The sequence below is a fragment of the Camelus bactrianus genome, chromosome 16 (assembly GCF_048773025.1).
Source record: "Camelus bactrianus isolate YW-2024 breed Bactrian camel chromosome 16, ASM4877302v1, whole genome shotgun sequence".
NCBI classification, from domain to species: Eukaryota; Metazoa; Chordata; class Mammalia; order Artiodactyla; family Camelidae; genus Camelus; species Camelus bactrianus.
The window spans coordinates 29512924-29769055 of NC_133554.1; the positions used below are offsets into that span (position 1 = coordinate 29512924).

Consider the following 256132-nt stretch of genomic DNA (forward strand, 5'->3'; position numbering starts at 1 on the left):
AGCATCCAGTGAGACTCACAAGCAAGAAACCTGAATTTTGTCCCCAGACCTCACTCCCTCACTTGAGTCTACTAAGTAAACAGATAAGAAAGGTATAGATTAGAATTTTAGGAAACATCAGGAAAACCCAGAGCCCATTTCCAAAAGAGTCTTTAAACAGATCTCACTGGGGAGGACACTAAATTCATTCTGGTTTAGAAATTAATTTTGAAACAATTTTTAATAGTCATGCTGGGAGAGGAGTGGAGATGAGAAGACAGTGTCTGTTTTTTTCAAAATATCAATTACTTTGTGTATATGATTTTGGGAAGGCCTCAATTAAATCCACCATCTTTAAGAACTCAGTGCAATTCTGCCAGCACTTGTTGCCTGTTAAGTGCTGGTCCTGTGCTAGGCCCATGTTAAAGGTGCTAGGCCAAGGTCAAGATTTGATGGGCACAATATTTGCCTCCAAGGCAAGCAGTCTAGTGAGGGAGGCAAGCCTGGGATGCATGAATCCTGTGCAAGTACAACAATCTAAACATGTATGAGGTGCAATGATAAAGAGGAAAGAATGGTTAACCTTATTTGGAGGTTATTTAGGTGAAGGCCTCCTGGATGGTTTTGCCAAGGGGAAGGTAATCTTGGTTTGGGGGTTAACTCACAGATTCAACTAAGCAGAGAAAAATGATTTATTTGTTTTGTCTAAACCTAATCTGGCCTACTTTCTGAAACCTCATTCACAGAACAGACCTAATTAAAAAGAAAGCTTGGTCTAAGGGATTAATGAAACCATCCCTTTAGGTTATATGCAGTCTCTCTTGGATAAGGATGAGTCTTGGTTGGGCGGGGAGAATATAGCTCCATGGTAGAGTGCTTGCTTAGCATGCATGAGGTCCTGGGTTCTATTCCCAGTACCTCCATTAAAATAAATAAGTAAACCTAACTACCTCCCCACTAAAACAACTTTTTAAAAAAAAAAAGAATGATGAGTCTTTTCAGCTAAACTGTTCCCTTCCTGGTCCTCCCTTTTAGAGTACTTAGATTATGAGGGAGAAGCATTTATTCAGCCACTTGATCAAGGTGGATAAAGATGAATGGGGTCTTTGGATCCGTGAAGTGACCTTTGCTTTTTGTCTTCTGGTCTGTAAGCAATGTTCCTTGCTTTGCCTGGTCTCTGGCTGTCCAGCTGGCCTTCAAAGTTTTGAGCTAACTGAACTCAGGGTCCATTCTTTTGGCATCACTCCACATCTAACTTGGCCTCCTTTGACTCTGATGTTACACGAGATATCTCCGGAGTCTGGCTGTGATGGTAGCCTTCCCTGCAGCCCTCACCTCAGAGCTACCTACTGCCTACCACCCACCCCTACCCCCAACTTCCCAGGCTAGATTTGGAAATCTAAACCTCTGAGCTTCCCACCACCTAAGCCCACAACACAGCCAACTTGATGTATTTGTTCCCTAGGTTGATATGTTGTGGTCTTCAGGGCAGCATCTTCCTGAGTCCCAGATAAGAGGAGGGTAGGGCCCTCAGTGTTATTTTCATTTCTTCAAGATTTCTCCTACTCTCTGGGACAAAGCCTGGACTTCCAAAAATGTGGATGCACATCTGGTAGTTTTATTCTTGTTGTTTTTGTTCTCCTTGCCACCAGGCTACCAGTCTTTCAGTCTGAGAAGTGAAACTGTCTTCCTACATGTTTTTTCCATCTCAACTTCAACTCCCAATTAAATCTGAGTAGTGAGTAGACATTTTCTCTCCATTTTGGGAGCCCTTCAGGGCTAGGCTACTGATACACTGAAAGTGGTGGTGAAGGTAGAGTGTTATGGGTAGAGATCATGGGCTCTGTCTGGTTTGCCAGGCTAATGTTTTAGTATATTTTACTTAGATCTTTCTTTTTGCATTTCACCTGTATCCATCTAATCTCTCTCTCTGCCTCCCCATCCTTTATGTTAAGGTAATGGCAATGGTGTGGGTGTGAGAAATATTTGAAAGATCCAATGGACAGAACTTGGTAGATTTAAAGGATGACAGAAAGGGACTCACAGTTTTCTGGTTTGGGTAAATGGTGGTACCACCAATCAAGAGAGTCAATTCAGGGAGGAAAATAGCTTTTTAAAATAAAATAATAAGTTCATTTTGGACATTTTTGGACTGGATCGCAAAGAAAAATGGTAGTTGGACAAACCATTCCAACTCATTAATTTATGAATGTAGTTAAGTCTTGTTTGTGGATAATACTCCTAGGAAGCATTATTTTCTGAAATACATGATCCAATATTCACTCTTTATATTTTGTTTAGTCTATTGTTTTCTACCCAATAGCTAGTTGAAATCAGCAACCCTGAGGGAATGGGGAGTTCTAGTGGATAAGAGAAAGAAGCCTGAGCTAATTTTGGAATTTGTTACTGCTTCCTAGACAGGCATATTTTGAAAAAGTTAGATTAAGAAACAACTTAGTGTTTTCCTCCCCCAACTTTCCTCTTATTTTTTAGCTAAGGTGATTAAGGCTTAAAGAGTGAGAAGCTTTGAGTAGGAAGCAGAATGAGGTCACTGGCCACATGGATGGGGGGTAGGGAATGGAGATCCAGAAGGTGAGGAATTATCCCCCAAAATTCAATAGGAAGCCCACCTTAATCAAAGGCAAAATTACTTTACAATTTTGCCCAGGATGAGTCTTGTCCCATAAGACTTTACTATCTTGAGAAGATGCTGGAAACCTATTCTCAGACTGCCACATCACGGGAGTGGTACAGGGTAAAGTGGCTGACTATTCAAAAGAGACTGTGTATATGTAATCATTTTGTAAACTGTAAAGTGCAGTCACATGTGTTAACATCAACCTCTATTCCTCAGCCAGGTAGGAAAACCCAGCTCTAAAGAAAAGGCCCATCCACAAGCAGAAAACAGGATATGAACAAAATAAAACACAGTAACACACTATTGAATATCTTTTCTATTTAAGGTCTAGAGCTTATCTGAAATAAAACAGAAAAAGAGGGGCTGGTTGGGAGCAAGCTGTGGTGTCTAGTTTAAAGGGAAATAATCTACAGATCCTTTATAACCTTTGTCACTTTTTTCCTCCACATATTCACATATGAAATGACTCAGCCCTAACACCAGTGGCTTATTTTTAGTAGGGGCAACAGAGCCAGTTGAAAACCTAAGCATAGTAACTATTGCCAATCAACAGCTTTCCACATCAGAAGCAAGGAACAGATACTTATTTATTCATTTCAATTTGATATGTGTCACTCAAGGGACAGCAGAGACTCTGCCTTTTTCAAGATACATATTTGTTCTTTCCTTCTGCCACAGTGCTGGAAACTCCTGGTGGGGAAGTCATTCTTTTGGACATGAGATTTCAACATTAGAAGTTTCCTTAGGCAGAGCGGACTGGAGTCTAATACCTTCATTTTACAAGTGAGGAATCATCCACAGTTACATGTGAAGTTATGGCTGTGTTGGAATTAGTATCTAGAGCTCTGAACTCTCAGCTCAGTGACCCATTTGATCATCCTTTTTGTTTTTTGTTTTTTGTTTTTTTTCACATTCCTAAATCAAAAACCAAATAATATCGTATGTTTGATTTAAGACCAAAGGTCTGGAAGAAGAGTTCATATCCTGGGCTGATGTTCTGTTCTGATGTAATGTATATGTTGTATATAACTTAGGAACAACATTCTGTTGTTCACTATCAAATTAGCAGAAATCAAGACTCAGAGGGATGTTTTCTTTACTGTTTTGTATAAATGTTTAAAATTCAAAATCTCAGCCAAGTGCGAAGCAATAGACAAGAATGATCAAGAGAATACGAGGGGTCTGGAGTTAGCTGCTGGGGTCTGAATTGTGGTTCTATCACTTGCTAACTGTGACATTTTGGGCAAGTGACTCTTTGTACCTCAGTTTCCTCAACTGTAAAATGAGGTTAAGAATAAGGAGCCATCTCATAGGATTGTTGTGAAGGTTCAATGAGATAATGCATATAAAGCACTTAGAATAGTGCCTGGCACATAAATGTTCAATAAATGTAAGCTAAGATTATTAATTGATGTAGAATTACTAGCAAGGAGCCAAGCCCACCTCCCTTTTCCTATGGGGATGTCTTCTTACTACAAGTTACTGTTTCAAAATCACACTTAGCATGTCTGAAGCAGTGTCTCCATTCTCTCAGAACAATTCTACACTTTCTTCTTAAGGCTTATGCAGGGTGATGTTATCCCTTGAAAACTACAAAGGCCAGATATATTCTGGGGAAACTGACCCAGTTGGAGATGGGACCTGAAGTATTGACATGAGAAAAATGCTTGATGTAACTGGACATGATTACCCTTTTTAAGAGAGCCTCCAAGGAGATTATTGAACTCTCTTTTTTCTTGGTTCAGGAGGGAGGGTAATTAGGTTCATTTATTTTATTTTTTATTTTTTTAAATAGAGGAACTGGGGATTGAACCCAGGGCTTCGTGAATGCTAAGCATGTGCTCTCCTACTGAACTATATCCTCCGCACTGGAACTCTCTTGAAATAGCATGTCATGTAGGGGGAGGACTAGGGAGCAGATTATAATCAAAGCTATGAGGTGGTGTGTTTTTTTTTCCTCAAAATAAGACATTAAAAAAAACTTACTAAGGCTGAAATTTTTTTAAAAATTGAAAAATAAGTAAGAGTTGTCCAAAGTGGTTAAGGAGGGCTTGGGAAATAGGGGAGTACCCAGCACTGGAGTTGTTCAAGCCCAGCTTTGGCAGCACATGGCAGGATGTGGTCAAGGGAAACACAAAATGGACATTGGGATAGGTGAGTTTCAAGATCCTGATCACTAGATTTGTGATCTTAAAATCATTAGGCTGGCAAATTGCTTTTGGAGCCAACCACTCCCCTTTTCTGCTGCTTTTTCTAATTCTAATATTCTGCCTCCATTGGCCCTCCATTCCCCAAGACCCAGTGATTGCTTGCTATTATGGGCTACCCAAAGTCTTTTACTGATGTATTTCACACAGGCCCACCAGCTCCCCTACTGCTCCTTCTAGACACAAGCTTTAATGTCCTAATCTCAACCAGCTGCTAAAGGGAAAAAAAAGGGCTCCCGAAGCTAATTCTTACTAAAACATAAATGACTAAGTCATTCACTTTATGTGTTCTCTTCTTCTCAGGGACTCAGGGATACATTTCTTTAAGAGGAAATACTTGTTTGCTAGTTCTATGTTTGGTATAGTCATAAACATATAAAAATAAACAGGTACTATGAAGGATACCAGAATACGCCACCCCAAAATGTGCTTCTTTGGCATATGGATTATTTTGAGCTAAAGGCCATCAAAAATCAGCAGACTCAGGAAAGAAAAGCTTTAAAAACAAAGCACAAGTTTTCTTTTTCTAAAAAAAGCCTCCATTTGTAAAAGGTGTCTCCCTCTCCCCAGCCAGAAGCCATCCACTTAAATCTGCATAACAAACCTTGCTACACAAACCTTGTTTACTATACTTTTCCTGGTCACTTTTCCATAACTCGCCTCTCCTGCCCAGAAGCCCCAAACTTCTCCTTTGTTTAGCCTTGGGTTGCTCATCACTGGGTACCCACATATACGCATGTGCAATGCACATGTTACTAAACATCTGCTTGTCTTTTGTTAATCTGTCTTTGGTCAGTCTAATTTATTGGGTACCAACCAGCTGGAGAGTCCCAAGAAGGGTAGACGAAAAGATTTTTTTTTCTTCCCCTATGATTGGAAAGTAATATGCAAACAACAGTAATTTTCAGGTTGGTAGGATTGATTTTTCTTTCTTAAAAGTTTCCTTGTGCATTTAATTAAAACCAAAAGTGTGACACTAACGCTCATTCTGATCAGAACATGAGTGAACTGTGGAAGTGGAAAACCCATTTCTACCAGAAAGCATTAGGGCCCTTTCCCAGAGGTCTTTTTGTCTGACCTGTATTAAACTGTCCTAGGGAAATAGTGGACCAGGGTGGCTCCTGGACTTGGCTCCCAGAAGTCTTACTCAGCCTACTTTTATCCCTGCAGTGTTTCCTCTCTTCCCTTTCTTTACCTCACTCTAGAGAAAGAGTGTTTCTTGCTCTTAATAACTTCAATTTTAATTGCAGAAAGTTTAAAGGGTCTTTCTAGACCACTCTCAGCTGGGTAGATCCTGGAAAATGACTAGATGTAAAAGTAGGAATGGGGATGAAGGAGAAAACACTACATCTGTGAGACATGCCAGGGAAAGAGCAGAGGCAGGATCATCTGGCCGGAACAAAGACTCTAAACTCTAATTTGTGGATTTAGAGGCAGAAGGTTAAAGTCCAAGGTACAAGTGGGTGGGCTGTGACTAGACTGGGAAAGGAAGAGACAAGATTGCAGTGTAGGATACATTCATGAGAAGAAGGCTCACAGAATGCCCTTTGTTCCTCCTTATTTCCCAGTTGCCTTACAGTTACGCAGGGCCATTTGACTAGTTCTAGTCAATGGAAGGAGCAGTGATGCGTGTCACCTCCAAGGCAAACCAACCATCCAAGGGCCACTGCATGACCCTCTAGTGCTCTCTGCCCCATTTGGTGCTCATAGGCTTTGTATGGGGATGGCAGAAACATGTTAGTAAGAACCAGGTTCCCAGAGTTATTGCAAGGAGAGAACTAACCACAGAGGATGCTGGCCATGCAGCAGATTTTAAGTGAGTGACAAAGTTTGGTTTTGTTCAGTGCAATAGAATAAATGTTTATGTTCTCTTCCCCTCAAATTCATATGTTGAAACCCTAATCCCTCTCCCATAACAGTATTAGGAGGTGGGGGCCTATGGAAGGTGATGACATGAGGGTGGAGCCCTCATGAATGGGATTAGTGTCCTTATAAAAAAGACCTCGGAGAGATTCCTTGCTGCTTCCATTGTGTGAGGTTACAGTGAGAAGACAGCTATCAGTGATGAAAGGGATTCTCATTAGTCACCACATCTGTTGGCAACATGATCCTGGACTTCCCTGTCCCCAGAACTATGAAGAATAAATGTTTATTGTTTACAAGCCACCTAATCTATGGTATTTTTGTTATAGTGGCCTGAATGGACTAAGAAATGAAGCCACAGAGAGTTGGGGGTTGATTTTTTTTTTTTTTTTTTTTTACTTCAGTGCCACCCAGCTTATCCTGACTAATACAGAAGGCACTACAATCAACGTATTATAGAAATCACAGATTACATAACATTCAGTCCCAATCTGAAGAGGCTGAAGGGAGGAAGGAGATAGATTGTGGAACCAGTCTAGTATCATAATAATCATCAGTAAAGACAAAAGATACCATTCCCATGTAACGGCTCCCAGTAGGGGTTCTGGAGAGTCAAAGGCCATGAAAGCAAGAAAGAGATTAATGCTAAAGCACTGCTCTGAATATACAGCCTCTCCAGCCACATTAGTCCTTCCCCCAGAGAGTTTTAGTCTGAAAGACCAGACCAGGGTCAAGGCAAGTGGGGAGATTGATATAGAAAAAGAATCCATGTTTTTGCTAAAGGCTTTATTATACCTAGGCTTGGAAAGTGGAGACAAGAGGGGGGAAAAAAGGAAGGAAAAAGTGGAGACAAGAGGAGAGTTTTAAGAGAATGTTAAAATAAATGGGATTGAGGAGTTTATGGAGAAATGATCGACTGTATTATTGTCATTGTTCATAGGCCAGAGCAGAAAATGCAGGGATAAGTAAACATAATTGCCTCCCCCCACCAAAAACAAACAAACAAACAAACAAAAAACCCAGAGAAAATGCAGAGGTGTCGAAGGAAGGCAATATAACTGAAATAGAAAAAGATGATTGATGCAGTTTGGGTTGGAATGTGACTCTTAAGATCTCACTAGGCCAAGGAAGTCTGTGATTTCTGAGGACATCATATTCTATGGGGTACAGTATAGTAGTTAAGCTTATGAGCTCTGGAGCAAGAGCAAGATGGATTCACAGCCTGGCTCTAACACTTGTTAGTTTTGTGGCCTTGGGTAAATTGTTTAAATTTCCTGTGCCTCTGTTTTCCCATCTGTAAGACAGGAATTAGAATAGTGCCCAGATCATACAGCTGTTGCATCAGACTGTGGGAGGAGACCCTCACAACTTCCTTCCCCAGTCAGCAAATAATACAGGATTCCCCAAAACCTCTCCCCCTCCGTCCCTTAGGGAAAAAGCCTCACTTAGAAGACTGAGATAGTTTACTTTGCATACTCCAGAGCTAGAAGCAGACAGATGATCTGTGCATACTTTTTTTGTGAAACAGAGGCAATTACCTTCACCAAATGATCCTGCTGCTTGATTTGTAGTTTGTCTCTGGAGTCAAAGGTAGGAGGGTTCCTACTTCATTCTTGATTATGGGCAGTGAAGATTCCCTGGGGGCTCATTCCCAATTATTGTTATAAATGTTCTCTCTCTGCCCTGAATCCCCAGATGCTTTTTTGTTTCTCACATGCAGTCATAATGCATCCCTTGCTCTGATTGTATAAATCATTAATAACAGGACAGCCACGACCTGAATCAGTTCTATTCTCTGCGCAGTACTGGAGTATTGGTCTTGAATTATGTTTTCTTTGCACCCCATTGTGAGTCCCCCCGTGAAGGTAAGACCTGGGAATAAAGCTGTGAGTAGACTGAAGCAGCACACACATGGTTTAGAGCCCAGGCTCTGGTGCTGCACAGACTGGTTCTGCCTCTTCTAGCTCTCTGAGCTTGGGCAAGTTACTCAGCCTCCATGAGCCTCAGTTTCCTCACTTAAAGAATGAAAATAATAGTAGTAGTTATCTCATTAAGTGGTTATATGGATTAAACAAGTCACTGTAAGTAAAGCACATTGTGCCTGACACAGAGCAATCTTTCAATGAACATCAGTTATTACTCATTTCTGTATAACAAATGAGTGGTAATTATTGCTCCTTTGTAAATAGTTTATGGACCTACAGATCACTTTTACGCAGTTAATTCTGACAGGTCTCTCCCTAGGCCTAGTGCATCTTCTGAACCCCAGGTAAACTGATTACTACATATTTTCTCCCTTGTATCACTCTCCGTCAGATTCAACATTTCACCAAACTCATTTCCTCTAGCTGGCTCCCTCTGGTCTTCTTCATTTCTGTTAATATCATTATTGTCACAGTTTCTTAGGTGTAAAAATTTTGTCACCCATAGCTATAAAAAAACCCAAACAGCTAACATTTATTATTTATGTGTCAGACGCTGTGTTAAATTTTTATTGGATTACTTTATATAACCCTCACAACAGTCTTATGATGATTTAGCAAATACAGAAACTGAGGCTTAGTGATGTTGAATAATTTGTCCAAGTTCACATAACTAATAAGTCAAGAATCACCCCCCAACCTTTTGAAAACAGAGCCATGTTCTTAAGTACTATCATTGCTGATAACATAGTTTCTCTCTATCCCTTTTAATTCTATCTAATCAATTCCGTCAGTTTATCCTAGGAATTCTGAACATTCCTTTAACCACTTTAATCCTTATACCTTGATTATCCTCCTAATGAGTCTCTTTGCTTCTTCTTGCTCTCCAATCTACCCTCTAAATCATAGTCAGATTCTTTGCTGTCTAAAACATAGCACTCCCTTGCGGGGAAGAAACAGCTTAAACAGTAGAGCATACACTTAGCCTACACAAGGTTCTGGATTCAACCCCCAGTACCTCCCCTATAAATAAATAAGGAAATCTAATTACCCTCCCCCCACAAAATCAAATCAAATAAATAAATAAAATGTAGCACTCCCTAAGTACCAGGGTAATCTTGCATATATGGCATCATCTCTGTTGATTATTCATATCTCTGTAAAGTAAATGAATAGCCTTAACAGTTTTTTTGAGTTACAGAATTTTAAGATATTTCTCATGTCACTGTCCTATCCCCAAAGCTGCAGTGACTTTCCATTAACTACAGCCTAAAGTCTCAACTTCTTAGACTAGCATTCATGGATTGTCACTAATCTTGGTGGTTCTATCCCTACTAGCACTTTATCAGTGTCTAATCAGTTTCTCAGACATTTTCTACTTTTCCCTGCTTACATCCTTTCCTCTTGGCTACTTTCCTGATCTCCCAGTACCTACATCTGTATTATCTATTTACCATCTTCTTTTTGTATATCCACATCCTACCTCCTCTATAAAATCTTGCCCCTACTCCACAAAGGCAGGCTGGTGACCACTCTTTCTTCACAATAGTTGATATCATTAGTATAGTTCACTAAACATTACTCTTATTATTATTTTGGGAGGTGATTACATTTGGTTAGCAATTTTTTTTTAGCAAGGGGCAGGTTGAAAGCCAATGATCTAATGTCTGAGGTAGGGTAGTCCCATTCTTGGAAGTTATAAGCAGAGACTAAAACATCTTGCTAGGGTTTCTGGTGAGAGGATTGATCCAATGTCCCATTAAGATTACTTTTCAGCTTTAAATTTGTATTGTTTTCTGATTTGGTTTGCAGAAAATATTTACCTGTGGGAGCATGGGGAGTTGTGTGTGGGACTGAGAAAAGAAGATTAGGGTGAGTCATGTAATTAGGACGGGTTTCAGGAAGAAATGAGATCTTCCTGTTTTCTGCTGCCCATCCCCCTTCTCCAGCATCTGCCCGGGCAAGACCCTCCCCACCCAATAAAGCTTAAATTTTTAATTTAAAAGAACCTGGCTCTAGGACACAGTCTCATAGAGTCTACCAATCAACAGCATTGGAATCATCAAACTCTCTGGCTCCACCTCAGAACCTACTGAATGAGAATTTGCATTTTAACAAATTCTCAGTGATTCATTTGTACATAGAGATTTTAGAAGCAGTAGTACAGTGGACCCCAAATACTAAAAAGGAGCTTTGAAAATAACTCTATTGAAGTGGTATTTAATGTATCATCTACAAAAAAAAAAAAAACAAAAAAACTAGAAGTCAACATCTTTTTTCTCTTTCTCTCATGCCTATCCAACAGCAAGACCTATGGGCTCAAATTTAAATATATATCCTATAACCAACTACTTGTCTTCTCTTTTGTCACCATCTATTGCAAAGCACCATTATCTCCCACTTGGACTACTCTATAGTCTCAGCCAATTTTTCCAATTCTGTTTAAATTTTTAAAAATTTTGAAATAGTTATAGATTCAAGGGAAGTTGAAAAAAAATAGGTACAAGGAAGTTTTTTTTAACTGAAGTATAGTCAGTTTACAATGTTGTGTCAATTTCTGGTGTACGGCATATTTCTTCAGTCATATATATGTATGTATTCACATACATTTATTTTCAAACTCTTTTTCCATTAATTGAAAGTAATAATCATGCTTGGTCTCTGAGTCCTTCTCCAAGGAGAAGGTCACAGAACTGTAACCTTATAAAATAGACTGAATTACCAAGAAGACCATATCTTGAGTGCTTATGAGATAGAGGTCTAGCCTCTATAGAACTGGTTGTCTGGAGGCATCATGTCACCATTCTAAGTCTTCTGATGAGAAAAGGATGATTCTGTTGATTGTTATCAGGGCTTTATTGTTTGAGCTATGGATATATAACCTCCCCACCCCACCCCCAAGGTGGGTTCACAGTTTTGAAGGCACTAGCCTACTGTAAGTCCCTTTGCCCGGCACCATGACAATCTCAAGGTTAACTATAAAAGGTCAAAGAGTGGGTGGTGGCCCAATGCCTCGGAATCCCAGCCCCTTCCTCAGGATAGTTGGAATAGTCCTCCCACTTGTAGGCCTGTGAAGTTACTGAGCCCATAAAAACTGGCAACACTACCCTTGCACTCTCTCTATGGAGTGTGTACCTACTTCTACTTTATCCTGAGCATCCAACCCCCACACCTTGTGGCCTTTCTCTTGCCTTCTAAAACAGCCTACACTCTATGCAGTATGTATATCTCTAAATATATCTATCTTTACTCAATTGTGGCTCACTTTTGAATTTCCTGCATGAAGCCAAGTACCCACACTTGGCAGGGCACATTCCCAGGGCTCAACCGAGACCTGGGACATGTCCCTCCTCACATCCTACATTCGTTTTTCCTGCATCAGTACTATTTTAAATTCCTACCAGTAGTGATCCAGTTTCTCCACTTCCTTGACAGCATCTGGTATTGTTACTAGTTTTTTGGGTTTTTTTTTTGTTTGTTTTTTCATTTTAACTATTATATGTGTGTAGTGATATCTCATTGTGGTTTAAATTTGCATTTCCCTAATGGCTAAAGAAGCTGTATATCTTTTCATGTGCTTATTGGCCATCTATATGTCCTCTTTAGTGAAATGTCTATTTTTATCTTTTGCTCATTTTCTAATTAGGTTTTCTTTCAATTGAGTTGTGAGAATTCTTTATATAGTCTAGATACAAGGGTATGTTGGTTATGTGCCTTGCAAATATTTTCTCCCACCCTATACTTTGTTTTTCATCCTCTTCTCAGGGTCTTTTGAGGAGCCAAAGGTTTTGATTTCAAAAAGATCCAATTTATCAGTGTTTTCCTTTTATGGATTGTGCTTTTGGTGGCAAGTCTAAAAACTCTGCCTAGCCCTTGGTCCTGAAGAATTTTTTTTTACCATTTTTTTTCCTAAATTTTTTATAGTGTTGACTGAAAAAAAAAAAAAGCATAACCTAAAAGTTGTGATTTATATTTTATTTGGCGACCTTACTGAAGACTATAGCGTGGGAGACAGCCTCTCAGCTCTAAAAAACTGTTCCAAAAGAGGTGAGGAGCAAGGACTTATAGGAGTTTCTGCTGAAAAAAAAATGTAGTGGAACATCAAAATTTACTGCTAATCACACACAGAAAAGATGCATTGGGGGAAAAAATCAGATGCATATTGAAACAATTCCTTTAATATGCATCTTAACTCCCCTCAGGGTGCACCACTGGGGAAGGCTGCAGCAGCTGATGGCTTGATGACAGGTAACTTTGTTTACTGAAATGACAGCATTTTTCGTCTGCTGTATTTGTGAAAAGGAACAGGACTCTGTGGGGTCCTCCCTGATACAAATCCTTTCCATGTCCCCCATTTCTTCTCAGTAGGACCTAGGCTTCATTCAGCCTCCTTGGCCTTCTCTGAGTTCCAAAGGGCAGATTCAAACAGTTGCTAACCAGACAAGGGAGGGAATACAAGGACAAGGGAGGGACAGTCAAGAAATTGTGCAGCCTTGGGGCAGAGTCCTGGTTCCTCCTTAAGGAATATATATAACAATATCTTTGAGAATATCTTTGAGTTCTTCTGGAACTAAGGCCCCCACACAGATGGAGGATAGCAATTTAAAGCTAAGCACAAGACTCCTGGGGCACTGCCCTATTACCTCACCAGCAACCAATCAGAAGAAAATCACACACCCTGTAGCCCTCACCTCAAATTTTGCCTATAAGTACTTTTCCCCAAAAACCGTCCAGGAGTTCCAGTTTTTTGAGAAGAGCCTCTAATCCTTGCTTGGACCTGCAATAACAGGTCCAAACTCCTACAAAAGTGGTTTGTTTGGCTTCACTGAGCATGGGGCACAGGAACTTTTGTTTGGTGACAGTTTTACATTTACATTTAAATCTAAGATCCATTTTGAGTGAATTTTTATTTAAGGTAGGAGGTTTAGGTAGAGGTTCCTTTTTCTTTCTTTCCTTCCTTCCTTCTTATTGCCTTTAGCTGTCCAATTGCTCCAGCTTCCTCAGAAGGTTACTATTCTACTTTATACCTTACTCCATCCATTCCTCCTACAGCCATCAGTATGATTTTTTAAAAATATAATGTATCGCACTATTCAAAACCCTTCCCTTGGCTTCCCACCACGACATAATCTTGCCGCTCTCCAATGGTATCTTTTGGCACTCAATGCCCACTGTAATGCTGGGCCCTCCAATAATCACGAGAATTGCTCCTTCCCTTCATGCAGCTCTATTCTATTGCTTCTTCTTGTGAGAAATTTCTCCAATCAACCTTTAGTTTACTCCTTCGATCCTCCTTGCCCTGCTTTTTCTTGACAATATTCACATACTGTGATATGTTTATTACATATTAATTTGTTCATTTGTTTATTGTTTGTCCCCATTCACAACCCCTCAAGAAGCTCCAAGAAAGTTTCTGCTATACCCCAGATGCTGAGCAGTGCCTGGCACACAGTAAGTACTCAATAAATAATCTGCTTGACAGGATGGAAAGAATGAGTAAATGTAAAATGAGGGCGACTGTCTACTTCTGGGTCAGGAGCTCCTTCAGATTTCCTGCAAAGTGTGAGCGCCACCTCTCGGAAGCCAGTTCGCTCTTCAAATACGGAAGCGAGTCACAGAATCTTAAGGCGGGGGTGGGGGTGGGGCGCTGGAGTTGGGAGAGATGGCGGGAGCTCGTCGGAAGAGCCGGAAAAAGCACTACCGGAAGTTAAAACTTGGGAAATTTGCTCCCTGGAATGACACCCGACTGCCAAGAGGAAGCGCAGGCGAGTGGTGCTTTCTGAAATGGGCCCTCCCGCCGCGGATCTGGGCAGAAACGTTCCGGGCCCGCGGGTGTCTGGAACCACGAGGAGCGAGGGCGCGTTTTCGGTGTCGGCAGCAGCAAACGGAGTTGAAGCCCAAGTAGCCCTAGGGGTGAGAAGAGTTCGGGGTCCTGAAAGGAAAGGGAGAGGAAGGGGGCCGCTGAGGGGAAGGTGAAGAGGTCGGGTGTGTTCCGCTCTGAGATGTGGCAAGGGGGATCGGGTGGGAGGAAAGGGCAGGGGAGCGCCTGTCAGGTGCAAACCTGCAGGTGCAGGCCCCACGGCACGTGGACTCGCCTTTGTCCCTGCCTACCTTTACCATCAGGCCGCGATCATAGGGGCTTATTTGTTTCTGAGTGCAGTCCTGGGCTTGGAATTGGCACTCAGTAAGTGCTTGCTGAATGAATGAATGTGTGTTTCGGGTGGGTGCGGAGGACACTTACAGGGACTGCAGCTCTTTGGCCGCATTTTCTCCTGGGGAATCCACGCTTATCTCGAGCGTCCATTCGGAGTTCTCCGCCAGTTCTTGGACTTTGTCCCTTTTTTTTTTGGAGGTGCAAGGTGATTATCATTTAAGACATTTTCTTTGCTCTTACGCTGTGGCTAGGTACCAAGGACAGAAACAGAAGTAAACCATCCTCTGTACATGGGGATGCCGCTTGCCAGTGGAGAGGCAGATCAACAGAGAATTCAAATATATTGTTAAGGTGCTGTAATAAAAGGTTAACTAAAAGTACAGGAAGATAGAGACAGGAGGTGGTGCTGCTATCCACATTAGGGATTGTCTTTCAAGGTGAGCGCACTCCTTTCTCATCTTGTGGAAGCAGAGCAGGTCCTGAGCCTGGTCTTCTCTGTAAAAGGAAACCTCTGGAACAGATGCTCTGTAGGCATCCCTCCAGCATGATGTTGCATATCAGATATTCCTAATGGTAATGGTTCTCCCACAGTACACCATTTACTGGTTAGTCAGAATATTCATTATATATTAGGATGTAGCATAAGTTGCATAGGGTTGGGAAATCCAGATTTGGGCCCTCATTCTGATGTTTAGATCTAGTTCCTCATTAGTAAAAGAAGGGGATTGTAATAAAATAATGTCTAAAACTCCTTCCATTTCTGATACCATGATTGTGGCAGTAGGTCAAACTGTATTTTATACTTTCTTGTACCAGTTGTCACTTTCACATTATCACCGTAGTTTCCTTCATCTGGAGAACTGAGACAGATATTGTCTTATTTTTACATCCCCTGCCTTAGCTCTGCCACAGTGTTGGGCCCAGGGCAGAAGCTTATGTTAGTTCTCAAACTGGCTCCTGTACATAGAAGGCAAGGGGAGACTGAAGAAAGACAGACTACTCCGGGTTGGTAGGTGGCAGGTGTAATAAGCAGGGGAAGTTGAAGTTTATCTCGGGTGGCTGCAAGACAAATGGATCTCCACTGGAATTTTAAAAGTTTATATATATAGAGTCCCATAATTCGAATCGTCGATAGTTACTAAAGTAAGTAAGGCAGTAATAATGTCCAAGGCTGTTCTGTTTTGGAGGACAGCTTATTTCATTAAAGATATTTCAGTGGTTGGTAAAGACAGACTTTGCTGGTTGTTATTTAAGGATTGCTGGGTGAATTTATTAAGAGCTTCTATGTATGCTATAATATCCTTCAGACCAATGGAGGGACAAAGATGGGGGGGGCTAAATGATTGTACCAGTGGAAAACAGAATGTGCTCATCTGGCCTTGAGGAGAGGGAGGTTGGTGACTTTAGGAACTTGACTTGGTTTTATGTACCATACATGTTGACCGGAGGAGGCAGCACTGTCAGGGGTGAGGAGATGGACTGGGGACGGGAGAACAAAGCCAGACCAAGACTCCCACCTTCCTTCTTTCAAAGGTGCTTGTTCCATTCCAGGTATAGCACATTTCAACAGGTCTGCTTCCAGCAGGACAACTGGATCCCAGTGAAGATTAAGTAATTCCACCTTACTCGGGGTGTGAACTAATTCCCGGTGGGTCATCCCATTGCAGATTTCAGTAGATGACTCCTTTCCCAGGCATGGTGGGGCTTGGTGTTCTCAGCAACACAGCATGTTGATCCACAAAGTCCAGGAAATGGCTGTTTCCCAAGACTTCCTTATATTTATGGCATTGGATGTCTGGGCAGGGGTCTCCAGTCGGACATACAGGGCAACAGGCCCTACTGGTTGATAATGCAAATGTATCAGAGTCTCAGACAGTACTTTAGTCCACCTGGCCAAGGTGGTTTTTACCTGTTAGTAATTTAATTTGCTGGTTTAATATTCTATTTTTCCTTTCTGCCAGTCCTCCTGCTTGTGGGTTATAGGGGAGATGGAACTTTCATTCAGTGTCATATTCTTTTGCCCAGTTTTGCACATCATGACCTTTGAAATGTAACACCCATCACTGTCTATTCACCAAAAGTATCCGTATGTGGTCTCGGCTTCTCTGCTTCCCTGATGATGGCAGCCTGGTTTGAGAGGCGACAGGGGAAAGCTTGGATTAGGCCTGGGTGCTCCTCTGCTGCAAATAGATGTGCCCCATGGGTGCTCCTCTGCTGCAAATAGATGTGCCACTTAGTCAGTGTTGGGGCTTGAACCACAGCAGAGGTGGGTCAGTGGAATATATTCCCACCCCTCCAAAGGAAGGGACATTCTTACCATGATGTGCTGTTCCTTTGTGAGAGGATCTTCCCGGAGGAGTGCTGTGTACTCTGCTAGGAGCTGTTGCTCTGTAGGGGTGTACTGGTTTTCTGCCCTCTTCCAGAGCTGGGAGCAGAATCCTGTGGATACTCTCTCCTGTTGTCTCTGCCACTGTGCCCAACCCATACCTTCTAGAGTCACACATGCATATAACCCAAATGGTAGCCCTGCTTGGGAGATGCCCATAGCTTTGATCTGCTTCACTAATATTTTTGTCTTCTCAAAGGTGGTTTGCTGCTCTGTCCGCTAGTCCCGCACATGCCGTCTCTTTACCAGGCCATATAAGGGATGGAGGCACTGTGCCAGGTGGAATAACAGTCCTCCAAAAACGACAAAAGCTTGCACCTCTTTCACATTCTTAGGGTTGATAGGTTCATACCTCATCAATCACAGCTTCTGGGACCATGTGCATCTTACCCCATCAAATGACTCCCCAAAACTTTACTGTGGTGCCTGGGCCTTGACTTAATTACCTGTGGATTCACCGCCTATTCTCTCCCTCACAGATGTTCCAGCAAAGCCTGCAGAGTGTCCTGCAGCAGGGGCAAGTCTTCACGTGTCAACACTGTATCATCCACGTAATGGGCCTGTTTTACTGATGTGGAGAAGGTTAATAGGGACAGGTCTCAGGCTCCCAACTCATGACCTGTGGTGGGCTGTTCAGGCAGCCTTGGGGAAGCTTGAAAGGTCCATTACTGCCCCTGCCACATGAAGGCAAACTGATCTTAATCATCATAAACCTATGCTTGTCGGAGTTTTTCCATGAATCTCCTTGAAGATGAGGTACTTTTACAGGAACAGTTTTGCAAAAACATCAGAGTAAAACAATGACTGTAGATGACAAAAGACTTTACAATGGCCATGGTTAAAGAGCTGATGAGAGCTCACTATAATACAATTGACAAGGAAATTTGATTATTCTGTTATATGCATTTTAAAATTATAACTGAGGTGGGAGAGCACATGCTTAGCATGCGAGGTCCTGGTTTCAATCCCCAGTACCTCCTCTAAAAAATTAATAAATAAGTAAGTCTAATTACCCCCCCGGAAAATAAATAAAAATTTTAAAAACAAAAAAATAAAATTATAACTGATAACACTGCATCAGGTTTTTAGGGATTTCATACAAATATACCCTAAAGAAAATTTAACATCACTTCTTTTTTCTTTTTTTAATTGAAGTATATTTGGTTTATAATGTTGTGTTAATTTCTAGTGTATACAATAGTGACTCAGTTGTGCATATATATATATATATTTTCATATTCTTTTTCATTATAGGCTATTATAAGATACTGAATATAGTTCCCTTTGAACATCACTTTTTTTTTTAATTGAAGTATAGTTAGTTTACAGTGTTGGGCCAATTTCTGGTGTATGAACATCACTCCTTATTTGACAGTGTTTCCCATATAATTTAACATATCAAGTAGGCCTAAATAGTTTAACATCTTTTTTTTATAAAGATAGAGAATACGTCTTTTGAGATGTTACAGGGGCCCTCTGGAAAATCCCAAAGTTAGTTCAAATTCAACAAAACTTCATTTAGAATTTAATTTTAGGAAGCTTACTGAAAATAACAAAAATTTTTAAAACACTTGATTAAATAGGATCTTAGATCACTGTGAAATAGTACTTAGGAATCTATTTAATCTAAGGAATAAAGACTTCAAAGGCAAATACAGAGAATTACATAGTTGTAAAAACAAAACAAAACAAAACAAAACTTAGCTCTTTTAATAGAGAAGACTCAGTTTTCCTAAGTAGTCCAAGATGTGATAAAGACAATGAAACACAAGAAATTATTTTGATAAAACACAGAATCTTTCTTTCCTAGGCAGGTTACTCAGAGGGTAGGGTATAGTATGTAGAGTGGTAGAGTGTGTTCTCAGCATGCACAAGGTCCTGGATTCAATCCCCAGTACCTTCATGAAATAAATAAATAAACCTAATTACCCCCTAGAAAAACCCCAAAATGAATAAAGAAATAGTAGGCAGGCTATTCAAAAGATAAAGAAAAACCTTTCATAGCCCCATAAGAAACAGACTAATAGTCCAAGAAAACTTTGTGCTTTGAGCAGATGAAAGAAACTTGTTTCAGTTTTACATAAGTACACTATTGATATCAAAGCTTATTTTTCTTTAGGCCAACTAGGTAGAGCTCTTTAACAAATTAATTTTGGCAGTACCCTCTGGAGATAGAAAAACATCACCTGTACATAACATATATCTGTAGACATACAAGAACATACAGATAGACACAAACAGAGAATCCATAGCTTTCATTCCAAAACTTTAGCAATGAATCAGGTATCCACTAACATGGCTAAAGCCTTTTACTTATATTTGTGGAGAAGACTTAAATTTGTATTTGCCCCTGATGAATAATAGGGAAGCCGTGAGATTTTGTGCAAGGCAGCTCCTATAGCAGTCTGTGTTTTCATCCTCCACCCCTTTTTCTTCACTGGGCAGTGCTTTAGTTATTTCCTGGGGTGTTTACAGTTCAAAGACATAAGATTTACAACTTCCAGAGGCAGAGAATGCAAGTTTTCTTCTAGGATTTTTGGGCTATATTTCTCTAATATCAAGTCTAGGGTAATTACTTGTTTAAAGTTTTGTGTTAGGAGTTGGACAGCCTGGGGCACCCCATCCATTTCTTTGTCAATCACCACAACATCATCCCATTTGCGCTCCTCACTTTCCCAAGGATTCTTTCTCTTAGCGACTTAATCAGGCTTTGTCACAGTGCTTGGATGTTAATCTGCAACCGCTTATGCTCTCCTAGCTTTGCAAAACAGCATGCTAAGTAAGGTCTTCAACTTGTCACCTGGCTCTCTTGTCTGCCAGCCCCGAGCAGTGAACAGCTGCACGTTCTTCTCTAACTTCAGCTCTTCTTCCAGCTGTCTCACTTGAGCATCAGCCTCTAGTTGTGCATCCGCTGCCCACAGTGAAGGCCAGCCCACTGCAGCAGCCAGTCGTTTCCCTTCTTTGCTGCTCTGCGTAGTTTCTCAAACAAATGCCTTAAAGCAGCCACGGTTCTCAGGGTATTTCTGTTCTCACATGGTGGCCCTCCCCACTTGGAGGTTGATGGCCAACTTGGGATTTCTTCCATGGATGCCTCTTTCCCAAGGTCCATCTCTTCAGTCTCCTGACTGCGTAGACAATTGTTAGTCCATAAACTGGCCCCTGTACACGGAGGGCAAAGTGAGACCAAAGAAAGAGGCGGACTGTTCCAGATTGGAAGGTGGCAGTTTTAATAAGCAAGGGCACATATATATGAGGCTTGTCTCGGTGGCTGCAGGACAGGTAGATCTGGGAGGAGGATAACAGCTCAGTGGTTGAGCACTGCTTGGCACGCACGAGGTACAAGGTTCAATCCCTGTACCTCCATTAAAAAAGCAAAAGAGAAAAAAAAAGAAGAAAGAGAAGAAAAAGAAAGATAAGTAGATCTCTGTACCCACCCATCAGAATCTTAATGTTTACATAGAGGCCTTAACTGGGTTCAGTTACGTATTCAGTCCAGGTGGTCTCAACAGCATCTGACTCTCTTAAGGCTGCATCCTTGGAACAGCTCCCACTGTGGGGACAGTGTACAGAGTGTACATTCCACCAACAGGAGCCTTAGATTGCCTGTATCCAGCTCGAGGGTGAACTGGCAGTCGTGTCCTCTTGGTTGCCTCCTTCAACAGCTTAATAGAAACTTATTGAATCAAATGGGATAGAAATGATAGCGCCTGCTTTTGGGCCCTTCCCCTCTCTGGGATATTAGTTCATAGATGAGGGGACTGAGGAGGAATTAGATTTTTACTAGAGTCTTGGAGTTGACATGACAGATTTAAACCAGCTTTATGGGGTAATCTGCTTGAGAAGGATAATGATGTGGGCAGGATATTCAGTGTTGTTTCATCCCTCCACCTGTCTATCCACAGGACCATGGCCAACAGTGAGCGCACCTTCATTGCCATCAAGCCAGATGGAGTCCAGCGCGGGCTGGTGGGAGAGATCATCAAACGTTTTGAGCAGAAGGGATTCCGCCTCATTGCTATGAAACTCATGCAGGTAAGTGGACTTAATTCTTGCTATTTTTGTTATTTCATAGTACAGGGGAACATTGCATGTCAGCTTCTCCATTTCTCCCTCTCTTCCTTTTTAGACCTCCATTTAGGGTGAGCACAAATATCTTGAAATCTGGAAACTCCTTGGTGGCCTAGCATCTCCACTGAGTCTTGGAACAAACCAAGTTATCTGGGACTTTCGGAAATCTTCTCCCTTTTCTATTAGCAATGTAAAGGTCCACGTGTTGCTGCAGCACGGTGACTTCTGACTCAAAGTCCTGAGCACATTTGAGCTCCTGGTCTTGAGTTTCCTGAGTGGATCATTTTAGAGAACTACCCCCTCCCCACTCAACCCCCATTTGAGGCAGGTTGTTTTTCAGCAGGGAAATCTTTCCATCATTATTTACCACGCACTTAGTGTCTAGCATATATTACGCACCACAGGGAAAGTAGGGGAAAATTGTGGTTTTGCCCTTGGGGAGGCCCACCTGAGACAGCAGAGAGCAGACATGCTTGCAGACACATACAAAGCACTATTTCAAAAAATGCAAAGGGTTGACTGGCCAAGAACCCTTCTTCAAACAGACCTGGGGAAGAAGAATTCAAATTCTCAAAGCAAATAAACTAGGGGATCATCTTTTTTCCTATTAAGAGCCAGCTTTGGACTTCCCTACTACAATTTAAATTTAGTTCGGGAGGGGAGGGTAGAGCTTAGTGGTAGAGTGTCTGCTTAGCATGTGCAAGTTCCTGGGTTCAATACCCAGTACCCCTGTTAAAATAAATAAATAAATACTTAGTAACCTGCCCCCCACACAAAAGAATTACATTAAATTTAGTTCGATTTGCAATTTAGGTCCTATGTAATGTTTTAGAAAAACTTTTAATATAAAAGGGTGTAGACTGTTTGTGCTGAGGGGAGAGCATGACGGAATGATCCTAGCTGGACAAGCAGTGCTTTCCAGAGAGTTTGCATATTAAATTAGGTTTTGAAGGTAAAGTGAATCAAAGTATTGCTGATCAGTTATTTATCATGTTCTGGGCATATGTGTTTTCTAATCCAGCCCTCATGACAACCCAGAGAGGTACTTATTCCTATTCCCTTGGTTGGCGATGAGGAAGCTAGGACTTGGAGAGGTTAAGTAAGTGATTACCAAGTCACTGAGGCAACTGGGGTTTTAACCGGGTCTCTCTGACCCCTCAGTGTGTACATTTTGTCCTTTACACTGAGTTTCCCATCAAGGACTTGGACGTGGTGAAGCATGGGGCAGGGGATTGTTGCCGTGAACCTGCAGGGTTATTTAGGTCTGATGTGGAGGGAGGCAAGGGAAAACTTGAGCACTCCTGCTGCCAAAAAAAAAGAAAAAGCCTGTGATCTCTTTTGCAGAGGAAAGATAACCAGAACCAATGAATAGAATTAAAAGTGTTCTGGTAAGGGCAGGTCGTCAGTGTGTATTAGGAGACTGCCACTACAAGTCCTGTGGATTGAGAGGACGGGGCAGGGTGAACTCTAACACGGAGTGATCACACGGCTGTGTAAGTTTGCTTTGGCTAGTGACGATCAACCAGGGGCCGAATGATGGGATGTGGTACCAGAGGACTGGGAAAACTAAGGGACCTCGTTGGACCCTTGGCAAGCGTGTATTTGGTGGCAAAGAGAGAACACAGCTGAGTCAGGCTGGCAGTGCTAAGCAGGGGGTTTTCTCTCTAGCTAACTTGATTTGTTCCCACATACCAGGCTTGCAATGTGAAAGATTCTAATACATTCTTAGTAACATTACTTATTGCTAGATGTCATACACTTTTGGGTGGTTTGTAAATACCTGTGGGAATTGCATGGCTCCCCACAATGGGCCTTTATCCTCTGAATAAATGTGAAGTATTCCTGAGAAATGGCCTGGTTCAATTTGCTTCTCATTCAATGCTTAGACCACCTCCCTCTAATATTTTAGTTGAGGCTTCTTGGGAATGAAAATTCATTGTATTGTTAGTTTTCTTGTCTAAAATGCGGTGGCTGGATTCAATTCTAATGTTCTGTAATTTTATTCTGATCAGTCAAGGCCAGTAGGGGGAAAATTGGTACAAAGCTGAAGCACTTTTAGTCCCTGTCACTTCTTCCCTCTGGTAAAGTCAAGAGTGAACTGGGGGTTGGGGAGAGAGGGTATAGCTCAGTAGTAGAGCACATGCTTAGCATGCACAAGGTCCTGCGTTCAATCCCCAGGTACCTCCATTAAAAATAAATAAATAAGTCTAATTACCCCCCAATAAAGAAACAAACAAACAAATAAATAAATAAATAGAAACTGCCACTTGAAAATTTTTTTTTAAAAAGGCAAAACAAAATATACAAAAAATTTTTTTAATAAAAAAAAATAAAGAGTGAATTGGGTTATAACAGAACTAGTGAGCTGAGAGCTCATGTTTTATACAGCAGGATGGGTGAGTGGGAAATAACTAGATTCCTGGGTTTGAGGAAGTGTTTGGATCAGTTCTCATCCTCTGTCCTGTGGAATAGGCTTCTGAAGACCTTCTCAAGGAGCACTATATCGACCTGAAGGACCGCCCGTTCTTTGCTGGCCTGGTGAAATACATGCACTCAGGGCCAGTGGTTGCCATGGTGAGTGTACATGTGTGGGATGTTGATGTGAATGACTCAGTTGGGAGGGAAGAGGGGATGTTGTGATTCCTGCTTCTGATGCCAGGTCCTCATTGATGCAGAGGATACAGAGGCTGGGGCACTGGATGGTTAGGATATGAGTCAGATTTCTAGCTCAACAAAGATAAAATACATTTGCTTGCTGAACTGAAGACTCATCTGGGAGAGATCAGGAGAGATCTACCTGACTGTAAGCTCTTGGAGGGCAGGGAGATGGTTTCATGTTTATTGCAGTAATTCTTCTCTGAGTACGTATTGGTTGTCATCTTTGTGTCGGGCTCTTTTCCAGACACTGGGGATATAGTCATGAGTGAGACAACATAGGTAACTGTTTTCATAGCTTTTCTTGTCTACACATCCTGAAAGAGAGGATGGACAGATGATAAAGAAACCGAAAAATACATGATTAATGATGTGCACAGAAATGAAATAGGATGATGTGATAACAAGTAACTACTTTTGATTGGGTGGTCAAGGAACATGATTTTCACCCTAAGATCTGAATGAGAAGGAGCCAGCCATGCACAGATTCACAGTGAAGAGCATTCTCAACCAAGAAAGTAGCATGTGCAAAAGGGCCTGGAGTGGGGGACTTTTTGAAGTACAGAAAGAAATTTGGAATAGCTGAAGCCTGGTGGGTGGAAGAGAAAGTTGGATGAGATGAGTTCAGAGGCACAGGCAGAGGCCAGAACATGTAGCGCTGTGCTGGCCCTGTACTTCATGAGGGCTGGGAGGCTATGGGAGGTTTTTACACTTGGTGTTTTAAAAAGGCTACTCTGGCTACTGTGTCAAGAATGGATTATAAGGAGGGGAGGGTATAGCTCAGTGATAGAGTGCATGCCTAGCATGCATGAGGTCCTGGGTACAATCCCCAGTAGCTCCATTAAATAAGAAAAAAATAAATAAATAAGCCAACAAACCTAATTACCCGCCCCCAGCAAAATTAGAAAATAATAATAACAATACAAATAAATTTTAAAAAAAGAATGGATTATAGAAAGGCAGGAATGGGGGCAGGGAGACCAGGATTCCAGTGCTAGAACATGTAGATGCTCCATAAATATTTGTTCAATGAACGAATGTCATTTTAAGGAAGATTTTTCTTTTTCTCTTTCTTTGAATGAATAGTTTTCAGGTTTCTGTTGAGACTGGTTTTTTTCCTTGACCATATCTTCTTTTGTCCTTGGAGGTCTGGGAGGGGCTAAATGTTGTGAAGACAGGCCGAGTGATGCTCGGGGAGACCAACCCTGCAGACTCCAAGCCTGGGACCATCCGTGGGGACTTTTGCATCCAAGTTGGCAGGTAGGAGTTGGTGCATTTTACCCTTTTCTAAAAATCCAAGTTAGGTGCCACAAGAATACGGGTTTCTGAAGCTAGGGATAGACATGTTGCCATATACAGATCAATCTGTAATCAGAGTTCCTGTTTTCCTCCTTAAATTGGTGTTTGGCTTTGCAGGCTCTCTCTGCCTCTGGCTGTTAACATCACTATGGCTGCACATCTGCTGAGAGGGTAGAACTGGGTACAACTCCCTTTGCTGACCAGAGTCCTTCCTGAAGGCTCTCACTGCTTGTGTCAGTATTGCTAGGAGGGCTGGATGTGGGGGGCACTCTTCATCCTTACATTAATGGCAGTCATGGGTGACATGGAATAGTGTACATGGAGCTCTGGCTTTTTCTGCTCCAGCAGCTGTAGGCTTTCTGGCAATGGGAATGAGGGGAGCCTCTGGGCAGTTTGGTCCTTCTGCTCTTGGTAATGTGGCCATCTCTTTCCCCATTCAGGAACATTATCCATGGCAGCGATTCCGTGGAGAGTGCTGAGAAGGAGATTGGCTTGTGGTTTCACCCTGAGGAACTGGCAGATTACAAGAGCTGTGCTCAGAACTGGATCTACGAGTGACATGAAGGCAGACCAACCACAGTGCTTCTCCCACATTGTTTCCCCTCCCTCCCATGGGCAGGGGACCAGGCTATAGCAAATCTAGTTATTTCTGAGAACTTCCCTTTTCATCTGGAGGGATACTCGGAGCTGTGAGGCTCCCTGTACAGTGTTACGTGCTACCATCGGATTAAAATGTTTCATCTCAAGGAAGGAGTCATTGAGTAGGTTACCTTGTATTGTAGTATTGCTTTGTATTCTTTTTTTCTTTTTCAAGTACTCTGGCTTACCTGAGCTAACAGAGAGTGTAAGTACTATGTAAAGTACTTATATTGCCCCAAGAGATCACACACACACATTCTTTGCCTGTCCCTCTCTTACCCTCTGCATTCCATCCACTCTTGGCCCTGAGCCAGTCAACAGCCATCTGTCCAGGATCTGCTAGGTTGCCAGACTTTACTATGCACTGAGGATTCACTGAAAATAAAAGATACCCTCCCTGCCCTTGAGATGCTCTCAGGGATTCAGGATAAGGGAATGTGAGAAGTTGTAACTACTCTGAAACAGAAAAGCTGTGGGGTTAGTGGGCTTGGATTTCTGGGTTGACCTCAAAAGAAGCAAGAAATATCTTATAAGTAGATTTGATTTGTTAGACTATTGATTTGGTTGCTTTAACAGAGACAAGATGGAAATTTACTTATCATTTATTTAAAAGTTCAAACTGGAGATCTAGTGTGGAACACTGACTATAGGTAACAATACTGTACTGTTTACTTGAAATTTGCTAAGATTTTAAAAGTGTTCTCACCACAAACAAAAAAAGGGAAAAGAAAGAAAATGGTAACTATGGGAAATGATTGTTATGTTAATGAGCTTTTAGCTTGATTATATTAGCTCGTACCTAGATACAGCCACAAGACTAAGTTTTGGGCAAAGAGATGTAAAAAAGTGAAGGTGGTGGAGGAGGGGTAAATTAGGAGTTTGGGATTAATATATACACACTACTATATATAAAACAGATAAACAGCAAAGACTTACTATATAGCACAGGAAACTATATTCAATCTTATAATAACCTATAATGGAAAAGAATCTGAAAAAGAAGGTACGTAGATGACTTTGCTGTACACCTGAAACTAATACAACATTGTAAATTAACTACTTCAATAAAAGAAAAAAAAGGTAAAAAAAAAAGTCAAGGTGGTAAATTCAGGGTTTTACCCTTAAATGGAAGCGATATTCCTACTTCCCAACTTGTCAGAAGGCAGATATAGCACTGGTAACTTGGTTTGGTTGGAGGGAACTGAGTCCCTGGACCACCTCAAAGATCTGAGCCTCACCACCACCACCAGCCCCAACATACCTGCTTGGATTTTTTTTTTTTTTTAGATATAATTGACAAAATTGTTAAGATATTTAAAGTGTACATAATGATGATATAAGTGTACATTGTGAAAGGATTTCACCCATCGGGGCCAGTTTTTTGGGGGGCAGCTGAGGACTGGATGCATTTCTGTTTCAGGCAAAGCATGGCCTCTTTTGCAGGGTGAGAGAGTACCAGGACTTTGGGGGAATTAGTATGTGTAAAGTGAGGCAGGAGGGTTAAACCTTCCCCAAGGAAGGACAGTCTTCAGAGGAAGGAAAGGAGAGGTGCAGGGCTGAGGGCTGCTACTGGCTGTACCACAAAGAGCTATTAGTGACCAGACCAAGGGGCAAACAGCTCTATGGAGAAATATCCAGTGAAATTCCCTCTCTTTCCCACAGTTGACATTTGATAACACTGAAAAGGAAGCCCAAATAAAAGCACTGTAGATTGAGGCCCAAGGGAACACTGGGTGTCCCTGGCTCCAGAATGAAGACTGCCAATGTACTGTGGTTTAATGCTTTGAACTAGAAGTTTGGAAAGCCAACAAAGTGTAATCGAGGCCAGGACTTTCATGTCATCTAACAGTTACAGGTTATTGGTGCAGTGCCAGATCCCCTAGGGTGATGACACAGGATTCCCCTGGTCAGCTCACTGCCCTGAGGAGAGAAAGACGGGCTCAGTCCATCTCAGGTTACAAGCACCGGACTCAGTACGCTTACTGACAGGAGGGTTTGCTGACTACCCCAGGGATGCTGGGCACCACCGAAGGGTGGTTAGTGGTTTGCCAGGCAGAGAGAAGATAGGGATTGTCTGCAATCCTGTTTGAGGGGCCTGATTTCTGAGACAATCTAGAATCTTGTCAAGGGTGTGTCTCAGGCTGAACCCGATAACCTGACCGCACACAGTGCTGGGGGCAGAGGTCTCATTTCAGGGTGGGAACAGGGCAGCTAAATTGGGCTGGCAAGGTGGGTGGGGAGACAGGCAGGAGGGCGCAGGGCATGCTGTGGAAAGCATGGTGTATTTTGCTAAACTAGCGTTGAATGCCATCCTCCGGACAAGGGGGAGTCATCAAAGCAAGAATGCGAGTCTGTGTGGAGGTTGTTGAGAGAGGCTCTCTGCCGGGAGAGGTGAGGTTGAGGCGCGTTGGGAGGCTGGCAGTTCGGTTGAGGGAGGTGGAGGCCTTGAAGCGGGGCTCAAGCAGTGGGGAGGGAGAGGAGAAACCCGAATTTCACAGGTAGGATAAGGACTTGTGGTGCTTGAGGGGGAGGAGAGATAAGCCTAGCTCTGGGTGTTCGGTGGAGGGGCGAAGCAGACGGTATTGACCAGGGTCCCGACTCGAGACCAGGCGAGGCCCCAGTGTGCGAGCGCGCGCGTGTGATAGGAGGCACTGAAGAGGGGAGTCGGACTGGACCCGCGCAGTTTTACTCAAGGAACATCCCCGTGGAGAAAAAACCACTTCCTGCCCCTAGCCTTCACTGGCTTCTCCCGCAAAGCCGGGGCGTGGACACAGTCTTCCGGCTGCGTCCGGCCTCGCGGGTTGGGCGGCTGGCCCTCCGGGGTGTGGCCGCCGCGGGCCCCTCCTCCGCGGTCTCCTGGTCGTGGGGGTCGCTCCGGTCTCTGCTCAGGTCTCGGCTCCCGGTCGCACTGCCGCCCGCTGCTCTCCTGCTTTCTGGTAAGGCGGCCGCCCTGTCCCCTTCCTGCCCTCGGGGCCTCTCCCTGCTCGCGCCGTGTCGGGCGGGTCCCGGCCACAGGCAGGGTGCCACAACCCCCAGGCCCTGAGCTCCCCCGGTGCCCCTGCCACGCACATCACCCCCCCGACCCCCCACCGCGGGCGCCCGGGGACAGCGGAGGGACGGCGGCGTCCGGGAGGCCACGTGTCCTTGGGGCCGCGGTGGCGGCGGCGGCGCTGGAACGCGCGGGGGGGTGGGGAGGCGGACGCCACGTGGCCTCTGGGCGAGGGTCGGGGCCCCGGCGTGGTCTGTGAGCCCGCGCCCGCGGGGCCCTGACCCGCGTGTCGCGCGGCCGCAGGACCATGGCCCACACCGAGCGCACCTTCATCGCTGTCAAGCCGGACGGCGTGCAGCGCAGCCTGGTGGGCGAGATCATCAAGCGCTTCGAGCAGAAGGGATTCCGCCTCGTCGCCCTGAAGCTGCTTCAGGTGACACGCCCCGCTCCCCTCCCCCCGAAGAGCCCGGTCGCGGGTGGTTTCCTTCCCGGCAGCGGCGGTCCCGCGTCTCTCTTCCAAGTCGGAGTCCCCCTTAGCTTTTTTCCCCCCGCGAGAACCCCTTAGCCCTGAGCCCCCTCCCCAGGGCGCCTCGGGCCGCTGACAGACGTCCTTGGAAGGTTAAGCGGCGGTAACGTGACCCGGGCTGCGGGGCCGCTTCCTTGCCTACGCTGCGTGGGGGCCGCGGGCCGCAGGGGGGCAGCAGGGAGTGAGGAAGGCCGCGCCCCGGGCCCACGCGGGGCCACGCAGCCACGGGATGCAGGCTGGAGTCCTTTTGTGTTTTAACTTAATGGTTGAGGAATTTGGTGGAGCGTCCCTTCCTCTGGCCTTTCTCTGCAGACGCCGCTTGGCGTAGGGCAGTAACTTTATTTTCCTCATTAAATTTGGGGCACCGATCTGGACCTTTAAGGGTATCTAAGAACTGAAATTTAAGTCAAGCTCATCAGTGAAGAGGAGGTTGTTCTCATTTAACGTATGAAATATTTACAGCGGCATTGTGAATGGGCCAGAGCATTTGATGTGACTTCTGTCTGGCATGTTTCCTTTGATTGCTGCCAACGCTTAACTTCCTAAAATTCTAAATCCTCAAGCCACCTGCTCTTAGGGATGTAACACCCATAACGTCATTGACGTGAGGGTGCCTTCATGATCAGAACGCTCCTTCTGCTAAAATAGCATCAGTTTCATGGTTTGGATGGGATTTTTTAAAAATTCACACCTTATGAATGTGGGCTAAATACATAACTGGACTTTTAGAGAACCTTCCATGTTAACGGGGGTTCTGAGGTTGGGTAGAACCCATTGTTTTTGTTTGAAACTTTCGTTTACTTCCTGATTGGTACCTTTTCAATGCCAGGCCTCTGAGGAACTCCTGAAGGAGCACTACATAGACCTGAAAGACCGCCCATTCTACCCCGGGCTGGTGAAGTACATGGGCTCGGGGCCAGTCGTGGCCATGGTAAGTGCTTGTGGTGGACGAGGGGGAACCAAGGAAAATAAGGGCTAGTAGGTAACTTGGTTTGCTCAGTGCCTGCATGGCCCTTTTTTATCTTTTTATTTATTTAGTGAAAACAACACAACAGAAAAATTCTGGAGGTCAGAAGTCAAAAATCTTCCAGGGCTAAAATGAAGGTTTTAGCAGGGCTGCATTCCTTACAAATGTTCTTGGAGAAAATCTGTTTCTTGCCTTTTCCAGTTTCTGGAGGCCTCCTGCATTCTTTGATTCATAGCCTTATTCTTCCATCTTCAAAACCAGCAGTATCAAATGAAATACTTTTCATGCTGATGTCTTTCTGCCCTGTCTTCCCTCTTCCACTTTTAAGGCTCTTGTGATTTTGTTGGGTGCATCTGGAGTCAGAAGACCTGGCTCTGACACGACTATTTCCATCTCAAACAAGTGACTTGACTCTGTTTTCCCATCTCCTCCCACGCCCCAGGCTTCTGAGTCCCCTCCCCACCTTGCTCTCCTGCCTGTCCCTTTTTAGGTGTCTTCCCCAGATACTCCAAATTCCTTGCTTTACAAGTGGAGCCTGCTGGAGTTAGTTTACAGAGCAACTAGGAGCTTGGGAAGAAAAAGGAAGCAAGAAGCAGAACTTACAAAAAGTTCTCTGTAATCCTGTGCTAGAAATGAGGGTCTTCTTCCTGTGGCATTAATGTCCAATTGCAAATGAAAAGAGATAGAGGGTACAATAGGGAGGCAGTGAAATTGTTGAGAAAGATGACCTACTTCCTGTTCCCTGAGGATGACCTTGTCTTTCTGCTCTTCCTTGGAATACACTTTCCTCTTTCATGTCAGTCTTTGCCATGTTTTGCTCTAGCAGTCTTCTGGGATGCCCTTTTCCCTGATCCTGTTTCACTCTGGTCACTTTTCTTTACCCTTTCATCACTGTTTCTTAGAGTTTGTAGCTGCATAAGGATTCTTTAGTCTTGTTAATCTTCATCTCAGCTAGACTGGGAAGTCCCCAAGTTGTGCAGACTTTTTCTCTATCCTAACAATACCCTCAGGATGGAGTATTTTATATCAGCCCTTACTACTACTGGAGTTAGCTGATAATCATGTCACTGATTGATCTGATTGATGTGTGCTGTTAGGTAAGGGTGAGTGAGTGTTTCTAATGGTCCTGAATGGCAGAAATGATGCAATTCCTTCTTCCTGTTGTCAAGGTCTGGGAGGGGCTCAATGTAGTGAAGACCGGGCGAGTAATGCTTGGGGAAACCAATCCAGCAGATTCTAAGCCAGGTACCATTCGTGGGGACTTCTGCATTCAAGTTGGCAGGTAAGTCTCAAGGGACACTGACTTTCCCTTAGAGTCACTAAAATTGGGTTTAAAACAAACATTTTTGGCATATCCGAATTTTAGCAAAATTTAGACTTTTAAGTTAGGTGGTAGTTACCACTGGATGAAAGCTTTCTTAAATCATTAATTCCCTAGGCTACTTAAAATTTTAACCAAGACATTACAGAAGGTAGCTGCATGTGGTAGGTCCTGTGTGATAGAGCAGAAAATATGGGGGGCGGGCAAGGAAGGGGTTGAGCCTTAGCTCTGCCCTTTGTGGCATTATGTCCATGGGTATGTCACTTTTAGCCTTTTTGGTTCCCTCAGTCATACAAAATCTGTGTAAAGCTTTAGAGTTGTGAGATTAGAGTGGAATGTTGTAAGCATGAATGTCTTGTTTGGGCTTTGCAAATTGGTGTTATAAGAAAATGCAGCCGTGGGGAGGGTATAACAAGCTTAGCATGCACAAGGTCCTGGGTTCAATCCCAAGTACCTCCATTAAAAGATAAGTGAATAAATAAATCTGATTCCCCACCCCCACAAAACCCCCAAAAACATAAAAAAAAAGAAAGAAAGAAAGAAAGAAAAAGCAGCAGAAATGGCCCTTGTTAATGAATATGTCACATCTAGTCTGGGATTTGGCCTGGCTATTGCTATATTTTTCAAAATTTGAGAAGGAATGTTTTTGTGGCACAGCAATCTTGGGTACAAGCATTGTTTTGAAAACTTGGAAGCAAGTTGAACCAAGGGATGCTTTTGGATCAAGTACTTTTATAGTTGCTTTTAAGAAGAAATAGTTTGGGGTGGTCTGCTTCAAGGGGCAATCAGTCAGCGGAAAAGATCTTCAGTGGCTGCCCTGTTTTATCTATTAAACAGATGTTTGCATTCTTCTTCATAGGAACATCATTCACGGCAGTGACTCAGTAAAAAGTGCTGAGAAAGAAATCAGCCTGTGGTTTAAGCCTGAAGAGTTAGTTGAGTACAAGTCTTCTGCTTTTGACTGGATCTATGAATAAGAGGTGGACAGAGCATCAGTCCCCTTTGGCATCGCTTGATGTGTCCCTGGACACAGCTCTTCATTCCACTGACTTGGAAGCAACAGGATGGAGCTTTCTTTCCTAAAGCATATTTACCAATAAAGCCTTTGGAAACTGGGTGCAGCCTCCCATGATTACTTGTTACTAAGCTGGAAGAAGTGACTTGGTTTCTTGGCTGCTGTAGCATTATCCAGAACTAATTAATCCTGCTTGTTAGGGAAAGATGATCTGATCTTCTCAGCACCTGGTATACTTCCAGACTCTAGGAGAGAAAGAGGTGGGCTGAAGAGGACAAGTATGGGACTGGTTGTGTATCTAAGGTAACTAATAAGGAAATAATGAACATAGTTAAGTATCCCAACCATTTAGTTGATGTAGAAATGCACGTTTGTGTACAAAGAATTTGCTGAAGCTTGCTAAAGTGAAACAAACTAGTCAAGTTGTCTAGATTTACATTTTCATTGACTGCAAACTGGGCAAGTTATGCATGAGAAAGTGGAAGCCCAAAGACATCTGTAAGGTGAAGCTAGTACCATGGGATTAAATGAAAGAACGTGTATAACGTAGTTAACCTAGTGCCTGGCCCATACCTGGTACACAGATCCTCCCTGCAACCCTACCTCCTTCCTTAACTTCCCTGGGAGGAGATACTTACCATGCCTGTTTCCTAGGCTAGAAGCAGTGAGTGGTTATGAAATCCACATTGTCTGCTTTTAAGGTTAATTTTGCTGGATTGGCACAGTTGTAAAATGATGTCAATAACACCTATCAATATAAATGATCATCACCTGGAGTCTGGCTTAAAAACTGGAGATAGTAGGAGTATGTGGGTTTGTGAATACCTGTTTCCTGTTCAGAAACTGGTGAAAGCTTTTTATGCCACTTCCATAAAAGACTCAACGTTACATTTTGGATGGGTATTGCTGTACTATAAGACAATGAAATATATCAACAGCTTGGTACCAAAAAAGGTCAGTATTCTAGTTTCATGTCAGCAATTGGCCAGACATAACATTTTCTAAATTATTTTTGTTTCAAATTAATTTCATGTTTATATATGCTATGTACTTTCATTACATTAAGTAGAAGTTTGGTTATTAAAATGAGATTCTGGGGCAGGCCTAGGGATCTGCATTTTAATGCCAGGGTGGGCATGATTGCCCTGCACACTGGCTGAGGTACCTGTGTACCTGTGACCAGCAGCAGCAGTAGTTATGTACAGGCTTACTCTGCCAGGGCAGTCTTCACAACTCTTGAAGAGGTTGGTACTAGTGTCCCATTTCACAACTGAGCAAACAGCCAAGTTACAGAGCTAACAAGATTCCAATGTAAGCAGCTGGCTTTAGACTATCTCTTGGCCACGATGCTTTACTGCCTTCATACTTTTCTGAATGATGTGATAAAGCTGTGAGTTTGGAGGGTGAATGAAGTCAAATTTGGAGTGGTGAGAGCTGAGGGGAAGGATGTGGAAGTTAGCACCTAATTTGGGAGAACTGAGAGGAAGGGTGGACCATGGTGAGAGAGTACTCTGGAGTAAGGCTGGGTTTTGGGACCTAATCTTATATGCATCAGCTGGGTGTGTGAAAGTGGACAACTCATTCAGAACCTTTTGTGCTTTCAACAGAACTGTATCTTCAACACATAGTAAGTGCATTATTTAAAATGCATTACTTTTACATAATTGGTGTCAACAGGCAAGCCCTACTTTGGCCTGCTTGTAAGGCTTGGAATTCTTAACAGGCGAAAAAGACCCAGTCTCAGTAACAGTCTAGAAAGGAAGCAGTTTAACTGTTCTCCCTGTCTCCCAAGGCTGGATAAACACAGGGCTAGGAAGTCATTTGTTTGGGGGAGACATTTCTTCCTCTTAAAACATTCTGGGCGTAAAGCAAGCTAGGAAACTAGTTTCCCAAGAGGTACATAATGGTTTAAAGAAGAATGTACATGTCAAAGCTCATGGGCTAGTAATTGAGGCCAACTTGGGAACTGCAATTTACTAGGGCAACCGTTCAAGCCATTTAGGAAGCATGGCAGAAATTAGGTTCTCTTTTTCTTGGAATGTGTTATATTTTTCTCAAGTGTAATGAAATTAACCCCTGAAGAGACCCAATCCATCTCATTACTACTTAACAGCCATAAAATTCTCTACAAAGTCCTTTTGCAGTAAAAGTTGAATCATCTTCCACAGAATCAGCTGTTGGTGAAGGAGGGTGTCTTTGCATTCCCTCTTAATGTAAACAGCAAGAGCCAGCTGGGATAATTCATTTACAACCTGTGAACTCTGCTGCTGAGGTTATGAGAGCTGAAAAAAACAAAGAGCAAGCATGCCAACCCTGAAACACCACGTTCTGACTTAAGTGATTTCATTTCCCCACAAGTGGTCCGCACTCACTTCTGCTCCTGCCGTGGTTCCTGCCTCTTCCCTCTATGTGAGATCCTGGCTCAAATGCAACAATGGCCATAGATCCCCCCCATATTCTCTTCTTCCCTTGTCCCATAGTAAATTTCTCCTCAATCGTGCTGGCTTTACCTTATGAGAGTACAAGTTTTGTGTGGAAGGAACTGGTCTGACTTTCCCAGGAAAGTCAGTTCCTTTGGTTGCTTATAGAAGGCACTCAATATTTTTAATAAAAAAGGAAACCCTTCAAATACCAAAGCATATTAAAGAACTGCTTACATACAGCTTAACTTTAACGTTTTATTTTGTGTAAAAAAGGGCAAATTTAGTGAGTTATTTTCATCTTGTACACAAAGTTATAATTTTAATGCTTTTCACATCCATGCTGAAAATTTGCAATTTGGTAAAAATGAAAGGAACATAAATTTTTCCAAAGGAATTTTTCACGCCATTATATACACTTTCATGAGAAAGTTTCAAACACTTTCTCAATGATCACAAGTTACCAAGAAAATAAAAGATTAAATTTGTACAGATATTGATCTATATATCAAATACATACAGAAATGATGTAAAAACCTTATGCAGTTTACTTTGACCTCTGTCCTCAAAAGATTTGCCCAGGGACAGATGCTTTTCTTTTGTATAAATGACTGTGGCTTCATTTAAAATATGAAAATCAAAGGAAGAAACCCAGTTTAATCACAGTATTTTTAAAATCCCTTCCCAATAGTAAAGGATCATTACCAAATATATAGCACCATAATACAAATATTGACGGGAGAGGGTATTCACATCACGCAAAATTAATAATAATAAAAACAAACAAACACTGAAAACCCGTGTTAGTATCCGTAGAATAAGAAGTTGATAACAGCTTTAGCTTTCCTCATACACAGCAAGGAAAAGGTTAAAGAGTTTAAACTACCAAAAATCCCCAAATAATCCTAATAGGAAAAAACAAACAAACCGAAGGTCAGCAGTACATGTGAACCGTAAAAGAGAATGGGGCTATTGAGTTGTACACTTGGAGTTGTGGCTAAGACATACTATGTCTCCTCTGCATCAACTCATTTTCTGTTCATCGGCAGTAGGAGTTAAGAGTCTGAAATAATGAAGAGGGCTTCAGATTGTGTTTAGACTGTAGGAAGTCCTTACCAACCTTTAACTGTTGGTCACGGGATTAAGACAGAAACACTTCATAAATAGGTGGGAAATTAAAAAACACTCAGAACCTGGTTTTGCTGTAGAACTGGAAGCTTAACAACCTGGCTCCAAATGAGCATTTCACAGAACTAATTACCAGGCTCCAAATCAAATCCCTCTTGGTTTATTCAGTTCCCCATTGAGCCCCTAAGCCAAGGCTATTGTTAGAGCACTCGATACAACCGGCTTCTCGTGCCCGTATCATGGAATCAGAGTCCTGGGTTTAATTCACTGCGCCTGAGAATAAAGACTGTTGTAACCCTTGCTTTGGAAGTCTTCCAGGCTTTAAGTTTATGGGAAGATTCTTAAAAGTTAAAGATCTGGGAAGTGTGAGGATGTCACATTTACAGTAGGTCCCTCTCAGTAATGTTAAGATAAATATCCAGTAATTTAACAGCTGAATTCACATATATTTGACACATGAGAATCAACTCAGTGTTGATATGATCTGCATTTCTGCCCCTAAAGAGTCAGTATTAAGAAACGTTGACATGCGATTCCATACATTCTTATACTATAAAGTAACAAATTTTACTTCCAGTAGCAACTACAAAACCTTATGATATTAACCCCTCTTGCATAGAATGAGGTAAACTTGTGCATATTACCAATGCTATTATTCCCAAAAGTAGAGCAATATTTTAGAAAATAAATTGCTGGTTTTTAATGTTCTATGCATTTTAAAATTCAAACAAAAATCTTACCTAAAATGGTCTCCTGGGGCTTTCCATAAACATCTTTTAAAGCATTCCATAGGCTGAAGGACTGTAGAGGTTAATCATTTTGATTAATTTCTAATTAGCCCTACCTATATTCCAGAGGAGATGGAATTACCACTCTGAAGAGGCCAGGCTAAGACCCAGAAGCATTTCTAGAACGGATGCAATTAATTCCTGAGAGTTTAGTTTATGAACCTCACTGGTAAATGCTACAGCTCTCTCATTCAGTCACAACTCAGAAAGTTAGAAAAATGCAGAGAGCAAACCTTTCACCAATTTACCCTTATATCCTTTTTTTTTTTTTTAAAGGAAGCCAGGTGAATTTTAAAATAGGGAATGTTCAAAATGGTCCAAATTGTCATTACCGTTGAAATTAATTCTGAATACAATAAGACAATTTATGCTACATGTATATGTGTAAATATATATGTGGAATTTTAAGAAAATTAGATTCTCTTTCAAATTAGTTTTCTAACAAATCCAGGATAGTTAAAAGCACAGCTGGAATGATTTTGAAATCTAAACTTATTTTGACTTTAAACAAGTGTTAATTTGATTCTCCCGGTAATACAGAACACGTGTTTTTGGGTGTGGTCATACCAAGTATTATCTCACAGATGAAGGGAAATGGCAGAGAACTGATCAGAATCCCTTTTGTGGGGCGTTTTGTAGTAAGGAAAATAAGACAAACTTAGGACAATATTGCATTTTCCCCAGCCCCTCAACATGTAGACTGAGATCCTGTATATCTTGTCAACCATTCCAGTTTAACACTTTAGTGTTAGGATAATTTGAATCATTTTTTAATTAAAAGAGAACGTATAAAAGTATCCAGAGTTCATCCAGTTTCATAAAGAACTCTAAACAAATTTTCACAGAATGAAAAACATTTCTGTACAAATATTTAAAATGGGCTGCAATAAAATGCCAACAAGCAGAATTACCCTTCCGTGATCTATGTGGTGACGAGCCCTCCACGAGGGGGTTCAGTTGCATATTCTGCAGCAGAGGAAGCTGAAGATGTGACTGGCCTAACTTCTAAAATCCCAAAATCTCCCAACAGGTACCAAAAAGGTTCATTTGTAATGACAGTTCATTTGCATTTACAACTATATCCTTCTTAAATCGTTTCCTTCAATCCTGCTACCTAAACTTTAATCTTACCAAAAAAGTTAGAATTTCAGTTCTTGTTAACAATGCACATAAATCCAAACTTGGAAAATATTACAAAATTCTTTCAAAAGCTTCAAATACAACACAAAAATTGTCCATCTTTATAAATTGAAAAATTTCCCCCCACGGCTAAAATAGTTTCCCCACCCACTTGAAAAATCTGGAACTGAAATTTTCTATGTTTAGCAAAATGTCCCAGTAGAATAGCCCCGCTGTACAGCTTGATTGATTATAAATCAGTCCTGTGTAAAATTCTTTCCCTCCCACCCTCAGTTTCTGAGCCACCTCAGGGCTCTTGTTTGATGTAGAAGTTGGCAGAGCCATTGCTTTCCTGATCAGATGCTCCTTGGAGGAAATTATAATCCTCTCCATCTATCAACTCCTCCTTTAGCTGCAATGTAGTCACTGCAAGAAAGAGATAAATGTACAAGATGCTATTAAGCCTTTCCGGAATGAATATTGATTGCTTTTAATCTTCACGTTCCATCAGCTTTACAGTTAATAAGGTTTCTTCATGTCTTCAATAACTCTTTAAAATTACCCCCTCCCCAAAGTATGAGCATTTAATTAACTTTAATTTTCAAAGTACATTAGCAGTTAAGCAAAATTCTGAAAAGGAACAATACTGCATATTGAACACTGCACAATGGGCCTTGTCAATGAAGGTCCTCGTCAATGAAATGTTTGAGGTAATAGTGATCACTAATTTTACTAGAATAATTAGAATTTTTCTTCTGATTACATATTCACTTTTATGTCAAGGTCTACAATGACATTATTTCTTAGATGGCTCTGAACTAGAATAAGTAACATAATAAATATGTGTTAAATGTATTATCTCCAAGGAGTACCTTTGTTAAAACTCTTCAGAAAAAAAAGATATAAATCTGATAATATTAAAATAGTATTATAAATAACATAAATATATTATTTATAATATAAATATAATGCAAATATATAAACAATTTATATATTCATAAAAATAATAAATCTGATATTAGATAAGCACCTATATTAAAATTAAAATCAAGAAAAACTTAAGTAATCATTTGGGGTAAAATAAAAATTGACTGACATCATCAATGTGAAAATCATTGGTATAAAACGGCTAACTTTACCAATAAGATCACATAACAGTAGTACTGCCTGTCTGAGTTCTTATCTGATGACTTCTTTTTAAATGAAAACAAATGACAATATAGGCAGTCCTCAATTTATTCAGGGCACATTCCAGTAAGTCTTCATTTTTACAGACAACTGTTTTTCAGTTTCTAGTATTTTCAGCGGGGTTTAGGTTTCTTGGTATCCACTGAAGTCATGCTAGTTGGAATTTGTAGTGACAGGAGGGCTTTTTTCTAATGCATGGGCAAGCAAGAAAAGAAAGGAATTCTTTCTTTGCTAGTTCCAGCCCTGGTCTTAACAAAAAATTAGGCTGTTTAATTCTGAGATTTTCCTCTCTCTTTTTATAAATCTCAGTTACTGTCCCTTAACACAATTAGCCAGTAACTTCAGATTGCCTGTAAGTTCTTTCCCTGAAGCCCACTCCCTACTTCCTATAAAACTCCTCCCTTCAAAAGAACTACTTCCCTACTTTCTAAATGAAAATGATCTCAGCTAGGTATGAAACATTAGTCTTAGTAACTGCCAACTCTCAGAGAATGTGTTTAGGTTTCTTAAGAAATTATTGTTTAACCACAATCGAGTTGGTAAAGTTTCAAATAATTTAAAGATCAAGTGATCTCTTTTGTATTGTTTGATGAGGGGGAGGTAATTAGGTTTATTCACTAATTTCTGCTTGGAGGACACTGGGGATTGAACACTGCTTGGAGGACCTCTTGCGTGCTAAGTACGTGCTCTACCACTTGAGCTATACCCCTCCCCTCAAGAGCAAGTGGTCTTTTATGCTCGTGTACTCACTGGGATCCTGTGGTGAGTAATGCTAACTTTCTTCTTCAATTTCTTAAGCACACAGATCTACTATATCAGAGGTCACAGACTCTGCGTTTCCCTCCCACACCTCAGCCCTGTGGTTCTTTTAAATTTGACTGAGTATTTTGCAACAAGAGATTTCATAAAAAGCCCTGAAAAGTAGGGAGACTTGTTAACAAGAGACTAGCATTCTTGAAGGACTATTATAGTGGGAACCAACTGGCTGCCACACCCTGGCTGGGTAGCTAAGACCTCCCTCTGCACAATGTGTGACTCTCACTAACACTGGTTGTGTTACTCATTGAGCAACCAACTTGTCTGCTTCCTGCAGGCACTGATTCCAAAGGAAAGGTGAAAACAATTATTTTTCTTTACTATGGATCTTTTCATTACAATTGGACCAAGAGGAAGAAGATATATATGGAATGTAAATTGGGAACTGCTCATATGAGAAAAAATGTCAGTTTATGAGAAGAATTAAGACTCAAAAGAGTATTTAGATGAGCAGTAAGCCAATTAAGTTTTCATGATCAATAACTCGACAGTGTCACCATGTGGAACAGTATTAAAATGGCTACACTTTAACAGTCAAATAGTGATAGAAAAATACTTCATCTCGATTTTAGTTACAAAAGATTAGTTTCAAAAATAGTGGTCTTGGGAGTGGGTATAGCTCAGTGGTAGAGCTCATGCTTAGCATGCACAAGGTCGTGGGCTCAATCTCCAGTATCTCAATTAAAAATTTCTTTTAAAAAAAGGCCTTTGACATCTTATTTAATAATTTAAAGAATAAGCTTTTGAGATATGCTAATTCATTTTATTTTGGTACTTGTTTTGGTAATGGTGTTAAAAAAATTAATAGCCCAAAGACAGAAAAGTGAATACATTAAGCCTATAATAATAGCAAAACAAACACCAAACTGTTGAAAGATAAAGCAAACATAACTGTGCTTGCTTTCTTTAAAAAATTACTTAATAAAAAAGCTTTTATGGAGGATATCAAGCATATAATGGTTATCCTTCAAATCAAACCAACATGCATTAATTGTTAAAGACATTTGAATAATACCGTGAAAATAAACACATGGAAACAGAAAAAACTCCAAGTTTCATTAAAGGTGCAGTACCCACAATAAAAGGTTGATTAAAACAGTATCTGTTGTATGATGATCAGATGGCCAAATGAATGAGGAAAGAATTACTGTGCTTCCAGACCAAACATGTTCCACTCAAACAGATGTTTGTTTTTAAATGTAAGAAAAGTAAGTTGAGATTCTAAATTAGCACAGCCTGAAACTATTTGTATTTATTATGAACAACAAATTTCTGACTTATGCTTCTACTCATGTTGAAATATGGAAACAATGTGCTTAAAAAAAAGTAACTCAAGAGAAAGGTGAAACACTCACTCAGATGTGGAATGTTTTAATGCAAAGTTTCATTGTTTTCATGGAACCTAAGATAAAGCCTGTCTGGTATCTTGACATTAATCATTTCTCCTTTACAGGCCTTATTCTCAATGAAGGATGGATAAAATTAAATAGGTCCTGTGGCTGCATGTTACTTTCTATATAAATGCATTTTCTTGGCTCTGTTTTTAAAAGGAAGTCACTTTGCTGATTCTAATCACTAACATTTCAGGAGATAAGTTGACAGAAATCACATTTTCCTAGTTAGAAGTCCATAAATAGTAAACTCTCTCAAAAGCTAATCAAACTGTAGCTTTTACATAGTTAAGACAGCAACGCAGTCCCTGCATAGATTTGCCAGAGTAAAATCACACCGAATCCCACAAGTTGTGCCCCCTGCTCAGAAGACACACACAACAGACACGAGTGGAAAAGGAAGTCACTTAGAAGGCCTTGTAGTTTCCACCCTGTTCGTCTACTCTTAAGTTCCTGGGTTTTGCCAATCCTAAAAGTCAAATTCTCTCTCAAAACATGACACACGCCTTCAAAATCAGTCTAATGCTTAAAGAAAATACAACTACAATTAAAAAAAATTCAAGTATATTCAGAGCTCACAATATTTATACTTACTTACTTAGGTTACAGAGAACTTTCATAATATCAACTACAAAAAGAAAAAAGTTAAAAAGGCAAACAAGAGAAGAAGCTGAAATGCTATTTAGATACACTTTGAAGGTATCTCCATCACAGGGCAGATAAACTTGGATTTGCAGTCCTAATCTATTTCTTATACAAAAGAGGTAGTTATTTTCTTTAGATATAAAGATACGAGAGTGATCTTCAGAGAAATAGACTGGGAAGGATCAAGATCACTTAATACACTGTTAAGAAGGCAAAAGCTAAAGGACACATCTTAAAATGGGGGAAAAAAGGTTGATGACAACTTCAGGTGCAAAAATATTAGCAAATAGAGGAATGAGAGGAAAACAGCTAGGAACTAAGTTCCATTGGGATTTTCAACATACAAAAGAAATTCAAAAGAATGCTAATTAGATTTTTTAAATCTTAGTTTAAAAGCAATAGTTAGAATATGGCAGAATATATATGGCTTTGAAGCTGTTTGATCTGTACTTACACTTAAAATTCATCATACGCAAGGAAATCTTTTCTGATATTCAATGACAACATGTTTGTTCTTAGCAATTACAAAGGGCAATCTTCCTTTCCCTCTATCAGCTTGGCCTAACCAATTCAAATTAAATATAATTTATTTACTTAATAACTGAACATACGTAAACATGAAATTATAGAAACAAATTTCACTCAAATTCAACACCAAAATTATACAGATACTTGTATTTCCAAGTCCATGTTATTCAACTAAGACTATGGTAAATGCTACTACCAGAACCAAAATTACACAGGAACACAAAACATATCCTTTCTAATGAATGAGACACTATGGAATGCTACGAACAAAGCCTCATTTTTGGATCTGATTAATCAGATTGATCACTCCTGGCCTGTTTCTCCCCCAGCTCAAGTCACAAAGAATTCTGCAATGCAGAATGTTCAACCATTTTAATGAAACCACGAAATAGTACAAATTATCTCATAATTCCATAAACCGAAATTATAGCTTTACTCGAATTTGAAGCTCAGAAGCGGTTTATAACAAAATAAAAACCCACCCCTGATGATTCATCTTAGTGAAGCGACTACCACCAAGGACTAGTGAAAATGGATTTTTTAGTTGAAAGAAAAAGAAAACTTGAATGAGTCAGCATCTGTCATGCCAGACCATGCTTTGTCTCCCACCACCCTAACCCAGACTTTGAGCCCCTGCAGTACCTGAGGTGCTGACGTGACTGATTACCTGTTTTGAGGCTGGGACTGAACTCTTGGCTAGTGCGGGGAGGTGGGAAGGCCTCCGGGGCTGTCTGTGCTGGAAGGGTTCGATATGGAGGAGGAGTCAACTCTTCGTCACCAGAGAAGCTCCTCCGCACCTCACCTGTCATGGGCAGGCTCGACAAACTGACAGGCTTCTTCTCAACTGGCATCTTCCTCTCTAAACATCAAGTCAAACTAAAGTAAGCTTTCACTGACATGCGTGGTAAGAAAAGTGCATCATAACTAGGAAATGTGTTGCACAGGATACTCTGAAAAGAGAACCCAGTATGCAAGGTTCGTATTTCTGAAAACAAGGGGTGTGTGTGTCTGTGTGTGTGTTGGGGAGTGGATGATGGGGGAGGTTATTTCTAGCCTCTGAGAGTCTGGTAATCCTGGTTCCTGACTCTCAAGTCAATTTAAAATAAAACAAAGCAAAATGAACAACAGAAAGCATTGAGTGTGGAGAAGAGCTGGCTAATTACCTTTGAGAAAAATTTTCAGGGGGATTGAAAATCCAATGGAAGAGAGAGGTTTCAAAACCCTACTTATAGGATAGCATTTCACTGCCCACATAAGCCCAAACACTGTCCAGGGAGAAATCAAACCGTTTAATAAATGTATTATACGAGTGGCAGGATTTTACTGATATGAAATGTGCTCCCCTAACTTTTGGTTTACAATCCACTCTTTTAGAAAACATTTATAATTCTTATACTGAAAAGCTCTTCTAAAATTTAAAGGTTTGTTGCCTACAAGTTCTTAAGCAGTCTACTTTCTTTTGAAATACCTTTCGGTTATAGTTTCATAAGCAAATATAAGCCCCCAAAGACTTATACAATGCTTTCACCACCAACAAAAAAAATACTCTAAACTTTACAGATATTGAACAACCAATCATACCACCTTAATCAGGTTGAAAGCTGAAGGATACTTACATATCTTTGTGACTATAAATTATATCTGTTTTCTTCCAGAGTTTACAAATGACACAGGCAAGAGCAATCAGAAATTACGCTTTGCAAAATCAGGACTAAAAGACAAATTGAAGTCAGTATTCCTATGTAAAATCATCTGGAAACTAAGCTCCTATGTGTACACATTCAACTCTAAATGCCAAACCAAAATCATCAGCAGCAATCCTTTAGATGAAACAGTCTAATGTACTACACACTTGGAGCTAAAAATGCAAGGAGAATCTCCAACTCTCTATTGCTTACAATAGACGGTACAGAAATCAGTGCAGGTTTTCCTGCTCTAGAATTACTAAACCTTGAGAAAAAAAGGCTTTTCAGATTGATAGATTACATACACACAACAGTCTACGTGATCCTCTTGACAGAACATTACTCTTATTTTTCACAAGCACTAGTTATCCCGTTATAGCGTGAACACAGCTCATTACAAACCGAGCTAGAACAATGAAGTCAAACAACTACTTCTGTAAAAAATAAGCACTACAAAGAACACACTGATGGACGATTTCAAGTACAAAAAGACGAAAGAGCCATTAGATGAAACAACAGAGTCAAAATATAATAATCTGAAGACAAACTTAAAAACAAGTAAAAGGTTTTGTGGCCTAAATGATTGATATAAATCTGCATGCAATAGGTTCCCGGACCCCAAATTCCTTCTTATTTTGGTAAGTAAAGTGTTGTGGGAAAATTTTCTAATAAACTATTTTCTGAGTAATCCGAAAAAATAAAAGGAACAGATAGTACCCTTACAATGAAGACTGCTTCTTCATTCATACAGCACAATTCCTTATCCTCACTCCAAAATTCAAAGTTTTTTGGGCAAAATTTTGGCAACAGAAACTAGACCTCACTTGATGGTACTATTTATAATCTTTACTTGGTCCATTTATTACTACTTATATGTATTTTATTTCAGAAAATGCTCCGGAGTCTGCAAGAGGCGTTACATAATGTATGCTACAAACACTACTTCTTTTCTAAAATTTGAAAAATTCTGAATTCCAAGATACATTTGGCCTCAAAGATTTCTGACAAAGGACTGTGTGTCCACAGTTCTTTTTTTCCCTATGCCCAGAGGACAACTGAAAGGCCTTAAAGATGATGTTATAATATTAAGAGCTATTAAAATGTTAAAGAAAATGTTATATTTATAGCTAAATTCATTTTTCAGTGAATCCAGAAATCTGTGTAATGTTAAATGTCACTAAAAACTGGGATAGATATTAACTTCATCAATTTCATATTTCTTCCCACATCCCTAGCCTATTAATTTAAGATCATTAAACCCTGTCAAGTCACACTGAGGGAGGTATGTGAACTGTATACAATGCTCAGAAATTATTTCTTCAAAATATATGTAATACAGTCCCTGAGTAATAAAAAGCATTCTAAAATTCAACACATTGGAAAGAAAATTCTGAAATCATTGACTTGTCCAATAGAAAGTGAAAAGACAGTCCGAAGCAGCCTATGTTAGTCAGCCTCACAGAAAGCTCAGTGATCACGTCTGCTATGATTAGTCCGCTGACTTGAAGTTACCACGTGAACTCTTGCTAATCATTTCCGGGTAAGCTGGAAATCACTTTGGTCTGCCTGGTCTGAAAATGTTCTCTGAAGTTCTTTTAGGTGAATATCAAATATGGCAAGCAGCTAGGCAGCAAAATAATTCTGTCTATGGGAGGTTCATGTCTATGACATCAAAGAGAGGGTAAGAGCCAGGCTGGACGGTTATCACTGCTGTGAGGCTGACGTGGGTTTCCTGTGGGGAGGAGACTAGAGCACCATAGCAGTGGCTGCTGGAAGTGAAGTTCCCCACTTAAAAAAGTATAAACAAACAGCTGTGCTCAAAAAGGGAAGAGAGTATTTGATTCTTCATGCTGTTTCAGTCTCTTGGCTGTTAATGAGACAGTTCAGCACTTATTTGAACATACGGCAAGTCAGCTGGAAAAATGTGTTTTAGTTTTAACCCTTCAATGTACTTTTTACTTTTAAAAATATCTTTAAGTAAAAATAAACCTATTTCAGAATGAAATATTCCACAAGTTTCATGAAGAGAAAAATCTGGCTTTCTATGGTGGGGGAAAAAAGATTTCAAAAGAACCAAACGGAGCTAGCAACATATTTTACATGATTTTTGGCTATTACTGCCCATTATTTTTCATTGTAAGGTAAAGTATAATATAGAAAACATACTAAGAAAAATTTTCTTAAGCCTGATTTTGTTAGCCATCAACTTGAACTTAAGTATCATTCTAGAAAGAGTTTTGGTTTATATAAGAATAATGGGTTTACTAGGCTCCAAGTCAAGCATCTGCTTTTAAAATTTTTTAATAAAGGTATTTTAAGAAAAGGACTAATTTTCAGTAGATTTACGTATTACTTTAAGAATCATTCACACACTCTATTCTTTACCATATATTAAATATTATGGTAATTTGTCCTGTCAATCAAAATTTAAGTGTTTCTCATTATTGAAGAGGCTTGCCTTTTATGGCATACTGCACCTTTAAGCGTAACAGAATGCAAAGTTATCAGCTCTCACAAGGGATGTCATTTCTGTGCAAGAATCCCCAGACCCCAGCTGGTTAACAAGTTAGGAAACAGATATAAACACCATGTGGTGACCCACTTTTCTTATGTCCTTTGTATTGCTGGGACTTAGCCTTTTTCTTCTGTTTTGATGAACCTGATTGGCTTTCTCTTGATGCTGAAAAATAAAAGGGAAAATTGGTACTAGGATAATTGCTTACAACTCTAGATACAACTTAGATGAACTATCTTTACCAAGACCATTATGCTTGTAAAAGTACATGATGCTTTGAAAATAGGAGTATTTGTTTCTGCAAAACCATGAACCTTAATACCAGACAGATTCCACTATTTATTCAAAAAGTACTTATTACACACCAGTAAATTTTAGCCTATAATTTTAAACTCATTAAAGTAAGTCTAGTTTAATTTGGTGAGTGTCTTAATGTTGTGTTTCCACAGTCACTATGTAATTGACTATTGAGTTCACACTGCCATGGTACACATGGTCTCATTCTGCGATATTGTTGTTGAGTCTTAAGATCTTACCTGGCAACCAATCAGACATAGGTATATTCTTGTCCTGTGAGCTCACAAGATGATTATGTGAGATAGTCCTCGGAGAACTGCTGATTTTTACAAAAGGACACCTTTTCTGTATACCAACTTACACTGTGATGCTGGAGGCTGTAGCTGATATCCAGTTAACTGACACCACCCTACAGGATAGAGGTCAGGGGACTCACAGTCTACCCACTGATCATACTCTTCTTCCCATCCATCAAAATGTATCCTCAAGAGACGATGAATAATTCGAGTTACTGTGGCTACACATATTAATCGTGGCTCCATGAGATCTACTGCTTCTAACTTCATTCCTACACGAAATCCGTGATTTGGAACATCCTAACATGGAGAAGCAAAACATTAACACTAGTGAAAAAAACGTATAACTCCACTATCACTAAGAAAGAAAAGAAAAGAAGCAACATAAGCAATTAACAGTTTAGACCAAAAAAATCCCAAATAATTCTTTAATTATTGAAACATATGAAGGTAAAGCAAGTAAGTACTAGTTAGGAACTGTATTCATTCCTATTTTACTCAGATTAAAAATGAAACAAAGTTTGGAAAAAAGCTTCAATTTCTAGGTAAAGATAATACATTGTTTTACTAATATATATTTATTTCTATTAATTTCTACCAAGAAATTCTAACATAAGGCAAAGATCTGCTCAATGATGATTTGCATTTGTGAGGCATCAAAAAAATTCCATGTAATCGTTTAAATTTACCTTATTAAATAGTTTTACTGGTGCTGCAATGGAGCCAGTTTCCCTGAGGTAGTCAAACCATTTAAAAGGAAGTTTTGTGTAACCTGAAAAACACAACTGGTTTAACTAGCAGTTCATTTAAAATTAGCATAATATTAAAATGTAGATATAAAGTAATTCAGTACTCACTACAATCTCAGATTTCATGTTATATGATAAACTTTTAACTCAAGCTCTAATATTGTTGCCTACAATAGTTCCTCCGTTTTATAGATTTTCCTCCTTTTCTAGACAGACACCGGTGTGCCCACTTACTCTAATGCCAAAGTGACTCTTCTGTCTACAACAACTACAGACTTCTGCTTTTCACAAAATTTTTACTTTATTATTATTTTTAATTGAAGTAGAGTTGATTTACAATGTTGTGTTAGTTTCTAGTGTACAGCACAGTGATTCAGTCATACATATTCTTTTTCATTATAGGTTATTATAAGATATTCAATATAGTTCCCTGTGCTATACAACAGGACCTATATCTTGTATGTAGTAGTTCGTATCTGCTAATCCCAAACTCCTGATTTATCCCTCCCCACCCCTTTCCCCTTTGGTAACCATAAATTTGTTTTCTACATCTGCTCAGGCTTTTGCTTTTTCAATCCTAGGTTTAGAACAGTCTAACATTTAATATTTCTCAGTAACATTTTTCTTTCTTTGTAAGAAAGAAAACTGGCTGGGCAAACACTATTTTTATAGTTCTCTGTTCTGATTTTTCTTCTTCTCCAGAGAAAAACTCAAGGCTTAGATACTGAAATTAGAAAAGTTACTGATTAGGCCATAAAAGCTATTTAAGGGTATACATTCTTTTTTTAAAAAGTCACATGGTAATCTAAAGATGGAAACTTGCTTTCCTTCAAAGGCTAAAGTATTTATTTTTAAAAAAGTCTATGTATGCAATAGCCTTTTGAAATTACATCACCATCTCAACAGAGCTTGAGAATACCAATTCAAATGGTAAAGGCACAGATGCTTAGGAAAAATTTTATACCAATGTAATTTATTAACACTAGCTAGGATACAGTGCTTTATGTTTTTAAAGTACCCCGCAGCTCTTGTGTGTATGTTTGTATGTGTACACACCACATATTAGATATTCATACAAGAAATTTTGGGCTGTGGTAAATGTTGTAAACATGTACTGGGTAAAAAGAAAGCAAGGGTGAAAACCCAGTGTGTGTATATACACATAAGGAAGAAGTACCTCTGGGTGGAGTAAGTTCAATCATGTTAATTTCACAGAAACCAACAGGGAAAATAGAAGGGGAGGTTGCGTGATAACAGAACCAGTCAGATCCATCTGCTGCTTCTGAGCCATCGATCCCAATCATCAGGAATCCATCAGCCAGCACCTTTTAAATTAAGTATTTAAAATTAGGTACCACTATTATACAAACAATCCTTTAAATTAAGTGACAGTCTAAAAGCAAGGGAAATCGTTATCATATAAAGTGAAAAATGCTTCTTTATTGAATTATGTTAAATAACCAAAATTATAATAATTAAAAAAAAACTATGTAACTCCTAGTGTGTACTAGAAACAAAAGCATGGTTACACACAAGTGATTTCAGAGGTCCAGGGAAAAGAGCTCCTCTGCCAGTGGCTATGGCTGTCTGCTGTGGTGGCGCCATGAAAACGGGCTGAGTGCTCCTTTACTATTCAACTCCCTAGTCATGGCTAATACCTCTACCTATTTCCTTCTGATTTATCACAGAGAGTTCTCCTTCCTCAGGCTCCAGCTGTACCTCTCTTACACTATGGACACCCGTGCTCCTCTAGGACAGAAGCTACATGAGGGGCCTCACAGTCCGTCCTTCACACCTCAGACTGTCATCATCCTTTCCTCCCCCTTCAAGACACACTTCTCCATCTTGTCCTACTGTCACTGGCACCTTGCTCCTAAAACACCATCTCTTATACTCTAATGTCTCCCAATTTCCATTACATTAAAAATGTTTTATTTTGAAACAGTTTACAATTACAGAAAAGGTACAAAGAACAGTATAATGAACTCATACTTTTCACCCAGAGTCCCAATTTAAGGTATGTACCATGTAACTCCTCGCAGTCTGACTGTCCTTCCCCTACTAAACTGCGAAATTCACCAACCACCTCCTAGTTTCTCAAGCCCAGTGTTTCTTCCCCAACAAACTCTCCTCAAACTTCAGCCTCCCTACAGTATCTGATATCTGTTGAGTACTCTTAATTTTCTGAAACATTTTCTCCCAGACTCTCATTACATTACAGCCTACTGATTCACCTTCTCAAATTCCTTCCACATTTTTTTTGGTGGCTACCCTTTCCCCTCCAACCCTTGTTTCTGATTTTAGCCCTTTTCTTTTGTTTGGGTGATGTCATCCAAACCCAATGCTTCAATGACTGACTTTTATGCCAACAACTTAAGTTTCATCATGGGTTTGTCTCCCCTCCAGAGTCTCAGGCCTGCATTTTACCTGCATGCTGAACACATCCTCTAGGAGTTAGTATTGGGCATCAAACCAACAACTGCTTCTCCCACTCCTTACAAAAAGCAATCAATCACCAGGTCCTCTCATAACTCCCTTCTAACATTCAGCCTCTCTATCCTTGCCATTCACTCTCTCCACTATGTTGTTTGATTTCACTGCTTTTGGCTTTCCTCCATGGACACTCCCCTCTTACACAGTTAAACTTTCCGACTGTATGACCTCTGCTCATGCCAGAAACCTGTACCAACCTATCCTGTTCATGAAAGAAAGCTCAGACAGCCTGACCAAGCATTCAAGACTGAACAACCTGGTTCCACATCATCTTTCTGTCTCTGCCCCCAAGTTCCTCTCTCCTAGTGATTTCAACTTAATTGGAAACCTACACTAACTTTCTTTTTAATCTTAATAGCTCTAAGACCTCTGGAAAGGACTACCCCAACTCACACAGGATTCTTTTCTCCCTTTCTAAATACAACTGACTGGACCAGGGGCTAGTATCTAGACTTCAGGCACGGAGCTAAAGGCTGGACTCTGTTGTTTGGATTCTGTCTCAGTAATTACAATTAACAGAGACTGTGGTCAAGCCATGGGTTGGAGCTGGCAATGAAAGGCTGTGATACAGAATAGGGCTAGGAGCTAGATACTATGTACAGACTGAGTGAGGAGGACACCAGTCAAGAGAGAGTGAAAGGGAAGTGGCACAGACGCAGAGCAGAGATGGAACAAAGAGGTCCCTGAGAGGTGGAGAATAACACTAAGTTGAAGCCTTTCCAATGCTCATCCCTGTGTCCTTGCATGTCTGTGAGAGTACCCACTGTGTCCTTAGTGCAACTTTCCTAGAGTTCACTTGAATGGCTTTCTGTTCCTTATAAACGAACCACCTGGCCCAGAATATTCAAAGCAGCCTGTCTGATGTGTACTGTGTGTGAACCACTCGCCACTTCCTCACTGTGGCCCATACTTTTCCCACCTTGATGCTTTTGTACATGTTCTCTTTCCTCCTGTATCTCTGCTTGGTCCTGTTTTTACCATACTTTAAGATGAAGTTTTTGAATGTGCTCTCTTCCAGAGCTTTCCCTGATTCCTTCGGGAAGATGTGATCTCTTCTTATTTGAACTGCCAACAGTACTTTCCACTTTTCTTAAATCATAGTTGATTTTGTATTAAAGTTATTTTTACTCATGTTACCTTGTCCTACAAGACTAAACTTTTTAGAGTCCAAACCGAACCCATAACGGCAAGAGTTCATTAAGTATTTTTTCAATGAAGGTTCATTTTCATTTCACATAGGGCATGGCACAATGGCACTGATTTCCAAGCCTGGTTAACTGTCAGAATTACCTAGAGAACTTTTTCTTTTCTTCTTTTTTAAACAAATACAAATGTTTGGGCAACATTTCTTGTGATTCTGATTGACTAGGTCTGGAGTAGATTATGGAAATCTATGCTTTAAATAGTACTAGGTGGTTCTGACCACTAATCAGGTGAAGAGCAAGAACAAGGAGGTAGTCTTGTCTAGCTGTGTGGCCTTGAACACAAGGGGTTGCTTGGGACATGGCAGCCATCCCATTTTTTAAAAATGTTTTTGGCTTAAGGTTTTAAACTGCACTGAAATGCAAATCACAATTTAGGTACACCTTTATGTAAGTAGATTCTGGATCTATGGTTCTTAACCCTGGTTGTACTTAAGAATCACCTGGGGACTTTAAAATGAGAACCATTCTTCTATATCTTTTCATAAAAGCAGTTTCAGAAGAGAGAAAAGAAGAAATAAAGTACAACCAAAAGGGGGAAAAAAAGGCACAAAACGCAAACAGAAAACTGAAGATACACTCAGCCTTATTACCATTCTGTGTTGGACAAGCTTCGAACAGGAAGTAACTTAAATATTCTTTCTCTAATTTAAGGATATGCTTCCATGAAATAAAGGTAGCAGACTCAAGATGACAATCTTGACAACAAGATATATAAAAAGAGAACTTCTGATAAGAGAATTCAAATTTATTTTGAAATGACTAGTAACATTCTCCCCAGTGAAGACCCAAATGCACATATTTGATGCCAAAATGAGTATGTTAGGGGCTTCCTTCTTCTATTACCTTAAACTCAGTTCCTAAAACTGCATTTTTATATTTTAAAACCTATTCTCTTACCTTTCTAATGGTTGCAACACATATTGTGGAAAGATTTAATGGGTCTATAGCTTCCAGTTTCATTCCTTCTTTGAACCATTCCCCACTCTGGTCTACTTCTTTCACCTAAAGAATCACATGAAAGCACATCTACTGTTACAAGTGTTATCATCTTAATAATGAAAATAATACCAATTTGTAAAGGGTTACCGGATGAAAATACCAAATGCCTTCTCCTATCTACCTAATATTATAACTCAAACTTCCATTAGGAAATAGAGAGAATTCAGGCAAACAGACAGAATTTAAGAACAATAATCAATAGTTGTGACACATATGAATTACAAGGTCTTAATCCTTTTAGGTGAACATATGTAATTGTGATTTCTAAAATTTTAGGAAAAAACCCACAACCCTCTTTCAAACCTAATTTACAAATGAGGGTTCTTATAAAAACTTCTTACCTTAGCAAATAAATGTGGTGGTGTATCAAAATGTCCATCCTGTTTCTTTGTAATATCTACAAGGAAAAGTTACATACTAATCTGTCAGCATTTGTGAGAAGACCAAAAACCACGTTTCTTTGAAGGTTTCAAACTCACAAAGTATGTATATTCTTAAACATGGCAAAATACATGCCTTCTACATTTATGGTGAATAATATTCTTTAGAAGTCTTTCTCTCTTCGGAGTACATGTGCTATTAAATACATTCAGCCAATTAGAATGCTGGGAATTCCCTAGTTAGGGAATTACAACTTTCGTAGTATGTTTTAATGTGTTTAGTACTATGTCTAACCACATTTAATCCTGTTATTAAATTAATTGACTAAATGAATGCAAATGGAAACGTTATCTTTCAATCTTTCAAATGGGCTGTATAAAAATGTGTAAGAAAACAAATGTAGTTGTGACCAAAAGTGCATTATTTTTTAATTGAGCACAATTGGAAGGGATATAAAGGAATTAGTTAGGACATTAATATTCTGGTGTGAAGCTTCCTTAATTAAGGCAGAATAAGCAACCCAGGCAACTAGAATGCTATTTTTGATCTACGTTGTTCTGTAGAGAATAACCAAGTCGTACAATTTGGCCTCAATGACAATTTCAACAGGAGCTCTTGTGACAGGTACTTACCAGATCTTTTGAATCGATGGCCTATGCTTCGAGACCAGCCGATATGATGGATTAACGGGCTGTGCATATGGCACCAAAAGTCATCTGTTCTATCTTCACTCTCTTCATACACTAGTCTTAGTCTTCCTCCAATTACACTTTCCACCACCGCCACTCGTGTTCGACACAAATGCCTCTTGTCAACCACTTCTACTCTCATGCAAGGTTTGAAAGGATACTGCATGCTCTCTGAAACCTTGAAACAAAAGCAGAAAAACTTGGGAATTCATGACAAAGGTCTACAGATAATTTTAATATTGTACTATAAAAATACTGAGTGCACTTGGTATTTAACATAGGTCATCTGACTTGCTAAATTAAAATAATTCCTTAATAAACTTCAAAGTTACTCCATTTTTTTAGAGCTCTCAATTGCTACTTCAGTCCTGTCTAAGATCCTGTCTTTACCTTTTGTGAGAAATCAGGAGGAAGTGTTTTGGCACCAGTAAGTCGTTTCACTAGAAAAGCTTTCCAGTTTGTATACTTATGCTGAATAGCTAAAACAAAAGAAATAACCAGTTACACTTTGGCAAAGAGTAGAACTGCTTCATAAGCTATTTATTAAAAAAAAATAGTAACAAAATTCCCTGCAATTTAAGTTCTGAAGAAGAGTAACAAAAATAGGGAAAACAAATGTGTCTTGCTAGCAACCAAAAAAACCAAAAAATATTATTTTAACTTCTACATCACTTTAATGTTACTAAGTGTGAAACTGCATTAAAGTGAACAAACTTAAATTACAGTAAGAGTAAAGAAGCTACTCACTTCTAGGAGGGACAAGAGGTTTTCCACTGGCTGCACACCAACCAACTGGATGGATATCAGAACTACATATATTGCACCAGAAGTCCAGACCAGAGTCATTTTCAAATCCTTCATATCTTAAAAGGGCATTGTAACCTGAAACCAACAAATCAATCACCACATAATAAGAAAACCAAATGAAATAAAACAGGATACAGCCGCTAGTAGTGCCTGTCATACATTAGTGAGCATCTGCAACAGATCCATTAACAGATGAACGACTGGGCCCCACACCCCAGAGGTTCGGATTCAGTAGATCTTTGGTGAGTCAGAGAATCTGCATTTTTAACAAGTTCCCAGAGCTGCTCTACTACTGGTGTATGGATCAAATTTTGAAAACTATTTGAACAATACAAGTAGTTTAACTGCTTTCAGAGCATGGTCTCCTTGTCTGAATATATTTCAACTTTACCCACAGTTTCTTAAATTCTGAAAAATTCTCAGTGAAAACAAGGGTGGGAAAGTTCTACTAGAAAGTGTAGTTTTGAAAACAAAGAAGATTGTAGTAAGTTAGTATAATCTCGACAAATCACAGAAATCCAGTTAAAGTACATTTCAAATAAACCATTTCATCCACCTGATCAGGTGACCAAATTATTCTTGGGATAGTTTGGATGTGGCTACTTCAAGAGTCTAATTTTTTTCTGTCCTGCTTATTTGGAAATAAGATTTGAAAATACTAGGTAAAAAAGTTCAATAAATACAAATAAAAGTATGTGAAATAAAAAAAAAAGGTATGCGAGATCACTTGAAATCTGTATGTACTAAATAGGAAGACTGATTTCCTGGAAATAGTACATGATATATCCTGTTTATAAGTTAATAAATCTTATATTGATGATAGGTTTAATACAAGGACTTTAGTGCAACAGACAAGGCCCAATAAACCTGTATTTCAGGCTGGGAGCTAAGTTCAGTTAGCATTTTCATGTGTTAATATCTATTATAAGCAATAATTCATAGAACATGAGAGTCAGCTAACTGATGCTGAGCTCTAAGGTTCACGATTAACATCAGGTTCATTTCTAAAATGTCATTAAAGTGGCTTTAATGAGACATATGTTGCAATTAGATAAAAAACAGAAATGTAAAATCAGAGATGGAAGGCAGAAATAATTCTTGGATTAAATGCATTGATCTTTAGAGTTATTTAAATGCAACTGACTGAAACATCGAGGACAGGAACATGCTGCTGTTGTAATTAAGGTGTAGACAACAAGCATTTAGAGAGTGTTTATATAGCTGGGGAAACGTTTCAAGGAAAAGATGGGAACTGAACTTGGTTAAGTATGCTAAGTACAGACCATGGGACACTCTTGCGAGAGTGAATAAAGGCATGGAGTGACCCAGGACACACTGGACGAGGGAGGAGGGAAACTAATCTCAGCAGAATAGATCATTTATGTTGGGGAACAACAAAAAATTTGGTCAGTGGTGTATGGTGCAACTCATCAGTAACTGTAAATGCTGATCAGCCTGATCCTTTAAGGACAAAGAAGCCACTAAAGATGTTCGAGCAGAAAAATGGAATTAAGATAATTTTTAGGTAAATTAGGTCTATCAGCAGTACACGGGTGGCAACAGGCAGGGTGTTTTGAGGAGAATGGCTGGAGATAAGACTAGAAAGAGTAGGATGAGTAAGATACCTCTTCCAGTAATCTCAGGACAACTTTTATTATCTGCGTGGCTGCTCCTCCTCTGAAGCATTAGTGTCCTACCACACTACTCACTGAGCACCCTGTCATAAAATGTATTCAACATTTAGCAGATGTGAACTTGCTGGAAAAAAACCAAATCTCACACGTCTGCCCATCCCCTGCCCACAGTGCCACAGTAGATACCTCGCTCATTTACTTCATGAACAATAAGGTAACAAGGGCTGGGGTACATGGAAGCAGCGAGAATGAAGAAAAAGACAGAACCCAAAACAGGTGAAATTTTCAACAACAGTTTACTTTTGATATTATGGACCCTATCACTTTTTTTTAGTATTTCAATTTTCTGTTATTTTCAAAAGTATTTCCTTATACCAGGAGTTGCTAAACTATACATGGCTCACACACCTGGCCTACTGCATGATGTTTTTTCAGTCTGTCATCTAAGAATAGTTTTTACATTTTTAAGTGGTTGAAAAAAAAATCAAGGAAAAAATAGTATTTTATGATATGTAACAATACTATGAAATTCAAATGTGCATTTCAGTGCCCATAAATAAAGTTTTCCTAGAACACAGTCATGCCTGTTCATTTGTGTATCGCTGTGGGTGCTTTTGTGCTATGACAGTAGAGTTAAGTGGCTGTGACAGAGATTGCATTGTCCACAAAGCTGAAAATATTTACTGTCTGGTCTTTTACAGAAAAAATCTGCTAACCTCTGCCCTGTATCATACTTATTTTGCATAACTGGAAATTTGCAAATATGCTTTCTTACAAGTTACAAATACAATAGGCATTTTCAGTAAATTATTATGCATGCTTTTCACCTGCTAGTTTTACAATCCCAGCAATCCAGAAGACTTTGGTAGGTAGGCTGCAGTCTGTATTGGGAACTTCTACTCTCACATTTTCTGAGATATCACCCCAGCAGGTCCCCATAGGTGCCTGTCATATAAAAATTTTTAAATTATCATCTTATTAAACAAAGCCTAAATAAAACACATCATTCAAAATTGAGTACAACCATTAATCATGGAATTATTAAACAAAAAATACCATTTAATTCATTCATTTTTCCTCTAAAAATAATTTATTCCTCATTTCACAGAGTATTTGGAAAAAGCCAGCGTTAGGCACAAACTCAAGATGAAGAGAATTCACATATATTAAAACAGATCCATGTTGACTTCAAAATTCAATACTGCCCTAATGTAGGACTAGAGTAGCAATTTTTGTACAAACTTGACAGAATTAAGAAATTCACTACTTTGAATATGAACTGAATAAGTATACTTTACCTTGACCTCTAATTTTAAACGATCTGGTCAAAGAGCAGAAAGAAAGATAATTCCAACCAGCAATGTGGTTTCCAAAAACAGAGAAACAAAACTTAGTTATTTATATTTCCAACATAACTTAAATTTGTAGAATAGAAATAGTCTGTTAAAACAGACGCATGGCAAAAGCATCAGATAAAATCATTAAAAAGGTGGAGCTGGAGAGTTTTGGAGAACTGCAATGTGGTAAATTGTTAAATCATTTAGTAATAACTAGCCTCCACACAAATGGTTATGATGGGGACTCAAAACCGATTAAACGAATATCATAAAGGGATTTTTTCAAAATCTAATATATGTTCCCAAATTATAGTTTCCATTACATTTTAATCCTTAAATTTGAGGCAATTTACAACTATTTGGAATTTATGCAATGGTTAATTAAACCACATAAGTGAATTTAGGAATTTAAGCTGATAATACCAGTTTCTGCAGCCCTTGATAATGGCTCCTCATTAACTACAATTTAGAACCTGATCACAGAGAAAGGATTAGTTAAGGTTATAAAAGACCTGATAATATGAAGTCAGGAAAAGACAAAATACCTTCAAAACTCAAAGATGAGTAAACAAAGATATCTATGAATTACACAAATCAGCTCCTAAATATTGGGCAAATATGTCTTCCATGCAACGCTGCCCATACTTTGGTGGATGCTAACCCAACAGGAGCATTAGCCTAAAACAGTACTGAACCCCTATGCTCTCAACAGTTTACAGAATTTCTGAAGAAGAGGAAGAAAATGTCAAACCAAACACAGGATCAACTTATGGCTGTTGCTTTAAGTAGCGAGCAATGAATATACTTCAATCACTTGAAGACAGTAGCTGATCTCAATCATTTGTGATTCTGGAAGGATACAAATAACTATCTTTCTGAGCTGTGCAAAAAATACTACATCCATTATGACTACCTCTTTCTGTTTTTAAATGGAAAGAATGGACTCTTCCGGTTCTGCTATCTTCCCCTATATCATTCTAGACTGTAGGGCCATCCCTATTGCCAGCAGATATGATCAGAAAAGGAGAGGCTGGAAGGAAGATAGGTAACATAGATTAAGTCACCATATATTAACACAAAGACCATGTATTAATTTCTGCGAGGATGAACCAAAGAGCAGACAGATGCAGTGAAGTATATGCATTAAATTAAGGTAGGATATCTATCCCTCTTCGTTTGGCTGCCAAATCTTGTGGAATGGGTTTATTTTTTGTTGAGAAGGAAGAGGCATGATTATGCTGACAAGGTAGGGGTTAGGTTGGCACACTACTAAATGAATTTGGACACAAGACTGACTGCCTTTTAAGCTAGATATGACAATGTCATACTGACTTTTTTTTTTTTTAAGTCTTAACAACTGTTTGGAGAAAATAATTTTTTGTCATATTTTTAAAAGAAGACACATTATCAATATGATCACTTAAAAAATAAAGTTAATGTTCACTTTAGTGGGGGATGTTATGTTTTGGTCCTACAGTCTGGATTGGTATAGGAGAAAGTAGCAGAAAGTGACATTTGTTCTTGCCTGTAAGGTTGTGGTTCTGCTAGGCCCTCTTAAACCAATCCATATGGTTCACTCTAAGAAAACAGAATGAAGAACAAAAACAGTAACAAAAAAGAGCACCATAGTCATTGCATAGTATGTGCTCAATGTGTTTAAAAGGTAATTTCATAGATATATCTGCCCTTTTGTTTAATGAATATTCTTAAGTGTGGAAGACTAAATGACCCAGGGCTTGAGAGCCATCTTCATCCAAGTCATCTGTCTTCTCTTGCTGGCAGGAGGGATTCCTCTGAAAGTCTGGATTGGCATAGCATGAACTAGCAGAACCATAATTTACAGGTAACAACAAATTTACCTTCCAGACTCAGGACGAGAGGTCCACCTCAGGTTCCTCCCAAACCAGGAAGATCTGCTTCACCACTTCCTGCTCCAGGGCCACTCGTGAGGGCTATCTGGGAGTGAATCTCCTTTCCTGCAAGGTAAGCTGTCATCAGGTCCTGCAGGACATGACCAAATCCAAATGCTGAGGGCTCCCCAACACAAATGTATGATAACCTCCACCTGACTGACTGTCTGTAAGAAAATAACACTGGGTGGGAAATGTCTTATTTTTTCTGCACTTGAAGAACATTCTCAGATAGTCCAATAGCCCAGATGTCTAGTATTTAGACTCTCAGAGGGCTGACACACTGTACACAGGATGCGTTAGAGCAGAAATACAGATTTCCCTCCATAGAGCTGACAACCTATACCTTTTGATATTCCCACACAATCTTTAATAGTAACAAAGAGTTTAAGCAGGTAGAGGTTAGCCCTGAAGTTGCACAGAGACAACCAAAAGTTGATTCCAAGAATAATACAGCAAATACACAAAAAGCCACCATCAAAATACTTTGACTAATAGGCAAACAGTCACTAAAGTGCATCTACTAGAGAAAGATAAACGGTTATTTGGCCAAAAAGGGGAGAAAACATTATAGGAAATTAACTAGAAAGAAATCCAGAATTCTTAAACATTGTCTGCTGGAATTGGCAGGAAGTAGAAACAACAAAAACTGTTCCCTCTTTCTCCAGAAAGTCCACTCACTTTTTGATCTGATAACAGATTCTACTTTTTGGGGTGGTGACAGCAGGGAGTACAGGGAGTACAGGGGAGTACAAGGGGAGTACAAAAGGAAGGCGGGACGCTTGAGGTAAAAGTAAGACTAAGAATGAGAGACTGCTAGTGTATGTAGAAGAGATAGGAAGCAGTGGTTACTAATTTGAAAGGCATGAAACAGTCCATCACTTAAAAAAATTAAATGAAAATTATCTAGATTATTTAGGCTTCTTTTAAAACAGGTGATTTTTTAAAAAAAAATTTTCCTGCAGAGCATCTATTTTGTGGCTACGCTCACAACAGGTAGATCAGATGGAGCACTACCAAGTGCCAGAAACTAATTTTATTTTCATTGGAAAGAAATTCTGCAATCTACAATGACATACTGAAGATTCTAACTCTAATTAAAATGGATGTGAAGTTGTATTTATTCTCTATTTTCAATGGAGCTGTGGTTAAGTGTGTGTGTATGGTTAAGGCTAGGGAAAAACAAAGAATGATTCTATTTAAAACAGACTATTTTACTAATAAACACAGACCCAAGAAAGAGATCATGAATTTCACTATCAACTATTGTTACTGCACAAATACAAACAAAAGGGCCTTTGTTTTTGTCTTTAAAGATCCAGAAATATACTTGTAATAATACATGTTGCAAAGAAATATGGATAACCTTATACCCTCAAAACAGCTGGCATACAGGTCAGGTACCAAAGAGAGGATAAGAAAGTATCATATGAGTAACACTGTGGAGGCAGGATGAAACAGTACGGTACACTCAGCTTTAAAGTTGCAGCATGCACGTGTACAAAGGATCTTTTTAAAAAATACATAACTATAATTTTTTTCAAGGGAGAAAAAAGTAGGATGATTACATTTCTGATTTTTGCAATGACAGTATCAATAAGATACCAGAATATATAATCTAGGCACCAAACAAAAGAAATCTTAAGTCTATAAATACATAACTAAAAGAGTATGATTTTAGCTTTTGTATGATTCACGTACACTTGATACTAGTACATTTTGGCTTGTGCTGTAATGCTTAGGAAAGAAATATTTTACTTGATTTTACAATGCAAATAATGAGAAGCAGAAGTGCTTCAATTTAAAAGACTACAGTCTTAAAAAAAATTAAGACTGCTTTAAAGCTAAATGTTCTGCATACACACAGATCAATGAGAGGCTCTCTTGGGTTCAAACATAATTTATTAATAGGAGAAAAAAATCTGTGAATTTCGTTAATGTATAATTATATGCATTAATACCAGTGTACCTAAATGGCACGTGGTATTTTGGAGATTTTCCAGTTAGTATAGATAAGGTTACTGCTTTCTGAAGCTGTGAAATAATAGAAAAAATATGTATTGGTCTCTGCCCCTGTTACTGGCACAGAGCTCTTAAAACCTTCGTATTCTCCTAAGTGATAAGAGAACTAGATGTATCTTCTCTTCTAAGATTTGATCTTTGACCCTGATTCCAGACATAGAGCTCCTAAATTCTTTGGAATTCTTTCAGTGACGAGAATATCTTTTCTCTTAGAGAAAACAAGCTTATGGTTACCAGTGGGGAAAGAGGGTGAGAAGGGTAAATTGGGAGTTAGAAATTTGCAGATACTAAGCACTATATATAAAACAGATAAACAAGCTTATACTGTATAGCACAGGGAACAATATTCAGTATCTTGTAGTAACCTACGATGAAAAAGAATATATCTATGTATATGTATGACTGAAACATGCTCTACATCAGAAATTGATGCAACATTGTAAACTGACTATACTTCAATAAAAAAAATTTTTTTTGAAAAAATAAAAAAGAGTATCTTTTGTTCTAATCAGGCAACTCTTTGTGAGTCCCTAGAGAGATTCTGGATGGGAATAGACCAAACTATGATTAGATGCTTGGAACTTTCAGCCCTATCCCTTATCCTCCAGGAAAGGAAAGGGAGAGGGGCTAGACATTGAGTTAATGACCCTTCAAGCCTATGTGATGAAGCCTCCATAAAAATCCCAGTACAGAAGGTTTGGAGGGCTTCTGGGCTGGTGAACGAGTACAGGTGCGAGGAGAGCAGCACGCCTGGAGAGGGCATGGAAACTCTGTGTCCCTTCTCACATACCTTGTCCTCCACATCTCTTCATCTGGGGCTCATCTGTATCTTTTATTATATCCTCAATAATAAACCAGTAAACCTAGTTTTTCCCTGAATTCTGTGAGCCATTTTAGCAAATTATCAAGCCCACAGAAGGGGTCACAGGAACCCTGATTTATAGCTGATTCATTAGAAGTATTGGTGACAATGTGGGACTTGCAACGGGTGTTTGAAGTGGGGGCAATCTTGCGGGACTAAGCCCTTCACTGTGGTATCTGATGCTAACTCCAGATAGATAGTGTTAGAACTGAACTGAATTGTAGGACACCGAGCTGATGTCAAAGAATTGCTTGATAGCTGTAAAACTCACACACCTTGTTATCAGAAGTATTGTGTGGTAGAGTGTGTAAATAAAGGGGAAACACAGAAATGTTTTTCCTATAGGGATTTAATACAAACTATGTTAAAAAAGACTATATCAGCAGGTTAAAGCCCAAAGTTGAGAATTTCTATCCACCTACTAAAAAAGGGAGCAAGAGTTTCTTCATTTATAATAAGAGATGGAGATGAGCTAGGTAATTTTTAAGATTCCTTACAGCTTTGTGACCATATGATTTGGAATTAATTAAAAGTGATATTACCTAATTCAATGGTTTCCAACCTCAAGGACTGCCAAAGAAGAGGGAATCAAAGATCAGGGGCCAAGGCTCTGGCCATACACCCTACTTCTGCCAGATCAATCAGTGCAGCCTCCCCTCATCCTAGCTATGTTTATTAGGGAAAAGGGAAATTGTAATGCTTAAAAAAAAAGTCTGAAAACTACCATCAAGATAAAATAAAAGCTATATTAGATATATGGCAATCATAATATACAGATTCTTAAGTAGATATATTTAGTGACAACTGGGCCCCATTTCCATTGCTAATTATAAAAAAGGTCAAACACTGTGACTGATTATAAACCACTATGCATAATAACAGCAATAATCAAAGAGAATATGGTTCCATGATACACTTTGCAGAAACTCCCCAGAAATTTAAAGGTAGACCATGGAAAAGAGGAATTCTTTTATTGAAATTCTGTGATTTTAGAACTAATCATAATCATATTTAAGTGCTGGAAAAATATAAAATGTTTACCTGGGGTCCTTACTCCAAAGAGAGTTTGAGTTATGTTAAAGAAGCAAGGCAGTCAAGGCTGTGACACTGTCCCCACCCCCAAATCCTGGTTCAATCAGAGCAGCTCTGTTTCCATGTTACACATTGAATGTTTCAAAAAATTCTGTTTGAACAAAGAATCCCCCAGCAGCAGCGAAAGGCTCCCGAACTGTGCTCAAGTTGGAGACAAGGCAGGTGCAGTCTGGAGGAAGGGGCCCTACTGAGGAACCAGTGTTAGAACAGACATCAAGTGTCAGAAGACTAGAAGACTGATGATTCAAGGAAGGATCCTGTGCTTGCAGCTGTTCCTGGCAATAGGTTTTCTAAAGCTAAAGCCAGGAACTCTCCTTGGAGACCATGAAAGCTATCTGAGGGGAAGAACCATGAAGAGCCGATTCCAAAGGACAAAATTAAGTATAGTATGAAGTCTGACTTCTTAAACCAAATGACTTCAAATGAAGATGCTGGTTAAGGCAACAAAGCAAACTTATTTTGTGCTAAAACATACTAAGACACTATCAGTATAAAATGTTTCCTATTTGATAAGAAGCATGCAGTAAAGGAAGATGATAAGTGAAACAGGAAGGCATTGGGTGACAGATGCTTTGCTTCTGAGTGAGAAAGAGGAGGTTCCACGGTATCATTATTAATAATACAGCCATGGCTAGCTGCTCTGTTCTATGTGACAGAACACTTTAACTTTAAAAAAGCAAAGCTGAAAACAAAAATCAATTTCATTATTATAACAGAAATTTTCTAACAAAGAACTTTAATATAGTATTACTATTCAAAGATGTGGACATGATACAAATAAAAAGTATAATAAAATATTGTACTTTGGGACTCTGAAATGCTATTTAAAAAATATCCTACTTACATAAAATAGCTTGACACAGCTTATGATATTAAAACATAAAAAACAAAATAATAAAACAAAGATAGGAAAAGAGATAAAGTCTGTTTAGCAGACTACAGACAAATGTTCCAGGAATCTGGGATGAAAGAGCTATTATAACTGAGAACTTAATCTAATTCTGAGCTTCTTAGGACCAAAAAGAACTATCCCAAGAGAGGAAAGTCAAAAATTTCCTTTGTAGTTCTCTGAGAGCTTCTGTTGCTATGTCTTTAACATATCTCACAAATGTGACACTACTATCAACATTACAGTATCACATTACCGCTATTTTACACTGAAATAAAGTATCTGAGATTCCACTTGGGCTGGTTCAGATAGTCAGCATGCTGCTAACTAAGGGCTTAGCATCTACACTTTGAAGAAAGAAAACGAACAAATGAATCAACCTGGCTTTAATTTACATTTCTACCACTGAATTAAAATGCTTGGCCTTCATCAAGATCCTTTATTGGCCAAGAATGAATGAAAATTCATTTGGATTTCCACAGCAAGAACTCAAGCTCTGTTTTGTTCACATGCTATTACTTATCAGTAAAGACCCAAGTTAACAAAATGTTAAGTATAAACAAAATTTCATTTATTAACTTTCTAAATTCTATTTTCTTCTTATACATGGTCAGTAGATAAAACCTTTAAATACAAACCTGTACTCAGGTTAAAAAAAAGTATTAGAGAGAATAAACCAGAAATAATCAAAATGAATGAAACCAGAAGAAAAGAATTTATCATTAGAGACATTTTTTTTTAACACAATTCTGAATTACTGCAGATGCTCTGTAATAACCTACCTGTTAAAAAGAACATATTGTAAAAGGTTATTTCAGACCACTATATTATATTATTAGTAGTTCCTTCTTTGTTTTTGTGATTTTACATTTGGAGACAAAACAGCACCAGAGAAAGATTTCCTTTTCTGAATTATTAAGTCAAATCACAAAAATTTAGGTAACATATAGATGGATGGTTTCTTTTAGGTTGAACCATATGGTGTTGCTGATACACAACTATTTTTGATATACAAAACCAGCAATTTTATATGATTCAACTAAATGCGAAAATTGGATGAGATGTGCTTTTCTGTGTTTAAAATAATTTCAACTTGCACCCTTTTCAGAAACCTTTTACTTATAAAATTTAGAGAAGTTACTTAGCTATTAATAAGTATAGTAATTAATGAAAAAGTAACATTTCCATTACAATGTATAAAGACCTTCTAAGGATAAGACACTTAAATGTTACTGTGCCTTCAGAGTTAAACGATGACTAAGCATTTCAATGTGAGGTGAGAAATTCCATACTCACATGTTTAAAGCAGGTAACTGGAGCTGCTATAAAGCTATTGCTATTGATGTAGTTACCCCAGCTGAAACCTTCCATGGAGACTGCTGCTGAAACAGAATAAACTTAGATGTATCACAGTTCTCAAATCTCTTATTTGTAAGAAGGCTATTATTTTAAAATGTGAATTGAAATTAACTTATTTATTAATTTATAGGGAGTTTTCTTTCTGTAAAGATAGAGCTTCTCTTAAGTAAACACAAACTTTAGTATGTATCATGTTTGCCAACAGCAGCAGTTTAACTCTTCTATATATAACATATGCTCTTTGGGAAGTGAAGTAAGAGCTCTCTAGTTCTAAGAAACAAAGAATAGCTGAGAGCAGAGACGTTCAGGATAACACGCACTGCTATGGCGGCTTTTGTGTTTTATTCCCATGCAGCTCTTACTGTGAACCTCACGAGATTTCTATCCAGTATCACATCTTCGCTAGGGTTGTCCATTGTCTCACTCCCTGCTTTCATTGCCTCACTCCCTACTTACCTCCTGGTCTTTGCACTCCTGTTAAGAATCTTCTGTTAAAAATGGTCCTTTCCTCAATTTCCTTCTCTCATTACTTTCTTCTCCCCAATCCCTTTGAAGCTTACTAAATGTCGTATTTCTTTGCTCACTATCTCCACAATATTCCCCACCTTCCACAGCATAGAGAATCAGTACACAAAAATAATAAGCCAAATAAAACACATATATATTAAGGAGATTGCCACAAGCGCCATAACTTGTGAACACAACTATTTTCTTCTAATTTATTGAAAACTGCTATCAGGATGCCTAGTGTCATAATGGGCACAGAATAAGATTAGTTTAACAGAACTCAAGATTAAAATGTCATTAATTAAAACTAAATGAAACCTTACCAAGTATTTCACTTCCACTGCATTCACCCACATTACCTGCTTTAGTCTTTGCTTGGTTTTGCAAGGTAGCTTGATACTGAGCATATGCAGCTAGTTTAGCAACTAAAGGTTGTTTCTGAAGAACTTTTGCTTTCTTTGTTGGAGGCTTACCCTAAAACAAGAAGAGTTAAGTAAATAGGATTCTTTTTCAACCCCTACCCCCAAAACCAAAAACTAACTTGATTACATACTACTCATTCTGCTTAAGTAAACATTGAGGGTTTAGAAAATTATTAAAGCAAAGGAAACATATGAGGAATTTTAACATGAGAAGTGTTTTCTGGAGTTCTGCTACAATGTAAATTTCTAATATGGGTAGCAGAGCTGGCACAGACTAAAATAGCAATATGCAAATTAATATGTTAATAAAAATTATATCCCATAAGATGTTAAAACATAGGCTGTGGTGGATACTTGATTCCTTCTTACACTAGATAAAACCAGTGGTTATTCACTCATGCAGGCTGCCAAGCATTGCTATTTATATAAGAGAAGATAATTTAACGTTTAAAGAGCAAGTGACTGAGGTTTATACCTTTAGTGCTAACGCAAAAGATCAATGACAAAATGATCATGGGCCAAATTCACAGTGTGACAAACTGCCATCCATTTGGGTACAGACCATTGCTCAGGATCTTTAGGTACTGTCTATCTGAAATACAGAAATACATCTAAGTGATGTATTTCCTTAATTTGGGGAATTTAAATAACCCTTTCAGTGCTATGTAATGATCACATAAGATAAAGAATAAGAAAAATGTGATCATTCAAATAAAATATATTGCAAAAATCAGATATGTAATGCCTTTAAAAAGTCGTTTATACAATACAATAGAAATAACTTAGTCAAATGGTCAAATTTCTAGGCATTTTGTAGGCACTAATGTACATTTAAAGAAAGATGATTTTCTTTCTGTATCATGAACGTTTTCAAAAAGATTAGTTGGATTAACCAGATACACTTGGTCAAGGTATCAAATAGGTTGCAATCAAAAGTACAAACCAAAGATGATGGAAAAATAAAACCAAAGGGTAAATCAAACCCCCAATACTGAAACTTTCTACCTTGATGTTAACTCAAAAGAAAACAACGGGGAAAAAATGGCTTCAATTATGTCTATAAAAAGATGTTAATTATATTTATAGTTATTTAGAAAATAACTCACACAAACAATTCATAGTTTATTTTGGATAGTATGCCTTCTCTATTTATAACAGCTAATCAATTTTACAGAATGAATGAACAAACTTTAGGGCTCACATATTTCCTAAGCATGTGGGGTATAAAATGATAACTGGCCAATCAGGCCGAGGTGGAGTGCAGTGAATCACAATCAAATGACAGATAAACGGTGAAAGCCATAGAAATAATAGATATAAAGAATAAGAAGGTTTCTGTACCGTTACCTGAAGTCTGGCCAAAATGCTTGCCTTCTTGGAGTTTGACGAATAACTTCTTGAACATGAAACACTGCAGAAACGCTTTGTTTTAGAGTAAAAAGCATCTCGTACACCAACCATCCCACACATTTCACAGGTAGCTAATTAACAAAATAAAAACACTGCTGTTATAATCATATAATAAAACCAACTTTTATCTAACAGTTTAATAATTTCTCCAATTATCTAAAGATTTTAAGACATTTCCTTCAAAACAGATAGAAATTTTTTTTATGTTATATAAATGACAGAAAAGCCTACATAAAAGTTAGAGAAAAGACTGGTATGCTGCTGTGGCTACAGGCTCCAGAAGGTCTGATAATAGCTTAAGGTCTGAAAAGGGTCAAAAGACACACATACATATGTAAGTTAGATTCAACTAACATTTCCTTTGTGCTCACCTCATGCCAGACATTGTAAGCGCCAATGTTTGAAAGGATTGTAAACAAAATATGAAAAGAAGTGCAACACAACTAAAGATTAATACAAAGTGCAGCAAAGGCCTTTCAAACACTGCAAAGATTGAAACATAAAAATAGCCAACTATTGGAAAAATGCTAAAGGCAACATGAAGATTCTTTCAGGTTATGTTCAGGAGAGAAAAAAATAGGTTCAAAGCTTGAGGTGGGTGCTGTATTATTAAGAAGGCAACAAAACTCACTACTATTGTGTCTCTCTTTTGTAAATTAGCATTAAGGACAATAATCTGAAAGGCAGAATTAGAAGAACAAGGGTAACAAGAAGTGAAGCTCAAAAAAAGATAAATAGGTTGTGGGGTGGCTGATTTATATGGTAGTCACATGTTAAGTTTTTGAGGACTCACCATACTGTTTTTCAGTAATGGCTGTACCAATTTACATTATCACCGAGAGTGAGTTCCCTTTTCTCCACATCCTCAACATTTGAGGTTACTTCCTGTCTTTTTGACACTAGCCATCCTAACAGGTGTGAGGTGATAGTTCACTGTGGTTTTGATCTTCATTTCCCTGATGATTAGTGAGTTGAGCATCTTTTCATATACCTACTGGCCATTTCTGTCTTCTTTGGAAAAATGTCTATTCAGGTCCTTTGCCCATTTTTTTAATTGGATTATTTGCCTTTTTTTTTTTTTTTTGCTATTGAGTCAGATAAGTTCTTTATATATTTTGGATATTAACCCCTGATTAGATATATAGTTTGCAAGTATTTTCTTTCACTGTGTAGGTTGCCTTTTCAATTTATTGTTTCCTTTGCTATTCAGTCCTCTTTAGTTTGAGGTAGTCTCACTGTTTATTTTAGCTTTTGTTACCTGTGCTTTTGGTGTCTTATCCAAGACACCACTGCCAAGACCAATGTCAAGAAGCTTTTTTCCTATGTTTTCTTCTAAGAGCTTTACAGTTTCAGGTCTTCCATTTAAGACTTGAATCCATTTCAAGTTAATTTTTGTGAGTCGTGTAAGATAGGGGTCCAGTTTCATTCTCTGCATGTGAATATCCAATTTTCCAGCACCATTTACTGAAAAGACTATCCCTTCCCCATTCTGTGTTCTTGGCGCACTTATCAAAAATTAGGTGACTCTAAATCAGTATCTCAAAGAGACAGCTGCCTTCCCATGTTCACTGTTGTATTATTCACAACAGCCAAGTTATGGAAACACGTTACATGTGTTTTGATGGATGAGTAGATTTTAAAAATGTGGTGTACACACACACACACACACACACATATAATGGAATATTATTCAGCCATAAAAAGAAGAAAATCTTCTCATTTCTGGCAACATGGATGAAACTGGGGGGATTGTGCTAAGTGAAGTAAGTCAGAAAGAGAGAGACAAAGTGTATGGTATCACTTATACATGGAATCCTTAAAAGGGAAAAAAAAGGCCCATTTCATAGAACGGTGGTTGCCAGTGGTTGGGGAGAGGGAAAAATGGGGAGGTGAAGGTCAAAGGGTACAAATTTTCAATTTTAAAAAGAATAAGTTGTGAGGATTTTAGGTACAGCATGGTGATTATAGTTAGTAATACAGTACTGTATACATGAAAGTTGCTAAGAGTAAACCTTGTGCTCACATCTCTCACACACACACAGTTAATTTTGTGAGATGATTGATGTGTTCATTACCTTGATCCTGGTAATCATTCCACTGTATACATGTATATCAAATCACCACACTGCACACTTTAAGCATCTACAATTATGCTGGTCAATTATTACCCAATAAAGTTGGAGGGAAAAAGACAATATTGCAAATAACTGTGTAAGTGGGTTCAAATCTCCACCCAAACAGTTAAAACTAGAGGAACTGATAGTTTAACCAGTACTTATAATAAATAATAACAAATCATAGAAAAATGTAAGGTGCCAGGGGATTAGAGATAAACAAAGGTGTCCAAGGGGAAAAAAAAAACCTGAATGATTTTCTGTTGTAAAAATTCTAGAACAGATTATTAAGAAGGTTTGTTAACTAGGTTAAAAAAAATGTGATCCCAAGGGGAGAGTATATCTTTGTCAAAAATTGAACATGTCAAACTAGAATTCCCATGACTAGGATGTGAGCTCCATCAGGAACTTTATTCTATACTATTCATATCTGTATTTCTAATATCTAAAACAGAGTCTGGCACATATAAAGCTCCTTTTTGTGAAAAGATTACCAGATTAATATGTTATAACTAAACCATGGCAAAATGTGTATTACTGAGAGTTAACACATTTGATATAATTTCTCATGCAGTTCTGTCAGTAAGGATGGAGAAATTTAAGCTGAAGTAGAAGACACCTAAGGTAGGTTTTAACTGGTTGGATGACCACACCTAGTGGGTCCTGATAAATAAAGTTAAGTTCTTTGATATGGTCTACAGGACTCTCTACCAGGCTTGTGCTGCTCAATTTTTTAATCAAAAGACTAGAATATAACAGGGCATTATTATCAAATCTGCAATATTTGATAATATATTAATCAGTATCAGATGACATTGCATTCAACATTACATGACAGAATTAAGAATAAAAAATTTCTAAGACCAAAGTTTAGTAAGAAAAATGTTACATGGAGAGTTTTAAAGTCTTAAGCTTTGGGTTTAAAAAATCAACTGCAAAAGCACAAGGTTGGTTTAAATTGTTTTAGGCCATGTGATTCTAGTTATCTGCAAATTTAGTATTAGTTTCAAAAAAGTTAAAGCAATTTTGGTGGCCTCAATGGAAATACAGTGTCCTGAAAAAGGAAGATAAAAGATGAACTATCTTCTGCCCCAGTCACATATGGTGACCAACCATTTGCCTGAGATCTTTTCCAGGATGTGGAACTTTTATTCCTAAAACCAAGACATTCTTGGGCAAATCAGGACAAGCTGTCACCCTACTAACACATAATCTGAAGTGTCCCCAGAAGAACAGGATATTGATGAATTAAATCACTGTGATACTATGAGAAACGGTAGAAGCAACGAGGGTTAATGTGCTCTAGAGACACACTAGAAATAAGTGTTCTAGTGTGAAGAGAAGAGTTGTCATCGTAACAAGGATTGGAATTATTCTGTGTACTTCAAAAAGCAAAATTAAGACCAAAAGACAAAAATGAGAGCACGGATAATTTTGGTTCAATATAAAGAATATTCTGGTAATCAAAAATACTCTATCACTGGAAGTGTTAGAACAGAAAACTTCTTATAAGGAACTGTTACAGAGGGAGACTTACCTTGAAAGTCTCAACTCTGTAAGTCTATTATCTTACACACTTCTAGTTATACAGGGATTTATTATTTAATTACAGAATTTAAGTCCACATTAAGTTTCTCAACAGCCTTTTTTGTTTTCATTTTGTTCTACTTGCTTTCCACTAGGAGGTGGTAGGTAGGCAAAATAAAGAGACCTAACACAAACCCAGTGATCTTATCTAGAACTCTAAGTTTCAGACAGTGTTTCTTTAAACTGTTCTTTAAAAATTTTAAGAGAAATGACAGAAGAAATGCAATCAAAACATACCCTCAAATATGAAGGTGTATAACAGGTGAAGGCTGTTCACCCGAATGCTGAAGCACTCCTACTCACCCATGCCAGATTTACCATCTGGGTACGTGTAGACTTGGCCATTGTTTTTGATAATTGGGAGATTGGAAGGTAAAGGAGCAACTTCTTCTTCACTCTCCTCAGAGCTGGAGCTGCTACTTGTGTCCTCACTGCAGCTATCATAACCGTCAAACATCCCGAATGAGTCTCTTCTTTTCCTTTTGGATCGTGAAGAATGTTCACTCTTAAAAGTAGAAGACATCAGTAACACATGACGTAGCACTCATATATACCACCTAAAACATCTTAGTTCAAATTCTAGTTAAGTGAGGGTTTGAAAAATGAAAGTCTAGCCCTGAGAAATGGTAGTTTTATTTTATAATGAAAAGCTGAATGTTTGTGTCAAAATGGAGCCCTCCGCTTCAATGAAGCACAAATCTACTAGCTACCATGTTAGCTAAGAAGAGTAACAATAATGATGGAAAAAACACCCAATGGGAATCACAAGACCATGTAATAATTCCAGTTTTGCCATAAACTAGATACATCACTTCTCTATGAAAATGAGATAAGATCAGATGATTTCTTTTTTTAAAACTGTGGTAAAATACACATAACAAATTAAGATGATTTCTTAATTTGCCTCATCTCTAGAATTGTAAATTTCTATTATAATTTAGAGCATGCAGGAAATATATAGATGCTTTTAAAAATCACTGTTAAGAGTTCAGGAAGGATGGAAAATTTAAAACTTTAGAGACAATTTTAAGGTATTAGTTATTTCGAAAATTATAGAAGATAGCATTTCTGTGTGACCAATATTTCATTTTTTTCTTTAACATAAATGGTTAGAAAAAAGTCATCTCAAGCTAAACATTTCTCTTTCAAAAGAAAAGCACAAAGATTCTATGTATCATGTTCATTGAATGCTACTCATATGTTCCTGTAAAAAATGTTCACATGTTCCCTCATTCAAGCTACACAAAGACCCCTAAACTGATACCACCACTCCAATTTTTCCTGAAATAAATCTCTAAATTTCAAGTTTAGTGAGAAGAAAATCAAAATAATATAGGAAATAACAAAGGGAAAAAAGAAAGGAATATCTGAAATAAAAACCCCAAACCATCACTAAACATACAGTAAGTTACAAGCAGGGTGAAAACCGTCAACCAAAAAACCTTTAGAGTTTGGCACCTATCTGTATTCTTTTGCTTCAGTTAAGAGTTTTTTTGGCATCATCTTACACTTTATGCACAATTTCTTTTCTGGTTAGTTTAACATCTTAACATGACCAATAACAAAGCTGAACTCTGCTGTCCCAAGCTTGACAAGACAAAACCATCCAAACGCATCTCTTAGTTTTATTGAATAAAGTGTCATTTTCAGATACGCTAGTATTAAACATTTGCATTGAGATAGGAAACTGAGATTTTCACTTGCATCAGGTGTAACTACAAAAGCAACAGAACTGGTCTCTTAGTCCACACAGTGGAACTATTATATACTCACATGAATACAGTCTTTTAAGATGCCCCCTTGAGAGGCTCTACACATATTCTACTAATATTGTCATAACCTCTAACTTTATCTTTTAGTATTTTTCCTTTAGAGCTCTCTTTTAGACCCAATTTAAAAAAGAAAAGCTTACTGTCCGTGGTCATTTTAGAATGATTCCCCCACCCCCTACTATAGTTTTCCCTACTCTGATTATTTAGCAGATTTGGTTCTGAGTAACTTTTAGTTATTTCTATTAATCAGGTATAACTTCAAAGAATCAAAATCTGCTACCACTCAAGAGATTTCAAAAGAATAAACAAGACTCTGAAGGCAATTCAAAAGGAAAAGTCTAATAATATTTTGAACTGATAGGGTGGGAGGTAGAGAATGGGGTAGTCCTTGTTTAAAGTGTGGTGCTAACAGCACAGAATTCTGACACACTGAGGTTTGAGACTCAGCTTTGTCACTTATTTACGTGAATTTGGACAAGTAATGAGTTTCTTTCTCTTATTTATTCAACATTCAAAAATTATTGATCGAGCATTTGTGTGTTTCACAGTAACAGGGGCTAAAGAAAGGAGGTGTTCAGAGCAGACCAGATCCACGTTCTCATAAAAGTTATATAGCCTACTAGTGGGAGAAATCCAAGCAAGGCCATGTGATAACAAAGTAACAAGGCAGGGGTAGTCAACTGAGATTCAGTGGTGAGGAAAGACCCTGAGGACCAAAAAAGCAGCCACGTGAATATTTGGTGCTGAAATATTCTAGGCAAAGGGAAGAGCAAGGCAAAGGCTTTCAGGGTGGAATACACCTGGTGTACTAAAAGGCCAGTGTGGCTGGTGCCCAGTGTGAGAGGTGTGGGAGGTGAAGGTTGGAGGAGGATGCATTTGCCAGATCACCAGGGTCCTTGAAGGTCAGGGTAAATTTTGATGTATTTTTCTCTCAAGGGCAATGTAAAGACACTATGAAATATCTATTACAATGCCTGAAATACACATTTATTAAACACTGGCTAGAATTCTAAGCTCTAATAAATTCATCCATCCTAACTCCATGCAGAGATGCTCTTTTATACACATAAGCTCATCAGCCAGCTTGGTTAGCAGCTAACACATGTTCACTGACCCTTAAATGTCAACACAGACTATCTTATTCTGATTCTACTTCTTAGAGAATATAACCCTAAAATTTCACGGGGCCAATGATTACGAACATTTTGGTTTCAATAATTATAGGCTGTTAACATTAAAAAAAAGTATTATGGTCAAATACATATGGGAAATTTTCCTTACTTCAAAGCCCTCTTTGAACCTTTAATATGCTTATGAACATTATAATAATTTAAGAGGGACATACAGTATGTAGCCTTTTCCAAGGCATTTTTAAGGACTAATTTTCTAGAGAAATGCTCTCTGATATCTTCCACAGTCCCTGCACACAAAGAAAATGATCCTCTATACAACATAAGGGAAATAAGCCCCTGGATGCACACAGCTTGAGGCCTCTGACTGCCGCAAGTGTTGCAGGAATGAGTATCTTGACATACACGTAACCCAAGACGTGCTAGTTAGGAAGCTGTATTCTACTTGGGGAAGTAGTTTTTCTTATATTAGGATAGAATGCTAGTGAACTATATATATGAACTGTAATCAATTTATCCTATGTAAAAACCTACCATTTATTTACTGTGAGGAGCTTAACTGGAAACTCCTGCATCAGACCAAAACCCCAAGGGGGCTGCAACTTCCACGAGAGCTGAAAAATGGGTGGGAAAAAAAATTTGACTATATGCAAAGGGGATATATAAGAGAGCCCCTCTGCCTATGCTGTGGGTGGAGGCTTCTCTGTGATTTGGCAACCAAAGCCCTACCCTCCTGGATTCCTCTGAGATTATAACTTATTCTACCCGAGATGGTCAGAAAATCCCCACATTGAAAGATTACAGTGGTTCCAGGCTACCAGTGTCCCTAGATACCCAGCAATAGCAATACTAAACAATTTCAGAAAATAATCACCTACAATTCAGACCTTTCAGCATTCCCACAGATTTTATCAAGTATCAGGACACAATTAAATATCAAACACACAATAAGCAATTCACCTCAAGTGTCAGCAGAAATAGATTAGGAATCCCAAATAGTTAGGCACGGGAACTACCAGAGACAGAATATAAAATAACCATATAAAAACTGTCTAAGAAGAAATAAAAATATTATTGAAAAATGAACAAAGAATACAAAGCAATCAGGCAGATTTGAAAAGAACCAAACGAAAAACCTAACTGCTATAAAAATAAACACCCAAAAACCTCAATGGATGGGATAAATAGTAGTTTATAAACATGTCTGAAAAATAATTGGGGAAATGGAAGATAAACTTTAAGAAAGAACCCAAAATAGCAAAAAGACAACAAAAACAGAAAATAAGAGGTTAAAAGAACACCAAATGTAAAGATCCAGTAACACATGTCACGATGAATTCTCTCAAAGAGAAAGAACATGGAGAACAGAGAAAGGTAAAGCTGAATGAGATACTGGCTGAGAATTCTGAAAAAATAAGGAAAACATGAATTCATAGATGGAACTACAATATATATTAAGCACAACAAAAAGATATCCACATGTAAACAGATTACAGTGAAAGTGCAGACCAGAGAGAAGATTTAAAAAGTAACCAATCACAATGGTGAATCTCACTAGTCGACAAGCCCAGTTTAGGCACATTCAGTCCCATTAGCTGTTTAGTAACTAACCATGAAAATAGGGACAAACAGGCAAGGATTACCAATCCTGAAGAATGTGAAAGAACAAAACAACTCTTATAAAAAAAAAATCTATAGGAGACAGAAATAATGCAGAGAGCAAAAGAAAACTTCAAAAAAAAAATTATGACAAGTAGATAATAAAAGAGAAAAGATAAAAGTTATATCCAAAAGATACAAAATCCATTTTGATCAAAAGACAGTTTCTATAATGAGAGACCATGCAAGACCAGCTTAATGACTTAAAAAAAAAAAAACCAAGGTACATCATTATAAAAATTACAAAACTCTGACATACTAAAAGCTTCAAGAAAAACACTATGTCTCATAAAAAGAAAAGAGAATTAGGAAACCAGTTGGCTTCTTAATAACACGATTAATAAAAGCAATGCCTTCAAACTTCTAAAGGAAAAAAATTCTTACCAGAAAATTTATACTCAAAACTCCAAGTGAAAATCAATTAAAAAAAAAAAAAAGGAAAGAAAAAAAAAAAAAGGAAAAAGTTGGTTCTTTGATAAGATCAGTAAGACTGAGTAACCTCAAATCAGAGACAAGGAAAAAAAGAGAAAAGATACAAACTTTCCAATATCATGAATGAGAGATGACATCATTACAGATTCTATAGATAGTAAGAAGACAGTAAGTATACTACCAACAACCTTAGGCTAATAAATTTGACAACTTAGAAGAAGTGGACAAATTCTTTGAAAGACATGAAACCAAATCTTACACATAAAGAAACACATTACTTGAATAGGTAAATAACTATAATAATCTGAATAGGTAAAAAAACCAAATCTGTAGTTAAAAACTTTCACATCAACAAGGCCCTAATGGCTTCACTGGGGAATTCTACTTAAGAAATACTACAGATTCTACATCAACTCTTCCAGGAACCGAAGAGGATGAAATAGTTTCCTATTCATTCTAAAAGGCCAGCATTACTCTGAGCCCCAAACCAGACAAAGCCATTACAAGAAAACTACAGAATGCTACTTACTCATCAGTATAGAATGCAAACATTTTTAACTAACTTTTAGCAGACTGAATTCAACAGTACATAAAAATAACACAGGATGGCCAAATGGGTTTGGAATACAAAGCTAATTCAACATTGAAAATCAACATTTACCATATTAATAGACTAAAAAAGAAGTCATATGATTATCAAGAAACGCAGAAAAAGCATTTGACAAAATCCAAGATGTACTCCTGATTAAAAAACCTCAGCAAACTAGGAATAGAAGAGAATTTCCTCACCTGATACAGAGCTTTTAGGAAAATCCTAAAGATAGCATCAAATTTAATAGCGAAAATCTGGATTTTTTTCCCTCTAAGACTGGGAACAAAATGAGTATATATGCTTTTGTCACTAAATTTTATTCAATATTGTACTAGAAAATTTAGCCAATGCAAAAAGAAAAAAAAAAAAAAAAGAAACAGAAAAGAATCCAGATTGGAAAGAAAGAAATTTAAATAAATCTTTATTCCCAGATATAATGCATCACTGCAGAAAATCTGATGAAACATCCAAAAAGCTACCTGGGCTAATAAGTGAGTTTGGCAAGAACACCTGACACAATAGCAATACAGAAAAATAAGGTGTATTTCTATTTCCTAGCAATAAAAAAACAGAAATTGAAATAAAAATACCATTTATAATAGCATCAAAAACATGAAATAACTGGGGATAAATCTGGCAAAGATGTGCAAGACTGACACCTTGAAAACTATTAGACGTTGTTCTAAGAGTATAAGATCTAAAAAAAAATGGAAAGATGTACTGTGTTCATGAATCAGAAGAATCAGTATTGTTAAAATGCCAATTCTTCCCAAATTGACTTACAGATTCAACACAATTAGTCAAAATACAGCAGATTTTGGGATAAAAATTGACAAGCTGATTCTAAAATTCATATGGAACCATAAGGACTTAGAATAGCCAAAACAAATTTTGAGAACAAGAAAGTTCAAAGACATAAGCTTCATGACTTCAAGATGTATGATGAAGTTACATTAATCTAGGCAGTGGGATTTTGACATAAAGACAAACAAATAGATCAAAAGAAACAGAGCCCAGAAATAGACCCATACATATATGGTCACTTGATTTTTTGGATAAGGGTGAAAATGCAATTCAGTGGAGAAAATATAGCATTCAACAAAATGTGCTGGAACAAGTAGATAACCATATGCAAAAAACAAAAAACAAAACCACTTTGATCTATACCTTATATCATAAACAAAAATTAACTCAAAATGGATCATAGATCTAAAAGTAAGAGCGAAAACTATAAAACATCCAGAAAAAATATTGGAGAAAACTTTCACAATCTTAGTTTAGGTACACAAGTATCAAAAATATGATTCATTAAAGGAAAAAACTGATAAACTGGACTTTATCAAAATTGAAAACTTCTGGTCTTTGAAAGGCACCACTGAGAGAATAAGACAAGCCACAGACTGGAAAACAGTATTTGCAAATCATGTATCTGATAAAAGATTTGTATCTAGAATATATAAAGAACTACTAAAACTCAGTAATGGAAACAACCCAGGTAAAAGGAAAACAGGCAAAGATCTAAAAAGACAATTCACAAATAAGGTATATGGATGGCAAATAAGGGCATGAAAAGATGCTCAACATCACTGGTCATTAGCAAAATACAAACTAAAATCACAAAATGCTCTTATGCATCTCTTAGAATGACCAAAAAAACCCCCTAAAACCAAAAAACCCTCTCTGGTCTGTGCAGCAAATGGAACTCTCATTCATTGCAGATGGGAATGTAAAATGGTAGAAGCACTTTGGAAAACAGGTAGTTTATTAAAATGCTATACATACACCACTTACCATCCATTCCAATCCTAGATATTTATATAAGAAAAATGAAAGCATAAGTCCATACAAAGACATATAATTGATCATAATAGCTCAAAACTGGTAACACCTAAATGCCCATCAACAAATAAATGAATAAACAAACTATGGTTTGCCCATACAATGATTCCATTTTGCTACTCGGCAATAAAAAAGAATGAATTAACGATACAATAGGAATAAATCTCAATAATAATGAGAGAAAACCTTACAAAAAAAGAGTACATGCTGTATGATTTCATTTATATAAAATTTTAGGAAATGCAAACTCATGTATAGTGACAGAAAACAGACAGGTAGTTTCCCAGGAAGGGATGGGGGCTGGGGGTGAGAAAAAGGTTATAGAGCAGAGGAGACTTCTGGGTTCTGTATCTTGATTATAGTGATGGCTCCATGAGTGTTATATACATTTGTTAAAACTTTATTAAATTGTTTACTTTAAAGGTGTCTAGTTTTAGACTCACAGACATAGAAAACAAGCTTATAGTTACCGGGGGGGAGGGGGTGGGAAGGAATAAAGTGGGAGATTTGCAGATACTACCTACAAATATATATGTATTTATATATTTACAAATAAACATTATATATATACATAGTAGATAAACAAGTTTCTCCTGTATAGCACAAGGAACTGTATTCAATATCTTGTAGTAACCTATAATGAAAAAGAGAACACAAAAAGGAATATATGCATGTATATGTATGACTGAAACATTTTGTATACCAGGAACTGGCACAACATTGTAAATTGACTATACTTCAATAAAAAAGAAAAAAAGATGTCTAGTTTTAATCTCATGTCAGTTTTACTTCAAGAAAGTTGTTTAAAAAAAATCTACAGCCTGTCAATCTATCAACCAAATATAATGGTAGGATAAAGGTATTTTCAGATAATGCCAACTCTCAAAAAACTTAGCTCCCATGTTCACTTTACTCAAGAAATTACTAGAAGACGTGCTTCATTATAACATCAAAGTAATGAAGAAAGAAGATCTAACACAGGACAGAGGTAAAGGTAATTTCCAAGACAATGACAAAGGGATGCCCCTTGGATGACAGGTGTGCTGGAGGCTGGAAAGCAAGCAGACTATATGAGAGAAGGAGGATGAAGGATGGAGGTTGATGGGGCTCTAGGATAAAAATGAATTTTTGTGTTTGACAGAGTTTGTTGGAGGATTTGAAAAGATATTTTAAATAATGATTAAATGCAAAAAAATGATTAACTCCAAGAAAAAAGTTATACTAAAAAAAGGAACACAGTACAATGACTAGGCTGAGCAGCAGTAAACACTATTCATATAATTATACAAACATTAATGTTTTAATGAAGTGGATAGCTATAAAGATATGGTGATTCCTCATTTCTCAATGACATTAAAAATAACAGAAGCAAGTTTTTTGATCAATTTGAATAAAAAGCTTGGAGGATGAAGATAAAAGAGTAAATGTCAATTTACATTTATTGTCCGAGTTACACGTCTTTTCATAAAGCTTAATTTATTAAATGTAAGTGACTATTCTTTATATATGATTATGTCCTCCCTATTCTCTTTAAGGAAGGTAATAGTAAATAGCTATTTTTTACTGTAAAATATTTAATTTTTATTTACAAGTTATTTATAGCATTTATATTAAGTTCCAACAGATTTACAGAAAATTTGAAGATACAGTACTTTTCCTATACCCAAAATGTTTCCCCTATCTTACACTGGTATTGTACACTTGTTGTAATTAATGAACCAATATTGATACACTGTCATTAACTAAGTCTGTACTTTATTTAGATTTCCTTCATTTTTACCCAATTTTTTTTTCCTGTTCCAAGATCCCACATTACATTTAGTGTAATGTAAACTCCTATTGGCTGTGACAATTTCTCAGGTTTTCTTGGTTTTTGATGACCTTGACAGTTTTGAGGAGTACTGGTCAGGTATTTTTGCTGAATGTCCCTACTGTTGGGATGTGTCTCGTAACTTCCTCAAGATCAGACTGGGGTTATGTTTTTGGGATGAAGATCAGAGGTAAAATGCCCTCTGTAGTATAGCATACACCAAGGATACATCTTGTCAACATAACTTATCCCTATTGATGGTGACCTTGACCACTTGCCTGAGGAAGTAGTCATCAGGATTCTCTACTTAAAAATTACTCTTCACCCCTCTCCATACTGTACTCTTTGGAAGAAAGCGACTATTTGAAATCCACACTTAAGGAATGGGGAATTATGTACCCCTCCTTGAGGGTGAAATATCTACACAAATTATTTGGAATTCTTTCATGCAGACTTCTTTTCCTTCTCTAAGATAAAAATTTCCTCTTTTTGTGTTTGAAGTTTTCTCAACATTAGATTCACTGTACACTGCAATATTACATCACTGACACTACCTTTCTCATGGTAGCACATCCAGATTACATGATGCTCATCTGCCCCTTACTGGTGATGATAAGTTTGAAGACTTGGTCTAGCTTTGGTCTGGTTCTCCATTGGTGTCTATTTTCCCTCTTTCAATAAGCAATCTACAGGGAGACACTTCAAGAGCATGCAAATATTCTCCTCCTCAAAACTTCACTCCAGATTCAGCATCCAATGATGATTCTTACCCAATCTTTTACTATCATTTTCCAACCCCAGAATTCCTTCCATATTCATCAGCTGGCATTCTTCTGTAAGGAAGATCCTTCTTTTTTCTCTTATGGGTATTAACTTACGGATTCCTACTTTTCAATTGCTTATAATTCATTATTGTCCTAATTATTTGGGGGCTCAAATTATGCCAGATTTGGCCAGTGGGAGCCCATTCAAGCCAACTCCTATGTCATTCTGACATGCCCCTAGTATTTTTTGAGTTATCCTTTACTTTCTGGCCTATCAAGACACTCTAGGCTTACACTTTTTCCTATCTCAGTCCTGGAATCAACCATTTAATCAAAGAGCCTCGGTTTCTTTTCTGGGGGATGTCAAATAATGATTGAGGTACTCCATGTGCTGTTTCTTGGGTATCTCATTGCTTCTGGAGCTCTTCAGTGCATGGAGTTGGAATATATATGTACACATGTATGTGACATGTGTCATATGTATATACAATATATTTTAGAAAATCATGAGTTCACAGTTACACCTCCAATTCCAATCCATCCCCACAGGGCTTTTCCTTACCTTCCCACATCTGTATGTCTCTCTCTTCTTCCAGTGAAAAACCTGGCTTCCAACAAAATTAACATTTACTCATTTGCTCCACCCTCTTACACATTTAACTAGCTTCAGAAACACAACATCCATACTTGATACAAAAGTAAACTTTTGAATTCAGATTTTCTTTGAAGGCTTTTCTCCCCGAACTGAGGGAAGGAGTACTGAGTTTAAGAGTTTCTTGGGTTAGTTATTTCTCCATCCTTCAATGTGGTTATGTTACTCATTTGAAATAAATCCAGTTTGGTCTGCTTTTGGTTTTAGTTTCCTCTGACATCCTTATTGAATTAACTTGGTCTTTTTGGACTATCAAAAAAATTCACCCTGCTTTCAAGTATAAAGAACTATACCATAAGGTATAACCTGGAGCAATGCTATTTCCTTCCCTACCTCATCAACTCTTGGGTGACCAATTTTATTACTCTCTGGCTCATCTTGTGTATGTTATGAAAAGGTAAATAGGTGTATTTATGCTTCTTTATTTCCTCTTCTTTCTTACACAAAAAGCCACAAACTAAATTCCTCTGTCCTTTCCTTTCATTAATTTACAAATATATCCTGGAAATCACTTTATTTCAGTGCAAAGACATCTCCTCATTCCTTTTTGAGCTACACTGTACTCCATTCTGTGTATGTTTATTTAACCAATCTCTCATTTGGACATTTAGTAGTTTTCAATGTTCTGTAATTACAAATATTGCTGCAATGTACACACACACACACATATAAATTGCTTGAGGTATACTTTCAGGGTATATTCTCAGAAGCAGAATTTCTGGGTAGAAGGGTGACTATCTATGTAATTTTGTTAGGTATTGTCCAATTCCTCTCCATGGAAATTTTACCATTTTGCATTTGTGCCAGCAGTAGTGTTTTTTTTGTTGTTGTTGTTTTTGCCAATATGCTGGATGAAAATGGTATGTTAGCATAGTCTTTCTTTTTTAAAACATCCTACTTGGAAATAACTTCAAACTTTCAGAAAAGTTGGAAAAATAGTATAGTGAAATTTTGTATACTCTACTCAGATTCACCAATAACTAAAAATTTGCCCCATTTGTTTTACTTTTCTTTTGAAATATATAATTTTTTTCTGAACCATTTGAGAGTTGCATACAATGTGTCATTATCCCTAACTATTTCAATGTGCATTTCCTAAGAATATAAACATTCTCTTTTAACTATAGCATAGTTATCAGTTTCAGAATTTAACAATATTTTGCCTTAATTTACCATCCATAGTCCAATGGACCCAATAATGTCCTTTATAGCATTTCTTCCCTCCAGATCAGGATCATGTTGTATTTGTTTCCTTTAATCTGGGAGATTAATTTTGGAGAATGCAGGCCTCCTCCCCTTTTTCTAAAAGAATGCTTCTCACATGGGGTTCATCTGAAGTTTCCTCACGTTCAGGTTATATATCCCCATAATACTACCTAAGTGACGTATCCCTCTCAGAGTATTACATCCAGAGGCACAAGATGCGTATCTGCCCCTCACTAGTGATGTTCACTTTGATCACTCTGCCAAGGTGTTGCCCAGTTTTTGCACTGTATACTTACCATATTTCTCCTTGCAACTAATAAGCAAACTTGGGGACACTTAAAAAATACAAATGTTCTGTTTCTCACTGAAATCCCACCCACTTCATCCCTAAATTAGGGATCAAGTAACTTCTGCCAAACCAAACATTACTGTGATGGCTGCCAAATGATTTCTAATTCTAGTACTCATTTACCAGTCAGCAGGGAACTCCCCCACCATTCCACTTGTGTATCTACCTACCTACTCATCATCAGTATGAATTCGCTAACTCCTATTCCACCCCTCTAATGGTGTATAACTCATTACCGTCCTTAATTATTTGAGGGCTCAAATAATCTCAGATTTGGCAACTAGCACCCCCTTGAACTGGCTCCTACATCATTCTGACATGGTCAACTTTAGAGTAATGCCTTATTTTCTGGGATATCAAGAAATTCCAGGATCATTTTATACCTCTGCTGCTTCGTCCCTGAAATCAACCATTCCTCCAAGGAGCTCTCATCCTTTTTAGTGGGGACTGGTATTAAAAATCAGTATAGTCCTACACTGAACCATTTTTGTACCTTCTTGTGTGTGTGAAATTGTCTGTTCTTATCTTCTGCTCTTTTTTCTTTAGTGTTTTTAATCTTTAAATTTTTTTCAAAATTCTCTGTATTTAAGAACCTATCCTGAATTTACCATTGTCTGTTACATATGGCAAATTTTGATCTTGATTATGGAGTTTTTTGCCATGCAATTTAAAAAATTTAAAAACAATTTTTGTGGGGAGGTAATTAGGTGTGGATGTGTGTGTGTATATATATATATATATATTTTTTTTTTAATGGGGGTACTGGGGATTGAACCAAGGACCTCGTGCATACTAAGCACACACTCTACCACTGAGCTATACCTTCCCCCCTAAATATTTCTTGTTCAAAGCAAATCCTTATGAACTTAAGTATTTTATCTACTTTTTGTTGCTAATGTAAATGTAATTTCCCCTTTTGTTATATTGTCTACTTGGTTACTGAATACATTAAGATTATTTTAAATACTGCAATCTTGCTAAATTATTTTGAAAGTTGTATCATTGAATTTCTAGGGCATTCCAGGCAAACTATCATGTTACTTGCAAAGAAACTTTTCATCTTTTTTCCATTATGCCTATAAATGTTTTTTTCCCCTAACTGTGTTGGTTCATATTTCCAGCACAATGTTAAATGGTGGAGACAACAGACACCCTTACTTCATTTCTTAATCTTAGTGTTTCCCTATTAAGTGGCTTTAGAATTAAGGTGTGTGCACATATTTACAAAAATCATGTTAAGGAAGGATTTATCCATTCCTGTTTTCTCAAAAGCTTTTATTAGGAACAGGTGGTATATTTTGTCACAGACTTTCCCAGCATCTAGAAAGAGAATATGATTTTTCTCCTTAGAGCTATTAATATGGTAAATTATATCAGCAGAATTCCAAATACTGAATCATCTTTGTATTTCTACTATAAAGCTCACTTCATCACAATGCATTTTAATATGGTATTAGACTGCACAATATTTAGAGTTTTACATTGACATTCATAAATATCTAATTTCTATTTTTTGTGCTATCTTTATCAGGTTTAGAAATCACTGTAACTCTTGCTTTATAAAATAATTAGGAAGTTCTCTTTCATTCTCTCTACTTTTTTTATTTTGGGGGGTGGGGGTGGGGGTAATTAGGTTTACTTATTTATTTTTAGAGGAAGTACTGGGGATTGAGCCCAGGACCTTGTGCATGCTAAGCATGTACTCTACCGCTAAGCTATATGCCCTCCCCCCTTTCTTTCATTTTCTATGGTGTGAAATGATTCATGTAGCATTGCAACTATGTGGTCTCTAAAGGTTTTGTAGAACTTCCTTGTGAAATCATTTGGGCCTCATGTTTTGTGGGATAGCTCCTTGATAAATTTCTCTATTTCTTGATAAATTTCTCTATTTCTTCAACGGAAATAGTTTAAGTTTTTTTTTTAATCCCTAGCGAGGCCAATTTTCTTAAACTGTATTTTCCTAAGAAATAATCCATTTCATCTAGGTTTTCAAATTTACTTGCATAGAGGTGTGCAAAATAGTTGTGTATGATTTCCTCAGTTTCTTCTAATCACTTCCCTTGTCATTTCTTATTTTGCGAATTTGTGCTTTCTCCTTTCCCCCTTGATTAAACTAGCTAGTGGTTTATGCATTCTGTGAATCCCCCCGCCCCAAAATCTAGAATTGACTTGCAATTTGATACGTAGTTTTTCTGTTCTTCAACTCATTAATTTCTACTTTTATCTATTATTTTCTTTTTTGTGTTTTCTTTTTGCTTACTTTGCTGTTCATTTCTGAGTTGGAGACTATTTGTTTTCATTCTTTCATTTTTACTATGTTAAAGTAACCTGATAAGGCCCAAGATGGAGTTGCTCATGCTAAGTCCCATGTCAGCAAATCAAAATTTAGTAGCTAGGTTTCTACACTCAGCTCTCCCAGAAAGGACAGGCCTAGGTCAATCTATCAACACAAGTTACTCCACTGTAACAAATCAGCAAATGCCCAGTACAATTCTTTTGTTCCTCCTGCTCACTTTGGTCTATAAAAATGTCTCATCTTATGTAGCTCTTCAGAGCTCTTCTCTGCTAGATTGGATGCTGCCCAATTTATCAATCACTGATAAAGCCAAAGATCTTACATAAAATTTGTTATTTTTCTTTTACAACTGAAAATATAGGTATCCAGGAGTATGAATTTTCCTCAGCTAATGCTTTAAATGTTTTCCAGATTATGATGTGTATGCAGTATTTTCATTATTATTATTTTTTAGAAACTGTAATTTGTTTGCATTTCCCTTTTACCCGAGTTGTTTATTTTTTTAAATTGAAGCATAATTCTGAATGCACATCAAGATACAGAACTTTTCTGTCACTCCAGAAAGCTCCCTCACGTCCTTTCCCAGTCAGTTTTTCCCTCCCCACCCCCATTTTAGTACTAGTTAATTTTGCATATAGCTAGGATTTTATAGAAATGGAATAAAACCATACATTTTTGTATCTATTTCACGCAGCATAGTATTTTTGAGATTTATCTTATGTTACTACATGTATAATGGTTCATTGCTTCTTACTGCTAAGTAATACTGCACTTTATCAATGTATTAGTCTAACCATTCTCAACCCAGATTTGACTACTATAAATAAAACTGCTATCAATATGCTTGTACAGGGCTTTCTAACATACAACAGAAGGTTTCTAAATATCAAGGTAGTGCCCTTTTGCTTTTTGGTTTTGCTTTTGTTTTCTTGAATGGGATCTAAAATGATGTTTTCCTAATTATCAATAACTTTTGTGAATATTCTGTTTGAAAGAAAGCATATTCTCTATTAGAATGTAGTGATGGATATACCTGAAGATCTGCTTTATTATGTTGTTTAGGTATTTTATACCCTGATATTTTGTCTACTATACCTACCTTGTGCTAAGAGCATTTAAGTCTCCATTTTTAGTGTTTCTTTTGACTGTTTCCGTTTTTACAGTTTCTGATTTAAATAGACTTGCTGATAATTGTTGTATCTTTGTTGTGAACTGTAGTTTTAGCATTTAAACAGTCCTCCTTTGTCTTGTTTAATGCTTTTTGGTTTGACTTCTAATTTGGTATCAGTATTGCCAACTCTGCATTCTTATTTCTATTGGCTTAGTATATCTTTATCCATCCTTTTATTTTTAGCTGTTTTAAGGGCTTTTTGTATGTTATAAAGTTGGGTTGTGATTTTTAAGCCTATCTGAAAATATTTTTAATTGGTGAGAGAATCCTCCTTGATATGACCGGTATTTTGTTTTCAATTGTCATATTATTTTCTTCTAATTTATGAGTGCATTATACAATATTTATTGTATTTTTTTCCTTCATGATGGTTTTCTTTGCTTGGTCTTTAAAAAATTCCTTCAGTATTTTGAAGTTTGTATCCTTTTTTCTAATGCTTATCCTTGAATTAGTATCTTTTACCACTCCAGGTTTCTTTTTTCTTACCCAACGTTTCTTTCAGTTTCAGATAGTATTCTCTGAGTCTCTTGTAATGGCCAAACTAAAGTCATCACTTTTATTCTAATTTTTCTCTTTTCCCTTTACCCGCCCGTATTTTTTAGCTGCAATCTCTCTCCTTTGTCACAACCTTATCATTTATGCACTATTCTTTTACCTTATGTTCCTACTCTTGGTTTTAATCTTAGTTTAAAAAGATATATAAGTAAAATATTGTTACTTTTTGCAGAAAATTTCACAAACATCTCTTAGATGAGGTCATCCTTCAATAATTTTCCCAGGAAGGGCCTAGTGAGTACAGTATTCTCTGAGTTCTTGGCATGTCCAAAACTGTTATTTTATAGTCTTGAAGGATAGGTGACTGGGTATAAAATCTTAGGTTAGCATTTTCTTTCCTTATGCTGCTCCACTATCGTCTTGCTTTGTACGTTGCTTTTGAGAAATCCAATACCATTCTAATTATCTGGTCCTTGTACGTCACTTCATCATTTTGCTTGGAGGCCCAGAGAATTTTTCTGTATCTTTAAAGCTAAATAGCTTTACTAAAATATATACTGGAGTTTATCTTCTGGTATGAACTTTTGATGTATTTGAAATTCAAGAGTCAGATCTTTTATTCCAGAAAGTTTTCTTAGATTATGGTTTTAAATATTACAGATTTATTCTTTTCCTTCTTGAGAGACATCAATTACACTTAAGACTTTTTAGACTCATCTTTCATTTAAAGTCAATTTAAAAGAATAAATTTCATTCTCTTGTTTTCCTTCTATGTCTTTTATTATACTTGCATTTGATTCTGTTGTTTGTTGGGAAACTTGTAACTTAGACTTTATTTCTTAAACTAGACATATTTCTTATGACTTTTTTCTTCTCTTTTCTCAGTTTAATCTGACTTTATTTCTTCCTGTCTTTTGTCCCTTTCTGTTGTTTTATATTTCTGAATGACATTTTTTTTAAATCATTATTTCCGTCCAAATACTGGCTTGAGGATGCTTTATTTCATTTTGAGTATTAATATGTTAACTTTCTTCTGCCTCATATTTTTCTTTATCCGGGGGGGGGTGGGGGCGGACAGATTTTCATCAGCTGATATGCTTTGATTCATATTATTTGTTTTTTTCTTATAGAATTTCTGTATGGATGTGGTCCAATCTCTTCTATTTCTACTCATTTTATGGTCAGAGTTCCTAGTTCAAGAATTGTCTTAAGTTCCTCTTTTTGTGAAAGATTATTTTTTCCTTTTCCTTCATTCTCTTTACGGCCATGACTCCAAGTCTCCATGTCTTCACTCCTTCCCTATGAAGTACTACTTATAATTTCAGGGTACCAATTCTGGTATTGCTTACTTTCAAGCACTTCTCTGGGGCTAGAGCTGTGATCTATCATATTTCAAGCCATATTCATTATTTTGGAACTTAAAATGTTGGATTTTTCTCTTTGGGAAGTGGTATTTTCTGCTTCACCTAAGCCTTCCATCCCCCTAAATTCTTTTAATGAATTTGTTAAGCCTACCCTTTCCTACTCTTCATATCCACAGGAATGGGCAGAATCTGATTTCTCTACTTACAGGTAATCTGAAGGTTGTGGTAATCTGTTTCTTAATGCTGAAGGCAGGGGTGGTGTGTGATTTCTATGTGCTTTTTGTTGGGTTTTTTTGGTTCATCAGTAGGTGAGTGGGAAAATTGCATCAGGCTTCTGCCACTGTTCTCCAGATTTGGAAGTCTACACATACACATTTAAGTAGTATATTAGAATATATTATTTTAGAAATACTGTTTTTTCCATTTTCTGAAACACTTCATCTGTCATACATTAGATTCACCTGACAATTTTACAGACTAAGTCTTCTTTATTTTCATCTAATTTGGTTTAGAAACACATTTTACCCTACACGAGTTTTATTTATAAATTTCATGATAGCCTTAAGAACTATTTTTGCTAACTATTTATAAAAAGCCTGTTATAATTAGGACTACAACTAATCTAAATAATACAACTTACAGGATATGTTGTATGTGTCAAGGACACTCTAAGCACTTAATATGTAGTAATACATTTAATCCTTACACTGTTGTTATTCCCATTTTACAGATGAGGAAGTACAGGTTCAAACAGGCTAAGTAATTTGCCCAAGGTCATATAGCTAAAACGAACACTAGCAATATGAGTCAAGGAAATTATCTTAAATCTATCTTCAATTTTAACCTCCTTTCTCTTTTTACTTAATTACGGTTTTATCAGCTAATTTCTTTAAGTACAGAAGTCAAAGATCAAATAAAACTTTCAGGTAGTGTGCCTTTTTGACCACTTTCTCAAAGTAAAACTGAAATATCATGTTAAGTGACTCCTGAAGGCCTTGAATATAGGTGATAGGACGATTGTAGATGGGGAAACCTTACCTAATACTAGGGCATGTATGGTGACTCCTCATCCACTACAGAGGAAGTCAAAAGATACTGTCTAAAATTCATTCATGAAGTAACATGAGCCTAATATTTAGAATTATGGAGGTAGTTCAAAAAGATGAAAGAATTAAAAATAGCTGTCTTCATGAAAGCTATAGTGGGAAGAGAAAAAAAGATTGCTGTAAGGGATCCCCTTTTCAGGTATTTTTATTATTGTTACATGGTACTATCAAGAGAACATATTACTTTTGTAAACATAAAGTGAATTTTTATAAAGTATAAATTATCTCTAAAAATTCATTAAACTGGTAAAAATTAAGAGATTGATGATATCTCGCACTGCCATATTTATATGTGGGAGAAACAGCATTCATATACAGTTGGTAGGGAGGCAAATGTATGCCATCTTTTTGGAAAGCAATTTCTATTACTTAACGAAAATTAAAAAAAGTAACTATGCTTCCAACAGGCAATCTCATTTTTAGGAATTCGTGCTTCAGATACACTCATGGGACACAAGAATCTATCTATGTGGAAGGATACTTTTTGTAGCAAGTGAAAAACTGAAAGCAATCTAGCCATAAGTAGGGGAATGATTAGCAATAGGTAAAATAGGTGAAAAAAGTAAATTGCTAAATATGAACAGTATGATTCATTTTTTATTAAAAGAAACAATATATGCTGGTATATGCACAGATTGATATATCTATGTCTGTTAATATATATATTTAGAAAGATCCTATTAAGAATAAATAGCTAAACCATTAATGGTGAGAATGGGATGGAAGGATAATTTTAACCGTTCCATATTTTTCATTTTTTTTAAAGCAAATATGTTAACACTTCTATAATGAAAAATAAAACAAAAAAGGTTTTTATGGTGACAAAATGTAGGAAGGAGTCATAAATCACAGCAGAATTTCATTTTCCTACTGTGACTGTCACCCTGATGAACCTTCCTTCTTGTGAAATTCATAAAGGAATTGAAAAGGTATAACCATTAATTTACTTGTATAATCACCCAAAGGTTCCAATAAAAGCATAAATTTCTCTAGGAGAAACATTACAGAAAACATTAGTGATTCCAAATGCAAGCATGCAAATAATAATAGTATAATTTCAATATGAACAGACTAATCAAAAGTTAACCAGCTCTCCATTATCTGTACCAAGAGGGTACAGTGGCCCACATAATTTTCAAAGTCCTCACTTCACTATTGGCATACAAGTCACTGGATTCAACAGAAGTGTCTTTATGCTTTCTAAGCTTACTATTGGGAGAAAAATAAATGGTAAGGATTTGAGATTATTGGGTTTTTGTTTCTTACAAGTTCAATGTGAAAGAAAGAATAAATCCATGTCAATGATGTAATCAAACTGAAAGCAATAACATCTTGAATATCCGAATTAGAGAAACTGAGAAGTACCCAGGGATGGATAGGAGAGGACAGTATTTTACATAATAATATTCTATAATTTAAAGCAATAGTGAGCAAAAGGAAGCTATGCTTTGATATATATAAAAATACAAATTTCCATCTCTTTGGGATCAAGGTCTAGTTCTATTATTTAGGATTTTGGATGCAACAGTTACTTAGGACTCAGTTTCCCTCTCTCCAAATAAGGAAAACACCACTTACCACACAGGAAGGATGTATGACAAAATAAAATAATTCACATGAATGGGCTTTCAATCCTTCAGAGAAGAAAGCTATGACCCTTAAGTATGAACCTGAAAAGCTAATTAAAAATAAGATGACCATGTCAAAATTAAGTCTGAAATGTAGTAGCCTAGAGGGGCTACATTAAACATCACTATTAGCTATTAATTCTACTCCAAATAACAGAATTTATACTGTGGCTGGGACTGTAGTATAAATGTAATGTGAGCAAACAAGCAAAATCATTTATTAATGTTAATGTCAAAAAATAAGTTAAATAGGTTTTTAGCATCATGTTGACTTGATAAACCTGAAAATATTGATGTAAAGTGATGATATTCTCTTGTTGTTTATCTTTAAAAAATACATTTGAAGCTGGCTGCTCAAAAGATATACAATCACTGAATAATAATAACTATAGGGTATTGATATTGGAACAATTAAAATACAGTTGAACACACATGTATGCAAGGGGGTTATTTTTCTGGTGTATAAAATAATCTGAAACTAGCTAATTAAAGTTTTGAAGTCTACAAGTAAAGTAATAAATGGTACTACCCAATATTTACTGAGCAATATATGCAAGTATTATGCTAAGTACCAGAAATTTTAAAAAATATTACGTTTAATACGCATGTCCTAAAACCAGACTACAAACTATGGCCAAATAGTTGGGAGAACAAGAAATCACAAAGTTAATTAATGAGTATTATCTACAGCTAGTTCTATAATATAAGTAGGAATTAGATAATGCACTGAAAAGGGGGAAAAGGAGACCTTGGAAAGATATCTCAACATTTTAGTTATTTATAGCAGCTCACATCTTCTTATACAGTGGTCATCACATCTGACTGGAGGTTTACAGAAACCTTGGGAAGAAGGCAGGGCTGATGTTTGGTCCTTATTTTAGATGAGGAAAATGAAAGTTGAAGAAATTAGGCAAACTTGCCTAAGTTCATGGTCAGGAGTTGCCAGAGCTAGAGGATGGCCAGTCTGCCAACTTTGTCCAGAGCTCATTTCTACTACATTACATTTTAAGTTACCAATACTAAAGTGAGAACTAGATGGGAGCTCAGAAATCTAATGCAGTGTTTCTCTAACCAACCTAATAAAAACCTTTCTAAGGCCTGCATTCCTAGGTTCCACTGCAGACCTACTGAATGATAACCTCTGACAGATGTTTTGTACTTTTACAAGAGTCCCAAGAGGTGATTCAAGAGATTAGCTAAGCTTGGAAAACACTGTTCTGTATCTGCATGTCCAAGGTGGCAGACATTGTGGTTATTTAAATCAAAACTGAATAAATCAAATTAAAAACTGGGTGCCTCAGTCACTAGCTACATTTTGGGCCCTCAACAGTCACGTGTGGCTAGTGGCCACCACATAGATCGCACAGATATAGGACATTTCCAGCACGACAAAAAGTTCTATTGGACAATGGTGATTCTATATCAGCCCTTCAACTCGAAGGATGAGAAAACTGAGGCACAGGATCTTGCTGAACATGTGTTGTGAAGCTAGTTAGTGGCAGAATTGAAATGCTAACCTAGTCTGCCAGTGCCCTTTACTATATCACTTCATCCCACGCCAAATTTAATGGGAGGGCAAGGAGAAAAAAATTTTTAAAGATAGTAAAATCTACTTACCTCCCCTCTAAAAAAATTTTTAAAAATTCAATTGGGAATTATTTTCTTTCCACCCTATCTTATGGGTTGCAGCAAAGCAAGAAATTATAAATTTGTGGGGAAAAAAATCCTAAAAAAAAGATTTATTTAGAAATCATGATTAAATCCAAGACAACCTGCAGTTCTTGTATAAAGTTAAAAGTAGCCTTTGATGGTCAAGAATCCCCTAGTGTTAGGAAGCATATCTTAGCTTGTTTTAAGTAATTATTAAGTCTCCTCTCGTCTTTTATCTTGATGTTTTTATCTTTCTTTTGGATTTGAAACACTGAAACTAATGGTATTTTTAAATGGCTTACCTTAACATTTTAAATGTGAAAAAGTTAAATCTTATTTACCAAACATTTTAAAGATAAAAATCGAGAAACAAGGAGCAACCAAAAGAAGAGTGACTTGTCTAATTTAGGATGTGGTCACTCAAAGCACTGAGCACTCTTGGCTTTTAGTAACCTAGTGGTTTAGTATTTATGACATTAATATGTTGTTTTCACTTCTAAGCTATAGTTTTACCTTCCTTTGACTACTATGTTATGTTTAAAACAATTTAAATTATTTTATTTTAATTTCCAATGTAACTGAGGATTCAAAGCATCTGAACATCTAAGGTTTAGACACTATTCAGGTCAACATATAACAGGCCATAAAAGTATATAATAGTGTCTACCTTAAAAATAAAACCAGTCATTCCTGTCTAGTATGTTTAGAATGCAAATGTCTCCAAAGTCAGTCAACTTAAGTCATGACAGTTTATGTTTAAAGGGAGCAGGGATTTGGAACTCCACATTAATTAAAACTGTCCAGACAATTACACAGCTCTATTAACTTTTACCAGTACCTAGTATTCATTCTCATGTTTAACTTTAGTGACTAGATTTACAGAAAATATCGTATGTCAAAGTTTGTGTAAAATTAAAAATTGGAGGAGTTAAAAAACATGGCCCAACATAAGATACTTATAAACAGATACTTATTCAAGACAGTTTTTGCTATAATTTGCAAGGCACCCATAAGCCTGGAGTATGGGGTTCTATATAAATAGAAGCTACTTGTTATTCAGAGAAGGAGGTGGTGCAAAAAAAAAGCTATTTTCTTTCTAAACACTCATTGGTGTTGAGGTAAACAAACGAAAAAAAAAAAAAAAAAGCACAGTGTAAGCACATCAGAGCAGAGCAAAAGTCGTAAAACAGGGAAAGAAAAAAAAAAAGTCTGTGCTCTAACATTTTAAATAGGGGGCTGAGAGTTTAAAATAAAATTTGTTCTCTGGCTTTTATACCAGATTCATCACTTACACATTTTATCTGTTGTCTTAACTCCCACTTCACCATATTAGGAAGAGGAAAATACGTGCCCCCAAGATTCCTATGCCAATAAAATTACTTTTGGAAGCGCCATAGCTCACCAAATGAAGAACGTTGGAAAAACACTAAGTAACAAAAAGACTGAATTGTCCCCACTACCGAGTGATAACTATAGGTGCACAGTAATGTAAGGATCATGAAAAATACTGCAAACTCTAAATAAATATAAAGTGTTGCAAAAATTTCAACTTTCACAAAAAAGTTGGAAAAAAAAGAGAAAGAAATGAAAACATTGCAAAGGAGGGGCACTGAGAAGGAAGCCCAGCTAGACAGAAAAACAGACGTCAAAAGGGGGTGGGGGTGGTAGTGCAGTTCTTCTGATCGTCCCTCTACCAGGAGGTGCTTCTAACAGCTTCAATACAATCTCCAGGACACAATTTGAGGCATTCTTAGGGAGACTGATTCAGGAAAACAAGAAATGTGCTTTGAGACAGGAGTACTACAGAGATAATACTGAAATTTCTAACTTCAAAAAGATGCACTAGTGGGAGAAGACAGCCATGAACTCCCCAGACCTTAATTCCCAAGCTTCCTGTAGAAAAATATCAACCATCCTCAGACATAGAAGCCAGCACATTCGAAGAGACCCAGCAAAGTTTTCAGCTGGCCCTCACTATCTCTTAAAATCTCCTTCCTCCACTTCCCTGCTGTTCTTTCCTGGCACACAAAATATAGGCCAATAAGCGGTGGGTGGGTGAGGAGGATGTGAGAGAAAATTTGAGAAGTAAAAAGGGAATCATCTTAACAAGGACATGAATGAGACGAGAGTCCAGTAAGGGTAGGCAAACAACAGTCATAACAGCTGAACGGAAAGGGCTTCCTTGGGCAGCAGTGAGCGCTCAGTATTTGCAGGGGTTTAGGCAAAGCCCAGGCTACCTACCACTTGTCAGAGAGGCTGCAGAGGGGACGGCCGCTTTGGGTGACCTCTAATGTCTCTTCCGACTCTGAAATGTCAGGATTCTTATTTCACAAAAGAGAACTCAACGGTCATAAAGCCCACCGACTTAAAATCCTTTTAAATAGGCGGCCCTGGCTGCTGCCTCCCAAACACCACTCCCACCTCTCCCTCCCACACGTGCCCACCCCGCCCCCTTTCCATTTTTCCACCTCCACGTGCGAAACGCCTCGCGGCAGTCGCCCCACAGCGGATAGGCGCCTTCCTCTGCAAAGCACCAAAACTCTGCCCCCTTGGGAGAAGTGAGGACTCCATTCCCCCACCCTGGGCGGCCGAAAAATCCAGCCTTTCCCCCCAGCCAGAGCTGAAGGGGGAGGGGGGGCGGGACGAAGAGAAAAACTTTCTTCTAAAATTTTTCCTTCAGAAGTCGGAGGGATAAAGAGAACCCCGGTGAGTCGAGGAGCGAGGGGGTGGGGGGAGGGGAACCCCCAATCGTTTAACGGCCGCCAGGGGGAGGGGGGGTCCGGAGGTTGAGGGGGCGTGGGATGGAGAAGCAGGCCCGGGAGCAGGGTCAGGGAGCTGCAAGGGTTCCTGGGGTCGGGGAGCTGCAGGCGCCACCCCCCCACCTGACACACAAAGCAGCTGCCGCGCTCGGCTCTCACCAGATCCTTTGTGTTTTCCATCAGGGCCTCATGGGTAGGGGTTGTCCGTGCTCCCCGGGCTCGCGGCGCCCCCTCCCCGAGCTGGGGGCAGGCGCCTCTCCCTGGGACTACGGCGATTACACGGGGGCCCCAGATGGGCCCAGACCGGTGGCGGCTGCAGCAGCCCCCGGATTTCCCCCCTTTAACTCGGGTGGCCCCAGGATATCAACAACATTAGCATAGCCCTCCCTCCCCAACGCGCCTGCGCCGTGACCCGCGCCCCGATTGGCCCACTTCCCTACTTACCCTCCTATCTGTCTTCCAGCGTGGGACCCTCTGCAGGCTCCGTACTCCAAGGGCCGTACCAAGACGAAGGGGTGGAGAAAGCAACTGGGGCTCGTGTAAGTCGAGTGGTTAAGGGGTCAGGAAGAAGAGTAGAAGTTTCATCCTGTCGTCTCAGTTTATACCCTGGCTTTATCGTGCTCCGTTCAATCAGTTACAGCTGCGAAGTTGTGCTAGGAAAAATTTTCCACTCCAGTCACGCCGCTTCCCCCTCCACCTGGAAGATTGGTCCTGCCGGAGGAACTCCCACACAGGGAGGGGCTCATGAGGGGAGTGGGCGTTACGCAGGGAAGCGAGTGCTGGTCACGTGCTCAAGGACTGCGCAGGCTCCTTCCGCTCTCTTCCGACCCCGCGGCTTCGTCCACGGCGGAAAGCCAGGGCCCCGGCGCAGGCGCAGTGAGGTTCCACGTGAGCGCCTGCGTTCCTTCTCCAACCTGAGGATGCCGCTGAAACGGAGGAGCGGAATGAGACTGGACCCAAGAGCAGGAGTGGGGCCGGCAGGGCCGCCCGAAAGCCTGCTCTTTCATCCCAGCGGAAACCGCCGGCACTGCCGCGGGTAGCGGCCCTTGGGGTGGCAGTCGCGGCGGAGGAGAGACGGCTCTGGCAGCGGAACCGCCTGACGCTAGAGAAGGACAAACCGGCCGTGGAGCGGTGCCTGGAGGAGCTGGTCTTGAGGAAGACGAGGACGCGCTGCTGCAGCGTCTGCAGGGCCCACAGGTGAGGGAGGCCGCGGCGCGCGTCCTGGGCGCCCGGTGAGCGGTGAGCCTTCGGGGGCGGAGCCTGGGCGACCTGCGGAGCCGGGGAGCAATCAGGTGGGAGGGAGCCGGGAACGCGGGCATCGAGGGGTGCCAGATCAAAAGTCTCCGGAGGGCGGAAGCCGCGCCTTTCTCCTCCCCCGAGGGAGCGGCTAAGCCTCGTATGCAGCAGGCGCTCAATACATTTATTTACCGAAATGTAGTTGTGAGCATCTTTTCGTGGCTCAGCCTCACAGTCTTCTCCCTAGGCTCAGTGTTTTTTCCCTTTTGGCCGTTCTGTTGCCTGCCTCAATACATTGCTGTGATTCAGGGGTTCCACTTGGTTGTGGAATGAGAATTCGTGGGCATGGGCCTGGGAGTCTGTGTTTTAATAGCCTCTCAAAGTAGTTGACTGGCTAGCTTTTGAGAACGACTGTGTTCAACAAATATTTGTGAGCCGCCTTAGTGCCAGATTTCATTCCTGGCAATGAAATCCCTGCGTGATTGATTGTAATTTTTCTGCTCCCTTTTTTGTTCTTTTTTATCATATACTTGGATTTTCTTCCACAATGGGGAGTCCCAGGCATTATTCTGGTCGCTGGAGAGGAAACAGCAATGGATGAAAACTGAAAAAATCCCTGCCGTTTTGGAGGTTATGTTCTAATAGCAGAGGCAGAAGATAAAGTTAAAGTTTGTTAGTGAAGGGCTGAAGAAAGAGAAAAAAGGCATTTGAGAAAGGGAGATAAGTGTGTGTAGAGGTATGGCCTGTGAAATTTTTCTTAGGGTTGCCAAGCATAGCCTTACTGAGAATACTCAGTTTGGTAAATGACTGCGGACCTAGGAAGTATCAGTTGATTGCCAGACCACCTTTGGGTGCCTATGGGAGAGGTTACAGAATCTAGTTGGGAGACTGAGAAATATGACTGGGAAAACGCTGAACCGTGTGACAGGTTTCCTAGTCAGAAAAAGAGCCAGTCTAAGTGAAGTGGGGTTTGTTGGGCTCATAGGCCAGTAGTGGAGCAAATAGAAATCGTTTGAACATTTCTGTTGTACAGTTTTGGGAAAGCTTAAGTTCACTTCATTCGAGGTCCAGTTCCGTCAGGGGGTATTCTATGGTCTGGATTTTGTTTTGATTGTGTAGTTTATTAGGTAGGGGGTCAATTTAGAAAAATGGGGAAGAGATAATAAACATATGAAATATGATTTAATTATGACAATCATTTTATATTTGATGCCAGTCTGTCTCTGGTACAGTGATTTCTGTAGTTCTGCGATTTTTCCTGCTCCTTTTTTTCCCCTCCTCTGTCAGCTTACCTTTTGTTCTTATCTTACTTGGTCTTTTTTTTTTTTTCCTGGAAAGGCAACCCACCCCCATCCCCATATATGTTCTTTTGCAAAGTTTTCTCTTTTTTTTTTTAACTTTTTTTTATTGATTTATAATCATTTTACAATGTTGTGTCAAATTCCAATGTAGAGCACAGTTTTTCAGTTATACATGAACATGTATATATTCATTGTCACATATTTATTCTCTGTGAGCTACCATAAGATCTTGTATATATTTCCATGTGCTATATAGTATAATCTTGTTTATCTATTCTACAATTTTGAAATCCCAGTCTATCCCTTCCCACCCCCGCCCCCTTGGCAACCACAAGTTTATATTCTATGTCTGTGAGTCTATTTCTGTTTTGTATTTATGCTTTGTTTGTTTGTTTTTTAGATTCCACATATGAGCGATCTCATATGGTATTTTTCTTTCTCTTTTTGGCTTACTTCACTTAGAATGCCATTCTCCAGGAGCATCCATGTTGCTGCAAATGGCGTTATGTTGTAGGTTTTTATGGCTGAATAGTATTCCATTGTATAAATGTACCACATCTTCTTTATCCAGTCACCTGTTGATGGACATTTAGGCTGTTTCCATGTCTTGTCTATTGTAAATAATGCTGCTATGAACATTGGGGTGCAGGTGTCATCCTGAAGTAGGGTCCCTTATGGATATATGCCCAGGAGTGGGATTCCTGGGTCATACGGTTAAGTCTATTCCTAGTCTTTTGAGGAATCTCCATACTGTTTTCCACAGTGGCTGCACCAAACTGCATTCCCACCAGCAGTTTAGGAGGGTACCCTTTTCTCCACAGCCTCTCCAGTATTTGTCATTTGTGGATTTTTGAATGCCGGCCATTCTGACTGGTGTGAGGTGATAACCTCATTGTAGTTTTGATTTGCATTTCTCTGATAATTAGTGATATTGAGCATTTTTTCATGTGCCTATTGATCATTTGTATTTCTTCCTTGGAGAATTGCTTGTTTAGGTCTTCTGCCCATTTTTGAATTGGGTTGTTTATTTTTTTCTTATTAAGTTGTATGAGCTGCTTATATATTCTGGAGATAAGCCTTTGACGGTTTCATTTGCAAAAATTTTCTCCCATTCCGAGGGTTGTCTTCTTCTTTTACTTATGGTTTCCTTTGCTGTGCAGAAGCTAATGAGTTTCATTAGGTCCCATTTGTTTATTCTTGCTTTTATTTCTTCTAGGAGAAAATTTTTGAGATGTATGTCAGATAATGTTTTGCCTATATTTTCCTCTAGGATGTTTATTGTATCTTATGTTTAAGTCTTTGATCCATTTTGAGTTGATTTTTGTATATGGTGTAAGGGAGTGTTCTAGCTTCACTGTTTTACATGCTGCTGTCCAGGTTTCCCAACATCATTTGCTGAAGAGACTGTCTTTATTCCACTGTATATTCTTGCCTCCTTTGTCGAAGATTAGTTGACCAAAAGTTTGTGGGTTCATTTCTGGGCTCTCTATTCTGTTCCATTGGTCTATATGTCTGTTTTTGTACCAGTACCATGCTGTCTTGATGACTGTAGCTCTATAGTGTTGTCTGAAGTCTGGGAGAGTTATTCCTCCAGCCTCTTTCTTTCTCTTCAGTAATGCTTTGGCAATTCTAGGTCTTTGATGGTTCCATATAAATTTTATTATGACTTGTTCTAGTTCTGTGAAATATGTCCTGGGTAATTTGATAGGGATTGCATTAAATCTATGGATTGCCTTGGGCAGTGTGACCATTTTAACAGTATTGGTTCTTCCAATCCAAGAGCATGGGATATCTTTCCATTTTTTAAAGTCTTCTTTAATTTCCTTCATCAATGGTTTATAGTTTTCTGTGTATAATTCTTTCACCTCCTTGGTTAGATTTATTCTAAGATATTTTATTACTTTGGGTGCTATTTTAAAGGGGATTGTTTCTTTGCTTTCTTTTTCTGTTGATTCATCGTTAGTGTAAAGAAATGCAACTGATTTTTGAACGTTAATTTTGTAACCTGCTACCTTGCTGAATTCTTCAATCAGCTCTAGTAGTTTTTGTGTGGACCTTTTAGGGTTTTCTATATTTAGTTCTTTCACATTTTTTAATTGGGTTGTTTGTTTCTTTGATGTTCAGTTATATGAGCTCTTTTTATATGTTGGATATTAACCCCTTATAGCCATATTATTTGCAAATATTTTCTTCCATTCAGTAGTTTGTCTTTTTATTCTGTGGAGGTTGTCTTTGGTGTGCAAAAGCTTTTAAATTTATTAGGTTCCTATTTGTTTATTTGCTTTTATTTCCTCTGCTTTAGGAGGTTGATCCCAAAAAGTAATTGATTTATGTTAAAGAGTGTTCTTCCTGTTTTCCTCTGGGAGTTTTTTAGTATCCGGTCTTACATTTAGATCGTTAATCCATTTTGAGTTTATTTTGTATATGGTGTAAGAAAATGTTCTAATTTTATTCTTTTGCATGAAGCTGACCAGTTTTCCCAGCACCGCTTATTGAAGAGACTGTCTTATCTCCATTGTATATTCTTTCCTCCTTTGTTATAGATTAATTGGCCATAAGCACTTGCATTTATTTCTAGGCTTTCTATCCTGTTCCATTGATTTATGTGTGTGTTTTTGTGCCAGTACCATACTGTTTTGATAACTACAGCTTTATAGTATAGTCTGAAGTCATAGAGTATAATTCCTCCAGCTCTGTTCTTCTTCCTCAAGATTGTTTTGGCTGTTTGGGATCTTTTGTGTTTCATTACAAATTTTTAAATTATTTGTTCTAATTCTGTGAAAAATGCCATTGGTATTTTGGTAGGGATTGCATCAAATCTGTAGATCGCTTTGGGTAGTATGGTCATTTTAACAGTATTGATTCTTCCAATCCAAGAACATAGTGTATCTTTCCATCTGTGCCATCTTAAGTTTCTTTCAACAGTGTTTTATAGTTTTCAGAATACAGGTCTTTTACCTTCTTAAGTAGGTTTATTCCTAGGTATTTTATTCTTTTTGATGGAATGGTAAATGTGATTGTTTCCTTAATTTCCTGAATTTCTCTTTTTGATATTTTGTTGTTTACGTATAGAAATGGAAAAGATTTCTGTATATTTATTTTGTAAGCTGCAGCTTTACCAAATTCATTGATGAGCTCTAGTAATTTTCTGGTGGTGCCTAGGAATTTCTATGTATAGTATCATGTTATTTGCAGACAGTGATAGTTTTACTTCCTCTTTTCCAATTTGGATTCCTTTTCCTTCTTTTTCTTGTCTGATTGCTGTGGCTAGGGCTTCCAAAACTATGTTGAATAAAAGTGGCAAGAGTGGATATCCTTGTCTTGTTTCTCATCTTGGAGGGAATGCTTTCAGCTTTTCACCATTAAGTATCATATTAGCTTTGGGTTTGTCATATAATGGCCCTTATTATGTAGAGATATGGTCCCTCTGTGCCCACTTTCTGGAGAGTTCTTATTATAAGTAGATGGTGAGTTTTGTCAAAAGCTTTTTCTACATCTGTTGAGATGGTATTTATTCTTCAGTTTGTTAGTGTGATGTATCACTTTGATTTGTGATACTGAAAAATCCTTGCATCCCTGAAATAAATCCTACTTGATCATCGTGTATGTGCTCCTTTTAATGTATTGTTAGAGTCATTTTGCTAATATTTTGTTAAGGATTTTTGCATCTGTGTTCATCAAAGATACTTTTACTTATTGTAATAGTATATGTTATGGAAAAGGATTTTACCATCTTCAATGATAAAATTTTCTACTAAGGAAGAGAATTTTCAAAAATTAGAAAGGATAAACTTCCAGCAGATACAAAGAACTGTACACGATTACAACAACTCAGCAATTATAACATTATTACCTAAGATTTTAAATCAGGGACCACTTAATGCTCCCTAATATTGTTTCGGATGAGTTTGTTGCAGAGCTTGAGGCCGGTTCAAACTAGTTTAAGCTGAGAAAAAAGGAGGCATTTATTAAAAAAAAGACGGGTCTATACAAAAAATAGATAAATAACAAGGACCTACTGTATAGCACAGGAAACTATATTCCATATCTTAACCTATAATGGAAAATAGTCTGGAAAAATATAACTGAATCACTTTGCTGTACACCTGATATTGTAAATAAACTATGCTTCTGTTAAAAAAATAAAATGAGAGAAAAAAAGAGACAAGTGTCTCTTAGAATCAAAGGACAAGGATGCATCTGGGCCACCAGAAAGACAGCAAAGTCATTTCGTTAGGTTTCTTGCCTCTCACCTGTGTTCTCTGCATTTCTCTGTGTTTCTCTGTATATGTTGTCTTCCTGTTGGGCTGTCAGTCTCTTCCTTTCGGATATGTGATGGCTTTTTGTTTCGCTTTATTCTCTCCCTGAAGACTGGCTGATCTCAGCACCCTTTCCCCTTCACTGCCTAAACTAGGAACTGGATCTGTCTGGGTCCTTGAAATGTTTCCTTTGCCAGCTGGCACGATGTTAAGCCTTGCCAGCAGAGGGTGCAAGAGAGGCACTGCAGGAAGAACGGAGTTTTGTTTCTGGTTTTCCGTGCGAGTTTCGGAAACTGGGAAGCCTCACTGGGCAAACTCCTGAAGCGCAGGCAGATGCATGGCCCCAGGTCTGGCTCCTGCCGCACGGGAAGCTTTCCCGGGACCTGAGGTCTGCGGTGCGCACAGCTCCCCCAGCGTCCCCGGTCTGCGGTGCACGAGGGCCGGCAACACCCTGTGGCCAGCAACTTCTCCCAGCAGCAACCTCTTCTTGCACCTGCTGGTTCCTCACCTTGGAAGTTTCTCAGGTGAAATATGAAACTGGCCCCCTGTACGTGGAGGGCAAGGAGAGACCGAAGAAAGAGGCAGACCACTTCAGACTGCTAGGTGCGGGTTTAATAAGCCAGGGGACTTACTCTCGAGGTTTATCTTGGGCGGCCACAGACGAGTAGATCTCTACACCTGTCTGCCAGAATCTTAAAAAGTTTATGTACAGCCCTTAACTGGTTCAGACATGTATATCCAGATGGTCTCAGCTACACATTACTATTTCAAGGCTGTCTACTCAAGGCAGCTTCCAGTGTGGAGAAGGCGGGTGGGGCAGAGTGCACATGCCAAGGTCAGGCGAGGAGCCTCTGGTCTCCTGTGTCCAGCTCTCTGGTCAGCCAGTGGTCGCGTCCTCTCCATGCCCTCCGTCAACACCTGCCTCTCGCCTTCCCTAGTGCCTGGTGGTTTATAGCATTGTGCCTCCAGTGAGACACCTTCCTGAGAACAGACAGTAGGTTTCCAGCAAGTTCTGCTGGTGTGGAACCACGTTAACTATTTTTTTCTTTTCCCATCGAGTGACGCAGTGCCAACAGGGTCTGGGTCTTAGTCCCAGGAGGAGCCTCTTCATCAGGCATTACATCTCAGTCCAGTGGGTGGTAGCTGTTTTTTATTTCTGCTCTTCCTATATTCTTTAGTATTCTCTTCACTCCCCAGCAGCCAGTCCCTCATTTCTCCAATCCCCTGTTATAGTTAATAATTCTTTTTACTAAACCTTCCGTATTCAGGCTCCTTTGTGGTTTTTCTCTCCTTTTTGGACCCACCCAGACTGAGAGACCAGCTTTCTCATCTTCTCTGGTTGAAAAAAAAAAAATCTTCCCATAGCACACAAGTCTACACCGCTTTTCTTTAAGAGTCGGTCCAGGGCCAGAATTTAGTTCCAGTCAGAGCCCCATGAGGGAGATTCTGATTGGCCTAAGAAGGTCAGGTGATAACCTCCCCATCCAGTCAACTATAGCCAGGGGATTGGAGTCTGTGGCCACCGCAGATAACCTTGAGGGTCATGAGACCAGTTAAAGGGTCACTGGGAGGTGGGCAGGTTCCCAGCAGGTGTCTACCACAGGACCCCGTTTATTAAAGGCAGATGCGTGTAGGAAACCTAAGACATGCTGGTAACCTAAAAATACCTGGCCATTTAAAGAATGTGGAAAAATTAATAATGATGCTGGAATAATGTTAATACTGCAGTTTCCTACTGACTTAAAAAAAAACGTTTCATTAAGGTTTAACTGACAAAAATCATATATATTTAAGGTATACAACTTGGTGTTCTGATATAGGTATATATTGTGAAATGATCATCACAATCAAGCTAATTAACATTTGTAATCTCACATAATTCCCATTTCATCCTCCTTCCCCTTTTCCCTTCTTCCTCCTCCTCCTTTCTCTCCTTCTTCTCCTTGGTGAGAATACTTAAGATCCACTGTTAGCAAACTTCAAATAGACAATACATCACTATTAACTATATTACTATACTGTACATTAGATCTTCAGAAATCATTCATCCTGCGTAACTGACACTTTGTACCCTTTGACAAATACCACCTCATTGATTAACCCTCTCCTCACCCTCTGGCAACCACCATTCTGTCTGCTTGTATGAGTTTGATTATTTTATTTTATTGAAGTATAGTTGATTTACAATATTTTATTGGTTTTAGGTATACAACTTAGTGATTTGATATTTTTATAGATTGTATTCCATATAAACTTTTTATAGAATATTGACTGTGTTCCCTGTGCTGTGCAGTACATCCTTGTAGCTTATTTTATACATAGTAGTTTGCATCTCTTAATCCCTCCACCCTCTTCCCTCTTTCCACTGGTAACCACCAGTTTGTTATCTCTGTGAGTCTGTTCTGTTTTGTTATATTCATTTGTTTTATTTTTTAGATTCCATATGTAAGTGAAAACATACAGGATTTGCCTTTTTCTTGTTTCACTAAGCATAATACTCTCCAGATCCATCTATGTTGTTGCAAGTGACAAAATTTTATTCTTTATATGGCTGAATAATAATCTGTTTTGTATATATTGAATATATATTATGTCTTTGTTATTCATTCATCTGTTGATGGACACTAAAGTTGCTTCCATGTCTTGTTTATAGATAATGCTGCTATGAACCCTGGGATACATGAATTAGTGTGTTTGTTGTCTTTGGATATGTGTACCCAGGAGTGGAATTGTTGGGTCATATATTAGTTCTATTTTTAGTTTTCCGAGGAATCTCTATACTGTTTTCCATGGTGGCTGCACCAATTTATGTTCCCTCCAAACAGTGTACTAGGGTTCCTTTTCCTCCACATCCTCACCAACATTTGTTATTTGTGGTGTTTTTGATGATAGCTGTTCTGGCAGGTGTGAGGTAATCCCATTGTGGTTTTGATTTGCATTTGTCTGATAATCAGTGATCTTGAGCATTTTTTCACGTGCCCGATGGCCATCTGTATGTCTTCTTTGGAAAAATGTCTATTCAGGTCTTCTGCTCATTTTTTAATCAGGTTGTTTGGGGGTTTTTTTGATATTGAATTGTATATATATTTTGGATATTAATCCCTTATTGGTCTTACATTTGCAAATATTTTCTCCCATTCAGTAGGTTGCCTTTTCATTTTGTTGATGGTTTCCTTTGCTATGCAAAAGCTTTTAAGTTTAATTAGGTCTCATTTGTTTATTTTTGCTTTTGTTTCCTTTGTGATTGGAGACAGATCCAAAAAACATTGCTACGATTTGCGTCAGAGTTTTCTGCCTGTTTTCTTCTAGGAATTTCATGGTTTCCGGTCTTACCTTTAGTTCTTTAATCCATTTTGAGTTCGTTTTTGTATGTAACGTGAGAAAATGTTCTAATTTCATTCTTTTACATGAGTTTGACTATTTTAGAGTCCACATATAAGTGATATCATGTAGTATTTGTCTTTCTGTGTCTGGCTTATTTCCCTTAGCATAATGTCTTCCAGGTCATCCATGTTGTTACAAATGGCAAGACTTCCTTCTTTTCAAAAACACTATAAAAATATTGCGTTGTATATATTACCACATTCTCTTTATTCATTCACCTGTTAACAGACATAGTTTGTTTCCATATCTGGGTTATTGTGAATAACACTGTAGTAAACATGGGAGTACAGATTATCTCTTCAAGATTCTGATTTCAGTTCCTCTGGAGCTATACCCAGAAGTGGGATTGTGAGATCATATAGCAGTTTTATTTTTTATTTTTTGAGGAAGCTTCATGTTTTCCATGGTGGCTGTATCAATTTAAATTCCCAGCAACTGTGCATGAAATTGGACTCGTATTTCCCACCATATAAAAAACCAACTCAAAATGGATTAGATTTAAATATAAGATCTGAAAGTTTAAAACTAATAGAAGAAAGCACAGGGAAAAGTCAAAATAAGCAAGTGGGATTGTATCAAAGTAAAAAGCTGCACGACAAAGAAAAACAACACACCAGACTGGGAACCAATGGAATGGATTTGCAAGCCACATATCTGATATGGCATAATGTCCAAAATATATAAGGAACTCATACAACTCAATTGCAAAAAACCAAATAACCCAGTTAAGAAACGGGGAAAGGACCTAAATAGACATTTCCCAGTCCAATAGTTACAAATGGCCTATAGGTAGAAGAAAAAGTGCTCAACATGACCAGTCATCAGGGAAATGCAAATCAAAGCCACAGTGACCTAGCATCTCATACCGGTTAGCATGGCTGTTATCATAAGGCAAAAAAAAAATAACCAGTGTTGGCAAGGATGTGGAAACAGGGAACCCTCCTGACTTGTAATAATATGACTTTGCCCCATTATTTAAATGGTTGTGTAGTATTCCATTTTATGGATATATGACTGGTTATTTAACTAATCTTTTGCAATTACAAGCAGTGCTACAAAGAATATTTTTCTGTCTATGTCTTTAGTTATACAGGTAAATATATCTACAAGATCAATGCTGGAAGCGTATTATTGTGACAAGGGAAATGTGCATTTTGAATTTTGATAGGTTTTGCCAAGCTGCCCTTCATGCAGGCTATATTAATTTACCTCTCTACAGAAATGTGTGAAACCACCTTATTTCCCTCATCATCAATAAAGTTTTACATTTTTGCCTATCTGATAGGTGAACTATAATATTACATTATAGTTTTAGTTTACATTTTCCAATACTCACAAGTGAAATTGAACACTCCCTGTGTTTAAAAAGTATTTACATTTCTTTTTCTGTGAATTGTTAATGCCCTTTGCCGTTTTCTTTCTTTCTTTTAATTGAAGTATAATATATTTACAATGTTGTGTTAATTTCTGGTGTACAGCATAGTGATTCATATGTGCATATATATATTCCTTTTCATATTCTTTTTCATTATAGGCCATTACAAGAGATTGAATATAGTCCCCTGTGCTATACAGTAGGACCTTGTTTTTTATTTTATATATAGAAATTAGTATCTGCAAATCCAGAACTCCCAATTTATCGCTCCCCACCCCCTTTCCCACCTGGTAACCCTTTGCCATTTTCTGTTACGTTGTTAGTCTTTTCCATACTGGTTTGCTTTTTAAATATTAAGGAAATTAGTCCTTTGTCATTCATGTTGGAAATATTCCTTCAGTTTGTCATTGTTGTCGTTTGGCTGCTTTTATGTTATTTTATGCTGTGCAAAGTTAAAAAAAATTTTCATTTAGTCAAATTTATCAGTTGTATCAGCAAGGGATATATTCAGCTACAGGAAATAAAAGCCAGCGAACAGTGGCTTGAGCAGATGGGAGAATGTTTCGTGTAACATACAGTGCAAAATTCGGGCTTTAATGGAAAACTGCATTGTCTAGAAGACACGTTTCTGGCTTATCTGATGCGGATTCTATGGGAGTTATTTTACAACTTTGTAAGTTTTAGATAACTGATAGCAAAACAAAATAATTTTCGTCTATAGACATGCAAATGAATTATGTCCCGTAGAGGCACAGCTCTCCCCCACTGTCCCCCACCCCAATGGAAAAACCAGTTTGCCTCTGTTTGTACATTTATTTCAGTATACCTGATCTAAAAATGTATCTGTTCTTTGGGCTCTTTGGCTGTTTCCTCATTGATGAGTTAAATAATCTTTAACATGTGTTCATTCTTATACTATATGAGAGCCATGATTTTACCTTACTTTGAAAATTATCATTGAACAAATATGAAATCTGAAGGTAGGCAGTTCAGGGGCTCAGGGAACTGGGCTTTCACCATTTTTCTGCCTCACTATCTTTAGTGTGCAGTCTTCATATTCCGTTGGTCACCACATGATTGCTATATGGCTGCTGCAGGTCCGGTGCTTGCATCTCCATTCCAGATCAAAAAGGGCAAAAATAAAAAGGTTGTGCTTATCTCACAGAAGAAAATTTTTCTCAGAAATCACTGTTTCTGCTTATATCTCCTTGATTAGAATTGTGTCCCATAGCTACTCATTATGAGGGAATCTAGAAAGAATAATATGATTTCTGGGTACTTTTCACTCCCTTTCACCACCAAAATCAGGGTTGATCAATAAGAAAGAAAAGGTGAATGGATAGTAGTGGGGTAACTAGCAGCACCTGCCAAATCAGTCTTTTCTTAATGGTTTCATGGTTTAGTGGCTAATCTATAAAAACCTTCCTTAATCTAAGATTACAGATTTTTCTTCTTTTTTATGTGTTCTTAAACATTTATACTTTTATTTTTAAAGCAAATTACATCTTTGTTTCATCTGGATATAAAGGGGCATGTGAGGTCGAGATTCATTTCTTTAGATGGCTAGCTGGTTTCCTAAGCACTATTTACCAAATGTCCCAGTGTTACTTCATTGATTAGTAACATCACCTTTGTCATTTATTAAATTTTCATACATATGTCTATATCTGCACTACCTTGTGTATTCTATGCTAGTCCCAATTATATAACTTACTGTAACTTGATAATATTTTAAAATATTTGGCAGGGCTGGGCTCTCCTTCCTCCATTTGTCTAATTTCCCCCATTTTTTCCTGGTTATTCTTTATATCATTGTTCAAATTAAAATAAGCTAATCATAGTTAAAAAATTTAGGTACTACAAATAGGCTTTAATAGAGAAATAGTCACCTGACTTCACCCTTCCCATTCCCAGTTTTGCTGCCCAGAGGCAATGACTTTTAGCTCCTTAAGCAACCCCGACACCCGCCCTGCTTGTTACTGCTGTATTGTTTGATGATTTGCTTATACTGCTATTTATTGATTGATCGATTTTAGTCATATTTATTTCTCTAAGGACAGATGGAATTAGTCCTTCTCTTAACCCTCCTTCCCTCTTTCATCTCCCTCAAATATAATAGTATTATTTTTAATTATTGAGGTATAGTCATCTCCCCCAAATAGAATAGTATTTTAAGTTATATAAGCAATCCAGGTGTACTAGTCATTATAATGATATAAATTTTGCTCACTGTAAAGTTAAGTAGAATTCCATCTTCTTTCTTAGACAGCTTTATGTTTTCCCCAGAGAGAATGGTTACCTCAATTTTAACTTATCTTCATTCCCATATACATAGTTTCATTTCTTTCTTGAAGTTCTGTTGAGTTTACTTTTTTTCTTGGCACAAAGCCCTTTGTCTTTTTGCTCCAGTTTGTCCTGGTTACCTGTACAACCATTACACTGGGACTTCTGTTTTGCTTCTCTCTGGGGTTAAATCTGTGCTTTTCTGGGTCCCATGAACTCTTTTTTTGTGTATATGTGTATTTTTTATTGAAGTATAGTCTGTTTACAGTGTTGTGTTAATTTCTACAGCATAATACTTCAGTCATACATGAACATACATATCTTCATTTTCATACTGGATCCTATGAACTGTTTGTTCTTGATTTACTCCCTGACTTTGCTGGGGCTGATTCCCCAGGAGCTTCTTAAGGAAGACTGGAGGCAAACTTTTTGAGTCCTTTCATGTCTAGAAAATGTCTCTATTCTGCTTGTACACTAGATTACCATTTTGGCTGGGAATTCTGGATTGTAAATATTTATTTCCACAAGATTTGAAGGCATTTCTCCATGGTCTTCCAGCAATCAGAATACCCGTTCTGATTCTTGAGCTTTTATAGTTGATTATATTTCTTTTCTGGAAGCATTTATGATCTTCATATGCAGCTGATACCAAATTTCTTGATAATATATCTTGGTGTGAGTCTTAAATTATTTTCATTGTTTTGGACACTCAGTGAACTTTTCAACCTGATATCTGTGACCATGAGGTTAGGAGACTTATTTCTTTGATTTATGCAGATTTGTAATTACATGTTTGTAAATTTAAGATCAATTTTTCTAGATCCCCAAAACTTTTTGGGGAAGTTTTATTATGACCACATTAAAGTTATAGTTTAATTCAGGGAGATTTTACATGTTTATTATATTGAGCCTTCTATCCACAAACGGGTGTATCTTTGAGATTCATTATGGTTTTTGGAGTTTTATTAAATTAAGGTTTCTTTGAATCTCTAGTTTACTGACAATTTTAGTTATTTTTTTAAACTTCTGGTTAAATTTTATCAAATGCCTTTGCTCGTTTAATGATCTGATTGTTGTCACTGCACGTTGTTTAAAAAACTTAATCCTGGACTTAATCTGCTCGTACTTACTTTTCGTTTTACTCCTTTATTATTTTTTATTGTAGTATAGTTGATTTACAATGTTTCAGGTGTACAGCAAAGTGATTTAGTTATATATACATATTATTTTTCAGATTCTTTTCCATTATTGGTTATTATAAGATATTGAATATAGTTGCCTGTGCTATACAGTAGGTCCTTCTTGTTTATCTGTTTATATATAGCAGTATGTGTCAGTTAATCCCAAATTCCCATTTATCCTTCCCTGCTTTCCCCTTTCATTTTACTCCTGACAATAAATTTTTTAAAGTACATATACATGATAAAAACATTAGCAGCAGAAATGAATAATCAGTGAAAAGTAAGTTTCTTTCTTACTTCTTATCTAGAGTGAGCTTCTAAGTTCCAAATCGCAGAATGGATCCAGCTGAAAAGTTAAGTATAAGGTGAGAGGTCAAGCTGGTGATTTTTCCTAAGACGTGACACACAGGAATAAAGAGATGTGAAATATGCAGTGTTTGAGGACAGGTGGTTCACTTCCAGCTATGACTCTGGGTCAGAGGGTGGAAACTTTCCAGGCTCTGTTCATGAGTGGGATGGAGCTTGCCCAGCTCTTTTATTTTTCATATACAGGAAGTTCAGTTCTAGATCCCACTGAGGTAAGTCCCCTGACTTTACTGCTGGCCCGGTAGGAGTTCAAATCTCAGCCTCTAAGGTTCCCAGTAGTCCCAGCAGCCACCAGTTCAATTCATTACTGCTAAAAGTTCCACTTTCCATTTCTGCCATCTGGTCGTTTTTCCTTCTAGGCTTTCAAGCTTGACTGTTTTGTAAATTAAAAATACATTATCCAGATCTTCTGTGTATTTGTAGAGAAAAAAAGTGTGTTAAGATTTAATAAAGTCATCCTACTGCTTTGTCAGGGACATTCTTTGTTTAAATTTTATCTAGTGCTTTCTCTGCATCTATTAAGATGATCATATTTTTTCTTTCAATCTCTCAATATAGTGAGTAGCATTTGTGGATTTTTAAAATACCAAATTATCTTTACATACCTGTGATAAATCCAGACTAGACATTTATTAATATTATTATTTTTAAAGTACTCTGTTAGATTCAGTTTACTACTATTTTGTTTAGAATTCCTGTATCTCTAGTCAAAAGTGAAAATAGTCGCTGTAATTTTTCTTTCTTGTACTTCTTTCTGGCTTTGGTATCAGCTCATACTGATCTCACAGGATGAGTTGTGAAGTTTTATTTCTTTTTCTGTTCTCTTGAAGAATTTGTTTTAAAAAAATCTGGATAATCCAGAACTTGCTAAAACTTGCCTGTAAAGCCTTTGGGATTTGATACATTCTTTGGGGCGATATCTTTAACCATTCCCTTAATTATTCTCATAGTTGTAGGACTTTCTCTTTGACCATTTATTTTTGAGTCAGCACTGGCAAGTCCCATTTTTCTAGGGATTCCTTCGTTTTGGCCAAATGTTTCCAATTGTTGGCATATAGATGTCAATAATACTCCTTTAACCATTCTAATCTCAGTTTTATCTTTAGTTTTATCTCTCTTTTTTGTCTCTCTTTTTTCCCCTATTGTGTATTTGTGTTTTCTCTTTTCTTCCCTTGATTAATCTCCCAGAAGCTTGCCCACTTCGCTATTTTTTAAAAGAACCCAACTTTGTTGATCCTCTCTTGTTTTATTTGTTCTATTGATTTTTACTCCCAGTTTCTTTATCTCCTTCCTTGCATGCTCCCTGTGCTCATCCCATTGTTCATTTGCTCCACAATCCTAAGAGGACCCTTAGCTCAACAAACAGGAAGCTTTCCTTCCTTCTAATGTGATCACTTAAGACTGCAGTTTTTGTTCAAAGCACCATACTGGCCACATCCTACAGGTTTTGACATGCAGTCTTTATTACCATCCAGTGCTAGATATTTACTTTTTTTTAAACTGAAGTACAGTCAATTACAGTGTGTCAGTTTCTGGTGTACAGCACAATGTCCCAGTCTTGCATATACATACATATATTCGTTTTCATATTTTTTCCATTAAAGGTTATTAGAAGATACTGAGCATAGTTCCCTGGGCTATACAAAAGAAACTTTTTTAAAAAATCATTTTTTATATATAGTGGCTAACATTTGTAGATATCAAACTCCTAAATTACACCCTCCCAACCTCTTTCCTCAGTAACCATAAGATTGTTTACTAAGTCTGAGAGTCTGTTTCTGTTCTGTAGATGAGTTCATAGTGTCCTTTTATTTTTTTTTTTTCTCAAGATTCCACATGTGAGTGATAGGTTATTTTTCTTTCTCTTTCTGTCTTACTTCACTTAGAATGACGATCTCTAGGTCCATCCACGTTGCTGCATATGGTATTATTTTATTCTTTTTTATGGCAAATAGTACTCCATTGTATAAATATATCACAATTTCTTTATCCAGTCATCTGTCGATGGACACTTAGGCATTTAGGTTGCTTCCATGTCTGTCTATTGTATGTAGTGCTGGTATGAACATTGGGGTGCATGTATCTATTCACATGAGAGTTCCCTCCAGATAGCTAGATGCTTTCAAATTTCTATTTTGATTTCTTTTTTAACCTTGAGTTAGCTAGTAGTCTGTCTCCCAAGTTCCAAAAATTGGAGACACTGTATTTACTCTTTTGTCATTAACATCCAAACCAATTGAATTGTGATCAGAGACTGCGCTTGACTTATCTATTCCTTGAAATTTGTTGAGGCCTTTGTGTGTGTGTGTGTGGCTCAGTACGTGATTAATTCCTGCAAATGTTCCACGTATGCCCAAGAAAATACTGTTTCTAATCATTGCGTGTAAACTCCACATAAGCCCAAATCAAGCACATTGACCACGCTGTTCAGATCCTCCATATTTTCACATTCCTCTGCCAGCCTGACCCACCATTGATCAAGAGAAGCCTGCTAATATTTTCTTTCATAATGGTGATCCTATAAATTCCTCCTGGTCGTTATACCAGATTTATCTCATACGTTTTGAGACTTTTTTTTTTAAAAGGTGCAAAAATACTTACAATTGCTTTATCTGAGTGCTGTAAGGCTTTGGGGCCTGAAGTGATGCCATTTGGGGTCCTGCGTAAGAAAAAAAATTACAAATTAGATAAGAGCCTTGGAAGGGGTGCCTGCAACAGAGTGTGAAGGAGCTTAAAAAGCTTAAACTTCATTTGCCTTGTGGAGTGTCAGGGTATGTTTCATATTTGCCTTTGATAGTAACACTTTCCATTCTTTTTTTGAGTTTTATTGAGATATAATTGACATACAACACTGTAAGTTTCAGGTGTACAGCATAATGACTTACACATATTGTGAAACTATTACCATGATAAGTTAACATCCATCATCTCATGTAGATACAATAAAAGAATATTCTCTGTTCTTAATAATTTTTGCTTTGAAGCCTATTTTATCTGATGTCAATATAGCTATATTCAGCTTTATTTTGAGTAGTATTTTCCAAGTATGCCTGTTTCTATTCTTACTCCTAAGTTTTATAGATTTTTATGCTTTCAGTGTATCTCTTTTAAATACATATATCTGTATTTTATTTTTAATCAATCTGTTAAACATTACCTTTTAACTGATAAGTTAGGTCCATTTACACTTACTGTAATTTTATCTACTTATCAGTAGACTTGGGCTCCTTATTAATGTTTGCAATCCTGTTTGAGGCCCATAATGGGCATTAAGTTATTCATCAGTTGAATGAATTGGTGAATGACCAAATGAACATCAAAAATGTGAAGATTGGGTCTCACAATTACCTCCTCTCCTGCTGTCTCCACCACTACTCCTGTTCACGAGTGTATGTTAATATGCTTGAGAGTTTTGTTTAAAGGGAAGGATGGAGTTGTTGCATGAAGAAGAGATAAGAGGTGAAGAGCCATGGAAATAAAGGACAGGATGGACTTCCCAAGGACAAAGACTGACTTTTTTTTCAGAGAAAAGAAACAGAGGAAAAAGACAAGAGAGGCAGTATTGCTTTGGAGCCCAAAGTTTAAAAAATCAACCCAGAGCAAAAGAGAGGAATCTTCTTGCCATTTCTAACTGAACCATAGGGGCTGTGTCCAGAGGGACTGTGGGTCAGGATTGAAGCAGTGACCTCCCCCTGGCCGTACATCAGGTAAGGGGCAGCCTCACCCAGGACACCTGCAGTGGAGGTAGCACAAGGTATCTTCTGTAAATGGCTTGTAGGGCATTATCCTAAGAAAAGGCCAGAGCTCAGGAACATGAGTGGATATATGTCAGAGAACAGGATTGACTTCCCTAGGCTATAACTTTATGTATCTGGATAAGGCTGGGACCATGGTCCTGTATCAGGCAAGTTGAAGGATTTGACCCTGCAAACTTCTCATATTAGTCTTAGTGTGACCTTATTTATTGCCAAGGAGGATGAGATCTAAGGGATATTGAGTTATACATACATGTCTTGTCTTTACCACAAATCAATAAACTCATTCTGGGCTGGCTCTATGTCCTAATTACTCCTGTATACCATACAGGATAATGCCTTGCACATGATGGAGGAAATTCCCAAACATCACTTCAATGCCCTTTCCAAAATTATCCTCATGTCAACCTATGGAAGGCTTCCCTAGGAGGAGTCTTCTTAGAGCCCCATGCATGTCCTTGTTCCTCAGGCTGTAGATGAAAGGGTTCATCATGGGGGTCACCACAGCATACATCACTGTGGCCACTGAGTCCTTCATGGAGTAGCTGTGGAGGGGCTTCAGATATACCATGCAAAGTGTCCCATAGAAGAGGGAGACCACAGCCAAATGGGAGGCACAGGTGGAGAAGGCTTTATACTTGCTAGAGGCTGAGGGCATTTGGAGGATGGCTCTGACAATCCGGACATAGGACATGAGCATGAACCCAAAGAGGATGAGGAAGATGAAGCAGCCTGTGGCAGTAAGCACTGTATGATTGACTTGGGTGTTGGAACATGCGAGTCTCAACAGGACATCTCACAGAAGATGTAATGGATCTTCTAGGACCCACAGAAGCTCACCCTTGTCATGAGGAGGGTGTGGATGAGGCCATAGAGGACGGAGAGTGCCCAACACAAGGTCAGGAGTGAAATACAAAGCCCAGGGCTCATGGCCGTGTGGTGTAGTGCAGGGGACGGCAGATGGGCACATAGTGGTCATATGCCATTGTGGCTAGGAGGAGGTTGTCCAGGGTTACCAAGGAGACCAGGAAGTAGAGCTGTGTCAGAGTAGGACACAGTGTAGGAGATGGCTTTGTTCTGGGACTGAAGGTTCACCAGCATCTTGGGGATTGTGTTGGTGACAAAGAAGAGATCGGTGAAGGAGAAGTTGGCCAGGAAGAAGTCCATGAGCGTGTGCAGGCGGGAGTCGGAGCCAATGGCCAGGATGATGGACACATTTCCCACCACCATGACCAGGTACATGGACAGGAATATCCAAAACAGAACCCACTGCTGCTCAGGATGCTCTGAGAGCCCCAGGAGCAGGAACTTGGAGACACCACTCTGGTTGCCTCCATCCATTTTTCTGACTGTCTGCAACATCAGCACCAACAAATGTCTACTAAGTACCCTCAATTCACTAAAGACATTTCAAAAAGTAAAATCCACTGTTGTCTTATCATTAACAATAGCTTAGGCTAAATTTTATACTTTGTTTTTGGTATAAGAAACAATGTAAGAGACAGAAAACAGAACCTGGAAAATCTTCATATGACTTATTCTAGGCAAGTTCTAATCGGGCATACTTAATATTATAGGAACAACGCCTGTGTCTTATTTTAAATCATATCATGTTACAACCATCTTGAAGTGCTTACAAAATTAGTATGTTATGATGTTATATTGATTTAAATGATATTTAGAACAAGTATATACAGTAAAAGAAACTGATGTTATGCAACTGAACAAAGGGGAAAAGTAAAAATTCTGGAAAGGAAATGGAAAAATTATCAGTATTTGCTGATAGGATGATCTGTCCAGGAAGTCTAAAACAATCAACTGAAATGTTATTAGAAATAAAGGGATTTCAAAGCGCTTGAAATTAAGTCTGGGGTCTTACACTGAGGCAAGTTTCCTAGCTCTTTAAGATCCCATTTCTTCATGAGAAAAATGGGTTGAGATGAAAGTAAAATTAACTACTAAAGCGCTTAACACAAATAGCTGGCCTGCAGTGAGTACTCAAGAAAGATTCTTTATTATTATTCTATGTAAATAGTAATCAAGAATAATAAAATTAAAATATAATGTGAAATGATCCCATACACAGCGACAACTAAAAAAATCTGTGCATTAAAAAATGTTAACAAGAATTAGTCAGGGCCTTTAAATTCTCCAGAGAAGCATATAGTAAAAACTTGATAAATGGATAGGCATATTAAGATTCCAAAGATGCATATTCTACTGAACGAATCTAAACCTGAGCTTGTTTGAAGTCAAAATTCTAACAGGATTTTTAAGAAAGAAAATCTCATCTAAGTTTAATCTAAAAATAAATGTGAAACTAAGGAAATGTTGAAAGAGAGCAAGGGGAGACCTCCTGTGCCAAATATAAAGGACTCTGAAACAGTGTGGTACCTGTGCTGGAATAAACAGATCAATAGAACTGGAGAGAAACGTCAGATGCAGACCAAATAGCCTGTAGGAAGGATATAGTCGATTGTTATGGGACCATGTTTATCAAGAGACAGATTTTTGTATTGGTCAATAAATGGCATTGAGGCAACTGTCTGTTTTGGGAGAAATACAAGATCAATGTTTTGCTTCTTATCAAGCACATTTTAGGCATAACAACAATGAAAGTAACTTAATGTGTCTTTTTTCCTTTTGAAAACCTAATATATAGAAATTAAATTTTAAAAATTCAAAAAAAATAAAAGGGGAGAACATGTAAATAAGATACATTGAATTCCACTATATGGAGATAGATAACAACTCTTTACATTTTCATGTTTTTATTATTTGAGATGTGAAGGATGAAAAAAGCCAGTCTATGAAGTCTTGATCAGAGAGCACTGCAGGAAGAGAGTTGCATTTACAAAAGACTTGAGCTGTGCCTTTGTTGTGTTTAAGGAATTAAATATGGGTCAGTATGGCTGGAGTGAACAGGAGAGTAGTGAGATGTAGGATTGTACAGGTAAGCAGGGGTCAGGTCATTCAGTTAATTGTTAAGATTTTAAATTTTCTTCTAAGTGTAGTAAAGAGCCTTAAAATGCTTCAGCAGAAGATGGTGTATATATTTAGCAACTATCCTTCTGCTTGTGTTTTGCTAATAATATTTTAATAATTAGCTATGTCTTTTCACTTTTAATCAATGATTTTTCAGTACCTATTACATTAATAGTTCTGGTAATACTGAAATACACTTCCATCCCAGTATAAAACACTAAAATTGATTTCCAATTGTTTTATTTAGACTTTTGTAGTCATATTTATAAATGAGGTTTATCTATGGTTTCTTTTTTTATGTGCCATCCTTATCACCTTTTTGATATGCTTTGTTTGCATTATCTTCCATCTTAAGCTTATGTTCACTTATTGTCGGTTTCTACTATTAGAAATTTGTTGAAATTTCTTCAGTAACTTAAGATGTAAATTTTAAAAGAAGCCTCAGGAAATTCATTTCCCCAAAATAGCTTATAATACATTGCAATCTGCTGATTATACACAAAAAAATCCAGTGTGAATAATTCAAGCTATACAGAAAAATTTAAATTGAAAGAAAGTTAAACATCACCCCAAATTCTGCCATGCAGCAGTGTTAACATTTTGGTGAGCATACTTCCGTTTGTTTTTTCTTTCAATCATCTTTATTAACCCAACAATGTGATGGAGAACTTTCTCCAAGTCACTGTTGTAACTTTATTACTGATTTTTCCCTCTTTGAATAACCTTATATTTCTGCCTGCATAATGTTTTCTTTAATGTTAATTAAAATTTACCAAGTTCTGTTTAGGAATTACATTGAATTTCACTATGTGAAGATAGATAAGAACTTTTCCCATTTTGATGTTTTTATTATTTGAGATGTGAAGAATGTTTCTCCTTTCATTGATTTATCTGACTTAGAATGTCTTTTCCAATCTAAAAATTATCTTTCATTTAATGAGAATCTTTTCTTTTTTTCCTTTATTTTTTTTCTGCTGCACTTCTTGGAATTTATATTATATATTGGATAATAATTAGCATTTCATTTTGATGACTCTCCTCCATCTCCTCCCCTAAAACCCATAGTAAGTCTTTGAAAATGAATAGTTTTAAACAGTATTTTAGGCAGGCTTAATAGTCTAAAAGGGGTATCATTCCATGTATTCAAGTGAATAGTCCTTTTATGTAAAAGACTTTCTTTATGAAAGAAGAGAAAACTTAAATTTATTCATGACATCAATGGCAGGAGGATACTACATTTTTCAAAAGAGTGCTCCTCTATCAAGAAATTTTGCTTTTCAGTGAAAAATAAGATTATGAAATTTAAAAATATAATGGATTAGGTGTCTTGACTTTTATCATGACAGTGTGAGGAGCTCCATTGTCCCACTCCCCAGTAACACTGGTGAAAATATAAAAATACAAGGATTTGAAACCTGTGGAAATGGTCCTAAGGGCAAACAGCAAATGAAAAACATCTATTCATGAACATCTTTGAAAATTTAGTAGGAAATGTTGCAAGTAAAAGGATGGGAAAACATAGCGTGCAAAAAGAAACCACTGAAAAACTAAGGTGGGTATACATTAGTCTTTAAATATGAGAGTAGGCTTTAGAGATTAAAAATAGGTTTTAATTTTAAAATGTTACTAGAGATGGGGGGCATTTTATAATGATAGATTGTGTTCATAATTGTTATATCTTACTGATCATATATAGCAAAATATATAATGAAAAAAAAAGAAAGGAGAAATATATAATTTAAGAAGAATATGTAGAGAATAGAGTATCATACTTTCCATAGGGGGTAGAACAACTCAGCAGATCGGCAAGGAAACAGAAGACTTGAACAACACTGTACGTCGACTATGTCTAATCAGTACTCTGCCCAGCAACAACAGAACAACACTCTTTTCAAGTGCCATTGGAACATTCTCCGGGATAGATCTCCAGAATGACCAAAACAATCTCAAAAAACAAAAACGAATTCGGAGAACTCACATTTTTTCAACTTCAAAAACTTACTACAAAAAACAATAATGAAGACAGTGTGGTACTGGCACAAGGATAAACGTACAGATCAGTGGAATAGAATTGAGAGTCTAGAAATAAATGCATGTGAGTGGTCATCTGTGGTCATCTGATTTTCAACAAGAGTGCCAAGATCATTCAGTGGGGAAAAGATTCAACAAATTAGTGCTGGGACACCAGGATAGCTACATACCAAAGGTGGACCCTTATCTCACACCATATATAAAAATTAATTTGAAATGGATCAAGACTTAAATAAGAGGTAAAACTATAAAACTCTTAGAAGAAAACACAGGGAAATCTTCATGATCTTGAGTTTGATGAAGAATTTTCAGCTATAATACCAAAAGCATGAGCAACGAAATTAAAAATACACATTCACAAGAATGGCATTGATAGCAAAAAAAGTGAAAAATTATGCCATATTTTACATCATAAAAGTGAAATACTTACCACATCAAAACATTGTAATACAACAACTAACCACAGACAAACAAAAAATACCAAAAGAGAAAAAACACTTGCCATGTATGTGATAGACAGAGGTTTAATATGCTTCATATAGTAAGAATTATCGTAAACTGATGATGAAATTATCACCCCCTCCACTGGAAAACAGCAATAGACAGGAACATGCAATTCATAAAAGAAGAAATTCGAAGTCAGTAAACATACGAACAAACATGTAACTTCATTACTTATCAAAAGATGGGATGAATAGGCAGCTTTATATCCGATGAAAGGAAATAAACGGGTACAACTTTCTAGAGAGAAACTTGACATTCCATGTTGTAAGCTCTTAAAAAGGAAATCCCTTTGAGCAATCCTAGTTTTAGGGATTTTTCTTATAGTCAAAAACATAGATATGTATATAAAAGATGGTTATCAGAACCTTGTTACAAATAGTAAAAAAATAAACAGAAACAACTGATTAGAAAGTGCACAATCCATACAATGAAATGAAGCCCTTATGAATAGACATGTGTTCCATATATATGTATGCTCATGATACCTGTTAAATTAAAAAATGTAGTTTACTCTTATCTTGGGAAATAGAAAAATGACCGGTTATGCTTATGTAATACTATAGGATCTACTTTTGGGGTCACTGTGAGGAGGAAACAAATGCATGTCAGGTGCTTACACTGGCCATGCACCACCCTCCCTGCTGCACAAAGCTTGCTTTCTGCATTACAGATCTGATCACGTGTCTTCCCAGTAGTAACTGAGCTCCCCATTTCCTCCAGAAAAGCCCATGTTTGTGGCCAGGTGGTCAAACCCCAGAATGCCTCTGCCTCAGTGGATCTCAGGGTCTCTCTATTCCAGCACTCCCTTAAGCTTGTATATTTTTTTTTTTTAGCATGCACAGTGCTTTGCCTTGGTTCTTTGCACCAGCTGTTCTTTTTCTCTGAATTTTTGGTGAATGCATTATCCACTCTGCTATTCCATTGTTAGCCTGGCAAGCTCCCACTCAAGCATCTCCTGCAGCATCTCTTCCTGCCACAAAGGTGTCACTTCAAGCTCTGTATTATTTCCTGGTCTTCACATTCTTTTAAGATGTCCCATCCCACATTTTGCTTAATTGTCTGTTTTCCCGGGAGACTGTGAGACCCTCAAGAGCAGGGACAATATCCCATATTCATTCCTGTATCTGTAGGACCTCACTGAGCTAGGCACAGCATAAGGGATCAAGAAATGAGGATTGAACCAAAGACAATTAGGTTATTCCATGCATTCAAACTGAATAAATGAGGATTGAACCAAAGACAATTAGGTTATTCCATGCATTCAAACTGAATAAATAGGGAAGAGTCATAAAACCAAGAAACTAAGTGACAGAACAGATAAGAATGTTTGGGTAGTCGGCCAGCGTGCCACGGAAGTGTGCAGTGTGTTCTGCAAATTCAAGCTGAAACGATAAATTTGAATTAGCACCAGAAGAAGCAAATGTCGATGTGAGAGCGGTGAGTAGCCTAGGAGATTAAAGTAATTTGGAGCTTCAGATTGGAGGTGAGGGGGCACCGGGAAGGCCCAACATTTTGCAAATGAGTAGATTTGTTACCTCAGTGAACAGAGTTGATTTCCCAGATATTTTGTTGGAGGTATAGCGGAAGGAGATTCTGAGTCAGAAGTTTAGGTCCAAACGCCTAGTTTAAGACATACAGCTATTTTTTTAAATGAACCACTACCCTTTAATGAGTATTTGGTCAGATAATGTGTTAAGTGACTACCTACCTACCTACCTTGTCATTTATCTATCTTGTCTGTTAAGTCTGTACAATAACACGGTTTGTTTCTGTTATTGCAGTTTATAGATGAGGTAACCGAGACTTGGAAAGTTAATGAATTTCCCAAATTCCCTCAACTAGTAAATGATGGAGTTGGGATTTGACTCCCCTTTTATGTCTCCAAAGTCTGCTCCCTGGTCACTCTACCACACATTAGTGGAGGGTAAAAGATACCTATGTCACTGGGTTTAGAGAAGAGCTGAAATGCTGGATGTGGAAGCACTTTCCCAACCTTAAGGCCCTATGTAAATGGGAGGTCTTGTTATGAAGGTCTCAGAAGGAGTCCTGTTCTTTACCTGTGTGTCTGAGTATCATCTCCCATCTCTGCTCAGTAGGAAACCCTACTCTCAGAACCAAGAGGGATCTGTGGCCTTAGTCTTTACTCCTTCCTGGACACAGCTCTTCTCCCCACTCACGTAGGAGACCCACTTATGTCTGCAGGGAATGACCCAGAATGTCAAGGTGGAGACTCATTTGTGGCTATCTCCTTGGTGCTATCTACATGGGGCAGAGAAGAGTGAGAGTTTTATTATGGCTTTCACATGCAAAATGTTGTGGATTGTTCAGGTCAGGAGCTAGAAAATAAAAGAGGCAAAGATGAGTCAGGCTATCTCCCAGAAGACTTAAGTGCTGTGCCTACAAAGAGAGAAGGGATTTCCCATTACAGAAGTCTTTTGAACAGGCTGTATAGTATAGTGAGCTTAGCGATCATTTCAGAGCTGATTCAAACTCTTAATGGAGGTAGGTGATGGTTAATTTCTCTTTTAATATTAAAATTCCAGCTTATAGGAGAGGTGGGTATAGCTCAGTGGTAGAGCATGTGCTTGGCATCCACGAAGTCCTGAGTTCAATCTCCAGTACCTCTATTTTAAAAAAATAAAAATTAAATAAATAATTTTAAAAGATTCCAAATTATAGAGTTGACATGGTGGTCCTTTGGCATTTGAATTAAATGGGAGTAATCTCAGGACATGCCCTAGAGACTTGTATGGGCAGCTTCCCGCATCTACTGTTTGCTGGTCCTATAATTCACCTATGGTTCTACACCATAAATGAGCTCATTTATCTCTCACAGTACATAAGCAAGGTCTCAAGTTGAGGAGGCTGCTTTTCTATTAGAAAAGCAAAGAGTTTCCATGAGAAGGGGGAACTTACGGGTTCATCTCAAGATCCCCAAACTGACCTGAGAAAGAAAAAGTGCCCCAACCCTGAGCATACCTGGCTACCACCTGTTTTCTACCATAGAGACAAAGGTCTTCCATCTCCTTAGACCTTATCAGAAACTACTTCCTTCCACAGCCTGCTGACTGGATTCAGGACTCTCTGGGGCATCTGCCTGACAGGAGGGTGGGAAGGAGACAGGTATGAGGGCTGAGAAACATCAGAGGATACCCTAAGGCATCCATACTTCTGCTTTAGCCCTTAAGACAGGAGTCTTCCACACTTCAGTGTACATAAGAGTTGCCTGTGATGCTTTAAAAGTCTGCTTTCTGGCCTCCTTCCTTGAAATACTGGTTCTGTTCCTGAGAACAAAGTCTTTTTTGAAATCACCTGGTGGTTCTGATTGTACACTTTGGGAAACACTCTTCTTCACCTGTAAGAGTCAGTGGGTTCTGAACATGTGTGTGGTCAGCTGGCTTCTGAGGCACAAACTCCTCTGCAGCGTGTGTGGGTGGAGAGGGGAGATAGTGTGGAGGTGAGGTGGAAAAGGGCTACAAACTCATTAGAAAACTGTCCTTTGGTCATTTCTGTGCTGCCCTCTGAAGGACTCCAAGGAGGGCATGCAACCTCCTTGAGCCTCCTCATCTCACCCATAAAGCCTTTCTTATGGGTGAGAAGATCATGTGCAACAAGGCATGTGCTAGCCCTTTGAAAACTATAGAGCACTAGGAGTTAGATTCTGTGAACATTTTCCAAAGTATGTGAGTATATTTGTGAGAAAGAGTAAATGGAGAAGAGAAGAAAGGGACGAGAGAGAAAAAGGGAGAAAGTGAATATGTTTGAGATATGCAGACCTTACCCACTCTTCTGTGCTGGTCTCAGGGTTGCCTAGTTCTGCGGTTTCCACTGTCCTATGCAGGATGAAAATTCAGTCAAGACATGGAGGAACCTAAGGCATTATTTCTGAAGAGGGCTTGGTGATTCATCCCATTCGCTGAAGTTGGGAAAGAGGGAACTGGTGTCTGGCTCTTCCGTGCCTGCATAAAAGGAGAAGAATGTAAAGCTGTGGATGTTCTGATGAGCTTGGGGAATCTGAGAACTAACCCCTGGATGCTCAGTTCATGAAGAAAGGAGCTGCACTGGAGCCCCATCAGCCCTATTTATCAGTTTTGGAGAGGCAATCCCAAGACAGCTTGTTGAGGTGAACCTGGATAATTGCTTCAGAGTTAGTATCTACAAGCAAGGGTCTTGGGAAATGCATAATTATAGTTTGCTCCAGATATGTGCCCAGGAGTGGGAATGCTGGGTAATTTGGCAGCTCAACTTTTAGTTTTTAAAGGAACCTCCATATTGTTTTCCATAGTGCGTACACCAATTTACATTCCCACCAACAATGTAGGAGTGTTCCCTTTTCTGTAGGAGTTCTTTATGTACTTACGTTATGAATCCTTTGTTAGATGTATATAGTAATATCTTCTTCAATCTTACGGTTAAATGTCAATTAATAGTGGGTATTTAGAAATAGAAGATTTTAATTGTAATCCAATTTAGCAATATTTACTTAATAATTAGTGCTCTTTGTATCTTGTTTAAGAATCTTTGCTAAACCTTTGCCAATGTTCTCCTATATTTTTCTCTAAAGAATATATTGTTTTACCTTTCACATTTAGATCTGTCAATCTAGAATTGACTTTTGCATCAGGTGAGGGAGAGATCAAGATACAATCTTCTCCCTCCACAGGTATAGATATCCAACTGATCCAGTCCCATTTACTGAAAAGAACATCCTTTTCTTACTAATGCATTGCTGAATATATCTTTATCATTAGTCAGATGACTGTGTATTTGTGAATTATTTATGGGCTCTTTATTCTGTTCCATTTGTCAGTTTGTCTATGCTTGCATCTGTACTCCACTCATTAATTACTTTATCTTCTAATAGGATTAATACATGGTTTAAATTCTTTGTTCTTTTCTTTAACATTTCTTTGGCTATTCTTGGCTCTGAATTTCCATATAAATTTTAGAGTAGACTTGTCAGTTTCCTTGAAAGACCTGCTGGGATTTTAATTTGTACTGTATTAAAACTAGGTTAACTTGGGGGAGAATGGGTATCTTTGCAACACTGAGTTCTCTAAATCATGAATGTGGTGTATTTCTCCATTTTTTTATTTTTAAAAATTTATCTCAATAGCGTTGTGTAGTTTTCAGTAGAGTGCTTCCCCATCTGTTGCTAGATTTATTTATATATATTTGATGCTTTTAAAATCCTATGGTAAATCGTAAAAAAAAAAAATTAAAATTTAGTTTCTCCTTGTTTGTTGCTCATATGTAGAAATACAATTGATTTTTGCATGTTGTTCCCTCATTCTGAAGTGCTCCTCCTGTTTGGTATTTTTGTTTTTGTTTTTGTTTTTGGTCCACCCTGAATCACACTGTGGGGAAGGGTATTGGGAGGAGACCAGGGACTAGGTCCAAGAGATTGAAGATCATCCTCATTCTTTTTGCTTTTCCATGATCTCTAAACTTCCCATCAGTCTCATTTCTTCCCACGTCAGTATTGACATTGTGTGGGCTGAATTTTAAGGAAAAGAATGATAGCTTTGTTGTTTGAGTAGATTAGTATTAAGCCATGTAATAGGAAAGCTTGAGAGGGGGTAGTATTCTGACCTGGGGAGAGAAATTCTGGACAGTCTGCAGTGCACTGTCTGGAAATCAGTACAAAGGATTTAGATATGGGAGCTGTGATTTGGAAAGGCTGTGTCAGTGGATGTTATCAGCCTCCAGTATTTTGGATGTCTGTTGAAGCAATTCAGTAATCCCTCGAGTGGCCTAATTTTTTTTTCACCTCACATTGTTTTGGATGTTAAGGTTCAACAGTGAACATAGGACCTTTTCTATGCTTAATATCTAGCAAAGAGCAAATAATCCATATTTAATGATCTGGAGGATGAGTTGCTAGGGGAAGACATGGAGTGGGGTGGAGACAGCATGTTTCAGGTAATGGAAGCATGATGTGCTATGTTGGGTGAGAGCACTCTGTCTCTGAGAAGATGAGATACCTGGTATACCTGGAGTAGAAAGAGGCTTGGCCCTGAGCTACTTAATCTGATGAAGTAAGGGTATTGTGGGTCATGTTAAGCATTTTGGATGTTCTGTCAGTGCAAAGGGGAAACTCTTCAATTAGAACAGTGACAGGAGTAGGTTTGAGTTATAAAAAGAATGATGGGGTGGTGGTGGCAAGGAATAGCAACTTTATTCGCTGGCAGACCAAGAGGATGGCTGACTAATGTCCTGGAGAACCACCCTCTCCCAGTCAGAATACAGGCTCCTTTTATACAAAAAAAACCAGGGGAGGGGGTCTGGTTGGTTGTTGCAAGCTTCTTGCTGCAGGAATTCTTTGTTCTTGCAGCCATCCACGTGGGTCAGGCCATGGTGTCCCTGTAAACTTCTAACAAAACAAAGGTTATTCTCTGTTTTGCAACTTGCCATCTCTGCATAAGTGCTAACATCCTTAAAGGTCAGATCCTGAGAATAGACTTTCCTGTATATTTCAGGCTAAAGGCAACATTGTTTCACAAAAGGTGCAGAACTAGCAAGACTAAGCCTAGAAAGCAGGGCACAGTGGTTCAAACAAAAAGAACAGATTCAATTTAGAGTCAGATTTATTCTCCTCCATTACATGGGGAGCAGTGCTTCCAGGTGGGACAGGATGCGGCCTGGTCAGCTGTGTCAATTTTACATGTTTAATAGTTCTTGTTGCTGCCCAGAGGTGAAGGTGGTGCCACTGGGCCAGGCTTCCCAAGTTCTTGAGAGGTGCAGGGGGGCCCTCTTCTCATGCTAGTTCAGGCTCTGGCTCTGAAAATAAAAGGGGAGAGCACTGGGATTAGCCCCCCACCCCATTCCCATCAGGTGTCTGGGTGCTGTCCTCAGGGGAGGTGGGGTAGGGAGCAGTGAGGTTCCCCAAGAACAGGTCTCAGTTGGTCTCTGCTTCAGGAAAGTTGCCGTCGTCCTCCACCAAGGGGGAAGGGGGTTGCTAACAGGCTAGAAGTCCCCAGAGGAGATGTGCCAACACCCATTACACCTACTCCACAGAGTCTGCAGCGAGGGGCATGGATCCCGCTGTCTCCAAACTCCATCCCAGGCTGCATCCCCACCCCTCCACTAGGATGAAGTCACTGACCGGCCTCAGCCTCATCACCCTTGGCATCTGGCTCCTGCCACTAGTCAGTATAGATGCTCTCCTCGTAGTCGCCCTCCCCCCAAACTCGGCATCAGATGGAGGGTCCTCAGGCTCCACGGGCGGTTCTGTCTCCTCCAGCTCCATCTCATCATCTGCTTGCAGGTACATGTCTGCAAACCCAGCAGCCCCCGCAGCTCAGCTGTCTCATTGTGGTAGAGCATGGCCTCCTCCCGGGGCTGGAAGGCCTCCTTCTCCAGGCCCCAGCGAGCCTTGTGGAAGCAGTAATACATGAGGTTCTGCTACATGATACTATCTCCGGGGTCAAAGAGCATGTAGCTGGCAGCACTGCAGGCAGCCTGGCGCACGTCATTCAGTTTGTAGTGGGCAAACTGCCGGTAGTGATAACAAAGTGGTGGCCACAAACTTTTCCACAAAGTAGCTGCCCACGTTGGGGGTCAAGCTGGCCTCACAGTCCACCTTGCACTGCAGGGATTCTACAAAGAGATTTGCTCTGGCTGGGTAGAAGTCCTTAAAGCCCACCTGCTCGTGGGCCCCCTCGCAGCCAGCCAGACACCGGGCAAAGATGGCCAGGTACTCGGCCAGGGCCCGCTCCCTGTCCTCCGTGCTGCTCCGGAAACCCCGCTGTTGTAGAGCTTCCCAGCCCGGAGGAAGATGGCCTCGTCGGGCTGAGCTTCCAAGTCTGGGAGGGGCCCCTCGGCGGTGTCCAGCAGCCCCGAGTAGTAGTTGAGATACTTGGTGGTGAGCTCGTGCTTCGGGTTCCTCTGGAGGAAGGTGTAAGCTGTGGCCAGTTAGCCTTGAACTGTGCGTAGTGCAGGTACTGATAGGGCAGGTGGCTCTGGAAGTTGTGCAGCACCTAGTGTGGTAGGTAGGGCACCTCCCTCTACTTTGCCCAAGCCCTGGAACCTGGTCTTCCTTCCATAACAGCGGTCTTCCTGCTCACGCTCCACCCTCAGCCCTGAAGAGGTCACTCTGATGCAGGAAAAACAGTTGTGGGGCATGAGGAGGGCCATGTGCCAGGCTTTGGTTGAGCCCCTGCAACGTGCCCCACCAAGTGTGGGTCCTTGGCTTCGTGCAGGAAAGAATTCAAGAGTGAGCCACAGGTGAGTAAAGGTAGATTTATTCAGAGAGATACATTGAAAGGCAAGAGAAAGGCCACAAGGTATGGGGGTTGGGTGCTCAGATTAAAGTAGGTACACATTCCATAGACAGAGTGTGGGCTGTCTCCGAAGAGGGAGAGAGAAGGGGCAGCCAAGAATGATTTTAAGATGATGTTAATGGATTGGAGGGAGCGGAGTGAAAATGGATGTGGGGAGTCCATATGTGTTGCCATTGCTCAGGTTAGAAAAGTAAGTGAGCTGAATGAATGGTGGCTGTGAAATGTAAAAATGTGCAGAAAGTGGGGCTGGAAACATGTAGTAAATGAACGAGGGGAGTGATTGCTTATTTAAACATGTTGAAATACTGTATATTTCCAGAAAGGACCATTCTTCTTCACTTTGCCCTGAAAAACATAATTGTTTTGTTTTTTCTATTTGTGATATTAGCATGAATCTAGTAAATACTGCCTACTTCTGAGACTCAATACCAAAAGGGCACCAATAAAGGCTGGAGACTGGGGAACTGGAGAGTTTATGCCCTGTCCAGAGGGACAAGTTGCTACTCAGCCACAGAATGATGCTGGCCTTGTAAAATGAATCTGAAAGTGTTCCGTCTCACGTCTTGAGGGGGGAAGGGGGGAAGAGTTTAAAAATGATTGATATTAATTCTTTAAATATTTGGTAGAATTCACTAATGAAGCCATCTGGCCCTGGTTTTTGTTGGTGGTGACAGTGGTCGTTTTTTGATTATTGATTCAGTTTCCTTGTTTGTCATAGCTGTGTTCATACTTCCTGTTTTTTTCTGAGCTCAGTCTTGGTAAGTTGTATCTTTCAAGGAATTTGTCCATTTCTTCCAGGTGTCCAATTATGTGTAATTTTTTATAATAGTCCTTTGTGAACTTGTTTTTCTATGTCTGTGACATCGATTATGTCTCCTCTGCTGTTTCTGATTTATTTATTTACACCTTCTCTCTTTCCTTAATCTTTCCAAGTGTTGGTTAATTAATGTTTATCTTTTAAAAAAATGAATTCTGAGTTTCATCAATTTTTTCAATTTGTTTTCTATTCTCTATTTCACTTATTTCTACTATATCTTAATTATTTCCTTCCTTCTGTTCACTGTGTACTTCACTTGTTCTTTTTCTAGTTCCTTGAAGTGTATAGTAAAGTTTTTTAGGTCTTTTTTAATGTAGGTGTTTATCACTACAAACTTCTCTCTTAGAACTGCTTTTGCTGCATTTCATAAGCTTTGGTATGTTATGTTTTCGTTTTACTTGTCTTGTGATATTTTCCACTTTCCTTTTGATTTCTTTGTCCCCATGGTTATTCAAGAATGTTAATTACAGTGGGATTGTGAATAGTTTTCATTTTGTTACTGATTTCTAGTTTCCCATTTCATTGTAGTCAGAAAAGATACTTGCAATGATTTCAGTTTCTTTACATTTGTTAATACCCAGAGACCTCGTGTGTACTGTCTTGGGAGAATGCTTGCTGCGCTGCAGAGGGGGATGTGTTTGCTGCTGTTGGAGGGAACATTCTGTGTGTGTCTGTTAGGACCATCTGGTCTGTGGTGTTTTTCAAACCTGCTGTTCCCTTACTGACTTCCTGCCTGGGTGATCTATCCATTGTTGAAACTGGGGTATTGAAGTTTCCTCCTGTTATTATCTTGCTGTCTATTTTTCCCTTCAGATCTGTCCATATTATTTTATATACTTAGGTGTTCTGATCTTGGGTGTACATATATTTATATCTTCCTGTTAAATTGTCTCTTTTATTATATAATGCCTTTCCTTGTCCCTCGTGACAGTTTTTAACTTAAAATCTTCTTTGTTTGATACAAGCATTTTATATATTTATTATTATTATATATTTATTATATTTATTATATATTAAAATATATATAATATGTATATATATTCCATTCAGGCATTTTTTTATCTTTTAGTTGGTGAGTTTAATCCATTTACATGGATTTAAGAGAGCATGGTGGCATTGTGGTACTGTGGTCAGGTAAATTGAAGGATCTTATCCTACAAAATTCTGGTATTCGTGTTAACATGACTTTATTTCCAAGGCTTTTGCGTTCAGGGACTTTAGCATACACATATGTCTTTCCTTCACCACAGATATATAAACTTACTCTGAGCTACAGCTGTGTTCTAGTAATGCTGTGTATTTCACAAGATGTTTTGTACATGGAGGAGGAAATTCCCAGTGCCCACTCAGTGCCCCTTTTACAATATTGCCCTCATGTCAACTGCTAAAAGCCTTTTCCCAGAAAGAGTCTTCTCACAGCCCCATGCGTGTCCTTGTTCCTCAGGCTGTAGATGAAAGGGTTCATCATGGGGGTCACCACAGCATACACCACTGTGGCCACTGAGTCCTTCATGGGGTAGGTGTGGAGGGACTTCAGATATACCATGCAAAGTGTCCCGTAGAAGAGAGAGACCACAGCCAAATGGGAGGCACAGATGGAGAAGGCTTTATACTTGCTAGTGGCTGTGGGTATCCGGAGGATGGCTTTGACAATCTGGACATAAGACATGAGCATGAACCCAAAGAGGGTGAGGAAGATAAAGATGCCTTTGGTAATCAGCACTGTGTGAATGATCTGAGTATTGGAACATGTGAGCCTTAGCAGTACGTACATCTCACAGAAAACATAGTGGATCTTCCGGGACCCACAGAAGGTCACCCTTGTCATGAGGAGGGTGTGGACGAGGCCATAGAAGACAGAGTGTCCAACACAAAGTGAGGAGTGAAATACAGAGCCCAGGGCTTATGGCCATGGTGTAGTACAGGGGACGGCAGATGGCCACATAGCGGTTATATGCTATTGTGGCCAGGAGGAGGTTGTTCAGGGTCACCAAGGAGACCAGGAAGTAGAGCTGTGTCATACACCCTGCATAGGAGATGGTTTTGTTCTTCATATCTATAATAATAATAGCACAAAAAAGGGAGGAAAGAGAATAGGCCTACATAGGAATCATGTTATTATATATCACTGTGATTGAGTATAAATCTGAAGGTGTTTCCAATATGTTGATGTGCATGGTAGATCCTAAAGCAAACATGAGAAAAAAAAAAACCCTCAAAAATATAGTATAAAAATCATTATATTAAAAGGTTATATTAAAAACCTATTCATCTAGTGGAAAATTAATCAGTTAAAGGAGAAATAGAGAAACAAAAAGACAGGAGACTAATAAGAAACTTACTATTTCTTGGTCTATATCTTCTTTTATGATTTCCCCATCCCACATTTTGCTTCAGTGTCTCTTTTCCCATGAGCGTGAGAACCTCAAAAACAGAGACAATGTTATTTTCCTTATTATCCCAGGACCTTGCACAGCCTCAGACCCAGCATAGGCTCAAGATATGAAACTTGAACTGCGCTGTATAGAATGTTAGGCGTTCCATGCATTTGAGAGGAATAAATGGAGTAGAGTGTTTTGTCCAATGGCCTAAATGAGTAAGTGATGCTAAATGTAAATGTTTGGAAAAAAATGTAAATGTTTGGAAAACCAGTCATTGTGCCAGGGAAAGTAGGCTTGTTCTGAAAGTTCAATCTGGAACATGATGAATTTGAAGTAGCAGGATAAATAAATGCAGATGTAGGGACAGTGAATAAACTAAGAGATTAAACTAGTTTGGAATTCCAAGCTTGGGGGAAGGGAAGAAGGCCTATCATTTAGCAAATTATTGGATTTATTATCTTAACAAAGTGAAATCCCCAGCTGCCCAGTGTCCGTGCTACAGGAGAAGGACATTTTGAGTCAGAAGTTTGGTTCCCAGTCCCAGCTTAACATATACAACTATTTTTTTGAGCCAACAACTATCCCCTACTTGGTTAGAAAATGTGTTAAGTGTTTTACAAATGCTAAGATCTTGTATTTAGTCCACACAATGTCATGATTTGACACTAATATTCCAATTTCTTGATGAGGCAATGGAGACTTAAGAAAGTTAATGAGTTTTCTAAGTTGTTCGCATAGGAACTGATGAGTTGGAATGAGAGACTCCTCTTCTGCCTCTGAAGTCCACACTCTAACCCCTCTGCTACACATTAGGCAAGACTGAAAATGCCTACCCTATTGGGGGTTTGGAGAAAAGGATGAAAGTTGGTGTATAGAAGCACCAACCTAAATGGGAGGGAACATAAGGGGAGCCCAATCTTAACCATTTTCTCAAAGTTCTATCTCCTGCCTCCTTCCAGTAAGAAAAAATGTGCTCTCAAGACAAAGAGGCATCAGAGGCCCCAGTCTCTCTTCCATCCTGAGCCTGACTCTGCCCTCCACATAGACAGGAGCAGCCTTAGCCCACCTGTGTCCCCAGGGAGTGACCTGGATGATGACTCTTTTGCAGCTGGCCCCTTGGTGCTACCTGTAAGGAGAGACAAGAGTGAGGGAACGTGTTATTATGAGCTTTCCACATACACAGATATGATTTGTCCAAGTCAAGATCTAGGGAATAAAGGGGGAGAAATAGAGATGATCCAGGTTATCTTCTACAAGACGTATGTGCTCTGCCAATGAGTGGGGCTGGTGTGGGAGTGAATTCCCCATCACAGGAGGTATTTGGACATGATCCCATGGGCTGAGCGATTATTTCAGAACCAATTCAAGCTTCTACTGGAAGTGGGTGGATGGTTAAGCTCTCTTTTAATATTCAGAATCCAAATTACAGAGTAATCATATGTCCTTTGACACCAGTGAAAATGAGGGTAACCCTTAGGACAAGCTCTAGAAACCTTTTGGATGTACAGCCTCCCACATCTGTTGTTACCATTAATTCCCCCATGGTTCTACACCATAAATGAGCATTTATTTCTCCTAGAACTTATGGGAGGGTTTTAGCTAAAGAAGTCTGTCCAAGGTCACTGAATGATTTGGTGGCAGAGATGAGGCTTTGACCAAGAGTTCCAAACTAGGTGTGTACTTTATGTTAGCCTAGAACTGGGAGGACATAGAAAATGTGGAATCTTGAGGCTAGCAAAAGGAAAGCTGCTTATCTTTTAGGAAAACAGAATTGACTGATAAAGGGGAATTGATGGGCTCATGAGACCATACAAACACCCTTAAAATAGCCTAAGAATGAAAAGCATGCCATGGTTATTCGCTAAGTGACCCCAACCCTGAGCCGCCTAGTCACTACCTCTACTTCTGCCATGGAAACAAAGATCTTCCACCTCCTTAGACCTTATCAGATGCTACCTTTTTCCACAGCCTGTTGCCTGGAGGACAGGGCTCACTGGAGCATTTGCCTAACAGGAGGGAGGAAGGAGGCACAGAAAGGGGCTGGGAACAGCCAGAGGACGCTCAGGAATTGATGTCTTTGCTTTCTTGCACTCAAGGCAAGTGCCTCCCACACTTTAATGTGCATTGGAATCACTGCAGTGCTTTAAAACAGCAAGCTGGTGTTCCGAGCTCATTCCTTGAAATACTGGTAATGTTCTGAGAACTAAGTCTTTTTTTTAAGCAATAACCTAGTGATGCTGTGACTACACCTTGCAAGACACTGCTCTGAGTCTGTTGTGTAGTCAAATGGCCTTAGAGACACTCACCCCTCTGCAGTGTGGCCGGGTGGGGAGGGGAGAATGTGGGGTCATGTGGAAACGTATTCCACAACTGATGCTGGAAAACTGGTCTTTTGTACCTCTGGGCTGGCTCCCTAGCTGCCTGACCTTGAAGAGGGCACACATCCTTCCCGGGCCACCTCATCTCACCCACGAAGCCTTTCTCGCAGGTTTGAGAATCATGTGACAGCACTTTGAAACCTATAGAGCACTCAAAGGGTTGGGTGAATTTTTATATTATCTTTAAATACTAAAGAATTTGATTATACAAACGCTCTTTGAAAACTTATGGGTATGTTTCTGAGAGAGAACATGGAGAAGAGAGAAGATAAGAAAAGGAGAAAAGAGAGAGAATGTGAGCCTGTGACCTCCAGATCTTACCCTCTGTTCAGTGCTGCTCTCAAAGCAGCCTGGTTCTGCTGCCTCCAGTTCCCTCCTACATAGGATGAAAATTCGGTCAGGGAGCAGAGGACCCTAAGACACTGATTTCTAAACAGAACTCAAGTCATTTGTCCTATTGGCTAAAGTTAAGAAGGAGAATATTGGTGCCTGGATCTTCAGTCCTTGTAAATGAGGAGACAGAATGGAAGTCTGTGGGTGCCCTGATGAGGACAGGGAATCTGAGAATTGATACTTAGATTCAGGTTCATGAAGAAAAAGGATGCAGTAGGAGCACATCACGCCTACTTACCAGTTTTGACGAGGTCTTGGGGAAGAAATCCCATGACAGCTTGTGATGAACCTGGATAATTGCTTCAACATTAATATCTGTAAGAAAGGGTTTTGGGAAGTGAGTCTTAATTACAGGGGATAAGCCAACTCCATATTGGGAAGCCTTCCTAAAAAGTTTCCTACTCCTGTATACAAACCATAATTTTAAAAGACTAATACTTGAATAAAAAAACATAAACAAATAAAATTATAAATTTTTAAAGTTAAAAAAATAAAGGAGACGTTATACATGTGCTCCTGCCTATCTCTGAGTCATCAGGGGAGTGGAAAATCTCAAGCACTAAATTTGAACTAGAATGAGCCCAGATTGCTAATGACCCCAAATACCAAGTGAAAACAATTGAAAAAATACTGTGTTTAGAGGAAAATAATGTCACCCTAGTCTTCAAATTTTTTATATTAATTTTTTTCAAATAACATAAAGCACAAGACCAAAGAGAAGTAGACACAAGGAAGTAAGATACCAAGAGCAAGAACCAGAAGGTGAAAGGCATCTAGGGACTCCAGGTAATATAATAATCAGACAGAATGAAAAACAATGATATTTACAATGTTTATGAAATAAAACCAAGCCTGAAAATTTAGGTAGGAGTTTTTACAAACTGAAAAAAGATGAGTAACTAGTCCTCACGTTAAAAAAAAAAAAACAAAAAAACACATTTTCAGCACTCCACAAGTCCCCTCATGTTCTTCTGTAGTCGTTGTTCCTGCAAGTCATTGTTCCTAATGGCATGATTTAGTTTCACCATTTTTGTACTTTACATAATTGAATGCATGTAGTTGGTACTTTTTTGTGTCTGCTTCTTTCACTCAGCATTATATATATGAGGTTCATCTATATTGTACATGGTTGTAGATTGGTTATTGCTGTATAGCATTCTCTTGTGTGGATATCACATTAAAAAATCAATTCTTCATTGGTGAGTGCTAGCAGTTGCTTTTTTTTTTTTTTTTTTGCCTTTTATTAGTAGTGCAGTACACATATCTCTTGGGCATGTATACCTAGAAGGTGAATTTCTGGATCATTGGTCTGTCCAATGTCTAGTTTTAGAGCTAAGCGTTTTCCCCCATTACTTGCCCCAGTTTTCCTTCCCTTTAGCAGTGTATGAGAGGTCCAGTTATTCCACATTCTTAAAAACATGATTTAGTATTTTCCCATCCTTTTCATTTAAGCTATTTTGATGTGTGTGTTGCCATCTCATGATGTTTTAAATTTGCATTCCCTTGATGACTACTGAAGTCAAGTATCTGTTCATATGATTATTATCAATGCGTATATCTTGTGTAAATTGTCTATTCAAGTCTTTAGCGCATTTTTCTATTAGGTTATCTGTCTTTTCACATTGACTTGTAATTACTTAATTTTTCCCTTTTTGGGGGTGTTATGTTATTTATTTATTTACAGGAGGTACTGGGGATTGAACCCAGGGCTTCATGCATGTTGAGCACGTGCTCTACCACTTGAGCTATACCTCTGTGTAATTATTTATATACTGCTGCTCTAAGTCCTTTGTCAGATGTTGCAGTAAAGAATATCTTCTCCAAGTTTGTGAGTTGGTTTTTACTCAATTGATGATTGAGGAACAGAAGATTTTAATTTTAGTGTAGTTCAATTTATCAATTTTCATTTTATAATTATTGGTTTTTGTATCTTGTCTAAGAAATCTTTGCTAAATCTTTAACAATGGCCTCCTATATTTTACTTTTAAATAATTTATTGTTTTACCTTTAGCATTTAGATCTGTTACTAATCTAGAGTTGATTATGATATTAGGGGGAAGTAAAGGTCAAGATATATTCCCTCCCACAAATGTTGATATCCAACTGATCCAGTCCGATTAATTGAAAAGACCATCCTTTCCCTGCTGTATTTATCATTAGTCAGATGACTGGACCTATGCGAATCTGTTGCTGGACTCCATTCTGTTCCATTTGTTAGTTGTCCATCCTTGCATCAATATGCCACTCTTTAATTACTGTATCTTTTCATTGCCTTATTATATGGTTTAAATTCTTTATTCTTTGGTATTTCTTTGGCTGTTTTTGGCTCTCAATTTCCATTTCCCTTTTGGCTTTTCAGTTTCCCCAAAAGACCTACTAGGATATTGATCTGTGTTGTATTGAAACTAGATTAATTTGGAGGACAGTGGGTCTCTTTGCAATACTGAGTCCTCTAAATCTTGAAACATGGTACATTTCTCCATTTTTTTGTTTATCTCAGTAACATTTCATAGTCTTCAGAGTAAATGTCTTCCATTATTTTTGCTGGATTTATTTTTATGTATTTATTGCCTTTTATTAAATTAAAATTGTATATGTTTAAGGTGCACAATGTGAAGTTTTGATATACTGAAATGATTACTACAGTCAAGCTAATTAACATATCCATATCCTCATTTAGTTGGCATTTTCTTTCATGGTGGCATTTTCTTTCATGGTGAGAGCACCTGAAGTCTGTTTCTTCAGCAAATTTCCAGTATATATAATACAGTGTTATTAACTACAATTACCATGCTGTACATTAGATCTGTACAACTCATTACTCCTACATTAACTGTAACTTTGTACTCTTTGAAAACATGGCCCCTTACTCTGCTACCTCCCCACCCTTGGTAACCACCAGTCTACTTTCTGCTTCTGTGAATTTGACATTTTTATATTCCACCTATAAGTGAGATCGATCATACAGTGTTTTTCTTCCTGTGTCTGGCTTATTTCCTTTAGCATAATTTCCTTCAGGTTGGTCCATGTCACAAATGGCAGGATCTCCTTCTTTAAAGCCGAATAACATTCTTCTGTATGTACCACAATACCTTGATCCATTCATGCATCGACAGACACTTAGGTTGCTTCCATATGTCATGAAACAAGGCTAATTTGCCTGATGTGCCGCAAGCCAAATGCTGAGATGCCAAGGTCTGAGGCAGAGAAAAGGTTTATTCACCAAGCAGCCAAGCGAGGAGAACCAATCTCAAATCCACCTCCCCCAAGACAAAGGGCTTGGGATATTTGTGGGATAAAGCTGAGGCATGGGGAACATGGGGGAAGGTAATTGGAGATAAGAAAACGATGAGGTAATCATCATTCTACGCAGACACAACCAAGCTACATGCTTTTCCACAGGACGCATGTCCAGAAAATGGCTTTCGGGTGTCAAAAGTTCACCAGTTGAACATTCACGCATGTTCAGTTGGAGGGTGGTGGTCCCAATCAGTCTTAACTGGCCAGAGTTGGAACTGGACACAGCTGACTCCACGTTCCAGAAAAACAACTCAAGCAAACATCTTAATGTTTAGACTATGTGACGCTTGGAGGACATGCCAGTTTTTTGTAGTAACAATGAAAGCAAACTTGATCAGTGAAGGCAGGTTACAGGTTTAGTAGATCTGATGATTGCCATTGGCTTCGCACATCTTGGCTCCTGCAAACAGTGCTGCAGTGGCATGGAGTGCAGAATTCTCCTGGGTACTGATTTCATTATGTCTTGAGTATGTATGCCAACAAGAGAGAGTGCTGGATCACATGATAGTTTTATTTTTCATTTTTTGAGGAAACTTTATATTAAGTAAAATTTTATTAAATGCTCTGAAGTATGAAGGATAAGTTAATGATTTAGAAAATTTGCTGTAACCCTAGATAATAGGAATAATTTTCCATTTTCAGTACTTACGGAGAAACTGTCATCTTTACTAATAATTTTGTTATATTATATATTTAGTAAGCTAGTAAAATGAATAACAACAGTGAAGCAGTACTGATGAGACCTTCACGAAGAGTTTTATTTGCTAGCAGTTTGGCAGTATGGAACATGAGCTTCAAGACTTGTCTGTAGTCTATGTAGATGTATTTATTTTTAAGAATGTAGGCTAGAAGAAGAAATCACAATAAAGTAATGATTGCTGAAATGATATTTTTAATATTAAAAATATGATTTAATCTTCAAACAATACAGTGGAACAATCTTTGACAAAACTGTGGAGTAGGGATGTATTGGCACACCTTAAAAGGTATAATTATGACAAATACAAAAGCTGTGTTCTTAAGTGGAAATTACATATACAAAATATAAATTTGAAAGAGTAACACAATTTAAAAGGTAGAACTGAAATTATTGGTGAATATTAGACAGTGAAAGATGCATCACATTGACAGCAGTGAATTAGGAGGAAATATGGGGTGATACAAACCTGGATATTTAAGTAGGTAAATCACATTTAAGCACCCAGTAAGCATGGTATGAAAATTAGACTAAAACTTTCCCTGCGCATGAATCCCAGTAAGTAGGTAATCCTACCTTAAATCCCTCAATGTTCTCCAGAAGAATGATTTAAGCACAGGATGCCTCCTGGTCTCACAGTACAAACTGTAGGCAATATCTTACCAGCAGTGTTTGAGAGTGAATTCATATTACCTGTTGCTTCCTCACCTTCAGTTTCAACAAGAAACTACCACCGCAATAGCTAACATTTATTGAAAATGTACTACAGTCTAGGAATTAACCTTTACACACTCACATGCATATCTAATTTATCACAAACAAGGTGTTACATACATCATCCCATTCAAATTTCCCAGTGACACCATAAGGTAGGTTATACTCGCTTTGAAAGGTTAAGTAGTTTCCCAGGGCCACACAGCTTACAGGTGGCAAAACCAAGGTTTGAACTTGCTTCGGTCTAACTCCAGAGCTAATGCTGCCTGCCACTTTGCTGTATTATCTTTCCGCGACAGAAGGCAGTTCAGCTTACTGTAAGGCACATAGGAAGCAGGTGAGCTAGCAACAACTGATTTTCACCAGAGAAGATATTTTCTACAGGAATCACAATCTAATGTTATCGAAGTTTACAGCCAGATACCTAGAGGGAAACAGACAAGAATGAAAAATCTCACCCTGTATATCATACTTTTCATTTTCCTATAAAATCGAACTGGTTTTGGTGTACCTTACTGTACGTGTATTTGCCCCAACTTTTATTGACTTAACTTTTTAGTAACCATCAACGATAATCAATGTATTATGCAAACATTGGCCGGAGTTAATCTTGGGAGATATATAGGACAGTGTGGGCTACCTGTGGGCCATATAAATTATGAACTGATGATGGTGGGCGTAAGTGCCAGGATAAATAGTTTGAGCTTCATTCTGCAGGCAGTAGAAAACCACTGGAGATTTCTAATGGGGTTGTGATCATGGCGATATCATCATATTTTATGAAGATTAACCTGATTGTGGTGTGCAGAATAGATGGAATGGTGAGACTGGGGTGGAAGAATATTTAGGAGCATTTCAGTCATTCAGTAAGAGATTTGAAGTGCTCATAAAATCATCCTTTCCTGACCCCTAACTTTTATGATCGCCACCGTGCCAGTGGGTTTTAGCGCATCTTAATGGTGCCGGGCATTATGCCAAGTGGTAAGCTTCAGTGCTGCAAGGATGAGATCGACTTGGAAAAAATTTCCCCAAAGATAAAAATGAAGGTTTCAAGTGAAAAGGTGTGTTAGGAGGAATGAAGACTTTAGATGCCTGGTAAAATATTACAGTAGGTCTATCTAAAGAATCCACCCCATCAAACCCTTCCTAGCCCCAGCCTTCTTTCAGCTTGGGGGGTTTCACAGACCTGGGGAGTCCCAGTGTTAAAATACTGTTGGTAGGGATCCAGGTCACCAAGGTAACAGTGGTGGTGGTGGGAAGTTATCTTGCCCTGGAGTTTATTCTCGGCTACATACAGTAGCACAACCAGATACTCCCATGTTTGGGTCATGTGCTATCCCAGGTTATTTCAGAAGATCCAAGCACATCCTTTACTATTCTATAATTCTGGATGGCTATAATTTTAGAACATTATGGTTATAAGAACTGAAGCTAATGATATTGACCTGATGCTGGGTTTGTTCTGATGCAGTCCTGTAGCTTAGGCATGAATATTTCAAGTTCAGATCACAGGTCCTGGAAGTGAGGTCTCCACTTTTTTTCCCTCTCACAATCTTCACTGCTTACGTGTGGTGAATGTAATTGCATGGGGACTCCCGTATTGGATGTGGGATCACTACCACTAAAGAAAATGAATTTTTCTAGCCCAAATTAGCTTTCTCAGGGAAGACTTGATGTCTCTGGTCCTCAAAATATAGATAAATGGATTCAACATCAGGGTTACCACTGTGTACATCACTGAAGCAGCTGTGTCCTTCTATGCTGAGTGGATTGAGGGGGGACTGAAACAAACACAAAAGGAACTCCCAAAGAATAGAGAGACCACGGAGAGGTGGGAGTTGCAGGTGGAAAAGGATTTCCGCTTTCCCTGCACTGAGGGGACCTTCAGGATCATCAAGAAAATGGATGCATAAGAGATAACCAGGAAAAGCACACGGACCAGGCAAGACCCCCTACAGTGAAGATCACCGGCTCACTGATGAAGGGGTCCATGCAGGCAGACTCAGAAGGGGGCTGATTTCACAGGACTGTGGGATCTCATGGGCTGCACAGGACAGGCTGTTCATCAGGAGTGTGTGTAGGAGGGAGTGGAGGGCATTCATGATCCAGGATGCAGACGCTAGGAAGACGCAGAGACCAAGGCTTATGACCATGATGTAATGGAGTGGGTGGCATATGGCCACATAGCAGTCATAGGCCATGACAGCCAAGAGGAATGCCTCCACCATCACAAACAGCATGAAAAAATACAGCTGTGATAGGCACTCTGCATATGAGATGACCAGGCTTTGCACCCATTGGTTGGGCAGCATCTTGGGGACTGGTGGAAACAAAGCAGGTTCAGCCAGGGAGAGGTTGCCCAGGAAGAAATACATGGGAGTGTGGAGTTGAGCATCAGCGATGATGGCCAGTATGATAAGGTTTCCCACCACTGTGACGAGGTTCATGGACAGGAACAGCCCTAAGACAACCCCCTGCTGCTCTGGCTGCTGGGAGAACCCCAGAAGGAAAAATTCTGATACGCTGGTCAGGTTTTCCCATGCCTTTTGTCTGTAAGCAGAAAGTTGGGTTAACTGAATGAGATTAGTGAGCCCTGGATTGTGAACTTGGAAAATTATGCAATATGCCTACATTGATTCTTTTTAGTGCGGGGTTGAATCAGATGAAATCTTTGCTATTCAACTGCTTGGGACCTACCAAAAAATGGCAGTTTCATATAGTTCACCTGAATATTTACAAATGCCTGTGCCTGGTGGCATGGGAAACTGACAATTTGTTTGCAATGGGAGAAGAGGTTTGTTTGTTTGTTTGTTTGTTTAACTTTATTATATAAGTATTAATCCAATACCTGTATTTTAGGGGCTAGGGTGGAGGTGTTGGTTTGCACAACTCTTGTGGTATTTGTGTGGACATTATGACATTAATCCATTCTGAGAGTCCATGGTTAAATATTCTTTAGTGTATTTTCCCAGTACTTCAAAAAGCATAGCTACTGGAGAAGGGGATTTCCAATTGGTAAAAATATATCTAATGTTGAAATCATTATCACCACTATCTACATAGCTCATCTGGCCAGAAACCTGAATATCATTATTGACCCATTTTTCTTCCTCCCTGTGTGTATCCAAATACCACCAAATTGTGGCAATGTACCTTCTCAAAATAGCTGAAATTTACCCCTTTCTTGCCGTTTACCCACTTTCCTCGGTCCCAGCTGCCATCAGTGAGGACAGTATCATTTGTCACTTAGATCCAGGAAGTTTTCTCCTTGCTTCCTGGCACACACACCTGCCATCTAGTCTCACTACAGAGAGAATGAGCTTTCTACAAGTCATAATCTGATTTTGTTGCTCCAGCTGAAGAATCCTTCCGGTGCTCCTCATTCCTCTCAGGATAAACTCTAGACTTCTTAACATGGCCCAAAGGCTCTTGATCATGCTGGCATTTGTAATAAATTATTCCAGTTCCTCATAGGCCTCTCTCTTCCACGCCACAGCACATGCACCAATTATACTTTCCGTTATTTAAAAGATCCAGATATAGTCTCACCTTTGGGCTTTTGCCCATCTTAATTTTCTTGGGCTGGAATAGTCTTCCCTCTCCCACTCACCAGACTAGCCAAACCTCAGGTTTCAGCTTAAATGTCACTTCTTCCAGGAAGCCTTCCCTACTTACCCTCTCACATAAGACTCAGATTCATGCCCCTCATGCCCCTGGGGCTTCCGCCATCAGAGCATGTGTCACTCTGGATTGTGACCATCTATTTACCTGTGTCCCCCATTCTACTGTGAGCACCACTAAGAGTAGGCAGAGAAGATGCCTATCTTGCTTATTTTTGAAATCTAACATTACTCCTGAGTCTGGTACAGCACAGGTGCTCAGTAAATACCCATCATCTGAATAAATAAGCCCCAAAGAATAGAAAGATATGGAGAACGTATCAGCCAGAGGGAACAGCCTGAACCTTTCTGTTAGTGGTTTCACCCTTAACTTGGAGTTAGTAAAGTCCTGGCCGTAGGAATGTGTAGGAAACATGGTTACTGAGACATAAATTTCCAGCGTTCTGAGGTTGATTCTGGCCATTTTTGCCAGTTTTTGGTGACTTTTCATTTGATCACTTTTGGTCATCAAATAAAAAAAAAAAGTTTGGTGACTTTTGATTTGAGCTTCCCAGTCAATGGAAGAAATGGCATTGCAGAGGAAGGGACTGGCAGAGAACTGGCTGGTGGGTAGGAATGCAGGCTGAGCTCCAGGGAGGATGCACCTAGAGGTGGAGGGGAAGCTAGGAAGTCAGAGAAGGGAAGAGCAAGGGCAGGGGGTCAGAATGAATGGGGAGATAAAGACAGATTAAGCTGGAGGGAAAGGGAGGATACACACACAGTTGAAGGCTCAAAAACATTGGCAAAGGCAGTTCACATCCCACTGGTCTGAAAGCTTTGATTTCAAGCACTATCCAAAGTGATCTGAAGCCAGATAGAAAACCGAAGGCATGCAGTGTCCCTGGGGACAGGTCCGAGAAGCAGTTTCCTAAACCCCACCCCTACCCTAAAGAGTCACTTTGAGATGGGGTTTAAAACCTTGAGTGTGACCAGCCCCCTGTCCCCTACACCAGTGGATCTGAAGCATAATAAAATGCGACACTCTGTCCTAACCTAGGAGATGAGGGTAAGGGTTTGGCATTTGGTAGGAGACAGAAGCTCCTACCGTTTGCCAGGTTGGAATTGTGACTTGTCCTTACCAACCAGCTGGAAGGTAGTCCCCTTACTACCCCACAGGACAGAGATAAGAGAGGTTCAGTGACTTGGGGGCCCAAGTCCACACAACTAATGAATGGTAGGATTCCCATTCAGCTCTTTCTGATTCTAGCTGGAGAGGTAACGAGAAGTGAAGTCGTTCAGTGGCCCAGCAAGTGAGCTCTGGATCCAGAAATGCTTAAATCTGAATCCCAGCTCTACTCCATGATGTTTGCCGGGCCTTCCCCAACACAGTGGGGGCCCAGGGCAACCCAGCAAATGTGGGGCTAAGACAACTGCCACAGTGTCAGTGTTTTTCACAGGCCCCTTGAGAGAGCACTGAAGATAGAAACTGCTAAATTGAATTTTACTGATGTTCAGAAAAGAGAAGTTAGTCACAACATCCTCTGGCCCCTTAGCCTCAGTCAGAGGGCCCAGAGTGTGTGACCTCAGGGAAGTCCCATTACCCCACTGAGCCTCAGTTCCTCATCTGTAAATTGAGGAAAATGTCAGATTAAATAAGATAACATTGTTAGGACAGTTTTTGGTCTATAGTAAGCACCGGATGATGACTGGCTATTATTACTACAGTCTGAGTATTTCTGCCTTCCCAATCCTGTCAAAATCCTGCCTTCCACTGCTCTTCTGAGCAATGGAGTGAGATCTTTTCTTGTCTGGACCCAGATACATCCTTACTTGGCAACTGATTAAAATCATCAAAGTAGTATTAATGCAGCTGCCTCTCTCGACACTGCAATAGCTCGTGCTCTCCTGGCTTCTGGACACTGGTTCCTCTCACTCTTCTTTAAAAAATGGATTCACATGTTTAAGTTATTTATCAATTATACCTCAATAAAGCTGGAGAGGGAGTCACAAAATAATGAACCAAAAACTGTATGATATGTGTAGTGTACAGTTCAAATAGTATTAAGTGAAACAGTATTGCCCACCACAGTGCCTTGCCCCTGATGGGCTCCTCACCTGCCTTCCTGAGCCAGCGCACGGGGCGGCTTCCTTCTAGGGAGCAGGTTTTAGCTGAATTTTCTGGTGCTTTCCTTCGCATCTCTTTGCACGTCTAGTTCTTGATTTATCTATTTTAAACTCTGTCTATTGGATTCCTGATAACATTGACGAGTTAGTTCTTTTGCACCCCCACTCCTAGTCCATTCTTGAGGTTTAGTTATGTCACTATTTCCAGATAATTGGTAGTTTTTACACAATTGTGACTGTGTAAATATTGTTCCCCGTAGAGCTTAATAATGGACTCAGATTGCGTTCGCGTCCCCTCCTGAGAGCCGGGTGCTCAGTGCCCTCTCCGTCCCTCTCTGCACTCTCTGCCCTGCCGTGTCCTCAGCGCTCCAGAGCTCTGGGGCTTAGGAGCGCCCACTTCCCTCAGAGCCCCCTCCTCCAGGTTCTGCGCTCCAGTGTGTGCTAGTCACCTCCTCGGCCGGTCACACAGCTGCCATCCTGGAACTGCCCCTCCCTGCTTCCCGGGTTGGGCCTTTTCCTGGCTCCGTTCTCTTCTTGCTTTCTTTACTATCTTTGCTGGAGCACATCCCAGTTAAGAATCCCTAACCAATATTTAAAGACAGACGGTCTTTAGACCTCCTTATGATAATAGTTATACCTTTAGTAGATATTAATTGGGAAAAAATACATAAGGACCAAAAATTACTGTAAAGGTTATTGTTTTTAGAAAATAAAATGCACAGGCGGCCTGAGGCGGGACGGGGCTCACACCGCGTCGCTCCCCGGTGCCGTCTCACTCTCCTCATCCGGCTCTTCCAGCTCGATAGTCAGAATCACGTCAGCTGCGCCATCTCTGGGTGCCCTGTGGTAAGAACAACAGTGCTGAGGGCCTTTACTCTTGAAAGGGACAGTTAAAATTTTCATTATTTCCTCATTTGGATGAGAAGTTTAAGTTGTCCCCGATCACTTACCTCGCAACCCTACTGAAAATCTCTTCCTCATCAGAAGACTCATCATGTAGCTTCTGCGCCATTTTTTTCTTGCGTGTGGCACTGAGAGGTCTGTACAAGTCCCTGAACCAGAGCGGCTGCATCCTCCAGAAGAAGTTCTCCTAGAACAGAAAAAGGGGGACATTTGTTCTGCGTCTCCCCTGCTTTCGCTGGCAACAGTGCTTTATCCTCCTGAGATTTACCTGACTCTCGCTTTCCTCTGGGCATTTTCTACGCAGCACAAACCAAAAGAAGCCCCTTGGAAGAAAACACACACAATTAGTGATGCGTGCCACTTTCCACACCTCACAGTGTCTGTCTCGTCTTATTAGGACTAAATGGGCACCTCAGTGAACACTCACCACCAGCAAAGGCACCACACACCTGGACCCTGATGATAATTCCATGCACACTGGGCTCCCAGAAGCTCTGCATGCCTGTCTGAGATGGGCCCCCAGTGCCCCTGGACAGGCCTCTGCGTGTGGCCGGGCACAGAGTTCGGCCAGACTTTCTAGCCCCACTCGCCTGCTCGGCCCTGCCAAGTGCCCTCGTGCAGGGAAGACCCTGCATAGCCGTGCGGGGCAGAAGCATGTGACTCGAAGTGTTCACCCCAGCCCTCTGCAGACGCAGTCTCACAGGCAGCACGTGCTGGGGGCTGGGTGGGGGGAGCCCCTATTTTCCTAGCTGCTTTGTCCTGTAAGCTGAATCACACCAAGTAAACCCGAGTCCAACTAGCAGTTATTTGACTCACTGACTTTCACACCGCAGGCTGTCCCCAATGCTAAGTGAATTGTGAAATCAGTTTAAAGGCCATGACCAGCACTAAAACACAAAATATTCCTTTTGGAATATACATACAATAGGAAAAAAATCAGACTGCATAGTAAGTTTGTTTTAGAAACTCCTTGTGTCCTATAGTATGTGTTGCTAATTTGTGACATAAAATGTAGCTCACAGCCCAAGCAGTGTGATCAATGAAGTCCTCAGTGGAAAAGAACCATCTGTTTGATACTCACTAGCTGTATGGCCATGGGGCAAGACCTTTTCCCTCTCTTTCTCCATTTCCTTAATATAAAAGGAAGAAACAAATGACTGTCTAAAGTTTCTCCCAGTTAAAATTCTAAGAGGTTTGGATAAAGGGAATAGAGTGTAGGGGCCTGAAAAACCAGCAAGATGACAGGGGGAGTTTTCCTGTCACTTTCTAGGAAGGACTCATATATTCTCCTTTCCAACAACTTTGAGTGAGGCTGGTCCTCAAATCCTAGAACCATGTGGTCTTCCCTAACCGCAGGACCTCCAAGGCCACTGGCCCAGCCCGGCCTGATGGCCACCACCAGCAGGAACCGGTAACAACCCAAACCTCTCCCCCTCCCCCTTCTTCCCTTAAAGGACTAGGAAAAGCAGAGCATCTGGGCCTGTCCCTTTCCAACTCAGCTTTGGCTGGGGAGCTAGTTTTGCTGGTAAATAAATTCAGGTAAAGCATTACGATAAATAAATATTCTTCCTGCCTTTTGTGCTTTCTTCACTATAAACTGAAGAGATTGAAATAGATGAGGTGTAAGTTCTCCTCTAGTTCTAAAATCCTACTTCAAAAATTACCAGACTAGGGGGATGGTACAGCTCAGTGGTAGAGTGAGCTGCTCAGCATGCACGAGGCCCTGGGTTCAATCCTCGGTACCTCCGTTAAAAATAAATAAACCTAATTACCTCCCCCACAAAAGTAAAACGAAAAATAAAAAGTTACCAGAGTAGTATTTACCTTACACTTTTTTTATGGCCCTTTGCTGCTGTTCTGCGAGAATAAATCTGTTTTGGAAGAAACATGATCAGAATTATTCATCACAATGACTATCTCCAAATTTTTATTCATTCCTTTTTATTTTAAGTCTTATCTATCCAGGGAGACGAAGACTTTTTTGTGGAAGGAATGCGGTCTTGTTCAATAATCCTTTTGCCTCTTTCACAGTACCCAACTTAGGATCTTGCGTGCAGCTGGCAATACATTTTATTGATTGTTTTAGGTAACAGATAATTCCTAATAAAAATTCTTAGAAGTAGGGAAACAAAAATATCTACCAGGAACCTAAGCATGGTTTTAAAGCCAAGAATAAGAGTAGGATGCCTATCATATGGCCACGACTGGTCACTGTTGAGGAGGTCCTCATCACTGCAGTAAGAAAAACACTGGAAAGGAAGAGACGAGCACATTTGCATATGAAATGATGGACATCCTTTAGCTTGGAAGCAATATGAGAATTCAGGAAGATGGCTACATACAAAATCAAGAGATCAACATATAAACCTCAAAAACTTTCCTATGTAACACAAATAACTAACAAATAGAAGAGATATCCCATTTACAATATCAATAAAACTGCATAAAGTACCTAGGGATAAACTTAACCGAGAGTGTATAAGATCTCTGTGATGAAAACGTTAAAACTCTTCTGAAGGGCATTAAAGTGAAAAATGTATACATGGCATGGGATACCATCTTCCTAAAATGTTGTAAAGATATCAAGTCTCCTCAAATTAACCTACAAATTCAATGCAGTTCTATTTAAATCCAAGATAAATTTTCAACAAAACCTGGCTAGTTGACATTTGGTAGAGAAACTGTGCAAGAATAGTATGAAAAAGATGGTCAAAGAGCAGGAGCTTACCCTACCATTTATACAGTATGTTCCAGAGCAACTGGAATTAGGCGGTGTGGTACTGGTACCGGTATAGGAAAAGATAACTGGATCAATAGAACAGTGTCCAGATAAAGACAGTATTTTTAGATTAGTGAAGGAAGAATGAAACATTCAGTAGAAAACTTTGAAACAATTCGATTTTCATGCAGGGGGAAGAAGTTAGATCCCCTACCTCAACTACACAAAAAAAACAAAACAAATTCAAAGAACACATGGGTCTGTCGATTGCTGGGCTCTCTAGCTACTTCAAATAAATATGTTGCATTACTTCTCATTGTGGAATTGACATAATGCGTCATCTCTCTTCCACTGAACATCATTTTTGTCAACTTTAGGAAAAACACTGCATGGTCCCTGTCCTGAAAAAACTTAGTGGGGAGAGGAAATAATGAAATGATATAAATAAATACAAATGCAAGTTTAAACTACATAGCAATTAAAGCAATAAAAAATGAGTTTATAGAAATTCTACAAAAGCACAAGGCCATATGTCACCTGGAAATGCAGGGGGCACAGTCTGGGCAATGGCCAATAATGACTAGCAAGCTGACCCCACGCTAGTCCTCAGGTTCCTAGACTCAGAAATCAGACTCTGTCTTCACCAAGAGGGATCTCACATCTTCCTATCGAGGCAGTCTCACTTTATCGGTATCACAGCATTGATCAGAAATCAGAATGCAAAATTATTACTCGTCAGTGAGAAATCATCTGTTCTACAGACAGGGCTTCTGTGTCTACACAAGCAGAGGACGTCCGCCTGCAGAGACAGGCCTCCACGGCACAGTCGGCAGGCTACGGTTTGAGAACAGAACTACAACAAAAGGACACACTTCAGAGGAGCCTGAGGCAGGATTTTATTAACAATATTTTGATGGAACCTACCTGCACAATATCTTACACACCAGAGAAGAAAGCTGGAAGTAAATCTAATGAATCGACAAGATCACACTTCTCTCAGCCATGTCCTTTTAGCCCTCCCACAGTGACTGAAGGCTCCAGGAGGGTGGAGATGATGTATCTTACCATTTCACCCAACAAGGAAAGAAAGCAGTGAAGGAATGAGAGTGACTGGTGAGGTGCAGTGTTTTGAGTTGAAGAAATTTTACTACCGTGTCAACTCTGGCCTTCTTATAAACTTGACTTTTCAAAATAGTCTAATGGCTTGTTACCTTGGGTTCAGTTCCACAGAGACCCCCTGGGACTGGAGCTCCTTTAAGAATCCCGGGCAAATAACTTCCATAAAAGACCAAAGCCTATCTCAGTTCTTGTGAATGAAGAGGACTATGGAGTAGGGCTCTGAATCTCAATTGTCCTTACCTCAAAAAGGCAGAAATTTATAACCAAGACTGCCACTACTGCAGTTACTGTCACAGATAGTGATATTGTGAAGATGAGTTTGTTGGTATAGCTGGACCCCGGAACTTCTTCTGTGAGCTAAAAAAGTAAAGAGTAATTTCTTTTAAAAACAAAGAGAAAAGATGAACTCTAACTATTCTTAAAACTATTCAGACAATAGCTCACTCTTCCTTTTTTGTGGGTGGGGGATGGGAGGTAATTAGGTTTGTTTATTTTTAGAGGAAGTGCTGGGAATTGGACCCAGGACCTCTTGCATGCTAAGCATGTGCTCTACCACTTGAGGTGTACCCTCCCCCTTAGCAAACTATTCTTAAACTACTCTAAACCCCATCCTTTCAAGTGAGTAGCTTATAGGTTCTTAAACAACATACCAGATCTCATGTGTTACTAATCTTATCATCAGCATTTTCTCCTAACAATTCACCTTGTGTGTTAAGGCTCCCCTAGGAATAGTGGCACCATTCTCTAAATGAGCACAGTGGGAGATCGCTGTCTTAGCCAGTTTCATGGGTAAGATACAGACCAGGAGCCCCTGGTCTTCCTGCTTTGGCACTTCAATGGCATGTCCTACACTGAGTAAAAGTCCAGGTCCCCTGTTTCAGGCATTGTCCTCACCTCATTTGACTCCATCCTTGTCTGTTCACTCCGGTCTTCTGTGCTCTCACTGATATAGTTCTCAGCTTTCCATAGGTCGGTATTCCCCTCTGCCTTGGACATCTTTGCTTTTTGCTGTTCACTGAGCAGCTTTATCAGGAGGCCTGTTCTGGTGAAGAACTTGGCACAGGACAGCTTCACGTGCGTCTCAGTGCAGTCCAGTTTCAGAGTCCGGATCATGTGTGAAATAAGGCTTCTCATATAATCATTCGGGATGATGGACCGTAGCTGCTGGTTTACCTGGATTTCAAACTGATCACCCAAGGATGAAGGCCCTGGGGAAGTGAAGCCGGTGGGTTTAGAGGGTAATTCAGTACCCACGTTGTGATATTCCTGTTGTGTTTCGTCCGTGTGTTCAACAGTTGGCATAAAGTTGCCTGCAGTAACAGAATATGTGCTGGGAACATCCGTACGGGCAGCGACTTCAGACATAGCTTCTTCTGGCAGAGTCACCTTTCCTACAAGAGGGTCTGAAGGAGAAAATTCTTCCAAAGGATTTTCCTGAGAATTCAGTTGTTCCTCTGAAGAAATAGCTTCTCGTGAAGGAGGATTTATGAGGCTCCTCACTGAAGAGGATGGAGGCCCGCCTGCAGATATTCTGAGTAGCTCTTCCCTTTTCAAATGGTGATTCCTTTCAGCCTGGAATGCTCTGTGCATCGCACGAGAGCGAGGACCAAGGAACATGTGTTTTTTTCTGGGACGTGAGGTTGGTTTAGAAGCTTCCATATTTCTAACTATACTTTCTGCATCTTCTAAAATAGTGTAGGATAAGTCTTTTGATTCCTGTTTAACCTCAGATTTAGGAGGAGTGGAGGCAGGAGGCAGGAAAGAAGAGACTGCTGCTTTATCTTCATTTATAAACGAAGGTTTTGTGTTGAAAGAGCTTCCCACTAACTTCCGGGGCTTCCGCAAAATGTGAAGCTGCCCCCTGGCTCCTGGGGCCAGCCTCCTGAGCGCCTCTTGCTTGGCAGTGTTCTCCGCAGCTGGCTGGGCATTCTGTTTCCCCCAATGATTCAGTTCATTGACACTTTCTTTGATGATAACATCTGGGTCCTTGAGGACCCAGTCCACTCCCTGCAGCCTTTCCCCTACACTCTCAGTCTTTGCTGGGCTGTTTTCCTGTGGTTGGGCAGTGTCCAATTCCTTTTGAAAGGTCTGCCATAATTTGTGACCCAAAGGATCGGCATGTACATGCCTGGCAGTTTTTTCCTTCTTTTTAACTTCATCAATTTTTTTTTGCATTTCTGAATCTGCCCATTTTTTCAGATGATAGAATGTCTGCAGTTTATTTTTATAAAGTAAATTGTTGGATTCAGGTTTAACAAAACGGTTCCTTGTGTTTTTTCCCAAATAACCCAGGGGCTTATCTCCATCTTGTAGATGTAAAAAAAGAAGTTTAATGAATGGTAAAAATGCTGTTTCTAAATCTTCTAGATTTCCCTCCGAGAAATAAGGCAGTACATAATTTAGTGCACTGATAACATCAGTTTCGTCATTAAAGTCTAGCTGTTCATCGACGAAGGCTGAGAAGCTGACATCATGTTTGTCCGAGGACGCCTTCTCTGACTCAATAATCAGCTCGGTGCTGGTATTATTTTTCCGGGCTTCTAACACCTTCATGAACGATCCTTCTATGTTCCCTACAGCTGCTTCTTCACCTGTCAAAAAAGAAGAGTCTTTTTGATAACTGAAGGCTGATGGACAGCTTTTTGCCAATCCACAGCCACATATCCCAGTCAAATAAATTAGAAATCAGCAAACGTCTGGGTGCCACTCACAGAGTGAAAAAGAAACCTCACAACAGAAGGTGAAAAAGATATATTTTGAAAAACTGGCTATCTACTCAGAAAATCCCATGGTGTGAAACAGAGTAACAGTGCTTAGGATTATTCCACTGGTTTCCAGGGGCCAACTGCCCAGCACTCAAGAGAAGTCAAGGCTGGAAGACAGCTGTTCCCCACTCAGCAGGATGCTCTGCAGACCCACTGTGACTCCTCACTTCCATACACCCTACCCCGCCCTGCCTCAGACGCAGAGGAGTACAAGGCTTCCGCTCTCCGCCTCCGCAGTGTGCTCGTGTCCTGCTCCCCTCACAGGTGATCACAACAACACCCGCTGCTAACAGGTCCTCATTTCGATGTGATCTTTTCTGCTTACCCCCAATTCCACTTCTTGGTTCCTGCTCCCATATATCCCAGTCCCCATGACAGGAGGCTCTATACAGAGAGAAACACCATGTCCACCCTGGCTTTCCGCTAACATGTGGGCAGGGATCTGGAGTGCAGGTTAAGAGATTTGCCAGGCTGTATGCAAATGTGGAATGTTCAACAAATCAATGGAATACCTGAAGTCCTAAAATGCGGATGGGAAAAAGCAACTGTTGTCAGATGCCTACTTTGGTTTCATTTCATTTCACTCCTAGTATTCCCAGCCTTACCTGGGGACCCATCAAGAGCTTCTGACTTGGGGTGGAGGGTATAGCTCAGGGGTAGAGTGCCTGCTTACCATACATGAGGTCCTGGGTTCAATCACCAGCACGTCCGTTAAAAATAAATAGAGGAGCTTAATTACTTCCCCTCTAAAAATAAACAAAAACATTAAAAAAAAAAAAAAAGCTTCCAACTTTCTGAAGGTCATGTGTACCCCTGTGCAGCTGGGTCTCTCTTCCAGGATTAGAAGTATTTTTGGTGGCGGTGGTTAGGGTCAGAGGAGGAGGTGAGGGTCAGAGGAAGAGGTGAAGGTTCATGAGAAAGGAGGAACAAGAGGTCACAGACAGCCCGAAACCAGGCACAGAAGATCTAGGCACTAGGCCACAGCACTTAACGCCTCTGATCTTGCTTTTGCTCACCGTGAGAGGAGATTTAAAATGCCTGTTCTGACCACTTCTGAGGGAGAAGGGAATAATATAATCAGTAAAAAAAAAAAAAAAGTTTGGAAAATAAGGAACGTTTTTCTGTCAGTAGCAAAATGTTATTATTTATAATGTGCTCCAGCTCATTCTTAGGGACCAGTATTCAAGCTATCTGGGCATGAAAGCATATTTTGGAAGTCATTAAGTTAAGTGCCAGTAAATCTAATGTATACAAAAATCTTTGAAAGCATCTTAGTGTTTTGCGTATAGAAATGCTTGAGATTCAGAGCTGGACAGTCTAAGAATAAAAGAGCCATCCCATCCACTGGAAGGGCTAGGTAGCAGCTTCTGGTTACGGAACCAGAAACTCTCAGGCTCCAAATAAAACATAAAACACCACCACTTGTATTCTTTTATAAAACTGCAAAAGTAAACAAAATAAACAAAAACATATTTACACTTGCCCCAAAGACAAAGGGTACTTGAGACCTAATGGATATTAAATCGGTTTACAAACTGTGATGCAGTGTATGAAAAAGTTCTCATTTGGGGATAACGCATCCAACACAGAGCACAGTATACAGTATGTGGCCGTGAATGTTAATTCCCTTCCTGCTTCCATGCCTTTCTCTTGTTCCTCTATGTATGTGAATCAGTTACATTACTAAGCTAACAATGTAACTGAGGTATTATGAGTTTCGTAATGTAACTGAGAATCTGACTTTTAGCAAGGGAGGGGGGTCTTAGAAATTTAGGGAATTGAAACTCTGAATGAATAAAAATAAAGAAAATAATTCTATTACATCAATTGTTTATAAACATTTTATCATCACTGATTAAAAACAAATTAAAAAAAATTAAAAATCTATTATCAGACAATTCAGACTCACCACAATGTGTGGTCTCTGTCAGGCAGTCCCTGTCACAGTGCAGTTTGACTGTCTTGCAGACAACTTCAATAGTATTTTTAAATTGGCAGAGGCAGCAGGTCCGACGGCTAGGTAAGATTCTATAAATGGAAACAGAATTAAATTAGTGGTAAAGGAGTGACTTGAGTAGGGAGGCAGGCCAAGGCCACCACAGGGCAGTGAAGAAAGGAGTTATTAGGGCACATGGCCTGGAGAACTGGACAGGCATCAGTTGGCCAACTGCTGCTCTTAACTGTTGTAAATAAATACAGAGACAGAAGTGTCCAACAGAAGCGTAAGGATGGCAGTGGGTGTTGGTGAGCCTAGGAAGAAGGTGACAGGGATTAGAGTTGGGTGACACTGATCTGTAGTTTAATTCAGAAGTATCTCCTCCCAACCCTAAAGTCTCACTTTGGGTTGAGAGTGCACAGGAAGAAAGCAGACTTCCAAGAAGAGTCTGAGTAAGTCCCCAACTTCTGGAGTCCCTTTCTCAATTCCTAGTTGTGAGTAGGAAATGTATTAGAAATTACTCTGGGGATTAAAAAAAGTGTGGTTAAATAATAACAGATCACATTCACCAACTCTGGATAACCTAAACATTCAGGAGAAAAACAATGAAGTAAAACAATTATATTAAAGAAAAGCATGTGAGTTCATAATAATACTCAGTCGGGGGAGCACTTCTTTACAGAACAATGCCAGCTAATAATGTAGAAGGACAGAGAGAATTAGGGAAGTGCCATTTTGCAACTACCAGTGTGACACTCAATTCAGAATGAAATTATCATTGATGCAGACTTGGGTGAAGAGTGAAAGTAGGATCTTCACTGATTCCAAACTATCACCGCATAGAATATTTATTACTTACCAAGGGAAAAGATAACTGTACAATGGAGAGATACGAAGATACCACTTTAATCAAGTGGTCAAACTTAGCATCAGGCAACCTGAAGTGATGAAGTAGGAAGGATATATCACCAGGCTATCTATTCTTCCTCAGAATGCTTGCTTTGAATCTAATTAAGACATAGACAAATTCAGATTGTGGGGCAATTTTAAAAAACTGGCTTAGGCTCTGCAAAAATGCCAATGTCGTAGAAGACCAACAATAACGACAAAAAACCAGTAGAGAAATGTTCTAGGTTAAAGGAAACAAAGACATGACATGCAATACCTAATCTTTGATTGGACCCTGTATCTAAACAGATTTAAGAATGTTACTGACTTCTGGCCCAGATGAAGTAACAGAAATATTTAACCTCCTATCTGAAACAATGTGGGGGGAAAAAAGATTAAATATATGAAACAACAGTTCTCAAGAAATCGGACCTCTTGCAATAAAGTTCAGTCATCCCCAAGAGATGGGAAATAAAAATGAAGTGATCCCTATGACTCCCCTAGTTTACTTCTTTCAGAGAGTTTCCAGGTCATGGTACAGGGAGGAGAGACTCAGACAGAAACTGGAGGACTCCCTGACTGAGGAATTGGAAGAGTCCAGGAAAATCAAGGTGACTAGAGTTCACAAAGCACAGCACTAGAGAGAAAAAGAGGTGCACAGACAAAGAACTCTGGAGATATGCAGAGGGATCTCTTGAGTATTCAACAAAGTACTGGTCAGTGCATGTGTGTGAGGAGTTACTTGAGGCCAGGAAAAGAACCACATGAAAGGATTAATGATAATAACTGGATGTGACACAGTGTTGGTCTACAAAAAAACTACTGAAACTAATAAATGAGTTATTAAATTTGCAGACTGCAAGACCAATATACCAAAAACTAATTTCTCTCAACAAATAATCAGAAATTAAAGTTTTAAAACACTACTTACAGTAGCATTAAAAGTATAAAATACTTAAGAAAAACTCTGACAAAAGATGTAGAACATCTGCACACTGAAAATTACAAAATATTGCTGGGAAAAGTTAAGGAAGACCTAAGTAAATGGAGAGGTATAACGTGTTCATGGGTCAGATGATTCAATATTGTTAAGACGTCAATTCTTCCCAAATTGATTTACAGATCTAAATCCCAGTAGGCTTTTCAATAGAAAGTGACAGGCTAATTCTAAACTTCACATGGAAATTCCTGGAATAACTGAAACAACTATGAAAAAGAGCAAAGTTGGAGAACTAACACCACCTTGATTTCAAGACTTACGAAGCTACATTTTCAAGATATTCTGATATGAGTGGGAAGATAGACAAAAAGATCAAAGGAACAAAATATAAAGTCCAAAACTAGAGCGATATGGACAGATTGACTTTTAGCTTCAAAGGCAGTTGAGTAGAGAAGGAATAGTCTTTTGAACAAATTTTGCTGAAACAATTGAATACCCACATAAAAAAAAAATTCAATCCAAACCATATACATAAATGAACTCAAATTGGTTCAAAGATCTTTACATAAAATCTAAAAGTATAAAACTTTGAGAAATGGGAAATTTTTTATGACCTTGACTTAAACAAGATTTCTTAGACACAACACCAAAAGCATTGTCCATTAAAAAAAAAACAGACAAATAAGACATGACCATTTAAGAATTTCAGCCCTGTGAAAGACTCTTGAGAGAATGAAGTTAAATCACAGAATACTTAGCAAATTACATATTGAATAAAGGATTTGTTTCCAGAATGTATAAAGAACACTCAAAACTCAATCAAAAATATAGATAAAAAATTCAAAGATACACAGATGGAAAAGAAGCATATGAAAAGATGTTTGACATGATTAATCACTAGGCATGCTACACTGAGATGCCACTATGTAACTATTAAACTATCTAAAGTTAAAAATAACGATCATAGCAACTGTTGGCAAAAATGTGAAGAAAATGGAACTCTCGTACACTGCTGGTAGAGATGTAAAATGGCTGGACAATTATGGAAAATAGTTTTTTAATTTAAACATACACCTACAAATGATCCAGCCATCCTACTGGCAGGTATTTACCCAAGACAAATGGAAGTATACATACATACCTAATAGATTAAAATTTTTCTTAAAACCTGAAATACAAGGATCAGGTAAAGCTGTGGAGCAACTGCAACTCTATTGCACTGCTAAAGGGAATGCAAAATGGTACGGTCACTGTAGAAAACAGTTTAGCAGTTTCTTAAAAAGTTAAACATGCACTTAGCATAGGATGCAGCAATCCCATCCTTAGGTATTTTGTCCCAAAGAAATGAAAACATACATTCACACAGAATGTATGTTTACACATACATGAGGGGTTTTAGCGGCTTTATTCTTAGCCAAAAAAACTAGAAACAATTCAAATATTCATCCCCTGATGAATGCATAAACAACTGTATATCCACACAACTGGACCACTACTCAGCAATAAAGAGAAATGAACTACGGACAGGTGCAACAGCATGGATGAATCTCCAGAGACTAGCTAAGTGAAAGAAGCCAAGAACAGAAGGCCACATATCCTATGACTTAACTTACAAGGCATTCTGGAAACGGCAAAGTTATAAGGACAACAATCAGACTGCTGGTTGCCAGGGCTGGTGGTGGGAGGAGGGGAGTGACCTCAGAGGGACATGAGGTGACTTTTGGGGCTGCAGAAGTTTTCTATATCTCAGATGTGGGGGTGGCTATATAACTACACATTTGTCAAAACACAGCAAACTCTATAAAAAGAGTGAATTCTACTATATGAAAATCATGGAACTTATACAACAATAAACTTGACTTAAGGAAATAATAAAACTTAAAAAAAACAATTAACTGAAAATAAATGTAATAAAAATCAACTTACAGTTTTTCTAATTCAAGGCTCATCATGAGGATTCTTTCAATTGTTGTAAGTGAGACTTCTGTTTTTCCCAGGTCTCTGAAGGAAAAGCCCACACAGGCATGATATAAACCCAAAGACAAAAATTCTACACTTAAGAAGATAATTAATATGTGATTATTTCAATTCTGGCTTCTTACTTGCCATAGACAATAATCCCAGGGAGCTCTTATTGAAAAAATTTAAATGTATTTGCATCATTAAATTACTGACCTTGGTGCTGAACAGGACCATCTTTTTCTTTTTTCTTTTTTTTACCATTATCCTACCTCTCAATCTCAACTGCATCCACCTCTCTTGATTACTTTTTTTTTTTTTTTAAATAATGTACACCTTATTCCATTTTGCTTTCTGGGATAAATCTTATTTTTACGTGTCTGATCTCTGTGTTTTTCAACACAATTTTCTTCCTCTGCTGGCTGTCTTACCCATATACATCCTTTCTTAATCCTTTTCTTTACCAATAACTCTTACCTCAATAACCCAGTTAAAATTTAAATTATGACTTCTTAGCCAAAATCCTCAATCTCTGATGAAGTAAAAAAGAGCAGAAATCAACTCAAGAGCCATAAGACTGCTGCAATACTTACAAATATCTTAATGCTGGCAATTTAAAAAGATAAGAATCTTCAACTGTTGTCAAAGGATTATGACTGAGAATTCTGAAAAATAGAATGACAGTAAAATTATCTGTATTTTCAGTAATGTCCATGAAAGTTTATATTCGTCTGTTTGGTATGAAACTTAAAAGTAAAAAAAAAAAGTCATTTTCTGAATTTACCTATAAATCACCCTTAGAAATTGTAAAGCACTCTTCATTTGGGAACTACCCAGGTGTCTAGATGATAAAGTAGAGAATAGAAAGAGAAAAAAATAGAGGGGGAAGTGGATAGCAAAGAAAAACATATGCCAAAAAACTTTTTAGGTCAAAAGCCCTAGAAGGGACTATGCTGGTAGGAAGCCCTTCCTCTGTAAGAAATACTATTTCTAGTGTCCTCCATAAATGAAGGCATTTTTCTTTCATCTCTAGAAATTTTTTAAATTGCATGTTTTAAACTACCCAGTTAAAGACAAAAGTGGGACCAATCCCTTGCTTCTGGAGCTGAAGAGAAAAATACAAGAGGAACTGGGGAGACCCACACTCCCACTGCACACTCCCATGTGTGTTCTTCTATCACACCCTTTGCTACTGTGTGTGGGATCACCTGCTTACTTGTCAGTCTCCTGGATTGTTAGCGCCATGAGAGCAAGGACTATACTTTATTGTCATTGTCATCTCCGTGCCTGACACAGTGCCTAGTATTTATTAGGTACTTGAGAAATGTTTGTTGAATAAATACTATTTTGTTTATATATCAACAAAGTGACGAATTCATTTTCTGAACAAATTTTTATTCCAAAATGCTGGAATAGATTTTCTTCTCAATTCTTTGAAACAAACAAGAAAAAGAAAATAATTTTAAAAACCCAAAAGAAACGAAGAAAATTTGCCTTTAGGTTAATTAACTCTATTCAAGAATCATTAGTGTACTTCTGCAGAATATTGTAAAGAGTAAAGATCATCACAACTAACACCTTTTGGATTGCCAGGTACCTATGATCAGCATTTAATATTTAATCCTCACAGTAACCTTATGCGATAGATAATATTATTATCCCACTTTACAAATGAGGAAACCAAGGCACAGAGAAGTTATATAACTTGTCCTAACTCATCAAGCTAGTAAGAAGCAGAGCTGGAATTTGAACTCAGTTCTGACTCCAAATCCTGTGTTTAACCTGTATTTAAAAAAAAAAAAAAATGATAAAAGGAGTGTGTTTAAAATAACTTATTACTTTAACCTTAATTTTGAGGGCGTTAAATATAGAAATACCTTTTCAAATTTCATCTCCCAATCTGGGAGAGCCTCTATGAGAATCACACTTTCTCTTTTATTTCTTTTCTTCAATTATCTCCCATGATTAAATATTTAATTAGCCTCTGGTCACTGAGGCTTTAGAGATTTTAAACCATATTGCAGGCTAATCAGTAAAAACGGTGGAGTGAGGACATCTGAAAATTCATCCCTCCATAAAACAACAACAAAAAAACTTGCAAAAATGGTCAGAATCAACTTTCTCAGAACTCTGGAAATTTAACCAATGGGCTTGTGGCAATCTAGGGAGCAATTTATTTAAGAAAAACACATTAACTTCTGTCAGGACAGTGAGATCTGCATTGCTTTAGCTTGCCCTAGACCTTTGCTCTACATGACAGTGGGAGCCTTCAAACACAGCCCACATCCTAATAACCAAAACCTTCCCCAACTTGGGAAAGGAGACAGTCACCCACGTCAAGGAAGCACAGAGAGTTCCACACAGGATCCACCCAAAGAGGAGCACACCAAGTCACACAGTAATCAAAGTGACAAAAATTAAGGACAAGAAGAAAATAAACTTAGCAGTACCAGTATCTCCTCGGAGAATAAATAAATAAGAGTTACCTCCCACCACCAAAACAAAACACAAAGTTAAAAACGCTGCTTTATTAATTAGCTCTTGACTCATCTTTGAGGTGGACTTCACATTCAAAATAGACTCTGGCACACCTCTCACTTGTTCACCTGGGGTTTGTCAATAACATAGAGGTTTCATTCAAGAAACCGAGTTATAATTACCTGAAACCCAGGCTTTGTGGGTCTTGAACATCACCTACTTTGGAAAAATCCTGTCTAATAAAAACATGCAAAGTTATCAACACTAAAATTGCTAGGACCCCTGCCAAGACCTTGGAAGGGACCTAGGCAAGTGGGGAGCCCTGCAGCTTCAGCTTCATTTAGTTGATGATAAATCCACCTCAGCTGGGGCCCTTTTCCAGACTTATTTAATGCAGAGGTAAACAATTATTTGAACTTACAAACACCTCAGTAATGTAATAGGCAACAAAATGACAACTTGAGGGGTGGCACATTTTAGACTTTCCAGATTTGGCACAAAACAAAGGAGGAGCCCAGCCCCCAACACACACTGTATTCTCACAATCTTTTGAAAGTAACCGTGAATGAATTTTAGGAAAGCTATTAATTTATTTCCAACAGCAGCTCTGATTCTTTCATTAACTTTTGTTGCCATTTCAGAAGAACACAGAAATTCAAGATCAGGCTCATGCCTCTTGCTTGACCATCTTTTCTAACCCACTACTCATTTTCTACTTCCTTGCCTCCCTACTTGGCTGCCCTGCTGCAGAGATGCTAGCATGGCTCTCATAAGTTTTACCATCATTTTTCTTCCAGTATGAAAGGTTCTTGGGGACAAAATCTTTGGCCTATTCTTCTCTGTAACACCAGCACTTAGTGAAGTGCAGACACACAGTGCACATGGCACTCAGTGTTTTCCAATAAATTCATTCATTTTTATCTACTGTGATTCCACAATTCTTTTTCTCCTGGCTCGCCTACATAACCATAAGGAAACTTAGATTCTAAAAGAGACTTTCGGTGTTACAAAATGTTTAGGAAAGGTCATGAGTTTAAGACATGGTATCAATGCTACTAAAACCTCTTGGCGGAGGGACCTAATGAGCCCCCTCTCCAGTGCGCTGGCAAGAGAAAAAATGACCCTTTGTTCTCTTTCCACAAGTTAGATACCAGCAAACTAATGAGGAGGGGAGGGAGGCTGCCACTGGTGGGCATCTGCAGAACTGTTAGTCCAGCTCCAGATGCACGCTCGACACCTTCATTAACCCAAAGAAATCTGTGTGAAACTGGATTTCTGAACCACAAGACAAACAGAAGAGTCTTTTCCAAAGCCTGATTTAGAGGAGACTCTTCACCTTGAGTTTAAAATCCTCTGCAGACCACTGAACCTACCTGCTGTGATCTGCTTGTGACATGGAGAAATCACAGAATTTTCAAGGTTCTGAAAAACCCACACTTCTTATTAGAAGTAGTCAGAAAAGAAAGTATAGAGAATTCAGCTATAGCAATCTATCTTCTTTATATTTTTCACACTACAGCTTAACACAAACATCCATATTTCAAAGGTTCCTATTGGCCACAGATAATTCACTTCAGACATACAGACTTTTTGAAAAATAATGTTTTGGGTGGTTGGGGAGAGTGGTGGATGTTCAAGAATTCTTTCTGCTTTACCATTTAAAAGAAGCTAATACTTGAGAAGGCACCCATACCTTTTGCTCCCTGAAGAATTCTGGGCTAAACTTAGTTCTTTGCAGCTCTGTGCTGCGTAAGTTTTAAGTATTTAGGAATTTTGCACATGAGCAGGGATTAAATTCAAAAGTGGAATTTCAAGTACTATTCCCATACTGGAGCAACAACAATGGGATTCCATGACAATGCTAATTTGAGTGTTTCTGTTGGGTGCCTTTTATTTTATTGCTCGTGCCAAACATCAGTACTAGGGAGAGCCAAGTGCTCCATATATGAGTTAGACAAGTCGCATGGCCTCTTTGTACCTTAGTTTTCTCATTTAAAAAAAAAAGAAAAAAAAAAAAGAATCGATCTCAAGACATAATTTCTGGAATCCACAGTGAGCTTGCACCCAGATAACCAATTACCAATAACCAAAACATAGTTTTTTACATGTATTCATCTATTTCACTTACACCTTCTGTAGAAACTGCATTCCATGTGCGGCCCGGAACGTTCCAAAGCTCAGGTCTGTGACTGAATTACAACCAAGATTGCTACAAAAAAAAAAAAAAAGACACAAGCAAAAGAAGAAGAAAAAAATATTCTTTCAGAACATTATCCTTTGGCAGTAATTCTAGTTTATATACAATGAAACATGACCTCATTATCCCTTCCATACACTAAAGAAATCTCACTGGAAAATAGTTGCTTGTGATTTATAGTTTCATGATTATATACATGGTGCATTAGATACAAAACGGTGAATCCTCAATAAATATTTGTGATAAGTGATCCTTTCTTCTCTAGCGAAGGGCAGTATTACTGACATTTTAGGCCAGACAACTCTTTGTTGTGGGGGGCTCTCTAGTACCCTGTAGGGGGTTTAGCAGCATCTCTGGCCTCTGTCCACCAGATGGCAGCAGCGTAACTATAGTTCTGATTACCAAAAATGTCTCCAGATATTGCCAAATGTCATCTGAGTGCAAATCTTTGCGAGAGACAAAAAGGATTAGCTACATAATTCTAGTAGCTTTCTACACTAAAATTTTAATGTTTCAAAATCAGTAGCAAATTAATTTTATAAAAAATTAACTTATAAAAATTCCAAACATAATGAAGTTATATTTGTAACTTACACAAACTGCAGAAAAGGTAGTGATTCAAATGTACCGCTTTCAATAAACTGTATTTTATTGCAAGATAAATCTCTAGGAAAAGGAAAATATTGCCTCAGTTAGCTACTAGATATCTAATTAGTAGGAATAACTACTAGAGGTTAGAATAGTAACAATGAATAAGCAGCTTCTATATAACCTCTAAACCTTATGAATTGTTATTTAAACCTTCCAGAGCCCCTAACCCTGCCCTCACCTGTCTTAAGAGTCTCACTTTCATGATGTTCACTAATAAAACATACACCTGTATAGATCTGGGTAGATTTTGGAGGTAATCTTTCCTCAGAGCAGAAGAATTGATTAGATAACCTTTTGTGGTCTCAACAAATTCTAGATTATAAGCTAGAAGTTTTTACCTCAATATATAATTATAATGTTTAATATGAAAAGCAATACTTTCCTATTTACACAACTCTCAGTTTAATTCTGTTTTTCTATGCCAACTCAATACCAGAATAAAAGATAGGCTTTCACACGACTTGAAAGGGATTACTCCTCTTATTAATGGGTAATTTGAACTAATTCAGCATTATACTAAAATACTGACTTTTATTTGAAACACCCACACTTGACTATAGCTGGCTATCTTACTTCCACTGATTCTAACTCAGTCTCTCCTTTCTCCTGGGTGGGTGTAACTGTCTTCTGACTGGTGTTTGCACCTGTAGTCTCCTCCTTTCTCAGCCATCCTGTACAGTCACCAGATTAACTCTCCAGACGTGGTTCTCAAATACCACCATCACTTGTGAACTTACTGAAGAAATGCTCAGCTCTACTCTGGACCAACTGAATCAGTAATTGTGGGGCAGAACTTGTGCTTTAACAAGCCCTCCAAGTGACTGATTCTGCTGCAGGCTCGAGTCTGTCTGAGAGCACTACTGTGGGAACGGGGCAGCCTGGCGTGTTACCCTTGGCGTGGCCTTAAAGCCCTAGATGACCTGGCCCTAATCTCCTACTCTTCTTACTTGTACTCTGTAGGTACTCAAAGCATGTTTCCTGTGTTTTGCCTCTCTCCTACCTTCTTTTTGCAAATTTACTCTTCCCAAGATATCTGATGACATACAGTGGCCCTTTAAGGTCCTGTTCAAACAGCACTGCTCTAACATTTTCCCTGATCCAGTTTGGAGTCTTCCCTCTTCTGAGCTCCAAAACCAACTTAGAGCTCTCATTGCCCCCTCCACTTTTTTTCTTATATAGCTATTTTTGCAGCCCATTTCCTCTGAGTATAAACTCCTTGAATGTATGGACTAGACCCACTCGTGTGTTGTCTATCATGTTTAAAGCCAATGCATGGACACAAAGTCAGATAGTTTTTAAAATAAACAATTAGCTGGGGAGTGAAAAGGAGGAAGAAAACGACTGTTTTAGAAGAAACACTCCGTTTTCTATGCCTCTACAGCACTCTGTCATCCACTTAGTGTTTCTGCATGACGGTTTGAGCTTATGTTTTTTTTTCCCTGTAAGATCAGGATTTCCTAGAAGGAACTGTTTACCTATCATTGTGTTTACAACACTAGGCACACTGCTTGGCATATTCTTTTTTACTGATTGACATTTTTTTTAATGAGTGAGAATAACTTATGCTAACATGAAATAATCTGCTAAGAGGGTATTTCATAGTAGAAGTAATTAATGGCCTAATCCATTGAGCAGTTATCTCATTTTTCTCCAAACTGTGTTTCTAAGGTTTGGGGCCCAGATGACAGAGAGACCCAAGAAGACTAATACAAAAGTGGTTGCCCCTTAAGGCTTGGATGGTTTGATAGTTAAAAGGACTATTTTTAGGGTCATGTGAGGCTCCTTATGCCCACTTCCCTCAGCCTTCTATATTTGCAAGAAGAATCTCTTTGCCAAAGAGCATCATTAGTTAGCTTAGTAAGGATTAATGACATACACAGCTCTGGATGCCACAGACAAAAGATAAAAATTGATCTTTTATAGCAGAGAACACAGCATCTCCTTATCGCTAAATTAACAAAACTACTATGCAAGCATTTCTTTCCTTGTATAATGACACTGCAGAGTTTTTCATTTTGTAATTAGTAAAGTTAGGGACACTTCTAATATGCTTATTTGGTGTAAACAATTATAACTATACCACTTTAACCATCACCTTAAACATTTTTAATATTGGTATAACAGTTCCTGCACTGAATCCTTAACACCAGTCTGTTCTCTTGGTAACTTGATACGTTCTGGACAATACTGTTTACATAACTCATCTACTTTAATATTTAACGTTTAAACGTGAATTTAATTTAGATTAAAATTATGAGTTAATGGCATTCATATTAATGTAAGTGTTCTATATTTTCTGGTCCTGTAGGTGATAATCTGAGCTTTAATTCCTCTCATTCTACTAAAGCACCTTTTTCACACCTTTTCTGTGAAGGCCACACAGTGAGTCCGTGAGGCTGTGCAGGCCACACACAGTCTCTTCTGTGTGTTTTCCTTTGTTTTTTCCCTCCGTTTTCCCACTTACAGCCCTTTAAACATCATCCTTAACTTGTGTGCTGTGCAGATACACATCATGGGATGGATCTGATCTGCGGGCCATAAACTAAATGTAAGTGGATGGTATATGAACACTTACATAATAAGGTTCATATGGGTGTCTATAATTGCTCAGACTACATTACCACTTTTCCTCTACAACTAAAAGGTGTTTTTCTATCTATATCTTGTCTATATAAATTTAAAAGTTAAAAATGAATAGGAGGTATTTGATGCTAGAGATGGGCTGGGGCCCTACAGACCTAGAGAATTACAGAATTTTATTGCTCAAAAAAACTGTAGAGGTTATTTAATTTAAACCCCTTAATTACTTTATCGATAATATAACTAAGAACTCGTAAATAAATGATTAACTAATTAACTTACAAATACCGGAGGACTAGCAAGCCTTTAAATGAATCCTTATGTAACTCAGTCAAAGAATTATCTCTGAGAATTCTGAAAAATGAAAAGGTTATTTTTGGATCAAAATGCAAAACAACTACAATTATTTACTACATAGGACTAACTCCCATATGTAGGGGAAATCTGGGTAATGGTGTCACCTAAATACCCTAATTCTTATTTTAGACATGGTGATCTCCACTCTGGTTTCATTTAATCATTTCTTCTCACATCTTCCTTTGTGTCCATGTCTTTTCATCATGCACACGCACACACGCACCCCTATCCACTGTTCCTCAGCAAATCATGTATTTAATGCCTATTCTTCTGATCACAAGTCCTTGGTTAGAACCCAGCTCTGGGCAGCACTGATGCTGCAGAGCTGCCATTCCTTTCTCTCTTTTCCCAAACCGTACCTGGAAGTCCCAGACAGAGTATATTAGGGCTGGAAATGAAGTCTTCTGATTTTTTTCCCCACTGAAATTTTTTTTTTTTTTCAAAATTAAAACGTATATAAAATATACATACCTGTTCACTTTAATAATTAGAAATCCGCATGTAACACCATTCACGTCAAGAAAGAACACAGCCAGCGCCCCCGGAGCCCCCGCTGTGCTCCTTTCCAATTACAGCCCTCTCCCTAGAGGGAACCACTATCCTGACTTTAATACTACTTTCCTCCTTTTTCACATGTAGTTTTGCCTTTTATACATCAGCCACAAAGAATATAATTTATTCTTGCCTCTTGAACTTTATGTGAGTGGAATCATTTGTGTATTATTCTCTATGTTCTTTTCATTCAACAATATTTTGTAAATTTATTTTATTCTTGCATGTAGCATGTAGTGCTGCATTTCTAGCAACATGTGGCTACTGAGTACTTGAGTGACTAATGTGCCTAAGGAGTTGAATTCTAATTTAATTTAATTTTTAAAATTAAAATGTAAAAACATACTCAATGTAATTACTGGAAAACTTTAAGTGTGTTTGCAACAATTTGAGTATGTGATACAACTTTTCAACTGTAAATTTTAAGAAAGCTAAATACAAATAAAATTTAGCAACAAAATTGATATTTCAAACAGTACGGACAAAAACTATGGAGACTCATTAATTTTTATACTGATTACAGGTAGATATGACAATACTTTGGATATTTTTGAATACAATGCAAAAAGATGTAGAACGTCTTATCAACAATGTAATTTGGGAGTTTTATTTATGATTTGTCTATTCAAGTTGAATAATACAAACTGCCATGAAAAATGCCAGTTAACTGCTTTGAATATAGCTTTTCCCCTAAGATCACTTATTTTATCTAACCTGACTTGTCTACAAATCAGTATAAAAAAATAGAAAAATGAGTAAAGGACAGATAATTCAGAGATGAAATACAAATGCTCAGCACACATATAAAATATTTAAATTCACAGGCACTCAGAAAAATTCAAATTCAGATGGAACCCCTTTTATTCACCCTTCAGATCAGCCAAAAATACGGAGAATATCCAGCAGTGGAAGGCTGTGGGGAAGTAAAGGCTGTCAGAGAGTGCTGACTGGATTGCAAACTGGCACAAGTTGCTTGAGGGCAATTAGAAGTTTATATCTATGTAGTCTTCACCCCAACAATCCCATTTCTAGGTATCTATTCTACAGAAATACCTCACAGGCTCACGAGGATGCATGTACAAGGATGTTCATTGCAGCAGTGTTTGTAACAAGAAAACTGGACATAATCTAAACACCTTTCAATACGGGCATTATTAAACTGATATGTCCATACTATGGAATATTATGCAGGAGTTTAAATGAATGGGGCAACCCTCTATGTACTGGGAAGTAAAGAAATCTAAGACGTATCATGACATTAAAGAATCAAGTTGCAAGATTTTACCACTTATGTAAAAAGGTATAATAAAGTCACACAACTAACTTATTGTTATCTGTAAATATGTATGTAGTCAAATACATGGAAAAGAGTCTGGAAGGACTGTTTTACTAAACTCAAAATTGTGTGGGTGGGGGATTAAGGCACAAGGAGGGTTTTCACTAAACCTGTTATTTCATTTTCCTATATGGAGGATATAATCATGTATTACTGGTATAATGGAAAATAAGTTTAAATTGGTTCTTGCTTATTTGAATGAGGGCCTGCCAAGTTTAATTTTTTAAATAAACACGGAATTTCAATCAATAGGTTGGTTTGGAATGTGAAGGGGGAAATACCTTTTTAACACGGCTGTTGACCTTGGAATTCTGGACCAAGAAGAATCTGACAAGGCAGTTAGTGTTTTGTATGCATATTTAGAGAGAATATACTCACAGTTTCTCAGTCCATCGGTAAGGCTTCCATGTATTTTCATCAATGTAAGAAATAGAGTTTCCTTGGAAATCTCTGTGAAGAAACACAGTTCATATCCTTAAATAGGTAGGAAGAGAATGAGCAGAGTGAGAGAGACAATCATAGCAACCTTGTGGGGAATACTCAAATGCAGAAAAGACCAGCTTTCTAACTCCCACAGCTTCTCAGCTTCCCAGTGGGCACAATTCCTAAAGATATAATAAAGATATAATGTGACGCTACTGGCACAAGCAATGAGGCATCTCCTCAGAACCTGACCTTCCTATCTGTCCAATTTCTTGGATATATATTGCCAATTGTTTTGAATGTTAAGTCTTTTTTCTCCCAAAGTCACTTACGTGTCTAAAACGACTCCTACAAATCAATGATAAAACTGACAAGAATGTATCATTATCAGCAAGTAAAGAAATCTTATGCCAGGTAACACCAAAGCTTTGGCTCAGTGCCCTCTAACTCTCTCCAGGTATTGGAAGGATAGGGGCAGTTAGAAATTAGAGACTAATATGGAAAACTCTCTCTCAGACATATTGCAAAAGGAAAAGCACAGATCGCTGAACGAGGAGTAAAATTATTACCTCATTAGGGGAAAAAATGCAAAGGAAAGAGACTGGAAGGAAGGACACACATCAAAATAGTAACATAGTTATCTTATGGGTGGGAGGGATGTGGGGAGAGAATTTCACATTTTATCCTGTATATACTTCTATGACATTTTCTTTTAAACAGTAACAATGTATCCATGACTTTACACATTTAAAATAAGCTGTTAAATGCCTGAGGTTCAGTTTCAACCACTGACTGTGGATGACGTTGAATCTTTACCTTTAGCTTTGTCCTCTTCCCTCAGCAACAACGATTTAGCTTATATGCACATTTTTCAGGGGGATCAGAAAAATAAGTCAAAACAGATACCTGTCTGGCCACCTGCCTACGGGACATTTCCACTCAAACAGAAGCCTTCTGGTTGCTTTATGTTCATCAATAAAACTGAATCCAGTTCCCTCAAACTGGCTCTCCTTCCCAAATGTATTTCCACCTGTTGTACCACCATCGTTCTCATCAACATACTTGATTTTTCTCTCTTGTACCCCTCATCCCCTGACTCTAGGCAGTTACTAAACCTTGTCGGTTTCCCTTTGTCGTGCTCTCAGGATCTCTCTTCTACTACTGTCACAACCACGCTAATCCAGCCCATTCTCGCTTTCCTCCTAGGTTTTGCTACAGCATTCTGTTTGGTCTCCCTGAATCCAACCTTCCTCTCTAGATCACACTACATATGGAATCTAAAATAAGCTTCTTGTTTTCATCATTTCTCTCTTTTCCTTGAAAAGTTTCAATGGCTCCCCACATCTTATACCATATTTTTGAAACCCCCATTTTTAACAGTCAAGGTTTTTCATAGCATATCTTTCATTGGTGCTTAACCCAGTTCTTCACAGCTAGACTGATCTCTTAAATCCTGATTCCTGCAGCCACACCTTTCCCTCGACTGTACTCCCTATTTTCACTCTAACAAATCACAGCCAGTCTTTACATTCCAGTGACAGTTTTAGCTAATCCATGCAGTTTCCCCTGACCTCCACACCCCAGTGATTCCAGGTTCTGGTTAATTTCAGCACCTCTCTGTATCTTTTAATAATTACACATCACCTCCCTTTTAAGGTGTAGTCTCATTCTTCCCACCTATCACTGTGATGTTCTGGAGACAATGCCATACTTCTGTGGCTCCCACAGTACTTAGCCGTGGGTTGGGCTTAAAATGGGTGCTATATATAGAAATCCTGGGGGCAAAGGTAAGTAATCAATATAACTGAGGGGGTTGACTAAAAATAATGGCTAACACTCAAATATATGCTAGGCACTGATATAAGAGCTTTACATGCATTAACTCATCTAAATCTCACAATAATCCTACGAGATGGTGACTATGATAATCCCCACTTTCCAGATGAGGAAACTGAGTCACAAAGCTAACAAATGGCAGACCTGGATTCAAACCCAGGTAGTCTGACTCCAGAATCTCTATTCTTAACCACTTTGTTGTATTACCACCAATGAGGTGGGGAGAGGGACGTGTTGCTGCAACGAGGATGGAGCAAAACCTGGAGAAGAGAAGATGTTAAGAAACTAAATAATGGAGAAACTAAAAAATAGAGAAGGAAAAAGAATAAGGGCAATTATAAGTAAAAGACGGGAGAAGAAGGAATGATAGTAAGAAAGCAAATGAAGATAAGAAATCACTTATAAGACAAAAAGAACGTAAAAGCAGTCAGTCAACATGAGCTGGGGAGATGAGGAAGACCCAGGAAGACCCCAAAGGCTGCCAGGTCAGGCAGGATGCAGAGAACAAACGAGGAAAAGCAATTCTTACAGGACAGTGAAGGTGCCATTGTAGCTGTTGGGCTCTGGCACGGGCACTCTGCGGAGCCTCTCCTTTGGGCTGAGACCAACGCAGGACAAGGTCTCATTACTGCAGGTGCAGAGCTGACAGATGTTCACGCTTGTGGGAGCGCTCTGTTCCGGTTGCTCCTTTTCTGAGGTGTATGTTACAGACTGTACCACTGAAGGCTCAGTCGAAGCAGGTGTCTTCAGTGACCCTGGGTGCCGAGTTGTGGTAAATTCCTGGTCTACAGGTGGAACTGTGACTCGAGTCAGGTCTGGGTGTGCAAGTGCCACCTCAGGAGAAGGCGCTGTAGTCTTCCGGAGGACTGTAGAATGTTGAGCCTCCATAGCAGGTTCTGAAGTCATGGTTAGCTCCAGGTCTACATGATGAGGTGTGACACTGGATGGTGTTGTGTGCTGACCATGACCCTTACTTGGAGTTGGAATGGTCACCTCCTGATGGGGTGGATATTGAACGACAACCTCCTTTGGTGGCTCTGGAGGCTGAGTTGGGGTCTCTTGCTTGGTCGGAGAAGGTTCAACATCCACACTGGATGCTCCAGTTACAGTAACTTCCAGGTCCACAGTGTGAACTGTGACTGGAGTGATGCTTGAAGGGGAGAGTGTCACCTCAGGGTGTTCTGGAGGAGGAGATGTGGAATGTTCAGCTTCTGTAGTAGGTTCTGAAGTCACGGTAAGCTCCAGATCCAAAGGTTTATCTGTGACACTAGATGACATTAGATGCTCAAGGTGATCCTGGTCTGGTGTGGGAACTGTCACCTCCTGATACAATGAAGGCTGATGGGGCTCTGGAGGCCAAGTTGGGGTCCCTTGCATGGCTGGAGAAGGTTGAGCCTCTGTATTAGGTTCTGGACTTAGTGTAACTTCCAGATCCAGAGGTTGAACTGTGAACTCAGTCATGGATGGATGCTGAGCCAGTACCTGCTCTGCCTGTGGAGGTGTCACCTCCATGTATGTTGGATGAGATGTCTGCTGCAGGGATGCAGAGTGTCCAGCCACTGTAAGAGGCCCTGGAGTCACGGTAAGCCCCAGGTCCAAAGGTTTATCAGTGACACTGGGCGAGCTGGAATGCTGAGCTTGATTCTGTCCTGGTGTTCCAACTGTCATCTCAGCCTCCTTAGGTGGCTCTGGAGGCTGAGCCAGGGCCTCCTCCTGGACCGAAGAAAGCCCCACCCCCTCAGGGGGACCTGCAGTCTGAGCTGTGGCCTCTTGTTGGCCTGGAAAAGAGTCAATCTTCCCAGGGGGCTCTGGAGATGGAGACAGAGGCTTGGACTGAACTGGAGAAAATTCAGCCTGCTCGGGGGAAATGGGAAAATAAGCAGAACCCTCCTGCTGCTCTGGAGAACTTTCAGCCTCCTTAGCAGGCTCTGGAGTGATGACAACTGCCAGATCCAGGGGTTCACCTGTGGTACCAGGCATCACTGGACGCTGAGCTTCACCTGGACCTGCAGGTGAGAATGTCACCTCGTTATGGATTGGAGGTTGAGCTGTGGCAGCTGTAGAGGTCTCTGGAGGCTGAGCTGGGGGCTCAAGCTGGACTGGAGAAGGTTCACCACTTCCCGAGGGGGCTGGAGGCTGATCTGGAGCCTCCTGCTGGACCAATAATGGTTCCAACTGCTCAGGGAACTCTGCAGACTGAGCTGAGGCCTCTTGTTGGGGCAGAGAAGGTTCAGCTTCACCTGTGGGCCCTGGAGTTATGGTGAGTGCAAGGTCCACAGGTTTCACAGTGACACTGGGCTTCTGCAGAGACTGAGCTTGATCCTGGCCTGGCGGAGAAGCTGCTGTCACATCAGGCTCTTGAGAATGAGCTGGCGAGGGTTCGACCTCAGCAGGAGACTCTGGACGCTGAGCTGTGCTTTCCTGCTGGGTTGCGGAAGGCTCTATCTCTGCTGGAGACTGAGCTGGGCTCTCCTGCTGGGTGGCTGGTTTCACCACCTCAGGATGCTCTGTGGGCTGAGCTGGGCTCTCCTGCTGGGTTGAAAAGGGTACAACTTCCCCATTAGGCTCATAAGGCTGAGCCAGTTGTCCCTCTCCACCCGGAGAAGGCTCAGCTTCCTCAGGAGGCTCTGGAGGTGGACCTGTGGCATCCTGTGGGGTTGGAGAAGGTTCTGCCTCCACAGAATACTCAAGAGGCTGAGGCAGGGCCTCCTGCTGGGCTGTGGTAAACTCGCCTTCCTTAGCAGGCTCTGGAGTGACCGTAAGTTCCAAATCCACCGGTTTAAGCCTAACACTGGATGGGTTGGAGTGAGCTGGATACTTACTTCCAGTTTCCACTGGAAACTGAGGTACATTCTCACCAGGGAACCCTGGAATTTGCATTGGGGCCTCTTGCTGGAGTGGGGCAGAGTCATACTCAGGGCGCTCTGCAGGCTGAGCCTGGGCCTCCTGAGGGAATGGAGGAGGTTCCGCCTCCTCAGGATGCTCTGCAGGCTGAGCCTGGGCCTCCTGCTCAAGTGAAGGTTGCACTTCCTCGGGGCTCTCTGGAGGCTGAGACGCAGCTTCCTCCTGGACTGGAGACGGTTCCACCTCCTCACGGCTCTCTGGAGGCTGAGATGGGGCCTCCTGCAGAACTGGAGAAGTTTCAACCACATTAGTGACCTCTGGAGTTACAGTAAGTGCCAGATCCACAGGGTTAACAGTGACACTATGCAGGTCTGACTGGTGGGCTTCATTCTCATTGGGACCATTTACCTCATGAGGCCTTAACTGTTCAGCTAAAACCTCCTGAAGCCCTCCCTCCCCCCGAGGGATGGCAGTGCCTACTTCCTCAGGGCCCTCTGAAGGCTGGGACAGAGCCCCCTGCTGAAGTGGAGGTGGTTCTGTCTCTTCAGTGGCCTCTGGACGCTGAGCCTGGGCCTCTGCCTGGGGCGGGAAAGATTCAGCCTTCTCAGGGGCCTGTGGATTTTGAGCAGGAGCCGCCTGCTGGGGTGGAGACTCGACCTCCTGAGGGGGCTCTGGACGCTGAGCCTGGGCCTCATGCGGGGATGAGGACATTTCAGCCTCCTCAGGGGGCTCTGGAGGCTGATCTGGGCTTCCTAGAAGATCCAAAGGTAGATCTGTATCTACAGCTTTGATCTCATTACCTTTAGGTCGAGACAGAGCTGGGGCCTGATTCTGATCCCAGCCTAGCACTGGAACCTCCTCTGGGAGCTTTTGACGCTGGGTTAGCTTGTCATTCTCACCTTGACGTGGAACAGCAGCATCTTCATATGGTCCTGCAGGCAGCTCTCCATTTGACTCCATGTCTGGGTACAAAAGCAAAGTCTCAGCTGACATCGGGTTGACAGAATTAAAGTCCCCCGACTGTGAGTCGGGGGTCTGCTGGACAGAGCCCAGGGACCACCCCAGGGGCCATCCCTGGACCAGAAGCCAGAGTGGTTGCCAACAAAAGAGCTGCAGCAACCAAAAATACTGGCGAAGCATAATCTAAAAACGATTCGGGCACAGCGACACAGGCCAGTAGGGCACTGGCCAAGCACACTGAACAGACACCGAAGCGAAATGGCAGCTTGGCTACACGTGCGCCCCTCCCCTGCCTCATGCCCCACCCTGTAGTGACACCTCCTTTATTAGGTCAGAGTGGAGATGGAACCACAGTCAGACTTTTTCCCAGGGCCCAAGCCATCCTTCCCCCAGCAAATGTGACACTTACCTCCTGCCGGGCCCTCTCTCCAACCCAGGCCTGGCCCCCTGGCACAACAAGGCAGGATTTGGGCTGCAGACCAGAGTGGCCCCAGACTCCAGCAGCGCAGGGGTGGGGGTGAGGTGGTCCAGAGCTTCCGAAGGAAGTCACAGGGCCCGGCCTTCCGGGAAATTCAAAAGTGCTAGCCCAGTTCTGGCCATCTGAGCAGCTCCTCCTCAAAGCTGACATCTGAGAGACATTCTTCCTCCCCTTGGCCACACTGCTTCCAAGAAAAGTAGCTGATCTACAAAATGAGCACAAGTTAGGGTGGCGGGAGAGGAATACACCTTACAGTTAGTTATTCTAAAATGTTGCCATGTCCTCTATAAACTCTCAGCATCCATGTCTGATAATAAACTTCACCACTCTGTTATTAGGGGTTACCACTGAATCAGTGACGACTCCAAAATTTCTGCAGGAAGGGTTTTTGGAGTAGGTGAGCAATTTATTCCGAGAAAGTGTTGGAAACCAAGTGAACAGCCCTTTACATTAGCATGGGAAAATTTCCCCATCTCACCTTGTCTCAGCACAGCCATCAGTCTAGAAACAATTACAATGCCACTTTTCAGAGGTCTACCCTGTGTGCACACACATAGAAGACACCTAGGTTGTTAAAGTCAGCATGTTGGGGGGAGGTATAGCTCTGTGGTTAGTGTGTACCTAGCATGCACAAGGTCCTGGATTCAATCCCCGTTACCTTCATTAAAAATAAACAGTGGGGAAGGGGATGGGAAGGGATAAATTGGGCGTTGGAGACTTGCAAATACTAACTACTATAAATAAAATAGATAAACAAGTTTATACTGTATAGTACAGGGAACTATATTCAGTATCTTTTGGTAACTTATGGTTAAAAAATAAGAAAACAAATCTATGTATGTTCCTACATGACTGTGTATTGTGCTGTACACCAGAAACTGACACAACATTGTAAACTGACTATATTTCAATAAAAATTTATTTTTAAGAAATAGAGTATATGTAAATAAGTAAATAAAAATGTGGTTACCTCCTCCCTCTCAAAAAATTGTCAGCATGTTAAATAATTTTCTTGAAATACTGCAACTAGCACCCAGTTTACTTCCTTCACAGCCCTTACAATCATTTAATTTTAGTCCTTTTGAATTGTCTGGCACACCCTCTGGCCACTCAACTTCATGGAGAAGGAGCTTCTTACTCCTGGCATTAAGTACATAATGGTTTTTAAATGGAATTGATTCCAAGATTGGCCAATGAGGAATGGGTCTGTTGTTATAATCAGCTTTCTGAAAATTTTAGCATCGATACTGAATCCCTTCCTCTCACATTTCACAAGAAGCTAGACTTCTTAAAGCCCAAACATGGATATGATTGAAGTGTCCCTGATTTAAACTTAATTTAAAATAATTTGGTATAAATTGAATTAAAATAATTATCTTGTGCAGAAGAAACTTCAAATACTTTTTCAGAACGTAACCATCTTTTCTTTCTCTACTTTGTTCCCTTCATAACAAACTTGAAAACGCTGGGGTGAGTTACATAATTAGAAATCTAGCTGCAAATTAAGTTCTCAATGACATGAAACACATTTTTACTCCTTAAAAAAATCTTACATGCAGTACATTAATATTTTCTTTTAGAAATTACTTTGACAACTTAATCCCTAATTCAAGACATCCATATAATTCACTTATAGAAAGGTTTTTCAGTAAAATACTTCACATAAAATATATATGAGATGCTGAGATCTGGATAACAATACACCTTATTTGAAAGGCATTCACAGTTTTCAAATGCTGCAGCATAATCCCACTTAAGGCCGTATTTACTTGATTCCTAAATGCTTGGGATTCTGCTTGAGGGGAGTTTTAAAAGGCCTGTGTCTTCTGTGTCCACAACTGTAGAAGCACACTGATGGCCCTCGTTCCTGCTCTCCAAATTTCAAATAAGGGGTCAGAGCCAAGGTTAAGGACAACCGAGAAAGTCTTAGAGTGGGGAGGATATAGTTCAAGTGGCAGAGAACATGCTTAGCAAGCACGAGGTCCTGGGTTCTTTCTACCCCCAGCACCTCCTCTAAAAACAAGTAAATAAATGAATAAACCTAATTATCGCCCCCCTCAAAAAAAAAAAGTCTTACCCATAAACCACAACCAGCAGTTTCTGGAATGCATCTGTCATAGCCTTTGAATAGCAAGCTTCTGGGTCATCTTCCTTTTCTTAAGGAATAATAATGGCCCTAAATCCAAGAAAAACAAATGGACTTAAAATGCCTATCTGAATAATTGATTTCTGTTACACATTTAAAAAGAAAAATGCATCTGTGATTCTTAGATCACTATCACAGCAATTAAGGACAGGGCCAACACACACGTGTGGCTGAATGGCTCTGTTGTAGATACATCCTGGCAGGACACATTTTTACTGCCCAGATCAATTCTGGAAGTTCCTGAAGTACTAGACAGGAGATGCAAGCCAAAAATGTGGCACAAATCTCACATCACTCAGATTTCAAATGGACAAGCTGAAGCTATGCTCCTGCTCTCCCGTGCATAAATGGCTGTAATCACACAATGAGACAGATTTGGTGATAGTGCAGATGATCTGGCCTCTCCCAGGGCATCAGCCACTCGGGTGGATGGTGGAGCCTCCCCCACTCCATTAACTAACAGACCTGCCTCTGACTTAAAACCCTAACCCCAAATACCACAGGTTCTAGGAAGAAAACTCAGTAACAGCTGGAAAAACCTTTCTAGGGATCTACATTTGACTTTATCCACTCAAGTCCTTGTATAGGAAGCAAAGGACTGAAAATTTACACAAGAATTTAAATCTTCAGATGATGATTTTGTTGGGATAACTGAAGGCTACAAGAAATCTGTATTGGAAAGGACTATTTTAGCACAAAACAAATTAGTAACCAAAAATGGGGGAAAAAATTTTCCCTCCTCCTAAGCTTGACAGGCAGAGCTCTAAAATTTTAAAGTTAAAGGTTCTGTAAGGCATCACCTAAGAACCTATATTGCAAGGCAGAAAAACTCTGCCCAGGGCTTTAGTTGCTTAGCCAGGGTGATGATGTATCTGAAAAAAAAGTTTTAGAAAGAAAAAAGGAGAAATCCCCACCCCCTCACTACCCACCACACACTGGGTAGTCCAAGGGTTCCTCGGCCATGCCAGCCCCAGGACTCCTTCCCTCATAGGATATCAGTACCACCTCTAAAGCACAGAACTTCAGGCCTTGCTTCTGATGTGGTGCCACAATATCTTCATTTTCCCTTTCATCAAGGTCAGAAAGATCCTGAAGCCGGTAAAATTTTGGTGATGAGTTTTTTGGTTTTTGGGGTTTTTTTTAATGGAGGTCCTGGGGATTGAACCCGGGACCTCATGCATGCTAAGCATATGTTCTACCACTGAGTTACACCCCTACCCAGGACTCTGAATTAAAGGCAAGGCTTCAAAATATTTTATTAGAAGTAAAAACTGAACTCCGGCAAGCCCACTTAATAGTTGAGGTATCCTGTTGCTTCAAAATCAAGTAAGACTCACAGATGAATTACTAGATATGGACAACTGTTTTTTATTACATACCACACACATACTGGAGAAAATTATGACCACCACCACCAAGTCACTGAGGTTATCGTTAATACTACGTGGCAGGTCAATGCTCAGAAACTTGTCTCTAACATCTCCCCACAACCCAGTTCTAGTCTTACTTGTCTCTAACATCTCCCCACAACCCAGTTCTAGTCTTCTCTCTGAAGTCTAGGATTTCAATATTGAAAGGAGTCTGGTTAGTCAAAGAAAATCTACAGTTTACCTTTATGACCCTTTTTGACCATCCAGTGAATCCAAAGGAGTAACTGGCCAATTCTTGGCATCTGGAGCTGCTTAGAGCAAGGGCATTAGGTTGAACTGCCTTATGTCTGGTGCCCAGACAAACCTAAAGACATAAGAGGCCTAAAAATACCACAACTTCACACAGAGACTTATTTTGGATACACCTGAGATTTATCAATACCAACTTGATAAGAGTGGTTGTGAAGATTAAATAGGACCACAGTTTAAGCAATGAGTTCATAGGAAGCCCTAAATAAATATTATAACTTTTAAATCAATACTTCCCTGTATCACTTCCAGGGCCCCCGATTAATCGGAAGGTTTCCCTGACCTCTGGTGGTGAAGGTGATGTTGAAAGCAACCAAGGAAGTCCTGCAGAAGCCTATTATAGGCTTGTGGGTAAGCAAAGGAAGTAAATTGTTTAGTCATGTCATCCTGCAGCTCCTGCTTGAGAATATGACCTGAAGAGGAGATAAGATGGACCTACCACTGAAATAGGACCTGAATCTGTAGCAGCCCCACTCCCTACATAACTAACCCCTGTGAGAAGGAACACACATACTTCTACACATTTTATAAACAACTAAAAGAATTAGCACTCTTTTAGCATCATCTGCGTTAGCAAGTTCCTTTGAGAGTCCAAGTATCTCGTGTTAGCTCTCTAAGTAACTTACACATTACTGTGGATTTCTTACATTGCTAGTTCTTTCTTATATCTCCATTTCAATTTTAGATAGGATGTAGTATAGAAATATATTCATAAAAGTTTACATACAAATCAAGTCAAAGCATCCTTTTTTTTTTTTTTTCTTTTTTTCATACAGCTCTCTTGCCCAAAAGATGGCAGGATGCGGTCAAGTCCTCCGAAGAAAAGGCACAGACGAAGAGGCAGACAAGAAAATCATTACAAGTCTCTGCCCGGGGAAGGCAATAGTGCCAGGTGTCTCCTTGAGGATACGCACAGGACGGTTCTTCCCTCACCAGGGGACCAGTCCCAGAGGTCCAATCTCCTTCTCCAGGAGCTAGGTGGTAGCAGAGCCAGCCTTAGGCTGGGTCCCACCCCTGGCTGGACTCCTGGGGCTGGCCCAGGCTGGGAGTGGGCTTCCTTCTCACTGCCGGCTCCCTGGGGGAAGTGGAACCAGCAGAGGAGCCCCTGCTAGGGGAAGACCATGAAGAGAGAAGGGAGCCGCGCTAGCCCTGGTCCCCATCATTCTATGCTTCCCCCTGATCTAGATCAATCTGACTTGGGCTGACCCTCCCCAACCCACCCCCACCCATGTCTTCAGAAGGCTGGTCTAGGGGAGCCCCTGTCTGAGGCACTGGCCTCAAGAACTGATTCTGTAAGTTGTTGACAAAAGAAAAACCAGACATCGAGGCAACAGGAGAGGAACAAAAGCAGCCAACACTGGAAGGGACTCATGACACTAGGACAGTCCCATCCCCTACCACTGGGGCACTGGAGCCCCAAAAGCCTGCTGGGCCCTCCAAAATCGTAACATCCTATGGAGACCTGGACCTGCCCCTCTCTTCACAAAGACCTTTCTCATCAGGGCCTCATCATCTTATGTTGGGTGGGGAAGAAGGGGCCCAGCAGACAATGGGGGAACAATCCTTTGGTCCTGCCCTTCCTCAATGCCTCCCCAGTGCACTCCCCTCTCAGGTTCCTGGGTCTCTCCCTGTAAAGCACACCACAGGCACATCACTCTGTTCTGAGCAAACAGTGCCTCGCTCAGTTCTCAAGACCTGTCCTTAGTCCCACTACTCAATCACGGCCCCTAGCCCCTTCCCCCTCTCTATTCCACATCAGGTCTCACCCTGCTCCTATTCTAATTTACGCTGCGAAGCCAGCTACTCTGTACCCCTCACCTCCAATGGCTACAGACCACCTTCAAGCCACACCTGAACACCACAGCGGTCCCCAGTTACTCCCCACTCTGCACGCCCATCACTCTGCTACACTCCCACCTGCCACCACTAACCACTTGGCCCAGCGGAGCTCTGTAACTTTCACCTTTACGCTGCCTCCACCATTCTCTTCCTCATACCCCATCACCCTTCCTCCACACTCAGTATCCCAACCTCTTGACCCCTGCAGTCCCAGGGCCCAGACACTACTGACCCAACACGCCCAGGCCACGGGAGGCCGCGCCGAACGCGGGCACCAGGGGCCTGTGGGTTGAGTACAAGGTTGGGCATAAGGCTGGGGTAGGGGAGCGGGGCCTGACCAGGGCTGGCGCCTCCTCAGCAGCAGCCGCCGTCTGCCCGGCCCCACCTCGGGCCGCCCCAAGCCGTGGGGCGGGGGGGTGGGGGTCTCTGCCCGGAGCACCTGCGCACGGTACCGCCTGCCTTCCGCTGCCTGAGGTGCGGGAGGGGTGGGGAGGGGAAATCACAGCATAGCGGAACCCGCCTCGCACCCCCGGCGCGCGCGAGGGGGACGTTACTGGACCCGCGGGACCGGGGCAAACCAGGCCAACCATTCCCTCTCCATCGTCCCGCGCGGAGCCAGGCGAAGGAGGCAAGCGGGGCGCTGCTCGCGTGCGCGCGTGCGGCCTCTCCCTTCCCCATCGCCGAATTCGCTTCCTCCGCCCCTCGCAGCTCCGGTGGTTAATGGCTCTCGCCCGTGCACCCTAGCTGCCAGCGCTGCGCCGCGCCTTTCTGGGCTCAGCGCCTAGTCGACCTCTAGCCCCAAGCGGGTAGTCAAGAGAGCCCGGCGCCGAATCACCGCCGCCTTCCCGCCCCGCCACTACTACGCGCTCCCTTCCCCACCCGCAGCCCACTCCCCGCCAAAGCATTATTCTATATTGATTTGTTTGGGGGGTCACCTTGCAGCGCCAGGCTCGTGCAGGGAGGTGGGGGTCACCTGGCCCGGGACTCCCAGTTATTGGGGCGAGGGCGGCTTTCTGCATCCCTCCCTCCACCCTGGCCAGCTCACCTGCAAGGCCTCGGTCCAGGGTCCGGAACTCAGCTCCCACACCAGCAAGGTTTTGTCAGTCCGGATGGGAACTGTGAAAGGCACCCACTCAGCCATCACAGTAGTAGTCACCACTGTGGGCTGTGGTTCTCTGACCGTTCCTTCGCCCCTCCCACTCTGGAGGGGTCTTGGCCTCTAGTTCCCCTCCCGCAGCCCGGCAGCCTCCAGGTCTTTGGAGTTTAGTGCTTCTGTTCAAGTGTATTTTTAGGGGAGAGTCCAAAGGGTTAGTTTACAGGATCAAGTGGTACAAATGTCTTTACAGCAGATGGCTTCATTTTCAAACTCCCATAGAAGACTAGAGTACTAGGTAGTTACCACTAACTACCCAGAGAACTTTAAAAATTTAAACTTCCCAACTCTGTGGAATGTGACCACTAAAGATGAAATCCTTTGACCTGAGTGTTTGCATGAGTTTTAAATATATCAAGATACAGCTCATTAAGTCTATCAACTGTCTGACATGAAATCATTGAAAAGAATTCCCTGACTTTCCTTCATGATTTTAGTGAATTATGTATGAGAGCTGGTGGAGGTAGATGATGTGGGAAGTTGGGAGGTAAGGTGAAGAGGAGAGATAAGTTTGGAAAAAGTTGGTCGAATTAGGGCACCAACGTTGGAGCTCATGGTGCTGGTGCCGGAGAAGGGCTGTTCTAGGCATCCTAAAAGTTAGCTGTGTTACAGAGGAAATAGAGCAGATCCCTTGAGGTTTCCAAACAATGGTCTTCAGACCCATGCTGCACTATGATGAAGTTTTTACTAGTTCTTAGCAAAATGGGAAAAGGACAATATAATCAAGGTTTACATATTTTTTCCACAGAACAAAATCTATTCCTTTGTATTATCCTACAAATATGACTTTCCTTCAATTTGATGCTAAAAACTGTCTTATGAAGAGATACTGATAAAGGATAGCTGTTGTGCTTAACACTTAGGCATTAATATTAAAAGTTGGAAACTTTCAGTCTTTAATTTTTTTTCTTTGACATTTCACTGGTCTGTGAAATCCAAAAGTCTGGGAATCATTGAACAGTCAAATCACTCATTTTATAGCTGAAGGAGTAAAAGCTCAGAGTAGGATTATGAGTGGCTCAAGATAAAACCCAAGTTTAGTCAGACAGGACTGATGGTGACTCTGTGCAGGGCATTCCTCCAATTGTCCCTTTTCTGTCTTTGCAGTGTCTTTAAGCAGGTTTTACTCCACATCAGCACCATCCGAGCAAAGCAGATCCTGAAGCTTTTTATTTGGGGGGGGGGGGTAATTAGGTTTATTTATCATTTTTTTATTTAACAGAGGTACTAGGATTGAACCCATGACCTTGTGCATGCTAAGAATGCACCCTACCACTAAGCTATACCCTCCCCCCTGAAGATTTTTAATTATCTTGATTCTACTCTATTCTCCCAAAGTACCCCCAAATCACTGGCACCTGGCACCATTTCTCCCCTCCCCTCCACTACCTTCTCCACCTCAATATACCAGACCCTTAGCCCCACCCATGACCTACTCCTGAGCTTTCTCACTTCAAAAATAGTTGGCTTTGGAGGAAAAACTTAAATCCTGATACTGTTTCAAACCAATAATTATAGATTTTACTACCATTGTATTCATTGTACGTATCTATTCCTTGTCTCCATTATGCTTGTGTGTCTCTGCTCCCCCAGCTAGATTATGAACACCTCATGAACAACAGTTATGCTTTGTCTGCTAGTCCCGAGCACACTCCTACTCTGTTAGGTACTCAAATACGCGTGGAATTAATAATGAATACATTAACACAGTCTTTGCACAAGGAATGCTTTCATAAATCCAAAAATATAGGAACTTCTTCATTATGGTCTTCTCGGTTTGCAAATGACAGTCAGGGAACCAGGGGCCCAGACCTGGATGGAACAAGGACGAAGCCCTAGAAACCATTTATTTCTGGGGCTCTGGTCAGTTTTATTTGTAAACAGGGAGGGAAGAAAATAACAGGAAGTGGAGGCAAGAGGAAGAAGAAAGGAAGAATTCCGAAGTGAGGAGAGGAATTCTGGAGTGACCTCACCACAGGCCTGTACCCTGCCTCATCCCACGTGGCACCCTGTCATCCAGCAGGAGAGTGGCCGGCCTGCACAGTGCAGCCTGCATTTTACCCTGTGGAGAGAAAGAAGACCGGTTCTTGCTTCCACCTGACCAGCTGCTTCCCCGCCCACGTGACCCAGAACAGTGAGGCTTCCATGCAGAGCCACGCCCAGCATCCCCTTCATGCCCAGCAGTCTAATCTGTCCTCCTTTGGTACCTCTGATTCTTCCTTTAAATTCCGTTCTCCGTGTTGTTTGCCCTCTTCCCCCATTCAATTTGCTTCCACATTTCTTTTTTTTTTTTTTTAATAGATGCACTGAGGATTGGACACAGGACCTCCTGCATGCTAAGCATGCACTCTACCACTAAGCTCTACACCCCCCACCACAGGCTTTTGAATTTTTATTATTTTTATTGTTATTTGCTTCTACATTTTCAAATCCTTATCTCCCTCTGAAGGAGGAGAGCACTGTGTTACAGGGCTGAGAGTTACTAAAAAACAAACAAAAAATCCCAGAGGCAACCATTGACTTTTTTTTTCCATAATAGTCAACCCCTCTTTTGCATGTGTTTTTAGAGAATGCAAGGCACTTAACTAACTCCTTCCCTTTTTCAGTTTCACATAGAGACAGCCACTGATATTATTTATATATCTAGTTTGAAGGTCAGAGAAGTTAAGTAACCATCCCGATGTCCCCCATTGGTAAGCTGACAGCTGGGGTGTCTGCCCAGCTGATGAACAACACACTTATTCTAGAAAATGTTGCTGTCAGTTATGGAGAGAGGGCCCTGTGGCAGCCAGGTTTCTGTTGCTTCACTGCTCCCAGGTCTACGGCTGATTGAACCAAGCAGGGACACAGGGTCTAAGCTGAACCCATCAGATTCTCTAGCTCAAGCACTTGAACTGGGACTGAGCCTAGCCAGGCTCTGTGTGGTTGCTTAGGACATTAGTCCATAAATTCAGGGCAGACATGGTCCTGTGGACAGTAGAGCAGAGAAAGCTGGTCTGCAGAGGAAGTTGTAAAGCAAATACACCAAGAGAAGCAGAAACCTGCCAAGGAAAGCTTGCTGACAGTTTCCAGCCCTGCTTGCATCCTCTTCCTGAGGCCCAACGTGACCCCTTGTGTGGGCTCAGTAAGACCCCTTGTCCTCTCAGAGTAAATCTCCTTCAGCTAGCTTAGGCTGTTCTGTTACTGCAACCAAAAGAGTTTGGTTTAACTCAGTCAGAGGAAGAGCCAGATCCCGGCGTTCCAAGCCCTGCCACTAGCCCACATCTTTCTAGACTGTAGAAGACATCTAGGCCTGCCCTAGTGTCCCTTTCTCTGTCAGCACATCTTTCTTAAGACCCTGCCCACCAGCTTAGTCCCACGGGGTCCTCCTCACCAGTTCTTCATGCCCCCTGCTCCGGACACAGTCTTTTTTGCACAGTTGATGATTGAGAGAAGGTTGGGGCTCAGCAGTCCTGAAAGGGAGAAGGAACTGTACTGATGAGAGCACAGGGGACAGTCCTGAAGACTGAGGCAGTCACTGGCTCTCCCCGCACAGGTGTGTGCCACCCAGAGGCCTGAGTACTTCCAGATGGGTCAAGGCCTTCCTCCTAGAGGCTCACTGGGGCATCCATAAAATGGCTGCTGGAGGTTGGGGGGTGGCCGGGGGTGGGGGCAGGAGGGACAGGAAGCCTGAGATTTGGGCTGTTTTACTATCATACTTCCTAGCCAGAGTAGATGGTGGTTCACCCCTAGGTTTGGAGGTTTCAAGGGAAAGCACAGAGACCAAGGTAAAATCATGCTTAAGGAGGGAGGCACTTCAGGTGAACAAAGGAGGAGATAAGGGACAGAGTCATGGACCTGTGGAGCCTCCTGGATCAGCTGAGTGGGGAGTTTGCCCTTGGCCTTTGGTTAGACTGTTAGCCAAAGACAGTACTGCTTGGTGGTTAGAGCTGAGCTTTCAGGGCCACCAGTTTGGCATTTGGCACTGGTTCTATGAGCCTCAGTTTTCTCATCTGTAAAGTGGGGATCATACTAGTCAGTATTGCATGGCAGTTTGGATGAAATGAGCTATGCATGTAAAGTGCTGAGTGCATAATCCACTCTTAATAAATGCTGGCTGCTGCTGCTCTACTGCTGCTGGCTGTGCAGAGCCTATCTAGAGCCTGGGGAACACCGTGGCAACTCCTATGGATGGGCAATTCAGGACACAAATCAAACCCTCTGCTCAGTAAAAGGATTCCCTGATTCCTTGAGCCACCCCACCAGGGGCCATTCCCAGGCTGTGCGTAGGAAGGGAAGTCCTGTGCATAGAGCCTGGTCACCTCTCTCACCTCTCCCACCCCGGGGCCCTGGCCAGACCTTGACAGTCCACGTGGCAAGGGTTTTCCGTGTGACTCTGGTAATCGTTGCACCAGTAGTGGCTGTTGATTTGGAAGATGCCGTAGTCAAAGCTGCCATATGTATTTTCATTTACCTTTGCTATGTTGAAGTCACTTTCCACGAAAGCCAGGCTCAGCCCTTAGAACAGGGAGAAGAGGGTTTTTAGAGGAGACTAAGCTGAGGGAGAAGGGAGATGCAGGAGGAAGGGAGACCAGGAACCAGAAGAAAGGAGCAAGGCCTTAGAGGCTAGATGGGTCTTGCAGGCTACAAACACCCATTAGCTTCTCCTCTCATCCTTCAGTCCATCCACCCACCCATCAGCACAACTGCCCATCAGTCCATCTGTCCATCCGTGCTTTCTGCCCTTAACAACCATCTTCTGTGTGCCAGAAACTGTGCAAAGCCCAGGGAGGGACATTGAGCTAGATCAAGTGCAGATGCTGCCTTCAATGCACCTGTAGGAGAAGAATGAAGCTATGTGCCTAAAAAAACAAAGCAAGGTGAAAGGAGAGAGTGCTGTGAGAGAGATGTGCACAAATTCTGGGCAGAAGGGAGATTTCTCTACCATGGAGTAGGATAAAGCCTTTACACTGGCTGTTTCCTCTGCCTGGAATACTCTTCCCCCAGATGTTTGGGGGACCAGGTCCTTTATCCATTCAGTACTGCTCAGTGTCACCTCCTCAGAGAGGCCTTCCTTGACTTCTCTTCTGTAACATTGTCACCTATCACTCCCCCTGCTTTACTCTTCTGCATACCATTTATCAGCACCAGGAAGTACTTCATATATTTGTATGTTTTGTTTTGTTTTGTTTTGTTTGCTGTCTCTTCCCCTAGAATGTGAACACTGTGAGGGAAGGGACTGTGTTGATTATCTATACCCCCAGTGTCTAAAAGAGTTCCTTGGACATACTAAGTGCTCACTTAATAATCATTGAACGAATATGCAATGCTGGGAAAGGCTTCTTGGAGACGCTGTTTTTTGAACTTGACTTTGGAAAACAAGTGACAGAAAAAGACAGCTGGCCACGTAGGGCATGACCAGGAGAGGAGGTGCAGTGGGGGTTGGGGGGAGGGAATGGCACTCACAGTCACTCAGAGAGTGGCCCTCAAACCCATCCAAGTCCTCCTTGCGTGGCACTTTGGCCAAGTCACAGCGGCTGATGGGTCTGGCCTGATTTATGGCCACCAGGCAGCTGACCAAGGAGATGAGCAGCAGGCTGGGCATCCTCAATGGAGAGGAGGCACAGTGGAGGGCGTGCAATGGCAGACCGGCGGGTCCTAGGGTCTCCCAGACTGCCTGCTGGTTTGCTCCGAGGGCCTGAGGAATCTGGAGAGAGTAGCCAAATGTCCTCGCTCACTCACTGCTCCCCACCTGGCTGTTTCTAGTCTTTCCCCTCATTTATTATTTTATAAATACTCTTTTATTGTGGAAAATCATAAACATTTATAAAAGGAGAAAGAATAGTGTCATGAACCTCCGTGTACCCATTGCCCAGCTTTAGGACTTAAAAACCAAGGCCAATCTCCTTTCATCTGTAGGTCTCCACTTTCCTTTAGTTGTTCTCACCCTTGTGATGGGCACCCAGCTTGGGGCAGCATTTGGGTACAGGGCTGGGGAGTGAGGTGGGCAAAGGAGATGAATGAGAACTCTCCTTCACTAGTATTTGTTAGTTTGTATTTGCATATGTGATTTCGGAGGATGGGCTAAGACAATGGACACTGATCACTCCCAACTGCACACCCCATATAACACATGACTCTCCCTAAGGGGATGCCCTGCCTGGTGCAGTTCGCTGGGAGCCGGTTGGTTATAGGTTCTATTCTTTTTTTTCCATTCAGAGGTGCATATCATAAAGCAATCAAGAATGACCTAGTTGTAGAAACAACCCTCACTTTCACTCTCTGTGTCAGTCAGACTAACTCATTTAAAGTGTACGATTCGGTCATTTTCACAGAACTGTGCAACTAGCACCTCAGTCAATTTCAGAACATTTTCTGTGTGTGTGTGTGTGTGTGTGTGTGTGTGTGTGTGTGTGTGTGTGTGTGTGTACACCTTTCCCCTTAAACTATATCCTTAGGGTTCCTCCCCCCACCAGCTTCATGAGTCAGGACAAGATGCTGCCCTGATGCCCTGTTTCCTCAGGGATGTTTCATCCTGTTTTCTAAGACTCGCTCATAGCAGCCTGTGCTTGTGACCATTCTTTTGCTTCTCTTTCCCACCCTAGAGTTGCCAGATTGAGCAAATAAAATTACAGGATGCCCAGTTACATTAGAATTTCAGACAAACAACAAATACTTTTTTAGTATAAGCACGTCCCATGCAACCATATTCTGCCCTGACTCAGTAGGTTCCTTCAGAGATGGGTGTCACTGAGCCTCAGAAAGCAGGGAGCCCCATCCCTGCTCCTGAAGCCCCCTCTTGGGGTTCCCTTGGGGAGGACAGTGGTTCTGGCAGGTGCGCACCCACCTTCCCTCTCCAAGCTTCCCTCTCTCCTATGCTTCTCTGACCCCAGGTCCCACCTCCTCTTCCTCAGGAGCTACCCTTTAGCACCCCTTGCTCACCACTCTCCAGTGTCTAAAAAAGTGGCAGGAGTTCTGGGCCACCGCCACCTTCTAGAACCCCAGTTCTGTGACATCATCACTCTTCTAGAAATATTCTGGTCTTAACCACACAAATTGGCTCAGTTTTGAGGTCTGTCCTGCCTTCAGGCAGAAGTAGCAGATGGGCCTGGAGGGATTGGTGACACTGTGATGCAGACCACTGGGTGGGACAGGGTAGAGAGCGCTGGCTGCTCTGCCTGCCTCTCTCCTGCATTCTGGGAACAGGACTATCTATGAGGGAACTCCTTCCCCCATGGGGTTTTAGTGGGGCTGTCAGTTGCAGGGCCCTGCCATCCATGTGACAGGGTATGCCCAGGCCACAACCAGTATGTCTTGACTTGAAATTAAGCAGAGCAGCTCAGCTTCTTACAGGAAGCCTTGGGTGTAGGGCCAGAGGCCGACAGTTTGGAATCCTGTGCATACAGCCCATCTGAGAGACTAAGCCTCCTTGAAGAGCGAGCAGCGTCCAGACAGAATTCCAGTCCCAGGGTCCACTCTTTCTACAACCTAAACACGCTCTGGTCCTTACTGCAACCTTGCGATTCAATAAAGGTCCCTTCTTGTGTAAACATATTTGAGTTGGGTTTCTGTCACTTGAAATCAAAGAGACCTGCCTAATAGAGTCAGCACAGGGCTAACCATCCTTGGAGTGGTGACCTGACAACCTGCTAGCTCTCCATGCTAGTATCATAAGTCACCAAGGAAGTCTGGGAGATACTTCCAGCAACTGCAGCAAAGAGGAGGCAAGAGAAAGTTTTGTTACTGATCTTCACCCCATCCTTGGAAACATGTTGATAGGGTCTGACAGGAAGCAGGAAGAGCTTTCTAAGTGGGCAGAGCTGCCCTGTACTGTCCATTTCTGGACTTCCCTCCCCAGCAGGACAGCAACACATTACATCTGGGGATGTGAAGCCAGCAGGGCTTGGGTGGAGGCAGAACCCTGGGAAGAGGGCATTCTCGGGGTGCCACCTCATGAGGTACTGCTTGTGACCAGAAATCTACAGGTGTTTCAGCTGACCCAAATAACCTCGTCTGTGCAGAATTAGAGCCACAGGTGGAAGGAGAGGTTTCCATAGCCCAGGTCCACATGCTGGAACTTGGCCCAAGGGAGGATCTCCCTGCAGCCTGAAGACTTAGAGGGGATGATGGCAGCACTCAAAGGGGGACCAGAAGGACCCTCAACTCTCCACCCACCCAACTGTGACAGACATGAGCCCTGGATGGGTTCTTACCCAGTCAAGGAAACGGAAAGCCCAACCTGGGGCCCATTAATAAATTCTGGATGTCACAGCCTAGGGCAAGAGGACATGAAGGCCACAGATCATCTGTCTATATAAACATTACAAGTTATAAAAACTAACAAGCTGTCAACTGAAGGTTATGTTTGTAGTAGAAGGTTCTAAAGCCTTGTTGCCTCAAAAGCATTGCTGAACACTTTCTTCCATAAAATCATATTCTGGCTCCTGAGAGAGGTCCCAGTGGGACTGGGAAGTGCCAACGCCTGCCGCTGGCCCTGAGAACTTGAGGAAGAGAAGACTGCTTATGTCCCTGCTCAGCAAAGTGCAATGGAAGATCCTAGATTGTGCTGTGTAAATAAGATAAGAGGAATGCAAATGTGCCTTTGAAAAATTAAATATGGACCTTAGTGAATGAGTCTGGATTGTTAATAGGCTAGATAGAGGTCTAAAATCCAATGGTGGTCCAGTCCAAACACACCATTCGCATAACTCAGAAAGAAACACACCAGCCCTGTGAGAAATGAATCTTTCCACTGAGCTAAAAATCTGCCTGTTTCCACCTCTCTGCTCAATCTCAGGCCCCATGCATCATCCACACAGCACTGTACCCTCCTGCATGGGATGGCCAACTGCTGGCCATGGGAGCCAAACCAAAGTTTCTGACAAAGAACCAGGCTCATGTAATTGTGTGTATAGGTCAAGCATCTGACTACATCATTGTATGTTCCAGTGTGATCATGGCTGAGCGTCTACATGGGACTTACCTATTATTGTATTACTTTCCTTCAGTTTCTCTTTTATATGATAGTAGTGCTACCAAGTCCTAACTCATTCTGCTTGTGGCACGACAGGACTATAAATTGGGAGATGAGGTGTTGGGGCAAGGAATAAAGGCTTTATTTGGAAAGCCGGCAGACTGAGAGGGTGGCCCACTAATGTCTTGGAGAACCACCCTCCCCTAGTCAGAATACAGGCTCCTTTTACACACACACACACACACACACACACACACACACACACACACATACACACACAACAGGTGACAGGGTGTGGTTGGTTGCTGCAAAATTCTTGCTGTAGGAATTCTTTGTTCCTGCAGCTGTCCAGGTCATGGTGCTCCTGAAAAACCTCCAACAAAACAAAATCTACCTTCTATTCTGCAACTTCTTATCTTTATATAAGTGCAGAAGTGTTAGTATCTTAAAGGTCAGAGCCTTGAGAAAAGGCTCTCCTGTTTACCAGGCAGGCTAAAGGCAACATTGTTTTACAAAAGGCTCACAGCCTGCAAGAATAAACCCAGAAAAATAGGCACCAAAGGAAAACCAAAGGAACAGACCCAACATAGAATCAGATCTGCTCTCCTCTATTACAGTATGGCATTATATTAATTTTTAAATTTACCCTCATTCTGAATAGATGAACTGCAGTATATTCATATGATGAAATACTACTCAGCAATAAAAATGGAATGAACTATTGGTACACAAAACAACATGGATAAATTTCAAAATAATTATGCTGAGTGGAAGAAGCCAGAGCAGAAAAAAAGAAGTATACATTTACAGAAATCTCTAGAAAATGTGGGCTAACCTACAATGACTGGAAGCTGCTCAGTAGTTGCTTGGGGTGAGGAATTAGAAAGGAGCACAAGGAAATTCTGGGGGGTGATGTAAATGTTCACTATCTTGGCTGTGATGATAGTTTCTTGGGTATATAACATATTAAAAACTACCAAATTGTACACTATAAATGTATCATTTATAGTATATCAATACCTCAGTGAAGTGTTTAAAGATTTTTAAATTACTATCATTACACAAAATATATTTTACAAAAAGGGAGTTATGGGTCTGTCATGGTTGAGAACCCCAACATCAGGAAAATTCAGAAGCGGAGAATTGTTTCTCATACATGCCTGTTCTCAGGTCAACTCACTGTGCGATTTATCCAGTGGCCGCTAGAGGCCAGCAGCGGCCAGCAGCGGCCCATGTACAGGAAGTTGGGGCTGGGGTGGGCAACAACACTTGAAATAATTCCCTCCTCAATGCTCGCTAGCCCGGGAAGTGGGCATTAATCACCCCAAGTTGCACGTAGTAGAGCTGGGATTTGTGTTGTGATCTCTTTGGCTCCTGATTCCACCTTATTGGTCCAAGAGACCTTCCTGCGCTACCTCATGTCCTGTCTCCAGTGGGTGGGCAGCCACACCACACACACATCCACAGGCTCAGGGTGTCCTCTGTGTTGGCCTTGCACCTGACCTGAAACAAGGCAGGGTTCCGTTGAAGCACTGAAAAGGTCATTTTTATAAGGGAGAGGGAAAGGAGAGAAGGTTTAATTAGGGGTGGGGAGGTGATGGTGGAGCACATGTGAGCTGCTGCAGTGGAGGTCTCCCCGCCAAAAAAAACTATCGCTAATGTCTACTGAGCCCTCCCAGTGCATGAGGCATGATGTGGCGTGTGCAGTGAATCGTTTCATCATCAGAGCACTCTTGGAAATTATCTGCAGAGATGTTAAGTAACTCACCCAAGGTCACAGAGCTCGTAGGAGACAGAGCAAGGATTTGAATCCAGATGTGACACCGACGTGGTGGGTGTGGCTGCCATTCTGTACTGCTCACTTTCACGGACCTGTCTTTCTTGCTCTTCGGAGCTGAGGCATTACTGAGTTCACGTGTTAAATTGGTTGGTGTTGGTAGCAGGTGGTGGGTATTTTAGTTTAACCTTCTGGAGATAAAGCTTCTGATACTTCAAGAGAATTTTAAGCCCCTGCAATGGCCCAGGAGGGAAGTCCTCTCTCTTGATTTATTGAGATTTATTGAGCATTTACAATGTGAGTGGTTCAATGCTAAGTTTGATACTTCCTTAGTGATGTTATTGGAAGAGCAGCTGGGCAGAGGCCAGCAACAAGGAGTCGAGGGGCAGGTGACATAAGGATCCAGTGACGTTGTTCATTTGTGCCCATGAGAGTGTGTCAAAGGCAGTAGGACCCCACCTAAACTGGAATCCTGAGTAGGTAACCAGACCAGGATGTAGGCCCAGGGAACTCACCAGCAGGCTCCAGGCATCTGGAAAGGCCAAACCATCCTGGTGAACAGATAACTCATGCACGTGGTTGGTGGGTGATAAAGTCTTCCAGCAGTTTCTTTCGTGGACATCTATTCTCTTGGGTTTGGACCTGCCCACCTGGGATCATGCAGCTTGATTCTCCAAGCAAGCTGCCTCGGAGAGGTGGCCTCTTTTGTTCCAGGTTCTGCAGGGCCCAACAGCTCTGGGCTTCTGCCCATCCTGCTGCTTTTATGATCTTATGGGTGGATGGTAGGGGAGACATAGGCACTAAATAAAGGTTCCAGGGCTGCACAGGTGAGGACAAAGCAGAAGGAGGCCAGACTCAGGCCGCTGCAGACCCATTGGGCCTGCCTGCTTCATTTCATAGGTACGGAAACTGAGGGCTGGCGAGGGGAAAGGACTCAATCAAGGCCACACACGGGGTGCACAAATGGCCGAGCTGGGGGCAGGACTCCCACCGCAGTCCCCGTCCCCATCCTCCCCAGCCTTATTTCATATTAGCTCCTTGCTGCTGGGTAGTTCCTTGTACTTCGTCCATTGCTCTTCACTCTTCTTTCTTAAAACAATAATTCTTTAATATCATTACATATTCAGTCGATCAGTGTTCAAATTTCCAGATGTTTTTATGTCAAAAGGCATTTCTTAACAGTTGGAGTAAATCAAGACCCAGATAAGATGCGCTCGGTTGTGATGGGCTGACGTCTCTTCAATCTCTTTTTAATCCACAGGTTTCTCTTTCATCTTTCTCTGTTTCCTTGCAATTTATTATTGAAGAAGGCAGATCATACATCCTATTGATTGTCCACGGTCTGGGCTTTGATGATTACAAACCCATGAGGTAGTTTTCTGTCTTTTGTAATTCCTGTAAATTGCCATTTGAGTCTAGAAGCTTGATTAGATTAAAATCATAATAGGTGTTGTATCCTTCCGTCTAAGGGACATGTCTAGTTGGCTTCCTTCTTGTGAAATTAGCAGCAGTTGCTGCCCAGTGCCTGGACTCAGTCATTCCCAGGGCGGGGAGGGGGGGGGCGGTGAAACATGGTGATAATTCTATCTTTCCTTCTTCATTTATTAGCTGGATTTTTCCTGTAAAGAGAAACTTCTCCTCATCTACTGTCGGTTACCCGGGGTATTATCTCATGAATTCTGTGAGGATTCAGGGTAGGGACATGTGATTATCTCCATTTCTGTATGAGCACACTGCACTGGAGAACTGTCCAGCTGAGCCCCAGTCAACCCACGGAATCATAATAAATAATTAGATGGGTTGTTTTAAGGCCCTAAATCAGGCCCATGGATGGCAAACCCAGGCCTAAGGGCTCCTTGGCCCTTATCTCCCTCCGTAGGTGGAAAGACCCACCCAGAATCTTAAGCATCATCCAGCTTAGCCTCGTCCTGTTCCAACGGGGAAGCTGAGGGCCAGAGAGGAGTAGTGACTCATGCAGACTTGCACACGTGACCAAGGTCATGGGCATATGCTTAAAGGAAACCCCTGAAATTCCCTGGGACGAGTTCCAGGGCCTCAGGCAGCTGTGTCTGCCGTTCTCACTGTATAGCCGTGCTTGTACACGCTGTACTAGCTCCGTCCCCCCACCATGTCTAACTGTTGTGTTCTCAGTGCCCAAAATAGATGCTTGACGAATGTCAGCTGATGAATGTATGCATGAAGGTGCCACGGTTTTTACGTCTCAGGAACTCCTCATGGACCTGTCCCCTGGAGAACGTACCGTAGGCATCGGTCCCGCTGCAGATGTCCAGAGAGCGGCCAGCCCTTCAGGCACAGGGCAGGTGCCAAGGGTAAGAGGATGAGTGGGAAGAGAGAAGCAGTAGGGCTCACTCTCAGAAATTGATGGGAGCAGTGGGCTGTTCTCCACTCTGGCAAGAGGCAAGCCCTGCCGCACATGATCCTGCAGGCAGCTGGGATGGGGCACACCAGCACGCACCAGGGTCCAGCCACAGCGATGGGGTGGGGGCAGAACTCCAGTCTGCAGGAGGACCAGGGCTGGACCCTCATCTTTATACTGGACAGGTGACCAATGCAGGAACTCAGGCCAAGGATCAAGTCAGAAGCCCTGTTAGTGTTAGTTAGGGTTAAGTTGGGTTGAGAAGAATGGAAGACCTTAAATATCATTGTCTCAGACAGGGTAGAAGCTCATGTTAAGAAACCCCAAAGAAAGGAGTCAGTCCACCACCAACAGCCTGCTCCACAGTGTAAAGGAAATAACAGAGATGACTCAGGCTCCCCTGTCTTATTGCTCTTCTATTTTCAGTCATGACTTTGATCCCTGGTACAAAATGGCTGCTGGAACTCAGCCTTTCCATGCCATATTCCAGGTAGCAAGAACAAGTAGGGGAAGAAGAAGAGCATGCTCCTTTTTCAGGGCAATTCCCAGAATTGTGCAGAATACATCACTTACATTCAATTGGCCAGAACTGAGTCACATAATTAGACCAAGCTGCAAATGACAATGGGAAATACAGTCTTCGTTTCATACATCCAGGGGTCCAGCTAAAAATCAGAGTCTGTCAGTGAAGATCAGAAGACGTGTGTCCAGTGACTCAAATTATGATACAAGACAGAAGTCAGCAGGGGACTCACAGCTTAGGCCCAGGTGCTGGGCTGTAGCTGTTTCCGTCCCTGCTGCCCTAGGTCCCAGGGCTTGGGCAGGATGGCATGTGAGTCCCGTTGTGGGGAGGGAGGAGGTGTAGATAGGGCCTGGCTGTCCGTGAATACCTGCTGCTGCAGCAACAGTGGGCCCTTCCTAGCTCAGCATAGCATCAGCCCCGGACGAGGTGTTGGCCTGTTGTCGAGGACAGGCACAGACTCAAAGGCCAACAACTTCTCAGTGCTGTAAAAAGCGTCTTCAAGATTATGAGTCGGGGGCCACGACTGCCTTTTCCCAGAAGACAGTGATGTGGCTGAGGACAGCTGCCTTTTTTTTCTTTACTTAAAAAAATAAAATTAAAAAAATTTACTGTAAAGTAACGTGCACGTAGAAAAGTTCACAAATCATAAACGTATAGCTCGATGATTTTCAAACACAAAAAAACCACACCCAAGTCCCCAGCACCCAGGCCAGGAAGGAGGACATCATCACAACCGCAAAAGGCCCCGTGTGTCCCCTTCCAGCTGCTACCCACCGGCCCTCCTCCCAACTCCACCCTTTCCACCCTACACCCTCCAATGTCCACGCCCACTCCCAGCATTAAAAAATCTTCCTAGGTGATCCCACAGTTAATGTTGAGAATCACTGCTTTTATAACAACGGTTATCTAACTTTGCTGCACGGATCCACCGTGATAGAAGAGGGAAAAGGAGAGACAGCTAGAAGGCAGTGTGGTACAGTGGAGAAAATTAGGGGCCAGACAAGCCTGCCAGTCATTGGCTGTGTGGCCTTGACTGAGTCCCTTCACCTTTCTGAGCCTCACCTGTGAACTGGGAATATCATCACATGCCTGGCAGAGTTGAGGTAGAGAGATAGAGGGTGTAAGCCCTGGCACATGTAGGGTCAATAAATGGCAGCTACAACTGTCACTTTTATTGAAGGGGAGCAGCCCCGGGAAGACTGGAAAGCCCTTCTTTCTTCATGCAGATGGGACCCAACCTGAGGATGGTGAGCACAGGCTATGTTGATAGAGGCTCAACAGACTGATGAGAGAGCAGGGTTTTTCTAAGGAGCACAGGAAAATTCCACGGGCAGCAGAGATTCCAAGCCAAGGCCAATGAGAGGTGGCTGCCGGCTGGCACAGCTTCAGCAGCACCGGGGACCAGCAACTGGGGATGAACTTGGGCAAGCCCAGTTTTGGCAAAGCCAATCCTTCTCCTGCAGCCAGAAGAGCAAGATGCTGGCTACAGACTCTGACTCTGAGAGCTGCTTATAGGGAACGAAGTGCCTACTTTGTGCCAGAGGCTGCACATTCATGCCTTTAATCCCGTAAGGTGGGCAAACTCATCCCATTTAACCCTTGAGGAGCCTGAGGCTTAGAGGCAGCAGCATATGCCTGACTCAGAGAGCCCTGGTGTCACCAAGAGGCTGGGACCTGCCTCCCCACTGGTCTGCAGTGCCAGCACCCCTCCAGGTGTGCTGTGTACACAAGTGACCTGCAGACACCTTATTTGATTAGATGCTCATTCCTGTATTTTTTCCCTAAATGAAAAGTGTGTGACTTCTTAAGCTGATGACTTTCTTTTCTGGTACAATTGTTACAAGATAGACTGTTCACTTTAGAACACACAGAAAATGCAGACAGTCAAAAGAAGAGTATCAATATCTCTCCTAGCCCCATCCTGCAGAGAGGAGCACCTCGGTGTTTTGGCACCTGTTGTTTGTGTATGTGAGTGTGTGTGCATGTGTGTGTGGGGGTAAGACATTTACCAAAAAGGACTCATATAGGACACTCTGTTAGATAATCTGTTTTTCTTTTTCTTTTTTGATTGTTTGTTGCTTTTTTAAATTTCTAACTTCTCTTACAAGAATTTGGATGGTTACCAATAGTCTTATTTTGGTTTTGTTTTTAATGCTTTTTTTGTCAGTATTTTTCTTTTGATTTAAAGTCTCAAACAGCAGGCACTAAACAGCAGTCCCTCGCTGCTGGCTAAGGTCAGTCCCCAAGGTGCTACTCAGGGCTCAGCGATAGGACAGGGCACCATGGCCCTGGGTCAGAGGTAGATAATCTGCTTTTCTTCACTTAACAATAGTTGACCCTTGAACAAAACAGGTTTGAACTGTGCAAGTCCATATATATACAATTTTTTTTTCAGTGTAAGGCAGGTTCCATATTCACAGATATGGAGGGTGACTATTGGGACTTAAGCATCTGGGGATTTTGGTATCTGCGGCGGGTCCTGGAACTAATTCTCTGTGGCTACCAAGGGATGACTGTATATAGTGGCTGTATTTCTATGTCATTGAGAAATCTTCTACAGCAGTGGCTCTGAGTTAGAACTCTCCAGGAAAGCTTAACAAATATTTGTGTCTGGGTTCCACTCCCAGGCAGGCTTAATTGGCTTGGGATGGGGTTAGTCTATGGGACTTTAAAGACTCCCCAGGTGGTTCCGATGTGTAGCCAAGCTGGACAGCCCCTGTACGACAGCATCGTTTTCCCATAGTGGCCTTGCATTCTCTTTGCTGAAGGGATAAACTGTAATTTGACCAATCCCCTATTCTTGGACACTCAGTTTGGTTCCAATTTTCACCATTATAAATCAGGAGTTAGCAATTTTTTTTCTGTAAAGGGCCAAATAATGTTTGTTTTAGCCTTTATGGACTATAAGGTCTCTATTTAACCCTGCCATTGTAGCACAAAAGCAATCACAGACAGTACATACATGAATGAGCATGGCTGTTTTCCAATAAAACTTTATTTACAAAAACAGATGGGGCCAAACTTAGCCAGTGTGCTATATGCAGCGCTGTAGTGAGTCTCCCTGAAGCTCAACCTTCTCCTCTGAAATGATCATTTTCTTGGCACAGTGACTTTCATATAAAACATATAGAAATGTTAATTGTATTTGTCATGCTGTGCATTACATCTTTAGTACTTACTTGTCTTGTAATTGGAAGTTTGTACCTTTTCACCACCTTCATCCAACTGACTGGGTCAGTTAGGAGGAGGTCAGGGTCATGTCTCTGCACCTCCCCCACAGGCCCTGTCCTCTGTGGACGCCCCTTCCCCACCCTCCCTCCATGGTGATGCCCCAGTGGGGCCTCAGGGAGGCAGGAGGCCGAGACCCAGGGACACAGGGTCGGGAGCTGACCAGCCACGGAGACAGCCTGCTTGGTTCCCCGTCTCCCTGATGTTTGGGTCTAAGGCCACCCCACACAGAAAGACCATGTCCCGAAGGCTTTAGTTTAGTCTTTTATTTGGCACAAAGGAGAAAGGGGTCTGATGCCAGTTTAATCTTTTGAGTGTGCAGAGCTCTGCCCACCCCCTCTCACCCTCAGCCCCCAATGAGCCCCTCTTCTCTTTGTCCCTTGGGGGGAAGGAACAGGTGGAGGAGGAATGTGACAGGTGAAGGGACCAGGACAGGTGAGGTAGGGCTGCCCTCCTGAAACCACCCCCTTCCCTAGGAACCAGTCAGAGCCAAGGGAGGAGAGCGTGCTCCTGGGGAGCTGGCAGAGGACTGGGGGCTGGAGGCAGGGGGTGGGTGGAGATGGTGGGGAAAGTACAGACAAAGGGGGAGTTTGGGGAAATTAAGAAATGATGAGCTTGGCCCTGCTCAGTGTCTGCTGCCATGGAATGAAGGTCTGGGTGAGGGGCCGGTGATGATCCCAGCCAACCCGCAGACGCCACGCATCCCCAGACTGACCTTATAATTGCAAAACTTTTAAGGAAGGGGTTTGGGGTTGAAAGAGAAAAATCAAATAGAGGTCTGTGCTGTGATTTTACTCTCAGGCAGTGGGAAGACCAGAGCTGTTCCCTCTGGCCACTTTTTAGAGGCTTCCAGACCTCATCCCAGCAGGGGAGAGGGTGACTGTCCCCACAGACATGCGCCTTTGCCTTGGGGTCCAGGCCTCTGGCCTTCAGAGCTCCTCATGGACCCGCTCCCCATCTTCATCCGACTTCAGCTTGAGCTCCTCCCCCGTGATCTTGCCGTCCTGGTTGCGGTCCTGATTCTGGAACATGTCTCCTATGGTTTTCTCAGGGTCCTGGCCAGGCAGGAGACGTCCTTTGCCTTCACTGACTTGAGCCTTGATGAAGGTGGAGAACTGCCAGAGAGCCAAGGAAGGGGAGACTGAGCAAGCACCTGGGCTGAGCGGCTGCAGGTGGCCTTGGCAGGGGCTCCCGGGCAGAGGCCAGCCAGAAAGGACTAAGGAGAAGAGCTAGCACTGAGTCCTGAGTGGGGCCAGGGCAGAAGGCATGCATGGGCGACAGGCAGACGTAGGGGGAACAGGCTGCATGTACCAGAGGACAAGGGACTTAAGGCGCAGTGACCTGCAGAGGGCAGGAACATGGGTGCAGGCAGGATGGTGGACATGCACTGTGTTCTTGCTAGATGCCACCATGCAAGGTGGCTCCCATTGTGTGACAGTGTGGGAAGGGTTATTAGAAGGACTGAACTCCTCACTCACCTCCTCCAGGGGGACCTCGCCATCCTTGTTGAGGTCCAAGTCTTCAAACAGGTTGGCAGGAGGGTCCTCGTGCCACACAAACAGGTAGCCTGTGGGCAGCCCATCCTCTCGGGACACCAACTCCACCTCAAACAGCAGCACCGCACTGCCAGGGACCCCCCGGGCTGGAGGGAGGATGAGGAGGAGAGAAGGGAAGGGTTTGGGTCTGGCTCTGCAGTCTGCCCAGGGTGCTCCCCCACCCATAGGCTTCAATTTCCCCACCTTGGGGACTAGAGAGTGGGGCATGGGATGTTTACAGAACCATATGGAAGGCCTGCTTCACTCTTCCCACCAGCCATCCAGGCCCCAAGTGGGCAGGGACAAAGCCATCAGATCAGTCTCTGCCCCTTACCTCCGCTCTCTCCGTGTGCCAGGTGTGGGGGGACCACGATTTGCCGCCTCTCCCCAACACACATGTCCTGCAGGCCAATGTCCAGGCCTTGGATCACCTTGTTCGCCCCCAGAGTCGCCTCCTGAGGGGCCCCATAGTCATGGCTGGGGGAAGAGCAGATCCCCAGGTCAGTGCCCAGCCTCGTCCCCTGCCCATTCACCTCCCACCGTCCTGGGCATGCCCCGTTCCCGAGTCTCTCCTGGTGCTGCCCCAGGGCAGGGTGCAGGGACCCAGCGACTCAGAGATAGGGTCCCCTTCTCTTGCCACTGCCCTGACGTGTGGCCTGGGGGCTCACATCTCTCCCTGCTCCAGTTCTGTCCAGAGAGTGCAACTCGCAGCTCCCCCTACTGCTTACTTCACCCTCCCTCTGCTCAGAGAGTTGGGAATTTTAGCTCCTTATGCTCCCCCGACTCGCTTAGACGGGAACTTATGGAGGAAGTAAGAGTTGGGGGTCTGTTAGGACTCCTTACGCCCGGGCCCACCCACCTGCCCAGCCCTGGCCCTGCCCTGGACCCACGAGGAGAAGAGCCTGGTGCCATCCAGCAGAGAGCAGTTATAGTGGTAGCGAACAAAGTCCCCAGGCTTGGCCGTCTCGTTGCAAGTCTCGGCGGGCCGGGACAGTGTCTTGATTTCCACTGGATCCGCAGGGTTGTGGAAGTCGATGACGTGGACATCAAAGATCAGCACAGCGGAGCCAGGGATCTTGTCTCCTGGGGCCAAAGTGGGGGCGTGAATCAGCTCGGCGCTAGGAGGAGCTGCTCAGGCCTCCATGGAGGCTCCTGACCTTCCCTGCCAGGGGGTTTAAATGAGGATGGGATGGGATGTTTGTCTACCTAGTCCTCTCTTCTAATATACTCTGGGTGGTGGGGAGGCAGTGAAGGGGAGGGACGGCATGCCAGTTAGAAAGCCCTTTACATACACCTTGGAACATCCCAATAATTTACCCTGTTGAGCTATGTGATTAGTCCCATTTTACAAGTGAGCACACTGAGGCTTCCAGCAAAGCTAGGTCTCAAGTCCAGGTGTCTTTGCCTCTAGGGCTAAGCTGTTTCTGGTCTCCCATAACTGCTGTCCCTCCCCAAACTCACAGGTCAACTGCCCTTCTCCAGTGTGGAAGGGGGAAGTGGGAGACTGCCCTGGAGAAAAGGTTGGAGTGCTTGTGGCAGAAGCTGGGTTGGGGGCCAGTTTTTGTGATGAGAGGGGCAAAGCAGTGGCTGGAATCCTCCCCGTCAGGAGGAGCTGAGGTGCTGGCTTTGGGATTGGGGAACAAGCCTACCAGTCCCGTTCTCCCCGTAGGCGAGGTGGGGGGGGATGGTGATCCTCCGGCGCTCCCCCATGCACGAGCCCTGTAGCCCCTGGTCCATCCCGGGGATGATGTAACCCTGCCCCACATAGGTATTGTAGGTGTGGTTGCGGGAGTAGCTGCAATACAAGGTGGGGGGGCCAGCAAGGGAGTCACAGGGGCCCCGCCCTTCACAGCAGTTCAGAGCCACCCCCAGCTGCTGCCTGGGGCACCCTCACACCTGGTTCTTTCCTCTTGCCTCAGCTTCTCTCCTGTCCTCCCAACCCCCACCGTCCTCCTCAGAATCCCCCTGACCTGGAATCAAAGAGGGTGCCATCCATCAGGGAGCCGTTGTAGTGGTAACGCATGAAGTCCCCGGCTACGGCTCTCCGGACGCAGCCAGGCGGCAGCTCCAGCGTCTCCAGCTGGATGGTGTCCTTTGGGTTGTGGACATCAATCAGTAGGACATGGAAGACCAGGGAGGCCTGCGAGGGGATCACAGTCCCTGGGGAAGGGATAGGCTTGAACCATCCAAGTGTAGAGCAAAACCGGGCTTCTTCCCAACTCAGGAAGGTCTATGTGAGCGCCATGCAAAAAGGTGCTAACCCTGCTTTCCTGAGTCCTTTCCCACCCATCAGCAGCCCTGGTTCTTCCCCTGTGAGGCTGGAGCTAAGGCTTCCCCAGGACCACCACTTGCCCATACTGGGCTTTGTGTGAATCAGAATGAAGCACCGCTGCTTAATGAGATGATCACCAAGTACTAGGTTTCATGCCTATTTGCTTCCTGGGCTAGATGTCCTTGTACAGTACACAGCCTGAGCAACTGTATATGGCAGCCTGCTTCTAGAGAATCCCTAAACTCCTGGCCGCCCTCACCATAGCCTTTCTCGCCATAGGCCAGGAATGGAGGGATGATGATCTTCCTTCTCTCTCCTGGACACATGCCCAGCAGCCCCTGGTCCATGCCCTTAATCAGCCATCCAGAGCCCACGTAGGTGTCATAAGTGCCGCCCTTACTGTAGCTGCAAAGAATGAGGTAGAGGTGAGGCTGCTGTTGGTGGGAGACAGGATGGCCCCTGGACTGCCCCCTGCATGCCACAGTCCTCAGCGCCCCAGGGCTCCCTCCAACCCTTACCTGTTGTCAAAGGCGGTGCCATCCAGCAGCGTGCCGTTGTAGTGGTAGCGGACAAAGTCACTGTCCTGGACCATGCGGGGGCAGTGGGGTGGGCGCAGCAAGGTGCTCACCTGCACGGTGTCCGCCTTGTTCCACACATCCAGCAGGACCACGTCAAAGTAGAGGGTGGCGTCCGGGGGAATGAGCCCCGCTGTGCAGCCCCCAGAGTTGGTCTGAGCATCCTGCTAGGCCATCCGCTCCCCCACCTCTAGCTCCCCTTCTCCCACAGGAGTCAAGCTAGGATCCCACCTAGGGTCCTGTTATTTCCCTTGCTCCTGCCCCAGGGGCTGAGAGACCAAAACTCAGGTCCCAGACCTGCCGCTATTCATACTTGGAAAGTCACTCTCCCTCTCTGAGCTTCATTTTCCAGCCCTAGGGTCCTTGCTCCTGCCCCCTGGCCTCCTGCATCCCCCTGCCCAGGCCCCAGCCCTTCTCACCCACGCCGATGCTGCCATAGCCCAGGTGCGGAGGCACAACAAGGCGTCGCCGCTCGTTGACACACATGCCCATGAGGCCTCGGTCCATGCCAGTGATGAGGCGCCCCACGCCCACCACGATAGCCACCAAGGTGTGGCGATCATAGCTGGAGAGGGAGGGAACAGATGGGATACAGTGGCCTCTGGCCATGGTTGCATACATCCACAGGTGCTCACACACACAGTCTCCCTCCCTATAGGTAGGTGAAGATCCACGGGCTCCTCATCCCCTCTTCAAGCCTCCCTCCTTGGTGAACCACAAGCCCCGCCTTAATAGGATGGGCTGCTACAAAAGGAAGTCCTGGAGGAGGGGTGGGCAAGGGAGCAGATGGGCATGGGAGCAGTCTGCTGCTGCTGTCTGCTGACTGCAAAGGGGTGGTATGTGCAGCCACAGGGGGAGAGGAACAGTGATTGAGCATGCAAACGATAAGCCAATGAAATGCTTGATGTTCTGCATTTATTATCTTATTTAGTTCTCTCCCTTGTGAGGTGAGCATTATTGATTTCACTTATCTTATGAGAAAAATTGAGGCTAGGGAAGCCAAGTGACTTGCCCAAAGTCACACAACTAATGTGTGATCTGTTGAACTTCAAAGCCCATGGATGGGCCGCTGTACCATCAATTCACCAAGGAAACGAAGGGGAAGCAGAGGAGGCTGGGGATAGGTTTTCAGGTTAAAAAAAAAAAAACCTCTCATTGCATTCTTTTATATCTAGCTCTCCAGTTTTCCCAGCATCACTTTTCTTTTTTATTTTGCTTTTTCTTGGTGGGGGGGGTAGATAATTAGGTTATTTATTTTAATGGAGGTACTGGGGATTGAACCCAGGACCTCATGCATCCTCCTGCATGCTAAGCAGGTACTCTACTACTGAGCTATACCCTCCCCGCTGATTTTCAATTTTGAAAAGGCCTGTTCTAAAATTGCCATGGCTTTTATCTGTTTTTAGTTGCAGTTTTCAGAAGTTAGCGAAGGATGGGAGACTGTTATTTTGATGGAAGGGGCTTTGGGTTGTGAACGTTTTCCAAGCTCAGCACTTCGAGAACTGGGCCCAGCCCCGATCCAAGAGTCCCCAACAGGGAGGCCATCCCCCAACTCCCTCCCCCTCCCCCCCCCTCCTTGGTGGCCGCGGGCTCAGTGCGATACTCCTGGCTACTGCCTATACTTCATTTTACCCGTTGATCTGGTTGTCTGTCTGATCTGGTTCCTTCACAGTGCCGTTGTGGGAACCCGACCATGGCACAAAGTTTCTACCAGTTAAACGCTACCAGGGTTCTCCTGAGTCAAGACTACCAGGCACTGGGTGAAGTTCACTTTCATTCATCATCTTGTTTGGGTCCTCCCATCAGCCTTGGGAATTAGGAACTCAGTCTTTCAGATTTGTTTTTAACCACCTTTTATTCAGATGAGGAAAGTAAAGCTTCAAGAGGTAAAATTCCTTGTCCATGATCACAGCCTGGGTTTGAACCCAGGGTCTTGGTCTCAGGAGTTCGTGTTCTTACCGAATATACTGCCTGCCTCCAAATCCACGGTCACTAATTTCTGTAGGCTGAGCTGTGTGTTTTGGGGAAGGGTCTAGGAGGAACGACTTCTTGGGGTATAGTGTGGAGGTTTGTGTGTACGACCGGGACCCTGAGTTCAACTGAAGCTAGTGTGCAGCCCTGTCCTGCCTCATCCAAGAAAATAGACTTGCCAGAGAAGACTGAAGGCCTGGATCAGACCAGAAGCTGGTCTCTCAAATCCCGAGGCTGGCAAGATGAGCAGCAGCACAGGCCTGGTAGAGCCAAGATGGAGGGAGGTGGGGGTGCGGGGGCACCCGGAGAGGGAGGCATGAAAACTCTCTGAGGAGCCCAGGGTGGCATGTGTGACCGTGTGACATGTAGACAGACAGGATCCCTGCACCAGGCTATGCCCTGCACTCCCAGAACCCTCCTGCTGTCTTATCCTGCCCACCTGCTTTACCCCACCCACTGCTCAAAACTCCCACCCCCTCCAAAAAAAGTTCTATTTACTCCCTCTTCTCTAAAGGCAAAGGCACTGAAACCTGGGGCTGGAGCCAGAAAGGGAGTCAGGCTGGATGGAAAGGCGGAAAGTCTTGAGACCACTGTCAAATTCACACACAGCAGCCCTTCCCTCCACTATGAACCGGAAACCACCCCCCCTTCATAAAGCACTGCTAAGTAAATAGATCAGTGCATCTTTATTATCAAGCACGTTGGGGGACATAGGAAGCTTGTGAGAAAGAAATCAGGGTCATTTGAGAGGCGAAGGTTTGTGACTGAGGGCAGGCATGTCTTTAGGGAGATGGCTGTCTAGGAGTCCCCCTTCCCAGCCTGCAGTGTTTGGGGTTAGGGGATTACAGTTTGAGTATCAGGATGCAGACACAGCTTGAAAGCGGCAACAAGGGAGCTCCATGACTAAGAGAGCCTGGCCACGGGCTCAGGGAAGGAAAAGGGTGAGTCTGGGGGCACCCAACCCATTACCTCGAGTCAAACTTCTTGCCATCCTCGAAAGTGCCGTTGTAGTGGTAGCGGACAAAATCCCCCATCTGCACCTCCCGGGGACAGGCCCTGGGGATGTGGTACCTCTCGATAACCACATCTTCCAGGGGGGCCCCGGCCGGGCTGGCGCGGCCCAGCCCCCTCCCCACGGCCTGCACCAGCAGCAGCAGCAGCGGCGGCAGTAGGGGGAGGCGGAGGAGGGTGTGGCTGGGGGGCCCTGCGCGGAGCATGGTGCCTGGAGCTGGGAAGGCCGGCAGTGAGGGTGAAGCAAGAGAGTCGCTGCCACCAGACTCCTTTTCCCCCTCCTCCTCCCAGAGCTGGCTCCCCCTCTTCCTGTCCTCCATCCCCTACCCCCGCCCTGGCTGGTCCACGTGGAATGGGGGTTGGGGAGACTGAGCTGGCGGGGCGGGGGAGGGGGAGTGGAATAGCAGGACGAGGCCAGGCTGATAGTGTTCAGAGTCGGAGGAAAGAACCACAAAGAACTCCAGGTTTACCCCCACCCTCACCCTGAGGGGTCTGAGAGACCTGGGGCCTGGAGGGGGAGGGAAGTTCGAAAAGTTGAGAAAAGTTCCAGAAAAGTTGAGAAGTCAGAGCTGACTTTAGGGACAAAAAAAATTCAGAGCCTTTTTGTTTTTCTGGAGCTCCCGGGTCCTAAAGCCGAGCTAAGGCATCTCTTCTTTGGCTGGCTTCCCCAAATCCAGGCCTCTCCATGTGGCTGGTGAGTCTCCAGAATCTGAGGGGTATCTCAGTGCTCCCTCCCACCCCTTCTGTCCCAGGAACGGCCTCTCCAGGGACAAGCTGCTTTGTCCTGCAAAAGCTGGACTGCCAGAGGACTTTCTGACATGGGGATGGAGACCGAGTGGGAAGTGGCAGGAGTGGAAGGTGTGCAAGGTAAAACCAGGGGTGTGCCTCCCCGTTGCGGGCTGGGGGGCAATTGGAGTTGAGACAGGAAGGGGGCCATTCAAGCATAGCCATTCAAGGAATGCTACAGCAATTAACATCAAAATGGTGGAAGATTCAACCCCCAGGAGGCCTTGAGGCTCAAGGTGGTGGGAGATTTGACTTCGAGCAGATCTTGAGCTTCTTTATACGCCCATTGTAATCTATTAACGTGGCAAATAACATGCCCACAGGCACCATGGCAGTCCCAAGGCTAGCCACGAAAGGTCAAAGAGTGGGAAATGGCCAACATCCTGGGAATCCCAGCCCCTTCCCCAGGCTGGTTAGACTGCTCCTTCCACTTATTAACATATGAAGCCACCAAGTCCATAAAAACTGGCAACACGGTGCCTCACGGCTGCTGTCCCCTCTCCCTCCCTCTTTGGAGATGGAGACGGCCCATGCTCTGTCTATGGAATGTGTACCAACTTTTAATCTGAGCACCCAACCCCCACACCTCATGGCCTTTCTCGTGCCTTTCAATGTACCTCTCTGAATAAATCTACCTTTACTCAACTGTGCCTGGCTCTTGAATTCTTTCCTGCACGAAGCCAGGGGCCCACACTTGGGACATGTCCCAGGGGCTGAACCGAAGCCTGGGACACGGCCCTTCTCACACCCCAGATCCATTTTTCCTGCATCAGAGTGACCTCTTCAGGGCTGAGGGTGGAGCGTGAGCAGGAAGACCGCTGTGATGGAAGGAAGACCAGGTTCCAGGGCTTGGGCAAAGCAGAGGGAGGTGGGACTTCCCTCAATTTCTTGGTCTTAAGGGGGCGACAGGAGGTGCCGTGGTGCTGTCTTTGTGTGGGAGGGGCTTTCTGGGCTCCCCATCCCTGCGACAAGCCTTCCCACACCCACTCACCATCTGCCGAGGGGAAGACTCCCAGGGGCAGGAGGTCAGGGACTCAGGACACCGCTGAGCTTTCTGAAAAGAAAGGAGACGCAGCTCTCAGCCCCTCAGGGACCCTGACCCAAGCCACCACCCCGTCTTGCTGACCCCAGTGCCCGGCGCTAAGACCCAACGGATACGCCGGCCGGGCTGGGCCCTGAGTCAGCCCGCCCAGCGGGGACGCCAGCTGGGCAGGGAGAGCCGGCGGGCACAGAGGGGGCAGCGGAGGGGGCCTGGCTCAGGCAGCGTGGGGGCTGCTGTGGCTGCTGCTGGGCAGCACCAGGGCGCAGTACGAGTACAGTTTCCAGGGCTTCCCGCCCGAGGACCTGATGCCCCTGGCTATGGCCCATGGGCACGCGCTGGAGCAGGATGAGGGCGAGAGCTGCACTACGCACAGTTCCAGGTGAGCGCCTGGCCGGCGCCGGCCACCCTGTTGGGTCGGGAGGAGCGCGGCTCTCACCCAGCACCCTGACCGCCGAGTCTTCCCGTGCGCTCGGGGCTGCGGGCTCTGGCCCTGCCGACCGGCTCTGTCCCCACCCTGCAGGCTAACCAGCTGGAGAAGGCGGTGGCCGCGGCCTACACCTTCATCCAGAAGAACCAGGAGCATGTGATCACCACCAAGTATCTCAACTACTACTCGGGGCTGCTGGACGCCGCCGAGGGGCCCCTCCCAGACTTGGAGGCCCAGCCCGAGGAGGCCGTCTTCCTCCGGGCTGTGAAGCTCTACAACAGCGGGGGTTCCCGCAGCAGCACGGAGGACAGGGAGCGGGCCCTGGCCGAGTACCTGGCCATCTTTGCCTGGTGTCTGGCTGGCTGCGAGGGGGCCCACGAGCAGGCGGACTTCAAGGACTTCTAACCAGCCAGAGCAGGTATGCTCTCACCCAGACTCCTGTGGGCACCCCTCTCACCCACAGGCCCTGCTTCCCAGAATTCCTAAGTTCCCTTAACACAAATATTCATTCCATACACATTTATGGAGCCCCTACTAAGTGCTTGGGAGGCGGAGCGGAATAGTGTCATCCCAGCCGTCAGAGCCTTTAGGTGCTAACAGGTCATCTGTCACTGGGCGCAGAGGGCTACAGTGGGGAGGATCCAAAGTGCCGGGCATCGGTGCAGAGAGGATGTGATATCCCAAAAGGGTCTGGGGAGGTTGGGGTCACAGGCCTTCCACGCAGAGGGAAATGTAGGTGCCAAGGTGCCGAGGTGGGAAACAGCCCAGCAGGTGTGTGCAGAAAGCAGTTTGCGGCCAGAAATCACACCTGGGGATTCTGAAAGGCAGAGTCCCTCAGCAAGGGCAGAAAGGACTTTCCTGAGGTTCTCTCACTGGGCTTCGGTCCTACTTCCAAACCTCACCTGCCATTCTCCCAGGATGCCCTGGCTCCCTCTGGCTTGGGGGTGGTGCCCAGCCCACAGCAGTCTTCCCCAGCATCACCTGTCACTTTACACACATTATCTCATGTGATCAGGAGGCAGAGCTGGGATTGGAAGTCATTTCTGTCATCCATATCATTGGATGTGGATGGAGCTGGTCAGCACACCAGCTCCTCACTGCTGCCACTCACCCCCACCAGATCTCTTTGCAGAATCCCTGTAGTGCAAGGTGGACTGTGAGGCCAACTTGACTCCCAACATGGGTGGCTACTTTGTGGAAAAGTTTGTGGCCACCATGTATCACTACCTGCAGTTTGCCTAGTACAACAGTGAGCCTCCTGGCGGGCCTGGGGCGGGGGAGAGCACTGTGTGGGGAGTCATGCAGAGTCATAGGGCACTGTCCCTCAGAATTGAGGACCCTGGGTGATGGGAGGGAAGGCTAGAGTTACTGGGGCAGGTGAGATACTTGTGGGAGGGAACAGAGAGCAGCCTCAGGGGAGAATTCCAGGGCCTCTCAGGTAAATGACTAGAAAGCCAACAATTGCATAGCACTTGACAGTTTACAAAGCCCTGCTACATCTGTTTACCTCACTTGATCCTCTCACAAACTGCCAATAGCTGACATTACTGGGCCCATTTTTCAGATGAGGAAACTGAGGCTCATAGAAGGCAAGGGGCTATTAGTCACATGGCTAATAAAAGGTAACACCAGGACTCAAGGTTCTTCTCAGTTGAGGGAGGTTCTGGCATCAGCTGGGGCTCAGATGGACGATCTCCAGGGTCTCTGCTACGCAGAGATGCCCAGATTCAGACAGAGGCTGGAGCTGGATTAGAGGAGCTGAAGACCAGGAGATCCTTTGTGGGTCCAGCTGGCTAAGAGGTTGAGGGCTGGGCCACTGGCCTCTGATTTCCCAGTCCCCTCATCCTCCAGCTGTGTGAGCTGGAGCCTTTGACCTAACCTCTCTGTGCCTCAGATTTCTTGTCTGTAAAATGGGGATAACAATAACAGTGAAGCTTACATGAGCTACACGGGGCATAGGAGAAGTGCCCGATACGTTCTAGATTGCATTATTATTGGGTGGGGTGAGTAGCTCAACAGATATTCTGGGAGGCAGCTGGGGAGCCAGGGGCACTGGACTAAGTTGGGAGGTAGGGGTGGGTTAGGTAAGGGTTACCCCTGAAGGTGGGGAAGTGCCAGGGCCACTCCTCCCCCCTGTCCTGCCTGCAGTGAACGACGTGCGCCAGGCCGCCCGCAGTGCCGCCAGCTACGTGCTCTTTGACCCTGGAGACAGTGTCTTGCAGCAGAAGCTGGTGTATTACTGCTTCCACAGGGCTCGCTGGGGCCTGGAGGAGGAGGCCTTCCAGCCCAGGGAGGTGGGCATCAGGACATGTGATTTGATAAAAATATCCTGGCTTCCTCCAAAGGCAGGATGAGAGATGAAAAGAAAGAATATGGTTTGTGGTTGCAGTCCTGGGTTCAAACCCAGCCCCACGAGCTGTGTGGTCCTGGGAACACTGCGGACCTTTCTGAGTCTGTTGCCTCACCTGCAAAATGGTGGTACTGCCTACCTGACCAGCAGTGCCTGGAAGGCAGGAGGTAAAAAATACCTGTCTATTCCTGTCTGCTCCCCTTCCCACCCTCGTCATCCTCACTGCTGGCCTTTGGCCTTCTTCCCCAGGGACCCCCTAACCTGGACCAACTGAGGAAACTCCTTGGGAGTCCAGGGCAAGACTGGCAAATATGGTACACATGGTGCCATTCCCGATTTCCTTGTCAGTGGCAGACAGTGCTAATTGATCAAGGCATTCTTTTTCACTGAGCCCTCAGAATCCTTCTTACTTTTCAGCACCTTAAGCAGCTATGGTTTTTCAGTCAGCGTGGAAACTGACACCTGTTCCCGGGTCCTTGAGCTGGAAAAGGGCCAGAGGACCCAGATCCTAGGAGCTCTGGCTCCTCCACCATCTGGCAGCAAGGCCCAGCTCACCTCACTTTCCTTCCGTCCGCCCAGGAGGCCATGCTCTACCACAACCAGACAGCTGAGCTGCAGGAGCTGCTGGACTTTGCACACATGTACCTGCAGGACTTTGCACACATGTACCTGCAGGCAGATGATGAGGTAAGTGGCCCCCTGCCCTACGGGGCTGGATGGTGATAGAGACTCCTTGGTCCTCTTCCTGGGGCTGCTGTGCCAGAGCTCAGCCCCAGCTCTTGGCAGTCGGCTATTGGGAAGCAGAGAGATTTCACCTATCCCTTATTTACGCCTGCCCTTCTCTCCCCACTCCATGTTCTCATGTCCCCTCTTCTGTCCATGTCTAAATCTTGCTTCTCCTGGACCCAGCTCGGGTTGACACCTCCTCCAGGAAGCCCTTGCTGCCCGTCCTGACTCTGTCTTCTGGGCTTGCAGTGCCTCCCTGCACTGGAGTTACTTGCAGTCCTCATCCATCTCACCCACCCCCTTCTCCACCTAGCCTCCTAGAGGACTGTGCTCTATGACAGGGGACCAGGGTATTCCCAGCTCTCCCACAGCACCTGGCACAGAGCTGGGGCTCAGAAACTGAGTTTGAATGAACCAGTGAGTGGATAAATGGATAAATGAATGCAGGACACCAGGAAGGAAGGACCACAGTGTGTTATTACGTTGATTCTGAATGAGGGCTTGAGAGCGTGAGTTCTCTGAGGTGTTGCTGCCCAGCACGTATTTATCCATTCCCTCTTTTCTTCATGCACCCATGTCCCCCTCATCAAACACAGTGACCGGGTCTGCACTGGGAGCAGGTAGGCTTTGGTGCTAGCCAGTCTTGGTTCTACCACCTCCCAGCTGGGCAACCTCCAGGCAAGTCTTAGGTAACCCTCAAACTTCCATTTCTTTATCCGTTGAATGGGGAGAATAATGCCCATCTCACACTGTTGGGCTGAGACTCAAATGAGATCCAGCATATAAAGCACTTAGTATAGAGCTGGCATACAGTAGGTGCTCAAATAAATCTTGTTGCCTGCTCTTTGCCAGACACCATGCTTGGGCCAAGGGTAAATTCACGAAAGGCACAGTGTCTTGCCCAAGCAGCTTACTGATGCGTGAATCACTATGCAATGGGAGAGGCCATCACAGGGCACTGGAGGTGGCCTCCAGACCAAGCCAGGGTCATCAGCAAGGACTGCATCCTGGAGCTGATGCCTTGCATTGGAGGGATAAACAAGAGCTATCCAAGGTGTTCCTGGTTGGGAAATAGCATGAGCAGACAATATTCAAGGACTAGCAGTATTCCCTGGGTATTTATGCTGAAAAGGTGGGCTGTAGAGAGGGCAATGCTGACAGTAACACTGAATCTCTGCCAATGGAGCAATTCACACATCAGTTCAGGGAGGGGGCAGTTTGGGAACAGGACTTTGAGAGAAACCCTCAAATCATTCCTGTGTGAGATCTTGAGGCTGGGAAGGAGGGGCTTTGGGGATTGATGGGATGGGAGGGCCCCCTTGGCCAGGAAGGGGGCCCACCTGGGTTTGTGCCTGCTGTGACCTGGCTTCTCGTAGATGGAGCTGGAGGAGACAGAACCACCCATGGAGCCTGAGGACCCTCCATCTGATACCGAGTTTGGGGGGAGGGCGACTACGAGGAGAGCATCTATACTGACTGGTGGCAGGAGCCGGATGCCAAGGGTGATGAGGCTGAGGCCGGTCAGTGACTTGATCCTGGTAGAAGGGTGGGGATGCAGCCTGGGATGGAGTTTGGAGACAGCGGGATCCATGCCCCTCGCTGCAGACTCTGTGGAGTAGGTGTAATGGGTGTTGGCACGTCTCCTCTGGGAACTTCTAGCCTGTTAGCAACCCCCTTCCCCCTTGGTGGAGGACGACGGCAACTTTCCTGGAGCAGGGACCAACTGAGACCTGTTCCTGGGGAGCCTCACTGCTCCCTGACCCACCTCCCCTGAGGACAGCACCCAGACACCTGTTGGGAACGGGGTGGGGGGCTAATCCCAGTGCTCTCTCCTTTCATTTTCAGAGCCAGAGCCTGAACTAGCATGAGAAGAGGGCCCCCCTGCACCTCTCAAGAACTTGGGAAGCCTGGCCCAGTGGCACCACACTCACTGGCATGGGCAGCAACAAGAACTATTTATTAAACATGTAAAATGGACACAGCTGAGCAGGCCGCATCCTATCCCACCTGGAAGCACTGCTCCCCACGCAAAGGAGAACAAATCTGACTCCATATGGATCAGTTCCTTTAGTTTGAACCACTGTGCCCTGCTTTCTAGGCTTAGTCTTGCTGGCTCTGCACCTTTTGTGAAACTATGTTGCCTTTAGCCTGAAATATACAGGAGAGCCTATTCTCAGGATCTGACTTTTAAGGATGTTATTAGCACTCCACTTTTGGAGAGATGGAAGTTGCAAAATAGAGAAAAAGCTTTGTTTTGTTGGAGGTTTACAGGGCACCATGGCCTGACCCACAGGAACGGCTGCAAGAACAAAGAATTCCTGCAGGAAGAAGCTTGCAACAACCAACCACACTCCATTCCCATTTTTTTTGTATAAAAGAAACCTATATTCTGACTAGGGGAGGGTGATTCTCTAAGACATTAGTCGGCCATCCTCTTGGTCTGCCTGCTTTCCGAATAAAGTCGCTATTCCTTGCCCCAACACCTCATCTCCTGAATTATTGGCCTGTCTTGCGGCGAGCAGAAGGAGTTTGGACTTGGTAACCCCCAGACCCCTCCTGCCTGTTTCTGGATCTCTGGACCACAGGATGATGGTGCTGCAGCTGCTGACAGCCTGCCCTCCTCCCCATGCCCCCTAACCCAGTCTCCTGAAGGAGAAAAGTCCAGCTCTTCCTAGTTGGGGTCTCAGCCTGAATTGGAGAGACAGCACAGGGGCTGCTGGCATCAGAAGAGCACTGGACCAGGAGTCCAGAGGTTCCTGGCACACTGGCAGTGGGTGCTCAATAAACATTTCTTGGGAGAATCACAGCATTGGGGTCTGGTCTCCCCTGGGTGGCGTGGTGAGGGTGCAGGTCCTTCCCTCCCTCTGCACCCATCTCCTCTCATCAGTAAGTGCAGAGGTGGGGGAGGGGCCATGGTTTGGCCTCTAAACCCTGGGTGTTCGTGAACGGAGGAGCAGCAGCCCGAAATTGCAGTCTGCCGCCAGAGGGCGTGAGTCCTGGGAAGATGGTGGTTTCAGATTTCTAAGATGGGATGTCCTGTATTTTCCTAGGTCAACATTGCTTCACTCAGGGACTGGGGGAGGGGGGCCAAGAACATTTACTTCCGATTTTTACTTTCCAAGCATTTACTGACCCAGGTTCCTTCCAGTCAGAGCGAGCATGTCCTGCCCTGTCCTGCCTTCTCTGCTCATTCTCCCATTCATTCCACAGTAGGGAACTGCCTTCTCAGGACCCAGAAGGGCCCTAGGGATACGGCTTGATAACAGGAGAGTTCGTAGTGGCAGTGGGACTGCCAGACTGTCTTGCCCAATCTTGCATTGCTTCTAGGGGGCAGAGTCTGGAAGTAGGGTGAGGGTGATGCCAGGTGGCTACCACCCTGTCCCCAACAATGTTCCAGAGTGGGCAGATGGGGGCAAAGGAGTCTCTAGGGAGGGACCCTTGGCCAAGGCCAACTAGGTGACAGCACTGCCCCACTGCCCACGTTTCTGGTCTCCCGGGGACAGGGTGGTAGAGGAGGCTTCTCTTACCACGGGTGGAGCTGAAGCTGGTAAGCCCAGTTCTCACCATCCACACCCCTGCCCAGATGTGCTAGGTAACCTGGTCTGGGTCCTGCCCATCTCTGTGCCCAGGAGGACTCCCTGCCCCACCCCATGCACTTCTCCGGGCTTCTGGTGAAGGAAAGCCACAGTCTGAGTCTAGAGCACAGGCAGGTCAAGGCTGGGGGCGTGGGTGATCTCACTCTTCCCTCCCTCCCATAGGTGGGTCTGCAGCGGTGGCGTCTCCAGAGAGCTCTCAGGTGCCAGGCTGGCCCTGCCCCACCCCAGCACTCTCATGCTGCTGTGTTGTCAGCTTCCCCCAAACCCCGCCCCCTGTTTCTGGGAGGGGCTGGCCCTTCGGAGGGTGGGGAGCGGGGACGTGCTAGAGCGTGCCTGCGTGAGTAGGAGCTTTGGAATCTGGACGGCTGGGTGTGAGTCTGAAAGCGCCTGTATGCCTGAGCGAGGAGGGCTGTGGGCTTCTGTCTTGTGGCGATGTGCGGGTCTGGGTGTGAGCGTGTGCCTGTGTGCACGCATCTGAGAACGTCCGTGGCAGCGTCGTGGGCGACTGAGCATGTTTGCACACGCGTCACGGAGGGTGCGCGCATTCGTGACTGTGATTCCAAAGGTTCTGTTCTTTCGCTCAGCACGTTTTCTATTTGAGCGCCTACCCAAGCACCCTGCCTTCCTGGAGCTTGTATTCCAGCAAGGAGACAGGCAATAAACAATGTTATAAGTTATCTGGCTATGATAGATAAGTGAGATGTAAAAATAGAGCAGGGTGAGAAGACCAGGAGAGCTGGTGCAGTTTAAGAAGTGTGTTGACGTGTGTGTCCAAGTGTGCATCTGAGAGTGGCATCTGAGTGTGAGGGTGTGTGTCAGAGGGTGTCCCCTAGGAGCAGGAGGCTGCCCCTCTCTAGGCATTCATGTCCATCCCGCCGGTTAGGCCAGGCCCTCCCCTTCCAGCGTCCCTTACTCAGCTCCTCTATCCCCCGGCAGCCACCAGCCCCTCCCACATCTCCCTGATGCCAGCGTCTCCCCATTGCCCAGCCAGCTCCCCAAACCGGTGAGACCGAGTTCCAGCGAGTCCCAGCGTGGGCCCTCTGGGGCCCTCCAGCCCATTGTCCCAACCCCACCCAGCCCAGACACCCTCGCCTCCCCCAGATCTGCCTCACTCGGCCCTCTCCTTACCCTGCCCCCAACTCCCCCACCCAGCATCTCAGCAGTCCTAGGATCTGTAGCATAATAAGTAGATTAGGGACAGCCAAAAGGGCACTGGGGATGATGACCTAACACAGAAGGCCCAGACTCAGATGCCATAGAGGTGTCCTGGACCCAGAAAGACCACATCCTGAGGAAAGCATCACTGCTACAATGTATTGAATGCCCACCATGTGCAGGCACTCGACAGGTTCTTTACCTCAAAACAGCCTTGCAACCTAGATAGCAATTCCCTTCTGCAACAGGTGAGGCTGATGAACCAGAAGCAACCTGTCCTTAGGATGTCAGGTGGGGCCTCAGGGGAGGAAGGTGAGGGCTAGATGTGGAGACAAAGCCCCCACATTGCAACAGCTCACCAAGGGAGGCAGAAAGTTCCAGAGGGAGAGAGGGAAGGAGGGAGGAGGAGAGAGGAAAGGAGAAAAGGAGAAAAGGGAGGAAGAGCAAGCAGTCAAGACTCACTCTCAGGTCTGATTCCACAGCCTGGTCCCACCTCCCCTTGTCAGCTCCCTGGGGCTGAACCAGATCTTAGAGGGCCTGGGGACAGACTTGCTGGGGTCATTTAGACCTCCCTCTTCTTTAATCCTGAGGAGTGATGGCCAAAGGGAGAGTCCCATGGGATCACCCAAAATTCCAGTAAATTCCAGTGGAAGAATTTCCCCGTGAGCTTTGAGAAATAGTTGTTGAAGTCTCACCCTAGTGTTCCCCTTCTCTGGGAGAGTAGGGTTCCCCTAGGAGGAACCTGTGTCAGAAGGCTGTGTCCAACTGGCACTGGGGCCAACCTCATAACCTTACTTGAGGGGGTGGTGTCCTGGCAGCTGCAGGGCCCAAGGCTCACGCAGCTTCCCCACTCAGGGGCCTCCATCCAGGCCTTCTTTTCCAACTTCTCTCCAAGGACAGCTCCAGCAGATGGCCCCAATTTCATGGATGGGGAAACTGAGGCCCAGGGAGAGTAGATTGGGGCCCAAGGCCGGGGCTCACTCTAAACTAGGCTGGAGCAGCTCTGTCTGGCTTCTTCCCATGATCAAGTTCCCAGATGACTTGGGGATCTGATGTGAGTATTCTGAGGGCTGGGGCTGCCCACCGCAGCCAGCTCCAGCCCAAACGCCAGGTCTAACCTGTGGACACATCATCCCATAATCACCACCCGCCTCGGTCCCAGTTGGCGCTGGGGTGCCTGGATAGCATCTCTTCTGACCCCAAAACAGCCTTTGGGGTGGGGGCACCTCTCACCCCCATGACTCAGATGGAGAAACTGAGGTAAGAGGACATGGCTGCCTGTTTACCCCTCCCCCCCAAATACTCGAGCCTCTAAATCTGTGGAAGAACTCACTCAGATAGGTCCCTTAGCAAAGAAGAGGCCAAGAGAACTTGACATTTTCTATTTTGGGTCACATTTTCCACCTTTCTTTTAATAAGAAGAGTGTAATGTTATATGCCTGGAGCAGAGTAAGTGGTGGCCATTCCGGATTCCTTCCTTTTCTCTTGATCATCTGGCTAAATCCTGGTGGCCTTCTTGGAGGAGGAAGCTAGGAAGGAGCAAGGTTTAGTCCATATAAGTTGGGAGTCTGGCTTTTTTCCCAGGCCCTGGGTGGTGTGGGGAGCAGGGAGCTTTTTGGAGGCTTCACAGTCATGAAGGACATCCCATTAAAATTTGTTATTTCCAAGTGAGGTTATGCACACGGTTACAGACATCGGGACAAGGAATGAAGTCAGAAAATGCTTGTCATGTAACTCTAACCTTTAGTGGAATTATTTTGATAACCTTTTTTTTTTTTTTTTTGGTAATACCTTGGTATCCTCAAAAATGGAAATGTCCCTAGCCTTGGAGCTCCTCCCCCACCCCAACACTCCCTCTGGAAGGAGCTGGCTCCTCACAACCCTCATCAACAGCCAGCTCCAGGCTTCACTGGCCCCCACGCTCCCTGCCCCTCCCCCCACGACTTCCAGGTTCTCCGCTAGGGCCATAAATTATCCATGAGCTGTACGTTGGCTGCTTCTTCAACTGGAGGCTGAAGTGCTGATGAAATATGCAGAGATCTCAACTCTCAAATTCCCTGGGGTGCGCGGGACAGGACTAGGGAATCTGGGATTAAAGTACAAGGCTGGGGGCCTCCAAAGCCTGGCCCCAGTTCCCACCGAGGTGGAGTCTGGGACAGGGAGAAAGGCCAGAGGGCGGGAGGAGGTGGGGGAAGTCTCTTTGCACAATTGATCGCTGTGGGTCTGTGTAGTGCCCTCCTGGCTTAGAGGAAGTGAGGGGAGCTTACAGATTTAGACCCCAGAGGAGGGCTGGCCAGCCCCTCCCCCAGCCCTGGCTCTCTAATCTGGAGGTTTGCCTGAAGTCACACCTCCAGCTGACTTCTCACAAAGTTGGTTCTCATCTGCCTCCCCACCCCCACTGCCAGGAGTGTGCTTGTGCGACCTTAGGGAAGTTCCTCTCCTGGCTCCAGACTCAGTTTCCCCACATATACAAAGAAGGGGGCCCTGATTAGACTACTCCTCCTTCTTCCCAAGGGCTCTCAACAGGTAGGGGAGAAATTCCTGCTGTGTGCGCGCGCGCACACACACAGACTCACACAGGCTGGTGTGCGGGCAGGGGAGGGGTGGCCTCTCCGTGGGAAGGGCGCCTGTCGGGACAAGCACCTCTCCTGGCTTGCTGGGGGAGGGAGGGGCAGGCAGGCTGGAGGGCGGGTGGGGCCCCAGCTGTGTCAGCCTGTGGGTGGAGTCACTCAGGCCAGGAGCAGGAAGCAAGGTGACTCAAGTGGCAGAGCCTCGCCATCCCCTCAAGCCACTCAGGGCAGGGCAGGGCAGGGGTTGCTCGGAGACCGAGTTCCAGAATACAAGAATCGTGATGCTTGGGGCCCACCCTGATGGGCTCCTGAAGCTCTGAGATGGAACCCTGGGGGGCGGGGTGCAGGTAAGGGGTGGGGTGACCCGGGAATAAACATTCTCTGGAGAGGTCCTGACCCTCCTCCCCCTCCCCCACCAAGGGCCCCTGGTATCTCGCCCTGGCCTGTGCTATTTCTGGCCCATTCTATCTCTGTTTTCTTGTCTCCCTGTTTTCCCTTTGACATTCCATCCCCGCCCACATGCCTGGCAGTGGAGTGTGGCTGGAGCTGCCTCTGTAATTAAGAGCCCCCCCCCAGGCTGGCTGGGCACACACCCACAGGACCAGGCTGTGGGCAGCCTCTGGTGTTGAGGCTCCTCCCCTGGACAAAGGGCGGCAAAAAATGGCAAGAGCACCCCCTCCCTCACCTCCGGGGCCTGCACCGTCTTGTCCTGCTCCTGCTCCTGCTGATGCCAGGGCCCACTCCAGCCACAAGCCCTTGGGAGGCACTTCTGCCACCAATATCCTCTCCCCAGGCCTGAAGGGAACCCCCTGAGCAAGTCCTCCCACCCAAGCACCAGTGGGCAGGGGCAGCGGTGCAAAAGGAGTCCCATGGACAGAGATCTAAACAAGTTACAAGTCAAGCTAACTGTTAAGTAAGACACCGGACCAGTATACCTCCACGGGGACCCGAAAGGACAGATGGAATTGAGAATTCTGACTCCTCAGAAGGCGGCAGCCTCTGGGAAAACTGCTCCCTGGCCTCCAGCCCCTGGGCCATCCCCTTCACACTTCTGGCTCCCCTCACACCACAAAGGGCCTCCAGCATGCGTGTAGGCACCCCAGCTCGCGTGTCCCTGGCGTGTGCATCCCTTTCCCACAACTGCCCCTCGTCACCTCTTTGCCTGAGTGTGCGCACACCAAGCAGTGCTGCTGTCCAAACAGGAGGAAGAGCCCAAGTAAGAGACCCCCCAGGCCCCAGAAGCAGGGTCGGTGCTGGGCACGTCCCCAGAGTGTGGTCTCCAAGGGGAGAGGTGCGAACTCTGTGTAGGCCCGTCCCCTTGGCCCTGTGTGGAGGGGCGCAACCCCGGGACGACTAGAGCAGGGGCCTTCTTAAGGGCAGGACCCGGGACAGAGGCCCCCGCCCCGAGTCTAAGGCTGGCTCTGCCCCATCTGCCACCAGGAATGGCTTAGGTCTGTGCTCCTTCCCCGCTGCTGCGACACCAGGGGAGAGCGGCTGTGTGCTGAAAAGGGACCAGCATCAGCCTGAAGTTTAGCATCGCATCTGTTCACCAGGTCTCCCCACATGGAGGTGGCCATCCCCCCTTAGGCTGCAGAGGAGGGAAGAAGGGTGTGTGTGTATCTGAGTGTGATGGGGAGAGAGCGTTGACGAGGCCGGCCTTTGCATATCTGGATCTGTGTCCCTGAGTATATCCGTAAGGGGTGTGTGCGTGCATGTAGTGTGTGCAGATCTGTATGTCTGCCTGCCTCTGTCTGGGAAAGGGGACCCCACAGAGAAAGGGCTGGTTGTGAACACACAGCAGAAACTCTTGCACCTCCTTATATGGCCCAGAGGCCTCGTGGAGGATGAGAGGAAGGGAGGTGAGCGGAGGAGGGCAGCCTGGCTGCCCGTTCACCTTCCCCAGGAAGCACCTCCCCACCCTCCCACCAGCTCCCCTCATTGGACCTCTCCTTGCCAGTAGCTCCTGTCTCTGGGATGACTTGGGTGCCCTTTCCTTCTTTACTCGGGGGCCCTAGAAAGCTGCAAGGTTGAATTAACCATATGTGTTCTTGGGGGCCCAAGGAGTCTGTTTCCACAGAGCTCCGGGCAAGAGAAATGAGTTTAAACCACAGGGATGTGAATTGAGGCTAGACCCCAGAAGGAATTTACCAGTGTTAGAATAAGGAGACAAGGGTATTCATATAAGGGAGGCTGGAGAATCTCTTTTCCTGGAGATCTGTCAAACAGAGAAATCCCTGCCTTTAAAGGCTTGGAGGCAGGGGACTGGGTAAGATGGTCTTGTGGCCTTTTCCTTCAGGTTCAAGCTACAGAGAAGACTGTGGCCACAGTGACTCTCATCCCTCTCTCCGGCACCTCCTTGCCCCATGAGACCGCATCCCCTATACAGACAGCTGATTCTAGTAAACATCACTTTCTGATTCTTTTCTGTATCCTACAGATGAATGAATACTCAGTGACTACCAGGGAATAGTAGGTGCTTAGTAAATGTGCAGAGAACCCCTTGGTCTGGGAGGCACAGCTCTTAGCCCAGTTATTCCTGCTGCAGTGGTGCCTTTACCCAGTCCCAGCCTGAGTGCTGAGCTGTGGGGCCAGCTTGTTACAGCATGTTCCAGACTGACATTCAGGGTGCATTCTGGGGAGACACAGAAACACACAGATACACAGACTTTATTCTGAAGCCTTATTTCTGCCCCTCCAGCCAGGCCAGGCTCTTCCACTCCTCTGCAGTCAACTAGCCCTGCTGCCTGTATGATGAAGTCAGGAGAAAGGAAGGGGTTAAGCCAGGCTTAAGTCTGGGAAGTGGGTGTGTGTCTGTGTGTTGTGTTTGTGCAGGGTGTGTGAAGTGGGCAGGGGAAGATGGGAGGTGGGAGAGGAAGGAAGTGAAGCCCTGGTAGAGGCAGGAGCCTAGGACTGGGAGCTCTTTTCCTCCCAAGCTCAGGACTACATGGCAGGGTGGCAAGTGGGTGGGTGGAGTAGGGATAAGGTGGGGAGAAAGATGCTGAGATAAACTGGAAGACGGGGAGTAAGGGAAACAAAACAAAGGGCAGTGGCCCTGGCGTGTGGATGGTAACTGATCAGGGATGTTGATGTCTCCCTGGCCCCTTCTTGGATGGCACAAGCCTCAGAAGTGAGACTCTCACCATCATTCCTTTCTCTGGTGGAGACAGTCAAGAATGCTGCTGATGTACGTTCCCCCAATGCATCTTGCATGCTAGCTTTGGGAATATAAAGCTTTTTTAAGGAGGGACCCTTTCCAGAACCACCACCTGTCCAACATCGATGCACCCAGAGTGACTAAGATGACCTATTTACACTTGGCTCTCTGGAAGCCCTTGGAGGGTTGGAGTCATTTTGATTTTCTGTGTCATCAGTGTCTAGTCCAGTACCTAGCATACAGCTGGTGCTCAATACTTATGTGTTGATGAATGAATATCTGTAAGACCCTTAGCACGCTGTACAGCCACCAGCAGGCATTCATTTCATCAACCACAGAAAGGAAAGACCCTTGTCTATTGGGAAGCTCTTTCTGATTACTCCCCCAGTATCTTCCACTACTGAGGGGCCCGCTGCCCCGCTTCTTTTATGCCAGTGTTGATTTCCTTTAGATCTGCTGCCTGATTTTTGTCCCACCAATACTTTCTCTGTCACAAATCATTTCTCTTCTGTCTCTCCCCAGAATATTTGTTTTCACCTTGTCTCCAGCCCCTCCCCACTGCTTTGACATTTTGTGTCTGTGCTGTTATTCCACCAGGAGAACATGCGGTTTGGTGGGCCTTGAAATTATAAGAGAAAGGGGTTCTAGTTTAAGATATGCCATTTTATAGTTTTGTGACCTCTCTGAAGCTGTTTCCTCATCTTTGAAAGGAGGATCATTTTGTTGCCCTAATAGTGTTCCAGAACTGTCATGAGAATTAAAAAAAAAAAAACACCCTCATATCATTAATTTAAATTTAGCAATTGTCCAAGTGATTTCACAAATCTTCCTTCACCCCCATGAGAGTTAATGTACCCATTTTACAGATGTGGAGAAACAGGGTGAAAGACAAGTAACTTGCCTAAGATCACATAGCTACTAAACAGCAGAAGCCAAATCCAAGCCTTCTAATTCTAAATCTCATGATCACTGCATCTTTGGGGAAAAAAAAAGTCCAATCCAGAAAAATGCCTATGAAATGCTATACAAATATGTTATTACCACTTTGCAGCAAGGGTGAATAAGCCCAAAGAAGCAACATGCCTGACGCTAAGTTGGCTGGCCAGTGAAGGCGTCTGCTCTTTCCCATGGCGCCCCCTGACTCACCTGTTGGACAGGTAGGGGGGAGAGTCATCAGTCTCACCTGCTTGGAGGTAGGGTGGGGCAAGACACACCCCATCCTTTCCACTGGTTCTTTCCTTAGTCTTACTGACAGTTCTTTGTCCAACCAGGAGGAAGTAACCTTCTATCTGCCAATAGGTGCGGAATTAGGAGGAATCTCAAATTGGAGACCGTCCCCAGGGCCGAGTGGCATTCCCTGGGGCCAATGGCCAGCGGATAAACAGAGGCGGCGGTGAGAGAGGACTGTGCATGAGGCTCCGCCCCTCGATGCAACAGTCAGGCGAGGCAGCCAGTGAGCCCACATCACTGGGTGGGCGTCTCCCTTGGGGGGCGGAGCTTCGAGGGGCGAGAGGCGTGGCTTGGCTGTCAGGTCCCTTCGCCTTTTGTTCGGTTACTGAGTTGCTGCCTTGGCCAGAGTCCGGAGCAGCCGCCGCCCGAGCGCGCCGAGCTCAGTTTGCAGCCCGCGCCGGCTCCCATCCCGGCCCGACCCCTACCCAGCCCGGCCAGGCTCCACACGCAGGTGCGGACGATCGGGGCAGGTATCGCTGGGGCGAGGGAAGGCTGGCGAGTGGCGTAGAGGCCCATCCCCGCGTCTCCGGGCAGGTGAGGGAGGGAGTCAGGGAGCGCCATACTGCACCGGCGGTAGGGGGCGCGCTGGGGTCCTGGGAGCGGCTAGTAAGGGGGCGCGAGGTTCGAGCAGAGCGCACTTGGGGGCTCGAAGAGCCCGAGTCTGAAAAGGGCCGGGAGGGGTCAAGGCAGGTGCCTCCGGGGTCGGGCCTTCCCCAGGGAGGCGAAGCTCGCCTGACGCCGAATCCCTGACTCTGGCCCTGACTCTTGCAGGGAAGACTTTTAACCTGCTACGCCTGAGTTCCGGGGCTCACTCTGAAGTCAGGAATTTACTGTTTGGGAAACTTGCTGCCGCTGGTCTCTTTGGGGCCACCCTCACCCCACCTCACGCGTCATCCTCGCTTCCCTCCCTCTCTACTCCCCGGGGCCTGGGTGGGGCCCTATTGTCTGCGCCCGGCTTGCCCAACTGTGGGGGCTGAGAGCACATTTTCCCAGCGACGCGGGCCCCACCTGCCGAGCAGGTGAGCAGACGGAGTCTAGAGGCTCTGTCCTCCAGTTCTCAGAGCCGGGTCGGGACTGTACCTGCGGCGCCTCCACTCCGCTCCGGTGGGTGCCGGGCTACGGCTGGGCCAGCAGAGGCGGAATGGGATGGAAGTGGGATTGGTGTAGGGATCCGCTCCGCCAACCAGCCGGTGGCTGGCACCCGTGGCTCGGACTGGGGTCTGGGCGGAGGGGTCGCCCGCCCTGCTTCCAGTAGCTGCGGCTTTCAGAGTGTTGATTTGGGAACAGGACTACTCATCCTTTCTAACCTCTTCTTGGCGGAAAAAATCACCCAAAACAAACTTTCCAGGAGGAAGTACTCACGGCAGCTTTCTCGGGGTTTTCCTGCCTCCTTGCCCAGCGCTTCCCCCAGGTTGACGGGGTCCTTCTTGGGGCAGAGCCCCCTCCACTAGCCGACCACGCTGAACCTGGTCCAGAGCCGGCGCTTTGACCCCGTCCTCCCCGCCCCCACCTCCATCCTGTTTGTCGGGCCCCTGGGGCCTGAGGTGGGGGCAGGGGTCTGGGGGATGGGCCAAAGGGGAAGCAGCTTCTTCCTTCTCTTCCTGCCTCCGGGGACCACCACACCCCCTCGCAGGAGGCCTGCCTTAGAGGCTCTCTCCAGAGTTCTGCGCCCCTCCCCAGGAATGGGGGTGGGGCAGGGCTCGGCCAAACTGACTGAAGGGGGGAGCGATTGTTCTGGTCTTTTTTTTTTTTTTCCCGTCCCATCCCCCGCATTAGTTGCCTAGTAATTGAGGCTGAAGAGTTGGAGCGACGGGGCTGGATTTCTATTTGATTTCTGGGTTTTGAAGGTGCATTCCTTCTGGAGCCTTCTGCAGTCCTTTCCCCACCCACCCCCTTTCCTGATGGGGAAAGTGGGACAGAAGGAAGGCTTCTAGGGGGGAAGTTTCAGGCAAAACTGTGTTAGCCCTTTTCCCGACCCTCCAATTTCCTAAGAGCCCCTTCTCTGGCCTCCTTGGGGAGAAGAGGGGAATGTAAGAGCCAGGTGCTCCCTCATTCCTGGGGTGAGGGCAAGATTGGGGGAATCAGGTTGCTTGCCCTGAGTCACTTGGGAAGACCCCACCGCCCTACAACTCCACTGTGGCTGTAGATTGGAGAGTGGGGCTGAGGTCAGACCATCCACAAGGAGTGTCCTGGGCTGTAGTCAGGCTCCGCCCTGGGTCAGGGGAGAGTCAGGACGGAACCTCATCCCTCTTCCGCTCTGGTGGGTGGTGTACCTCCGGGGAGTCACAAGGGCATGGAATTTGGGTGAAATAACTTGTTTTCCCTCTTCTCTGCCAAAGTGGAGGAGGGGAAGGCATTGTAATTACTCTGGTTAAATGATTAGTTTAGCTAATATGATTTGTGGCAATGAAAAGATAATACCCAGAAAGATTGCTAGGAGGTGCAAACTGGCTACTTACTGGACTGGAGGGAGAAAAAAGGTATGATCCAATTAGTCATTTCTTAATAGATCAGGCCCCAGCTTGGGTGACATTAGCACTCTCCACCCCGCCCCACCGCGAGCCCCAGTTACACCCTATTCCCTCTGGAACCTCTATTTGGGCTGCCAGGGCTGAGGCTTTGAGGATTGCAGCTCATGGGAACGAAGGAGGTAACTATGGGGCAGGTACCATTGCTTGCCGCGGGGTTGGGGGGTAGGGAGGGTCTCTCCTCAGAGACTGGGAAGGATTGGGAAGAAGAGCTACCTTAGAATGCGATGGGGCAATTGACTCATACACAGAAGGGCTGTTTATTTGGAGAGATGGGATTTAGGCTTGGACTGAGCTAGGTTTGATTCTTAGCTCTGTCACTCATTACCTGTGTGGCCTTGGTCAAGTCACCTTACCTCTCTGAGCCTCAGTACCTCCTTGGCAAAATAATAATGGTAACTTATTGAATAATGATATCAAATAAATGGTAACTTAAAAGGCAAGGGATGGCTTTTCAGATTCCACGCACTTTCATTAACTGTTCTCGCTTAATCCTTATGACCATCCCTCGAGTATCATTACCTCATTCCACAGGTGAGGAAATTGAAACTCAGGGAAGTTAAGTCATTTGCCCAAGGTTGCACAGCAAGACCCAAGTAGGGCCAAGGCTGGCGTTTGGGTCCTTTGGCTCCAAGCCCAGAGTCTGACCTGCTATATACCACCCTACTGTGGCTCTGGGAAGAATTTCTGCCATCCCTTTTTGACAGTCTCTGCTTGGGAATTTGGGGAGAAGATAATTCAAAAGGGCCCAGGAAGGTGTGTGTGGGTGGTGATGGTGGGGGCAGGTTTGTCAGGTGGGGGTGACTCATATCCCAGCCTCCAGCCCTCTGAAACCTCCCCCATGCCTTGGTTTTTGGTTCTTGGTGGAGGGGGCTGTGTCCCCAGGGCCAGGGGCTGTGGCGGATGTGTGGAGGAGGTTGTGGCCGGGAGAGGAGGGCAGAAGTCAAAGCTGTTGTCTTTGCCTGGCTTGAGCTGGGCAGAACCATGGACTGTTCTGGGCTTGTCCCTGCATAGGAAGTGGGAGTTGTCTGATTTGTTGGGGGCTTGGGGCTGTGCCAAGATAAGGGGGGGGGGGTCCTGTTCCCTGGGGAGTGGAGAGAAATGAAAGTCAGATTTAGGCCTGGGCCACTGCCCTACAGGACTCTACCAGTCAAGGCTGCCAGGCTGCTCTTGGGCGGGGAACTGGCAACCCTCTGCTTTAGGGCTGGGAGCCCTGAGGCTGGGAGTAGGTTTCTTTCTGCTGAGAGAGCCTTTCTGGTGATAGGGGTGGGGTCAGCAGAGCCTTGGTCCTCTAGGGAGGGGCTGGTGTCACTGTCCTCTCAGACCTGCCTGGCTCTGGTATGTCTGCCAACTGGGCACCTGACACCAGCATGGGCCTCTGCGTGTGTCAGTCTGGGTACAGAGCCTATCAGCACTGGGCTTCCGGATCCCCTGAGGGTCAGGAGGGGACCCCAGCATGGGGATTATCGATCCTCGAGAAGGCTGAGGGGACTTGCTGTGACAGAATAGCTCGAATAACTCAGTCCTGGCTGATGGCTCTAAAGAGGGTGACGGGTTTGTGGTTTTCCAACAACCCTGAGGACACGAGAGCAATTGGGACTGTTTTGGAAGGAGTGGAGGCTAGACTGGAGGAAGGACTTACTGCCTGTGAGAGAGGAGATGTTGAGGAGTAGGAGGGAGATGCTGATGGAGGCTCAGAGCCAGCTTTTCTCTGAAGAGGATGGAGCAGGGCCCCATCCCTGTGACCTGGGGGAGGGCCAGCCTGACTCGGGAGAGAGGGCAGGCAAAAATCAACTACCTTTGGGGGCATGTCTGAAATCTGTTGGGGTCCCTGGGGAGAAACTCTCAGTCTTGTGTCTTTTGGAAGGAGAGACTGGATGTGAGGGGCAGATAGCCTGGAGCCTCTGGCCCTGTGACCCCTGTGAAGAGAAAGAGCATTGTGTCTGGGACAGGTCATCCGGGTTGGTGTTCCTGTAAGCGACACCACGAAGCCTCCCTCCTGGGACACGGTTGGATCTGGTGGAGGTCTGAGGGGCACGGACTGCCCCAATTTCCAGCAACTTCCTTGGCCAAGCTGAAGAGAAAACTGACCACTCCCCTTTGCTCAGCCTCCTGGCCTCTTAGCCTTTGGAGGCCCTCAAGGCAGGAAGCTGGGCTGGGCTTTCCATGACCTGCAGAATGTGCGTTAACAGGTCTGCTTTCTTTCCCCACTGTGGGGACAGTTGATTCTTGTGTCTGGCGAGTGGCAGGGACACAGGAGAAATGGGATGGGGCTGGACAATCAATACATTGCTTTTTTGGGGGTGAGGTGGAGGTTGCACTGCATGGAACTCCCCCACTTGGTTGAAAAAGTAACATCTGATCATTTTATTTTTAAAAAAATTATTTCTTTATGGGGGGCGGTAATTAGGTTTCTTTATTTACTTCTTTCTTTTAGTGGAGGTACCGGGGATTGAACCCAGGGCCTCATGCATGCCCTCTACCACTGAGCTATATCCTCCCGCCATGATCATTTTACAAAACAGTTGGAGAGTTCAGGAAAGTTTATGAGAGAAGAGAAAAAAAAATCACCCATAATCCCATTCCGTTGAGGCAACTACCACTACATTTATTTCTCTTCTCTTAGCATCCCCCTTTTCCTCAGTCTCCATCTTGATGATCCCCCGCTCTCTATAAACAAATGTTAACCAAACCTTTATCCAAATCCTAGTTTTCTCCACAGGGAACTGAAAGTCGAGTTGTCCCTCTTTCCCAGGAGCGGGCCCAGCGGTCATCCCTGCAGGATGAAACTGACCAGTCATACCTGAGGAGTGGACACCACCTGGGGTCAGGGTTCCCCCAGCCCCACTGGGTGTGGTTGAATGGGGATACCGGGCACTTGTGTATTGAGATATGTCACCATTACCGACACAAATCAGTCCTTTGCTGTTGTTTCCCGAGGCTGGTAGAGCATTTTTTCCATTCCTAGGAGTTCCAATTTGGGGTCATCTGCCAGGTTGGGATTTTTTGCCTGCACAGGGTCACCAGCAGGCAACAGAGCTCCAGCTGGAGCCCTCTTCCCTGGGTCGAGCCACCTGGCTGGGTATTTCCCTCTCCTCCAAGTCTCCTTCATTTTCCCACCCTGGTTTGTTTGCTTTGGGAAGGAGCCCAGAAGGAGGAAAACAAATAGCAGCTGGGTCGGTCTGACCTGAGTCTTCCCCCACCCCCAGCCAGTCCCCGGCCCCAGCTGGGGCTGTCCTCCAGACCGGAAGTGAGGGGTTTCCTCCGGAAGCTCCGGATGGGCTTGTGTCTTCTCCCGTCCCCAGGGCCCTGGCCATGCATGGCGCCCACTTCAGTCTCTGCCCTTTTGGAATGACCAGTCTGATGGGGGAGACCACAGTCTCTGGCAAGGAACCTCTAGCCTGCAGGGGGTTTTCTCCTGGAGCCACCAGTCTGAGGGGAGAGGCCTAGCTGGGAAGTCCCAGCCTGATGGGGGAGACATGGCTCTCAAGGGAAGCAGTCATGTCTGTTTCTGTACTTTTCTAGAGTCTGTCCATCTGTGCTTGGGACCGCTGGCCAAATCTCTGCTGGAGCCAGAGACAGAGTAGGGAAGGGTTGGGGCTGGTGACTGGCTGAGCCCAGCTTCTCCCCTGGGGCTGCTATGTGGGGAATGTCCAGGCCCGACTGGCCTGCCTGCCCCCTGGCTGCAGAAGGCAGCTCACGTGACCAGGGAGAGGGGCAGTGCAGCATCTCCACCTGGCCTCTCGTCCCAGGACCTGGACATAACCTCCTCCCCAACCACATCCCCACCCTGCCCCAGGGGCTCTGGCCTAGGGCCAGGAGGCAGCTCCCCTCCTAGCCCTCATTGGAGAGGGTCAGGGAAAGGAAGGCTGGGTCTTGCCCTGGGTACTGGGTCCCAAAAAGCAGGCTGGCTGCTGGCCACCTCTCCAGGCTGATCTCTGCTGGCCGCCTCCAATGCCTCTTTGCTTCCCTAATAGAAGAGCACTCGCCTGGGCCTTGACTGTTGACAGGAACCTTCCACAGTCACAGTTGTGTGCAATTCACACAACAGCCTAAAAAAAGGAGTGTCTTGATCGTCTCCACCTTACAGATGAGGTTTAAGGCAATCGCGTGACTTAACCAAGGGCACACGGTCACTGAGTGGTGGGGCTGGATGGAGACTCTCCCCTGACCCCCACACTCCTCTGCCCTGCCCACAGCCCCCTTCCTCTGTCATTGTCTGAGCGCGTGATCCTGAGTCTGTACAGGGTGCTGGCCTCTGGCCCAAGGAACTTCTGGAGGGCCCTACCTCTGCCCTTCTTGTCCTCTAATGCAATGTTTCTGAGCCTGGTCCCAGCAAGCCTCTTGGGCAGCCCATTCCTGTCCTAGTTTCCAGCTGTCTTACTGACACTTGGCATCCTGCAGCCCAGCCCAGCTGTGCCCGTCACTGCTGGTGGGTCCGGGCGGGGGCCAGAGCCTGATGTAGCTCTGGTGGGAGTTCTTTTTAATGTCATGGCTGGGTCACAGTCTGCCAGGACAGTCTTGGATTTAGAGTGCCCAGTGCCATCCTGCTGGGTGGGCCATGCAGAGGAGGAACCAGGAGTGCGGAGCAGGGTCCGCCCCAAAGCAGCCTTATGGCTTTCTTGCAGATTGCTGGCCAGTGTGGACCTGTGGGGGAGGGGTCCTTCGAACACCCTCTCCAGGGCCCCTGTCTTCTCTCTTCCTGTCCCTTGTGAGGTCCTTCACCCCACCCTGTGACCTCTGAGCTGGCTTCTTCCTCCTGTGTTGCCAACAATAGAGCATGCTGCTAAACAAAGTACCCCCATTCAAGTCAGAGCACCGCCCTGTGTCCTGTGTCTGGCTCTGCCCGTCTCCAGCCGGGTGCATGGGCAGGGCCCGCATCTGTCCCGCATCTGTCTCGCCTCCTCCTGCCCTGGCTCTGTCCAGGGGCATTGTGGCGGGTCTTGCTCCCAGTCCAGGGTGTAGAGGGACGAGACCAAACTGGGTGCGGCGCCCTCCACCCTGGGAACTGTAAAAACAGCACCTTTGTTACTATGGGAGAATTCCCCTAGTTCTCTTGGGGAGTAGGTGAGGAGAAAGGTGGGGCTGGTTGACACTCCTGCATGAGATCTGACTTAGATCTGACTTAGAGCTTTTCTGTGGCAGGATCAGCTCCCTCCACCATCCTTTCTTCCAGAAGAGCTTTGGGGTGTATCCTCTCTGAAATTCTTTCCACCTCTAACCTTGTCCACCCTCAACCGCTTCTTGTCTGTCATGGGAATTCTGATTCCTTATTCCTAGAAGCTTCAATGTCAACGTGCCTCTGAGATCACCTGTGCCACCCTTTCTATATACAAAGCACAGGGAGGGAAAGTTGTCACCCAAGGATACCCAGCAAGTTTGTGGCGGAGCTGGGACTGGAACTCGGGACTCCTGACTTCAGAGCAGCTGCCCCTTGCCCCTCACTCCCTTCTGCAGCAGGATATCTGGTGGACTCTCCTTGACCCCAGGGCAGCAGCCCTGCCTGGTCAGCTGGAGGCTGGTCTGCCCTGAGGCGGACCTGGATTTTAACAGCGCCACTGTTTTTCCATGTGGAGCCTGCTTCCTCACCTAGAAACTGGGAATAATAAAATGCCAGTCCACATTGCTTTGAGGGAAGCATGAGACTCATTAGATAGTTAAGGCGACTGTCCCCCGCCCGCTCCGCTGTGGATCCTTTGACCTCCGTAAGGCCTCTGTCTGGCCCTGGGCAGCTGTCCAGCCCTCAGCTTCTCTTGGCTCCAGGCCTAGGCTGGCGGGTTGGTGAGGGGCCTGCAGAGGAGATGCCCCTCCTATGGCCAGCCTTGACCTCAGTGGTCCCTTTGGACATGGTGAGGTTCCAGGCAAGGCCCACGCCCTTCTGGCTGAGAAGCGCCAGGGGTAGATTGCAGTCTCTACTTGGGGAATGGCTTTTTCTGGCTTGGATGAGGTGTTTTTAGTGATAAGGCTGGAGATGTACAGTTTGTCCTGAGTGGGTCTGACTGAGGCTCGTGGTCAGATGTTGACTCAGCACCCAGATGTTGGAGATGTCAGCTCAGCCCTCTGCCTCACAGAGTGGCATTTACAGGGTTAGTGCAACTGTATATACTGATGGTTTCATCTTTCTCCTCCAGTGCTTGCATGTCCAAGGCCTCCTGCCTGAATTTTCTCCTCCCTGGGGGCTGCTCTGTGACTGGCTTTCTCCTCCCAAATTCTCTTGCATTCTCTGTCTCTCTCTCTCTCCAGGGAAGGCAGGCATGCTGGGCAGTGTGTGGTTAGGGCGGGGGTGGGGGCTCCCCCAAAATAACCACGCTTGGCCAGTGCCTGGAAAGCAGCTGGGCACATCTGGTGGCACTGAGCCTGCTTCTGTTTTATCAGCCTGAAACTCTGAGTCACTCGGGTTGATGGGAGGAGAGGAAGGAGACTGCTGGGAGCTGGTCTGGCTCCTGCCTCTGCCTGCTCCATGTGTGCTCACAGGCCAGGGAGGAGCCGGTGTTGCCATAAAAGGCAGGGAGACCTGAAGGGTCATTCATCATCCTCTTGGAGGGTGGCACTGGGCCCTCCCAGAAGACAGATCCCTGGTGATCTTTGTTCCTGGGGTGGGGCTAGACTCACCTACTACTCTGGCGTCATCCTCACTCTATCTCCCAAGGCGATAGGACACTGGGTTTGAGGTGCAAGGTGCTGTTGCCCAGCCTCATGGGTGGACCAGCTTGGGGTCTGTCTGCTCTCTGAGGCCACGCTGGGTGTTCACAGGCCAGACTCGGGTGTCACTCATGCCTCGGCCTGGTCCCGGCTCTGCCATTTCTCTGCTATGCCTCCTTGCTGGGTGGACCCTCAGTTTCCCCATCTGTAAATGGGGAACAGCAGGTGCTTTGAAACCGCTCACTGGGGACAGCTTCCCTTGCCTCTCCTCCCAGCTGCTAGACTCTGGAGGTCAGCTCCCGACACAGGGGAGCTGGACAGAGTGAGTGGGAATTCACCTCCCTGGGCCAGAGTTGGGCCCAGCTATTCATTAACCTCAAGTGCCTCCATGTCTCTGAATAGCGTGATCATCCGAGGTCCGCCCCACCCTGAGGAGGCCAGGAGGTGAGAAAGCACCCTAGGGATAGGCACTACTGATACTTGGCCAAGGCCATCAACAGTATACACCTACTATGTGCCAGGCACCGTGGGCCCTTTACAAAGCCAGTAGGCCTCCCCATCCCCTCCCCAATCCAGGTTTTACAGATGAGGATGGAGGTTCAACAAAGCGGTGAATTGCCCGGTAGCATGTGTCTTGAGATTGGACCTAGTCAGTGGGACTCAGAATTCTGGGAAAGGCTTCCAGGAGCTGGAGTGCTGGAGAGATGGGGGTCTCAGGGCCTGGTCCTCTGAATCACTTGGGATCCTGTCCTATCTGCAGGAAAGTGAGATCCTGGAGTCTCTAAGGGAGCCTGGGGCTCCCGGGGAAACCTGTCTGACTGCTTCCCTGCCCCACCGGGTTTCCTGCCCAGCGCCTGGGGTGTAGCTGCCTCACCTCCGCAGCCTTTCCCAAGGGGCCCCAGTGGATGGGGGTGGGTCTTTGAGACCCCAGAAGCTACTGGAGGCCCTGAGTGCCTTCTCCTGCTCTGGGGGTGTTGGGCAGGGGCAGCCAGGAGAGGGAGCCCAGGGCTGGGTTGGGGCATCTGCTCCTTCACTGCCGCTCTCCCTCCGGGGTTCTGGGCTGGAGGTCAGAGATCCAAGCCCAGGACTCACACAGGCATCCCATCCTGGGCAGTCCCTCCCTGGGATTGGTCCTTTCTGTCTCCCACCCCACCTCCTCCACAGCCCACTGGGGCCCTTGGGGCTGTGGTGGGGTAAGGGGCAATGGACTGGGTGGGGGGAGAGGCTGAAGATGGGGACTGCGCCAGGTGATGGGATGCTCCACCAGGGCCAGCTAATTTCCTGCCTCTCTTTTGTGTCCCCAGCAGCCACCATGGAGGTGATGAACCTGATTGAACAACCCATCAAGGTGACTGAGTGGCAACAGACGTACACCTATGACTCGGGCATCCACTCAGGGGCCAACACCTGCGTGCCCTCGGTCAGCAGCAAGGGCATCATGGAGGAGGACGAGGCCTGCGGGCGCCAGTACACACTCAAGAAGACCACCACCTACACCCAGGCGGTGCCCCAGAGCCAAGGTCGGGCCTGGGGGCTCTTCTGTGGGAATATTCCAGCAGAAAACCAGGCTGGGCCCTGGAGGGAGTCAGGGTCAAAAGAGACAGACTTTAAGGGGCCCCCAGTCTGAGGAGGGAGGCACAGTTTCTGTTCTTAGACTCACGAGTTTGAGGGAGGAGGCACAGCTACTTCTGGGCGCCCCCATCTGGGAGGGAGGCAGATTACACTTCATGAACGTCGTGAATGGAGGGGAGGCATAGACCCTGCCCTCCGGTCTGAAGGTAGACGCACTGTCCTTGCTTTCCATGAACTTTGTGATACGGGGGCATCACTGCTGCCCTCAGGGAACCCATGGACTCTTGGGGAGACACAGTCCTTTTGGTCCAGGAGGAGTTTGAAGGGCAGGCAGACCTCCAGCCCTCAGGGAACCCTAGATCTGGTAGAGGAGGTGCAGTTCTCAAGCCTGAGGGCTCCTGGTGGGGGGCGGGGAGGAGACCAGGCTGGCATATCCCAATATGCAAATAGGCCAAGGCTGGGTGGTGGAGTGACCGCTTAGTCAGGCATGGATCTTAGTCAGGGGTGGGGATGCTAGCCAGCCCAGGGCACCCGCCTCTCTGGGGGAGAGGAGTATCCAGTCCTAGCTGCTGTCTGCAGGTGCCTCCTGGGCCCTGAGTGTTGCAGTGTGGTGAGCCGTGGGAGCTGGGAAGGGTGCAGGGTAGGGTGTGGTGGCCTGTGCCACTGTGGAGCTCGGCCTTTGCTCCCAGGGAGCTGCTCCGTGGCAGCAGGCAGAGGCCGCTCGGCTTGGCAGGGCCAGGCATTGTGTTGGTAGCTGAAGTACAGCATCCAGGTGGGAAAGCAGTGTGGATGTCCCCTCCTTTCCGACTAACTGGAGGATGGGACCTCTGCCTCCCTCTCCCCGGGCCATTGGGACACTTCGGGGCATTTGTTTGTGGGACTCTCAGATCCACCAGAGGGTGGAGCCTGGAGTCTGAGCTGAGAACCCACCTCCTGCTTTCTGAAACCTGCAGTCCTGACTTTCCCTCTGATCTGCTGAATACTACTAGGTGACCCTCTGGGCCTCCATTTGCCTGCCCATGTAATGGGAGAGTTGCCTCCGTTGGGGAGGATGAGGGTATAATTAGAATCATGAGATTTCAGGGTTGAAAAGAGACCTAGGTTGTCTCTACCTGATTGTTAAGGGAGAGACATAGAGTTGGGGTTGAGCTATGGAGTCGGGCTGTCTGAGTTCAGATCCCAGGTTGGGTTCTTATAACCTCTCTGTGTCTCAGTTTTCCCATCTGTAAAGTGGAGATAATAATAGTCTTACTTTGTAGGGTTGTTGTAAGATTAAATGAGAACATGTAAGGAAAGCACTTAATTCACTCTTGGCACATAGTAATACAGGCACACCTCATTTTATCGCACTTCACTTGATTATACTTTGCAGATAATGCGTTTTTTACAAATTGAAGGTTTGTGGCAGCCCTGTATGGAGCAAATCTGTCGGTGCCATTTTTCCGACCACATTTGTTCACTTTGTGTCTCTGTCACATTTTGGTAATTCTTGTAATTTTTCAAACTTTTTCATGATTATTATATTTCTTATGATCTGTGATCAGTGACCATTGATATTACTGCTATGTCTTGCTGAAGACTCAGATAATGGTCAGCAGTTTTTAGCAATAAAATATTTTAAAATTAAGATATGTACTTTTTTCATTTTAATATTCATTTTTTTATTTTGATAATGTATAGTTGATTTACAATGTGTTAGTTTCAGGTGTACAGTAAAGCGATTCAGTTATATATATATAATATATACCTTCTATATATTTATATACACACATTTATTCTTTTTCAGATTCTTTTCCATTATAGGTAATTACAAGATACTGGACATAGTTTCCTGTGCTCTACAGTAGGTCCTTGTTGTTTATTAGACATAATGCTATTGCACACCTAATACACTGCATAATAGTGTAAACATAACTTTCACAGGTACTAGGAAACCAAAAAGTTTGTGTGTCTTTATTGTGATATTTACTTCATTGCAGTGGTCTGGAACTGAATCCACAGTATCTCCGAGGTGTGCCTGTACTCAAAAAAATGTTAGCTAAGGTGGGGGAGGAATAAATTAGGAGTTTGGGATTAACATATATAAAATAGATAACCAACAAGGGCCTACCATATAGCACAGAGAATTATATTCAATATCTTATAATAACCTATGATGGAAAAGAATCTGAAAAAGAATAGATTTATATATAAATGCATAACTGGATCACTTTGCTGTACACCTGAAACATTGTAAATCAACTATACTTCAGTTAAAAAGATAAAATTATATTTTACAAAGTTAGCTATTCCTATTAATAATGATAATCACTGACATTTTTTTCTGCTTTAAAAAAACAGCTTAATTCCAAAAAAAAAACCCAACAGCTTTATTGAGGTATAGTTGACATACAATAATCTGCTTATAGTGATATGTCCAAGTATATGCATCATGTCCTCTAAGAGCAACTTACAACTTGTCTCGTTTAATTCTCATAAGAATTCCCTGCAATGGACAGAACAGGTGGTGCCCCATTTTACAGATGATGTAACTGAGGCAATGTGACCTCCTTAAGGTCACTAGTTAGAAGCAGAATTGTGAGTGGTGGGCCAGAGGCAGCCAGAGAACCCAGGGGGACAGTCTGCCCAGCCTGCCCTGCTCCCCAGTGTCCCCCTGCCCACTTCCTGCAGCTTAGTCCCTGCCTGTTGGCCCCCAGGTGACTTGGAGTACCAGATGTCCACAACGGCCAGAGCTAAGCGGGTGCGGGAGGCCATGTGTCCTGGTGTGACAGGAGAAGACAGCTCGCTGCTGCTGGCCACTCAGGTGGAGGGGCAGACCACCAACCTGCAGCGGCTGGCCGAGCCATCCCAGCTGCTCAAGTCAGCCATTGTACATCTCATCAACTACCAGGACGACGCTGAACTGGCCACCCGGGCCCTGCCCGAGCTCACCAAACTGCTCAATGATGAGGACCCGGTCTGTGAGGGGCCTGGCTGGGGTACAGGCATGGCAGGGAGGGGAGATGTCAGATGTCTGTAGGAGAGGGCCCTACCCGGGGTGGAGCGAGGTCATTGATCCAGAGCCCCATTAGCAGGAAGAGTCTGGCCTGGGGGTGTCTGAATGTTGTGGAGGGGTCTTCTGGCCCTTCCCTCTCAGTGGCAGTCAGCCTGGCCCATCTGCTCACATCCTCCCCTCCTCCCCGCTGCCCCCAGGTAGTGGTGACCAAGGCGGCCATGATTGTGAACCAGCTGTCGAAGAAGGAGGCGTCTCGGCGGGCGCTGATGGGCTCACCCCAGCTGGTGGCAGCTGTCGTGCGCACCATGCAGAACACCAGTGACTTGGACACGGCCCGCTGCACCACCAGCATCCTGCACAACCTCTCCCATCACCGTGAGGGGCTCCTTGCCATCTTCAAGTCAGGCGGCATCCCTGCCCTGGTCCGCATGCTCAGGTACCCACCCCATCTCACTGCGGGCGCGTTTCCCCTCTTGGCGTCTACGCTTCCCCAGTGCAGAAATCATTCCAAATGTCTCAGATGAGTCCCAGCTATTTGGGCGAAAGCATTCTGATAAAATTTATAAGAATCAAAGGGTCAATCTAAATTTGATTTCATCTGTCTTGCATTTGGCTGGTCTTATTTTGCATCCAAATGGGGACCTCTATTTGGTTTCCAAAAGAACTGGTTTTACAGAAACTGAAGTGGATTGTAAACAAATAAGACAGCCTTCCCAATTTTAATTGGAACATTGTTTTAATTCTAATACGTGAAAAGGCTTATTTTTATTTTAATAGGATTCATTAGAGAAAATAGAAAAATACACAGTCAAGTTATTTTTCACCAATAGGCCATGCAATAAACATTTTGTTTTATGCCCGTGCCTACAGAAGTACCCAGACACACATATAAATGAGTGTCATGCTTTTTGGTATTACTGCTTCCCCTCACTTGGACTTCTTCTTCTCTCTTCCCTGGGTTTCCATACATTTACTGAGCACCTACTACATGCCAGGTATAGAGCCATGCCCAGTCCTGGTGCTCAGCTGCTCGCAGCCTAGCAGGGGAGACAGACATGTAACTCGCAGGTTAGTTATTAGGATACAGTATAGACTAGGGCAAAGGTGTGTCCAAGTTCGGTCAGAGGAGCTCTAAGAAGCTGTTGACTTTAATGTCAGGGGATTGGCAGTTGGATGGAGTTTGGCTGGTGTAGATGAAGGGAAGAGTATTCCAGGCAGAGGGAGTATCCTGTGCAAAGTCCCTTGCCACCTTTATCTTTCCTAGCCTGGCAATGTTGCCTTTTTCCTTACCTCCATACCAGGCTGACCTGGGTGTGTCTGAGCATCGTGGAGGGGTCTCCTGGCCCGCCCTTCTCACAGTGGCAGTCAGCATGGCCCATCTGCTCACATACCAGTTCCCTGAGGGTGGAGATACTGACTCCACTCTTCTATGAATCCCTTGCAATGCCTCTCTAGAACGAGGCCTTCCACATGACAGTTACTCAGTTGGGACAGGTGTCATGAGGACTTAACTGTGAGCTTAGCACTGAGCCTGGAGCCCAGAGCAGGAGCCATGGTCCCAGTGGAGAGAGGAGAGATGCTGCGTGCTCTGTATGTAAGAGTGAGGCTAGTATTTTGATAGTGTTGATTCTTCCAATCCAAGAGCACAAGTTATCTTTCCATTTGTATCCTCTTCAGTTTCCTTCATCAGTGTTTTACAGTTTTCAGAGTATAGGGAACCTCCTTGGTTAAGTAAGCTTATTTCTAGGTATTTTGTTGTTTTTGGTGTAATGGAAATGTTTATGCCAGTTATAAAATTCTGGGTTTTGAAGTGGAAAAAAAAAAAAAAACTGAATGAGAAAGGTCAGATGAATCACCTGAGGGCATCCAGTGAAGAAGGGACTTGGCTAGGACTTGAATGAAGGTCTTTTTACTGAACAGCCAGTATTATATCCTCTGTTCACACATTCTCCAAAGGGAGCTTCTAAAACCACATTCCTGGACCTATTTACTTGGGTGATATTTTTTTGTTTTGGGTTTTTTTGTTTGTTTGTTTGTTACAGGTGCTAAAATATAAAGCTATTTCCTTTAAAAAAAAAAAAAAGATGAGGCTAGACTCAAAGGATGATGAGATACTAGCAGACGGTTATTTCTATAAGTGTGTCGGTACTGGGGGAGGTAGCCTACATCCATCTAGGACCTGACTGACAAAAACCCCCTGCTCCCATCCCAGCTCCCCTGTGGAGTCTGTCCTGTTCTACGCCATCACCACGCTGCACAACCTGCTGCTCTACCAGGAGGGCGCCAAGATGGCGGTGCGCCTGGCGGATGGGCTGCAAAAGATGGTGCCCCTGCTCAACAAGAACAACCCCAAGTTCCTGGCCATCACCACCGACTGCCTGCAGCTCCTGGCCTATGGCAACCAGGAGAGCAAGGTGGGCTCCCAACCGGGACCGCCGCTCCTGTGGCATCACCTTCCGTTCAGCTGCAGCTTCCAGCCACTGCCTCCTTAACCCTTTTTAGGTTAACTGTGTATGTATATGCAGGTGTACATATTTCATCGTATTACTGAATATTTTGAGGATAAACGAAAGAAGACATTCATCCTTCTCACATAACCCCTGTTATCTTCACATGGTTCCTCCAGTGCTTTCCTGTGGACATATTGGTACATAGTTGTAGTCAGAGCAGTTTGTGTCTGTTTTCTACATGATATTTTTAAAAGCTTTTTTTTTTTGTTGGCTCAACTGTCCTCAGAATCACCCTCTATAATGGCAAATAACATTTCATTAAGTGGAGGACCTGGACTGTATTCTGATGGAGGGCATCTATGTTAATCCCAATTTTCCATCTTTATGAACATCTTTATGACTATCCACTTGTAATGAACATCTTTGGGGACACAGCTTTTCCCAGAGAGTGAGAACATTTTATCATCAGTGGGGCTAAGGGTTTTTACTCTTTCTAGGCTTTTTCCCAGATTGCCAGATACTTTCCAAAAGGATTGCATTGTTTACAATGCCATCAGTGGTGATATCTGTTAGTAGTTTCACCTCATCTTTGCCAGCACTGTGTATTATCATTTTCTCCTACATTTTGGCTTATTTAATCATCACAAAAGCTATTCAGATTTTCGATGAAGCTCAGTGAAAACAGCTCTGTCACCTCCCTCTCTCCCTTCTTTGTTCCTTGTCATATTTTTCATCTGTCTCACATTCCCTCCCCCCTCCCCCCACAGCTCATCATCCTGGCCAATGGAGGACCCCAGGCCCTTGTGCAGATCATGCGCAACTACAGTTATGAGAAGCTGCTCTGGACCACCAGCCGTGTGCTCAAGGTGCTGTCTGTGTGTTCCAGCAATAAGCCCGCCATTGTGGAGGCTGGTGAGTACTATGGTCCGTGAGGATGGCCCATGTGGCTGGGTGGGCAAGGACAGGGGCCCTAACTAGTGGCTGGGCTCCATCCACTGTGCTCCCCTATGGCTGACGTGCTCCCTATCTCCCACCCCAGGTGGGATGCAGGCCTTGGGCAAACACCTGACCAGCAACAGCCCCCGCCTGGTGCAGAACTGCCTCTGGACCCTGCGTAACCTCTCGGATGTGGCCACCAAGCAGGTGAGCGACGGGTTGGGCCTGGGTCTGCTTCCTCAGCTGCCTTGGCCTCCCGTCTTAGCACGGCCAGCCTCCTGTCTGGGAGTCTGACCTTAAGGAGCCCTGTGAGACTTGAGGCCTCTAAATCTGGCTCCACTGTGGTTGAGGCTGGAAGTGCCCTCAAGCCCCTCATCCCTTTCACCTAAGGCTCTAACCTCTCTTAGAGATTCAAGAAGGGGACTAGGAGAGGGAGGCTGATGTTTCTAAGCCGGGGTTCAGATGGTACCAGAGGAACTGTTTTGATCTAGACCATGGGCAGGGAGTAGCAGTGTGCGAGAGACAGCCTGGGGGCCCCGATGGCTAAAAACAACTGAGGGAGAAATGCAGTTTTAGGACAGGTCTTCTGGTCCCCTCTTGCACCCTGACCGTCACTCCTAAGAACTGCATCAGTGGGCTGCTTATCAAACACCATGTGCTGGACTCCGCCAGGCACCTGGGGACACTGGCCCTTTACCCCTTTCGATACCCAGAGGGAGAGTGTGGGGTCCATCGTTAGATGAAGAAACAGGCTCCGGGAGTTAAGGAATGGCCCTTGGTCACAGCCAGTCAATGGCAGAGCTGGGATTTGAACCCAGAAATGTCTGCCCCCCAGAGCCTGGGGTTTTTCTGTTCTACCACAAGGTCCACGTGACTCTCCCTGGGAGAAGGGCGACTTCTGGGTTAGGGATGTTTCCTGAAAGCAGATTTGGCCTGGGGACCACTGAGTGGGCAGCAGTGAAGGCCTAGGAAGGTGAGAAGTGTGTAAAAGTAGGTCAGCTGGGCCTGCTACCGAAGCATATGGCCTCCTCAACAGTTTCCTTCTGGCTTAGGGGCCTCCCTTGGCCTGCGTAGAGCTCTGTTGTATCTGTGGACCCAGAGCAGGGGCAGGAGAGGGTGGAGGAAAGAGCATGGAGCTTAGAGATGGGCTTGGGTTCATATCCAGCTCACTAGCTGTGTGTCTGTGGGCAAGGCCCTCAACTTCTCTGAGTCCCAGCTGCCCCACGGGTTAGAATTACCCTCTCATGGGGTGTCGGTGGGATCACGGAGGTGAAAGTTAGAGGGCACACACAGGCAGGGTGCATCATCAGCTAAGTGTGCTGGAGACCTCCTTAGGCTGTCCTCCTCCCCTCGGATATATTGGGAAGACCCTGCCCTGGGGAGTCTCCCTCACTCTCCACTGCCTCCCCCGACCCCAGGAGGGCCTGGAGAGCGTGCTGAAGATCCTGGTGAACCAGCTGAGCGTGGACGACGTCAACGTCCTCACCTGCGCCACGGGTACTCTGTCCAACCTGACGTGTAACAACAGCAAGAACAAGACGCTGGTGACGCAGAACAGCGGCGTGGAGGCGCTCATCCATGCCATCCTGCGCGCGGGCGACAAGGACGACATCACAGAGCCCGCTGTCTGTGCCCTGCGCCACCTCACCAGCCGCCACCCCGAGGCAGAGATGGCCCAGAACTCTGTGCGCCTCAACTACGGCATCCCAGCCATCGTGAAGCTGCTTAACCAGCCCAACCAGTGGCCACTGGTCAAGGTGCTGCCTGCTGCATGGTGGGGTCAGGGGAGGGAAGGAGCTCTGAAGACAGGAGTAAGCGCTGTATCGGTACAGGCAAAGCTGTTGTAACAAAGAGGCCTGTAATACAGTGGCTCCAATAAGGCAAAAGCTCATCCCGCTCTTAATGTAACGGTTTAGACCTTCACAATGGCTCTGACATCCAGAATCTTTCTGTCTTACAGCTGGGCCATCCCCAAGAATAGAGCTTCAAGGAGGGGCTACCACAGACTAGGGTCTGGAGCCAGCTGGCAGGGACTTACTGCTGTAATTTTCAACAACTTAACAGTGCAGATAAGAATGATGCTAAGTGATTATATATTTTTTATTTTAGAGACAGGGCAGCACGTGGCCCCTCCATGGGCTTGGTCAAGGCAATCTTGAGGCAGGGGGTGGGGGTGGGGTGGCTTGCCTCCTGTTTCAGCAGCTAAGTTGACAAGTGACCTTGGCAGATCATCCACCCCGTGTTCACGACATCCTCTCTCCTATGCTTTTCATCCCTGCCCTCCTGGCTTCTTGTTTTTAGGATCAAGTGAGATGATAAATTGCTTTATTAGATCCTGAGGAAACTTAGGAGGCCAGAATGACTCTTGGGAGTTGGGGGACCTGGGAAGAAGACCTCTTCCCAGAGCTGCCCTACTAGGGATTGATTACAGTATGAACATCACCAAAGCAGGAGGCTTTGGGGTCACCCTTAATGAGGACTCCCTGATAATCAGAACTGTCAGAAAAGCAAGTAGTGTTGTCTGTTGGAGAGAGGAGGTGGTTAAGAGAGAGGGGACAGGGGTTAGGGCCAGGGCGTGGGGGCTGGTGGAATATTCTGGAATGGGGTATTAGGAGGGACCGTTAGAGTCAGACATGAGGACCCACAGATTCTATGGAATAAGGAGCATGGCTGGGGGTGGTCTCATTTTCTGGAGCTCTTCCAGCATGTCTGTGGTTGGCCTAGGGGAACAGAGATGAGAGGGAAGAGATGATGCTGGGGAAGTGGGGTCTTCCAGATGCCCAGGAAATGCCCTGAATGGGTGTCCATTTTCTTGCCAGGCAACCATCGGCCTGATCCGGAATCTGGCCCTGTGCCCAGCCAACCATGCCCCACTGCAGGAGGCCGCGGTCATTCCCCGCCTTGTCCAGCTGCTGGTCAAGGCCCACCAGGATGCCCAGCGCCACGTGGCTGCAGGCACCCAGCAGCCCTACACGGTGAGTGAGCTGGTGGGGCCTGGGACTGCCACCCCCCAGGAGTCAGGGTGTCCTCTGTGAATGTGTGCACATGTGAGCATCTTGGGAGGCAAGTTGCAATTGACACCAACTCCAAGGACCAGAGAGAGTTGCTAGTGTCATGGGGTGTGTGTGTGTGTGTGTGTGTGTGTGTGTGTGTCCACGCCTAAGGTGTGTGTCCACGCCTAAGAGCCACTGCTGCTATACCCCAGTGCCTTCTCTTGTGCAGGATGGCGTGAGGATGGAGGAGATCGTGGAGGGCTGCACTGGAGCCCTGCACATCCTTGCCCGGGATCCCATGAACCGCATGGAGATCTTCCGACTTAACACCATCCCCCTGTTTGTGCAGGTGAGTCTGGGGCAGCTGGGCAGGAGAGGTTCCCCCCAACCCCTGCTTATCCCCACTACTGGAAGGGGAAGGTTGGTAGCCTTGGGTTTGAGGGCATCTTGGCTAGGCATCAAGAGTCTTTGGAGGAGTTTGGAGAAAAGTGGCCACACCAAGAGTGACCACTTAACAAATCCTAGCGTGGGAAAGCCTTTCCAAGCTCAAAGGCAAAGGAGGCCACAAATGAAAACAAGAATGATGTTTTAATGTTAGACAGCCTGAAAGCATTAAAAAGTAAACAGCAAACTGGGAGAATATTTGCAAGCATCAGAGCAGACAAGAATTTGGTATCTTTCATGTAAGAGAGCTCGGTAATAGTAGACCCTAGTCGGGTAATAGGAGGAGGACGTGCAATTCCCCGGTGGCTCATGAACAAGCAATGCTCAGCCCTGGGAGTTTAAAGGAATGAAGCTTACCCCGCAGTGAGAGCCCAGTTTCCACTATCAAATTGGCAGAGAAAAAAATGGGAGTGCTTTGTGGTGGTGAAGATGCTATAAAATGGGCTGTTTCATACCCCACTAGGAGAAGATAAAGTAGTAAAACCTCTCCAGAAAGCAATTCCACAGTATGTATAGAGAGCCTTGAAAATGTTGGTCTCCTTTGATCAAGTAGTACAGGTCTGGGACTTGCTCCTTTTGAAATAACATAATGTGATTTTTTTAAGAAAAATTTTTTTAACTTATCTTTGGCGGGGGAGGTAATTAGGTTTTTATCTACTTGTTTTTAATGGAGGTACTGGGGATTGAACCCAGGACCTTGTGTATGCAAGGCACGCACTCTACCACTGAGCTGTACCTTCCCCAACATGATGTGATTTAAATATGATAATAGATGTATGCACACCGCTGACAATTGCAACCTTACTTAGAATTGAGGACAGACTGAGGGGTTTGTTGGGTATAGCTCAGTGGCAGAGCATGTGCTTGGCGTGCACGAGGTCCTGGGTAAAATTCTCAATGCCTCTGTTAAGGGGAAACAAAAACCAAAAAACTGAAAGTAAAAATCTAAACTTAAAAAAAAAAAAAAGGTCCATTATATCATGAGGTGATAGACAATGGTGTTGAAGAATTTTTTTGTCTTTGAAATTTTTTTCCTTTAAGTTTTTTTTAATCCTTTAATTTTTAATGTTCCAAGCAAGGAATTGGTACCGGTAACTACCTCCAATTGTGATCGATGAGGACTTTTAATTTTTGTTTTTGTTTGCTTTGTAGCATTCTCTTCCTTCCTTCCTTTTTTTTCTATTGATATAGTTAATGTACAGTATTATGTAAATTTCAGATGTACAACATAGTGATTCATAATTTTAAAGATTAGCTCCACTTATAGTTACTATAAAATATTGGGGTGTATTCTCTGTGTTGTACAATATACCCTTGTAGCTTATTTATTTTATATCTAGTAGTTTATACCTCTCAATCCCCTGCCTATCTACCTTGCCTCTTTCTCTCCTGAATATCAATATGAACTCAGGTTTTTAAGAACAGCTGTTGAATTATATGGGAAAAAGCATTCTGCTACAATATTTGATTTAAAAAAAAAAAAAAACAGGAATCTGTCAGGGATGTTGCCAAATCCAAACTGTTCTGCTGGCTGCATGACAGGCCAAAAAATTGGGAGATGAGGTGTTGGGGCAAGAAATAGTGACTTTATTCAGAAAGCAGGCGGACCAGGAGGATGGCAGACTAACATCTTGGGGAACCATCCTGCTCCAGTCAGAATACAGGCTCCTTTTACACAGAAAACCGGGAGGGGGTGTGGTTGGTTGTTACAAACTTCTTGCTGCAGGAATTCTTTGTTCTTGCAGCTGTCCACGTGGGTCAGGTCATGGTGCCCCTGTAAACCTTCAACAAAAACAAAGGTTAGGTTCTATTCTGCAGCTTGTCTTTATGTAAGTGCAGAAGTGTTAATATCCTTAAAGGTCAGAGCCTTGAGAAAAGGCTCTCCTGTTTACCAGACAGGCTAAAGGCAACAATGTTTTACAAAGAGTGCAGAGCTAGCAAGAATAAACCTAGAAAACAGGGCACACCGGTTAGAGCTAAAAGAACAGATACAACAGAGTCAGATCTGCTCTCCTGTACTACAGGGGGAGGGTATAGCTTTGTGGTAGAGCGTGCTTAGCAGGCTCGAGGTCCTGGGTTCAGTCCCGAGTACGTCCATTAAAAAAGTAAATAAATAAATAAACTCAATTACCTCCTCCGCCAAAAGGGAATCATATATCTATATGTTACAAATATATATATGTTTAAAAGTGATGATAAAAATCCAATGGAAGTATGCCAGTGTGTTAACAAGCTGTATCTGGCTGGGGGATTGTAGCTGCTTTTCTGTTTCTTTATACTTTTCTTAGACTTTACACATTTCCTAGTGTGGACTTGGATTAAATCCAAAAAAGGGAGGCAGAGGTGGGCAGGGCTGTGAGGTGTGCTGCCAGTCTGCCTTACACTGGCCCTGCGCCCCCCTCCCCAGCTCCTGTACTCCTCGGTGGAGAACATCCAGCGTGTAGCTGCTGGGGTGCTGTGTGAGCTGGCCCAGGACAAGGAGGCAGCCGACGCCATTGATGCTGAGGGGGCCTCAGCCCCACTCATGGAGCTCCTGCACTCCCGCAACGAGGGCACCGGTGAGGGTCTAGGCTGGGGCTGGGAGGGCGATGAGGGGAGAGGCTGGATGTTGTTCCCCCAGTCTGGGTGGAGGCAGGGGCCTGACTTGGCCTGTCTTCTTCCCTCTGCTCAGCCACCTACGCCGCTGCTGTCCTGTTCCGCATCTCCGAGGACAAGAACCCAGATTACCGTAAGCGTGTGTCTGTGGAGCTCACCAACTCCCTCTTCAAGCACGACCCTGCCGCCTGGGAGGCTGTGAGTACCTGGAGTTGGGCTGCAGTATATGGTTGTGCAAGTTGCACACTGCACAAAGATGGCACTTTTAAGGGGGCTCCTACCTCCTGTCAACTTCATAGATTTTTATTTTATAATTGAATCATTTATGACAATTCTCAACAGATGGAAGTTGTAGGTTGCACCATCTTATCTGTTTTTGACCTGCATAATGGCATTTTTATTTTGTCCAAACTAATATAAAGTACTGGGGCAGGGGTGCCTTTCTCTAACTTTCACAAAGTGCTATATAAGCTGGTGGCTGCCCTGATTCTGGGTAGGGCAGCTCCCAGTACCCATTATCCAGTCCTGTCTGCCCTCCACTCCCCTCCCCTGGGCTGTTCTAGTTCTGTGAGTGCCCCCAAGCGTGAATGGTGGGACCCTGGGGAGGTTCCTGAGGACGGAAGTTGATCAAGGCACTGTGTGACCCCATCTCATCCTCTGTCCCTTCAAGGGGTCTTTGCTTTTCCCCTGGCACCCTTTATAGACGCATCTTCTCAGTGCCCCCCCAGCCCAGAGCCTGCGTTTTCCACCCTTCCCCTCTCCCACAATGTTTCTCTTTGTCTCCATCCTTAGGCCCAGAGCATGATCCCCATCAATGAACCCTATGCAGATGGTAAGTGTGCAGAGTTCCTCAGGACCCCAGAGAGTCTGGGGCGGGGGGTGGGGTGCTGTGTGGGTGTGAGAGAGAAAGCGGCTTTGTATCCCCATTGCCAGAGGACCAGGGACAGCCACCGTAGTGTTCACGTGTACTCCTGTCCAAATCCCTGGCATGGGAGTCTGGGGAGGAGGGCAGGCCCCCTGGAGTGTGGCTGAGGTCTGTCCAGGACCCCACAGGGTAGCCTGAGACCCTTAGATGGAGCTCCTTTCTCCTTCCCAGACATGGATGCCACCTACCGCCCCATGTACTCGAGTGATGTGCCCCTGGACCCCCTGGAGATGCACATGGACATGGACGGGGACTATCCCATCGACACCTACAGCGACGGCCTCCGGCCCCCCTACCCCACTGCGGACCACATGCTGGCCTAGCTGGCTGGATCCCAGTATGATGCCTCCCCACTTTGCAGCTCTCCCTCGCGCTTTCCCTTCCCTTTAGAACCTCCTTCCTGCTGAGGCCCTCTCATGTTTCCGTCGAAACCCTGGCTCCTTTTTGGGGGATAAGTGTGGGCTTCTTGGTGCTGAGCTCCCCGAGAGAAGGCCTCAGCCTGCCACGTTTTGTTATCTCTGCTCGGGGTGGGGGGTCCTGCTCCTCCTATGGGTGGTCGGCGGGTGACTCTGGACTGGCATGAGCTCCTAGGGGTCACAGGCCCAGCCTGATCCCTCTGTGTCTGCCCCTCCCCCAGGTGCGGTCTCCCATCTGAGAGGCTCTCCGCGCAGGTGATGGGGCGAGATAGCAAAGTGCCTGAGCCCGGGCAGCAAGGCTGCAGCTTCCGGCTGAACCCCACGCCTCCAGAGGTCCTCTGTAGGGTCTTTCTTGGGATGGTGATCTGCTCCTGCTTTTCTGTTCTGGGCCAGGGGTCCAGGGCCCGACACCCCCTTCCTACCCCCGAGGCCCTGGCACTAAAGCTTTAGACTCGAGGCACCCTCTGTTCCCCCAGAAACCTACCCTCCTCCTGGGCTGCCCCTCCTCCTGGGCTGCTCTCCCCTGGAAATCTCCCCTCCTCTCGGGCTGTCTTCAGTGGCTTGGGCCCCACGGGGCTTTGGTTTCTCCTGTGGCTCTGATCACTGAACTCCATTCAGCAACTGTGCTGAGCCCCTGGGGTCTCTGGGACCCAGGTTCAAGGCCCAAAGACCCAGAATCCAAAGCTTCTCTTGAAAAGTTCAGGGATTGTCCAGGGAAATGGGGCGAAGATGTGGAGAGCGAGTCCCCCGCTCCAGGACACTGCCTGCTCCTCTCTCCAGAATGCTCAACTGGCTTTGGCACCCACCCCAGGGGAGCTTGGGGACAGCTTCCTCACACCCCCCTCCCACCCATGTAACTGCCCTAGCTGACCCCTGAGAAGTGCTCTTGGCTGACCCCTCTGGTGTGCGGTGAGGGGCTTTCTCTTCCCCTTCCTGTTTCCAACTCCCCCCACCACCTCCTGCACATGGGTGTGGGGGCTGGGGGAGGTCCCAGCAGAGAGTTTTATTATTACTGCTTTATGTTTTTGGTTATTGGTTTTTTTGTATAGACCAAAGCAAAGACAATAAAACTAACACACAGATCCGATGGAGGCTGTTTTGGGGAGCGGGATGGGGAGATGGGGCTCCCTTAGCAGCCAGATGCCTCTGAGGCTGGATGCCAAGTGTCCTAATGGCCATCTTGTGTTCAGGGAAAGTAAGGGAGAGAGGAGTGGCAGGGAGAAGAGCATTCCAGGAGCCAGAGTTGATTTAATTTAATGTAATACACACAACTTTGCACCTTAGGAGGCTAGGAAGGGTGAAGAGATGACTGGGGCTCTGTGTCACCCCTTTCGGGAACACCAGGCATTATTTGTCTCCAGTGGGGAACTTCCTTGCCAGCCTCTCAACCTCCATTCTGCTCTGCCCCCGTCCAGCCTTAATGAAGTTCAGCTGAGCTCTCCTGGGCAGAACACACCCCTGGCCTGTGGCTTGGAGTCAAAGCCCGCTGTTGGTCTGTGGTGGGCCCACCTGGCCCCTGCTCACCTCCCCCCCCCTCCCCTCAGCCACTCAGCCAGCATCCTCCACGCTGTCTCTTGCCTCCTGATTTTTGTTCATGCTGTTACCTCTGTCTGGAATACCTTCAGCTGCTCACCCATTGGGATCTGCCCTGTCCCGGCCAGGCTGAGCTGGTGCCCCTTCTCTGCTCCATAATGTCCTGTGCAACGGCTATGATTTTACCCATCATGTTGGTGTCATTGTCACCTTATTTGATGGTCCCCCACCCATGTCTCCAAATTCTCCTTCCTAGGGAGGGCTAACTCTCATGCCAAGCCTGAAACACGTGGTCCCTTTGGGCCTGCACTCACCAGGTCCATTGTCTCATTTCTCTACTGCCTGGAGCTCAGACAGTGGAGGAGACCATGGCCTCGTTCATGGAGGAGCAGTGTCACAGATGTGATGTTAGGGGCGGGTATGGATGCTGGGACCAGGGCACGGAGCCCATTAGGAGGCGGCTGTAAGGTGCTGGCCAGAGGGGTGAGATGCTGGGTGGAGCTCCACCAAGGGAAGCCATGGAAGGGAGGGGAGAACAGAATTTTCAGAGATCACAAGGTCTTTTAACAACGCGCTGTGTTCAGGGCCTGTCAGTCTGCTCGGGCTGCTCTTAACAAAATACCGTAGACTGGTGGCTTAAACGACAGACAAGTATTTCTCACGGCTCTGGAGGCTGGAAGTCCAAGATCAAGGTGCCAGTGGATTCCATGTCTGATGAGAGATCACTTCTTGGCTTGTAGACAATGCCCCTTTGCTGTGTGCTCCCATGGCCTTTCCTTGGTGCCTGTTCAGAGGGGGAGAGGTTTCTCTCCCTCTTAATAAGGGCACTAATTCCATCACGAGGGTCTCACCCTTGCAACCTCATCTAAACCTGTTTACCTGCCAAAGGCCTGTCTCCAAATATTATCACATTGGAGGCCAGGACTTCAATAAATGAGTTTGGAAGGACACAGACATTCCCGTAAGAGGGCCCTGATAGGAAACACTCAACTTGGGTAATTTCAGAATTTGGTAAAGGGACCATTTACAGAGGTGTGGGCAGGTATAGGAAACAGTGAGGGAGAAGGGCAGTACCCTGGGCTTACTGTGGTAAACTTACCTCTTCTAGTCAGGCAGGAAGGGAAGGAGTGCTGCTTGGTGATAGGACCCAAGATAAGGCTCCTGACAAGGGGAGGCTGCGACATTGCTCCCTCCTACTGGTGCTTTCTGTTGGCCAAACCCAAGCGGAGACCAGAGAGCCCATCATTGCGGTCCATTCATGTCCCCCTCTGCCTAGAACAGAGTGGAGAGGGGATCTGGGGATGCCAATGAAAGATAATTTTCTTTTCCACGCCTTCCATCTTTCCAAAATAGGACTCAAGATGGATTACAAGAAAGGATTGGTCTTTCAAGTCTCAAAACAGGCAGTGAGGACAAGGAAAAGGAAGGGGCAGCAAAGCACCCATGTTAAGGGTTAACACTAGCCATAATTGAACTTCCTCATTAGGTGCTGAGCTTCCTGGCAGCCTAGTCACAAAGGGAAACAAGGCAAGTTAATCTCAATGGAGTGAATTAACTGCTCCTTCAGTTTTCGTGGAAGAGCTGTCTGAGCCCTGCAACCTTGAGAAAGTTGATTCACTTCGCTGAATGTCAATGTCCTCATCTGTAAAATGGGAATAATGCCTGCTTCAACTTCCAAACAAGAGGAAGTGAGAAAGCACAGTGATTCCAGCAGGAAGAAGGGGACAGGGCGTGAGCTCTTTTCTAGAGAGACTGCCTTTTTGCCTTCTAGAAGGGAAATCTACCCGAGGGATATATCTGGACATAGGCTGAAAACTGTCATATAACCATCTCTTGCTGCAAGGGAAGCTGGGAAACAATACGGCAGCCACTTGAAAAAAAAATCAGGTTTCTAAAAGGAAGAAAGAAAGGATGTAGAAGACCTAGGGTAGACCACCAGTCATGCCTCCTGTGACTAGGAATGAGTCTCCTAGACCAACTGCTGCTTTTTAGGTGGGTTTGGTGGGGGACCCAGCAGAAGAACCGAGTGTCTGGGTTTCAGCAAAGGAGCTGATGGAGTAGCAGACCAGATGGGAAATGCAGGCCTATGTGAGGTGGGCAGACCTGACTGAGCCACACCCAAGGAATAGGAACCTGGCCCTGTCTTTCTGGAGGGTCTAGAGGAAGGTCTCTGCCACTTGAATGGTCAACATCACTACTTTGGTATCAACAGTACTAAAGCAGTCAGACAGACCAATGCAGACAACAATGCTGATACCAATCACAAGGGAGAGTCACTCGCTAGATGGCAGAAGTGAGCCCCCCCCCCCAAGAAATGGTGGTGAGCCAGAATAAGGGGCATAATCCAACAATGTGAGATTTCAACATCAAGTTATTAAAATAATACAGGTATTGAATATGTTCCCTGTGCCATGCAGTAGGATCTTGCTGTTTATCTATTTTATATATAGTAGTAGCTAGTGTCTGCAAATCCTAAGCTCCGAATTTATCCCTCCATCCACCTTTCCCTATGTTCAATACCCTGTAATAACCTATAATGAAAAAATATGAAAAGGAATATATATGTGTACAACTGATTAACTATGCTGCACACCAGGAATTAACACAACATTGTAAACTGACTATAATTAAATTAAAAAGAAAGTTATTAAAATAAGTCTTAAATTCTCATCTGTGAACCTAAAATGGCTCTTAAAGCCTGTCAATTAAAAAAATAAGTTATGAAAAATAACTTATTATCTAATAAGTTAATAGAGTGAGTCTTCCACTAAAAATTGTTTTAAACAGTTCTACACGACCTCCTCCCCAAAGCATGTTAGTTGGCTTCAAAGATTCAGTCAATAAGCTAACTACGTAGGAAATAATTAGATGGAATCCTAAATTCTACACTTTGATCTAAAAACATCTGTGCACAGGTAGGAAATACGGAGGAATTCAGCTACACCCAGGATGTGTGGGAATGATTTGAGAAATTAAGTTGACCCCTACGTTCACAATAAAGTGCTAGTACCACGAAGCTTTGGAAAATGATTCACAATGCGGTCCTGTATTGTCTGTGTTGCTAGAAGTTTGACGTCCCTGGGGGACAGTGGCAGCGCTGCATTGGCTAGATTTGTGGGTCATTCATTCACTCGTTCCTCCATTCACCGAATGCTTCCTAAGGGCCTGCGCTTTGCCAGGCTTTGTAAGGCACTGGGGCTAGGGAGGCCAGCATCCTGGTCTTCCTGGGCGAGATGGACAGTGAGCCAGCACCGGCGGGCCAGCGGGAAAGTGCGCATGCGCCTAGGAGGCTGGGCGGGTCCGGGAGCCCGGGGAGGAACTGGGGGATTTTCGCGCCTCATTCTGAATCCGGACGAGTCGTTTGCCGAGCGTGCCTGCGAGGCGCCAGTATTCATGGCAACGGGAACAGCAAAGACAGGGACGTAGGAAACTGGGTGGGGAGTTTGAGAAAAAACGACTTTGAGGTTGGAGGTAATTGCCTCTCATTTTACTTTTGAGGCCGAAGAAGTTTCAGTGACCTTCCTGTAACTCAGTTGTTTTAAGTAACATTAACGACAGCAGTTTTGAGCCCTCAGGTGCTAAGTGTTTTATTGAATAATCTCTGTTAATCACCACAGCCCTGTGAGGTGTGTCTTTAAATGAAGGTAAATTATACAAGGTGAGGCCCCTGAGACTCAGAGAGGTTAGGAAACGTTCAAAGGCGACACAGCTGTGTGAGCACCAGGGCTGGGATATGAATCCAGGACACCTAACTCAATTCCGAGGCACTCTGCCCACCCTCCTCCCAAGGTTGGGAGGGTTCTGGGGAGAGCTGGGCCTTGAGGAATAGCCTGGGGTCGGTGTGTATCAGACCTGTCCACTGACGGAATCTCCTCGTTGGCTAAATCACCTATCAAGGGTTGACTGGGTGGTGCCAGCCTAGGCCAGGCGCTGGGACTCAGAGATGGGGACCAGCAATGCCTGCTGTGAGCTGGCGAGTCTGGTGGGGTCCCCCGGCGGGGAAATCAGTGTTCACGGCCTGTGTTGAAGGAAGACTCGAGACCCAAGCTTAGAAGAAAGGAACGGAGAGCCTACTTGTGAGAGTGCAGGGAAGACCTGCTCTCCAAATAGGAAACACAACAGGGATTTAAGGGAAACCTCAGCACGGCCCTGTCTCCGGCGGCACGTGGCTGGTATTTCACATAGCACATTCACAAAGGGCATGACTTAGCTTCAGGAATACACTTGTTTTGTTAGGGGGTCCAGGTTTATGGGAAAAGCTCAAGCCTTATTATTTTGAAGACCAGACCCAGTTTCAGGACAACCTCATTATTTCTGGCTTATGTCAAGGTACAAAGCATCTCCCCCTTGCTGTAGGCCGGGATGGGCTCAGAGGTATCAGCAATGGGGCACAGTGGCTGTTCTTGGTTCTGCACCAGTGTGTTGAGAGAGGGAAGCACAGAGAGGAGCAGGGGCCCAGATCTGGCCAGGTTACATCAGGGAAGGCTTCTTAGAGGAGGTGGCGCCCAAACTGAGGTTTGAAGAAGGAAGAGCAGGTATAGCGTCTGTAAGGCAATGTCTGTCTCTCCTTCACCTGTGGTTTCTGGCAGGCAGGCATCCCCTCTTCACAGGCAGTGGGGGTCAACACCTGCCAATGGGGTGGGTCTGTTCCTGAGAGGGCTTATGGGGTGTTGGGCCCAGAATTCCAAGCTGTTGGAGTACAGGAGTGTGCAGGCTGCAGAGAGCTGAGGCTGTCAGCAAGGACACTCAGCCTGGACAGCTTCCCACTCATACCCAGTGGCATCTCCTCCCCTGGGGCTGAGTGGTAGGGCTCAGAGAGGGTGGGCATCGTTGGGGCTGTCTGGAGTTCTGATTTCCTGAAGGGTGTCACCTCTGCTGCTAAAAGGGGGATGTGAGGGGGAGGGTATAGCTCAGTGGTAGAGCACATGCTTAGCATGCACAAGGTCCTGGGTTCAATCCCCAGTATCTCCCTTAACATTTTTTTCTTAATTAAAAAATTTGTTTAAAAAAAGAGGGAAGAGGAAATGAACAAGTGTATTTTCTGCTGGAGGGAAGTGTCTCTGGGACAGAGCCACCCTTCTGTGGGGGTTCCCAGCCAGGTCAGGGTGTGCAAGGGCATTGTTTATTTCTTCACTCATTTACATTCTCACTGGGCAGTACTGAAATGAGAATAGAGACCCAGTTATCAACGTGGAAAGACCGACACACACACAAAATAAAAGTATGTGCTGGCATAGTCTAGTGGTTTCTCTGAGTAACCACCAGGTTACGGGTGATTTAAAACCTTGTTTGTTGATCTACATTTAAGAAATAGGACTTTATTTGAAACAGAACTGAATTGTGTTGGAACTGAATTGAATATTACAAACATTTGAAAACATCTCAAAGAATATTTCAAGCATTCAGAAAAGTAGAGAGATCAGGACAAAGAATTTCCATGTCCCCATCACTCAGTTTCAGTGATGATCACTTGCCCGCTGTTCCTGTTTTGTTACCACCCTCAGTTGGCTGAGTCTCTTTGAGCCAACGTCAGTCATTGGGTCACGTCACCAAAAATGCTTCAATCCATTTCTCTTAGCCATTTTGTGCCACCTTGGCCATCTGGTGAACCTCATGGCCTCCTTCTGAGAACCATGTGTTTAAATACCTAAGATAAAAACATAAGACTGTAAAGGGAACTTATATATAATATAAACTGATCCAAGTATTTAACAGTGTGTGATATAGTAATAGACAAGTGTCTTTCTTAATTCGTTAAATAAGATCTAGCAGTGGGCCTGTAACTACTGTTATGTGGAAGGAAGTCAGTGAACACAGCCAGCCCCAGGGAAAGGGGTGGCACAGCTCCGCTAACCCCCTCCCTGATCTGAGAGGCAATGAGGGGCGGTGGACAGCACATGGACTCTTTAAAAAATTTTTATTTTATTTTATTTTATTTTTTAACTGAAGTATAGCTAATTTACAATGTTGTGTTAATTTCTGGTGTACAGCATAGTGATTCAGTTATACATATATATATTCCTTTTTGTATTCTTTTTCATTATAGGCCATTACAAGGTATTGAATATAGCTTCTTGTGTGGACTCTTGGTAAGGCAGACCTTTGTGATCTTATCTCCCTGATAACTTCTTGGCTGTGTGTCCTTGGATAAGTCACTTGACCTCTCTGGGCCCGTT

The 256132-nt window shown here is 43.0% G+C and overlaps 11 protein-coding genes and 2 pseudogenes across 30 annotated transcripts; 5 read left to right on the plus strand and 8 right to left on the minus strand.

Moving 5' to 3' along the window:
* Positions 1 to 14364: 14364 nt before the first annotated feature.
* Positions 14365 to 25917, plus strand: NME1 (NME/NM23 nucleoside diphosphate kinase 1). Its single transcript, XM_010949613.3, has 5 exons — positions 14365 to 14522; positions 21052 to 21181; positions 23690 to 23791; positions 25020 to 25132; positions 25612 to 25917. Exons 2-5 carry the CDS (start codon positions 21056 to 21058, stop codon positions 25727 to 25729), a joined length of 459 nt encoding a protein of 152 aa, XP_010947915.1. The 5' UTR covers positions 14365 to 14522; positions 21052 to 21055; the 3' UTR covers positions 25730 to 25917.
* A 2668-nt stretch (positions 25918 to 28585) lies between these two features.
* On the plus strand, positions 28586 to 32729 carry LOC105064624 (nucleoside diphosphate kinase B). Its single transcript, XM_074342858.1, has 5 exons — positions 28586 to 28746; positions 29103 to 29232; positions 30155 to 30256; positions 31462 to 31574; positions 32473 to 32729. The coding sequence occupies exons 2-5, from the start codon at positions 29107 to 29109 to the stop codon at positions 32588 to 32590; spliced, it is 459 nt and encodes a 152-aa protein (XP_074198959.1). The 5' UTR covers positions 28586 to 28746; positions 29103 to 29106; the 3' UTR covers positions 32591 to 32729.
* Positions 32730 to 35292: 2563 nt separating this feature from the next.
* Positions 35293 to 97484, minus strand: MBTD1 (mbt domain containing 1). Of its 13 annotated transcripts, none has more exons than XM_074342852.1 (18): positions 97031 to 97484; positions 96069 to 96132; positions 75349 to 75428; positions 72216 to 72417; positions 68143 to 68282; positions 66739 to 66853; positions 65810 to 65895; positions 57229 to 57346; positions 54708 to 54842; positions 54351 to 54439; positions 53904 to 54138; positions 53232 to 53287; positions 52789 to 52893; positions 49371 to 49518; positions 48134 to 48216; positions 47510 to 47744; positions 46939 to 47016; positions 35293 to 38509 (listed from the first exon to the last, which is right to left on the minus strand). In XM_074342852.1, the coding sequence occupies exons 3-18, from the start codon at positions 75349 to 75351 to the stop codon at positions 38391 to 38393; spliced, it is 1947 nt and encodes a 648-aa protein (XP_074198953.1). In that variant the 5' UTR covers positions 75352 to 75428; positions 96069 to 96132; positions 97031 to 97484; the 3' UTR covers positions 35293 to 38390. The 13 variants fall into 13 exon arrangements, 12 of the variants coding, with proteins under 12 accessions (XP_074198953.1, XP_045368542.2, XP_074198955.1 ...); XM_045512586.2 differs by lacking the exon at positions 97031 to 97484 and adding an exon at positions 96746 to 97006; XM_074342854.1 differs by lacking the exon at positions 75349 to 75428 and having other exon boundaries at positions 72216 to 72391.
* LOC141573535 (uncharacterized) lies at positions 96776 to 214702 on the plus strand. Its single transcript, XM_074341903.1, has 5 exons — positions 96776 to 96935; positions 97480 to 97783; positions 207644 to 207758; positions 209240 to 209564; positions 212076 to 214702. Exons 1-4 carry the CDS (start codon positions 96776 to 96778, stop codon positions 209549 to 209551), a joined length of 891 nt encoding a protein of 296 aa, XP_074198004.1. The 3' UTR covers positions 209552 to 209564; positions 212076 to 214702.
* On the minus strand, positions 116130 to 117453 carry LOC105064633 (olfactory receptor 1D2-like; annotated as a pseudogene).
* LOC105064634 (endoplasmic reticulum protein SC65-like) lies at positions 128004 to 131095 on the minus strand (annotated as a pseudogene).
* LOC105064635 (olfactory receptor 1D2-like) lies at positions 131730 to 132562 on the minus strand. Its single transcript, XM_010949627.2, is given in 2 exon segments — positions 131730 to 132204; positions 132206 to 132562. Coding segments are annotated over 2 exon segments (669 nt in total). The 5' UTR covers positions 132400 to 132562.
* LOC123615215 (olfactory receptor 1G1-like) lies at positions 140733 to 143775 on the minus strand. The gene is given in 4 exon segments (XM_074341867.1): positions 140733 to 142152; positions 142155 to 142205; positions 142208 to 142835; positions 143758 to 143775. Coding segments are annotated over 4 exon segments (1020 nt in total). The 3' UTR covers positions 140733 to 141829.
* Positions 146551 to 173162, minus strand: LOC123615213 (leucine-rich repeat-containing protein 37A2-like). 3 transcript variants are annotated; one of them, XM_074342839.1, is made up of 14 exons: positions 172100 to 173162; positions 169690 to 169761; positions 167349 to 167420; positions 164430 to 164501; positions 163767 to 163847; positions 159754 to 159825; positions 159128 to 159202; positions 155347 to 155465; positions 151567 to 153263; positions 150913 to 151029; positions 148659 to 148705; positions 147103 to 147157; positions 146882 to 147021; positions 146551 to 146772 (listed from the first exon to the last, which is right to left on the minus strand). In XM_074342839.1, the coding sequence occupies exons 1-14, from the start codon at positions 173080 to 173082 to the stop codon at positions 146676 to 146678; spliced, it is 3699 nt and encodes a 1232-aa protein (XP_074198940.1). In that variant the 5' UTR covers positions 173083 to 173162; the 3' UTR covers positions 146551 to 146675. The 3 variants fall into 3 exon arrangements, with proteins under 3 accessions (XP_074198940.1, XP_074198942.1, XP_074198943.1); XM_074342841.1 differs by lacking the exon at positions 167349 to 167420; XM_074342842.1 differs by lacking the exons at positions 164430 to 164501; positions 167349 to 167420.
* Positions 173249 to 175385, minus strand: LOC141573511 (uncharacterized). Its single transcript, XM_074341868.1, has 2 exons — positions 173319 to 175385; positions 173249 to 173283 (listed from the first exon to the last, which is right to left on the minus strand). The coding sequence occupies exons 1-2, from the start codon at positions 175372 to 175374 to the stop codon at positions 173249 to 173251; spliced, it is 2091 nt and encodes a 696-aa protein (XP_074197969.1). The 5' UTR covers positions 175375 to 175385.
* FKBP10 (FKBP prolyl isomerase 10) lies at positions 199779 to 207392 on the minus strand. Its single transcript, XM_010968040.3, has 10 exons — positions 206850 to 207392; positions 204329 to 204474; positions 203853 to 204042; positions 203594 to 203739; positions 203033 to 203222; positions 202712 to 202857; positions 201953 to 202145; positions 201397 to 201539; positions 201006 to 201169; positions 199779 to 200642 (listed from the first exon to the last, which is right to left on the minus strand). The coding sequence occupies exons 1-10, from the start codon at positions 207209 to 207211 to the stop codon at positions 200457 to 200459; spliced, it is 1866 nt and encodes a 621-aa protein (XP_010966342.2). The 5' UTR covers positions 207212 to 207392; the 3' UTR covers positions 199779 to 200456.
* Positions 212052 to 214702, plus strand: LOC105079345 (prolyl 3-hydroxylase family member 4 (inactive)). Its single transcript, XM_010968048.3, has 3 exons — positions 212052 to 212183; positions 213599 to 213742; positions 214068 to 214702. Exons 1-3 carry the CDS (start codon positions 212082 to 212084, stop codon positions 214083 to 214085), a joined length of 264 nt encoding a protein of 87 aa, XP_010966350.3. The 5' UTR covers positions 212052 to 212081; the 3' UTR covers positions 214086 to 214702.
* Positions 214703 to 224220: 9518 nt separating this feature from the next.
* On the plus strand, positions 224221 to 249505 carry JUP (junction plakoglobin). 6 transcript variants are annotated; one of them, XM_074342846.1, is made up of 14 exons: positions 224221 to 224378; positions 234402 to 234617; positions 237366 to 237625; positions 237862 to 238100; positions 239877 to 240078; positions 240882 to 241026; positions 241154 to 241257; positions 242469 to 242807; positions 243870 to 244025; positions 244273 to 244392; positions 246895 to 247045; positions 247159 to 247280; positions 247875 to 247914; positions 248179 to 249505. In XM_074342846.1, exons 2-14 carry the CDS (start codon positions 234410 to 234412, stop codon positions 248328 to 248330), a joined length of 2238 nt encoding a protein of 745 aa, XP_074198947.1. In that variant the 5' UTR covers positions 224221 to 224378; positions 234402 to 234409; the 3' UTR covers positions 248331 to 249505. The 6 variants fall into 6 exon arrangements, with proteins under 6 accessions (XP_074198947.1, XP_074198948.1, XP_074198949.1 ...); XM_074342847.1 differs by having other exon boundaries at positions 224228 to 224378; positions 234405 to 234617; XM_074342848.1 differs by having other exon boundaries at positions 224343 to 224461.
* Positions 249506 to 256132: the final 6627 nt, after the last annotated feature.

Coding starts and splice junctions, on each gene's coding strand:
- NME1 (XM_010949613.3), top strand. CDS start 21,056: ATGGCCAACAGTGAGCGCACCTTCATTGCCATCAAGCCAGATGGAGTC. Junction 23,792..25,019: donor CAGGGCCAGTGGTTGCCATG/GTGAGTGTACAT, acceptor TTGTCCTTGGAG/GTCTGGGAGGGGCTAAATGT. Junction 25,133..25,611: donor TTTTGCATCCAAGTTGGCAG/GTAGGAGTTGGT, acceptor TTCCCCATTCAG/GAACATTATCCATGGCAGCG.
- LOC105064624 (XM_074342858.1), top strand. CDS start 29,107: ATGGCCCACACCGAGCGCACCTTCATCGCTGTCAAGCCGGACGGCGTG. Junction 29,233..30,154: donor TCGCCCTGAAGCTGCTTCAG/GTGACACGCCCC, acceptor TTTCAATGCCAG/GCCTCTGAGGAACTCCTGAA. Junction 30,257..31,461: donor CGGGGCCAGTCGTGGCCATG/GTAAGTGCTTGT, acceptor CCTGTTGTCAAG/GTCTGGGAGGGGCTCAATGT.
- MBTD1 (XM_045512584.2), bottom strand. CDS start 96,766: ATGGAAAACACAAAGGATCTG. Junction 72,418..96,745: donor TGGAAAACACAAAGGATCTG/GTGAGAGCCGAG, acceptor TCTACTTTTAAG/AGTGAACATTCTTCACGATC. Junction 57,347..65,809: donor CAGTTACCTGCTTTAAACAT/GTGAGTATGGAA, acceptor TTTATATGACAG/GCACCTATGGGGACCTGCTG.
- LOC141573535 (XM_074341903.1), top strand. CDS start 96,776: ATGGGTAGGGGTTGTCCGTGCTCCCCGGGCTCGCGGCGCCCCCTCCCC. Junction 97,784..207,643: donor AGCGTCTGCAGGGCCCACAG/GTGAGGGAGGCC, acceptor CTTCTGTCCCAG/GAACGGCCTCTCCAGGGACA. Junction 207,759..209,239: donor AGGAGTGGAAGGTGTGCAAG/GTAAAACCAGGG, acceptor CCCACCCTGCAG/GCTAACCAGCTGGAGAAGGC.
- LOC123615213 (XM_074342839.1), bottom strand. CDS start 173,082: ATGGAGGTGACACCTCCACAGGCAGAGCAGGTACTGGCTCAGCATCCA. Junction 163,848..164,429: donor CTACCTTTTCTGCAGTTTGT/GTAAGTTACAAA, acceptor TTTTTTTTGTAG/CAATCTTGGTTGTAATTCAG. Junction 159,826..163,766: donor ATGCAGTTTCTACAGAAGGT/GTAAGTGAAATA, acceptor TCTATTTTTCAG/AATTCTCAGTCATAATCCTT.
- LOC141573511 (XM_074341868.1), bottom strand. CDS start 175,374: ATGGAGTCAAATGGAGAGCTGCCTGCAGGACCATATGAAGATGCTGCT. Junction 173,284..173,318: donor GGCCACAGCTCAGACTGCAG/GTCCCCCTGAGG, acceptor TCTTCGGTCCAG/GAGGAGGCCCTGGCTCAGCC.
- FKBP10 (XM_010968040.3), bottom strand. CDS start 207,211: ATGGAGGACAGGAAGAGGGGGAGCCAGCTCTGGGAGGAGGAGGGGGAA. Junction 203,740..203,852: donor GGCACCGCCTTTGACAACAG/GTAAGGGTTGGA, acceptor CATTCTTTGCAG/CTACAGTAAGGGCGGCACTT. Junction 202,858..203,032: donor GGCACCCTCTTTGATTCCAG/GTCAGGGGGATT, acceptor CTTGTATTGCAG/CTACTCCCGCAACCACACCT.
- LOC105079345 (XM_010968048.3), top strand. CDS start 212,082: ATGCTCTACCACAACCAGACAGCTGAGCTGCAGGAGCTGCTGGACTTT. Junction 212,184..213,598: donor ACCTGCAGGCAGATGATGAG/GTAAGTGGCCCC, acceptor GGCTTCTCGTAG/ATGGAGCTGGAGGAGACAGA.
- JUP (XM_074342846.1), top strand. CDS start 234,410: ATGGAGGTGATGAACCTGATTGAACAACCCATCAAGGTGACTGAGTGG. Junction 240,079..240,881: donor ATGGCAACCAGGAGAGCAAG/GTGGGCTCCCAA, acceptor CTCCCCCCACAG/CTCATCATCCTGGCCAATGG. Junction 244,026..244,272: donor GCACCCAGCAGCCCTACACG/GTGAGTGAGCTG, acceptor TCTCTTGTGCAG/GATGGCGTGAGGATGGAGGA.